This window comes from Geotrypetes seraphini, chromosome 12, assembly GCF_902459505.1.
Source record: "Geotrypetes seraphini chromosome 12, aGeoSer1.1, whole genome shotgun sequence".
Taxonomy (NCBI): domain Eukaryota; kingdom Metazoa; phylum Chordata; class Amphibia; order Gymnophiona; family Dermophiidae; genus Geotrypetes; species Geotrypetes seraphini.
In genome coordinates, this window is record NC_047095.1 from 103,105,711 (window position 1) to 103,358,064 (window position 252,354).

Here is a 252,354-nt window from a genome sequence, read left to right on the forward strand (position 1 = left end):
TCTGATAACTCGCTTGCCAGGGTCTCCTTCTTTCTTCTTTCTAACCATCCATCTTCCTTCTCTGTCCTCCCCTTCTATTTCCCTTCCCTCCCCCGGAGGTCTGGTATCTTTCCTGTTTTTGTATCTATTTCTGTGGCTGCAGCGATGGACCTCCACCATCCCCAGATCTACCATCTATCCTTTCTTCAACTACCCTTTCATCCAACATCTCTCCCTCCTTCCCCACCACCCCAGAGTCCAACAGCTCTCCCTTTCTCTTTCCAACTTCCCTCCAATCCAATATCTCTTTCCCCCGCTACACCATCCCTTGTGTTCAACTTATCTCCCTTTCTGTTCCTTCCCTCCCTAAATCCCATTGTCCACCATCTCTCTCACTCTCCTGTCATTAGATCCATTATTTCTTCTATCCAACCCCTATCTCCCCTCTCCCTCCCCCATCTCCCCTCTTCATGATATCAACCAAATTCCTCTCCCTCCCCAAGTCCATCTCCCCTTCCACCATCCATTTTCCCACCTCCACCAAGTTCATCTCTCCCATACATCTTCTCCCCATCTCTCCCTCTCCAGTCCACCAACTCCCCAAAGTCATAAGAATATAAGAATTGCCACTGCTGGGTCAGACCAGAGGTCCATCATGCCCAGCAGTCTGCTCTCGCGGTGGCCCCTAGGTCAAAGACCAATGCCCTAACTAAGACCAGCCCTACCTGCTTACGTTCTGGTTCAGCAGGAACTTGTATAACTTTGTCTTGAAACCCTGGAGGGTGTTTTCCCTATAACAGTCTCCGTAAGAGCGTTCCAGATTTCTACCACTCTCTGGGTGAAGAAGAACTTCCTTACATTTGTACAGAATATATCCCCTTTTAACTTTAGAGAGTGCCCTCTTGTTCTCTCTACCTTGGAAAGGGTGAACAACCTGTCTCTATCTACTAAGTCTATTCCCTTCATTATCTCGAATGTTTTGATCATGTCCCCTCTCAGCCTCCTCTTTTCAAGGGAGAAGAGGTCTAGTTTCTCTAACCTCTTGCAGTACAGCAACTTCTCCAGCCCCTTAACCATTTTAGTTGCTCTTCTCTAGACCCTTTTGAGTAGTACCGTTTCCTTCTTCATGTACAGTGACCAATGCTGGACACAGTATTCCAGGTAGGGGTGTACCATGGTCCGGTTCAGTGGCATGATAACCTTCTCCGATCTGTTCGTGATCCCCTTCTTAATCATTCCTAGCATTCTATATGCCCTTTTCACTGCCGCCGCACATTGCGCAGACAGCTTCATCTACTTGTTGACCAGTACTCCCAAGTCACTTTCCTGGGGGGTCTCTCCGAGAACCACACTGGACATCCTGTATTCGTGTATAAGATTTTTATTACCAACATGCATCACCTTACACTTATCCAAGTTAAACCTCATTTGCCATCTGTTCCTCTCCTCCAAGTCTATCTCCCATCTCCATGATCTCCCCCAGATTCATCTCTCCCTCCCCCAAGACCATCTCCCCCTCCACCATCCATCTTCCACTAAGTTTATCTCTCCCATCCATCTTCTCCCCATCTCTCCTTCTTCAGTCCACCATCTCCCCCAAGTCCATCTCCCCACTCCCCTATCTACCTTTATTTTGATGTTATAACATGTTCCCGGTGGTGGTAGTGATTTAGCAATCCACTCCTGCCACCACTCCTTGCGTCTTCTCTCCACTGTGGCCCACCCTTAGTGAAAATTTTCTGTTTCTGCTTCGGTGGCCGAATGGAGAGAGATTGCCCAGATTATTGGCAGAGTAGTGAATCACATTCACTACCGCCGCTTTTGCCTAGCCATGGAGGAGAGGACAAATACTTCCAGAGGGAAAGAGAGAGCCAGCCACCCAACCAATTAAAAAATACCTTGCTGCTGCGGATCTGCATGCAGAGGTCCACTCAGAATTCCCTCTGCCACTGGAATCCTTGCTTCTGAAGTAATTTCCAGTTTTGCAAAATCGGAAGTTAGATTACATGGAAGGACTCCAGTGGCAGAGGAAAAGCTCGAATGGGTCTCTAGCAAGGGGGCAGACAAATCAGTGAGTTCGATTTTTTGTTAAACAAATCAAATTTGAATCAATTCACCCAAAGTGAATCAGTGAATCAATTCAAATTGTGAATCGGGCAGTACTAGACCAAACACTAAATATAAAATTAGCATTTGTCCTGAAACAACAACAACAAAAGAAAATACTGGCCCTTAAATATGACTTAGCAAACATAAAAATACTATGGCCCTCTTCAATTAAACTATGCTAGCAGTTTTTAGCATGGTGAGCCATGATTAATGGCCATCGCTGCTCCTGACACTCATAGAGTTCCTATGAGCATCAGGAGCAGCGCGGGCCATTCAGTGTGGCTCTCTGAACTACAAACTGCTAGCACAATTTAATAGAAGAGGGTGTATGTGAAAACACAATTAAGGCTTTATTTTAGCACCTATTAGTAAAAGGGTCTTGTAATAACTCAGGGGTCCTCTTACTAAGGTGAACTAAATGCTGACTTGCCCACTGTATTTTTAAAGGCTTAGAAATAATAGAAGTAACATTTTCTTGTAAAGGAAAACCAACACTGGGCTGCTCTTACTTTTGACCATACAAAATAGAAATAAAGTTAAAATATATACAAGTACAAATGATTAAATAATTATTTATCCATAATCAGAAGAATGGTTGGAACATAAAATCAACTTGGCTTTCTTTTTATCAGACCTATCAAGTTTGAAACATAAACAGAGACATTTAGCAGACAATATTCAGCTTTGCCTTGTTCAAACCAGAGCTGCCAATTAGTATTGTGTAGTTATACTGTTATGAATCATATTCAGGGCCAGTGACTGCAAATCTAAATGACTAGATTGGACCATACAAATGGCAGTCCTATCTTTGACTGCTTATCTATGTGTTTACTTCCACTGGACCTAGAAATTTTCCAGAAATTTCCAAAGGACTTGTAGGTGCCAAAGAGCAAGAGGTTGATTTCCACTGACTAGGAGAGGAACCTTCGGTTGATAGTGTCTGTTGATATCAAGATGATGAGCCATTGTGACTGAAAGATGCTAGGTTGCATAGAGAGAGGCATAACCAGCAGAAGAAAGGAAGTGTTAACACTCTTGTACAAGTTATTGAAGAGGCTTCACTTGGAGTACTGTGTTCAGTTTTGGAGGCAGTTCAGGTTAAAGTCCCATACCATTTTTGTTACCTTTCTTTGAACACTCATACCATAGAGGAAATGAAGGGTAGAGCAGATATAATACAGACACTGAAATACTTGAAAGGTATTCATATACAGTATAAACACATCCATTCAGTTGGTTGCTTTTCAATTATCAGCTGAGCTAGTGGCTGCTAGGTGAGAGAGTCATAAATTTATGGCATGTGGATAGTGGGTGCAATGGTATAGACTTGTAACAAGGATTTTCTGTTTAGAAAATTACATTTTGTTGGACTAAAAAAGCAAGAAACAACTATGAGTTGGTGTTGAAAAGTTCTCAACCCACTTGAAACTTCCAGCTTTCATTGACAATGATCTGAAACTATGTCAATGCATTTTGTTATGATTCTGCAAATTTTAATGAAGTATGTTGACCTTGTTTCAGATCATTGATTGAACCATGCTATACTTTGATGAAGTATTGGGAAAGCAGCTTAAAATGGGCATTTGAATTAAAAGGAGTTCTGAACAGGAAACTTTCTAGACCAATAATTTAAAAAAAATACATGGAGTGTCTGAGAGCTTGTTGCCTAAAATTAACTGATCCAAAGTAAAGCCAAACTTCTTGCTTAAGTAACACTCTTGATTTAAGGAAGAGAGGGGGACTAAGATCTTACTTATGAGATTAATTTGCCTACCACATAAAGCACTGTTTGACCTTTATAAGTCATTTGTTTCATTATCAGAAGTTGTTTTAGTTTTGGAATTATGTAATGAGATTTGATGGGAAGAATAAAAACCTGGACTGGATTATTGTTGGCAGATTTGTACTTTGGAGAAAAGTAGTGGGGGGTTATGAAGCTCCAGGACAGCAGACACCCCAAGCAACATGAAAATATTTATTGTGGGAAAATGAGTATGAATAACCCACAGTAAATTGAAGCTTAAAAGGTATGGCAGAGAGGGAGGGCAGTGGAACTCTAGGGGATACAGAGAACACCAGTGACACACAACTTACAGGAATAGAAACCAAGTGAATTGGGTAGTCAAGAATGCTATCACTGGCAGGAATGGTGCTTAGACAGCTACTCTAATATGTTGGAATGTACGGCCAGTGAAGGCGATATATAAATTTTTAAATATATAATCTGTGTCCCAAAAAGGACATGTGATTGTGAGGTAAGGCCAGTGCCAGGCAGCCTTCTGAATTCTGTTTCAAAATTAGCAAAGCACCTAAGCAGGAAATGTTAGAAAGACAAAGAAAACAGAAAAGATGAACTATAGTGATTAATATCTTTATTTTAGTCAAGTCTTGACACTGTCGCCTGGCCATCCCCGCTAAGGACAATGTGGTGACTAGTGCTGCCCGATTCCAGGTGTCCACCACACGTTGAGTAAAGAACTTCCTAGCATTCATTTTGAATCTGTCCCCTTTCAACTTTTCCAAATGCCCTCTTGTTCTTTTATTTTTCAAAAGTTTGAGGAATCTGTCCCTCTCTACTCTCTCTATGCCCTTCATGATCTTGTAAGTCTCTATCATATCCCCTCTAAGTCTCCTCTTCTCCAGGGAATAGAGTCCCAGTTTTTCCAATCTCTCAGCGTATGGAAGGTTTTCCAAACCTTTTATCAGACGTGTCGTTCTCCTCTGAACCCTCTCAAGTATCGCCATATCCTTCTTAAGTATGGCAACCAATATTGGACGCAGTACTCCAGATGTGGACGCACCATCGCCCAGTACAATGGCAGGATAACTTCTTTTGTTCTGTTGTAATACCCTTCTTGATTATGCCTAGCATTCTATTTGCCTTCTTAGCGGCCACTGCGCACTGTGCCGTCGGCTTCATTGTCATGTCCACCATTATCCCCAAGTCCTTTTCTTGGGTACTCTCATTCAATAACATCCCTCCCATCGTATAGTTGTATCTTGGGTTTCTGTTTCCCACATGTAATACTTTACATTTCTAAACGTTGAACTTCATCTGCCATCTCATCGCCCATTCCCCTAGTTTGTTCAAGTCCCTTTGCAATTCTTTGCAGTCCTCTTTAGTCTGAGCTCCACTAAATAGTTTGGTGTCATCTGCAAATTTTATTATTTCGCACTTCGTCCCTGTTTCTAGATCATTTATGAATATATTAAATAGCAGCGGCCCGAGCACCGAGCCCTGCGGGACCCCACTCGTGACCCTCCTCCAGTCCGAGTAGTGGCCCTTCACTCCTACCCTCTGTTTCCTACCCGTCAACCAGTAAATATACCAAAGGAACTAGATAAATATTAAAGAGCGTTGGGGATAGGGGAGATCCCTGCAAGACTCCACATGAGTTCCTCCAGAGAATAATTGTCCTCGATAAACACTTCATATGTTCTTTGTTCTAGGAACCCCCCTAAACCAATTTTTAACATTGCCACTGATCCCAATTGAATCCAAACAGTACAGCAGATGATAATGATCTACCAGATCAAAAGCACTCCTTAGGTCCAACTGCAGGATCAGGGTACTTAAATCTATACTAAACAGAATCGTAAGTTGATTAAGTAATGATGCTATCACTAGAAACATAGAATATGATGGCAGAAAAGGGCCTACGGCCCAACAAGTCTGCCCATTCAAATAACCCTCCCTTCTAAGTTCTTCTTTGAAGTGAGCCCACGTTTTGATCCCATTTGATTGATTGTCATGTAAAATATTAAACTTTTCCAGATATTTTTCTAATTCCGCATTTACCAATCCCTCCATTATGGAATGCTGGCTACTGGTCTGTAATTACTTTCACTGCTATGTGATTCCTTATGATTTTTTTTTACTATGGGTGTAATTATGATCCTTCCTAAATCTTTCCAAATTGACTAGAGTCCAGCTGAATAATCGTCCATTTAAAAAGCTGGGTTTGGAAAGTAATTGATGCATTCCTCCAAACATTCCTCGGGCAGATATCTAGACGACAATATTTTTTTGGCATATTTTGAGTAAAGTTTACAAAAAAAATTCCAATCTGGAATGATAAAATATTCCCAATTCATATTTGTCCTGACTCCTTCTGATTCATAGCATTAATAGATTCATAGCATTAATAACTTGATCTTTATTCTCCTGTGTGTTAAGGGCAGATTGCAATTCACTAATGCTAGGAATGATAAAGAAGGTATCACAAACAGATCAGAGGTTATCATGCTGTTGTACCGAGCTATGGTGCACCCTCACCTGGAGTACTGCATCCAGCACTGGTCACTGTACATGAAGAAAGACACGGTACTACTCGAAAGGGTCCAGAGAAGAGCAATTAAAATGGTTAAGGGGCTGGAGGAGTTGTCGTACAGTGAGAGATTAGAGAAACTGGGCCTCTTCTCCCTGGAAAAGAGGCAACTGAGAGGAGACATGATTGAAACATTCAAAATACTGAAGAGAATAGACTTAGTAGATAAAGACAGACTGTTCACAACACTCTCCAAGGTAGGTAGAACGAGAGAGCACTCTCTAAAGTTGAAAGGGGATAGATTCCGTACGAACGTAAGAAAGTTCTTCTTCACCCAGAGAGTGGTGGAGAGCTGGAACGCTCTTCTGGGGTCGGTTGTAGATGAAAACACCCTCCAGGGTTTCAAGCCTAAACTGGACAAGTTCCTGCTAAACTGGGACATACACAGCTGAGGCTGGACTCATTTTAGAGCACTGGTCTTTGACCTGGGGGCCGTCACATGAGCGGACTGTGGGCACGTTCATCGTCTGACCCAGCAGTGGCAATTCTTATGTTCTTATGATAGTCCTGTCTGAAAATGTCCTCTCCCCAGTGAAAAGTATATTTCTTTTTCCACCTTTAGGAAGACAGTGAGAAGGTTTTCCCAGAGGGGTACATTGAAAACATGAGAATAAGCATAGAATAAACACAATATTTTCATAAGAACGCAAGTTATTTTCCCTTCACAACCACCCACCCAAAATAGCCGGTGCAGTCACATTTAAAGCACATACTTTACAAAATGAAGACTATTTAGAGGGGACCCTAGAAAAGATATTACATATCATGAGAGACTCTTGTCTAGTTAATTCATGATGAGCTGGCTTCTCCTGGATATCAGCACTACTTGACTAGTTAGTGCCACTAAAAATGCAGTGCAACTGAAGTAGCACTAGCTGATTAGATGTAACATGGTCTGGGGTAATACTGAAATTTTCCCAGGAAGCCACCTCAAAGAGAAAGCCAAGACCTGTGTGGGCAGCAGGTTGGAGGTGCTGCTTGTGCTGGCAAAGAGAAAAAGAGGTATGGGGAGAAAAGTAGGCACATGTTTGATAGGGACACAGGGAAGGATTGTGGGGATGCAGAAGGAGTGATGGGGTTCTTCCTACCACCACTATGCCACTGAGTTGCTGAGTAAGACTTTGTGTATGTGCTGAAAAGGTATGGTGGCTGTGTTGTCCCACTTTTCCAAGGTAACATGTAGAAATAAAACAAAAACAAAGAAAAAAGGGTAATTCAATGCATTTTATGAAATTCCTGGGAGTACTGATAAACAGAGGCTGTACAATGCAGCCACAAATCAACAAAACAATAAAAAAAATAATTCACAGTCATGAGAAACCTAAGACAAGTTCGAAAATTCTTTGACAGAAAACAATTCCAACTCTTGGTACAATCCCTAATCCTAGGTCTAATAGACTACTGCAACATACTATATCTCCCTTGTCCAGCAACCATGATGAAACAACTATAAACAATATAAAACATAGCCCTAAGACTGGTCTACTCACTGAAAAAATTTGACCACATCACAGAGGCATACTAGGACTCACACTGGCTCCCAATACAAGCGAAAGTACACTTCAAATTTTACTGCCTACTATTTAAAGCAATAAATGGAGACAGCCCAGCCTATTGGAACAATCGATTAATTCAATCCACCTCAACCAGACAAAGGAGAACCCATACACCATTCACACACCCTCCAACCAAAAATGTCAAATGAAAATAACTATGTGACAACCACCTAGCCACTTGAGCTGCAGTTTGTGGCACTATATTTTGCTTTTGTACAAAAATCAGGGGACATTCAATGAAATTACATGAGGATACTTTGAAAAAAGACTAGGAGACTCTAGATGAAGATACAGGGAGATATTTTTAAAACTAATAGAAGTTTGTGGCACTATATTTTGCTTTTGTACAAAAATCAGGGGACATTCAATGAAATTACATGAGGATACTTTGAAAAAAGACTAGGAGACTCTAGATGAAGATACAGGGAGATATTTTTAAAACTAATAGAAGGAAATATTTTTTTATTCATAGAATTGTTAAGCTTTGGATCTCATTGCCAGAAGATGTGGAAACAGCAGTTTAAAAAAAGCTTGAACAAGTTCATGGAGGAAAAGTCCATAGTTTGCTTTTGAGACTGACATTGGGGAAAGTGACAAGCAAAAAACAAAAGGAATTGACCCCAAAATATTGGGGAAAGTGACTACTTGCCCTGAGATCAGTAACATGTCAAATGTAAAGGGTTGCAATGAAGGTCATTCAAAACAAATTGTTGAAAAAACTGCTTTCTATAAATAGGAAGAGAGGCATCAGAGTTGCTTATCAAAGCTGGATCATAGGGCCGCCTTTAACGCACATTATTTCAGGTCCTTATCTTATAATGTAAGCCTTTAATTACGTGACTCTTTTTCCCTATTTACTTTCTGCTGTTAGCAGTCACCATCAACGTGTAAATGCAGAGTACCCAGAAAATACAAAAATAGTCCAAACGATATAAGACCTTTACAACTCCAAACATTGGTAAATGGCTTAAGTCAACCAGTTCTCTGTCTGTAAAGAATCCAGCACTGGTAAAATGTAACTCCCAATATCACCAACCATGCATTTCAGTTGACACAAGCTGCTTTGGGGATTCCTGCCACCAATACCCTAGAAAAATACATAACATGAGTAAATAACTAACCACCTACACCAACTTCTAACAACAATAAAATTACATCAATCAAAACTTACTTTATTACAACTAGCTCAAAACAATTCATGATTCAATAAGGATCCAGGAAGGAGAGTCCACAGCCCATGCTAATTAACAGCAACCACTTGTGAGTAATTAGATGATGACATGTTAAGTAACCAGGGTTTAAGAACATAAGAAGTTGCCTCTGCTGGGTCAGACCAGAGATCCATCGCGCCCAGCAGTCTGCTCCTGCGGTGCCTATCAGGTCCATGACCTGTAAGGTGATCCTTGTCTAAAACCCTTTATTCCCCTTATGCTTCTATCTATACCCTTTCATAATCCTATGTTAGAGAATTTGATCATATATATATAATGACTCCATCAAACATTAGGAGCATTAAATATCTAGAAAACCACATTAATGCTGCTCCCTCCCCCCAAAAAAATACCATCAGAAACATGCATGATCACAAAACCCCCTTCATATACACTCTGAATCACCTAATAAAGAACTATAAACATCCTCAAAACACTCAACTTGCCTAACATTAGGAATGGCATGCACTAGAAATGCAAAGTAATGCATTTGAGGATTAATAATTGGAAGGCACTGTATATGCTGGGAGCTGAGAAGCTGATATGCACGGACAGGGAAAGGGGCCTTTGGGTGATAGTGTCCAAAGATCTAAAGGCGAAAAAACAGTGTGACAAGGCAGTGGCTGCTGCCAGAAAGATGCTGGGCTGTATAAAGAGAGGTGTAGCCAGTAGAAGGAAGAAGTGTTGATGCCACTGTACAGGTCGCTGGTGAGGCCCAACTTTGAATATTGTGTTCAGTTTTGGAGACCATATCTGGCGAAGTTCGTAAGAAGACTTGAAGCGGTCTAGAGGAGGGCGATGAAAATGATAGGAGGCTTGTGCCAGAAGACGTATGAGGAGAAACTGGAAGAGCTGAATATGTATACACTAGAGGAAAGGAGGGACAGGGGAGATATGACTCAGACATTCAAATACTTGAAGGGTATTAACGTAGAACAAAATCTTTTCTGGAGAAAGGAAAATGGTAAAACCAGAGGACATAATTTGAGGTTGAGGGGTGGTAGATTCAAGAGCAATGTTAGGAAATTCTACTTTATGGAGAGGATGGTGGATGCCTGGTATGCGCTCCCGAGAGAGGTGGTGGAGAGGAAAATGGTGATGGAGTTCAAAGAAGTGTGGGATGAATACAGAGGATCTAGAATCAGAAAATAATATTAAATATTGAACTAAGGCCAGTACTGGGCAGACTTGCACGGTCTGTGTCTGTCTGTATATGGCCGTTTGGGAGAGGATGGGCTGGGGAGGGTTTCAGTGGCTGGGAGGGTGTAGATAGGCTGGAGTCAATTTTGATGGCAATTTCAGCTGTTGGAACCCAAGCACAGTACCGGGTACAGCTTTGGATTCTTGCTCAGAAATAGCTAAGAAAGAAAAATTTTAAAAAATGTCAATTGAATCAAGTTGGGCAGACTAGATGGACCATTTGGGTCTTTTTTCTGCCGTCATCTACCATGTTACTATGTTGTTTCCAAAATATCCCCTAAGCTGGAATACAAAAAAAGGGGATCCAATGCCACACTCATGATTCTAGCCATTTGGAAACACACTGGCTAAATAAAAAAAATCCAATACCCCTCCTGTTTCAAGAGCCAATGAATTGGCATACTGTGAATATTCTTCAAAACTGTGAATCATAAGTTATTAAAAGAATGGTAGAAATCAAACAATGTGCAGCTATAGGTGAGTTCTTGACCTGTTTTTGGAGGTGAATTCAATGCTCAATAAGCATCATTTTTAAAAATCTTCATGCTTTATCCACCTAAATTAATGGACAAGGCACCACAGTACATAAAGTACTCTCGATGTACATGAATTGAAACTTCTCAGGCTCCTTTTGAGTTGTAGCTTGTAATTATGTATTTGTAACTACAACATAATTGTATTAATAGTCATACTGATCTACATGTACTTCCAACTCTATTGAATGTCTGTGTCAAATGGTCCATTGTAACTTCCTGGGTAACTGAACCAACCTCTTGTAATGTAATTTGTCCTTGAACTGAATAGTTAGAGGTGGAACAAAGAACCTGATTAACATTCCCTAACATAACATACTTGTGACCTGGATTGGCCACATTTGGAAACAGGAGAATACTGGTCTGATCTAGTATGGTTGTTCTTATATTCTATAAGATATACTTTTAGGGAACAGAGGGTGGACACAGCTATGCTAATCCATCAGCACTAGTTGGTGGATTCAAACTGATCCCATTCCTAGGATCCTGTTTGGTTTAACATTGAGTGATTTCTAGTTTAGCCTTTACCCTTAGTTCAATTGGTAGGTGCTCTTGCACTTCCTATCACACATCTTGAAGATCATTGTGAATACATTACATGGTTTTGATAAAACCTTTTCAATTTTGATTCACAATATAAATTTTCCCCTTTGTGGGGTAATTCTCATATAGATAGGAAAGCGACCCATTTGCAGGACCTCTTAAAGACATTCTTTTAGATAATCAGATTTGTTCATTTGAGTCTTTACAAAAACAATATGGCCTGGCACCCACACAAGGGAATATATATATATACAACTTAAGAGTTGTATAACAAATCCTTCCCATGTAGCCTTCCTTCCTTGGTAGAACAAGAACTCAAGATTTATATTGTGTTACAGCATGGCTTGCATGCTCAGCATGTCTTATCCAAAATTATATTATCATCTTACCCTGTCTCACTACATTACCCCTCTTTCAGTTGAATCTATCTGTTTAATTTTTGGAATCATAGTAATAAACCTGTCTACTTGGCACCCATCCAACAAACATTGTATTATATAAGTCATAAGATAACATGGACTGCTTTAAAGGTTTATAAAGTGTGTAAGAATGCTAATATCTCAGCACAATCTGGAATTGTTTCCATAGTATAGATACTTTGCAACTTAATCTGTTTCATTGTCCTTGTTTACCTTCTTACTGGTCTGCTGTGTGATAGACAGTTGCTCATTATACTTCCTGTCCATCTTCTTCCACCTTTGCACTAATAATTCTGAGATCTGCAGTGTTGCCAGATGCTATGTTGAACTCTCAAAAGAAGTTGATTGATATACTGATTTCCTCTACATTGAAAGTAATTTTGCAACATTGGAAATATACTTATTCTACCGCATAGGCCAATTGATTGAACTATATACCGTATTTGCCGGCGTATAAGACGACTGGGCGTATAAGACGACCCCCCAACTTTTACAGTTAAAATATAGAGTTTGTTATATACTCGCCGTATAAGACTACCCCTTCTTCCGCACACCTTCTCTACCGCCCCGGGTGCAGCACAGCCGGCCAGGTCCCCTTACTTTTGTGGCACTTCCCCGACCGACCGACAACAGCCCCGGTCCGACAAACCTCCCTGCCCTTAACCGCTGCCCTTAACAGCTGCTGTAAGAAGGTAATTTAGATTTGCGGCTACAGGGCAGGGAGGATTGTCGGACCCGGGCTGTTATCGGTCGGTCGGGGAAGTGCCACAAAAGTAAGGGAACCTGGCCGGCTGTGCTGCAACCGGGGCGGGGCGGGCCGCTCCTCTCCCTTGGTAGCCACTCGAACCGCGAGGCTACTCTCCTTCTCCTTATCTGCCCTGCCTGCAGCACAGAGCCGAACGGAAGTCTTCCCGACGTCAGCGCTGACGTCGGAGGGAGGGAGGGCTTTGTTTAAGCCCTCCCTCCCCTCCGACGTCAGCGCTGACGTCGGGAAGACTTCCGTTCAGCTCTGTGCTGCAAGCAGAGAAGGTAGGGAGAAGAAGAGCCACGTACATCCAGAAGACTGAGTACATCCAGCCCCGCGACCCTCGGAGGCGTCCCCATGGGATCCCCGCGACCCTAGGGGGCGTCCCCACGGGATCCCCGCGACCCTAGGGGCGTCCCCGTGCAGCTCTCTAATGTAAAGTAAGGGCATGTAAACAGTACCCGGCGTATAAGACGACCCCCGACTTTGGGGAGGATTTTAAGGTACTGAAAAGTCGTCTTATACGCCGGCAAATACGGTAATTATTGTTGCTAAATATGAATTTTAACTAGCAGATCGCAATCACAGACTGAGTAAATATAAGCACTTTTGGGATCCGCTTCTATATTTTATCTGTACTGATACACAAATCTCCCTTACTTATTTCATTCATATGTTGCTGATATCCTGTTCTTTTATAGATTGTTACTACTGTCTTCTTTTGCTGATGCACATTTGTGATATAACTCCAGACATTCCTATTTGCCTATGTGCAATGTTTTCTGTTCTATTTTTTTTCTATTGCAAAATCTTTTCAATAAAAATTGCTTGAATTGAAAAACCTGCAATCTTACAACTTATTCCATTGGGTCCACTTCAAAGTACTCCCCTTCCCTACATATACTGTACAGTTTTCCCAATGTCATTTCCACTTCTGGAAACAGTCATTAAACACATCTTCAGAAATCAACAAAGTTGTTGCATCAAATTTTGCTTTATGTCCTCAATGGTGTTGAATCGCTATACTTTCAGAATGGATTTAAGTTTACCAACAAGAAGTCAACAAGGGTCAAGTCAGAAAAGTGAGGTGGCTGGGGAAGAATTTTCATTGTAATTTTTGTGCAAAATTTGTGGTTGTTCTGGTCATCAGTCATCAACCATGGAACAAACTTTGCCGCAAATCAATCCATCACCAACTTATTTATTGGAATGTTGTGGATTAAACAAATGGAGATGCATTTGTCTGCCAATTCTCTAACAGTTAATCACCAATTAATGTGCACAAGAATCCTTACTTGATCAACATGATCATCATCAGTTGTCATTGATTGTCTTCCAGTTTGTGAATCATCTTTCACTGATTTACAACCACTTTTGAAGCAGGAATATCATTCAAAACACCTTCCATGAATCATGACATTTTCCCCATAAGCCACTTTCAACATTTCATAAGTTTCTGTACTGGTCTTGCCCAATTTAAAGCTGAATGTCATGCAGTAGCACTGCTCTTTGAGTTAAAAATGTTGAAAAATAGTCAATCACAAGAAATGCTGTAGGTTTGAGACAAAAACAGTTATTAACAGAGGAAAAAAGAGATTGCTCATGAGGTTTTAAACTTTTCAATACCATCTAGCATGTTTCAAAAGAGCTTCCTGTTGGTGTACAATTCAAACTGTCCTGGATTTTTTTGAACAAACCTTGTACAATCCAAGGTGCACATATCCCTATAACCTGCTTATATTGTACTAGTTTTTTAGCCCGTTACTTTAACGGGTGCTAGAATAGATGTGTAGACTTAGGCATTTCTTTCTCTCTTTCTGTATGTGTGTCTTTTTTTCTTTCTCCCTGCCCCCCTTTCTTTCTGTCTCTCCCCCCTGTCCAGTAGTAGCCCTTTTCCCTTCCTTTTACCTCCCCTCTGTCCAGCAGAACCCCTTTCCTGCTCCCCCTGTCCATCAGTAGCCCTTTTCTCTTCCTTTTACCTCCTCCTGTCTAGCAGTACCCCTTCCCTGCTCCCCCTGTCCAGCAGCAGCCCTTCTCCCTTTTTTTTACTTACCAATATTCTCATTTCCCCTTTTACCTTTCCTATTTCCACCTTTTTCACCTCATCCAGCATCATTAGAGTACCTGTTGCATTGTTGGTGTTCCAGTGTCTCCTCTGCCTTGGGTCTGGGCCGACTATTGTGGGCCAGGATTGCCAGGGGTGCCCTGTGGGACAGGCAGGGGCAAGAGTCAGCAAAGGTGAGGGAGTTCTGGGTGGCAGCATGAGTTCACTCTGGTGTGGGGCCTCTGCCGGGTCGCGGGGAGCTGGTGTTTGCTCCCATTCCCTCTTCCACAGCCGCCACCACCAACATGTCCGCCCAGGCGAGCCACAGCGCTTTCTTCTGTGTGCAGCGCCCAGGCGTCACATCGTGTGGCGGTGATGTCCAGGCCTCGCACTGCCACGTCTCTCCTGGGCCGTGACGGAGAGGGCAGGGGGTGCTAGCGGCCGGCAGCCGCCGCTCCGCACCGCCTTTCGCCTCAAGCCGCCGCAGCCTCCTCCCTGCAGCCGTCGCTCCGCACTGCCTTTGCACTGCCTTGCCGCGGCAGCATCTAAAGAAGCTTTGGCCGGTAGGGCCGTATTGTGAGGTGGAGAGCAGGGAAGCTTGTCTGGCATGCATGCGCACTTGTGCTGCCACATCCCGACAGAAAAGGGATCAGGGAACATGCAGCGCGAGTGTGCATGCGCGCTTAGCATTTTATTATTAAGATGGTAAACCCTCATTTGAAAGCTTTGTCACTCTCATATTCTTTCAATCTTATTTTTCAATCATCAGAGCTACAGTACCATAACATCATAAGAACAAAACAGTTGCAATACTGGGAGAGACTGGAGGTCAACCAAGCCTACTATCCTGGTCAACTCAGGGCACAAGTATTTGGAGAGATCCCAAAAGAGTAAAATAGATTTTATGCTGCCATTCCTTGGACTAACCAGTGGAATTCCCCGTCCATCTTAATAATGGCTAATGGACTTTTATTTTAGGAAATTATTCAAACATTTTTAAAAACCCTGCTAAGATAACTGCTTTCATCTCCTTCGCTGGCAACAAATTCAGAGTTGAATTATATGTTGAGTGAGGAAATGTTTTATCCACTTTGGTTTAAATCTACTACTTAGTAGTTTCATTGTATGTCCACTAGTCCTAGTGAAGATAAAAATAGCATTTTAAATTTATCCCTGTAATGTACTGGTGGCCAATGTAGCTTTTTCAAGAAGGTTGCAATGTGGTCATGCTGCTGTCACTCTGAATTATGAATTAGTTGCATCTGATTCAAACTCTTTTTATTTAGACCAAGTGCACAGGGCATTGCAGTAGTCTAGTCATGATGCTATCATGGTATGGGCAACTCTGTTTAGACTTGTCTTTTCAATATATTGAAAGAGATTTCATAGTTGCCAAAGATAATACAGACTATTTTTAAAAGGTTATTTGAATTTGTAGAATCAGAGTGAGCAATGAGTCTAACAGTATCCCCAGATTCCTTTTCTGTCATACGTACCCAAATAAATTTTGAAGTCAAGTATTTGTCCCATTGTGTTAGGAACCAAAAGAATCTCTGTTTTGTGTGGGTTCAGGTGGAGTTTGTTGTTGTTTTCCCATTCTTGATTTGTGGTTAGACAGCCAGTCAGTTGGTAGATCTCGTTCAATGAGTATGAGAAGTTGCACATCATTGGCATGAATATAGAATTGTGAATCCATTGACTGAAGCAGTTCAGCCAGAGACTTAAGGTGGATATTAAATAAGATAGGAGAAAGTATGGACCCCTGTGCACCCTACAATTCACTGCCCAAGGTAATGATGTGCAGTTGCTGAACAAAACTCATTGTTCTCTCTTTGACAAATAAGTTTTGAGCAATGTACTGTAAGTACTGTGCCACAAATACCTTTTTCTGCTAGTCTTGTAAGCATGATATTATGATTCACAGTGTTGAAGGATAATCTCCTGTAATGGTCCTTGTGCAGATTATCAAGAAGGGACACAAGAACTATCTCTGTTATGTACCCAGGTCTGAAGCCAGATCCTGGTCTAGATAATTATGTTCAGTTAACCAGTTAGGGCTCCTTTTACTAAGCTGCAGTAGAGGACATAGCGTACACTAAATTGCCATTCGCGCTAGACGCTAATGCCACCATTGAGCTGGCATTAGTTTTTGGCATGTAGCGTGGGGTTAGTGCTCTAATCTGCAGCACACGCTAAAAAAGCTACCACAGCTTAGTAAAAGGAGCCCTTTAGAAACATAGAAATAGATGGCAGATAAGGGCCACGGCCCATCTAGTCTGCCCACCCCAATGACCCTCCCCTACCTTTCTCTGTGAATAGATCCCACGTGTCTATCCCATTTGGCCTAAAAATCAGGCACGCTGCTGGCCTCAATAACCTGAAGTGGAAGACTATTCCAGCGATCAACCACCCTTTCAGTGAAAAATAATTTCCTGGTGTCCCCGTGCAGTTTCCCACCCCTGATTTTCCACGGATTCCCCTTGTTGCTGCGGGACTTTGTGTCAGTTTTGTCAGGAAAGGCATGTAAGAGACTGGTTTGTAATTTTTGAGTTTATCCTCATCAAGAGAACTCTTTATCAGCAAGAGGAGCACCACAGATCTTTTTTGAGTTGTTGGCTGCTGCCCTTCTCCAAACAAGGAGTTAACAATTTAATTGGCCGCTTCAAGGAGGCCTATACCCACTTGTACTATTTTTGCTGGACAGAGATTTAGAGGATAGGTTGTAGGCCATAGGCCTTTCAGTGGGTTTTCGAGAGTTTCCTCTGTGACATGGTTGAATTAGTCCCAGATGGTTGTGCATCCTTCTTTTCCATTTCTAAAATCTGATTTGCTTTCTTAACTAGGAAGAAGGGGAAAGCCGACAGTTGACCAAGAGTTGATGGTTTGGGAACCGGTATACCCATAGGATACCATGCAAGAAGATAGCGGGGAAGACTACTGGATCATGGGCAGGACAGAAAACCTGACGGATTGAAAGGGACACAAGAGGGAAAGAATTGCAAGAAAGTAATAGGCCTCAAACTCAAGTGTATATGCACGAACGCAAAGAGCCTAAAGAATAAGATGGGTGAATTTGAAGCTATGGTACAAAACGATAACCTTGACATCATCGGCATCATGGAAACATGGTGGAATGAGGAAAACGTCTGGGACACTGCGCTACTGGGATACAAGCTATACCGCAGAGACAGAATGGATCAAAAAGATGGAGACATTGTCCAATACATCAAAGAGGGAATTGAGTCTACTGGAGAAAACATGAAGAATAAGTTAGAATCTCTATGGATAAAAATTCTGGGAACAAATGGAACGGAAAAGAAGATTGGCATCTACTTCCAACCCCCAGGGCAGTCCGAAGAAATTGATGGAGAAATGACGGATGAGATTAAATGCAACTGCAAGGGAGGCAATGCAGTTATCATGGGTGACTTCAAATATCCGGGGATAGACTGGAACCTATGCACTTCTGGCTGTGGTAGGGAGACCAAGTTCCTGGATGCTGTAGGCGATTGATTACTGGAACAACTTGTCAAGGAAAATACAAGAGGAAACACAATTCTGGACTACGAGGACCGGCGCAAGGTGTAGAAGTAGAGGGGACACTGGGAACCAGTGATCACAATATGATCTGCTTCGACCTAGACACAAGGGTGGAAGATCAATCAAGAACAATGGCCACGATGCTGAACTTCCGAAAAGGAAATTACAAAGGAATGAGACTTATGTTGGGGAAGAAGATTAAAAAGGGGATAAGCAGTATAAAGACTCTAGAGCAAGCATGGTCCCTTTTTAAGGACACTGTCACCAGGGCACAAAATCTATATATACCACATTTCAACAAGGGATCCAAAAGGAAAAAGTACTAGAAACCGGCGTGACAAACTGTAGTGGTGAAGGAAGCGATCAGAGACAAGAAGACTTTGTTTAAGAAATGGAAAAAGTCAAAAATGGACAAAAACTGGAAAAAGCACAAACAGCATCAAAGCAGGTGCCATAAGGTGGTAAGAGGGGCCAAAGGGAGACTACGAGGAAAAAATAGCCAAGGAGGAAAAAACATCAAGCTGTTCTTTTGATATATTAAAGGGAAATGACCCGCGAATGAAGCGGTGAGGCCACTGGATGACCATGGAATAAAGGGAGTGCTAATGGAGGACAAGCCATCGCCAACAAACTGAACACATTTTTTCCATATGTATTTACCAAAGAGGATATACACAACATATTAGAAGCTGACAGGCTATACGTGGGAAATGAAGATGGGAAACTGACAAGGTTGACGGTCAGTCTAGAAGAGGTATGCAGGCAGATTGATAAGCTTAAAATTGATAAATCCCCGGAACCAGATGGCATCCATCCGAGGGTAATAAAGGGACTGAACTGCTTTAACAGATAGCCAATTTATCGATCAAATTGGGAAGGATTTCAGAAGACTGGAAAGTGGCTAATGTTACGTCGATCTTCAAGAAAGGTTTGAGGGGTGAGCTGGGAAACCACAGACTGGTGAATCTGACCTCAGTACAAGGAAAGGTGGTAGATGTGCTGATAAAGGACTGAATCATTGAGCACCTTGATGGACACGATCTGATGAGGACCAGCGAGCATGGCTTCAGCAAAGGAAGATCTTGTTTGACTAACTTGCTGCACTTCTTCAATGGAGTAAACAGGCGGATAGACAAGGGTGACCTGGTCAACATTATATATCTGGATTTTCAGAAGGCGTTTGACAAGGTTCCAAGCCATGGAATCGAGGGTAAAATACGTGGATTAAAAACCTGCTGGAGGATAGGAAACAGAGAGTGGGGTAAATGGAAAATACTTGGACTGGAAAAGTATCAGCAGTGGAGTGCCATAGGGTTTGGTGCTTGGACACGTGCTCTTCAACATATTTATAAATGATCTGGAAATTGGTACGACGAGTGATGTGATTAAATTTGCAGATAATACGAAGTTATTCAGAGTAGTGAAGATGCAGGAGGATTGTAAAGACCTGCAACGTGACATAAACACACTTGATAAATGGGCCACGACATGGGAAATGAGGTTCAATGTGGATAAGTGTAAAGTGATGCAAGTTGGTAACAAAAATCTTTTATACGAATACAGGATGTCCGGGGTGGTACTTGAAGAGACCTCCCAGGAAAAAGACTTGGGAGTACTGGTCGACAAGTCGATGAAGCAGTCTGCGCAATGTGCAGTGGTGGTGAAAAGGTTGAACAGAATGCTAGGAATAATTAAGAAGGGGATCACAAACAGATCCGAGAAAGTTATCATGCCACTGTACCGGCCCATGGTGCGCCCTCACCTGGAATACTGCATCCTGCACTGGTCACCGTACATGAAGAAGGACACAGTACTACTCAAAAGTGTCCAGAGAAGAGCGACTAAAATGGTTAAGGGGCTGGAGGAGTTGTTGTACAGTGAGAGATTAGAGAAATTGGGCCTCTTCTCCCTTGAAAAGAGGAGACTGAGAGGGGACATGATAGAAACATTCAAGATACTGAAGGGAATAGACTTAGTAGATAAAGACAGGTTGTTCACCCTCTCCAAGGTAGGGAGTACAAGAGGCCACTCTCTAAAGTTAAAAAGGGATAGATTCCAAACAAATGTAAGGAAGTTCTTCTTCACCCAGAGAGTGGTAGAAAACTGGAATGCTCTTCCAGAGGTTTTTATAGGGGAAATCACCCTCCAGGGATTCAAGACAAAGTTAGACAAGTTCCTGCTGAACTGGAACATACTCAGGTAGGGATGGTCTCAGTTAGGGCACTGGTCTTTGACCTTGGGGCTGCTGCGGTAGCGGACTGCTGGGAACGATGGACTACTGGTCTGACCCAGCAGTGCCAATTCTAAAAAATAAAAAAACTGCCTCCACACACTGAGCTGCAGGTTTCAATGTATCTTCAGTGATATCTAGATCCTTTTCTTAGGTGGTGACTCCTAATGTAGAACCCAACATCATGTAACTATAGTTTGGGTTCTTCTTTCCCACATACATCACTTTGCACTTGATTACATATAACATCATCTACCTGTGCACTAATCTCTGTTTTCAAGAGTAGGGGGCCTTGAAAAGTAAACCAAGTGGTGCAACCAATAGGAAGAAATCTCAACCCATCTTCCTGCCTACTGTTTTCCCTTGAAATGTCCCTATTTCCCTTCAAGTACATTCACTGGTTTACTTTTTAAAGACTAGGTTGAAGAATATTTACAGCTTGAAAAATTTACTCAGACTGTTTCCCTCTTTGTCTGTATTCTTACAGAGGCTCCAAAGAAAAGCCAGTTCCATTTAATGTTGTCTTGATTAATTTGCAAAGCAATACTACACTATAATCATTCTGGTCGCCATACATAAAAAATGACATAGTACTCGAAAGGGGTAAGAGGAGAGTGACAAAAATGGTTAAGGGAATGGAGGAGATGCTTTACAATGAGAGGCTAGAGAAACTGGGCCTTTTCTCCCTTGAAAAGAGGAAACCGAGAGGGGACATGATCGAAACATTCAAGATATTGAAGGGAATTGACTTAGTAGAGAAAGAGAGATTGCTCACCCTCTCCGAAGTGAAGAGAACGAGAGGGAACATGCTAAAGTTAAAAGAGGATAGATTCTGTACAAACGTAAAAAAGTTCTTCTTCACCCAGAGAGTGGTAGAAATCTGGAACGCTCTTCCAAAGGCTGTTATAGAGGAAAGCACCCTTCAGGGATTCAAGAAAAGGTTAGATAAGTTCCTGCTGGCCCAGAACATACGTAGGTAAGGCTAGACTCAGATAAGGCACTGGTGTTTGACCTAAGGGCCACCGTGTGAGCAGACTGCTGGGCACGATGGACCACTGGTCTGACCCAGCAGTGGCAATTCTTATGTTCTTATGGGAGACGGCGGTGGCAACTTCAGCAGATTTGGTTAAGATTAAGAGAGCCTTTATATTAGTGTCATTTATTCATTATAGATTCCATTTGATGGCATCTAACAGTAGATTATTTATGGGTGTTTATTATCTGCTATAGTAATACTCTTAGCACGCATGCACACTTCAAACTTGGTGGGTCCGTGATCCGTGGTGCCGTGCCCCCTCATGTGCAGTAGAGTAGAACTCTGCCTGTGGCAGTTTCAATAGCTTCCATGGCAGAAGACAGCTGGAGGATTCAGAGTAGCATTAGTGAACCCTGAAGACAGGCCTTTGGTCCTGCACTCACTCACCATAGCTCCACCCCTGGCTCTGTTCCCTGCTGCCGGCTCTGCTCCACACAAGATACTGGCCGACTTCTCTTCCAGGCACACTGTCATAAGAACATAAGAACATAAGAAGCGCCATCTCCGGATCAGACCTTCGGTCCATCAAGTCCGGCGATCCGCACACGCGGAGGCCCTGCTAGGTATACACCTGGCTTATTTTATAGCCAACCATATCTTTATATGCCTCTCTCAAGGAGATATGCATCTATTTTGCTTTTGAAGCCTAGTACTGTCGATTCCGCAATAATCTCCCCTGGGAGAGTATTCCAGATGTCAACCACTCTCTGTGTGAAGCAGAACTTCCTGATATTAGTCCTGAACTTGCCCCCCCTTAGCTTCATTTCATGTCCTCTTGTCCGTGTCAAATTGGACAATGTAAATAGTTTTTTCTGCTCTATTTTGTCGATTCCTTTCAGTATTTTGAAGGTTTCGATCATATCCCCACGCAGTCTCCTTTTCTCAAGGGAGAACAATCCCAGTGTTTTAAGTCGATCCTCATATTCCAGTTTCTCCATACCCTTCACTAGTTTAGTTGCTCGTCTCTGCACCCTCTCCAGCAGTTTTATATCCTTCTTTAAGTAGGGAGACCAATGTTGGACGCAGTATTCCAAGTGGGGTCTGACCATTGCCCTATAAAGCGGCATTATAACTTTCTCCGATCTACTCGAGATTCCTTTCTTTATCATGCCCAACATTCTATTTGCCTTATTTGCCGCTGCCGCGCATTGTGCCGACGGCTTCAGGGTCCTATCTATCAGTACACCCAGATCCCTTTCTTGTTCACTTTTTCCCAGAGTTGCACCTGACATTCTGTACTCGTATTCCTTATTTTTACTGCCTAAATGCATTACCTTGCATTTCTCCACGTTGAACTTCATCTGCCATTTCTCCGCCCATTTTTCTAACCGACACAAGTCGCTCTGGAGTTCCTCACTGTCCTCCTGCGATCTGATTGCCCGGCAGAGTTTTGTGTCGTCTGCAAACTTGATGATCTCACTGGATGTTCCGTTTTCCAGGTCATTGATATAAATATTAAAAAGGATCGGCCCAAGTACCGAGCCTTGGGGTACACCACTAGTCACTTTCTCCCAGTCGGAGAACTTCCCATTTATGCCCACTCTCTGCTTCCTGTTTTCCAGCCATTTGCCTATCCATCTTTGTATATCTCCCTCTATGCCATGGCTTTGTAGTTTCCTAAGAAGTCTTTTGTGGGGAACTTTGTCAAATGCTTTCTGGAAGTCCAAGTATATTATGTCCACCGGCTTTCCACTATCAATTTGCTCGTTCACGGTCTCAAAGAATTGGAGTAAATTCGTCAAACACGATTTCCCTTTCCTGAATCCATGTTGACTGGGTTTCATCAAGTCATGTGTGTCCAAGTGCTGAACTATGCTATCCTTGATCAGTGATTCAATCATCTTGCCGGGGACAGATGTAAGACTCACAGGTCTATAGTTGCCCGGTTCTCCTCTCGATCCTTTTTTGAAAATTGGCGTGACGTTCGCTTTCCTCCAGTCGTCTGGTATCTGACCAGTTCTGATTGACAGGTTTGCAAGTTTTTGCAGTAACTCTCCGATTTCGACCTTCAATTCCTTCAAGACTCTCGGGTGAATTTCATCCGGTCCAGGGGATTTGTCACTTTTAAGTTTGTCGATCTGGTAGTATATCTGATCTAAGTTCACTTCAACTGTGGTGAGGCTGTCCTTTATTTCTCCTGTAAACAGTTTCTCCCCTTCAGGTATTGTTGAGGTGTCCTCCTTCGTAAAGACAGACGCAAAGAAGGAATTTAGTTTGTCTGCGATTTGTTTATCTTCCTTGATGTACCCTTTTCTTCCCATGTCGTCCAAGGGTCCCACTGCCTCTTTTGCAGGTTTTTTCCCTTTCACGTATCTAAAGAAGGGCTTGAAGTTTTTGGCCTCCCGGGCTATTTTTTCCTCATAGTCCTGTTTTGCATCCCTCACCGCCTTGTGACATTTCTTCTGTTCATCTTTATGTTTGTTCCAGGCTTCGGTTGTCTTCGTGCATTTCCATTTTTTGAAAGAGTCCTTCTTTTCTTTTATGGCTTCCTTCACCTGTATGGATCCCATAATGGATAAACAATCAAGTAGACAATTTAAATCATTTGGTCTGGATAATATTATACATACATGTGGATTAAAGGATATATGGTGGATTTTTCATTTTAATGCTCGTGAATTTTCATTTTGTTCCCAAGTTCATAAATCATTTTCAAGAATTGATTTTTTTTTTGTTTCAGATCATTTATTCCATCAGGTTACAAAGGCCAGCATAGATCCAATTCTTTTGTCGGATCATGCTGGAATTTGGATAGAATATTAGTTCACTGAAGAAGATTCTAATAGACCTGTTTGGAAGTTTAATAATGCACTGCTTTCAGATTTGAACTTTCTTGAGGAAATTCAACTAAAAATGAATGAATATTTTCAATTCAACACTCCTTTAGAAGGAAATCTCTTTGAAAACTATATGGGATGCTTTTAAAGCTACAGTGTGAGGGCATATTATTTCATATTCGGCGCATATTAGGAAATTACTTAAATTAGAATTTTCCAATTTGGAACAAATTATTTTGACTTTAGAGTCATAATTGGCTTTGAAATGGAAACAAGATACTTTGAATGCCCTGTTGAAAGCTAAATATAATGAAATTTCCTCACAATTGGCTAGGAAAGATTTGTTTTGTCAACAAGCTGTGTATTATGGAAACTCGAATAAAGTGGGAAGATTATTGGCTAATTATCTTAAAGCAAAAAAAAAAAAGAAGAAAAAAGATTGCGGTAATTAAAGATGAAAAAGGTAAAGTTTATACCCATATTGGAGATGTGTTAAAATAATTTTTGGATTATTATAAAGCTTTGTATTCTTCCGAGCTATATTTCAATAAAGAAGAATCCAACTTGCGCTTGAAACCCAGAACAGTAGTCTCTGTCACAACCTCCTCTGGGAGAGCATTCCAAGCACCCACCACTCTGTTGTGTGAAACAGAACTTCCCGACATTTGTCCTGAACCTGCTGCCGCTCAGTTTCAGGCTATGACCTCTTGTCCGTGTCACATCTGAAAATGTCAGTAATGCTGTTTCCTGGTCAATTTTATCAAATCCTTTTAATATTTTAAAAGTCTTTAACAAACCTCCTCGCAGTCTTCTCTTTTCGAGGGTGAACAGTCCCAGTTTTCAGTCTGCGTTCTTTGTAGCTCAAATTCTCCATATCTTTGACTAGTTTCGTGGCTCACCTCTGCACCCTCTCCAGTAGAGTTATATCCTTCTTAAGGTATGGAGACCAGTGTTGGACACAGTATTCTAAGTGTGGTCTGACCAATGCTCTGTAAAGTGGCATTATGACGTCCTCCGATCTACTCGTGATCCCCTTAATCATGCCCAACATCCTGTTTGCTTTCTTTGCCGCCACCGCGCATTGAGCTGATGGCTTTAGGGTTCTGTCTATCAGTACCCCCAAATCCCTTTCTTGTTCGCATTTGGCTAATGTCACACCCAATATCCTATATTCATGTTCTTTGTTTTTCTTTCCCAGATGCATTACCTTGCATTTGTCTGCGTTAAAATTCATCTGCCACTTTATCGCCCACTTTTCCAGCTGGTTCAGATCCTTCTGAAGATCCTTGCAGTCCCTTTGAGAGCCCACCACCCGACATAGTTTTGTATCATCTGCAAACTTGATTATATTGCATGTTGTCTCCTCTTCCAGGTCATTTATAAAAATATTGAACAAGATGGGCCCAAGAACAGAGCCCTGGGGCACGCCGCTAGTCACCTTCTCCCAGTCCGAGAATTTCCCATTTATGCTTACTCTCTGCCTTCTGTTCTCTAACCATTTGCCGATCCATCTGTGCACTTCTCCTCCTATTCCATGACTTAGTAATTTACTCATAAGCCTTGCGTGCGGGACCTTGTCAAATGCTTTCTGGAAGTCCAAGTAAATTATGTCCACTGGTTGTCCACTATCCATGTGTTTGTTCACCTTCTCAAAGAATTGAAGTAAATTTGTCAAACATGACTTCCCTTTCCTGAAGCCGTGTTGACTAGCTCTTATTAGGTTGTGATCTTCCAGATGTTGTACAATGTTATCTTTAATTATTGCTTCAATTATCTTCCCAGGGACCGATGTGAGACTCACAGGTCTGTAATTTCCCGGTTCACCTCTTGATCCTTTCTTGAAAATTGGGATGACATTTGCTATCCTCCAGTCGTCTGGTATTTGCCCGGTTCTAATTGACATTTTAGCTAAGGATTGTAATAGTTCCCCAATTTCCACCTTAAGTTCCTTTAATACTCTCGGGTGAATTCCGTCCGGTCCAGGGGATTTGTCATTCTTTAGTTTGTCAATCTGAAAGTATATCATGTCCAACTCCACATTTACTGTTGCGAGGCTTTCCTCTATGCCTCCGGTGAATATCTTCCCTGTTTCTGGCATTGTTGCAGTGTCCTCATTTGTGAAGACAGATGCAAAAAATGAATTTAACCTATCGGCAACCTGTTTGTCTTCTTTAATTGACCCTTTCCTTCCTTGGTCGTCGAGAGGGCCCACTGCCTCTCTTGCTGGTTTCTTTCCTTTTATATATCTAAAAAAGGGCTTAAAGTTTTTGGCTTCTTTCGCTATCTTTTCTTCATAGACTTTTTTGGCGTCTCTTACCACTATATGACACTTTTTCTGGTCATTTTTGTGACAGTTCCAGGCCTCCGTCGTTTTTTCTCGTTTCTATCTTTTAAATGATTTCCTCTTTTCCCGCACTGCTCCTTCACCTCTTTGGATAACCAAGCTGGTTCGCTTTTGACCTTTTTTCACCTTCCTTTGGATATCTTCGGTATGTAAAGATTCTGTGCTTCTATGATGGTGTTTTTCAGAAGAGACCATGCTTGATCAACTGTTTGGATTTGTGCTTTCCCCTTCTTGAGCCGTTTTCTGACCATGGTTCTCATGCTGTCATAATTCCCTTTTTTGAAGTTAAAGGTTGTGGCTTTAGTCTTGATTGTTTTCCCTTTTCCGATGCCAATGGAAAAATTGATCATATTGAGATCATATTGTGATCTTCCATCATCTATCAAACCTATTGTCCATTTCACTCTTGATGTTCAGGCATTCACTATCTCACTGCTGCCTTAAACTCTTTAGCTCTGGTACGGTTTCCCATCTATCAACCCAATAGGCCTTCTTCTTTCTGGACTTACCATGAAATCGATAACTCTACACTCCATTCATGTTCTACAAGAAAGCTACATCCAAGAGTTGCAGAGTATAATTCAATCAGATCAGAAGGAGATTTTGTCATCAATATTATGCAAATGAGGATCGCAAAGTTTAAAAAAATGGAAAGCAGCTTTTTTTCCTTTTTAAAAAAGTTCAATTTCCTCAAAGTTCCACTGTCAACTGCAGTCTTCAACGATATTATAAACATTAACAAAATGTATATAGTGATAGAGATCCAAAATTTAGCTTCAAGTCCTTGTCTCTCATTATGTCCTATTATAGGAACCTTCTGTCAATTTAAAATCATCATTGAACCATTTGTTTATCCTGTTTCTTAATAAATTCTTTTAAGTCCTTTGGATCTTCAAAATTAATAGTCTTATTATTCATAGTTACCCACATAATTGCTGGATAAAAGAGACCATACTTTGCCTTCATCTGTTGAAGCTGTGGGCACAAAAGGAGGAACTTCTTCCTTACTGCAGCTGTCTTCTTGGCAAAATCAGGCAGGACTGAGATTTTTTATCCTGCCATTTAAGAGGTCTAATCTGTTTGGCAGCTATCAGAATTTGCATTGTTTGTTGATGCCTTAACATCCTGACTATGATAGGTCTTGGTCCTCCCTGTTTACTTGGTCTATAAGCTGGCAAGCAGTAAGCCCACTCTGTTTCAAAAGGAGAGGTGAACTTGATGAATAAAAACCCAGGTAAGAATTCCTCCAGATATTGAATAATATTTGCTCCCTCCAGTCCCTCAGGAAATCCCAAAATATGAAAATTGTTCCTTTTACTATAATTCTCAGCTGTTCCTAGATCTTTCACCAATTGTTTAATAAGTTTCCTGTCAATGGCTGTTTGTATCATATCATCTTCAAGTGTGGAAACTCTTTCTTCAAGCTGGTCTGTTCTGAGAGAGCAAACTGTCAACTTTTGTGACAGATTGCTGACTTCAGTTTGGATGGAGTTAAGTCTTTCAGTGTTTCCTTGTACAATATCTTGCAGCTTTTGCAGCTTTTCCATTAATTGGGTATTGAAATCTTCAGTCTCTGCTGGTAAAGGCACTTTAGAAGGTGTTGGAGGATTTGAGTCTTTTTGCTCCTGATCCAGTAGGTGCTGCAAAAGCTGTCTCCAATTTGGTTTGGGTTGTTTTTTTGAAGTCATGGTATAATCCTTAAGTCTGAAAGTGATTAACCAGAAAAAAGGGTTTTAGAAATCATTGATGACGACTATTAGAAGAGCAGGGTTAGGGAGAGCAATGATCATCCAGCCATTCTCCAGAATCTTCAAACTGCTTTAAAAAAATCCCAAACAGAAAAGAAACCAAAAGACTCTCAGTCCAGTTCATACAGTCCATAATCCAATCACCACAAAAATAAACAGGTTGGCTTCCAGGTACTTCAAAGCCCTTATTCTCTGACTAGGTTAGGAGAGAGATTGGCGAGTCTGCCAAAATTTGGCATTTTGAAAAGCACTTCCAAAATGCATCCCAGAAGACCCACTCCACAGATGTCAGCAAACTCAAGCCCTCAATCCCTATAGGTCTTGCATGCAGTCCAGGCTTTTACTGTTCAGAAGAAATACAAACTTCCCCACTATCTTCTGCAGTGCTGGAACCTTCGTGGGTTCAGCACAGTTGTTAAACCAATTCCTGACTACATCAGCAGCCATCTTGGACAAGAAAAGAAAAAAAACCTTCCATCAAGGCAACAAAGAAATAAACCTCAAAATCTCCAATACTTGGGAAAGTTTAAATAATGACTTCCCCCTTTACAGAGCCTGCCATCAGCTCTAATTAAGTTAACTCAGTCCAGAGTCAAGGCCTGTCAATTTGCAAAGCAAAAAACAACAACTTTTTCCCCCCATAATCACAAGCAAGCTTAACTTACTTCCATGGCTTCCACCATAAGTTGTTCAGGCATGATTCTTACCTCCATGGCCTCAGACCCATTCTGCATTGCCGGCTCCCTGTCCTCCTCAGGACATATCATATCTTCTGGCAGTTGGGGCTGCAACAGCTCCTCCTGCATGGGAGCTTCCCCGTGCTGCTCCTCTGACTGAGTCTCCTAGGTATCTAAATCTTGCATATCCACACCCAGCCCTGCACAGGGGATGGTCTCTCCTCAGCTCTGACTGCCTCCAAGCCTGTTCAGCCAGTAACTTCAAAATGGATGCTCTTAAAGGGACAGAGTCCTGTTTTCCCTGGCTGTGCTTGTAAAGTAGTACAGGTAGTGTTATTTGCCTAATGTTCATTCTGGGCTCAGCGGGGTCACTATATTCAGGATTCTGCCCAGCAGAGGCACATTGATCTGCCGTAACCAGCTTAATGGGGTTATTTCTGTGTCTTTTACCTGGCACAATCCTGGTATGGGAGTCAGACTTGTGACAAAACGAGACATAATATTTGGAATGAAAATACCAGTTCTCAAAAGTGGTAACACATCTGAGTCATGGTCTAAATACTCATAGTGATATGATGTTAAATAATGCTGAACACAATGTCCAAGTTGAAAATCCAAAAGATCATGCATTAGTTGCAACTCTGAGAAAGATAGAAATCAGTTGTTAACCATGATATCTCTCAGTGTAAAAATGTCCCGAACCATCCACTGTTTCCAATAAAAAGAATGATTACCAAAAGTCAATAAAGGGTTACCTCATAAAGGAGTGTCCAGTGTAGTGTTAATGGAACAGTTTAATTGGGAATCATAGATTGCTGCTACAATGGGAGTGGTAGAAAGGAATGGGAAGCTTTGGAGATCCAAGCAAAGCTTACAGTGGACAAGGTTACATAGAAACATAGAAATAGACGGTAGATAAGGGCCACGGCCCATCAAGTCTGCCCACCCCAATAACCCTCCCCTACCTTTCTCTGTGAAGAGATCCCATGTGACGATCCCATTTTGTCTTAAAATCAGGCACGCTGCTGGCCTCGATTACCTGTAGTGGAAGATTATTCCAGCGATCAACCACCCTTTCGGTGAAGAAGTATTTCCTGGTATCAACATGTAGTTTCCCGCCCCTGATTTTCCACAGATGCCCTCTTGTTGCTATGGGGCCTTTAAAAAAGAAAATATCTTCTTCCACCTCGATACAGCCCATGAGATATTTGAACGTCTCAATCATGTCTCCCCTCTCTCTGCGTTCCTCGAGTGAGTATAGCTGCAATTTTTTTAGCCGTTCCTCATATGGGAGATCCTTGAGTCCCGAGACCATCCGGGTGGCCATTCGCTGGACTGATTCAAGTGTCAGCACATCTTTGCGGTAATGCGGCCTCCAGAATTGTACACAGTATTCCAGAAGGGGTCTCACCATGGATCTATACAATGGCATAATAACTTCGGGCTTACGGCTGACGAAACTCCTACGTATACAACCTATGATTTGTCTAGCCTTAGATGAAGCTTTCTCCACTTGCTTGGCAGTCTTCATGTCCTCACTGATGATCACCCCTAAGTCACGTTCTGATACAGTCCTTGCTAGGATCTCACCATTAAGGGTGTAAGTCTTGCATGGATTTTGGCTGCCAAGGTGCATGACTTTACATTTTTCAGTACTGAAACTTAGTTGCCAGGTCCTGGACCAGTGCTCCAGTAGGAGTAGGTCGTGCACCATACTGTCAGGCATTGAGTTTCCGTCCAGCACTGTGCTTTTGTCTGGAGGAAGGGAGGAAGTGGGGCCATTGGATGATGGAGACAAAAAGGGAGTGGTAAAGGAGGAAAAAGAGATAGCTGACAGGTTAAATAAGTTCTTCACGTCAGTCTTCACGAGGGAGGACACATCCAATATTCCAGAACCGGAGGACATCGTAAATGGGGACGGGATGAAAAGCTGGACCAACTAGAGGTAAGCCAAGAGGATGTCCTCAGGCAGATAGACAGACTAAAGAGCGACAAATCGCCAGGTCCGGACAGCATTCACCCAAGGGTCCTCAAGGAACTAAGGAACGAAATAGCAGAGCCACTTCGCCAAATATGTAACCTATCCTTAAAAACTGGAGAGATCCTGGAGGACTGGAAAATTGCAAATGTCACGCCCATCTTCAAGAAGGGTTCAGGGGGGGACCCTGGAAACTACAGGCCAGTGAGCTTAACCTCGGTCCCGGGAAAGATGATGGAAGCACTGATTAAGGACAGCATCTGTGAACACATAGAAAACAATGGACAGCTAAAGTCGAGTCAGCACGGCTTCTGAAAGGGTAGGTCATGCCTCACAAACTTATTGTACTTCTTTGAGGGGGTAAACAGCCAGGTGGATAAAGGGGAATCCATTGACATCATTTACCTTGACTTTCAAAAAGCCTTCGACAAGGTACCGCACGAAAGACTGCTTAAAATGCTGTGGAAACACGGGGTGCAAGGGGAGGTCCACCGATGGATCAAAAACTGGCTGGCGGACAGGAAACAGAGGGTTGGAGTAAAGGGCCATTACTCAGACTGGAAATGGGTCACGAGCGGAGTTCCGCAGGGGTCGGTGCTGGGACTGCTCCTGTTCAATATATTTATTAATGACCTGGAGGCGGGAACAAATTGTGAAGTTATTAAATTTGCGGATGACACCAAACTCTACCGCAGGGTTGAAACCATGGAAGACTGCGAAGATCTGCAAAGGGACCTAACGACACTAGAAGAATGGGCCAAAAAGTGGCAAATGAACTTTAACGTAGGGAAATGCAAGGTCATGCATGTGGGGAAAAAGAACCCGATGTTCACTTACAAAATGGGGGGATCACTGCTAGGGGTAAGTAACCTTGAAAGAGACCTGGGAGTGATGGTAGACACAACTTTGAAGGCGTCGGCACAGTGCGCCACAGCCTCAAGAAAAGCAAACAAAATGTTGGGTATCATTAAGAAGGGTATCACGACCAGGATGAAGGAGGTCATCCTGCCACTGTATCGTGCAATGGTGCGACCGCATCTGGAGTACTGTGTCCAGTTCTGGTCGCTGTACCTCAAGAAGGACATGGCGGTACTTGAGGGAGTCTAGAGAATAGCAACTAAACTGATAAGGGGTATGGAAAACCTCTCATATACTGACAGACTGAAAAAGCTGGGGCTGTTCTCCCTGGAAAAGCGGAGACTTAGAGGAGACATGATAGAAACCTTCAAGATCCTGAAGGGTATAGAAAAGGTAGACAGGGACAGATTTTTCAGATTATGGGGAACCACAAGTACAAGGGGGCACTCGGAGAAATTAAAAGGGAACAGGTTTAGAACAAATGCCAGAAAGTTCTTTTTCACCCAGAGGGTGGTGGATACATGGAACGCGCTTCTGGAGGCTGTGATAGGCCGGAGCATGTTACAAGGCTTCAAAGAAGGTTTGGATAGGTTCCGAGAGGATAAAGGAATTGAGGGGTACAGATAGGAGTAGAGGTAGGTTATAGGTATAGTCTGGGACCACTACTCAGGCAATGGGCCTGATGGGCCGCAGCGGGAGCGGACCGCTGGGCGAGATGGACCTCTGGTCTGCCTCAGCGGAGGCAACTTCTTATGTTCTTATTGCATAGTTTGGCATCATCGGCGAATAGCGCTATTTTACCTCGAAGCCCCTCAGCCAAGTCCCTTATGAAGATGTTGAATAGGATCGGGCCGAAGACCGAGCCCTGCAGCACTCCACTGATCACCTCCGTCGTTTCATAGGGGGTGCCGTTTACCCTCACCTTCTGAAACCTACCTCCAAGCCAGTCCCCAACTCATGCTGCCAATGTGTCTCCCAATCCTATAGAGCTCATCTTGCTCAACAACCTGCGGTGTGGTACGCTATTGAATGCTTTGCTGAAGTCCAAGTATACGATGTCCAGGGACTCCTCAACATCCAGCTTCCCCGTCACCCAGTCAAAGAAGCTGATTAGGTTGGATTGGCAGGACCTCCCCTTGGTAAATCCATGTTGACGGGTATCTCGTAGATTCTCCTTGTTCAGGATCGTATCCAATTGACGTTTGATTAGAGTTTCCATTAGCTTGCTCACTATTGATGTGAGACTCACCGGTCTGTAGTTAGCATGCTTTGACTCCGATGACAGCCAGACTGGAACAGGGAATGTGGAGTCACAATGAAACCACCAGCATATGGTGTGTAAATTTAAAGCTAATGTATATTTGCAAAAATCAGGAAAATTGACTCCCCCTTTAGCTCTGGGTTGTTTCAGGGTATTGAGAGATATCCCGGGCCTATACCTCCCCTTAAAAATTTATGCAAGATACAATAAACCTGTTTAAAAAAGGAAACTGGAAAAGAAAAGGGTAACATCTGTAGAACAGAGAATTTGCAGAGTCATGGTCATCCAAATATTCTCCAACAGACCCCATCACATAAGCCATAAGAGGGACCAAGACTGGCATAAAACACATAGTTTGGTCAACAGAGTATGTATATTCATTTTCAATTTGTCTTCCCAAGGGGGAGAAAATTTTATACCATGATACTTAAGCCCAGAGGAGTACCATTGAAGAGGAAAGTAGCTAGCATAGTTTTTGTATAGTGTATATTCAGTGGCATAACTTCAGTTTTCTCCCAGTTTACAGTATATCCAGATAGAGATCCAAAATGCTTAACCATGGCTAATATCACTGGGATAGACTTTTCTGGATGAATTAAGTAGAGAGCATCATCTGGGAAGGCCATGAGCTGGACTTCTTCCTTAACTCAATTACTCATGGGAATTCCAAAGATTGTGGTGTGACTAAATTCTGTGCAATAATGGATCTATAGCTAAATTGAAGAGCACGGTGATCAGGGGCATCCTTGATTGGTTCCCCTGGATAACTCAAAGGCCTCTGTGACACAACCATCAAAAAAATGTTGGCCATTGGGTGACAGTACAATACACTGACCTTATTAATAAAATTGTATACTAAATGATACCAGTACAATACCTGAAACAAATATGTCCATTCAACATAATCAAGGACTTTATTGGTGTCAAGGGCCATAACACAGTTGTTTGCTTATCCCCTCAAAGAAATGCAGAAAGAATACCCTTGCTGTGAACAAGGCTGCCCTGGAACTTCAATAAGATAAGTTGCTCTGCATTTCATATTCTGCTCTTTTCACTGGTTTTCAGCATATCTGCTTAATTTCTCTTCTCATCCCTGTTTCTTACTAAAAAAAAAATAAAAAAGCACAAAAAAATAAACCCTTCTCTTTCCTCTGTTAAATCTTATTTCCTCTTCCTCTTCATAGGAAAAAGGGTAAGACTTTGTTAACTCTAATTAAATCCTGGTGCCTGTGGCTCAGGGTGACTAAAGTAGGGAAAATCCTGTTATAAATCCTGTGATTTAGGGTAGCACTGATAGAACCTGCATTTTTGTTTAAAATACTGTGTTTTAGGTGGTATAGAGCCTATATTTCTGTCTTACTAGTATTCAGCCATTGTTTTCTGCTGATTAGGTGGAGAAGGGAGGGGCTCTGTTTTACTTCTAAGGTTAATTGCATTATCTTTGGGACATTGCTGTGAACAAGGCTGCCCTGGAACTTCAATAAGATAAGTTGCTCTGCATTTCATATTCTGCTCCTTTCACTGGTTTTCAGCATTATGTCTGCTTAATTTCTCTTCTCATCTACTGTTTCTTACTAAAAAAAAAAAAAAAAAAAAAGCACAAAAAAATAAACCCTTCTCTTTCCTCTGTTAAATCTTATTTCCTCTTTCCCTTTCCCTTCATAGGAATAAGGGTAAGACTTATAGTCCCACCAACCCCAGGGACCACTATTCATATATAGAGACCCATATAATCAGGACTTCACAACCAATCAAGATGACCTTTATTCTATGCAATCACTGTGGTGCTTTAATTCCAAGACATACTATTTGGAGGCTTAAGGCTTGCCCCATCTGTCTTCAACTTGCCAGTATTAAGGAGGAGCTCTGCAAACTTAAACAGGAATTGAATACAATTAAAGCAGCTTCCATCACTCCACAAAATCATACCAACTTACCACCTCTACCTCAAAGAATAAACCAGCCCAGGAATAAATGGGTCACAGTAGGCTCAGGAAGACTGCGACATGTAACACAGAAACATCCACCTTCACTAATATTACCTCTACAGAATTCCTTCGCTCCACTAGTGCACTGCGATACTCAAGAAAACAGAAGGGAGGTGGGACTGGAACCAATGAAGGTAACTCAAGAGAACAAGCACACCCTAAGCACAAATAAAAAGGCCAAAAACAGAAAACTATTACTGTTAGGGGATTCCATCATCAGAGGCATTAACCTTGGAACACAGGGCGAGGAGACCAAAATAGTGAAATGTCTTCCAGGATCCTCAGCTACCAGGAGTTCCAGGCAAATACTGACTATAATTAAAGAAGAAACTAAGGATTTTAACACTGATGTTGTTATCCATCTGGGAACAAATGACCTGGCCAACAACTCCACACTTGCAGCACAGAAAGCTTTTCGGGAGCTTGGTGAGGGCGTGAAACCTTTTGTAAAGACTTTAGCTTTTTCTGAAATACTGCCTGCATATGGAAAGGGAGAGCAAAGAGTGAAAAACACAGAGGACTTTAATAGATGGCTCAGAGCCTGGTGTCATCAAGAAGGCTTCAGATACATAGGAGGGATGGGGAAATACATAGAAGGACAAGAAGCTATATTGCACTGATGGGCTACATATTACTACAGCAGGAAAAAGAAACCTTGCAGAGAAATTTAGACAATATTTTTCTAGGCATTTAAACTAGAAGGTGGGGGTGGTGTATGTACGAAGGACAATTATAGAGACCACCCCCGGCAAAAGAAAAGATGTGATAGTAGTAAAGGCTGCAACATAAGCAATATCAGCAACTCATTTCTTAGTATTGCAACGGAAAGTGAAACGACACAAAAATCCATACGAAAAAGGAGATTATTGCTGAAAAATAGCTGGAAAGCGATGACCACAAATGCTCGCAGTCTAAGCAACAAAGTTCATGATCTGCAAGCCCTGATGTTAGAGGCAGATCTAGATATTGTTGCTATCACAGAGACATGGTTCAGTGAATCACATTGATGGGATGCAAACATACCGGGATATAATCTTTTTAGGAAGGACAGAGATGGCTATAAAGGTGGAGGAGTAGCTCTCTATGTAAAGATCAATATCCAAGTGACCGAAATGCAAGGGACCTGGGGAGAGGAAGAAGTGATATGGATTGCTCTGAAAAGAGAAGATGGAACTTCTATCTACGTGGGTGTAGTCTACAGACCTCCGACTCAATCGCAGCAAATTGAGGATTGAGGATATCCAAAAGTTTGGAAGGAAAGAGGAGGTTCTGTTGTTGGGAGATTTCAACCTGCCGGATGCGGACTGGAATGTTCCGTCTGCGGAATCGGAAAGAAGTAGGGAGATTGTGGATGCCTTTCAAGAGGCTCTGCTCAGACAAATGGTGACTGAACCCACAAGGGAAAAAGCGATATTGGATCTGGTCCTCACAAATGGAGAGAGTATCTCTAATGTTCGAGTGGGTGCTCACCTGGGAAGTAGCGATCATCAAACGGTTTGGTTTGATATAATGGCTAAAGTGGAGAGCGGCCGCACGATACTTAAAGTCCTAGATTTCAAACGTACGGACTTTAATGCAATGGGAAAGTATCTGAAGAAAGAGCTGTTAGGATGGGAGGACATAAGAGAAGTGGAAAGACAGTGGTCTAAGCTGAAAGGAGCGATAAAAATGGCTACGGACCTTTATGTGAAGAAAATCAATAAAAACAAGAGAAAAAGGAAGCCGATATGGTTCTCCAACCTAGTGGCTGAGAAAATAAAGGCGAAAGAGTTGGCGTTCATGAAATATAAAAAAACCCAAGAAGAGGAGAGCAGAAAAGACTACAGGGTGAAACTGAAAGAAGCCAAGAGAGAGATACGTTTGGCAAAGGCACAGGCAGAAGAACAAATGGCTAAAAATGTAAAAAAGGGAGATAAAAAATTTTTCAGATATATTAGTGAAAGGAGGAAGATAAAAAATGGAATTGCTAGGCTAAAAGATGCTGGGAACAAATACGTGGAGAGTGATGAGGAGAAAGCAAATGTGCTAAACAAATACTTCTGTTCTGTGTTCACAGAAGAAAATCCTGGAGAAGGACCGAGATTGTCTGGCAAAGTTACACGAGAAAATGGAGTAGATTCTGCGCCGTTCATGGAGGAGGGTGTTTATGAGCACCTTGAAAAACTGAAGGTGGACAAAGCGATGGGACCAGACGGGATCCATTCCAGGATACTAAGGGAGCTCAGAGAGGTTCTGGCGAGTCCTATTAAAGACTTGTTCAACAAATCTCTGGAGACGGGAGTGATTCCTGGGGATTGGAGGAGAGCGGATGTGGTCCCTATTCATAAAAGAGGTCACAGGGATGAAGCAGGAAACTACAGGCCGGTGAGCCTCACTTCAGTTGTTGGAAAAATAATGGAAGTGTTGCTGAAAGAAAGGATTGTGTACTTCCTTGAATCTAATGGGTTACAGGATCCGAGGCAACATGGCTTTACAAAAGGTAAATCGTGCCAAACGAACCTGATTGAATTTTTTGATTGGGTGACCAGAGAGCTGGATCGAGGACATATGCTAGATGTAATTTACTTGGATTTCAGCAAAGCCTTTGATACAGTTCCTCATAGGAAGCTGTTGAACAAACTTGAAGGGCTGAAGTTAGGACCCAAAGTGGTGAACTGTGTCAGAAACTGGCTGTCGGACAGACGCCAGAGGGTGGTGGTTAATGGAAGTCACTCGAAGGAAGGAAAGGTGACTAGTGGAGTCCCTCAGGGTTCGGTGCTGGGGCCAATCCTGTTCAATATGTTTGTGAGTGACATTGCTGAAGGGTTAGAAGGAAAAGTGTGCCTTTTTGCAGATGATACCAAGATTTGTAACAGAGTAGACACCGAAGAGGGAGTGGAAAATATGAAAAAGGATCTGCAAAAGTTTGAGGAATGGTCTAATGCCTGGCAACTGAAATTCAATGCAAAGAAATGCAGAGTAATGCATTTGGGGATTAATAATAGGAAGGAACCGTATATGCTGGGAGGAGAGAAGCTGATATTGTCACAACCCTAGCACTAAGGTTCGGCTTGTGCCAGGGAAGGCTCCTCCTAACCCTGGAGTGGCTTTGACCCGGGCTAACCAATGTGATGGGTTAGACAGAAAGAAAAAAGAAAGTTCTGATTTACCATTTAAAACTCAGGTTACCAAACCCTGGGGAGGAGAGGGATATGGAGAGAACAGCCTGGGGCAGAAGGAGGTGCCTCATACAAAGCAACTGCCTAAGAGCCAGAACACAAGCTTAGGTAATTCACAGCAACTGGGCCTAATTAGAGTCCCAGGAAAATCCCAGCAACAGCTACAGGCTGCCCTTCCTCTCACAGAACAGGGCGGGGTCACCTCAGTGCTTTAGAGGCAGCACTGAGAAGGAACAAGTTAGTCCACCCTGGGACAACCCAGGAAGAAGGTGCTCAGGACCAGTCTCCTGAGGCCCAAAGGAATCAGGATGTTGAAATGGTAGAGGCAGCCCCTGTTCCTGAAGCCAGCCAGCTAGCCAACCTGGAGCCCATGGAGTTCTTGGATGCTTCCATGGAACCGGATGCCACAGCAATGGATATGAGTTAAGTACAGTAACTTTTGCTTTTTGGCAGTGCTTAACTTGATGAACTTTGTTTTTGCTGGTTTTGTTTTCTTTTGAAAACCTGTATGCACCTGGGGGGAGCCTGCTGAGCAGTGCTAGGCTCAAGGCTACAAAGGTGCTAGAATCTGGTAGCATTAAAAACCAGGTTCAATTTGTTTATAACAATTTTTCCTTTTTGCCTTTTGGGGGCTGATTGTGGACTATGTTATGAACTGTGTGAAGGGATAGTAGTTGGGGAGAATCCACACAAGATCCTTGGGTGGGATTGTGGGGCCATTTGTGGCAAGTATATTAGAGAAGTGGATTTGACTACTCCCCTCCCCCACCAACTGTTCAGGAAGGTTGGAGCAGCCCTTTGCAAGCCAGGCCTAATTGAACTCTTTCATACAATTTTGAAGGTCTAATAGTCTGATTCTTACCCTGCCTAGAATCACAGGATTATTGAGACTGGACTACCAGAGACTGTTGCAGGGCTTACCTGCTAATACCTGCAAGGAAGGTGAGGACTTGCTGGTTTTACAGCCCAGATGTTTTTTTATATTTCTTTTCATTCATGAAGCACATGATCTAAACCCCAGCTTTAGGGGACAAGGCACTCAATAAATTGAGACTGGTTTATATAAGAACTTTATTGTTCCTGATTTGTTTTATTTTATTGATTAAAAAACCAGCAGGACCTCCAGCGTCTCCTGGAGGCACGTGGGACACAGGCTATTCTGGGCGATGACCGGGGCCTTCGTTCAAGCCGGCACCGGCGACGCCACAATATGCACGGACGGGGAGAGGGACCTTGGGGTTATAGTGTCCGAAGATCTAAAGGCGAAAAAACAGTGTGACAAGGCAGTGGCTGCTGCCAGAAGGATGCTGGGCTGTATAAAGAGAGGCATAGTCAGTAGAAGGAAGAAGATGCTGATGCCCCTGTACAGGTCATTGGTGAGGCCCCACTTGGAGTATTGTGTTCAGTTTTGGAGACCGTATCTGGCGAAAGACGTAAGAAGACTTGAGGCGGGCCAGAGGAGGGCGACGAAAATGATAGGAGGGTTGCGCCAGAAGACGTATGAGGAGAGACTGGAAGCCCTGAATATGTATACCCTAGAGGAAAGGAGAGACAGGGGAGATACGATTCAGACATTCAAATTCTTGAAGGGTATTAACATAGAACAAAATCTTTTCCAGAGAAAGGAAATGGTAAAACCAGAGGACATAATTTGAGGTTGAGGGGTGGTAGATTCAGGGGCAATGTTAGGAAATTCTACTTTACGGAGAGGGTAGTGGATGCCTGGAATGCGCTCCCGAAAGAGGTGGTGGAGAGTAAAACTGTGACTGAGTTCAAAGAAGCGTGGGATGAACACAGAAGATTTAGAATCAGAAAATAATATTAAATATTGAACTAGGCCAGTTACTGGGCAGACTTGCACGGTCTGTGTCTGTGTATGGCCCTTTGGTGGAGGATGGGCAGGGGAGGGCTTCAATGGCTGGGAGGGTGTTAATGGGCTGGAGTAAGTCTTAACAGAGATTTCGGCAGTTGGAACCCAAGCACAGTACCGGGTAAAGCTTTGGATTCTTGCCCAGAAATAGCTAAGAAGAAAAAATTAAAAAAAAAAAAAAATTAAATTGAATCAGGTTGGGCAGACTGGATGGACTATTTGGGTCTTTATCTGCTGTCATCTACTATGTTACTATGAAAAGTGGCTTTTTGCCATGCGTATTTGTATATGACTAAAGACCCATGCACTGGTGAACAAATCCACAAGATTGCCCTCAAAATTCTGTATTTTCATAATCAAACAACTGATAAATTCAGCTCTAAGACAGAAAATATTGTTCTATATACAGTGAGTCCTATCATGGCCTTCAGGGGGTTGAATATCTGGTAGATTCTAATCATCAAAATTTATTTGTTTTCTGTGTATTATAAATCAAGTGCACAATTCCCTTGCTAGCATTATTACACTCCTCACAAAACACTCCTTTCAAATTAATATTTATCTTGCAAGGTCATTTTCAGAAAAACAAGTTTATAAAAACAATCTATATGTAATATTAAATGCACAGGTCAGTGGATGAAATCCCCTGAGGCTGAACCTTTCAGGAGCAGAGACCTATAAAGATCACACGGTGCCCACACAGCTGCAAGATACTCACTCAGATCAGAGCTCACATCAACATCAGGAGGAGGCTTCTCTGGTTCATCATTAATGTAATCTGTGTCCATCAAAGGGTCTTCTCAGTGTCAGTTTGAAACATAATACATAGATTTAAAAAGGTGGTGTACACCATGATATGCAGAATCTTCCACTAGAAATTTCCCAAAGTGACAGAGCAGGAAGAGCAGTTGTTTCTCACCTTGAAATATGGGAGCTCATCCCCTTTTGATTTTATTCATATTTTACACTGATCTGTGGAAGCCAGTTGAGAGCCGATGTGCAAAGCCGTCAATGGATTTTTCAGAAGATGGCTACTTTAAGGATGGGGACATTATATTTGGGGGATTTGTTGAACAGTATGAAGTTGAGTTAACTAAATCCTTTAGCAACATCATATCTTTTAAAGACGTAGGGTAAGTAGCATTGTGTATTACTTCCCTTTTAAGAAGTGTTTGTGTGTTTTGCTGTGACTAGCTGTTGACTTTGAATTGCAGATGTAACTTGTACCTCTATGAAGGATCTTTTGTGGTCTTTGCCTTCTAAGGAGTATATATTTTCCTTCTTCTATTGTACCTATATACGATATTACTGCATTTATAATTATATTTGAGTTTTTTGGTGCCTTCATTTAATTATAGCAAGTGAATTCTTTCTAGTCAAGCAATGAGCTTCCCTACACTGCTAATATGTTATCATTTTTTAATTGAAGTTTTAACATATTTACACTTTTATCAATTTTAAAACAGATGAACATGCCTTGATAGTCCTGTTTGAAAATGTCCTCTGCCTAGTGAAAAATATATTTCTTCTTCCTTTAGGCAGCCAGTGACAAAGATTTCTCCAGAGGGGTGCTTTGAAAAGATGAGAATGTACATGACATTTTCACAAGACAGGGCATTTTCCTTTCTTAAACACCCACCCAAAATAACAGGTGCAGTTACATTTAAGCACATACTTTGCAAATGAAACCATTTAGGAGAGGATTCTAGATAAGAAATTATACCTCATGAGAGACTCTTGCCTAGTTAAATCCTGATGAGCTGGCTACTGCTGGATTTTCAGCACTACTTGACTGGTTAATGCCACTGAAAATGCAGTGCAACTGAAGCATCACTAGCTGATTAGATGTAAGATGGTCTGGGGTAATGCTGATAAACAGGAAGTAACATCAAAGAGAGAGCCAAGAGCAGTGTGGGCAGGAGGTTGCAGGTGCTGCTTGTGCTAGCAAAGAGTTAAAGAGATATAGGAAGAAAAGTAGACAAATGTTTGATAGGGACATGGGAGGAGTGTGGGGGTGCAGAAGGAGAGAGGGGGTACCTCTTACCATCAAGATGAAGAACATGATTAAGTGAGGTTAAATATGGATACACCCACTTCTGAGTGAATTCTATACAGAAGGGGGCAGCATGTACAGTATATGTAGGATATTCAAATTAAAAGGGTTGATCTCTTCATCCTTCACCCTTGTTGCCACTTCCTCCTTGATGTGATGCAAAAATCTTACCATCACTAATATGATAAATAAACTTAAATAACAGATTGTCACAGTAAGTTTTGCCACTTATCTTTATTGTGCAGTGTTATTAGCCAGCCCAACGGGACCCATTTCGCCATGTATTGGCTTGATCAAGGGTTCTATAGGAGCTCGGCATATAATAAGAAAGAAATATTTCAACCAATTTACAACACACATCATCAACACACTCAAACTATGCTAAAGCCCCAAGTGAATCTATCTAATCTGTTATACTTATGATTTAATAACATACCTAACAATTCATTACTCTATAAAGCATACATAATCAAAATAACTTTCCACCGCTGTTCGCTTAATCTTCGGACTGAGAAAAAAAGACCACATTAGCCCCTACTATAAAAAAAACTGCACTGGCTACCAATAGAAGCGCAAATACTATTCAAATTTGCTTGCATCTGTTTCAAACAAGTCTGGGGACTTGCACCTTCCTACCTGCAAACTCACTTCATTGTACACAACCCCACACGAACAACCAGAAACAAAAACATCTTTGCATACCCAAAGAACACGGGCTGCAGATACAAATCCTTCCTGGATAGAACCTTCATGTTCCAATCAAATAGACAGCAAGTCTGGCTGAAAAACTGCATAAATGAACCCAATCTGACTTATAATGCATTCTGAAAATCAATTAAAATCGCCCTATTCGACAAATTCATTGATTAAAACAGTCCTCCCTCTCTATCCCCCTCTGTAAACGCTATTTCTTTCTCTCAGGAAGCTCCATTTTCATGTATTCTTTACTCATGGAACTCCAATTAGTATGTAATTTTTCTATTTAGGCTTATTGTTATTCGCTGACTGTCCAGCCTTCTTTCAATGTGAACCCCCTAGAAGTCGCTTGACTATGGCGGTATAGAAAAATAAAGTTATTATTATTAACATATTTTCTTAACTGTACTCATAAAATTTTCAGTTTATCCCATCCATTAAAACTCAGATCCACAATTCAACATTTTACCCAAACATTTTTTACATCATGATGCCTTGATATGGAGCTCAGTTTAAATATAGAGGTCAATCTATAGAAGCAGGTTTCAGAATCGGCCTCTCTTACTCATACGCAGTGTAATCCATCCCACATTTATGCAATACAATCATTACATGTTCAATCAATACTCCTACTTTACACCACATTCTTTCAAAGCTATGTCTTCCAAAATTTTTTTAGCTCAATCAATACAAAAATCTTTGATGTGACCTAAAATATTTCACCTTTTTGTAAAAGTTTAATTTTGGATGGATAGCACACAAGATTTAAACCATGCACAAACCTTCGCAAATATAATTATATCTAATCCAATTCTGTTTACATTTTCAAACGTTAATCACCGGCTTATTGCTGAAATATATTCTAAAATGCTCTCTCTTTTAACATATATTAAAGTTTCATTACTTTGCACATGTGCAGTGCATTTCATTTTGCACATGCACAATCTAGTTTTAACGCAGAAAGGGCTCCTTTTACTAAGGTGCTCTAGCATTTTTAGCACGTGCTAAATTGCCACGTATGCTAACCCCACGCTACATGGCAAGAACTAACGCCAGCTCAATGCTGGCATTAGCATCTGGTGCGCATGCTAAAACAGCTAGCGCAGCTTAGTAAACTAAACTAAACTAAATCTTGGGTTTATATACCGCACCATTTCCATATTTGTGGAGCTCGGCACGGTTAACAAGAATTGTAATGAGAAAGGAACTCCAAGGGAGGGAAAGGGAGAAGATCGGAGGGGGAGAATGTTAGCGGGCTGGGATATCAGAAAAGGAGGGAGTGTTAGGTTTTTGAGAAAAGCCAGGTTTTCAGATGTTTACGGAACGGTTCGTGGGCCTAAAGTTAATACCATTAATTTAAAATTTAAATTTTTTAATATGTTTGCCATAATAACATTAATTTCTTACTTGTAGACTAAGATGTTATATATACTTGTTAAAATTATCTCTTCAATGATCGGCCTACTAAATTAAAACTATGCTCATGATTATAAAAAAAGTCTACTTCCTTCTTAGGGCCTCTTTTACGAAGCCGTTTAGTGCGGGCCACTGCAGTAACGGTCCCGAAGCCCATAGAGATTTAAAGGGCTTCGGGGCTGTTGCAGCTCAGCAGCTTTGTAAAAGAGGGGGTTAGTGCATGAGAGAGCTATATAAATCAACAGAGGTATAACACATTTTTCAGCATCCTTTCTTTCTTTAATAATAATAATAACTTTATTTTTATATACCGCCAGCTATCTTGCGACTTCTAGGCGGTTTACAATAAAAGAAACTGTAAATACAATAAAGAGAAACTGTACGTACAATGAATTAAAGAGTATAGCAGTGTACATCTCGTACAGCGAATTAAAGAGTATAGCAGTATACATCTGATAACATTAATAATTTTAACGACAGTTTGTGTGTTGCAAGGCCAGGAAGTGCCAAGCTGTTTACACAGAAGTAGAAATATTCTGTAAATTGAGTAGAGTGTTCATAGTTAGTGATTAGGGGTTGGGGTTAACAGATTGCAAGTTCAGGTATGTGATGATGTTACGAGGGGGGTTGATGTTCCGGTTCGTTACCTAGGTATTTCAAGAATAGGTAAGTTTTTAGGTGTTTCCTGAATTCTTCATAGTTGTTTGTGTGCGCAATTAGTTTTTCTAGGTCTTTACCCCATATGGCTGCTTGATATGATAGCAGTTGTTGATGGTGTCTCTTATATTTGCACCCTCTAGCCGGTGGGGAGACAAATTTCATGTGTGTTTTTCTTTCATGTCTGTTGGTTGGGAATGAGAAGAGGTCTGTAATGTATTTTGGGGCTAGACCATTTAATACTTTGAAGCAGAGACATCCTAGCTTGAACTTTGTGCGCGCCTCCACAAAGCATCCTTTCTTTCTTTAGGGCTAGATTCAACTGCAAAGGCGCCTTCACTTCTAGTGAGTTTTAAAGCCAGCTAATTTTGCACATGCGTGATGCATTTAATTACGTGCATGTGCACTATGGGCTCCTTTTACAAAGGTGCGTTAGGGCCTTAACATGCAGAATAGCGTTTGCTAAATTGCCGCACGCGCTAGCCACTACCGCCTCCTTTTAAGCAGGCAATAATAATTTTGCTAGCGTGCAGTAATTTTGTGCGTGTGCTAAAACCATTAGCGCACCTTAGTAAAAGGAGCCCTATGTTCTCATCTCGTGAATTTAAATTTTTTTGTTATTAATCTATGCTTTTTTTTAATGAAAGCTACACTTTCTTGAATCTATCTAAATGTATAATCACTAATTTCATGCACAATTCCATCATGTTACCATAAAAACACTCAAATGATATGTGTATTATATTAACTATGTTCAACTCAAATTTAAATTAATTTAAATAAAAGTGCTTAACTATTTTTAATTTTAAAGCTATTTTGCACATGTGCAGTGTTTTTAATAATGAGCATGCACAATCTGCTATAACCTTATAGATCTAAAAAGAACTCCATTGTCGTGAATTCATCTAAATCAGGGGTGTCCAATGTCGGTCCTCGAGGGCCGCAATCCAGTCGGGTTTTCAGGATTTCCCCAATGAATATGTATGAGATCTATTAGCATACAATGAAAGCAGTGCATGCAAATAGATCTCATGCATATTCATTGGGGAAATCCTGAAAACCCGACTGGTTTGCGGCCCTCGAGGACCGACATTGGACACCTCTGATCTAAATATATGTACTAATATTAAATGTCCATAGTGAACTATTACTCATGAATAATAAAAATGTTTAGTGATCCTAACTTCTTTCATCTTTAAACATAATGTATTCCATTTAAAATGAACCAATTTAAAGTGCTTAAATATATTTAATTTAAGTTATATTTACTTTAATTTAAAGTGCTTAACTCTATTTTGGTTAAAAACATCTATGAAAAGATGATGTTATGTTCTCTGTCTTCTTAATGCTACTCTAATGGGAAAGCCTATCTACAGTATATATTTTTTAAATTATCTAAATATATAGTTCATAAACAATTCACAGAAAATATTTCATAGAAAAGCTTTCCAGTCAATATATATATTGAGACCATTTGGTTCCACTGACTGTAACATACATAAGAACATAAGAAGTTGCCTCCGCTGGGTCAGACTGGAGGTCCATCGCGCCCAGCAGTCCGCTCCCGCGGCGGCCCATCAGGTCCATGACCTGTAAGGTGATCGTTGTCTAAACCCTATTAATCCCCCTTATCCTTCTATCTAAGCCCTTTCATAACCTATCTCTACCTCTATCTGTATCCCTCAATCTCCGGGTCCTTCAGGAATTTATCCAATCCTTCCTTGAAGCCCGGTAGGGTACTCTGTCCTATCATAACCTCCAGAAGCGCATTTCAGGTGTCCACCATTCCAGGTGTCCATCTAGTTTCCTTCTGAAGAAGTCTGTTCTTCCTTTTGCCACCCCCTTTATCCGGTGCAACCTGGTCAATGGCTAAACATTTCAAGTCTTCAAATTTATGCTGGTATGTACAGCAATGTTCCACCAGGAAACTAGATGGACATATATGCTACACGGTGGTGGGATAATCGCGCGCCAGACGCCAACACGCCGACAATTCGGCACAAGACAGAAGCACGCAGGGGAAAAAATAATTTTAAAGAGCTCCAACTGGGGGTTTGGGGTGGCAACCCCCCACTTTATTGGTTAGTGTTCGCGCTGCTGTTGCGGGGGGAGGGGTGTGAGGGGTAAAACCCCCATTATAGAGAAAATAGAACTTTTCCCGAAAAAAATCAGAAAAAGTTCCATTTTCTCTATAATGGAGGGTTCCAACCCCCTGAACTCCCCTCCAACAGCAGCGCGAACACTAACCAATAAAGTGGGGGGGTTGCCACCCCAAACTCCCCGTCGGAGCTCTTTAAAAATTGTCGGCGCTGGATTGTCAGCACGCTGGCATCTTGCGTGCCACTGACTATGAACCATGCTACACATACCATTTATGAGTGTTTATATGGTAACATGATGGAACTGTGCATGCTTAGAGTTGAAAGAAGTTACGATTACGAAATGCTATTATTCATGAATTAATGCTCACAATTGATATGAAATTAGTGATTATACATTTAGATGTATTCATGAAAGTTTGGCTTTCATTAAAAAAGCATAGATTAATAATAAAAATTTTTAAAATTTACGAGATCAGAATATAATGTGCATGTGTGTGATTAAATGCATCATGCATTTGCAAAGTTAGGTGGCTTTAAAACTCACTAGAAGCGAAGGTGCCTTTGCAGTTAAATCTAGCTCTAAAGATAGAAAGGATGCTGAAAAATGTAAGTTATACCTCTGCTGATTTATATAACTCTCTCACGCACTAAGTAATATAAGAAGGATGTAGACTTTTTTATAATCATGAGCATAATTTTAATTTAGTAGGCCAATCATTGAAGAGATGATTTTAAAAAGTATATATAATATCTTTGTCTACAAGTAAGAAATTAATGTTCATTATGGTGAACATATTTAAAAATTTAAAGTAATAATATTAACTTTGTGCGTTTAAACTAGATTGTACAAAGTAATGACAATTTAATATATGTTAAAAGAGAGAGCATTTTAGAATACATTTCAGCAATAAGCCAGTGATTAATGTTTGAAAATGTAAGCGGAATTGGGTTAGATTTGAATAGCTCTTTTGTGTTCTAGGAATTTAATTATATTTGCAAAGGTTTGTGCGTGATTTAAATCTTGCGTGGTATCCATCCAAAATTAAACTTTTTACAAAAAAGCACGTTATTTTAGCTCACATCAAAGGTTTTTGTATCGATTGAAATACATTTTTTTTAGAAGACATAGCTTTGAAAGAATGTGGTGTAAAGTAGGAGTATTGATTCAACATGTGATGATAGTATTGCGCAAGTGTAGGATGGATTACACCACACATGAGTAAAAGAGGCCGATTTGAAACATGCTTCTATAGATTGAGCTCTATATTTAAATTGAGCCCCTATAAAGGCAGCATGATATAAAAAATGTGCTAAAACTTGGGTAAAATGTTGACATGTGGATTTGAGTTTTAATGGATGGGATAAACTGAAAATTTTATGAGCACAGTTAAGAAAATATGTTAATAATGGAGAATTATTTTATGTGTGCTTTATAGTGTAATGGATTGTTAGGTATGTTAACAAGATTATTGGCTATACATGTGGCATTAGATTTAGTATAAAAAACAAAATAAATAACGGAAGAAAAACTTAATATAATATGAATTCACTTAAAACTATGAAATTAAACAAGAATTTAATTACTTAAAACTGTATTAATAGTTCTTAAATATAAACTATGTGCTCAATATTTATGAGTGCTCAGTTAATAGCATCAAACACAGCAGTGTAGTGAAACAATGATACTGTATCAAGACATCATTGCACTCTCCAACCTACCTACCTAGCATATAATTAGTAAGATTAATCTCAATCTATTGAATGAAAAATAGTACTCAATATATATATATATATGTTCCCAATTGTTGTAATATGAGATGTTAAAAAAAGATGGTACTTAGCTTCAAACATTATGTTCCAGATAAGAGTTTGGTCACGAGTGCAAAGAGTCTGAAATGCTCTATTCAGATCAATATTGCTGGCTTGAAATCAAAATCAATCCATTCAGGTGTTCCATTCAAATTCTGTCCCAAAAGAAAATCTCAACGTGTTATATCAAAAATCAAATCCTTAACGTGTAGTGTTATAAAATAATATATTCCAATACAATAATTTTTAGTTAATTTGCTAATCTTCCTCCTGATGAAGCAGCCTACGTGAAACACGATCGGTGTTGAGGAAGTGATGGTGAAGATCGAATTCTTGTATTTAGATTTTAGGTAATTTTAAAAGTTTTTAATTAAATGTTTAATTGGCCATAGAATTTGAAGCATTAAACAATAGATTAGTATAATATGAATTAAAAAATTTCCTATATTTTAAAATGATTATGAATTATATGTAATTAATTATTAAATCATAATAATAACAGATTAGATAGATTCACTTGGGGCTTTAACATAGTTTGAGTGTGTTGATGATGTGTTATAAATTGGTTTTAAATATGTTTTTCTTATTGTATGCCGAGCTCCTATAGAACCATTGATAAAGCCAATACATTGCAAAACAGGTCCCTTCGGGCTTGTTAGTAACACTGCACAATAAAGAAAAGTGACAAAACTTACTGTGACAATCTTTTATAGAAGTTTATTTATCATATTAGTGACAGTAAGATTTTTGTATCACATCAAGGATGAGGTGACAACAAGAGTGAAGGATGAAGAGATTTCTTTTTAATTTGAATATCCTACATATACATGCTGCCCCCAAATGTACAGAATTCACTCAGAAGTGGGTATTTCCTACCATAACACTGGCATTCGCATCACTCCTCATATACACATCACTGAATAAAGACACCTAACACTTAGTAATGGCAAAGCATGGGCCGCAGCTTTATTAAACTTATCCATCAATGAATTCATATAAACATAACATTTTCATACATAAATATTTCAGTGTAGCTTAACAACCATAAACCTTGGAGCTATTCGGTGTCGAACTAGCTCAATTCACAAAACTCAAACCCCTTGATGCTAATCGGAGTCGAATTAGCTCATCTCACCAAATTCATCACATTCCAGCAAACCCCACTTCCCCCTGCAAGACTCACAGTAGTGCAGAATCATGCCGGCCACCCATGGCGGTTCCGCACATGAGCAGAATAAGCACATAAAATACATAACTTCATAAGCCACACTGTCCACAATTCACCCCCAAAACACATTTCCGCAAAAGCTGCGACCAACCCAACCACCACCCACCAAAACCAAACAACCCAAAAAACTGGGAGGGCGGCAAGGGAACAAATTTAACCCTGCCTACCCACCTCTTATCACACTCCTACCCTTCCCAAAATGATTTAACCGCCAAAATCACCTTTAATCCCCACAATTCCTCCACCAATCACCCTTCACCCTTCCTAACAACCAATCCTCCCATCCTAGCACCCCAACCACCAATCCCTGCCAACCTCCAGCTCCCACTATCAATCCTCACATTCTAACCCCCCCTCCACCCCCAGCCTACTGTAACTATTGTATAAGGGTTCGCTCAGCCACTGTTATCAGCTTACAGCTAAACTGTAAGCTCCCTCACTATGCCACTCAGTTGGTAAGACTGTGCATGTGCTGAAATGATGTGGCCCACTTTTCAAGGTAACATATAGAAATAAAACAAAAAAACAAAGGCAAAAAGGTAACAATGCATTTTATGATGCAAATGGTGACAAATATCAGTCTATATGAAGGCATTTCAGTGATAGTTCACAGGAAGAGGGAGAGGTTGGTGGGTGGGTTTGTGGATAGGAGATAGAGAGGTGGCAAGGAAGTTTTAAATTTCTTTGCAGTATGAAATAAAGCCCAGATCTTTGTTAAGTCCTTTCTGGTAGGAATCAAAATACTGTATTTAATCATTTTAATTTCAAAGATGTTATATTCTTGGATTGAATGGGAAACACTGATTCCTACATAAAATGTTTTTTGGGATAAAGAGTGAACAGTTTGTGAAACTATATTTTGCTTTTGTGAACTCACCAAATTTTAGTGTAAGAGACTTATCAGTGAAGGATAAATATATACCCTAAAAGAGTAAGATAGAATCAATTTTTCAAAAAGTACAGAAACCAGGGGAAATTAAATTAAATGGGAATATTTTGAAAACAAATGGCCTCTTTTACAAAGCCGCACTAGCGGCTGCACTGCGCTAACGGCTCCAAAGCCCATAGAGATTTAAATGGCTTTGGGGCTGTTGCCGCATGGCTTTGTAAAAGAGGCCGAAAGACTAGGGGGACAGTCGATGAAGTAATAGGGAGATACTTTTAAAACCAGTAAGAGGAAATAGATTTTTTATTCAAAGAATAGTTATGCTCAGGATCTCATTGACAGAGGATATGGTAACAGTGGTTAGCATAGCTGGGTTTTAAAAGGGTTTGGACAAGTTCCTGGAGGAAAAGTTCATAGTTGAGATGGATGTTTGAGGAAACTCACTGCTTGCCATGGGATCAGTAGAATGGAATGTTGCTTCTATTTGGGTTTCTCACACACTATCCCAAACTGCTTTAACAAGTCAAAAGAAAAAGGGGGACAGGTGAGTAGATAAATTACTATCACTCCCTAGAGTTGCAATGAACTTCAAAACAAATTGTTGAAACCCCCCTCCTGCTTTCTATAAATTGGAAGAGAGGTATCAGGGTTGCTTAGGAAACCTGGACTTCTATAATACACAGTTATTCCAGGTCCTGATCTTATGATGTAAGCCTTTAATCAAGTGACTCTTTTCCTATTTACTTTCCGTTGTTAGAAGTCACCACCAACTTGTAAATTCAGAGAACCCAGAAAATTCAAAAATAGTCTAAACAATATATGCCCTTTTCAACACCAAACATTGGTACATGATTTAAGGCAACTTGTGTCAGGGGATTCTTGCTGCTGATACCCTAGAAAAAAACATAACATGATTAAATATCTAACCACCTACAGCAACATCTAACAAGAATAAAGTTACCTCAATCAAAACTCACTCTATTATAACTAGCTCAAAACAATTCAAGGATCAAGAAGGTTCCTTACTCAAGGAGAGTCTACAACCTGTGCTAATTAACAGCACCCACTTGTGTCTGATTAGAAACATAGAAGATGACGGCAGATAAGGGCCATAGCCCATCATGTCTGCATACTCTACTGACCCACCCTCTAGGATAGTAGACTTGGGGGTGGGTCAGTAGAGTGGGCAGACCTGATGGGCTATGGCCCTTATCTGCCGTCATCTTCTATGTTTCTATGCTTCTAATCAGATAACATGTTAAGTAACCAGGGTTTAATGGAAGAATATGTTAGAGAATTTGATCATATATTGTATATAATATTGAATATCTAGAAAACCACTTTAAAGCTGCTCCCAACCCCCCCCCCAAAAAAAAAAAAAAACAACACACCATCAGAAACATGCATGATCACAAAACCCCCTTCATATACTCTGAATCTCCTAAAAAAAGAACTATAAACACCCTTACAACACTCAACTTACCTAACACTAGGAATGGCATGCACTTCTCTTTGTTTCCAAAATATTCCCTAAGCTGTAACTTATTGTATGAATAGTCATACTGATCTACCTGAACTTCCAACTTTATTAGAAACGGTTCAATGTAACTTCCTGGGTAACTGAACCAACCTCTTGTAATGTAATCAGACCTTGAACTTAATAGGTAGAGAGGGAACAAAGAACCTGTTTAACATACCCTAACATAACACAACATACTTCTGACCTGGATTGGCCATCCAGTATGGTTGTTCTTATGTTGTATATCAGTGCTCTCAAACTGGCGGCCTGGAGACCATATGCGGCCTGCCAGATACTATTTTGAGGCTCATGTTATCTCTATAATAAAACCCTAAGCCTCGCATGCGCACTTCCACTTGCATGTTCCGTATGTCTGTGGCCTGAAGAAGTGCGCATGCGCAACTACAACTGCCCCACACTCGCGGCCCTGTGGGGCAGTGGCAGCAACTGAGTGTGGAGAGCAGTCCCGCTCCGCCCGTTGACCTTCCACAAACCTCCCGGCTCCAGCGGCATAGGCAGCACTATAAACACGCTGCTTCGTGCCCTTCTACTGCCGATTTCCTCTGCCGCGTCTCTGATGACATCATCGGGAGACAGACGCGAGAGAGGAAATCGGCAGTAGGCCGCGAAGCAGCGTGTTTAAAGTGCTGCCTATGCGGCTGGAGCCCGGAGGTTTGTCAGGAGCAGGCTAGATCAGCAGAACAACGGCAGTAAAAGAAGGGGGAGGGGCTGAACGGAGCAGGCCAGATCGCGGTAAGAGAAGGGAAAGGGGGGTGGGGGGAAATGCTGCTACTGCTATACAGGGACTTGGAGGGGAAGGGAAATACTGCTTCTGCACAGGAAAGAGGGGGGGAATAGGAGGGAAATGCTGTTGCTGCTGCATAGAGAAGTGGGATGGAAATGCTGCTGCACAGGGAAATGGGGAAAAATGACAGACAGACAGCGGGAGGGAGACAGAAAGAAAGAAAGACAGGGGCAGGGAGAGGGACAGAAAGACAGACAGAGAAAGGGGGCCAGGGAGAGAGAGAGAGAGTCAGCGGGAGGGAGACAGACATATATTCTAGCTCCCGTTAATGTAACGGGCTTAATGACTAGATAAAAAAACCCTAAGCGGCGCATGCGCACTCCTACCTGCGTGTTCCGTATGTCCATGGCCGGAAGGAGTGCGCATGCGTGCCTACAACTGCCCCACACTCGCGAAGGGAGAAGATACATAAACAAAGAAAGACTGACAGACAGCCAGGGAGAGAGACAGTAAGACAGGGGGCCAGGGAAGAGACAGAGACACACAGGGGGACAGAGACAGAAAGAAAGGGGGGCAGGGAGAGAGATAAAAAACATAAAGTAAGAAAGAAAGAAATTAACGCCTCAGCGACCCATTGTGCTAAAAGTTTACACATCTATTCTAGCACCCGTTAATGTAACGGGCTTAAATACTAGTGTTTTTCATAATCACAAAAGCAAAATAAAACAGTTTCTTGATTGTATGTTTCTTTAGCTATAAATTACAATATTATTATTAAGACTTAGCCAAAAAGAAAGTTTTATAAACTATAAAGAGTTTTACCTCATGCAATATTGTCATTTCTTTAATAAGACATTAACTATATTTTTATGAGGCCCATTTAAGTACCTACAAATCCAAAATGTAACCCTACAAAGGGTTTGAGTTTGAGACCATCAAACACTTGTTCATTGCTAACTGATTAGCTCAAAATCTAAAGGCCTTGCTTTAGTGGGGAAATTAGTTCATGGCCATTATCAAAAACAAAAAAAAGCTACATGTTCCTGGCAGCATTAAAAGTGGCTTCAGCACACCAGGAAGACCTGTATCAGGGCTATTGGAGGTTTCTTTCTCACACTGCATGGAAAAATAGACCATAGTTTTGTTTGTGTTTTTTGTATTCCGATATTTTATTTAAGAAATAAATATGCATAAATATGTGCATTTTTGCAACTATTTCAGGTATACTGTTATGAAATATGATCTTAATGTCATTACAGATATTATCCACAAAATGCCTATAACTTCTTGGCCTTTGTTTTTGCGGTGGAGGAAATTAACAACAGCTCAGAGCTCTTACCCAACATCACACTGGGGCTCCATATTAAAGATGCTTTCAGATATACAAGGAGACTAGTTGAATTAACCTTGAAAATTTTGGCAGGACAGAGCACAATAGCAAATTTCAAGTGTAATTCATCTCGCACAGTGGCTGCCATAATTGAAGGCTTTACAGAGGAGGAAACATATGGATTCTACAACATGTTCCAGATATATCATTACCCACAGGTCAGAGAGATTCTTAATCTTACTTTACATTCTACCCATTACCCTATTTAGTCCAACCTTTGTGGCATGGCCATACCTTAGGGCAGGAGTAGGGAACCTTTTTGGCTGAGAGAGCCATAAACGCCACATATTTTGAAATGTAATTCCGTGAGAGCCATACAATATGTTTAAAGTTTAAACATATTGTATGGCTCTCACGGAATTACATTTTAAACCTCAATACAATTAAATGTGTGCATTTTAGGTAAGACCAACACTTTTAAAGTACAATAAATCTCTGAATTCTTTTTAATAACGTTGTTATGCTGTTCCTAACCAATGATGAATAAAGTACTTCTTACTATTAATGCGACTTCTAGTGTTGCATGGTTTTGCTAATGGCTTTGTAGTCTGGTTGATACGTGGTGAGGTTAAGTTTCATGCAGACGTTGAGACTTCCATCTGTTAAACGTGATCGTACGTTGGTCTTAAAGTTCCTTAGATGTGAGAAAGACTGCTCACATGCATACGTAGAGCCAAACATTGTCATTACAGCAATACTCACACGCTGCAGTGTGTGGTATGTGACGGGAAGCGCGTTCCAAGTTTTGACAATCAGCTGGTCCGCCGGTTGAAGTTTTTTCATTTCTCCCCACTTGTGTTTGCTCACCAACTCTGCTTGCTGTCGTGCAAGTCTTTCCAAATCTTCATTCAGTGATTTGAACTTATTCACCCACATGTCTGAGGCCTTCAGGTCAGCAGCTTGTAGCTCAAAATCTCTGATGGAGACAACGGGGATGTAACTCAGGTCGGCGCTGTCCACTGCACTCGTGTGGATGGGTGATTAACTTAAAAAGACGAGTGTGCTCACAAAATTCTCCAAAGCGTGCTTTGAATGACTGCAGGAGATTAGATGTGAAGCCCATGACTGCAGGAGATTAGATGTGAAGCCCGCTAGCTGCTGAAGATCAAGATGTTGAACAGGGTTACTTGCTGTGCTTGCATCTTTAAACTCCCCCAGTTTTTCAAAGTGTAGTAAACGACCTGTTTCAATGTCGGCGATGAAGAGTTCTAGCTTGTTTTCAAATTCAAACATTGCTTGTTGAAGGAATAAGACTGTATTTTCAACGCCTTGCATTTTCACATTGAGCTGGTTCAGATGTTCAGTGATGTCCACGAGATAGTAGAACTTCAAGAGCCACTCAGGATGCTCGACGTTTTTCATTTCAAGAAAAGTCCGGATTTCGCTCAGAGAAGCCGCGAAATGGCTGAGCATCTTCCCTCTTGACAACCAATGCACATTGCTGTGCAGAAGCAGACCAGGATAATTATTCCCCACTTCTTCCAGCAGTGTATTAAACTGGTGATCATTTAAAGCTCGGGCAACAATAAAGTTGACCACCTGAATGACCAGCGACATCACCTCACCAAGCTGCTCACCACACATCTGAGCACAAAGTGCCTCCTGATGTAGGATGCAATGAAAACCTTAGGATGGTCTCTTTACATGTTCACAAAGAAACGCTACAAATCGTCTGGTTTTCCCCGCCATGCACGGAGCACCATCAGTACACACTGTCACAAACCCGAGCCCAGTACCGGCCTTGTGCCAGTGAAGAACCTCAAAAGGTACCCTGTGAAACTAGTCAGGGCTAATCACTTTGTGTCTGTAAGACAGGAATTGGAGCAGGAAGTGCAGGCTGTGTTTGAACAGGACTTAGACCATAGCCTGGTGAAAACAGACAGGGCCCCTTTAAATCCTCCATTTTGTAAAGGGCTGGCTAAACAGGGCAGGAGGCCCCGTGGACAAGGCATTGTTTGGAATGCTGTGAAAACCCTGAAGGTTGGGTGTCGGTTTGCCTGACATCCAAGTAGTGTGTTTGGGGTTATATTTTTGTTTGTGCTTTGCTGTGTCAAGGAGTTAAACTGATAAAGCTCATGACCTTCCACTCCTTAATGCTTGAAGGGAAGAGAGAAGCACTGCAACCTGGTACAGTTCAGAGTTTATGTTGGAGCTAAAGACATTTATACTTTGGGCTGTTCTCACTAGTAAAACACTGGAGCATGAACCAGACCAGGCTGGTAAGTGTCGTATTATCTTAGGGCACATTATAGTAACTTTTGGATTTTTGTTTCCTTGCATTTTTTTTTGCTTTTCCCCATCTGGGTTTTCAATAAACATGATTTATTTCTTTTGGATACTTACGTGAACCGTGCCATTCTGATTTTTGATATACAGAGTGAGATACTCACAACAGGGCTTCCTCCTTCTTGAGGAGGCATGCCAGGGCGATATTGTAAGCATGTGCTAAGCACAAGGGCCGGCCACGCTACATGTGGTGTCAGAAGTGGGATATAGCACCCCCTGTTGGTGGAAAATTTGTTTTGGGGAGAAAAAAATAAAAAGCTATCTGGTGTTTTTTGTTGATTTGTTTTGCTGTTGGTTGGTTGGTTTTTTTGTTGTTTGTATAACAGCCTCCTAGCGACACAGGCAGCGAAACTGGACCCCTCTATCTCCAACCTGTAGACAGCAACAATTGACTTTAAATCATTTCGAAAAAAAATCAAAACTCTGCTATTCAAAAAATATATCTAGTCCTCTTATCCCTCCCTCTCTTCTCCCCCCCCCCTTCTTGCAATTCTCCCGTCGACCTCCCTCCCCTCTTGTAACTCCTCAATGACTCAATCCTGTAACCTGCCCCCTCAACTGCAATTTCCCTAAAGGTATTCCTCATTTTTCTACCTATCCTCTTTTACTCTAAAGCCTCTCCTTTGTATCCAACCTCTAATTTGTAACTTCCTGGTAATGTCCAGTTATCTTCAAATGTAATCTGCTTAGAACTGCAAGGTACAGGCGGAATAGAAGTCACTAATGTAATGTAATGTAATGTAATGTAATCATTGGATTTTTGTTAGAGCTGTCCCTTTTTGATACTGTGGAGCTTGCACTGGTGGACCAGTGACTTACAGACACCGGAAGGTACAGGCGGAATAGAAGTCACTAATGTAATGTAATGTAATGTAATCATTGGATTTTTGTTAGAGCTGTCCCTTTTTGATACTGTGGAGCTTGCACTGGTGGACCAGTGACTTACAGACTTACAGACAAGTCACAGGAGGACTGGAAATCAGCAAGCTGGAAAAGTCAGTGTTCCAGTCTTGGAGAGCAGTTCCAGTTTGGAGAGGCTCAGAGTTGGACGCAGAGCCCATCCCCAGCAGTATCCGGACCAGAGTCGGAGTGTTCCCGAGTACCTGAGTGATACAAGGCGCAGACTCATCAGTACCGTGGGTAAGAGTACCTAATTCAATGGGCTGTTGAGGATAGAAAGTATCACTCGGGGAGGCTGGTTGGCTACGTTGTTGGAGGAGGGTCAGGAGAAAGTTAAGAGGAGCCACACTTGGTTTTTTAAATTTGATTCCATTTCAGGTGTCGGAGATGGAGCAGCAGCAGGTGTTGCCCCTGATCGCTGTAGAATGCCAGAAGCAGATCCAGGAGATGCAGGAGGTCTTCAGGACAAGCCAGGACCGCTGGAACCAGGTGCAGGACCGTGCGATGATGCAGCACCAGGAACTCATGGCGGCTATGGGGGAGCAATCAAGACTGTTTTGCAATTTCTTCAAGCCCCTCAACAACCGATCCTGGGTGCCCCACTACCAAACTCGGTGCCCCAACAACTGGTAGGAGCCAATCCTTTGGCTTGGATGCACTTAAACAAAATTACGCCAGATGACGCACCCGATGATTTTTTGTCAGCCTTTTAAAGGACTGCAATGCCGCTGGTTGGCCGCAGGAACAGTGGGCAGCACGATTGCTACCTATTTAGTGGGTAAGACTTTGGCTGCCTTCCAAACCTTGAACCCTGATTTGGCCAAGGTGCACATTTTAAATTATTTAGGCTTCACCCACGAACATTATAGGCAAAAGTTTAGATCTGCTATAATGAGGGAGCATGAGAGACCTAAGGCCCTTGTCCAACGCCTAACTAAGATGGCTGAGAGTTGGTTACAACCTTGCCTAGCTGACCCTAGGGCACTCTTTACAGAGATTATTAAAGAACAGTGCCTTGAATCAATGCACAAGGAGCTCAGAAGCTGGGTGCAAAAGCAGGGGTGTAAAAGCCTAATACAGGTCTTGGAGGTAGCAAAGGCCTATTTAGATGCCAGGGGTTCTGCCGAGGAAGTGAGGGTAGTTCCTCCTTCCCGTAGTGAGACAGGAAAGGAATTTGCATCAGGCAACAGGCACACTATGTCCCAAAAGCCAAAATGAAAACTAATGAACCCAGGGGTTCCACACGTAGAGAAGCTCCTATAGTTACCCACTGTATCCAATATGAACACAGGTTTGAGAATCTGAAATGTTGGGTGATCGAGAAGATGGTTGTATCTCAGAGGAGAGGAGACATCAGGAGAGTGCTATGGCAGAAAGAGCAACAGTGGATTAACCGCTTGCAAACTTTAGAGCCTCATGGTCTAAATACTGTTTATGAGTGGCAACCTTTCTATTGAACTTTGAAACTTCTTATGAAATATAAGATCGCTAATTTTGAACGTTGTAATGTTACATGAAACATAGGACTTCTAATTTATGTTGGTTGTATATCAGCTGAGGTTTAGCCTATCACGCATCACGTTTTTGTGATGATGTCATGTCGCCCGGTTCGTTCGTCTTTTTGTTCGAGCCGGGCGCGTCTCGCAGTCCCAGAACCATTTTGAGAGGAGCCAGCTTTACAACTGTTGCGTTGGAAGAAGCGGGTTGATTTTTGGACACTGGACTTATCCCCTGAAGTAGCCTTTCAGACGAAACAGAAGGACTTTTCTGTCGGGACAAGAAATTGAGAATCTTTTGAGTCATTTCACACTTTCAGATGAGTGAATGTTTTTTTCTCTTAGTATTGCTCCAGATTCCACACCTCAACAACTGCCTATATCTGTAAAGTTGAGCTGTAGCCCTCGCTAATATTTTAGTCAGTTGGGGATCCTGTTCATGCTGTTGATATGTTCTAATATATTGAACTCTGCTTACACTGTTCGCACTAAAAAATCTTTGAAAAAAAATTTTTTGAAAAATATTACCGTGCATGAATGGAAACTATTTATTTAAATGTACACAGAGTTTTTTCATAAATCAGTGATGATGTGAGCAATTTCTTCTATATGTTGAAGTTCCCGAGTCATCAAATTTTTAAAGGCCTGTATTATAGGGTTTGGAGGACCCGGAGGGTTCCATTTAGATTTCGGTTGAACACAAGATGTATCCGGTTCAGAACCAGGATGCTCATGAAAAAAAGAGCAGAGATTTAGTCTACGCAAAAATTTTTCTAAATCAATTTGAGCTTGAAAAGAGTTATGGGCTACCATGGGGACAAAAGTTAAACCTTTAGATAATAGAGCTGTCTCTTCTAAAGTCAATGTTCTATTGGATATATTAATCACAATTAGTTCCGTTTCTTCTGTGATCGAGCTCGTGACCGTCCTCGATATGTTCCCCTGCCTAGAGTGTTTCTTTCCCCTCTTGTTTGACCTATAGTTAGTCTGTTTTGGCCTTGATCCCCATCCGGATCTTCAGATGTAGAAGTGCCTTCACTATTTAAGTTCTCAGAGGATTCACCCGATGTGGTAAATCTAACAGTCTTAGGTTTATCATTAGTATTCAACCATCTGTACACATATCCAGTTTGATAATCTTTCTCATCCCTTTGGAACTTCTTAAGTTTATTCGTTCTCACTTCTCTACGAAGTTTATCCATTTTGGAATTAGAATCAGCTAGTTTATTTTCAAAATCCACATTTTTACGTGCTTCTATTAAAAGTTATTCATGTTTTATTTTAGTTTCTTGAATCTTAGTTTGTAAGATTTTAATCAATAATAACATCAAATCTAAGGAGCCAGCTTTACAACTGTTGCGTTGGAAGAAGCGGGTTGATTTTTGGACACTGGACTTATCCCCTGAAGTAGCCTTTCAGGCGAAACAGAAGGACTTTTCTGTCGGGACAAGAAATTGAGAATCTTTCGAGTCATTTCACACTTTCAGATGAGTGAATGTTTTTTTCTCTTAGTATTGCTCCAGATTCCATGTCTCAACAACTGCCTATATCTGTAAAGTTGAGCTGTAGCCCTCGCTAATATTTTAGTCAGTTGGGGATCCTGTTCATGCTGTTGATATGTTCTAATATATTGAACTCTGCTTACACTGTTCGCACTAAAAAATCTTTGAAAAAAAATCTTTTGAAAAATATTACCGTGCATGAATGGAAACTATTTATTTAAATGTACACGGAGTTTTTTCATAAATCAGTGATGATGTGAGTAGGTTCGGGCACTTGTGTAGTCCCGGCCTCTCACAATTGAGGTTTATTTTTCTCCGTTGTTTTATTCTTTTTCATATTGATGGTGTGATGTCAAGAGTTCTTATAAATGTGGCATGAGTGATTCCCTGCTACTAAATATCATTCACAATACGTTTCATATACATTTTGATTATATACGATTGGATTTCTTAATATATTTAGGCAAATAGAGGTAAGCCATGAGGACGTCCTCTGACAGATAGATTGAAAAGTGACAAATCACCAGGCCCGGACGGAATCCATCCAGGGGTACTGAAAGAACTGAGAAAGGAAATAGCGGAAACACTCCGACAAATATGTAACCTATCATTGAAAACTGGGGAGATCCTGGAAGACTGGAAAATAGCAAATGTCATGCCTATCTTTAAGATGGGATCGAGAGGTGACCCAGGAAACTATAGGTCGGTGAGCTTGACTTCGGTTCCGGGTAAGATGATGGAAGCACTGATTAAGGACAGCATCTGTGAGCACATAGAAAAAAATGGGCAGCTGAGGGCGAGCCAGCATGGCTTCTGCAAGGGAAGGTCATGCCTCACGAACTTACTACACTTCTTTGAGGGAATAAACAGCCAGATGGACAAAGGGGAACCCCATAGACATCATTTACCTCGACTTCCAAAAAGCCTTCGACAAGGTACCCCACGAACGGCTACTTAAAGAGCTGTGGAACCACGGGGTGGAGGGGGATGTATACCAATGGATTAAACACTGGTTGGCGGGCAGAAAACAGAGGGTTGGAGTGAAGGGCCAATACTCAGACTGGCAATGGGTCATGAGAGGAGTTCTGCAGGGGTCGGTGTTGGGACCGTTCCTGTTCAATATATTTATAAACGATCTGGAGGCTGGGACAAAATGTGAGGTTATCAAATTTGCAGATGACAACAAACTCTGCAGCATGGTCAGAACCACGGAAGACTGTGAGGAACTACAAAGGGTCCTAACAAAACTGGAAGAGTGGGCAAAAAAAGTGGCAGATGCATTTTAATATAGAGAAATGCAAGGTCATGCATGTTGGGGAAAACCCCCGATCTTTAGCTATACAATGGGGGGATCATTGCTAGGGATAAGTACCCTTGAAAGAGACCTAGGTGTGCTGGTGGATACAACAATGAAAGCATCGGCACAATGTGTGGCAGCCTCAAAGAAAGCAAACAGAATGCTGGGTATCATCAAGAAGGGTATCACGGCCAGGACTGTATCGTGCAATGGTACACCCACATCTGGAGTACTGTGTCCAGTATTGGTCACCGTACCTCAAGAAGGACATGGCAATACACGAGGGGGTCCAGAGAAGAGCGACAAAAATGATAAGAGGTATGGAAAACTTTACATATGCCGACAGGCTTAAAAAGCTGGGGCTGTTCTCCCTGGAAAAGCGGAGACTTAGAGGAGACATGATAGAAACTTTCAAGATCCTGAAGGGCATAGATAAGGTAGACAGGGAGAGATTCTTCAGACTGTGGGGAACAACAAGTACAAGGGGGCACTCGGAGAAACTGAAAGGGGACAGGTTTAGAACCAATGCCAGGAAGTTCTTCTTCACCCAGAGAGTGGTGGACACGTGGAACGCACTCCCGGAGGTTGTGATAGGGCAGAAGACACTACAGGGATTCAAAGAAGGTTTGGATAAATTCCTGAAGGACAAGGGGATTGAGGGGTACGGACAGAAGTAGTGATAGGTTATAGGATGAGGCAGGGACCACTTGACAGGTCATGGACCTGATGGGCCGCCGCGGGTGCAGACTGCTGGGCACGATGGACCTCTGGTCTGACGCAGTGGAGGCAACTTCTTATGTTCTTATCTTTCCCTCCAAACATTTAGATTTAAGGTAGTGCACGTGCCAGGACATCTCAGCACTAACTTGGATAGGTTGTCTGTTTACAGGAGAACCCAGAGAAAGGTAGACCATGCCCGGGTGGTCATGGTTTAAGGGGGAGGGTTTGTCACAAACCCAAGACCAGTACCAGCCTTGTGCCAGTGAAGAACCTCAAAAGGCACCCTGTGAAACTAGTTAGGGCTAATCACTTTGTGCCTGTAAGACAGGAAGTGCAGGCTGTGTTTGAACAGGACTTAGACCATAGCCTGGTGAAAACAGACAGGGCCCCTTTAAATCCTCCATTTTGTAAAGGGCTGGCTAAACATGGCAGGAGGTAGCCTCAGCTGAAGAAAGCTTGGCCCCTGGGTAGGACTGGGCGGGACACAGGAGCCTTGGAACAATTGGAAAGCTGGCTGTCCCAGAGAGGGAAGGAGGACAGGGAAGTTCCCAGGTGGAAGGAACCTCCACCAGCCCAAGAATCCACAGATGTGGAAAAGTTTGACACAGAGGCAGAGCAGCAAACACAGGAGACCCAGGTATTGGAGGACTTGGATTGTAGTTCTCTTCCAGAGCTTGGTGTCCAGAGGCCATGGAAGTGAGCTGAGCTGCCTCGGTGTTTGCCTTTCAGAGTTGGATTTTTTTAATGGAATTTTTGATGTGCTGATTGGCTTGCTGTGGGAAATATGCTTAAGGACAATTAAGCCCCATGGACAAGACAGTGTTCTCCCCAGGGCCTTTTAGCCGGGCGCACCACCCGGCTAATTTAGATGACCGCCCGGTGAATCCTTCTGCTGCCGCCGATGCTCCTTCCCGGGCTGACTCTCCGCCAAAAATTTTGTTTTGACGCCTGCCTTTTTTTTTTTTGCCAGCATGCTTTTACTTGCTTCAGGCCTTCCTCGTTGCCAGGTCCTGCCTACTTTCTGTTACCACGAAGGCAGAACCCGGCAGTGAGGAAGGCCGGAGCAAGTAAAAGCAGTAAGTTGTAAGCTTCCCTCCGGGGCTCTAACGCGTGCGTGCTAGCTTCCCTTCTCTTCCCTACCCCCCAAGGAACGCAACTTCCGGTTTCGAAAAGAAGAGAAGTGAAGTTGGTATGCAAACGATAGAGCCCCGGAGGGAAGTATATTTGTGTATTTTGTATAGTTGTTCCTGAGGTGACATTGCATAAAGTCATCTGCCTTGACCTCTTTGAAAACCCGCGGAATATAAATGATAATTAACATTTTCTCTGCGTACAGTGTGCTTTGTGTTTTTTTAGAATTTTATTATTGGTAGATCATTTTGACTTGGTCATTTTAAAAGTAGCTAGCAAGCCCAAAAAGTGTGGGCACTTCTGCTGTAGAGCCATTCTTGTATGACTGGATGAGCTATATTGAGCATTGGAAAATAATAATAATTAACTAATAAAAATAGTACATATTTATGGCTCCTTTTCCTAAGCTGCGAAAATGGTTTTAGCGTGTGCTTAGCGCGCTCAGAATTACCACACGCGCTAGATGCTAATGCCAGCATTGAGCTGGCGTTAGTTTTCCCATGTAGTGTGGGAGTTTGCGCGTGCTAAAAATGTTAGTGCACCTTAGTAAAAGAGGGGGTTAATTTTCCCCACCACCAAATTTCCCCATCCCGCCCCACCCGGCTACTTTTTCATGCTACCTGGATGGAAAAAATTTCTGGGGAGAACACTGCAAGGCATTGTTTGGAATGCTGTGAAAACCCTGAAGCTTGGGTGTCAGTTTGCCTGACATCCAGGTAGTGTGTTTGGGGTTATATTTTTGTTTGTGCTTTGCTGTGCTAAGGAGTTAAACTGATAAAGCTCATGACCTTCCGCTCCTTAATGCTTGAAAGGAAGAGAGAAGCACTGCAACCTGGTACAGTTCAGAGTTTATGTTGGAGCTAAAGAGACTCATTTATACTTTGGGCTGTTCTCACTACTTGGCAGTAGAACTTACCTGGGACATTAGTAAAACACTGGAGCATGAACCAGACCAGGCTGGTAAGATTCGTATTATCTTGGGGCACATTATAGTAACTTTTGGATTTTTGTTTCCTTGCATTTTTTTTGCTTTGCCCCATCTGGATTTTCAATAAACATGATTTCTTTCTTTTGGATACTTACGTGAACCATGCCATTCTGATTTTTGATACACAGAGTTAGATACTCCCAACAGGGCTTCCTCCTTCTTAAGGAGGCATGCCAGGGCGATATTGTAAGCGTGTGACGGTCACTGCTAGGCATAAGGGCCGGCCACGCTACAACACCAAAACAAGTTTATCCATCGGTAGAGCTTTTTCTTTAACGAACTCAATGAAAGACTTGAATAAATTTTCCCCTCTTGTTGTCTCTTTCATAGGCAAACAGCAAGACTTTCCTCACGTAGTGTGTTAGCGACAGCATACCTTGCAATCACACTGAACTGGGATAAATGGCTTATGTCTGTCGATTCATCCAAAGTGAGAGAAAAGAATGGTGTCCTCCACTTGTGTTGCCTCAATTTGATTTGCCATCATGATGGTACGATCGTGAACAGTTCTTGCCAACAGAGGCAACGTGGATAAGTGTAAAGTGATGCATGTCGGTAACAAAAATCTCATGCATGAATACAGGATATCCGGGCGGTACTTGGAGAGACCTCCCAGGAAGGGGACTTGGGAGTTCTGATCGACAAGTCGATGAAGCTGTCCACACAATGTGCGGTGGCGGCAAAAAGGGCAAATAGAATGCTAGGAATGACAGGCTTTTGAATTTTGACAATTCTTCTTCTCCTCTTGATTACTGTAATTATTCCGGAATTAATCCAGCTACCTCTCCTCCCTTGTAACCAAAAAAAAACCCCCAAAACCAATACTGTTGTAACTTCACTGGAAATGTCGTTAGCTCTTTTGTAATCCGCCTTGAACTGCAAGGTATAGGCGGAATAGAAGTCCCTAATGTAATGTAATGTAATGTAAAGAAGGGGATCATGAACAGATCAGAGAAGGTTATCATGCCACTGTACCGGGCCATGGTACGCCCTCACCTGGAGTACTGCGTCCAGCACTGGTCGCCGTACATGAAGAAGGACATGGTACTACTCGAAAGGGTCCAGAGAAAAGCAACTAAGATGGTTAAGGGGCTGGAAGAGCTGCCGTACAGCGAAAGATTAGAGAAACTGGGCCTCTTCTTCCTCGAACAGAGGAGATTGAGAGGGGACATGATAGAAACATTCAAGGTACTGAAGGGGATAGACTTAGTAGATAAGGACAGGTTGTTCACCCTCTCCAAGATAGGGAGAACAAGAGGGCACTCTCTAAAGTTGAAAGGGGATAGATTCCGTACAAACGTAAGGAAGTTCTTCTTCACCCAGAGAAAGCTGGAACACTCTTCCAGAGGCTGTTATAGGGGAAAACACCCTCCAAAGATTCAAGACAAAGTTAGGCAAGTTTCTACTGAACAAGAACGTGCGCTGGTAGGGCTAGTCTCAGTTAGGGTGCTGGTCTTAGACCAGAGGGCCGCCGCGTGAGTGGACTGCTGGGCATGATGGACCACTGGTTTGACTCAGGAGTGGCAATTCTTATGTTCTTAACAAGGGACAGCTATTGCCCAGACTTGCCATACATTTGCTAATTCTTCTCCTTCCATAGTTCATAGATATTCCAGTGAGCTCCTGGTGGGATTTCCCACTTGTGGCTATTCTACATATTTCTTGCTGGACCAGCTCCAGGAAGAAAAGGACAAGGCTCCTCCCTAACTTGAAAAATTATACTTCCCTCCACAAAGTTCAAGCTCAAATCCAGTTGAGCCACTTCCTCAGCACAGACCTCTTTCTATTCAGATTTGATTCACACATTTTGGAAGCAGGAGTCTCAAATGTTCCCCTTCTTTATCATTCCTAGCATTCTGTTTGCCCTTTTTGCTGCTGCCGCACATTGTGTGGACAGCTTCATCGACTTGTCGATCAGAACTCCCAAGTCCCTTTCCTTGGAGGTCTCTCCAAGTACCGCCCCAGACATCCTATATTCGTGCATGAGATTTTTGTTACCGACATGCATCACTTTACACTTATCCACGTTGAACCTCATCTGCCATGTCGATCCCCATTCCTTGAGCTTGATTATGTCACGTTGCAGATCTTTGCAATCCCCCTGCGTCTTTACTACTCTGAATAACTTCGTATCATCCGCAAATTTAATCACCTCGCTCGTCGTACCTATGTCCAGATCATTTATAAAGATGTTAAAGAGCACGGGTCCAAGCACCGAGCCCTGCGGCACCCCACTGGTGATGCTCTTCCAGTCCGAGTATTGTCCATTTACCCCCACTCTCTGTTTCCTATGCTTCAGCCAGTTTTTAATCCATGCGAGTATTTCACCCTCAATTCCATAGCTTGCAATTTTCCGAAGTAGTCGTTCATCCGGAACCTTGTCGAACGCCTTCTGAAAATCCAGATATACAATGTCGACTGGATCGCCCTTGTCTATCTGTCTGTTTACTCCCTCAAAGAAGTGCATCAAGTTCGTCAAACATGATCTGCCTTTGCTAAAACCGTGCTGACTGGTCCTCATCAGCCCGTTTCCGTCAAGGTGATCAATGATGCTGTCCTTTATCAGTGACTCTACCATCTTTCCCGGTACAGAGGTCAGGATTTTGATATATAGAAGAAAGATAGAGAATTGTTCACATGCTAAATGAACTGAACAGAGGTATGTAAGTCTCACCAACAACTGCTCATTTGAAGAACAGTGTGACATAAGGAGAAGGGTCTGGTCATGTGGAGACTGGATCTTGATTCTTGGCCAGAGAAATTATAACATAGGAGAAGCTGCTGGTAACAGAGGTCTGTTAAAAATGTTCCAGGACTGATTGTATAAAAATATATTAAACAATCCTACAACTTATTTCTTTGGGTCATCTTCAAAGTTCCTACATATATACTTTTCCCAATGTCATTTCCACTTCTGGAAATAGTCATTAAACAGAACTTCAGGAATCAATAAAAGTTGCTGCATCAACTTTTGCTTTATGTCTTCAATGGTGTCAAATCACTATCCTTTCTTTCTTTTCTTTTCTTTTAGAATTTTCAATAAATGTTTACAAAAGAATCATAATAGGATATGAAAATCACAAAAATCAATATTTACATAGAATCAAACTAAGAAATTCCATCTAACCCTAGAGTACATTTATACAGGTAAAAGAAAAACATAAAAAAGAAAAGAAATTTCCTTAACTCTATATGCATCTATTCAATTATTACTCCTCAATAGAAATCAGCTATCTCAAACCTAAAAATGAAAAACCCCTACTTTTGATCAAGAAATGATGTTAACTGGTCAGGATCCCAAAATATAATCTTTACTTTGAAAGGTTACCAAGCATTTGCAGGTAAACTTAAAAAAAAGGTGGCTCTGATCTCCACAGCTTGAGGCTTTAAGGCTAAAAAGCCGTTCCTTCTGAGTTGGGTTGATCTTGTTACATCAGAAAATGTTTGCACCTTAGCTCCACAAAACAAGGCATTTTTATTTTTAAAATAAAGTTTCATGATCAGTGCTTTATCACTCTCACTTTATCACTTTCACTCAAAAAGTCCCAAGTAAGGTAGCCCAAAGTAAGGTGCCCAAAACGTCGATCGCGATCTACCGGTCAATCGCAAAGGCAACGCCGGTAGCTCGCAGAGCCAATGTTCTCCCTAGCATTCCCCCGGTCACTGTCTCACCTTTAAAGTAGTGGAATTATGGCAGCCTGCAGAGCGAACGTAGCAGATTGCCATCAGCCTCTGTAGCACGTTCCCTCTGCCGCTGTCCCGCCCCCAACATCAGAGGAGGTGCGGGACCACGGCAGAGGGAACGTGCTACAGAAGCTGATGGCAACATGCTACGTTCGCTCTGCAGGCTGCCGTAATGAACTTTCAACTGTGGTAGGCCCAGAGGGAAAAACGGAGGTGAGGGATCCAGTCTAAGGGAAGCAGCGGAGATAAGGTCCCACACGTTGGGGTAAAATTGGGCCCGTTGCGAGGGCCCCAGCAGGAGGGAGATTGCCTTAGAGACGCTGGATCAGGGAGGAGGGGAGAGAGAAGAGACAAAAGGACCTTGAGGAGGGGCAGGAAAGCAGCCTTGAACAAAAAGGGAGTGGGAAGACAAGGCAGATCCTGGACTACTAGAGGGCTTAGAGAGGTTGAAACACTCTGAACCGAGGAGAGAGAGATGCCAGGCCCTGGGGAGGGGGAAGACAAAGAGAGTGAGAGACACAAAGACCTGGACCAAAGGTGGGAGGACTCAAAATGATAGCAGAAGGAAGATAGAGAGGGAGAAACCTGAAACATAGGGGAGGCAGAAGAGAGGGGGCAGATGTTGGACTATGGAACAGAAGGGGAGAGACCCTGAGGAAGAACAAAGAGTTGCAAGATCAGAACAGAGGAGGGAGACATGTTGCCAATAGGGGTGGAGGAGAGAGAAAGAAAAGCTGGAAGGACAGAGAGAGATGTTGGTTGGGGAATGGAGCGAGGTCTGGAGGACAGAAGAGGTGCACTGAATATATATATATAAATAAATATGGAGGTCTTTTACTAAGCGCGCTAGCTGATTTAGCGCGCACTAAATGCTAACGCGTCCATAGAATACAATGGGCGCTGTGACACATTTATCCCTTGCTCTAACCAGCAGAGGGATTAAGTATGTTGAGTTCTGGCCTGTCGGCGTGGCCTCCTCAGGTTGGAGGAAGGCTTTTCAGGGTAGAACAGCCCTAGGCGCCTGCCTAGTCTGCCAGGCCACACTGAGAGTAACTTATAAAGAGAAGACCACACAGGTAAGTCTTGTTCAAAAGAAGGTTCTTGAGCTTTATTGAACCCGGGGGTCTGAATACTATCAGCCACCCGTATGTCATGGCAAAAATTATAAAATACAAAATAACTTGCAGTTGTCAGAATGGCTTGCTATCAATGCCACATACAGTTCAATACCCTGGACTTTCCAGTTTACATACAGTCCTCTTCACCAGGGAAAAAGGCAAATGAAAATTATCAGGAAAACAAAACTTTCAAACTTTGCATAGCTGGTGACTACAGCCAGAGTAATCACAGTTTCAAAACCTAGCACTGAATTTCTTAAACGTTTCAGCTTACCTAGCTCAGACACGGACAGGCTTGCAGAGCAGGCTTCACAGTTCGTTATAATCAGCTGAGCTTCCTGGCCGACGGAACACAATAAGGCATTATATAAGCTGTGAACTTTACTTGGGTTTTTCCCACGGAGCTTTCACACCCCTGCAGATAAAAGTTCATTGAGCAAACAAAGCTCTCCGGGCAGTCATACAGAGTAGCGGAGAGATTTCTCTGCTCTTCTCCTAATCTCTGTCAGCTGAGCTTGGGTTACGGGAGACAGCTCAATCACAGCCTTGCTTCCTTCCCCTTAATAACTAACCTCCATGTCAGTGGGGAAATGGCTAGCTTCCAGCAATGGCTCAGCTACGTCCATAGCCTCTGTCTGTGCAGCAGCCTCTGGGGTGGAGTTGAGATAGTCCTCTGTCATCTCCACGTCCTCACTGCTGCGGGCTGAAGGAGAGAGACTTCTCCCCTCATCTGGCTCCAAGCTCTGCTGTCTCTCCTGCCGTTGCCTGAGCTCGTTAGCCCCAGCTCCGTCCCGGCTTTCCCTGCCCTCTTTACTGAGATCCCATACTCTGTTTTTATGTTGGTTAAAGCCCCACCCCTCTCTCCTCAGAGCAGCTGTGTTAGGCAGGAAGTCCCTAGGGACATAACTCAGGTTTCTCCTAGGCTGGTAATGAGCATACCTTCCAGCCCTAGGACTCCACTTCTCAACAAGAGTCCTCTCAGGCTTTCTAGGGGACCTGTCCTGAGATAGCGCTCTCTGCTGGATGTATCTATGTTCCTGCCTCTCCTGCTCTACCTCACTGTCTGAGGGGTAGTCAGCCAAAACCACACTTTTATTTTTAACCTGGTCAGCCCTTCTGACCAGGGACCGTGTTTTGCTTTTATCCCCTACAGGGACAAAGCTGGCCACAGGTTTGTCACAGCGCACACTAAATCGGCTAGTGCACCACAGCAGTGTTCTCCCCAGCGCTTTTCAGCCGGGCGCTCCGCCCAGCAAACTTAGATTACCGCCTGGCTGTCATCTGCCGAATCCTGCTGCCACCACTGTTTAACGCGCAGCCTGAAGAGCCGCCTAAAGACTCCCGCCGGACTTTAAAATAAACAAAACCCAGCAAGCGACTCGAACCCGGCTTCCCTCCGAAACTGGGGGGGTAGAGAAGATAATCCGGCACGGACCATTGGAGCACCGGAGCATGCGGGAGATAGGCCTGCCACGGAGGGAAGCTTACTTGCTCTTGCTTACTTCAGGTCTTTCTCGCTGCCGGGTCCTGCCTACTTTCTGTTTCCGCGAAGGCAGGACCCGGCAACGAGAAATGCCCGAAGTAAGCAAGAGTAGCAAGTTGTAAGCTTCCCTCTGTCGTTGACCTTTGGGAGATAGGTCAGCGACGAAGGGAAACTTGCAACTTGCCTTTGTCTGTAGCGAATCTGCCGGGTGTGTGAGACGGGGGGGGGGGGGTGAATGGGAGGAGAAATGCTGCTGTACCCAATTAGAGGGGGATGGGGAAGAGAAATGCTGGTGCTTCTGCTGTACCCAATTGTGGGAGGGGGGGTTTAAGAGAAATGCTGATGATGCTGCTGCTGTACCCAATAGGGTGAGGGGAAGAGTCATGCTGCTGCACACAATTAGGGGGGAGGGTGAAGAGAAATGCTGCTTCTGCTGTACCAAATTGGGGGGAGGAAAGAGAAATGCTGATGATACTGCTGTATCTAATGGGGGGAGGGGAAGAGAAATGCTGCTGCACCCCCAATTGGGGAGAGAGAGGGAAGGAGGGAGAAGGAAGATCAGGAAAAGGAGGAAAGAGATGCAAAGACCATGGGAGGGAGGGAAAGGAGATACTATACCATGGAATGGAAGAGAGAGATGTCAGGGCATATGGGGGGAGGGGAAGCAGGGCCGGATTAAAGGATAGGCCCAGTAGGCACAGGCCTAGGGCCTGAAATGGTCAGGGGGGTCCCGCCAGTGCTGTGCTTTGGGGCCTCACCCTTGCTGGATTCGCTGGCAGCAGCAGCAGCAGCCTCATCATCATCCCGGGCACCCCCCCCAACCCGATCTGACCCTCCTATCTCTCCCTCCTTCCCTCATCAGTGACGTGCCAGAGGGAATCATGGCAGGAGAAAGCCCTGATGCAACCTGCTTAGAGTAGAGCAGTGCTGTTTAGAGTCTCGTGATGGGAGGGAGGAAGAGATAGGAAGGTCGTGGGGGGGAGAGTAGCAGTCTGCCACGGGTACTCAGCCTGGCATCATGAACTTCTTCGGCTAGCAACAGCATTTACAATTCACTGCTGTTGCCAGCTTTAGGCCTTCCTCTCTGCTGGGTCCTGCCTACTTCTGTTTCTATGAAGGCAGGACCCGACAGAGAAGAAGGTCCGAAGCTGGCAACAGCAGCGAATTGTGAATGCTGCTGCCTGAAGAAGTTCATGATGCCAGGCCTTGGGTGACAGAAGGAGGAAAGGGAGCGGAGGGGGAGAGACTTGCTGCACCCAACTGGAGGGAGAAAGAAGATGAGGGAGGGAATGAAACGAGATGCCAGGGATTGGAGGGAAGGAGGAAAGTATGCCAAACCAAGGGAAAAGGAAGGGGGAAAGGAAGAAGAAGATGTCAGAGGGAGAGGGAGAGATGGAAGAAAAGGAAAGAAGTGAGATGCCAGAGAATCAGGGAAGGGAAGATACCTGACTGTGGGGTGCGAAGGAAAGAAAGGAGAAGAGAGAGTTCCCAGAGCATAGGGGACAGGGTGTTGACAGAGAGAGAAAAATGGAGAGGTGGCAGAGCTGAAATCAATCATGTACAAAGGAGAAGAGAAGGGGCACAGGATAGACAGTTTATTGAAGGAGCATAAAAAGAGGGAAGATGCCATATGGAACGGGGAGAGGGCGGACAGTGGATGGAAGGGGCTGATGCTGCATGGAAGACAGAGCTGACAGATGCTGGCTAGAAAGAAGAGTGAAGACAAGATGATTAAAGCAGAAACGACAAAAGGTAGAAAAAATTTTTTTTGTTGCTTTACGTAGAATCAAGTAGTATTGTATCTATTGATTAAAGTTTATAAATAGGAAATAGAAATAAGGCAGTTTTTTGGGGACTAAACGCCTTTCCTCAGGTCAGGACAGGATACCATACGATAACAGCAGGGGTGCCCAAATGGTCGAGCGCGATCGACCAGTAGATCACAAAGGCAATGTGAGTCGATCGCGTTGCCTTGGCAATCTTTTTCTTCCTGCCTCCCTGAGCTAGGCCAGGCGCGTACAAGCGCCGGACTCATAAGACTTCACCTCTGACATCAATTCTGACGTCAGAGAAGAAGTTCTGGGCCAGCCAATCGCTGCCTAGCTCTTCCTCTCCGACGTAAGAATTGACATCAAAGGTGAAGTCTTGTGAGTCCAGCGCTTGTACATTCCTGGTCTGGCTCGTAGAAGCAGGGAGAAATCGGCATGGTGGCTTAGGGAGTAGGGAAAGAATCGGGAAAATGGAGAAATTGGCGTGATGGCTTGGGGGGGGCAGGGGGTGAGAGAAAGAAAGAGAGACAGAAAGAAAAGGGGAGGGGCAGAAAGAAAAAAATATTGGATTTATAGTCAGAAGAAGGAAGTGCAAACAGAGACTCATGAAATCACCAGACAAAAAGGTAGGAAAAATTATTTTATTTTCAGTTTAGTGATCAAAATATGTCTGTTTTAAGAATTTATATCTGCTGTCTATATTTTGCACTATGGCCCCCTTTTACTAAACCGCAATAGCGGTTTTTAGCACAGGGAGCCTATGAGCATCGAGAGCATCGCAGGGCATTCAGTGCATCTCCCTGCTCTAAAAACCAGTATTACAATTTAGTAAAAAGGGAGGGGGTATATTTGTCTATTTTTGTATAGTTGTTCCTGAGTTGACATTGCATAGAATCGTCTGCCTTGACCTCTTTGAAAACCCGCGGAATATAAATGATAATTAACATTTTCTCTGCGTACAGTGTGCTTTGTGTTTTTTTTATTTTATTTTATTGTTGGTAGATCATTTGACTTGGTCATTTTAAAAGTAGCTCGCAAGCCCAAAAAGTGTGGGCACCCCTGCTGTACAGTCATTTCTTGTATGACTGGATGAGCTATATTTATCTTTTTTTTTTAGTTGTTTAAATTCATGCAGAAATAAATGGCTTGATTGAACCTAATGACTTCATTAATGCCTTTCCCTTTTTTAGACCTCTATACCATTTGAAAGAGGGCAAATACTTCTTAAATTTAGTAAAAATATTCTGGCACAAGTGTCAAACCTTAAAAAAGGAAGTCATATTGAGCATTGGAAAATAATAATAATAATTAACTAATAAAAATAGTATACATTTAGGGCTCCTTTTACTAAGTTCCGATAGTGGTTTTAGTGTGCGCTTAGCGCGCGGAGGAATTGCCATGCGCGCTAGATGCTAACGCCAGCATTGAGTTGGCGCTAGTTTTCCCATGTAGCGCAGGGGTTTGTGCGCGCTAAAAATGCTAGCGCACCTTAGTAAAAGAGGGGGTTAATTTTCCCCACCAAATTTCCCCATCCCGCCCCACCCGGCTACTTTTTCATGCCACCCGGCTGGAAAAAATTTCTGGGGAGAACACTGCCACAGTATAAGAGGGGGTATATGTTTAGTATTTTTATTGTTGGTAGATCATTTTAACTTGGTCATTTTAAAAGTAGCTCGCAAGCCAAAAAAGTGTGGCCACTCCTGCCCTAGACTGTATAATATCTTGAGAGTCTTCAAGAAAATCAATTAGGTCTATATCTATAGACTCCAACTGATCCAATTCATAGCTGCCTTAATACTTTTTGTTTTACTGGTATACAGTATAATAAAGAGTAAAGAAAGATACTGTATCAAAATTCTGCATACCCAAAATTTCCCCAAGATACTTTTGAAAAAGGATCTCTGGGGAGATTAAATGAGTTTTCAGAAAATGTATCATTCTTAGGTTTCTCGACCTAGCAGCATTCTCCATAGATTAAAGTTTTAAATGAACAGTGTGGAAATCTTTCATCGCAGACATGGAGAACGACTGTAAGTTAGAAATCTTTTTTTCCATAGTTGTCATAGATGAGTCTAACATTTTAATATGGGAATCAACATTTTCCAGTTTTTCTACAACTTCTTTAGAAAATTCTTGTGATTGAGATACAACTGTTTTCAGTAATTTCTCCATCCTCACATTAAGTAACCAAATATCCTTCAAGGAAACCTCTTCTGGAATTTCATCTGAGCCTACCAGCCCCTCTATAGAGGTAGTAAAAATTTGAGGCATTTTCAAAAATTATAGATCTGTTTTGGATGGAGGATCAGTGGCTTCAATTGAAGCAGCAGGACCAACTCTCAATCCTGTAATCTCAGAGGATGTTAGAGGAAGAGGAGGAGTTTGCTTGGGAGAGTTAAGAGTAGTGCTGCCCGATTCAGGAAAAAATATTTCAATTTGATTCAGCCTATTAAATTGATTTTTCGATTCGATTCAATTCGATTTTCCTGCCCAATTGGGTGGTTTTTTCCAAACATCCTGGTGGGTTTATTTTATAGCCTCTTCACCCCCTTTGACCTCTTCTACCCACACTGGTCCTGTGGTGTAAACAAAATAAACAAACAAAAAATACTTTTCCTCTCTCTATTAAATCCTAGCTCACGTTTGTGGTCCAACACTAGCTCTGGAAGGATACACATTTCAAATCTGACATATTGTAATCACAAAACAGAAAATAAAATTATTTTTCCTACCTTTTGTTGTCTGGTCATTTATCAAATCTTGTTGGTCCCATGTTGGTCTGGTTGTCTTCTGATCAGGCTCTCCTTCTTTCTCCGTGCCAACCATCCATCTTCCATCTCTGTCCTCCTCTTCTGTTTCTCTTCCCCCCCCCAAGAGGTCTGACATCTTTCCTTTTTTTCATTTCCATCTCCCCGCAGCTGCAGCGATGGACCCCCACCATCCACCATCTCTCCTTTTCTCATCTACCCTTTCATCCAGCATCTCTCTTCTGTGTCCCTATTCTCCTCTCCAGTACTGTCCCACTTCTGTCCCTGTTCCTATGCTCCCTCCATGCCCAGCATCTTATCTCTCCCCATATTCAGCTTCTTCTTTCAGTCTTCCTTACCTCCTGTATCCCCTTCCCCAGGTACAGGCTTTCTCCTACTATTTCTTCTGCCATCTATTTCTCTGCCATCTGTCCCTCTTGTACCCTTCCCCTTGTGGTCTTGCATTTCTCTCTCCCTCTCTCCATTAGTCCAGCACCTCTCCTCTGCTTTCCTCCCCCTCTTTTTGGTTTGGTCTCGCTCTTCCCTTCACTTCACCCCAGGTCTGGCATCTCCCCTCCCCTCTCTTACTCCTCCCTCTGCACAGGCCTGTCTCCCCATCGCCAAAGGAATTCTTCCACCTCCTCCCTCCTCTGCACAGGCCTGCCTCTCCATCGCCAAAGGAACTCTTCCTCCTCCTCCTCCTCTCTGCACAGGCCTATCTCCCTGTCCTGAAAGCCTGCTCCCCTAGGAAGGCACTTTCTCTCTTCCTTCCCACCGAAGGCCTGCTCCCTCCACGAAGGCCTGCTCCTCCTGTTGCGAAGGCACATTTTCACCTCCTCCCCACTGTGAAGACCTGCTCCCGCTGCAAAGGTCTGCTTCCCCCCCATCGTCGCGAACAAACGCCTGCTCCCCCCGCAAGCCTTCACCTTCCCCGCTCTTACCTCCTTAACGCTAATAGGGCAGCCTGCAGGCTCGCTGGTGTTATAGCGATCCCTGCAGCTAACCATGATCCTCAGCGGCACGTTATCTCTGCCACGATCCTGCCCCTGATGTTGGAGCAGGGGCAGGACGTAGCAGAAAGAACGTGCCGCTAAGGACCAGCTGCAGGGATTGCTGCAAGCTGCCCTATTAGCGTTAAGGAGGTAAGAACGGGGAAGCTGGGGGAGGTCTTTCTGACTGACCGTCCCCCTCAAGCAGGAGCAGCAGTGGACGGCCAGCAAGAGGCAATGCTGAAGCTCCTGCTTTAGGAAGGCACGGGGGAAAGGTTGGCCATTGAATCAGGAGGCCGATTTTTTTTTAAAAAAATTGAATCAATTTGAATCGATTCAAATCGTGAATCGGGCAGCACTACTCCCGAGACCTGGTCTAATCTCTCTGCTTGAGAGGAGTCTGATACTGAAGTAATCACATGATGATCCATTGGACCTATCATAATAATAATAATAACTTTATTCTTTTATACCGCCATATCCAGAAGTTCTAGGCGGTTTAATAGTTGTAGAACCTTTACTTTTCCCCATATGCGCAATCACAAACAGGTAATGCACAGCCACAAATTTCCAGAAATTTGTCCAAAATAGCTAAGGGGAAAAAAAGGACACTTAAAGATAGTTACTACCAAGTCCACCAGACTCCAAACAGCTCTTCATCATTTTCAGCCTGTTGGAGTGGAGCTGGGATGATGTCACACCTGTCTTCAGCAGTGCTTGCCTGATTTACAGCACTGAAAGCAGGACTGAAAATGAAGTAGGAAATCAATAAGCAGAGAAGAGTCAGCAGGTAGTTCTTTCCTCCCTTAGCAGATGCCCAGGGATCAGCACATCTCTTAAAATTACCACCAGTTCTTCCTATGGGAAAAGACCCCAGATGATATCACACCTGTCTTCAGCAGTGCCTGCCCATTTTCAGCACTGAAAGCAGGACTGAAAATGAAGTAGGAAATCAATAAGCAGAGAAGAGTCTGCAGGCAGTTCTTTCCTCCCTTAGCAGATGCCCAGGGATCAGCACATCTCTTAAAATTACCACCAGTTCTTCCTCGTTTTCAGCCAGTTGGAGAGGACCCCAGATGATGTCACACCTGTCCTCAGCAGTGCCTGCCCGATTTTCAGCACTGAAAGCAGGACTGAAAATGCTGCAGGAAATGAATAAGCAGAGAAGAGTCTGAGCTTTGCACATGTGCCAGCCTTCCCCCTACAGGGTCCCACCCCGTACCTATATAAGCCCACCCCCAACCGGCAAAATCCAGTTTTTAAAGTTTCCGCGATTAACCCGACTCGGTAGTCTGAACGGGTCCACCCGTTCTCTTATCGCTTGTAACTTTATTTACTTACTTACTTTTATTCCAACGATTTTAAATATATGAAAAATGGATTCGGGAGCTGCTCCACGTGCGACGACGGAACCGCACGACTCCTGGGGGGTCCGTTGCCTGGGTCCCCTCCACCGGAGGTTTTCCTGCGCTCCCTGCGCGAAGTACAAAGGAAGCAAAACTCCCTAACGCGGCCTCCGCTCTCCCCTCCGCCTGTTAGCAAGGGGCATCGGGACCGCAGGGACTGCCTCACACCCTCCGCGGCCTCCGCTCTCCCCTCCGCCTGGTTGCAAGGGGCATCGGAGCCGCAGGGACTGCCTCACACCCGACCATGGCCTCCGCTCTCCCCTCCGCCGGTTTGCAAGGGGCATCGGAGCCGCAGGGTCTGCCTCCTACGGTGCCGAAGCTGGGAGTCACACACCAGCTCAGGCACCGACGTCTCCTGCGTGTGTCACGTCGAGCCCGATGACGTCACACGCAGGGACGCTTCCTATTGGCTCTCTTCCTCCCCAGCTGCCCATTGGCTCAGTGGCTGCTCCCACTGGCCAATCCCAGCCGGATCGCTCCCTCTGGGTCCCGCCCTCGGCACCGAATGCAGCCAGCCGTCGGCACCGAGCTAAAGAGCCTACAGCACAGCCTTCTGCCTCCACAGACCGGCATAGGCTTTCTGCTTCAGCCAGCCCACTCAAACTGCAGAGGAAATATAAGCAGGTAAGAGATGTGGTTCCCTGTTTAAGCTGCTGCCTCTGCGCTTAGGGGTTCTGAGATCATATCCTAGCCTATATATATATAAGCAGGTAAGAGATCTGGCTCCCTGTTTAAGTGGCTGCATCTGCGCTTAGGGAGTATGAGGTTAAATCCTAGCCTGATTCCTCCAGTTCCTCCTCCTCCTCGGACTCTCCTCCTGCCTTGTCTGCTGTTACGGCTCCAGCCCAGGATGTGCTTCCTCCCCACCTTTTCCAGCAGATCCAGTTCTTGCAAACACTACCTCTTCTATTGCGACGGAGCTGGAATCCTCCTATGCTTCCTCCTTGCGCTCTCCCTCGCCTGATCCGCAGACGGACCCCCTGCTCTCTTCTCGGGCTCATGTGGACTTTCCATCTGAGCGAGATAGGGCATCACCCCCGGAAGACACCTCCTACCCACAAGCTGGCGTCTTCTTTACAATTGACCACACGTCCCAGCCGGACCACCGGGAAAGAGACTTCAGGTCCTTAAGTATCTTCTTATCCCTAAAGAAGTGGTCTATTTGCCCCTGCAGGCTACTTGGACTGATTCTCAGACAGCAATCTGGAACAAGCCCTACTCGTTCCGGGTCACGACAGTTTGGAACTTAACTACATAGTCCAGGAAGTGACGGAGGTGGGCATCTCAACTCCCTCATCAATCCCTGGTGGTCCGCTCTGCCTTGCCGATATTCACAATCCTACAAATACTTTGCACCGACTCAACTGGTCCGCGAGCTGTGCATCACGGACTCCATTGGTTAACGAGCTTACCAAAACTCCAGGCTGTCTGGGCGAATTACTATCCATACACCCAATGCCTCTATTCTAACATGGAGGGTATGAGAAACCTGGTTGAGACCTTCCCGGTGCCCACGCAGGAGGTTCTTATTGCCGTCCTCTCCAACTTCGAATATTGCTCCAAGAACCTTATCCGATTAGCCGACGATGCCTGTTGATACCGCCATGCGGAGAACAGGCTACAGGGATTTCCACCCGCAGACCGGCATGGTTACAATGCTCTAAACTAGGGGTGGATATTCATGCGAAGGTGGCAGATGCTCCTTGTCTCGGAGACAACTTGTTTGGAGACAAGGTGAAGGATCTAATCGAAGGACTTAAAGAGGAGTGCACCACACTGGATACTCTGGAGGAAGATACAGCGCACTCAAAACAGCCATTCAAGAAGCAACTACCCTCTCAACGGCAGTTCAATCCCAGGAAGTCGTTTTATTCTGCTAGACAGTTTACTCCACATACGCAGAAGCAGTTTCGACCCTATCGGCACCAATACAATCTCAACCTACGGGCCAGTAGCCCCAACCCTCCTTTGACAACCCTCCGCTTCCAGCTGTTCCGGTGGGAGGTCGGTTGAAGTTTTTTCTTCAAGCCGGGCAAGATATAAACACGGACACCTGGGTCTTGCGCATCATCCAACATGGATACCGCCTTCGATTCCTGACTCCTCCTCCGTGGTGCACACCACTCACTTCAACCTTCTCACCTGATTCCGTTGCAACAGGAGTTGGCTCGGTTGCGGGACATTCGAGCAGTAGAGCCGGTCCCCGAACACCAGTGGGGCCAGGGGTTCTATTCCAGTACTTCCTCATACCGAGGAAGTCGGGAGACGTCTGCCCAATCCTAGACCTACGGAACCTCAACAAATTCATATTGAGGGAGAAGTTCTGCATGCTCTCGATATCAGCCATCACTCCTCTGATCCAAGTAGGTGCTTGGCTCACGTCCCTTGACCTTCAGGATACATATCTCCATATTCCCATACATCCCTCACACAGACTGTACCTCCGGTTTGTGTTTCAGAACCGGCACTACCAATGCACTGTTCTCCCTTTTAGCCTATCGTCATTACCAAGGGTCTTCAAATGTGTCATCACAGTCGTCATTACCATGGGTAACAGGACCTATCTAATTTTCCCATACCTAGACGACTGGCTCATTTCAGCTATGACGCCCTGCCTCACAATCCAGGCGTTGAGCGGAACCATCAACCTCCTTCTACAGTTGGGGTTTCTTCTCAATTTTCAAAAGTCTCATCTCCTTCCATCGCAACCTCAGCAATCCTTCGGGGCAATGTTTCAGCCTCAGCAACCTATAGCTTTCCTTCCGGATCTACGAGCACACGTCATCCAACAGCTAAGGTCCCCCTGGTACCCAGGGCTCTGGGTCACAGCCCGGGAGTTTCTCACCTTGCTAGGATACATGGCGGCCACAGTACAAGTGCTGCAGTTTGCGCGCCTAAATATGAGACCAATCCAATGGTTTCTCAAGAACCATTGGAATCAGTACCTTCAACCTCTGTCCACAAGTGTTTCAGGACTTGCAATGGTGGATGCACGTGGATCCCCTATCGCACGGGATTCCGTTTCATCCTCCTCAGCCTACTCTCACGATCACGACGGACGCCTTCAAGAAAGGCTGGGGCGCTCATCTCCTCACTTGGTCCACGCAGGGCACTTGCTCCCCTGCATTGATTCGATACAACATCAATTTCCTGGAACTGCATGCCATCCATCTCGCTCTGCAAGTGTTCTAATACCACTTACACAATCAGGTCATACGAATCCGCACCGACAACCAAGTTGCCACGTTCTATGTGAACAAACAGGGAGGGATGGGCTCCGCTCACCTATCCCGCGAAGCAGTCTCCATTTGGAACTTAGCTCACCAGCTCCACTCCACCCTGCAGGCTGTCTACCTTCCGGGCAGGGACAACCAGCTCGCAGACAGACTCAGCAGGCAACTCAGTCCTCACGAATGGTTGCTTCACAGTTACGCGAAAAATCTTTGCAAAATGGGGCACTCCTCACATCGACCTCTTTGCATCCCAGACGAACACCAAATGTCCCAGATTTTACTACAGGTACGGAGAGCCAACCTGTCTGTCAGAAGATGCGTTCCTCCTACACTGGTCCCAGCATCTCCTCTATGCGTTTCCTCCGATTCCTCTGATTGGAAAAGTCCTTCAAATGGCCATCGCAGACAATGCCGCCCTGATCCTCATCAAGCCGTATTGACCGCGACAAGCCTGGTTCCCCGTCCTCCTCAACCGGGCGTCTCAGGCTCCTTGGATTCTTCCGCAGTTCCCGTATCTTCTCACACAACACGACGGTCAACTGCTACACCCCAATCTTACGTCTCTCAGATTGACAGCCTGGCTACTGCTCCCACGCTGACGGGGGAGTCTGCCTTCCCGCCGGAGGTTCTACACATCCTTCTTGCCTCCAGAGCTCCGGCGACTCAACGGTCCTACAACGCCAAAGGGACCCGGTTCATGAGTTGATGCTCCACCCATCGGGTGCACCCCAGCACTTCTACCTTGGCTCAGGTCCTCCGATACCTTACCTCTCTGCAGGTCTGCGGGCTATCTTACACCTCCATTCGCCTGCATCTGGTGGCCATCTCAGTGGATCATGTTCCAGTAGACACGATCTCTCTAGTACTCCATCCAGTGGTCAAACGCTACTTCATAGGACTTCTTCATCTTCATCCTCCCCTCCGACCTCCTATGCAGGTCTGGGATCCCCCTCAAATTTCTTACCTGGAAGACTCTATTCCTGGTTGTGATTACCTCTGCTCGCCGCATTGGAGAGTTCCACACCTTGGTATTCTATAGTCCCTATACCCAATTGCTTCATGACAAAGTGCTGTTACGCACACATCCCAAATTCACGGTGGTCTCGGCCTTCCATTTGAACCAATCCATCGTGCGGCCTACTTTTCATCCACCCCCTCACTCTTCTCCGGAGGAGGCGAGATTCCACATTCTGGACTGTGGACAGAACTGCGACTCCCCAACGCCCGTCTCAGTGTTCCTCTCAATACGGCCATCTTCATCTCCTAGACCAGTTTCGAAGTTGACATTGTCCTCTTGGTTTACCCAGCTCATTGCGTACTATTACGCCTCGGCCTCCAGTCCGGCCCTTCAGGAAATCCCTCCTCATGTCATGGCTCATGACCTCAGAGCTATGTCTACCACCTGGCCTAACCTTCGCCGCGCTCCTCTCCAAGAGATCTGCCGCGGCTACCTGGTCCAGGATTCATACCTTTGCCTGCACTACGGCCTGGATGGGGAATCCAGAGCAGATGCATCACTGGGTTCTACGGTCCTGCAAGCGGCTGTATGAGGCGTCAACTTCCCTCCTCCTCTCCGTCTCAGGTAACAGATCTTTATTATTATTATAATAGCATGATGCTATTCTGTTACCTTCAGCTCGGGAGGCACCTACTTGTGTGGCTGTAAGATCCCTGTCCAGGGAGAAATAGAAGTTGCTTACCTGTAACGGTAGTTCTCCTTGGACAGATGGATCTTACAGCCACACAATCCCGCCCAGCCTCCCCTATTGTTGCCGCCAGCTTTATACCTAACTGGATTTTGCCGGTTGGGGGTGGGCTTATATAGGTACGGGGTGGGACTCTGTAGGGGGAAGGCTGGCACATGTGCAAAGCTCTTTAGCTTTGCAGCTTTTAGACTGCCGGGTCGGCTCCGTCAAGGGGACGTCACCTACTTGTGTGGCTGTAAGATCCATCTGTCCAAGGAGAACTACCGTTACAGGTAAGCAACTTCTATTTCTTTTCTCCGTTAGCCAATGCCTAGGGGTCAGCACACCTCTCAAAATTACCACCAGTTCTTCCTCGTTTTCAGCCAGTTGGAGAGGACCCCAGATGATGTCACACCTGTCCTCAGCAGTGCCTGCCCGATTTTCAGCACTGAAAATGAAGTAGGAAATCAATAAGCAGAGAAGAGTCTGCAGGCAGTTCTTTCCTCCCTTCGCAGATGACCAGGGGTCAGCACACCTCTCCAAATTGAAAGGCCTCTTGATCAGCCACAAAAACTCAGAGACGTGAAGAAAGAAACAGGCTTTATTCAGCATATGCATTAGGTGACCATAGTCCCGTTTTGAACGAGACGGTCCCGTTTTCAGACCTCCTGTCCCGTTGTCCCGACAGACAGCTTCGGGACGCCGAAATGTCCCGTTTTCAGGGACAGCGTCCCGAAGATGTGCTCGGGGCAGGGCCGTCATCAGAAATTTCTGGGCCCCTTACTGAGCAATCCTATTGGCCCCCCCCCCCACACGCACCCCTTCCCCCCCAACTTTTGTCCGGGGGGGGGGGTGCTATCAGGAAATCGGCAGGAGACAAAAAAAAGTATGACAGCAGTGTTTATTGTTGTGCACAGCAGAAGCATAATACAGGAATTTGTGCTATGGTGGCCTAGGACCAATGTTCCCTCAATTGATGAGGTGTGTGCAAAAAAAAATATGCATGAGCGACAAGTTACATACTCCACAAATTTATGAGCAGGCGCGGAGGACGCATTTTTAAACAAATGTAGTTTATCCTTGTACTCCTTATGCAATTTTAAACATCTATGGATATGTTTGTATGTCTATTGTTCAAATGGTTTTATTTATTTCCCCAAATATATTTTTGTTATATGCATTGAAAATATTTGATATTGCGTTTAAATCAAAATCTCAGTAAACTTGAAACGAGTGCCCGTGAGATTGTGGGAGGGTTAAATACTCAAAGCTTAGAAGAATAACAATTCACTTAAAGTTTTTGCTACGCCAGCTTTCTGGTATCTTTACATACAGTGGCATACCTAGCATATGTAACACCCGGGGCTCATCATTTTTTGGCACCCCCCCCCCCATCTGTAAGAAAAACATGATTTTTAGTAACAAACCACACGTCACACATGAGTACCTAGGAAAAGGCAGCATCTTACATATTGCAGTGAGCAGTACATCAATACACCCATTGTAAAACTAAACAAGCCAGACCAGCACAGATCAATCCTACACCGTCAATCCTAACAGAAAACCATGTTTTTCGAACACCCAGAACACAGAAAACACCTTCGCCTAGTATGGAATATGTCATCACAAACTAACCCCTCACCCTTTTACAAAACTGTAGTGTGGATTTTAGCCACGGTGGGAACAGCCCTGACGCTCATAGAATTCTGAGCATCAGAGCTGCTACCACCACGGCTGGCGCTAAAAAACGCTCCACAGTTTTGTAAAAGGGGGGATAAAATAGAAATACACAGCTTCAACACTCTAGCTCAGAGGTGCCCAAACTTTTTGGGCTTGCGAGTTACTTTAAAATGACCAAGTCAAAATGATCTACCAACAATAAAATTAAAAAAACACAAAGCACACTATACGCTGAGAAAATGTTAATTATCATTCCTATTCTGGGGTTTTTTCAAAGAGGTCAAGGCAGATGACTCTATGCATTGTCACCTCAGTAACAACCATACATAATAGACAAATATACCCCCCATCCTTTTTATTAAACTACAATAGCAGTTTTTAGCTAAATGCCCAGCGCTGCTCTCGATGCTCATAGGCTCCCTGCGCTAAAAAATACTATTGCGTTTAGTAAAAGGGGGCCATAGTGCAAAATATAGACAGCATATATAAATTCAGACACATTTTAATCACTAAATTTAAAATAAAATCATTTTTCCTACCTTGTCTGGTGATTTCATGAGTCTCTGGTTGCACTTTCATCTTCTGACTGTGCATCCAATCTTTCTTCCCTTCTTTCAGCCTGTATGCTTCCTCTCCTCCAGACCTCATTCCCTTCCCTAACTTTTTCTTCCTCTCTCCCTGCCCTTTTTTTCTTTTTTTTTTCCTCTTGATGCCCCCTTTCTTTTTTTCTGTTTCCCTTCTGTCTCCCTGCCTGCCTCCTTTCTTTCTCCCTACCCTCCACAAAGCCACTGCTGCCACCATCAGGGGAAACAGGCCCCAAAGCCACCGCCGCAACCATCGGGGGAAACAGGCCCCAAAGCCACCGCCGCGGCTGCCCCAAGCTCTCTCTGCGTCCCACCGGGCCAACCAGCATTCCCCCGACGTCAATTCTGCCGTCGGAGAGGAAGTTCCGCCCAGCCAGGCAGCGATTGGCTGGCCCGAACTTCCTCTCCGACTGTAGCCTTAGGGCGGGTGCACAGCCGGGGCGGACCGCCCCCTCCTTGGTAGGACACTGAAGACGTGGCAGCGGCTCCTCTCACGAATCCCCACCTGCGTCGGAAGTCCGATGCAGTCGGGGATCTTGAGAGGAGCCGCCGCTGCATCTTTAAACTTTTTAAAATACAGGCCGCCGCCGCCACCGCTTCCTCTCCCCTCGAGTGAGCGACAGGGGAAAGCGTATGAGCGACGCCACTGAAAATAGTGAGCAATCGCTCATGCGCTCACCTTAGAGGGAACACTGCTAGTAGGACCCTGGGGGAGCCCGGGCCCCCTGTCAGCTCTGGGCCCCTGAATGCAGGACTGGTAATACTGCCCTGATGGCGGCCCTGGCTCGGGGACAACGGGACAGGCGATCACTTCCTGTCCCTCCTTGCCACAAAAAAAAAGCCTCTCCATCTTTCCCCCTGTCTGCTGTTCTTACTGCCCTGCAGCTACAGCTGCTAAACCCGACAGGAATCTTCTTTCCGACGTCAATTCTGACGTAGGAGAGGACGTTCTGGTTTGCGGCAGGGAGGGAAGGAGATAAGTAGGCAGGCAAGCAGGCTGGCTTTGGCCAGGGAGGGAAGGAGGGAGAGAGGTAGACAGGCAGGCTGGCTTGGGGGGTGGGGGTGGGACAAAGTGTGGAAGACAGTGAGAGTGACATATGAAGGAGGCACTAAAGACATGGGAAGGAGGCACTGGGGGCACTAAAGACATGGGAAGGGGCACTATGGACTTGGGAAGGAGACACTGGGGGCACTAAAGACATGGGAAGGAGCACTATGGACTTGGGAAGGAGGCACTGGGGGCACTAAAGACATGGGAAGGAGGCACTGGGGGCACTAAAGACATAGGAAGGGGCACTAAGGATACAGGACGGAGGCACTGGGGCCACTAAAGACACTGGACGGAGGCACTGGGGGTATTAAGGACACAGGATGGAGACACTGGGGGCACTAAGGACATGGGAAGGAGGCTCTGGGGGCACTAAGGACATGGGAAAGAAGGAGGGAGGAAATAGAAAGGGACAATTGTTGGGCCTAAGTGCAGAGAGAAAGAAACAAAAGAAAGGATACACAGACAGAAGGAAACGCAACCAGAGACTCATGAAATCACAAGACAACAAAGGTAGGAAAAATGATTTTATTTTTAATTTAGTGATCAAAACATGTCAGTTTTGAGAATTTATATCTGATGTCTATATTTTGCACTATACAGTGGTACCTTGGTTTACGAGCATAATCCGTTCCAGGATTATGCTCGTAATCCAAAATGCTCGTTTTTCAAAGCAAAGTTCCCCATAGGCTATAATGCAAACTCAGAAGATTCGTTCCACAACTGAAGTTTGAAATGGTGGCCCAGGAGTGAGAACTTGCCTGCGGGTGCTGCACAGCGATTCCAAAGTGTTACCTTCCTTCCTTGGGGTCCCCATGCGGCTGCCCTCCTGCTTCTACGATGCCTCTGCCGTCCGTCAGCGCTCTCCCGGCTCTCATCTAAACTGTCCATCCTGAATGAGCATGCCACGCGACTTCTCTCTCCTCTCCTAAGGCAGCCGCTCCCTCGACAACACGCTCACCATGTACAAGGACGTCCTGCATGCTTGTACGTGGTGAGCGTGTTGTCGGGGGAGCGGCTGCCTTAGGAGAGGAGAGAGAAGTTGCGCGCATGCTCATTCAGGATGGACAGTTTAGATGGGAGCCGGGAGAGCGCTGACGGATGGCAGAGGCATCGCAGAAGCAGGAGGGCAGCCGCATGGGGACCCCGAGGAAGGAAGGCAACACTTTGGAATTGCTGTGCAGCACCCTCAGGCAAGTTCTTACCCCTGGGCCACCATTGCTGAGTGCTCGTTTATCAGGGCAGTGCTCGGTTTACGAGACAATAATTTGCTGAGTGTTTTGCTCGTCTTGCAAAACACTCGCAAACCAGTACACTCGTAACCGAGGTACCACTATATTTGTCTTTTTCTTTAGTTACTGAGGTGATATTGCATATTTGAAAGTCATTTGCCTTGATATCTTTGAAAACACCCCCAAATATAAATGATAATTAACTTTTTCTCTGCGTATAGTGTGCTTTGTAGTTTTTTAAAATTTTATGGTTACCATTATGAATTAATAAGATATGTTACATGAAAAATTAATGGAAGAAATTGGGGGCGAGATTGGGGGTGGTGCTAGGGCGGGGTTGGGGTGGGGCTAGGGTGGGATTGGGGGTGGGAATGACAATTAATAGATGTCCCCTTTTGATGAAAAAAATAAATGGTAACATTACATATGCAGAAAAGACTTTTGAGCACTAAGCTAGCAGCTTCAGAAGTGCCAAGAGTCAGGAAGTGCAGTGACATTTATCCATTTCCTGGCTAAGCCAGGTGGATGCTATCTACAAACTTTTCATTTGCTACTTTTACTACAAATTCTTGATCTACATTGGTCCTAAACCAGCATTTACTATTGGTTCAGGGGGTAACCTTATAGTCCTATAGGGAGCAACTCTACTTTTCTAAGCCTTGCAGTTTCATCATTACATGTCCAGGAGGGCAAAGTACATATATGGTCATGTTTTTCAACTTACACAGGATGCGGTTACAGCACATAGCTTGTAGGTCAGGCAGAATAAAAAGAGAGAAGTCTGATAAGTAAGATTAAACACAAAGCAGCCTTTAGTTTAAGGAAAAACCCAAGGTCATGTCAAGGTCCTTCATTTCCCCCTTTTAGGCTAGCCAACCGAAGGAACAGGCAACCCTGACAAAATTCAAGAAGGAGGAGGAGGAAGGTCGGGGTCTGTGTTAGGGACTGGTTGATACTGAGGAGAGAGAGCAAGTGCCAGGGCTACAGTAGAGCGATTGATAGCAGAGTTGACTACTATTTAGTAACTTTATAATCACAGGGACCAGGCAGGGCAGGCATCAGAGTAGTAAAGAAGACAGGGAGGCAATCAGTAAGATGGTTTTCAGGGCAGAGCCAGAAGGTAACCAGGAGCCGAAGGTGCTAGAGAGCCAGTTGGCAGTGAGCCCACGCCAGATCTGGACAGGAACATGAGCCAGTTTAGTGATGCGGTCCACAACTTCCTCGATAACTTTTCCATCGTCATCGAGTTCAAGGCAGCAGCAATTGGAGAGGTTTAACTTGCCATAGACACCACCTTCAGCAGCCAGCAAATAATCTACGGCCAGGCAATTCTGGTAGATGGCAGTGCGCATTTTAGCACTGGCCTTGCCAATGGTAGACAGGGCACGAGCAGTCTCATTGGTAATAAGTTCAAGAACAGCCTGCAAGTGAATTATGTGGTTGAGCATGTAGATTGGGGTCCGATATTCTCAGGAGCCATCTTCGCCCCATGTAGCAGGTCCATAAGCAGCAATGATCCATTCAGCAGGCCAGTCATCACCCCATTTTCCGATCTGAATGGAGTTGGAGAGTGCTAACCGCTTCTGGCGGCCCCTAGTGTCCAATACAGGACCTCCCTGATGTTCGCCATCGGCCAGCGATAGCAGGAAGAAACTGGGACAGATCATGCCAAGTACACATGTACCAGTCGAGTTAGCAGGTAGCCAAGTATAAGCAAACATTCCACAGAGCCAATATCGACCATCAGGAGCTGGCCATTGGGCGTAGAAAGTTCCATTGAGCAGGTGCTGAAGAGGAGGTCCTGGTAATTTGAGGGTACTGTTGGCAGGCCAGGTGTCCCAGGCAACGGTGGAGGTGTTAAAGGACCAGAGAGATAAACACTTGAGGTGCCCGACCTCAACATTGAAGGGACCCCCTATCTGCTGAAGGCAGTGGGATGCAATGATAGAAGTCCGCAAGGACCACCGTGGAAGTCGGGCTGATGTTAAAGTGAGGTTCTGCGAAGGCAGGTCTAGCATATCCAGCTGTTTTGCCTCCCATGGCCCTGTTCTCCCATACCGGTTCCACCACAGACAAAACAACTGCTTACATTAAGAGTCTGGCCTATAGATTCAGCAAACTGGATAAACAGATTCCTAGTTGTTACAGGAAATCAAAATCTGCTTTCATATTTTCATAAAACTGGGTAAACACAACAGAATGATGAAAAGGAGCATGAGGACGGGTTACAATGTAGACATATATAGCAGTGAAACACACAAAAAACCTTAAAAGGCTAAATCACAAATAGGAAAGGATTCTAATAAGAGCTCAGGGAGAGTATAGGAAGGGTCTCAAGCGCTCACGGCTAAAAGCTCGATATGTCTTACAAGCTGATAACCATAGGGTGAGCTATCATCGATCTTTATTCACTGCTCCAATATATGCTCCATATTATCAGAAACCCACTATAGATAGTTTTTATCTCAAAAAATTTTTTGTTTTTTATTTTTAATTTAATTTTAATAATTCTATGAAATTCTATAGCTTATAATTCTAAAATAGAACTGTCGGAGTTTATAACTTCCATATATAGATCTTAAACTACTTAGCTTCAATAGCAAGGTATCAGGGTGGCTACGGAAGATCTCCGTTTCGCTCTCATTAATTTAGAGAGAGCTTCATCAGGGAAAGAGCCGACATTCTCACTATAAAGAAAAAGAAACATAGAAATAAGAGTATTTATAAAAATAATTATGTAAAACTCGAGATTCTAAAGTAGAAACTATCGAAAAATAATTGTATCTACTTGTATACTAGAAAGCCTAAAGGCAGAATTATTGGGAGTACTTCTAAATATTTAACTTAATTTGCATGTATCTCAAAAGAAAGAAAAAACAGGAAATATATATATATATAAATTATCAGCGCTTGTTAATGAAAAACCGCTATAAATGAATCCCAGGCACACAAAAAGATATACCTAAGATTAAGGAATTATCTAATGTTTAAATAACGCTGTAGTTCTTAGACATACCTCTTTAGATCGGCCCTAGTTTTAACGAGGAAAAACCAACAGGTTAAAAGACACAGCGTGACTGAGTCTAATCTGAAGCCGTCTGAAAGGAGCTGCTTGTATTCAGAGTTTAAATATGAAGGCGTCTGAGGTCATATCCGGAAGCAACAGCACTACTCAATTTAAGATTTTAAGATTTTAATTAGACAACGGGGCTGATGTCATATCCGGGGTTTACCGCTATTTGGAAAACAAGAATGTAATATATATACACACAAGCAAGCCAGTTATGATGAAAATAATAACTTAAATAAAAGCTTGCCAGTTAATGGCTATATTTAAGCCAGATGGCTGTAAGCTGTGTAAACGATCTATCCACCGTTGTTCTAAACGTAACAATTTATTACCCCTATCCCCCCCTCTTATAGATGCCGGTATTGAATCAATGATCATACATTTTAATTCTGTGAAAATGTGATTATGTTCTAGGCAGTGGGCAACCAATGGTGCCTCTTTCCTTTTAAGTTTTAGACAGGATTTATGTTCTGTCATACGAATATTGAACTGCCTAGTTGTTTTACCTACATAGATCTTATTGCAGGGACAAATAATAGAATACACAACATAATTTGATCTACAGTTAGTAATATGTTTTAACCAGTATTTCCTATGATCTAAAGGATTTTCAAAAGATGTACCTTGAATATTTAATGGACAGATCTGACATCTCCCACAACTAGAGTGGGAACCAGATGTATTGTAAGGATTATTCTGTACTAAATCTGGTTGTAGTCTCAAAAATTCTCTTAAATTACGTGATCTTGAATATGTTAAACGTAGCTTTGAATTTTCAAAACAAGGATTATTTTGGACAATCCTCCAGTGATCGTTAATAATGCTCGCTATTTGATCTGATTCTGCATTATATTTAAGTACAAAGTTATGGACTTCGTCAACATGTTCTGTGTCAGTGCCCTCAACCATCGTTTCTCTAGGGGGATGAAGAAGCCATTCCTGGTGGTTAAACTTAGCTCTTTGGTATGATTGTTTTAGCTGTTTTTCTGGGTAACCCCTATGTCGTAAATTAGTAGCCAGTTTCTTAGCTGAAGATTTAAAATCAGCTTTATGGGTGCAAATACGTCTAAAACGCAGAAACTGCGCTAATGGTAGACTGTTCTTAAGTGGAGTGGGGTGACAACTATCGTAATGAAGCAGGCTGGTTGTATCGGTAGGTTTGATATAAAGTTTAGATTCAAAATGGTTATCTCGAACACTAACCCAAGTATCCAAGAAGTTAATACCTTCCATAGAATAATTTCTGGTGAACTGAATATTGGTGTCATTAGTGTTTAGCCATTCAGTAAACTCAATAAGCTGGTCATTTGAGCCTTGCCAAATCATAAAAACATCATCTATATATCGTTTCCAGCCTACTATGTGCTGACTCCATTGATGGGATGCTAAATAAGTTTCCTCATACTGCTTCATGTAGAGACCTGCTATAGACGGGGCGCAGGTAGCACCCATTGCTACCCCTTTTGTTTGCAAGTACAGATCTTTACCATCGGTGAAAAAATTCTTTGTTAATGCTAGCTCTAACAGAGACATAAGAAAAGCAGTAGGGCATTGGTGAGGACGGTGTCTAGTACGGAGAGCTGTGTGGGCAATGTCAAGACATCTATCCTGAGGTAATGAAGTATATAGAGACACAATATCTAAAGTAACTAAAATAATAGGACCATTTATTAACTCTAAACTCTGTAGCCATAACAAAAACTGAGAAGTATCTTTGATGTAGGAATCAGCTGTCATAATTATAGGTTTTAAAAAATAATCGACATAGGTTGAAAGAGGCTCAAGAATAAAATTAATGGAGGAAATGATAGGTCTTCCAGGGGGTTTATTCAATCTCTTGTGTATTTTCGGGAGTAAATACATCCATGGTATAGTGCTGTGTTCCCTGTTTAAGAATTGGAATTCTTTTTTAGTCACATATCCTTCATTAAACCCCTCTTGAGTTAAAGCCAAAATGGTGGCTTTCAGCTGTGGAGTAGGATCTTCGTTCAACTGAACATAGGTAGTATTGTCTGATAGTTGTTTCATCAGTTCCTCCGAATAATCTGTCATATTCCAAATGACTGTTCCTCCACCTTTGTCGGCTCTACTAATCACTACAGAGTGATCTTGCTGAAGATGCAATAAAGCAGAATGTTCGTTCTTAGTTAGATTATGCATCTCAATTTTTTTATATCGAAGAGGAGCTACATCCTGTAAGACCAATTTCTTAAAGGTGTAAAGTAATGGGTCAAGGGGGCCTGGGGGGCACCAACTAGACTTCTTAGTTACTATAGATCTGTCATAACAGGATTCTTTGTCATAAAAAAATTTTTTTAAAGATAAAGATCGAATAAATCTTTCTAGATCAACTTGGAATTGAAAGTAGTCAAAGGGAGCAGTTGGAACGAACGCTAACCCTTTAGATAATACATTTTCTTCTTCCTGAGACAATACCCGGTCAGAAATATTGATAATCGTAGAGGAGGAGATCTTTTGGTCTAATAGTTGTTGCGGCTGTTCTTGCGTCCTCGACTTCTGCCCCTGGGCCTTCTTTTTCCTCTGCCTCTTTGGTAGTTTTTTTGCTGCTGGTCAGAGAGGTTGTTTCCAAAGCCGTCACTACTAGAGGAGCCTGAAAGGGACTCTGTGCTTTGATCTGATGGTTTTTCACTATCTTTCAATAATGTGGTATACATCCATTTGTATACTCTTTTTTGGAATAATCATTAGCATCTCGGAGGGCTTTTCTTTGTTTCTGTTTTCTGATATTTTCTCGGTATGGGTTAATAACATCTTGAACGTTACTCATTTTCTGTTCAAATAATGTTGGTGTTAAAGCAGTTCTTTTAACTTGCAATAATTCCTCTAGGAGACCTTTCTGGTGTATAAGTTCTTTCTTGCTCCGCTCAATAATTAAGAGCATCAGATCACAGGAACATCTGTTTAAAATCTTGTTCCAGGTATCAATAAAAGTCTCATCTGATTTGAAAATTTGTGGAGCAGTCATCATCCTTAGGCCTCTCGGAATACGTTCTGCTTTACAGTATTCTATAAGTGCAGACCCGTTTAATTCAAGTCTGGTGATATATTTCAAACATGTTATAATCGAGGAAAATTCTGTCTGTGCGTTAATGTCCGTGGTCATATCAGAAATAGCATGTCCGCCAAATGCTGCTGTATCCTGTAGTAGTTGATTAGTGGTTGCTGAAGTAAAGCCAAAAGAAGACTGCCATAGGCCTTCTGCCATAATGAATTCTTAAATATCCTCCAAAAAATTAGTGTTCGAGATAACCATTTTGAATCTAAACTTTATATCAAACCTACCGATACAACCAGCCTGCTTCATTACGATAGTTGTCACCCCACTCCACTTAAGAACAGTCTACCATTAGCGCAGTTTCTGCGTTTTAGACGTATTTGCACCCATAAAGCTGATTTTAAATCTTCAGCTAAGAAACTGGCTACTAATTTACGACATAGGGGTTACCCAGAAAAACAGCTAAAACAATCATACCAAAGAGCTAAGTTTAACCACCAGGAATGGCTTCTTCATCCCCCTAGAGAAACGATGGTTGAGGGCACTGACACAGAACATGTTGACGAAGTCCATAACTTTGTACTTAAATATAATGCAGAATCAGATCAAATAGCGAGCATTATTAACGATCACTGGAGGATTGTCCAAAATAATCCTTGTTTTGAAAATTCAAAGCTACGTTTAACATATTCAAGATCACGTAATTTAAGAGAATTTTTGAGACTACAACCAGATTTAGTACAGAATAATCCTTACAATACGTCTGGTTCCCACTCTAGTTGTGGGAGATGTCAGATCTGTTCATTAAATATTCAAGGTACATCTTTTGAAAATCCTTTAGATCATAGGAAATACTGGTTAAAATATATTACTAACTGTAGATCAAATTATGTTGTGTATTCTATTATTTGTCCCTGCAATAAGATCTATGTAGGTAAAACAACTAGGCAGTTCAATATTCGTATGACAGAACATAAATCCTGTCTAAAACTTAAAAGGAAAGAGGCACCATTGGTTGCCCACTGCCTAGAACATAATCACATTTTCACAGAATTAAAATGTATGATCATTGATTCAATACCGGCATCTATAAGAGGGGGGGATAGGGGTAATAAATTGTTACGTTTAGAACAACGGTGGATAGATCGTTTACACAGCTTACAGCCATCTGGCTTAAATATAGCCATTAACTGGCAAGCTTTTATTTAAGTTATTATTTTCATCATAACTGGCTTGCTTGTGTGTATATATATTACATTCTTGTTTTCCAAATAGCGGTAAACCCCGGATATGACATCAGCCCCGTTGTCTAATTAAAATCTTAAAATCTTAAATTGAGTAGTGGTGTTGCTTCCAGATATGACCTCAGACGCCTTCATATTTAAACTCTGAATACAAGCAGCTCCTTTCAGACGGCTTCAGATTAGACTCAGTCACGCTGTGTCTTTTAACCTGTTGGTTTTTCCTCGTTAAAACTAGGGCCGATCTAAAGAGGTATGTCTAAGAACTACAGCATTATTTAAACATTAGATAATTCCTTAATCTTAGGTATATCTTTTTGTGTGCCTGGGATTCATTTATAGCGGTTTTTCATTAACAAGCGCTGATAATTTATATATATACTAGTGTTTAAGCCCGTTACATTAACGGGGTCCTAGAATATATGACTGGCTGTCTGTCTTTATTTATGTCTCTCTCCCTGCTCCTGTCTCTTTCTTCCTTTCTTTCTGTCTCTCTCCCTCCTGCAATTTTTCCCTAGCCTCCTTTGTCTGTCTGTATTTTTTTCTGTCTCTCCCCTCCCCCCCCCACTTTCCTTTGCAGAAGCAGCAGTGATATTTCCCTTCCCCTCCAAATCCCTGTGTAGTAGTAGCAGCATTTCCCCCCACCACCACCCCATTCCCTTCTCTTCCCCCCCTCCCCCACTTTCCTTTGCAGAAGCAGCAGCGGTATTTCCCTTCCCCTCCAGGTCCCTGCTGAAGCAGTAGAAGCATTTTCCCCCACACCCCATTCCCTTCTCTTACCGTGAGCTGCCCTGCTCCGTTCGGCCCCTCCCACTTCCTTTCCAGCGTGCTGGCCTGCTGTGGCTGAAGGTTTTTTTTTCGGCGGCTCTTCTCACGATCCCCGTGGTGGCAGTTCCTCCTGTTCAAAGCGGCCTGCTGAGGTTCGCGGCCGGCTGTAACGAACCTCGCAGGCCGCTCTCCAACTTGGTAGCATGTTCCCTCAGACGCGATTACGTCAGAGGGAACGTGCTACCATGTGGAGAGCGGCCTGCGAGGTTCGTTACAGCCGGCCGCGAACCTCAGCAGGCCGCTTTGAACAGGAGCGGTAACGTTTTTTGCGGGAAGGGGGGAGTCTAGTAAGTACACAGGGCCGGACGCAAGAGGAGCCACCACCGCGAAAAACCCCAGCGAGACCGCGAGTGTGGGGCCGTTGCAAAGAGCTGACTTCTGCAGCGCCGTAGTCAATTTTGTTTTGAATGTGTGAGCAAGCAGTGAGTTTTTTTTTCCTGCAGGAGTGTATGAGCGGTAGTGGTTGTTGCGGGAGAGGAGGGGGTAGTTGGAATTTGTCAGCTTCGCGTGGGGCCGTAGTAAGCGCGGGGCATGCTGCAGTCTTGGCGGCCACGGACATACGGATCACGGAAGCACGCCGATAAGACTGCGCATGCGTCGCCTACGGTTTTATTATATAGATATATTTCCTGTTTTTTCTTTCTTTTGAGATACATGCAAATTAAGTTAAATATTTAGAAGTACTCCCAATAATTCTGCCTTTAGGCTTTCTAGTATACAAGTAGATACAATTATTTTTCGATAGTTTCTACTTTAGAATCTCGAGTTTTACATAATTATTTTTATAAATACTCTTATTTCTATGTTTCTTTTTCTTTATAGTGAGAATGTCGGCTCTTTCCCTGATGAAGCTCTCTCTAAATTAATGAGAGCGAAACGGAGATCTTCCGTAGCCACCCTGATACCTTGCTATTGAAGCTAAGTAGTTTAAGATCTATATATGGAAGTTATAAACTCCGACAGTTCTATTTTAGAATTATAAGCTATAGAATTTCATAGAATTATTAAAATTAAATTAAAAATAAAAAACAAAAAATTTTTTGAGATAAAAACTATCTATAGTGGGTTTCTGATAATATGGAGCATATATTGGAGCAGTGAATAAAGATCGATGATAGCTCACCCTATGGTTATCAGCTTGTAAGACATATCAAGCTTTTAGCCGTGAGCGCTTGAGACCCTTCCTATACTCTCCCTGAGCTCTTATTAGAATCCTTTCCTATTTGTGATTTAGCCTTTTAAGGTTTTTTGTGTGTTTCACGATTTTTTGGAGGACATATATAGCAGTGCCAGGGTCTAGCCCTTTACCATCAATATAGAATCCTATTCAACCTGGAGCGTAACCCATTGTGCTAGGATAGGGCACAGATCGGATTTCATTATTCCAGATCTGAGGCTCATGAATAGTAAAGACCATAGGGTTGCAATAAATACACAGAGAGCCAGGGTCAGGGCCTAAACATAGAAACATAGAAATAGACGGCAGATAAGGGCCACGGCCCATTTAGTCTGCTCACCCTAATGACCCTCCCCTACTTATCTCTGTGAAGAGATCCCACGTGACGATCCCATTTCTTCTTAAAATCAGGCACGCTGCTTGCTTCGATCACCTGAAGTGGAAGATTATTCCAGCGATCAACCACTCTTTCGGTGAAAAAGTATTTCCTGGTGTCACCGTGCAATTTCCCGCCCCTGATTTTCCATGGATGTCCTCTTGTTGTCGTTGGACCTTTGAGAAGGAAGATATCTTCTTCTACCTCGATACGGCCCGTGAGATATTTGAACGTCTCGATCATGTCTCCCCTCTCTCTGCGTTCCTTGAATGAATATAGCCGCAATTTATCCCGCCGTTCCTCGTACGGGAGATCCTTGAGTCCCGAGACCATCCAGGTGGCCATTCGCTGGACTGACTCAAGTCTCAGCACATCCTTGCGGTAATGAGGCCTCCAGAATTGTACACAGTATTCCAGATGGGGTCTCACCATGGATCTATACAATGGCATAATGACTTCAGGCTTATGGCTGACAAAACTACTACATATACAATGATCTGTCTAGCCTTAGATGAAGCCTGCAGACTTCATGTCTTCACTGATGATTACCCCTAAGTCCCGTTCTGCTACAGTCCTTGCCAGGATCTCGCCATTAAGGGTGTAAGTCTTGCATGGATTTTGGCTGCCAAGGTGCATGACTTTGCATTTTTTGGCATTGAAACTCAGTTGCCAGGTCCTAGACCAGTTCTCCAATAGGAGTTTGGCAGATGGAGTATTGGCTGGGTATTTATGCAGGTTCTCGTAGGTGGCCCACGAGACACATTCCCATGTTGGACAGGCTCCACCGTTCTTGAACTTTTCCTCATCCGGACATTTCTTAAAGGGCAACTGGCGGATGAGGCACACATGTTTAGCGCATTTAGTATAATAACGCTGCCAGTCTAGGGAACCACATAGGACTTTATTAGGGAGAGTACCATGACCTTGAGCTACATTGAATAACACACATGTAACAGAATACAGAGACACCGGGTGAGTAGGGTCTACAATGAGAGTTTGGTTAATGAGTGGGCCATCAGCAGTATCAATGTGGATTTCTGCCCACTTTTCAACTTCATCCCCGGTAGGTTGGAAACAGATAATACCTTCTGACATTTTACACTTTCTGTATCTAACTCCATCATGTAAGCAAACATTGGGCAAAGGGGCACTTAAATTGGATACAGTATAGGAGGGCCAGTTCTTCCTTATCCCCATTACGGACCTGGGAAAGACACAGTTTACAAGGGGTAAAAGACAGTGACTGTTCCCTTAATACAATAGGAAAGAAATACAGAACAAAAAAAACATAATACTGTGAGGGCAAAACAGAAGTCAGATATATAGGACAAGAGGCGCCTGCAATGCTGACACATGAAGCTCTTTTTTCTTTCATACACAACTAGAAAACCTCAAACAGTTATACCCAAGGCACCTGCTAAAGGCACTAGCTGGGGGTTGTGATAAAACACAGGCTGTCAGTTACACTCAAACACTTGTAAAGAGTTATATACAGAACACCTGCTAAGCACTATGGTAAATATTCAGAACAATTTTGAGGTTTTAGAAATCTTCAGCTGGAGGTCAGTGTTGCCTGGGGCAATTTGCCAAACAGCTGCTCGCTTGATCCTGCAGTAGTGAAACCAAGTTTCGTGTCCGGACACCTTGACAGCTGTAGGGGAAGAAATTAGGACAGTGAAAGGATCTATCCACCTAGGTTTTATAGGGTCTGACTTCCATGTTTTCAACCATACTGTATCTCCAGGGACATGCCCTTGGACCTGAGTGGCTAGCGGTAATGGGGCCCTTTCCAGGACCCATTTGTGGAGCTCCTGAAGGGCTGTAGCTAAAGACTGGACCTGGCTCTGGAGGAGGTCCGATCCAAGAGTAGCAAAGGAACCAGGATCAGGGTTCACAATGGGTGATGGCCGGCCAAACATGAGCTCAAACGGGGACAGCCTAGTGGATTTTTATGGAGTACATCTGATCTGGAAAAGAACAGAAGGCAATAGGACAGGCCAGGGCAGATTAGTTTCTTCAATTCGTTTGATGAGGAGGGTCTTAAGGGTTCTGTTTATTCGCGTGACTTGGCCTGAGCTCTGGGGATGGTAGGCAGCATGTAATTTCCATTCAATTTGGAGGGCTTGGGCAGTTTGTTGGACAATCTCGGCAATGAAGGCAGGGCCGTTGTCGCTGCCTATGGAAACAGGGAGACCAAACCGTGGAATTATGTCATTGAGGAGATGTTTGCTTACTTCCCTGGCACGTTCAGTGCGGGTAGGGAAGGCTTCGATCCATCTGGTTAGGGTGTCTTTGAAGACTAGGAGATGACTGAGAGAGCAGGAAGTGGACATGTGAGTGAAATCTACAGACAGGACCTGCATCGGATGTGTCCCAATGGGTTGCTGTCCAGGAGGTGATTGTCATCTGGTCGGGGGATTTGTTTTGGAACAGATAATACACTGTCGGACCGTATTCCAGACTAGCTGGTCAAGGTGATTGATAATGAAATGTCTTTTTAGGGTCATTTTCATTGCAGGTTCTCCAGAGTGCGCTAGATCATAGCACCTCCGGACAATCGTGAGGGCCAGGTGTTGAGGAATAAATATGAGGTTACCCGTTGTGTTTGCGTTTGAAGTATCAGTCTGTGGGTCTGGATTGGTGCTTGGATTAGCGCGTATTTGTATCCATCCCCCTTTCAAGACAGAGTGGCCTGGGATAGAGTGGGCCCAAGTCTGTTCCTGAGAAGTGTATTGGGGTGTGAGGGAATCCAAGAAAGGAATGATGGTATACAGAGGGGCCGAAGGCAGAGGACAGAGGCTGATAGCTCGGGCTGCGCGATCGGCAAGGGCATTGTCGCGGGAGACAAGATCAGTGACATGACGGTGAGCTCGACAGTGCATAACCGCGACATGAGAGGGCAATTGAATGGCCTCGAGGAGGTCAAGGATGAGGGGAGCATGATGAATCAGGCGACCAGAAGCGGTGATGAAACCTCTGTGTTTCCAAATAGCCCCATGAGCATGCAGGGTAAGGAAAGCATATTTGGAGTCAGTGTATATGTTGCAGGACTGAGAGGAAGAATGGCACAGAGCACAAGTGAGGGCATAGAGTTAGCTTCTTGGGCGGATGTACCAGAGGGCAGGGGGCCCATGAGTATAGGAGAAGTGGCTGAAACTACTGCGTAGCCAGCAATGCGGATACCTAAAGGGGTGACCAATGAGCTACATCTGTGAAAAGAGTAAGGTCTGGGTCCCGGAGTGGGATATCAGTGAGATCAGGACAGGAAGAATAAACAGTCAACCGTGTCAAGGCAGTCATGTGTAACCGGCTGAGTAGATACAGGGAGGAGGGTAGAGTGGTCAAGGAGAGAGGAGACAACAAGTGAGACCTGAGGATTTTCGCAAAGAAGAGCCTGGTATTTGAGGAAGCGTTCATTTGTGAGCCATAGGAAGCCTTTATGTTCTAGAAGGGAGGTCACACAGTGCGGGACAAAGAGATCAACATGTTGGTCGAAAGTGGGTTTGTTAGTATGCTGTAAGAGGTCTGAGACAGTGGCAATGGCATGAAGACAAGGAGGCCACCTAGCAACAACCGGGTACAATTGTCGGGAGAGGTAGGCGATGGGTCTACGCCAGGAGCCAAGGAACTGGGTAAGGACCCCAGCTGCAATGCCAGATTTTTCATGAACATAAAGTTGGAAAGGTTTGGAGGGGTCAGGAAGACCAAGGGCAGGAGCTTGGGTCAAGAGTTTTTGGAGGCAGCGGAAGGCCCGATCCTGGAGTTGGGTCCAGACAAAAGGGGCTGAGTCAGCACCCTTAGAATCGAACAGGGGATGAGCAATGGTAGAGAAATCGGGGATCCAGATGCGACAGTACCCGGCGATGCCTAGGAAGGTACGCAGGGCTTTACAGTTGTCAGGGATAGGGAGACTACAGACAGCCTGGACCCGGGTATGGGGAAGGGACCGTGTCCCCTGGGAGATGTGAAAGCCAAGGTAGGTGACACGGGGGAGGCACAACTGAGCATTTCGGAGGGACATATGATAGCCCCAGTGGAAGAGAAACTGAAGGAGAGATTTAGTGTCTTCCTGGCAGGCAGAAATAGAGAAAAAACAGAGGAGGAGATCATTAACATACTGCAAGAGTCAGATGAAGGGACAAAATTGCCGAAGTCCGAAGCATGAGCAGTGCTTAACAGGGTGGGACTATTTTTAAAGCCCTGAGGAAGGCGAGTCCAGATAATCTGTGGGGCCGTCGTTACGATGAATCCACAGTTAGTAAAAACTACCTCAAACACCACCCTAGACAATACATTTCCATCCCACTTCAACCTCCCTCCAAACCCCTTCTCAAAAACCCCTATACATTTAATTCCGGTTTAATAAACGTCCGTTCCCTAAAAAATAAATATCATTTAATTCATGATACTATCATCCAACACAACCTTCAATTACTCTGTCTCACAGAGATATGGTTAACCGAGGGAGACGATGCATATATCACTCAGGCTTGCCCACCCAACTATAAAGTATTTTTCCAACCACGCCCAAATAAAAAAGGTGGCGGACTGGCAATTATCCACCACATTTCAATTTCTCTTCAGGTAAACTACTCCAATTCATTTTCTCATATCCCTACTGAATCTCTTCAATTTTCAATTAAACTTTCCACCTCTCTTAATTTTCTTCTCATCTACCTACCTCCGCCAATAACTAAATCATCTCTCTCAACTCTTATCGCAACTCTAACAGAATTCAATATCGCCTATCCTGAGTCAATAATTCTTGGAGACTTTAACATCCATTTTAACTCCCCTAATCACTGCCATACTTCTGAACTTCTAACTTTGATATCCGATCTATCACTATCTCCTCTCATCCACATGCCTACTCACTCTGCAGGAAATACTCTGGACATGATTTTATGCCCAATCACTATGACATCACATTTCCACAATATTGAATTCATTCCTGTGCCCTGGTCAGACCATTCCCTAATCACTTGGAAATCAAATTTTCCAAGTTATATACATACTACTCAACAAACAAATAATTCCATTTTCACTCGCGATCTAAGAAACATTTCTCTTCCTGCTATCCAATCTTCTTTTGAGCTAAACCTCCAAGACTTCTCCTCTTTAACTATAACAGAACAATCAACTAACTGGGAAACTGCTACAACTTCTCTCTTAGATTCACTAGCTCCTAATTCTAAAATACAAAATAAACCTACCATCAACCCTTCGCAAAAAAAAACACATCAACCTTGGTTTAATGAAAATCTGATTCTCCTCCGTAGACAGGTACGTTCGGCAGAAAGTAAATGGCGTAAAACATCCAAAAATACTCACTTACTCTTCTACAAAGAAAAAGCTTCCCATTACAAAAAGACTATTCAGCAGACAAAAAAGGAATATTTTTCAAAACTTATATCAAAAACTAGTAATTCTTCTACTCTATTCAATATAGCCCAATCTCTTTCAAAATATTCAAAAAAGAAACTTCCTCCTCCAAATACAGCATCCCCATCCGCAGACGACCTTTCCCAATTTTTCCACAATAAAGTGATCACTATTAGAACTCAACTTGGACCATCAGTTTCCCCTTTTTCTCCGCCCATCAACAATGGATCAACGTTCTTACCCCTCAGTTCCCTCTCTCAATTTAAAGTACCCTCAATCTCACAATTATCCATCATTCTACAATCAATAAATTCTCCCAACAATATTCTTGAAACCTTTCCTCCACAATTACTTAAAAAATTCTTTTCTTTCTTTGGACCTTATATAAGGGAGATGATAGCTAAATCTTTTACCGAATGTCACGTTCCAACATCATGGAAATCCGCAATAGTTTTCCCCAAACTCAAACAATATAATACCGATCCCTCTTTACCAAATAACTACCGTCCCATCGCAAATCTACCTTTAATTTCTAAAATTACAGAAAAAATTGTTCATACCCAATTATCCGATTATTTTGATCAAACACATGCCCTCCATCCGTATCAGACTGGCTTTCGCACATCACATTCTACTGAACTATCTCTACTAGGCCTCATATCTACTATTCATTACTTTCACGACCACTTAAAATCGGTCTTACTAATTTCTCTCGACTTATCCGCGGCATTCGATACCATCGACCATTCTTTATTACTATCTAGACTGACAGATTGTAACATTACAGGTCACGCTCTCAACTGGTTCATATCTTATTTTCATCAACGCAACTCCAAAGTCCATATAAAAAATCAAACCTCTTCTTCAGTAATCCAAAATTTCGGAGTCCCTCAGGGCTCCATCTTATCTCCACTACTATTCAATATCTTTCTATCCCCTCTTCTGTCTCTTGCACAATCACTAGGTTTCTCTATTTTCGCCTACGCTGACGATATCCAGTTGCTTTACCCGATTAACACTTCAAACCCTTCAGATATTAGTGATCTGAATACTAAACTGGTTATCTTAAGCGATTGGCTCTTCTCTAACAAACTATCACTCAATGCTGACAAATCTTGCGGTCTTCTCCTTCCCATTAAAAAATCCGAAGTAATACCAGGAACAATATACATCAAATCCATACCATTGCGTATGGAAACTAAAATAAAATTATTAGGTGTCATCCTAGATAGCGAACTCACATTTCACGATCACATCAGCTCTGTTGTAAAAACTTGTTTCTTCAAACTACGTATCATTCGTTCCCTCAGATCTATTCTAACTACTGACTCGATTAACACTTTAATTCATTCCCTAGTTATTTCACACTTAGATTATTGTAATTCTCTTCTAAATGGACTCCCCCAAAAAGAACTTCGTCGGCTGCAACTTATTCAAAACACCGCTATCAAACTCATCTATAGAATCGGTAAATACGAACACGTCACTCCTCTTCTTAAAGAGGCCCATTGGCTCCCAGTAACTCATCGGATAACTTATAAAATCATATTGCTTACTTTCAAAATTAAACATTCCCACCTGCCACTATTTCTAGATAAACTAATAATCCCCCAAAGTTCTTCTCGTTCCTTAAGATCATCAGATCAAAAACTTCTTTACATCCCATCTCTAAAAGAATCCTTTTACTCAAGGAATACTAATTTCGCCATAATTGCCCCCACATTGTGGAACTCTCTCCCCCAATTTCTTCGGGATGAAACCCAACTACTAAAATTTAAGACTAATCTTAAAACCTTTCTATTTAAAGATGCCTATGCCAAATCTTAATCCTTTTGTCCACTTGTTTACCCTTTTTTATATCTAATCTTTATCTTCAGCGCAATTCGCTCATATCATGCACCCCCGCCCTCTATGTTATATCCCTTCCCTCTATCTCATTTCTACTAAGATTATGTAACTTTTTCCCTACCTCCCCATTTACCCTCACTGTCAGGTCCGTTTGTATGTTTTATATGTTGTTATTTTTCTCACCAATCTTCCTAAATCTCCATTAAATATGTCATTTCTTCCTATTTAAATTTTATTGTTAACCGGCCAGATATTTGTTTTATGGTCGGGATATAAAAAACCAATAAACTTGAAACTTGAAACTTGACCAGTGTTAGTATGTTCCCATTGGAATGCAAAAATGGGCTGACTGGAAGGGGCTAACTGACAACAAAAGAAAGTGTCTTTGAGATCCAGAACAGTAAAGTGGGTAGCCCCAGGGGGAACTAAACCCAACATAGTGTAGAGATTGGGGACAGTAGGATGAATATCCTCTTCGAGACGGTTGACAGCGCGTAAATCCTAGACAGGACGGTAATCAGGTGGGTCACCAGGTTTCAGGAACCAAAAATCCACAGTCTAGTAACTGAGACAGGTGGGTATGTATTCCCTGGAGGGCAGACTGAGGTATACGGTACTGCTTGATAGAGACCAGGTTAGCAGAAGTCTTGAGGGTAATGACAAAGGGTGGGATGTTGTGTGCTAGTCCAGGGGACCCAAACTCAGCCCAAACAGTCGGATCAAGGTCCTCAAGAAAATCAGGTACAGGAGGGGATTTATCAGCTTTAGGTTCTGATAATAAGGAACAGAGAAGGCTTGGGGAGAGGACAGATGAATGGTCAGATGAGGAGGTGAGGTTTGCAGAAGGAAGGTCCATGGTCAGACCACCGGAAGAGAGATGAATAGTAGCTCCCAAGCGCTGGAGCAGGTCCCGACCGAGCAAGGGGACAGGGCAGGAGGGCATGTACACAAAGGAATGTGGCACAGACTGGCCGCCAATGCAGACCAAGACGGGTTCAAGGATAGGAACAGAATCAGAGGAGCTAGTTGCACCAATAATGGAGATAGATTTGGAAGAACGCCTGCTGAGCGGATGGATCAGAATGGAATGCTGGGCACCAGTATCGACCAGCATGGAAATGGAGTGGTCCTCTATACGGACATTGACCAAGGGCTCATGGGAACCAAGTGAGTAGTTGGGAATAATCCGGAAAGCCCCTGATACTCACTGCGAGCCGACCTGTCTCAGTATTCAGTTTCAGAGTCAGAGTGGAAGGATGCCAAACCAATAGTAGGTTCAGTGTTCTCCCCAGAGCCTTTTAGCCGGGCACTCTGCCCAGCTAATTTAGATGACCACCCAGCTGTCATCTCAGTCGCAAATCCTGCTGCTCAAATTTTTTTTTAACACCCTCTCACCGGCTTGGGCACAGCTTGAAGAGCCGCCGGAAGTTCAACAGTTGACTCCCGCCTCAGCCTGACTTTTTTTTCTACTGCATAGCGGCTCACAGATGGTGTACTGTAGCTTTGATCCCACAGCTGATTCCTTACACGTGGGTCACTTGCCAGCTATACTGGCGTTCCTGTGCTTTCAGCGCGCAGGCCACCGCACGCATCGGAGACCCCAGTGGACAGATAGGTGTATGTGAGCCACTTTTGCTTGAGCAACTGGTGCAGAACATGTGCGGGCTGAGTGAGTTTGCGACGTGTGCGCCAAAGGGGAAATCCGGACATGTAGTGGCCATAACCCTACAGGAAGGCTATTCTTTATGTTATGTTCTGCTGACGTCTCTGCCCTTATCCAAATTCCCCTGCAGATTTACTTGTAAAGTTCCCATTGCTGAAGCCCAGTCCCCCCTCCCCCCTCTCATAAATATTCAGAAGTGAATGGGCACTTCCATTAACACTCCCTCCCCGGGTCTGCCTGGCAAGAAAGTCCGAGGCTTCGTGGCTTGACTAGGCCCAGGCCTGCTCTATACCGTTACCGATGAGCTTGGCCGAAAGCTGCTTGACGAGCTCGGGGATCCGCTTCTACTGGCACTTGGAGCGCAGCGCTCGATCTCCGTCTCCAGCCGGGAGCCCGACCTCTTGGTGGCCATGGTGGCTGTGAGCCTCACTGGGCCAGTGAGCCGCCGGAGCCACTGCGGCAGAGTGCAGCTACAAACACAGGGAGGGAGCAGCAGGGGTCGGAGACCATGAACCATGTAGCAGCCTAAGAGAGTCCGAGAGGGGCGAGTCGGGGGATCGAAAAGAGCGCAGGAGCAGCGAGCCATGTACAAAGCCACGCTGCGAATCTGAACTTCAGCTCCAGTTTAAAAAAAGGATCTAATCTAAATGTAATTATGTTGAAAAACTGCTACTATGATTAACTATGTCTATAGCGCTTCCAGACATACGCAGCGCTGTACAGAGTCACAAAGACAGAACTGTTGGGAAGAGAGGGAGAAATGGTGGACCAGGGGGATGGAGGCAGGCAGGCATGGGGAGAAATGGGGTGGGGGTAGTTGGGAAGAGAAAGGGAGAGAAGGATTCTGGAGATGGAAGGGAGGTAGGGAGAAATTTTAGGCCTGTTGGGAAGAGAGGGAGAAATGGTGGACCAGGAGGATGGAGGCAAGCAGGCATGGGGAGAGATGGGGTGGGGGGTAGTTGGGAAGAGAAAGGGAGAGAAGGATTCTGGAGATGGAAGGGAGGTAGGGAGAAATTTTAGGCCTGTTGGGAAGAGAGGGAGAAATGGTGGACCAGGGGGATGGAGGCAGGCAGGCATGGGGAGAAATGGGGAGAAGGAAGGGAGGTAGGGAGAAATTTTTTTTTCCTCCATTTCATTGTTCAGCATCACAAGGGGAAGGAAGAAGAAAAACAGAAAAGAGAGGGATCAAAATGTTGGACCATGGGGATAAAGGAGGAGAGATGGACCAATGGGAGGGCAGGAGGGATGAGATCTGGGATAAGAAAGGAGATGGAAAGAAAGGGACAGGGAGTTATAGCCTGACCAGTGGAGAGAGGGAGGGAATTCTAAAAGTGGTGAGCCATGTGGATGAGGTCAAAACGGAGATGACAAGATGAGTGAGAGAGCAGTGAGTATAGTGGTAGAAATGTGGTAATGAGGAGTAGATAGAAAGAAATAGGAGGCTGGGAAAGGAGTGAGATGGAAAATGGGAGAGCTAGGGACTGAGAGAAGATGGAGAATTGAGAGGTAGCTGAAAATTTAAAAAGAAGAAGGGTAAGAAAGAAGGCAAGATTTGAGTGGACAGAGGCAAAAAAAGAAAAAGTTAAGAAAGCTGAAAGGGAAAAATCAATATGCTGGAGACAAGCATAAGGAGAAAATGGAACAAGAGAGGAGAAAAAAATGAACAGCACACACTGGAAAGAGAATTAGTTGAAGAGACAAAAAACAGAAAGAGAAACTGGGACAAAGATGATGGAAAAACAAAATATCCAGACAACAAGTTAAAAAAAATTGTTTTATTCTGAATTTATTAACTGGAATAAGTTAGCTTTTGGATATGTGCATCAGAATTATTTTTGTATTCAGTGGTGTAGTTATATACAGCTGATTTAGGGGAGGGACTGGAGCCCAAAATTAGTGGATAGGCACCAAAGTTTCTCCCTGCCTGAGTGCAATTTACAAATACTAGAGCTGTTGGGGATCCCTAAGCCCTGCCACTTGAAGACATCTTCTTCCAGTCTTACAACCCAAAATCTCCAAGCTTTGCAGCCAATGGCAATATCCTCAAGCTGCCACTGCTTTCATGCATACATGAAAGCCAAGGTGGAGGGGGGGAGGGGGAGGAGGGAAGGCAGCAGCTCTGCAATATTGCTGCCAGCTGCAGAACTTGGGAAGTTGGAGGGGAAGAGGTGGCCGTCAGTTGGTAAGGCTTGGGGATCCCTACTAGCTACAGCAGGGGAGATGTTCATTTTGAGGGAGCCTAAGCTCAAAGTGTGAGGCCTAAAAAAGCAGTAATATTTACCCTGACTGAACGATCCTCCACGTGCGCTGCTGACAGCCGACGCAGCATCCCCGCTCTGATGAGGTTCACCTCTGAAGAGGTTCACCGTAGCTGTAATAGATGTGAATGGGAAAACCAGGAGTGCGCATCCACTGTCAGTGGTGCACATGGAGGATTACTCAGTCACGGTAAGCATTACTGCTTTTTTCATTCCTCTCCACAGTGTCCCTTTAATGAAGGTTTATTATTAGACTAGTCTTTAAACCCATTACATTAATGGGTGCTAGAATAGATGTGTGTGTCTTGCCTTTCTTTCTCTCTCCTTGGCCGTTTTCTGTCTTTCTTTCTTTCTATCTCTCTCTTTCCTCGGCTGTCCACCACCACCCCTTCCCTGCTCCCACTGTCCAGCAGTAGTCCTTCTACCTTTCTTTTACCTCCCCCCTGTCCAGCAGCACCTCTTCCCTTCTCCCCGTCCAACATCAGCCCTTCTCCCTTCCTTTTACCTCCCCCGTCCAGTAGCACCTCTTCCCTGCTTCCCCTGTCCATCAATATCTGTCCATCAGCACCCCTTCACTGCTCCCCCTGTCCAGCAATAGCCATTCTCCCTTCCTTTTACCTCCCCACTGTCCAGCAGCATCCCTTCTCCCTTCATTTTATCTTCCCCCTATCCAGCAGCACCTCTTCTCTGCTCCCTAATACCTGCTCCCAAACCGCCATTCCTATCCTCTCTCCATCCCGGCTTCCTGGTCTCTTCTGGTCCACCGGCACGGATCGCTGGCAGCTGTAGCGAACCTCGCAGGCTGCTCTCCACCTCAGTAGCATGTTCCATCTGACGCGATCCCTTACGTCAGAGGAGGGGCGGGATCGCGTCAGAGAGAACGTACTACCGAGGTGGAGAACGGCTTGTGAGGTACGCTACAGCCGGCCGGCAATCCTCAGCAGGCTGCTTTGAAGAAGAGGGCAGACGCGAATGAATAGATTTTCTACCGTCTTAGAATGAGTGAGGGCAGGAGGGGGGAGTCGCAGGCATGTTCTCCGCTTCCTTGCGCAGGCTTGATCTACGGATCATGGAAGTAGGGATCACAAAGTTAGAAGTGTGCATGCGCGCTTAGGGTTTTATAGTAGATACATACATCTTCTATACTAGAGATTGTAAATTTGGGACCTGCTCAGCCTTTTTTTTTTTGCTCATCAGCTAGTGTTAGTGTGGCCCCAGAAATTTTTTTTTGTATAATGCGGCCCAGGGAAACCAAAAGGTTGGACAACCCTGCCCTACTCCTTCACCATGAGCAGGGAGGGGTAATTTGCACCACCAAATTTCCCAGTCCCGACTCCCGCCCCACCCGGCTACTTTTTTGTGCCACCCGGCTGGAAAAAATTTCTGAGGAGAACACTGAGGTTGGTCCTTAGGTTTGGTCTGGTGGGTACAGGGTCTGCTTGGACATTTGTTCTTCCAGTGACCAATCTCCTTGCAATAGGCACACTATTCCAATGATCAACCACCCTCTCGGTGAAGAAGTACTTCCTGGTGTCACCATGAAATCTCCCACCCCTGAGTTTCAACGGATGTCCTCTTGTCGCCATAGGTCCTTTAAGAAAAAAGATCCTCTTCTACTTCAATACAGCCCGTGACATATTTGAACGTCTCAATCATATTTCCCCTCTCTCTATGCTCCTCGAGTGAGTATAGCTGCAACCTACCCAGCCTTTCCTCATACGGGATATCCTTGAGTCCTGAGACCATCCTGGTGGCCATTCACTGAACTGACTCCATTCTCTGCACATCTTTTTGATAATGCGGTCTCCAGAATTGTACACAATATTCCAGATGAGGTCTCACCAAGGATCTGTACAACGGCATTATAATTTCGGTCTTCCGGCTGACGAAACTTCTTCGGATACAACCCATCATTTGTTTAGCCTTAGATGAAGCTTTCTCCACGGTTGGCAGATTTCATGTCATCTCTAATGATTACTCCCAAGTCCTGTTCTGCAGTGGTTCTTACAAAGGTCTCACCATTTAGGGTGTAAGTTCCGCATGGATTTCTGTTGCCAAGGTGCATGACCTTACACTTTTTGGCATTAAACCTTAGCTGCCAAGTTGAGGACCACTGTTCCAGTAAATGCGTCATGCCATCGGGCACTGAGCTGTTGCCTACTATGTTGCATAGTTTGGCGTCATCGGCGAATAATGCAATTTTCCCTCGAAAGTCCTTGAGCCAGGTCCCTTACGAAGATATTAAATAGGATTGGACCCAAGACCGAACCTTGCGGCACACCACTGATCACTTCTGACATTTTGGAGAAAGTGCCGTTTACCACCACCCTCTGAAGTCTACCACCGAGCCAGTCTTTTACCCATGCAGTTAATGTTTTCCCAATATCAACGAACTCATTTTGCTCAATTTTTCACACAGAGCGTGGTGGATACATGGAACGCGCTACCAGAGGATGTGAAACAGGAGCACGCTACAGGGGTTCAAAGAAGCTTTGGATAGGTACTTGGAAGACAAAGGGATTGAGGGGTACAGATTAGAGGTAAGTTACAATGGGATTAGAGGTAAGTTACAAAATTAATCAGGGACCACTGTTCAGGCATTAGGCTTGATGGGCCGCCGCGGGAGCGGACCGCTGAGCAAGATGGACCTCTGGTCTGACTCAGCGGGGGCAACTTCTTATGTTCTTATGTTCTTAATAACCTGCAGTGTGGGACACTATCAAAAGCCTTAATGAAGTCCAAGTACATGACGTCCAGGGACTCCCCCATATTCAGTTTTTTCGTTACCCAGTCGAAGAAGCTGATCAGATTTGATTGGCAGGACCTTCCCTTTGTAAATCCATGTTGATGGGGGTCTCTTAGATTCTCGTCATTCATGATCGTATCTAATTTATGTTTGATTAGTGTTTCCATAATTTTACACACTATCGATGTGAGACTCACCGGTCTGTAATTTTCAGCTTCCGTCCAACCCTTTTGTGGAGTGGAATGACGTTAGCTGTTTTCCAGTCCAATGGGATTCTTCCTGTACTCAGGGAAAGATTGAAGAGCTCGGATAACGGATCCGCTAGTACATCACTCAATTCTCTAAGCACCCTGGGATGTAGTTTGTCAGGTCCCATGGCTTTGTTCACTTTGAGCCTTGAGAGTTCGTAGTACACGCTGCTGGGCGTAAATTCAAAATTTTGTTCATGGATTCCACCTTTGTGTTGGTTTCTTAAGGCGCACAATCCCATCCGTATTCTTTTTTCTGTTACTGATATACCTGAAGAATGATTTATCACCTTTTTTAATGTTCTCTGCTAGATTCTCTTCCATCCGGAGTTTGGCCTCTCTGACTGCTGTTTTGACAGCTCTAGACTTAGCCATATAGTCCTCTTTGGTCTCTCGTTCTCCTGATTGTTTGCAGGAGATAAATGCTTTTTTCTTCTTTTTTACGAGGTCCAAGATCTCCACAGAGAACCACTGAGGCTTATTGTTCCTCCGCCTTGAGGGACTCCGTTTGGCTTCTCGGAAGCCCACTAATATTTCCAAAATATCTGAAGTCTTCCAAAAGGCTGATAAATCTCCAGCCACATTCTATGAGCGCCTCTGCGATGCCTACCGTACCTTCACCCCCTTTGATCCAGAGAAATCTGAAAATCTTCGTATGGCTAACACCTCATTTGTGAACCAGACGCAACCTGGCTCACAAAGAAAACTTCAGAAACAGGACGGTTTCGCTGGCATGAATACCGTCCAGCTTCTTGAAATAACCCAGCGTGTTTTCATAAATCAGGACAGTGCCAAACGGCAGGAGGCTGATAAACTCCTCCGATGTAAAGCTGACCTTCTTGCAGTAGCCCTACAGAATACGTTCCCAAATAGCCGGCCCCCAGCCCGAAACTCTGAGCCCCGCTCCTCCAAGTACCCCCTCCTATTCCTCTGGCCCCCTCAAAACCTACGGAATCACGACCTAATAGGACAGGACCCTGCAAGGCTGGACTTCAAGAGAAAATGGGATAAGCATGTGGGATCACTTCAGGGAAGAATTTAAGGGGTGCGTCATTAGAGTGGGCAGACTTGTTGGGCCGTGGCCCTTTTCTGCCGCCATCTTCTATGTTTCTAAGGATATACTGGCAGTACCGGCCAAGGAAAGTATTATGAGTGGCGTCATTGGGATCCCAATTAGGGTCCTGAGAAGGAAAGTGATTGTTAATCCAGCTGGGGTCAGCTGCATCGGCATCCGACTGGGCTCTCGTAAGGGCTTCCTGGAGGACACATTTACATTCTTCGTTGTTTAGGAGGCACAGAAGCAATTCCTGACAGTCTGACCAAGTGGGGCGATGAGTCCGAATGAGGTCAATAATGACCTGGGGGCATTCAGAATAAGGGGGGCAGTGGGATTTCCAATTATATAAATCAGTGGTACTGAAGGGATGGTAGACAAGGTGGTTTAGGTGGGTGGTCTAGGATGCCTAGCGGCATTTGGTGAGATGGAAACAGGGACTTGGTGGAGGGGCATTGGCAAAGTGGCTGGTATCAGAGGCCTCCTGCTTTGGGCATCTTCTCAAGGGAATTCGAGAAAGGGGATTAGTTCTCAGGCGGTGGCTAATAGGGGAATCATCAGAAATAGAGAGGGTGTCCAGATGCAGATAAATGTTCTCATGCGCTGAGGTGCTGGCTTGGGATTGAGCACAGGGGGCTGTGGGTCAGACAGGGGGTAAGGGGCTAAGATTAGGTACCGGGTGAGGGGCGGCAGATTGTTGAATGGGGGACCAGGATTAGGATTGGGTACTGGCAGAGGCATCTCCGAGTAAGAAGGTGGAGCGGTAGGTATTTCGAGTATGTCAGTTGAGGGATCGGAAGCGAGAACTTGACCCGGATGACAATGGTCAGTGACAGTCTTCCTAAGAGCAAGGACCTGGGACTGTATTTTCTTGGGTACAGGGGAGTAAAGCCAAGAAGGCTTAGTACGGAATAGGTCTAACCAACTATCTATAGAAGGGAATTGGTCAGGGTGGCCAGTCTTAGGGTGGGTTATTACAATAAAAATCTGATGGGTTATGGCTTCGTCTAGAGACCCTGAAGGGGGCCATCCCACACTGAACGTCGGCCATTCTAACTGGCATAGATGAATGAGGGTTGATTTCTTAAGTGTGGCCCCATAGTCTGAGCCAAATTTCTTCTTAAAATTAACTAACATTCTATCCAAAGGATCCCCATAAGTAGACTGACTTCCCCCATCGTGCAATGGAGGACAAAAATGCTTCCCTGTATTCCTGGCCCTGTCCGTCTCCGGGCAAAGGAAACGCAGTACTAACAGGTCTGAACTCGTACCGTCCACATGGACGTCTCAAACACTCTCTCACAGACAAACACACAATAACTTCAACTCAGTTTTTCAATCAGAGAATTACAGGTCCTAGAATCCCTCCCTGCTATTTCAACAATTGATCAAATTGTTTACTAAGACAGGAAGAAGGAAACAAGGCAGAAATTATCAATTCTGAACTTACCAATTCGGTGACAACCCAGAACCAGACAGATAACAGACAAATACCAGGTCCTGTACTTCAAACCAGGACTAGAGTAATCAGTTGAGCCAGTCCAAGCCCCGAATGCTAACCAATCTCAAGAGGAGATAGCCAGCTTGGCAGACAGGTCAGTTCTCAGACCAGACACAAGTGACCAATCGAGTAACCGGCGGTCAAAAGACCTTCAAGTACCTGTTCGGGCACCAAATTAAATGTCACTTTGGTCAGCCACAAAAACTCAGAGATGTGAAGAAAGAAACAGACTTTATTCAGCACATGCAGAAAAGACTTCCGAGCACTAAGCTAGCAGCTTCAGAAGTGCCGAGAGTCAGGAAGTGCAGTGACATTTATCCATTTCCTGACTAAGCCAGGTGGATGCTAACTACAAACTTTTCATTTGCTACTTTTACTACAACTTATTGATATACATTGGTCCTAAGCCAGCATTTACTATTGGTTCAGGGATTAACCTTATCTCCTATAGGGAGCAACTCTACTTTTCTAAGCCTTGCAGTTTCATCATTACTTGTCCAGGAGGGCAAAGTATTTCCAGCTTACACAGGATGCGGTTACAGCACATAGCTTGTAGCTCATGCAGAATAAAAAGAGAGTAGTCTGATAAGTAAGATTAAACACAAAGTAGCCTTTAGGTTAAGGAAAACCCCAAGGTCATGTCAAGGTCCTTCAAAATCACTTTTCTTACAGTATAAATTTAAGTTTAGGAAATATGGAGTCACCTGAGGCCAAGTCAGGAAATTAAGGTAGATTGGGAAGAGCTGTTATTGTGATTTCTTGTGCACAATTTGTGTTTGTTCTTCTAGTCATCGGTCATCAACCATGAAACAAAGTTTGCTGCAATACAATGCATCTCCAACTTCTGTTAGAATGTTATGGCATGAACCAATGGAGATGGATTCCTCTTGGTGGAGGGGCATGGCAAAGTGGCTGGTATCAGAGGCCTCCTGCTTTGGGCATCTTCTCAAGGGAATTTGAGAAAGGGGATCAGTTCTCAGGCGGTGGCTAATAGGGGAATCATCAGAAATAGAGAGGGTGTCCAGACTTTATTCTGAAATTTGTGGAAGAACAAGAAAGTTCACATGATATCCTACCTGATTTGGAATGTGTCCCCATTTAGATGTTTACAGCTGTACTGAAGGTCTTCTTTGATAACTTGGAGTATAAGTACTGTTTCATTTTGCATTACAGTTCTACATCCATACAATGGAGTTGCTGGTTAATGTTATTGTATCTCAGTTTGCTTGTCTATATTTGCTGATTTATGGGAAGCCTGATCTGACTCCCCATGGGTTTTCTCACATTCAGATCTGGCATTCATATGAGGGTTTATTCTGGCAAGGAGCTGTGGGGGTGAGGATATGAGTGTGGAAAAGAGTTTGGGTTTTTTGTAGGTATGTGTGAGTTTTGTGTGTGAATAAGCATGTCATGACTGGATATTTCAGACTGTTCAGGAATGCTTTAGGAGGTCAATATTTGCTCAGTTCTGATAGAATGGTACTCCTACAATAAAAAAAAAACTAACATTCCAGTTTAATTCATTGCTCACTGAGAGGGTAGGATTGCTTTTCTATAAAGATAGCACTTTTTATTATTAAGGGAAAAACAGGGTGGGTCAGATCCAAGTTTAAGATCCAAGCAATTAAGAAAGGAGATCTATTGTTAGTATTACCTAAGGCACATGTGTCAAACTCAAGGCCCACAGGCCAAATCTGGCACACCTAGCCGTTTTATATGGCCCGTGGCAGTGCTCCTGAACTTTCCCTACTCACAGTCCAGCATGTCTTCTCTCCCATGCCGATCCGATTTCACCGTCAAGCTGAAAAATCTATCAGCCTTGGCAGCAATTCAACAATGTTGTCCTTGGCTCCCCTTCCTGCTTTCCATCTGCCGTGGTCCACCTGGGCAGAAACAGGAAGTTGTGCATCATTAGAGACAGACCACGGCACATGGAAAGCAGGAAGAGGAGCTGCAGACAACATTGCTGAATCACTGTAGAGGCTGGCAGATTTTTCAGCTTGACGGCAACATTGCAGAGCAGGAGAGAACACATGCTGGGCTGTGAGGAGAAAGGGACTGGCATGGGAGGGAATGCATGCTGGACTGTGAGGAGAGAGGGACCGGTGCGGCAGGGAATACATGCTGGGATGTGAAGAGAGAGAGACAGGTATGAAGGGAAAGAGATTGGACCTGGGGTGGTGTGGAGGAAGAAGGAAAGAGATACTTGAAAGGAGAACTGTTTGGAAGAGAAAGGGAGAAATAGTGGACTTGGAGGGATAGGGAGGCAGATTGATGGGGGTATTTGGGAAGAGAAAGGGAGAGAAGTTGGATCTGGAGTTGGATTGGAAGGAGAAATGTTAGGCATGAGGTAGAAGGGAGAGAGAGATGCAGCATCTCTTTTTACCTTCCATCTCATTGTTCAGCATCAAGGGGGAGAGAAGTAGAACAACAGAAAAGAGAGGGAGCAAAATGTTGGATCAAGGGGAGAGAGGAAGAGAGATGTGGTAATGGGGAGTAAATAGAAGGAAATTGAAGGCTGGGAAAAGAGTGAGATGAGAAATGGGAGAGCTAGGGATGGAGAGGAGATGCAGAATTGAGAAGTAGCTGAAAACTTAAAAAGAAGGGAGGGAGGAAGTGACATCATCATGGCTGATGGCAGCCTAGGGAAATAGCTCCACCATCCCTGAAGCTGTTTTAGGCTCCTTTGGGCTCACCCTGGTGTTTTCGAGTGCTGCAGTGTGCTGGTGAGGCTATGGCAAGTGGAGCGATGGTGACACACAAAAAAACAAACCGATATAAAAGCTTTTTTCCTTTTTTAAATGAATAAACAGATAAATATTAAAAAAAGCTTTTTTCTTGCCGCTGTCAAATGGGCCATTAAAGCCTGTTGCAAAGATTGTGGCAGAGAGCGCTGGGATTGCGCAGATGGAGCAGCCGCTTCAGGCGACACTACCAGGCTTGTGGCATGAGATACGCAGCTGGTTCCAGGAACTGAAAAAGGAACTTTCAGCGGTCTGAGTGGATATTAATGGCACCATTGCAGACCTGAAATGTGATGTCAGTGACATCGGAGGGAGACTGGGTGAGGCGGAAACCTTGCTGGAGACCCACAGCATGGACTTAACACAGCTGAGGGGGCAGATAGCTGCACTGGAGGAGCAAGCGGAAGCCTCCACCTTAAAAATGGAGGATCTGGAGAACCGCTCCAGGTGATGTAACCTCCGCTTTCAGGGAGTACCTGTTACAGTTTCTGATGCCCGCTGTATGGAAGTTATTGATTTTATTTGCATCAAAGCTTTGGGTCCCCAGTGGAGGTGGGCAAACCCTTGCTTGATCGCGCTCACCGGATTGCGGGACTCCGAGATATCAACCGATCGCATGATGTGACCTGCTTCCACAGATATGTGGACAAGGAACATGTGCTGTGTGCAGTTCGGCTTGGAGTCGGGTCGACTAAATGGGAGAAGGTGGATATTGAGATTTACTCAGATGTGGCTCCTGCAACTCTGCATCACTGGCATTCCTATCATGACTGCACTCAACTTCTATGGAGCTGCAGCATCCTTTATCACTGGCTGTACCCCATTGGCATTTACACATGCCGGCAAGACCTATTCTGCCACAGCAGTGGCGGATGTGTAAGCTCGTTTGGTGGAGTCTGGGTTGCTACCGGCCTCAGTGCTGCCTCCTTTGCCTTAGCGGTCTCCTGCTTCTACCTCTGTGCGGGGCCTGGGTTGGCAGAAGGTGATCCGGTCTTGAGTGGCTCGTCATCCTATGACCACAGAGGCAGCTCCTAAGTAACCTGCTATAGGATTTGGAGTGACATGGTTCATTTTCTTGCTGCACTGTACCTGTATTTTCTTTGGGTGTAGCTTTGGGGATAGAAGGTTTTCTTTATTCTGCTGTATGGGGGATCTGTGGGCTGTTTCTTTACAATTCCAGGTAGCATGGATTCCATGTGCTTCGGTGGATGGACCATGAGGGGCAGGGGAGGGTTGGATGGGGGTGTTGGGGGAGATCGGGTAGGGGAACCGAGTATTGTTGGGGCTTGGAGACTGTGTGATTGGATGGGGTTTGTCTGGTTTGAGTGGCTGCCTGTGTGCATGTTGTGGGTATATCAGGGTTCTTTGGAGGGGATGGATAGCCTGGATAGGCAACTTCCTTTTGGGGTATTAAGTATACTTATTTATCTTATAATGTACATGGATTGAATACCCCACAAAAGTTGAGATTGCTCTTTAAGGAGTTGTGTCCCTTGAAGGTGGCAATGCGGTTTATTCAGGAAACGTACTTTCAATCTAAATTTGAGAAGTTGCTCTTGCATAAGTGTTATCCTCATGTTTTTCTTTCCTGCAATGGAATCCACAAAAAGACCCAGGGAATAGGTATTCTTATCCACAAGAATGTACAGTTTACTCTGAAAGAGGCAATTCGGGATGCAGAAGGGCGGTATATCTTGGTCAAGGGAGAGCTGGAAGGCCATTTGTATAGCTTTCTGAATGTTTACGTACCCAATACAGGTCAGGGGGCCTTCTGTACATTATTGGAGTGCTTATTATTGGATCATGTGGATGGCACAGTTCTAATTGGGGGGATTTCAACCTAACCTGCAATCCCCAGGAGGATAATTCTAATTCGGCAATTCGTTATGCAAGGGGTGACAGTCGAGTGTTTCTTCGTTTCTTACGCCGGTATGATCTGGTTGATGTCTGGCATTATCATCATCCGGGAGTGTGAGATTATACTTATTATTCCTCTTTACACCACTCATATACTAGAATCGATTTGTGGTTGACTCCTCGCCGTACTCTGCCAGGCATTGGTGGCTCCACTATTGAGCCACGAGTGTGGTCTGACCATGCTCCCCTTTCTTTGGAATTGCATGTTGGTCGCGATAGGGAGGGGTGTTGTCTGTGGCAACTGAATGATTTTTTGCTTTGTTATCCCACTACCCTGTCTTTGTTGAAGGGTGATGTTAAAGATTTTTTTGCTTTGAACAATACAGGTGAGGTCAGCTCGGGTGTACTATGGGAGAGTTTTAAAGCGACTCTGAGGGGGTGTTGCATTTCATAGGGAGTGTATCGTAACAAATGTCGGGTCGCTAGACGACTGGACTTATTGGCTCGTCTCCGGCATTTGGAATTTTGGCATAATCGGCATCCCACTGAAGCGGGCAGTGCGGCTCTGGTGGCATGTCGACAGTCACAGGAGCTTGATTTAGAGGGGATGGCATGGGCTCTTCAGTGGCGGAAGCAGAAGTATTTTGAGTGGGGGGAGAGTGAGTCGCTTGTTGGCCTTGCAGCTTCAGCAGACACAAGCTCAACATCTCATTTCTAAGATTTGAGATGCTGCTGGGCTGCTCCAATTGACTGAGGTGGCCATTCATCAGGCTTTCTTGGAGTTTTATTGCACTTTATATACACCCGGGTCTTCTGCTTCAGATGCAGATAGAGGCTTTTCTGTCAGGGGTCAGTTTGCCCCGACTGGCAGAAATAGATGTGGAGTAGTTTCTGCTCCCATTCAGCTCCCTGAGGTTTTAGAGGCTATTCAGCATCTGTCTGCCCAAAAGGTGCCAGGGCTTGATGGTTTTTTTCCTCTTATTTTACAAAAAGATGGCGGCTTATTTGGTGGATCCTCTTACTCAGTTGTTTAATTCTTTCTTAGCGGAGGAGAGTTTACCGTATTCTTTTCATCAAGCTGTGGTGTCACTTTTTCTTAAGCCTGGGAAGGATCCCATGCTCTGGCTCCTATCATCTGATATTCTTGTTGGGGGTAGATTATAAGTTGTTTACTCATATCTTGGTAATCCGCTTGTAAATATTTATGCCAGCACTGGTTCATGGGGACCAATGTGGTATTATTTCTGGGAGATAATATTCGTAAAGTGTTACATCTCATTTGGGTGGCCTGGCATTTTTCTATTCCCTCACTATTGCTCTTCGTTGATGCCAAGAAAGCTTTTGATCAGGTTTCTGGCCATTTATGCAGGTGGTGTTCCGCCGCCTGGGGTTTCCGGGCAATTTTTGCATTGGTTGACCTTATTGCATGCTAACCCAGAGGCTTGTTTGCGGGTTAATGGCCAGTATACAATCCCTTTTTTTGGTACAACGTAAGACCCATCAGGAGTGTCTGTTATCTCCCCTTATTTTTGTGTTAGTGATGTAACCCTTAGCAGTGGCTATTCGGGCTCATACTGCTATACACGGGATTACTGTGGGGGCACAGGAACATAAGATATCGCTTTATGCCGATGATATCATGTTTATGCTTTCTCAACCGCTGGACTCTGTGGGTGGTACTGCGGGTCCTAGAGCAGTATAGCCAGGTGGCGGGGTTCAAAATTAATGCCACTAAATCTGAGATTCTTAATCTTTCTATTTCTGCTGACTCTTATCACTGGCTTAAAAGGGGCCTTCCCATTTCGTTGGGCTGCTAAGTCAATCTGATACCTTGGGGTTCATGTATCTAGGGACCTGGATGAGCTTTTTTGCCTGAATTATCCCCCCTTGTTGCGTGCTGTGTTTGCTAATCTTGATCAATGGTAGGGCTTACATTTGTCCTGGATGGGTAGGATTAATGCATTACGAATGAATGTCTTGCCCCATTTTTTATATCTATTCTGTTTGCCTCTCTCAGTCCCCAAACAATTTTGCTTCAGCTTCAACATTGAGCTTTCACTTACATCTGGAATCATAAACCACCCAGGGTTAGACGGGAGCATATGTATTGGTATAGGCTCCATGAAGTCATGGGAGTTCCTGACTTCTTTAATTATTATTATGCAGCCCAATTACAAGTTTTATTTCATTGGGTTTTCCCAATCAGACATTGGGTCTTGTTAGAGCAGGAGCTCCAGCCCAGTTATCCCCTTGCGGCCCTACCGTGGCTTCCTTTGGAGGTCCTTCGGGATGTTATGCGGGGGGGCTCCCTATGGAATGGCTTGCACCTTGCATCTGTGGGAACAGGTGTGGTGGTCTTGGTTCCCGCGGAAATGCTATTTTCATGCTACCCCTATTCAATATGCACCGGGGTTTTTACCTGCTCGGGACTCTGGGATATTTCAGCGCTGGGAGAGAAGTGGGCTCCGAGTGCTGGGCCAGCTGATTTTCCAAGGGGAACTGATCCCTTTTGCAGCTTTGCAGGATGTCTATGATCTCCCAGCGGAAGATATTATTGCCTATACCCAGCTTTGGGATTTTGTACAGAAGTGGGTTCTCCTGGACTGGAAGAAAGTGGACTCAGCCTTTCTTCAGGTGTTCCGCATGGGCTCTGTTGTGGAACTTATTTCACGATTGTATAAAGCCCTATTGTATAGCCGTCCCCAGGACAGATCATTCAAGCATAAATGGGAGGCCCTTTTGGGGGTGCCACTTGATTTGCAACATTGGGAAAGCCTTTATGGTGCCTTGTTATGAGTCTCACTGGCCACTCCCCTGGTTGAACAGGGATACAAGATGTTATTTCAATGGTATTACACTTCTGAGAAGTTGTACTATTTGTATGCCGATGGGGATGATTATTGTTGGAGAGGCTGTGGGGGGCTGGGGACTTTTGGGCACATCTGGTGGGACTGCCCTAAAGTGGTACTCTTCTGGGGAATGGTTCAACAGATGTTGTCTGATGTATTGCATACTCCTGTACTCTGCACATGGACATTTTTTAGCTCAATCAACCTGCCCAGGGGCTGGATTGTGATCCAGCTCATTTTGTGGCTTTGGTTGCTACGGCAGCCAGACTGTGTGGCCCAGTTTTGAAAACAGACTGCTCTTCCTGCACAGTTGTATCTTCCTCTTAGAGTGGATGATATCTATCTTATGTCTAAACTGACTGCTTTACAAACTGATACCTGTAGTTCTTTTCATCACATTTGGCGTGCCTATGGTGCTTGGAGGGGCATCATCTAAAGGCTTTAATTTGGGAATATCCAGTCAATTCTTTCTTGCTGGTGGGTTACTTGCCTGCTATTTGGGGAATGTATATTACCCGGTAGGGAAGGGGGATTGTTGTTCTGCTTGGGGATGCTCTTTTGTTTTTTGTTGTTGGCATTTAGCCTGTGTTTGGCTCTTTGCACTGTTTAATAAAATTGTTTTAAAATTTAAAAAAAACTTTAAAAGAACGGTGAGAAAGAGGGCAAGATTTGAGTGGACAGAAGCAATAAAGTTAAGAAAGCTCAATGGAAAAAACCAATATGTTGAAGACAGGCATAAGGAATGCGCTTCCAGAGGGCGTAATAGGGCAGAGTACAGTACTGGGGTTTAAGAAAGGATTGGACAATTTCCTGCTGGAAAAGGGGATAGAAGGGTATAAATAGAGGATTACTGCACAGGTCCTGGACCTGTTGGGCCGCCGCGTGAGCGGACTTCTGGGCATGATGGACCTCAGGTCTGACCCAGCAGAGGCATTGCTTATGTTCTTATGTTCTTAAGGAGGGAATGGAACAAGAGAATAGAGAGTTGCATGGAGACAGAAATCAAACCCATCCCCACCTTTCCCCGGTAAAATCAAACCCGTTCCCGTTGGAGTCAAACTTGTCCCTGCCTGTCCCTACTAGAATCAAATCCATCCCCACTCATCCCCACTAGAATCTGTCCCTGACTGTCCCTATAAACTTCAGAAGTAGTTATTTCATTTAATTATGCTACTGAATTAAAGACTCTGATTACATTACATTACATTAGAGATTGCCTTGTGGTTCAGGGTGGATTACAAAAGAATTACAAAAAAAAATTTGTTACAAGAAGAAGATATCTGGTAATTTCTAGAGGAGATAAAGAGTAGATGAATTTACAAATAAGCAAAGACACTTTAGTTGGGAAATATTAATTGGGAAGAATACATACTTTGTAAAGGATTTCTACCAGAACCTCTAATGTAAATATAAAATATAAATACTCAGCTGATGAGGACCCCCAAGCTATGTCAGCTGAGGCAGTGGCGTACCTAGGGTATGTGGCACCCGGGGCCCATCATTTTTTGACACCCCCCCCCCCCCCCCTCATGTAAAATTTTTTTTTTTTTTTTTTTTGCAATAACCATGAAATGGAATAAATGGTCAGAATAGAAACAGGCAGTGAAAATTTTCTTTTTTTTTTTTTTTTTTTTTCCAAAGTATTTTTATTGAGAATGGCAAAAGGTCCAGACAAGCAACCATGGTCTGTACAGAAACTTATACATTATCAAAAAGAACACAGAATGAGAGTAACAGCAACAACAAGCATGAACAAGCCTCTCCCAAGAGAAAATTGCCAATGAGAGGCATAGCAATACACAACAAAAGGCCAAAACTTGGGGCAAGCAAACAAATCCCACCCCAGAACCCACAAGAATAATAAGCCGGACTAGACCCTCAGCCATATTTTATAATGAAAAAAACCCCCACAAGCAACAACACCCAGACCGCTCACCAGACACACCAATCCGCACAACAAGCACCCAAGAAACACCCAGCCACCACCCAGACAAAACTACCAGACACACCTACCCCACCAAGCCCAGACCCAACCCCCCCTCCCCAGAGAGTGCAAGCGCAAAGTGGACCGTGAAAAGGGCAGCTGCAGAAGTGGAAAGCCCCAGATAAGTAGGTTAGCTAAAGAAAGCCCACAGATAGAAGAAATCAGGATAACAGAAGTTCCAACAAATGCTCCCACAGAAAATTTTCTTTTATTGAACCTCATTTATGTAACCATTATTCCAAACATAACATAACATAAATTATGTCTGAATTGTCATGACATCAGAAGTACATATGGAGTAGTTGCAGGTGATGCTTGGGACAGTTCTGATTATGTTAGTTTGGTTTTATGTGTTTTTTTAATAGAAGGGTTTTTATTTCTTTTTTTAAGGTTTTGTAGTTTGTGGTCGAGGTCAATAGGTTGTAGAGTTGGGGGTCAAGTGTTGCAGCTCGAATGGCTAGGAGGTTGTCGAACAGTTTTTTTCTTTTGACGTTTTTGGTTGGAGGGTGTGTGAATGGTGCGTGAGTTCTCCTATGTCTGTTTGAAGTGGATTGAATTATTTAGCTGAAGAAATTAGTTACCCCCCCCCATTCCACACACATTAATTCTCTTCCATTTTTGTTCCCATTATAAAAAAACACTGATAAGTTCCCAGGAAAAAAATACATTAAAATAAGAAGTGAAAACAAAGGCCCCTACAGATGAGAACATAACATAAGAATAGCCTAACTGGGTCACACCAATGGTCCATCATGCCCAGTAGCCCATTCTCATGGTAGCCAATAGTGCTGCCCGATTCAGAGAAAAATATTTCATTCGATCCGATTCACCCTGTTGAATCGATTTTTCGATTAGATTCACTGTTAATGACACCGCTTTTTAAGTTTAAACAAAGTATAACAATAAATTTCACAACAACAATAAATTTCACAAAGTACTTAAAAAAAAAAAAATCACATTTTTCCATTAAAGCAGTTCTGGAGACATTTGCTTGAACAGTCTTTTTTCCCAGTCCATAAGCAAGCAATATGAAAAAGATTTCCTTAATTATCTACTCAAACATTTTTGCTATTTACTTTCATTGTACCTATACTATTATTCAGTAGAAAAAATGGACTTAACTGTGCAGGAAATGAATCTCCTCATACACCCACCATATAGTGCAAAAATGTGCAAAGGTCTGTTTTTTTCTTTCGATCACTACATAGCCTAATGCCACACAAGCAGCGCTGTTACAAACATATTCTGAAGGTCAATGCTAAGGTTGACAAAGTTTCCTTCCTTGGACCAGAAGGAGATACTGACAAACCACTGGAAGAGATTCTAAAACAACTACCCAGAAATAACACCCAAAGACCCACTCAGTGTGTGAACCAGTTGAGTGGAGTGGACTAACTGGGGGTGGAAATGGGCCCAGAGTTTGCTCAGCAGAATTTCCCAGACTACCTCTTCCTCTCAACACACTGACATGCTACCACCACCACCAACACTAGGAACACCTCACCGAGTATGCCAGCAATGCTTATAAACTTTATAAAACACATTATTATATTTTCTTATAAAGCATATATTTTAACTGAACTCAGCCTTGCCATTCACAAAAATAGAAAAGTTCCCATTTCAAGCTGTCTCATGTACACTTTTCAAATCTAACATATTGTAATCACAAAACAGAAAATAAAATTATTTTTTCTACCTTTTGTTCTCTGATCAATATTCAAATCTTGTTGGTCCCAGGCTCTTGTTGTCTTGCTTGCCAGGGTCTCCTTTCTCCGTGCTAACCATCCGTCTGCCATCTCTGTTCTCCCCTTCCGTTTCCCTTCCCTCTCCCGGAGATCTGGCATCTTTCCTTTTTTTTGTCTCCATCCACAGATTCACCTTTTCTCAACTCCCCACCACCCCAGGATCCACCATCTCTCCCTTTCTGTTCCCAACTATCCTCCTATCCAGTATCTCTATCCCCCCTCCACACCATCCCCTGTTTCCAAGTTCTCTCCCTTTCTGTTCCTTCCCTCCCTAAATCCCATTATGCACCATCTCTCTCCCACTCCTCTGTTTTTAGACCCATTATTTCTAACCCCCAAAGTCTGGCATATGCATGTATCTTTGAACCCCCCCTTCCCTCTCTCCCTCTGTGTACTTTTACACCAGGACCCCCCTCCCCCGAACGTCTGTCCCCCCTCCGAAGGGCTACACCCCACCCCTGAAGACCTGCACCCCCCGAAGGACTTTACCTCCCACCCGAAGGTCTGTCCCCCGCTGAAGGCCTAAACCCCACCCCTGAAGGACTGCACCCCCCCCCCCCGAAGGCCTGCACTCCCTTGAAGGTCTGCACCCCCCCGAAGGCCTGTCCCCCCCTTGAAGGCCTGTCCCACCCCCTTGTAGGCCTGTCCCCCCTTTAAGGCCTGCCTGCCTGCCTTTCCCCCCCTTGAAGGCCTGTCTCCCCCTTGAAGGCCTGCACCCCCCTTGAAGGCCTGCACCCCCCCTTGAAGGCCTGCACCCCCCCTTGAAGGCCTGCCCCCCCCCTTGTAGGCCTGTCCCCCCCCTTGTAGGCCTGTCCCCCCCCCTTGTAGGCCTGTCCCCCCCTTGAAGGCCTGCCTGCCTTTCCCCCCTTGAAGGCCTGCACCCCCCTTGAAGGCCTGCACCCCCCCTTGAAGGCCTGCCTGCCTTTCCCCCCTTGAAGGCCTGCACCCCCTTGAAGGTCTGCACCCCCCCAAAGGCCTACACCCCCCCCCCGAAGGTCTTCACCCCCCTGAAGGCCTGCCTGCCCCCCTTGAAGGCCTGCACCCCTTGAATGTCTGCACCCCCCCCCGAAGGCCTGTCCCCCCTTGAAGGCCTGCCTGCCTGCCTGTCACCCCCTCCCCCTTGAAAGCCTGCTTGCCTGCCCGCCCGCCCCACCCTGAAGGCCTGATGCCCCGACCCACCCCGAAGGACCGCTCGCCCCCCTGGCCTCCCCGCACCACCTATGAACAGCCGCAGCAGGATCGCGAAGTCAGCGTCGGGTACCAGCCCTAAGGGGGTGTTCCCGGCCTTGCCGTTCAGTCCCCCGCCACCCCCGAAGGACCGCTCGCCCCCCTGGCCTCCCCGCACCACCTATGAACAGCCGCAGCAGGATCGCGAAGTCAGCGTCAGCGATCCCTGCTGCTTCCTGCGCCACGGTCCCGCCCCTCCTCTGACGTCAGAGGAGGGGCGGGATCGCGTCGTAGGAAGCAGCGCAGGGATGCTGACGCTGACTTCGCGATCCTGCTGCGGCTGTTCATAGGTGGTGCGGGGAGGCCAGGGGGGCGAGCGGTCCTTCGGGGGTGGCGGGGGACTGAACGGCAAGGCCGGGAACACCCCCTTAGGGCTGGTACCCGGGGCGGCCCGCCCCCCCCGCCCCCCCCTAGGTACGCCACTGAGCTGAGGACTTCCTCTGCAGGTGGCCGGGGCTCCCTTTTTGCCAAGCTTGGCAGGCAAAAGTAGCGTCCCTGTGTCACAGATGCTGACACCTCAGTGGCTCTCGGATGCTACCAGTGACTTCTGTGCTTGGTTGGAGGGGAGTTTTGGTTATCTCTAGAGGAGGTCCTCTGCTGGCAGTGCTTGGGGATCCCCATCAGCCACAGCAAGGGTCAGCAAGTACTTCAACATTGTAGAAATAAAACCAGAAATGTATTTCCTTTTCTTTTGAACATAATACAAAGACATCTGCTATATACATTTCCCAAAGCTAACATATTTTGCTCAATAAATTCTGTTTTTTACCTTTGTTGTCTTTTTACTTATTTTTCCATCAAGTTGGTCCCAGTTTATTTTTTCTACTTTCCCATTTTCTGTAAATTCTTCTGTTGCTGTACATTGGTTTCTCATACCATAGTCCAGCATTTATCCCTCTCTCATCCCCAGGACCATGGTGCAGCATCTTTCACCCCTGCCCACCAATCCCATGCCCAACATTTCTCCTTCTATCACCCCTCTCTAGCACCATGCCACATTTCTCCCTCCATTCCCTTCACCACTATGTCCAGCATTCCTCTCTCTTGCATCCCTTTCAATCTGTCTCACTGTTCCCTTTCTACCACATTTCTCCCTCTCATCTTTCTCTTCCCTCTCATCTGTACCTCACTTCCTCCCTATGACCAAAAATTCTCCTTTCTTCCATTCCCCGTGTGCAGACCATCTCTTCCCTCTCACTGACACACCCACACCCAATTATCCCTTTCTATTCCCTCCCCCACCTCAGCATCTCTTTCCCTCCTTTCCTCCATCCTCTCTCCCAAGTTCATGCCTTCTGTGTCCAAAAAGGTACTCCCTCCCCCCTTCTGTGTCCCATTTTTGCCTCCCACTTTGACCCCTTGGGTGTCCCGTGTTTGCCTCCAACATTCACATCCGGATAACAGCAGGGGTTGGAGGCAGCTCAAAGTCTTCTTTTGTATGGTGAAGGCAAAATAAGTATAAAGACAGTCAAATGTTTCCATTAATGTTTCAAACTCCACTTGCAGTGGGCTCCTTTTATCATTATTAATAATAATAATACAACTAAAAGGGGAGTCATAGTAGCATTTCCTTGTGACAAAAGGCTGTAAAATTTTCCAAACAGAGTCTGAAAGCCAAAGCCACGGAGAGTAGATCTCATTAGACTACAGCTCTGATGGGTCCTAGAGGAGAAGCAAGCAGCAGTAATTCTTTTTTTCTGTAAATCTTTATTGATTTTTAAACTTTGATAGTGTAATACAAATTCAAAACATCTTTAAAAGCAGTGAAAAGAAATTCAAAACATCTTTAAAAGCAGTGAAAACACATGCAAGAGAGAGGAGATGGCAGGGGAAAGGGGTTAAAGAATTATTTTTCTAAAACAGAAACACGACAAGAACAGGAAAGAGAAAAGAAACAGAGGGGGTTCTTTTCTGCTGATGAACTCTGCTTTATGTTCAGAGAGGCAATGTTTGCTCTGAGTTCTAACCTCATCCAGCCCCAGAATGCTGCTGGCACCAGGCAGAGGAAATTCCATCCTGTTGCTCTGACAAGCAAAAGCCCTGGATCAGCTCTCATCTTCTCAGTAACTTTCTCCTCATCATCCAAATGGAGCTCTGAAAGGCAGCTCGAGCCAAGAGGCTCATATTCTTTTCCTGCCTGCAGCACGCACATGTAGCTGACCGGAAGTCTTCTCCGAAGACACAGCTGACATTAGAGGGAGGGCTTCACATTAGTCACATGCTGCATGCACTGCACACTGCACATGACTGATGTGAAGTCCTCCCTCGACGTCAGCTCTGATATCAGGGGAAGACTTCCGGTTGGCAATGTGTGCTGTGGGACAAGGATCCTGGCTAGGCCTAGTGGCTCTGCTGAATCCTAGTCCTGGAGTTAAAATAAAGGTAGGAACACAGATTCTTTAATGTCTCCCAGAAATTGCACACTAAAATGTCCAGGTTGTTCAAACTAAACACTTTTAATGGAACACCAAAAGTTTCAAACAAAAATGTCAGAATTTGGCATGAGTGAAAACAAACTTTCAAGAATTCTCTTTACTTCTTTTATCAAACAAATAAGTCCTACTCCTAGCACCAGCCGTACTTCCAGAGTCAGTCCAAACTAATAGCAGCAAAATCCTCAGTTTAGCCTTCCGGCCACATTTAGGATATGACAGAACAGTCATGCATCAAGTCATAGCTTTTGAGCATAAGGCGGATACTGGCTACAATATAAAAATCCTTAATTTAGTCTTCTGGCCATACTCATGGCTTAACAAAACAGTCCAAGCACTTTCTTGTAAAATGTTCTTTCTGGCTCTGGCTCTGGTTCTGACTGTGTCCCTGTTGGGTAGAGCTAAATCCCCAACAGGTTGGGAGGAGAGGAGCCTGTTCACCACAGGTGTTGCCGCCCTCCCCAAAGAGACAGGCTCCGGTTTGACTTCTTACACTCCCAGCACAAGTCAGAGCAGCGCACAAGCTGCTCCAAAACATAAATTCAAAAGTTCAAAAAAACAAGGAAAACTTCTGGGCTTAATAGCCTACTCACACTTCATTAAGTGTTCCTCCCAGTTAGGCAAGTCATAGTCCACCTGGCATTCCATGTCTTGTTCCTCAGGTTGGACTTCTGGTTCCTCCATTTCCCAATCTTCAGGGAAACTTTCTTGTGCTGGCCATGGTTCAATTGGAAGAACTGGCTTCCTTCCCAGCTTCTCCTCAGCTTCCTGTCCCAGCTGTCTCTCCCCTCTATCTGACAAGGAAAGCTCTGTAAATGGGAGCCTCGGCAACAAGCCACGCCCCCTCCTAGCAGGGTTAGCCAAATTCTTAAAGGGCCCTGTTCTTTCAGCTTGAGCTATGGATACTCTTAAAGGGGCAGGCACCTTCCTACAGCTGTTAACAGGATTTTCACCTCGCTCAGGATGTTTCCTAGACCTGGTCACCGGGTTTTTACTGGGGTTTACAGGGACTTTCTCCTTGGATTCAGCAGGACTAGCCAGATCCCTATCACAGTGCGCGCTGCAGGCAAGGAAAGAAGACACGCCTCTCGGCTTGAGCTGCCTCTAACCCAGTGGTCTCAAACTCAAATCCTTTTCAGGGCCACATTTTGGATTTGTAGGTACTTGGAGGGCCTCAGAAAAAAATAGTTAATGTCTTATTAAAGAAATGACAATTTTGCATGAGGTAAAACTCTTTATAGTTTATAAATCTTTCCTTTTGGCTAAGTCTTAATAATAATATTGTCATTTATAGCTAAATAGACAAATGATCAAGAAACTGTTTTTTTTTACTTTTGTGATTATGATAAACATACCGAGGGCCTCAAAATAGTACCTGGCGGGCCGCATATGGCCCCCGGGCCATGAGTTTGAGACCACTGCTCTAACTCCACGGGATACCCATGACCTGAAATGGTGTCCCCATGGGATCCCCGTGATCTGAAGGGGGAACCCAAGGGATTCCCATAGACCCCATTCCTGTGCAGCTCTCTGCAAGAGAGAAGAAGAGAAAAAATGGACAGCAGACACTGGAAAGAAAATTAGTAGAAGATAGACAAAAAGCCGAAAGAGAAAAACTAGGACCAAGATGATGAAAAAGCAAAATGACCAGATAACAAAAGGTAGAAAAAATAATTTTATTTTCTATTTTGTGATCACAATATATCAGATTTGAAATGTGTATCCTGTCAGAGCTGGTGTTAGACAGTAAGCGTGAACTGGGGCCTAAAAGAGAAAGGAAAAGTCTTTTTTATTTATTTTGTTTATATCAGAGAGTCAGTGTGGGGTTGGAGAGGTTGTATCCCTATATTTCTACTAAGATTAAACTCCTCTTCTATTAAACTGTGCTAGCAGTTTGTAGCGCAGAGGGCCATGCTGCTCCCAAAACTAATAGGAACTCTATGAGTGTCGTGAGCAGCATGGCTCACTGCGCTAAAAACTGCTAGCGCAGTATAATAGAAGAGGCCCTAAGTATCTTAATAAAGTATTCAACCCCCAACTTAGCCTGTGTTATAGATTTTGGCCCCTTATGTGATTTGAGTTTGACACCCCTAACCTAAGGATTTAGTTCAGCAATTTCAAGATTCTTATACTAACCTCTATACCTTGGAGTATTGCCTTCTAGTGAGGCTATTTTGACCTTTCTTCATACTGTTTCCCCCTACTTTTATGTAGAGTCAGCATGATGCACTTAATAGTCCTGTCCGGCTTTACTCACTTGTACTATTTTTGCTGGACAGGGATTTAGAGGGTAGGTTGTAGGCCTTAGGGTTTTCAGGGTTTTTTTAAAGAGCTTCCTCTGTGACCTGGTTGAATGAATCCCAAATGGTTGTGCATCTTTCTTTTCCATGTCTAAAATCTGATTTGCTTTCTTAGCTTCCACCACACATTGAGCTAGGGGTTTCAATGTATCCTCAGTGATGATATCCAGATCCTTTTCCTGGGTGGTGAGTCTTAACATAGAAACTTGCATTACATAGCTATAGTGCAGGTTCTCCTTTCCCACATACATCACTTTGCACTTGATCACATTTAGCATCATATACCCATGCACTAATCTCTATTTTCAAAAGAAAGGTGCCTTGAAATATAAACCAAGTGGTGCAACCGGTAGGAAAAAAATCTCAGCCCATCTTCCTGCCTACTGCTTCTTCTTGATTTGTCCTTTTTTCCCTTTACTTCAAGTACCTTCACCAAATACATTCACTCTAAAACAAATATACATACATTTTTAATGACTAGGTTGAAGAATATTTCCAGCTTGAAAAATTTACTCAGACTGTTCCCCACTTTGTTTTTATTCTTCCAGAGGCTCCAAAGAAAAGCCAATACCATTTAATGTTGTCTTGATTCACTTGCAAAGCAATACCACTCATAAAACCAATGCTAGGAAGTTTTTCTTCATCCAACGGGTGGTGGACAGTTGGAATGAGCTTCCAGAGAGCGTGATAGGACAGAGTACGGTATTGGGGTTCAAGAAGGGATTGGACAATTTTCTGAAGGAAAAGGGGATAGAGGGGTATAGAAAGAGGATTACTACACAGGTCCTGGACCTGTTGGGCCGCCGCATGAGTGGACTGCTGGGCATGATGGACCTCTGGTCTGACCCAGCAGAGGCACTGCTTATGTTCTTATGTTCTTATAAATCATTCTAGATTTCTGTGCGTACTATCTGAAACATTTCACTCTGTAGCCCTCAATCTCACTCCTTGGAGTGATAATTCTCACTCTTTGGGATGGTTCATCTTTAGCATCTCTGTAAATTCAGGGACACTTCAAGTTTCAAGTTTAATAAAACTTTGATTTGATCCAAAATCATAATTCAATGCGATTTACAAATAATGATAAAATTGGAGTAAAAAAACATTAATCAAACCAGAAGGTTAATACAACTTTAGACCAACCAGACACAGAAGGTTAAAAAAAATGAAGGGTTAAATACAATTTGTAAACAAATGAAAAGGACAAGGTGATGAAACAATAGGATGGGGGAAAGGTTACCCGCTCAATTTTCACTTATCAGCGTTACTAATACTCTAACATGCATCCTTAAAAAGCCAGCTTTTCAGAAGCCTTTTAAACTTAATTAAGTAATTTTTCTCCCCTTATATTGATTGGAAGTGAATTCCAGATTTGAGGGGCCGTAACAGAAAAGATCGTGTCTCTCCTTCAATAAATGAGTCTTAGTGAAGGGACTAAGAGGAGAGATTTCTCTTCTGATCTTAAGGATTTAGTAGGAATATAAGGGATTAGAAAGGGTTAAATACATTTATATACCACCCTCTTAGGAGTATCCCTGGATTTGTGGGGAGGGTGGGAAGAAGAGAGTTGGCCTAATGTGAGACTGTCTATGTGTAAATGACTAAATCTCCCCAAAGGGGGAGCATGTAATACCAGGTACAGAATACGTCCCTTTATAAAATGACCCCCAATTTTATAAAGGAGATCCTAACAGGAGCCCAGAAACAAGCAAATCTGCAAATTATGTGCTATTAGACCCAATGACCCATGTGATTTAAACTGTTCTCTCAGAGTGATTAAAAAAGGATTATATATTCATTATTTTATATTTTCTTGACAGGTCAGTTATATTTCACAGAATCTTTATATGAGTGACCGTGTTCAGTATCCTTATTTTTATCGGACTATCTCCAATGAGTTGCATCTCTCTGCTGGGATAGGCAAGCTACTGAAGTATTTTGGCTGGAAATGGGTCAGTATCTTTTCAACTGATGATGAAAGCAGTATGAGATCTATCCAGATCCTCAAAGAAGGGATTGAACGGAATGGTGGCTGCATTGCATTTCATCGCACCTTTCCTCACCGGGAAAAAACCACAAAATTGGATTCACAGCAACTTCAAAGAACAATTAAAGAATCATCAACTGTGATCATTCTCTACTATGGTAAATACTCTGACTTTCCACTACCACTTATACGGAAATATCAAACATATGCACAAAGTGGCAAGGTTTCTATCACCCTAGCTGAGGTAGAATTATTAAATCCAAATATATACCTATATCACTATAACATAAGCAACAAGTTCTTTATATTCAAACCACAAAAGAAAGTTATGCCAAATTTTTTAAAATTTATCCGTGAGATGAAACCTGTCTGGCTGGCAAGTGATTACGAAGCTAAATCTTGGTGGAAAGACCTGTGTCACAGCAGATGCCCAAAGATGATCAGAAGAGACTGCAAGTCTTACAAAATGGTTTTCTCTCAATGTTTCAGCACATCCTTTAGCAGCAGCTATAGTGTGTACAATGCTGTGTATGCCGTGGCACACGCACTGCATGACATGATCATGTCTGGCTCAAGAAATGGCACCACATGGACTAGAGAAAATAGGGAAGTTTTGCACTCTTTGCCATGGAAGGTAATTTTAGTATTTGATACCAGAATTTTTTATTCAAAAGAAAGAGTGGTATCCTTTGCACAGAGTGAGAGGGAAACTTACACAGGAGTAGTGAAGGTGACCCTTCATCCTTAACCACCTTCTTCCCCTCATGATTTTGATAAATACACCCAACAATCATGAACAAACAAACACGATGAAGTTACAGGGAAATACTTTTAAAACCAATTGGAGGAAATTTTTTTTCACTCAGAGAATAGTTAAGCTCTGGAACACATTGCCAGAGGATGTGGTAAGAGTGGATAGTGTAGCTGGTTTTAAGAAAGGTTTGGACAAGTTCCTGAAGGAAAAGTCCATAGTCTGTTATTAAGGAAGACATGGGGAAGCCACTGCTTGTTCTGGATCGGTAGCATGGAATATTGCTACTCCTTGGGTTTTGGCCAGTGTCACACCCGCACTCTGGCACTGCATTGCGAGCCCAGGGATCATGACAAAGTTCTTTGGCCTGGCGTGTCCCTTACCACCAATGGACCCTTCAGGACTTTGCCTGACTTCTTATCAGCCTAATAAGGGCATGCAAGGGAAGAGTCCAAGTCAGAATGCATTAAATCAAAGTTTTATTATTGTCATTAAGCAAAAGGAACAGCAGTTTCAAAACAAACAATCATTATCATGAGGCAAACATAAGCTGCTCAAACACTGCAAAATCCTCAAAATCCAGTGTCCAGGTTTTGGTAAGCCCCATCTTAGCCTTCAGCCCCCCTGCCTCTGGACTTTCTTAGTATTCCACTACACAGTCCTTTTCACCAGGGCAGGTCGTTTAGGCACATCATCTACGGGGCATTTACAACGCCGCTTATGCTCCAGCAGCTGTGTCAGTTCATGGGCATGTAAGCCTAGCAAAGGAAAACAAACCTTAACAAAAACTGAGTAACCAAAAACCTGGCCAGCATGTCACATGGTTTCACCAGCTTAACGTTTCCTCACACACTGTTGATCTGTAAAAAGTAATCCTCATTTGCACAAGTTTCAAAAGGCAAACTTAGCACACCCCAGACTGGGAAGAAGTTTTCTTTCTGCTTAGTCTTAGCTCTGGGTACATGCAGGGTTCTCAGCACGCCCTGCTGTGCCGTTAAGGTAATTAATTATGCACAGCTGTGGGGGAGGAACGTTCCTGGCTCAGCCTAGCAGCTAGCAGGAAAATACTTCAAAACATTTGTTAGCCTCAGAAATAAAGCTTTTGGGCACAAACTTAAAGTTTACTATACAAGGAGAGACATACAAATCCCCTTCAAAATAAATCCCTCTGTTCTCTGGTGGCTCCACAATTGTAGCTAAAGGCACTACACATATCTCTTACTGTATGTCAATATCCATGGGCACCACCTCCGGTCCTACCAGACTTTCTTGTGTATCCATGGCTTTCCCTGGGGTTCCTTCCCAACTCTCAGCTTCTCTGCATCCACCATCTGCCAGTCTGTAGCATCAGACTCCTCTGGGTGAAGAGAGAGTGACTGTCTCTCTCCCGTTTGCCTCCATGCTGCTTCCCCCCCCTTAGTATACTGCACTGCCTCGTTTTAAGCTGTGGAGAGACACTCCCCCTCAGCCTAGGTGGGGGAGGGGCCTTCCACACACAGGCTTGTTCCATCTGGCTAAGTGCAGGTTCTTTTCCAGCCTTAACCCTTGCCTGGATAGGCTGCTGGAAAGTTAGTAATCTCCTAGCATGCTTAGGGACAGGTTTAAACCGTGTGCAGCTTTTCTGCTTCAACTTTTCCTGACCTGCCTCTTCTGACTCCACTTCAATATCTGAGCAGTAGTCAGCTAACTCTGTAGTCTGTCATTCTACTTAGTCAGCTCTTTTGCAAAGGGGTATAGACTGGACTGGACTGGACTGGACTTGGGTTTGTCACACCAGGTACTAGTAACCTAGATTGGACACCATGAGAATGGGCTACTGGGCTTGATGGACCATTGGTTTGACCCACTAAGGCTATTCTTATGTTCTTATTCAATGCATTTTAAATGACCAGGAAAAGTTTATATTCATTTAAAATACTTCTGTGGTGCTATCCAAAGAAATTCAGTGCTTTGATTAATTTTAAACCCCATGTTGAAGTGGGAGAGTTAATATGTAACATTCATAATATGGCCACATGATCTGAGATCTCCTGCTGAATTGAGATAATCATGAAATGTATCCCCCTGAAGCAAGCAAATCTTGGTGCTAATTGGCATTAATTAAAATCTTCATATATAAATTTAGGTGTGGAGTTTGTACTTAAATTTTACATGAGTCCAAAAAGGGGGCTTTGAAAGGGGAGAGTTGTGGTTAGATCAGGGGTATTTTTCAAGGTGACAAACATATAGAATAAGGTAGAATCCCTGCTTGATTTAGATGGTATAAATGGCCACACCTAATGATAGCTATGGCTCTCAATTCAATTCATGAAAAATGGAGTCTCAAAAGTATTCTCTGTCTCTATTTCTAGTTTCTGTGGAGGGTTTTTTTTATTTTTTTTTTTTGGGGGGGGGTTCTGGCTTGTATTCATCCTGACTCTAAGAACCATTTATAGAATAGCTCTCAGCAATGATTTTTTAAGCACCAGTTATTGAATCCAGTACTTTAAGTATAAAATAGACATCCTATCAAAAATAGCCCTCTAAGTCCAATTTTGGACATTTCCTGTAAAACACCAAAAGTTGGAAGTACAAGAACAGCCATTTTTGAAAGCTGGACTGCTAGATATCCAATTTTCTGTAATTTCATGTACTTGGATATCTAAGTCATCAGGATGACCAAATTTATACCTCATTTCTTACCAAAAAAGCATCCAATTTGGAAACTTCCAAATTGACACTATTTGGACATGGGAGGGGCTACCATTGTAATGGACTGGCCACTCACACATTGCAACAAAGAAGTGAGGCTTCTTAAAAGGAACTACTGTGAACTTCACATAAAGGGTACCACATATACATCTCACCATAACCCCCTTATAATTGATGGTGAGCCCCCTAAACTCTTCTCAAATCAATTATACCCACCTGTCTACCAGTCATTTTGCCTGCAGGTGGTACCTATATGGCAGTAGTATAGTAGGGGTTTGGTGGTTTTTGGTGGCCTCACAGTTTCTACCCAAAATGTACTGGTTAAAGTGATTTATGATCCTGACTCTTCCTTTCTATGGTTCACTAGCCCACCTACTTGGCTACTTAAGACCTCTGTGTGATGCTTTACTAGGCTTTTCCAAAACCAGGTGCTGCTATTCTAGATACAAATATGTACTGATTCATTTTCACATGTTTTGGTGTTAGGAAGCATTTAGTGATCACTGGTGGAGTGTGGGGGAACATTAATTAATCCCTCCAGTGCTCATCTGGTCAATTTGGGTATGTTTTTGACACTTAGATGATTCTCAAATTGGTCTACTTGAAATCATCTAATTTCCATCTAGGGCACCCTGGAAAAGGTTTGATTATAGGTGCAGGATGTACAGGTATATGCCGACCTATATCCCACCCATGACATGCCTCCCAACATGCCCATTTCTACTCTGAATGCACAGTGACCACTTGGATGTTTTGATTAGTAAGATGTCCAAGTGTCAATTTTTGTGAGTTTTTGGATGTCTACGGTTCTTGATTATGTGCCTGATAGTAACAGTAGATGACTGCAAAAAAGTCTATCCAGTCTGCCCAAAAGTCAAATTCATATTAATTCATGATTAAAAATCAACAATGAATGTGATATAAAATGTTTGATCCTCATCTTTTTTTTGCTATTTCTTGGACAAATACCATAGAAATCCATGAGGTACTGTCTTTATATTCCATCCACTGAAGCTAAAATCAAAGCCACCTTCAGCCCATTTATACAATTTCTACCATAAAAAAACCCAATTCTGAGGTTCAAAAATCATTAAAGTCTTGAACATTAGTTTCGTCAAGAAAAAATTTAGTGCCACTTTCAAATCATGTTTCGGTTTTAAAGATGAGTGTAATGGTGTGGTCTTTGCTCTTACAGCCCTAACTTCCTGTAGATCTGTCATTAAAGATGGAAGAATGAATTGAAAAGATAATATATATATTCTTTTCTTTGTGCCTTCCTTCTCCCCATTTACTGGCTAGTCACATTATTTAATGGATTTTTATACTGTACTGTATACTGCACTTTTAGAACGGAATCAGAGAAGTTTATATGGCTGTTATGAAATAATTTTCCTAAGCTCTTCAGGTAGTTGGTCCATTCTTTAAGGTTGTGCCCATCTGTCAGTGGGAGGTGATGGAGAGTGCTTTATCTCCAGAAATGGCTTTAAAATTAGTTCACTATTAAATAATCACAGCTCTTAAACTGATTAAAGAACTTTACACTGTTTTATGCATACAGCTACATATAATGTTATGTGAAATGCTCAGACCCTACACCCCGTGATTTAGTGATAACACCAAACTGGGGTTCATGAGGGGACCATCATGGCTTTCACCGTCCCCATTACCAACCATACCAGACTACTCAAGTGAAGACATTTTATCTGACTTTAGCAAGAATCTTAAAGATAATGATTCTTCACAAACAACTTATCTGGATATGGTGGTGTTGTTAATTGTACTGAACCCCAGACGACTTTAAAACTGCCAATGCGAGTTCTTCTCTTTTATTCTTGTTGGCTTTATTTCTTTATAATAACTGTGCTGATGTCATCGTCCCCCCGACTCGAGTTTCGCGTCTTCTTCAGGGAAGGACACTGGATTGGCTCTCCGAAACGAATGAATAGCACAAACAGGGATAACAGGGAGTTAGCCCTGTTTGTGCTGTTCATTCATTTCGGAGAACCAATCCAGTGTCCTTCCCTGAAGAAGACGCGAAACTCGAGTCGGGGGGACGATGACATCAGCACAGTTATTATGAAGAAATAAAGCCAACAAGAATAAAAGAGAAGAACTCGCATTGGCAGTTTTAAAGTCGTCTGGGGTTCAGTACAATTAACAACACCACCATATCCAGATAAGTTGTTTGTGTAGAATCATTATCTTTAAGATTCTTGCTAAAGTCAGATAAAATGTCTTCACTTGAGTAGTCTGGTATGGTTGGTAATGGGGACGGTGAAAGCCATGATGGTCCCCTCATGAACCCCAGTTTGGTGTTATCACTAAATCACGGGGTGTAGGGTCTGAGCATTTCACATAACATTATATGTAGCTGTATGCATAAAACAGTGTAAAGTTCTTTAATCAGTTTAAGAGCTGTGATTATTTAATAGTTTTATAATCAATATCACAGAGGAATAAATAATATCTCCCCATTATTAATTAATTTAAAATTAGTTCTCCTTATAGTTATAAACAAATGTTTATGTATGCTTGAAATTACCTGTTTAACCTGGCACTACTTAAAATGCACCCCTCATTTCTTAGCTCCATCATTATCTGAGGAACCTCCATTTTAAGAATGGTCTGGGGGAACAGATGCACCTGGATAAAAATGGAGAGCTCACCACTGGATACGATATTTCGAATATGATTGTTCTTGCTGATGGGACATGGAAATATGAAGTTGTTGGACATTATAACCCCAACGCTCCCCCAGGGCAGGATTTCACCATTGATGAGAAGGCGATCATCTGGGAGAGTTCTTTCACTCAGGTTAGATTTAAGTGATTGAAGGTGGTGATCCAAACAGGTATCATGAAACTTGTCTTAAAATGGTCAAACGAATGGTGTTTTTTGGCTTTATGGGCAAAACGTTAGCTTCCAGATTCTGTAAAGATCACTTAAATTGGAGTGCTGATCCCAGGTGTGTACATATAGTAATTTGTCAATTGGGATTAATTAGCTGTTACAGGCATGTCTGCCAACTTACTAGGAATAAACTCCTGGCTCATTTGAAATAGAAACAAAGTGGATGGGGCTTCATCTATTGCTTTTTCTCTGTGATTACAAAGGGCTAGATTCACAAAGCCTACTGATGAACTTCTGACCACATAGCAACCTCTTTATGACCATATTTCCCTGTGACCCGATTCACTAGCCTCTGTCCCGATCATCCTCCGATCCGCACATGCAAATGAGGGGGAACGGCATTCAAATATAGGCAGGAAGCGATTAACTAAAATAAAAAGCAACACCGACTGGGCTGGCTGATCCAAAAATAAGTGACTGCTGAGGAACAGTCGCTGAGGTCCTTTCGAACTTCCCTGCCCTCTGCCACCCTGCTCTCTGTCCTGCTTCTCTGCTCCAGCCCCGATCTCCTGTTCTCTCCTGCCTGCCCCGAATCTCTTGTTCTTCTCCTGCCTGCCCCGAATTTCTTGTTCTCTTGCCTGCCCCGAATCTTCCATTCTTCCCCTGCCTACCCTGAATCTCCCATTCTTCTTCCTGCCTGTCCTGAATCTCTCTTGCCCTTCCCCACACTACGAACCCATGGTTTTAACCTGTGGGTTAAAACCACAGGTTCACAAAGTTTTTTTAAAAAAAGGTTGCTGCCCTTGATCATGTGCAGATCATCTACAGATGGTCTGCTCATGCATGATACAATAAAGTATGATACAATAGAGTATTATAGGGAAAGGGAAAGAAGGTACTAAGCCTCGAGGCAAAACAAAATCAACAAAAAGAGGCACTGGAGATGTCAAGTCCAACCTTTGGTCACAAATGTTTTATTTATAGTTTATATCAAAGTTTAATAATGAGTCTTTAAAAATTGCTAGAACTGGCAAAGTTCCAAAAGACAAAGGCCTCCTTTTACTAAGCTGCACTAGGGCCTTAGAGCACGGAATAGCACATGCTAAATTGCCACATGCGCTAGCCACTACTGTCTCCTTTTAAGCAGGCGGTAATAATTTTGCTAGTGTGTACTATAACGCACGGTAATTTTGTGTGTGCGCTAAAACCGCTAGGGCACCTTAGTAAAAGGAGCCCAAAATATTAAACAACTTTCCCAGAGCCAAAAGGAGCTGCTGTGAGAATTGAACTCACAACCTCAGGGTGCTTAGGAAGCTTCTTGAACCACTTGGCCACTCCCCCACTCAGAAAGGAGAAGGTGTTCTTTTTCAGGAAGTAAGTGGGATGTGAGGGGGCATGATGCTGTTTTTATCTATTTTGAAATTTGTTGGCTGTTCTGCCTTTTTAACAGTTTTTTTTCATTTTACCGTTTTTGTTTTTAATGTGATGTATTATGAATATTCAATTATTGATTACTGTAACCTATCTTTAGATTAGTGAGCTCTAAATATTATTATATAACTTAATTAGTTTTTATAAATTTATATCCATGAAAGTGGTCCCATCTGATCTGAGGTTGGTCTAATCTGTCTATGCACTGACAAGAATCAACACTTTTTGGGTATTTTTAAAAGTACCTTCCTAAGCATTAAATATGCTGTTACACAAAACGACTATTTAAAAATAAATAAAAAGAACATTCCATTTCAGAAACAACTGTCCAGTATTAAATGAAGTTAAATATCATGTTTTCTCAATCCTCAGACACCTCCACAGTTCAGATGTAATCCAAGCTGCCGTCCTGGTTACAGAAAATTAACCAAAACAGGAGAGCCGGTCTGCTGCTATGACTGTATTCCGTGTTCAGAGGGAGAGATCTCCAACCAAACTGGTGGGTGATATCATGGAAAACATGGGATACAAATAAACAAAGGGTCTCTATTATGGTCTCTGTTCCTGAAATTAGGGAAAGATGTAGATTAGAGAATGACATGGTGAAAAAATTGGTCCCCGTCACCGCCCCGTCCCCGTCTCACCATCCTCTGCACCGCCCCGTCACCGCCATTCCCTTCACCGCCCCGTCACCGCCACTGCCACCCCATTCACCGCCCCGTCACCGCCACTGCAACCCCATTCACCGCCCCGTCACCGTCACCGCTGCATACATAAAAGCCTCAAACGGGTGCGATTTTATATACTTTTCTTTATTTACGTATAAAGGAAACATTCTTTAAAACTTTAAAACTTAGTTAAATATTAGTTAATAACTATACAAAAACAAACACGACATGTACTTTTAATGCTTACAATGTTAGCCTACATGGTAAGTAGATGCGGCCGCTGTACCTAATCGCGGCAAAGATCTCCCCGCCGTGATTAGCATAGTGACCGCGGCTACGGCTGCAAGTCTCCCCTCCCCCAGCGATCACGGAAGGAGGGCACCCAACCCCTCCTGTAGACCCCCCCAACGGCCCTCCCGACAATCGCAGCAGAAGGGTACCCAACCCCTCCTGCCGGTCCTCCCAATGACCTCCCCTAAGATCGCCGGCAGGAGGGTACCCAACCCCTCCTGCTGGACCCCCCCCAACGAACCCTCCCACCCCGGAACCCCCTTAGTCTTACTTTCCAAGTTGGACCGGACGGCTCCTCACACGTATGGCCAGCAGGCTTGCCTCCGTCCAAATGAGGCGGGCCCACCCCTACCCTGCCCAACCCACAGGATCCTAGGGCCTGATTGGTCTAGGCACCTAAAGCCACTCCCGCTATAGGAGGGGCCTTAGGTGCTTGGGCCAATCAGGCCCTAGGATCCTGTGGGTTAGGCAGGGGAGGGGAGGGGCGGGCCCGCCTCATTTGGACGGAGACAGGCCTGCTGGCCAGACGAGCAAGGAGCTGTCCGGTCCAACTTGGAAAGTAAGACTAAGGGTGGTGTTTCGGGATGGCGGGGTTTGTTGGGGGAGGGTCCTGCAGGAGGGGTTGGGCACCCTCCTATTGGCGATATAGGGGGCCGTTGGGGGGGCCGGCAGGAGGGGTTGGGCACCCTCCTACCAGTGATCATAGGGGGGCTGTTGGGGAGCTGGCAGGAGGGGTTGGATATCCTCCTGCTGCGATCGTCGGGGGGGCTGTTGGGGTAGGCAGGAGGGGATGGGTACCCTCCTGCCGCGATCGTTGGGGAGGGCTGGTTCTGTCGGCATGAAGGGCTGAGCACCTTCCTGCCGGCGATCGTCGGGGGGGGGGCAGGTTCTATTGGCAGGAAGGGTTGATCTGACAAATGAGGAGCACGGTGAAACACAGGTAAATAGCGGTTCCTAGAAGGGGGTACATTGGCCTGCGGGGACAAATCTTTTCACCGTTTTTGCGGGCGGTGAAAACTTTTGTCCCCGTGTCTGCGGCGATTTGGCTTTGGAGTCTCCATAACCCGCAGCCAAACCGCAGCCACGCCGCAGCTCCCTGCGGGGATCGCTCCCCGTGTCATTCTCTAATGTAGATCTCCAAAAAGTGTAATTCAGTTTCAAGTTTAATTAAAATTTTATATATCACTTAACATATCTAAGCTGTGCACATAATAATAATAATTTACTTAAATATGGGGTGTCAAGTACAAGCTAACAGACAAAGACATTTAAGCCCAAATTCTATAAGCAGCGCCTAAAGTTAGACGCCTAACTAAATTGAATAACAAGTTCAATTAAGCTTTTTAATCGCTCTGATTGAAACATAGGCGCCTATCAAGAAAAAGCGATTCTGTAACAAGACGCCTATAAAAATTTAGGTGCCCTTCAAAAAATTAGGCACTATGCATGTTAGGCATGGGCGGGGCTACCCGTTAGGCGCCTTGTTGCAGAATCGCTGCTCTTATGCGTGCTTAAGCGCTCAGCTAGGTGCCTAACTTTTAAGTGTGTCTAGAGCTGGCCTATTTACTTGGCGCCTCTAAAATAGATGCTGCTCAGCGTGATTCACTAAACAGCACCCAATTGTGCTTGAATCGCGCTGAACGGCGCCTAATTAGACGCCTAACTTTTAGGCGCTGCTTATAGAATTTGGGCTTTAATTTCATGCATATGATAAGGTGCTGGAAATGCAATTATTGATAGGATAGAAATAAAAAAAAGGTTAGTGCTGCTGGCTGGTATCCCTTTCATGGCTCCCTGATCATTTTATGAGGCCCCAAAGGACCCCATCTGGAAGCACTGGATGCTGGGTTGTGTGGATGCTGGGTTGCTGTGGGGGCTGCCTGCCCCAATGTAAATTTTAATGCTGCTGGTGGAGTGTTGGGAACAGAAGGTTTGACTCCTATTCAAATGGTTATGGAACCAAACCTTAATGTTCTCCCTAAATATAAAGCCATCACTTGGTTAACCGTCAATAGAATTTAGTCTTCACTACAAACTAGTTTTGAAATTGTGCCAATTTCCTCAGACACAACTGTAAAAATGAATGAGCATGAAAGTTAAATAGCAGAGCTAGGAAATAAGTTAGAGAAATAAGATAAATCTATGGGTGGTTTACGGAGCACTGCTACATCTAATATTAAAGATAATATATTTCTTCATGCTAAAATAGAAAAAATGGAGAATTATATGAGAGCTAAGAATCTTCGTTTATTAATTTCCTTGTCACACACTACCTATCTCCATTGGAGCTGTTAAAAATGTATTTGTGGGAGAGTTCTAAGATGGCTGCTTCTATTTGACTGCTGATGCAGACGCGTCTTATTACCTCTTCAGTTTCTCCTTCGGAATGCCGAAGAGAAGGGGAAAACGCGTTAGTGGTGCCTCCCGATGCTTGTAGGTTCCCCTTCCTACTATAGATGATTTCTTCAGACGCTTCCAACAAGAGCAAGAAACTTTGGGGATTTGCCCACTGCGTGTACCGGCTAGATGTTGCTCTGAGCCCCGACATCAGGACACCACCTCTACAGCCATTGCCATTGGGAGCCAGCTTTCCACAAGATGAAAGCACACCTGAAGAGGAGGAGCTCTCATCTCAAGAGGCCAGTGTTCTGGAGTGCTTGCCAGTAGAAATATCTGGGAGTGAGGTATTCCTCCCGAATGAACCCATGGCTGGGATATCTGGAGCTATGGAGGATATCTGAACAAATATCTGGAGATATCTGGAGCTATGGAGGATCGAGGCTCTACTAAGGAGATAAAACTGATGAAAGAACAATGTCTAAGCACACCTGCATTTTCCTTTGTTCCTGTTAAATCTCCACAAGTCACCCTTGAAGCCCTTTGGGATCTGGTGGTGAATTTGGGGAACTCTTTTACTCCTTAAATTGAATATTTGAATAAAGAATTGGATAATCATAAAGAAGAAATTAATTCTCTCAGTGAAGATATGATTTTAATAAAATCTGATATAAAAAATAAGGAAAAAGACTTGAAAAGTGTTAAAAACAATCAGGATTTACTTGTAAGAGATAATTTAATGATGAGGAGAAAATTGGAAGCCCTTGAGAACAATAGTCGAATAAATAATTTATGATAATTTTCCTAGGATTTCCTCAATTTCCCCTCAAGCTATGATAAAACATTATTTTTTGGAAGTTTTGAAGATCCTAGAACATTCACTGCCTCTATTTACGCAGGCTTACTACTTGCCTATTAAATCTAAAGTTCCACAAAATAAAAAAGATGACGGTAACCTTCAGGAAGGTCCTTTGGACGTTTCCACTTTATTGGAACAATCTGAAAGTGAAGTGGCTACTCCAGCCACTCTCTTATTGACTGTAGCTTTGGCTCCAGATAAGGACTGGATCCTTAAACTTTTCTTCAAGAATAGATCTAGATGCTTCCTTGAGTGCTATATTCAAATATTTCCTGATGTCTTGAGGGAGACTCAGAAAAGAAGTAGATAATTTTTGATGTTGAAGCCTGGGGTGACTCAGCTAGGGGGTACATTTTTCTTCAGATATCCTTGCAAGTGTGTTATTAGATAGCATTCAATTAAATATGTCTTTGTAGATCTGAAACAGTTAGTAAGTTTTCTCTACTCAAAGCATCTTTGAGAATGTTGGAACAATATCAACAACTGCATCCAATTAGTAAAGTAGCTCTTTGTTTAGCAGATTACTAGTATACTTAGAATTGATTATGTTCATAACTAATTAATCTTTTTCATAATCTTGGATCCATATTATTTTTTGAGGACTTGAAGGTGTTCCAGTTAAATAGTTACTTCTGGGATTTTGAAGTGTACTTTATGTTTGGATAACACTTTCTGTACAAGATGTTATGCTTGGAATATAATTTTTAAATCTTATAAACAAATAATAAAAAAAGAATGTATTTATGGGAGAGATTACAATATACTAATGAGGATACCTTTGAGCCTAATAATCTCTACTACATTCCGAGGGCTTCTAGGGAGTTGGTAGATGAGAGGGAAATAGATAAACTAGTTTCACCAGATAGTTTGGATTTATCTCAATTTCTTGAATCATCTAAGGACACAATAACAAAACGTGCTACTCTGTTGGTAGTGTTCAAATCATAACTGGAGAAGCAAGCTATTTTAATGTTCTCTTTCATGAAGAAAAAAGTTCTGTTTTGAGGCCAAGTTTCTATTTTTCCTACATAAGAACATAAGAATTGCTGCTGCTGGGTCAGACCAGTGGTCCATCGTGCCAAGCAGTCCACTCCCGCGGTGGCCCCTAGGTCAAAGATCAGTGCCATAACTGAGACCAGCCCTACCAGCGTACATTCTGGTTCAGCAGGGACTTCTCTAACTTTTTTTTGAATCCCTGGAGGGTGTTTTCCCCGATAACAGCCTCTAGAAGAGTGTTCCAGTTTTCCACCACTCTTTAGAGAGTGCCCTCTCATTCTCCCTGCCTTGGAGAGGGTGAACATCCTGTCTTTATCTACTAAGTCTATTCCCTTCAGTACCTTGAATGTTTTGATCATGTCCCCTCTGTCTCCTCTTTTCAAGGGAGAAGAGGCCCAGTTTCTCTAATCTCTCGCAGCCCAGTTTCTCTAATTTCTCCAGCCCCTTAACCATTTTAGTTACTCTTCTCTGGACCCTTTCGAGTCTGTCCTTCATGTATGGCAACAAGTGCTGGATGCAGTATTCCAGGTGAGGGCGTACCATGGCACAGTACAGAGGCATGATAACCTTCTCTGATCTGTTTGTGATCCCTTTCTTAATCATTCCTAGCATTCTGTTTGTCCTTTTTGCCGCTGCTGCACATTGTGTGGATGGCTTCATCGACTTGTCAACCAGTATTCCCAAGTCTCTTTCCTGGGGGGGTCTCTCCAAGTACTGCCCCAGACATCCTGCATTCGTGTATAAGATTTTTGGTACCGACATGCATTACCTTACACTTATCCACGCTGAACCTCTTTTGCCATGTTGTGGACCATTTCTTGAGTGTGTTTATGTCACGCTGCAGATCTTTGCAATACTCCTGCATCTTCACTACTTTGAATAACTTAGTATAGTCTTCAAATTAAATCACCTCACTCGTCTTGCCAATTTCCAGCTCATTTATAAATATGTTGAAGAGCATGGGCCCAAGCACTGAACCCTGTGGCATTCCACTGGTGATGCTTTTCCAGTCCGAGTATTTTCCATTTATTCCCACTCTCTATTTCCTATCCGCCAGCCAGTTTTTAATCCACGTGAGTATTTCACCCTCGATTCCATGGCTCACAATTTTTTTAAGTAGTCGTTCATGCGGAACCTTGTCAAATGCCTTCTGAAAATCCAGATATACAATATCAACTGGGTCTCCCTTGTCTATCTGCCTGTTTACTCCCTCGAAGAAGCGCAGCAATTTGTCAAACAAGATCTTCCTTTGCTGAAGCCATGCTGGCTGGTCCTCATCAGATTGTGTCCATCAAGGTATTCAATGATGCGGTACTTTATCAGCGCCTATACCATCTTTCCCAGTACTGAGGTCAGATTTACCGGTCTGTAGTTTCCTGGAACACCTCCTTGAACCTTTCTTGAAGTTCGGCATAACATTTGACACCTTCCAGTCTTCTGGAATCCTTCCTGATTTGATTGACAGATTGGGTATTAGTTGAAGCAGTTCAGCTATAACCCCTTTCAGTTCCTTGACTACCCTCAGATGGATGTCATCCAGTCTCAGGGATTTATCATTTTTAAGCCTAGCAATCTGCCTACTTACCACTTCTAGACTGATAATCAACCCTGTCAGTTTCTCATCTTCATTTCCCGTGTATAGCCTGTCGGCTTCCGGTATGTTGTAAATATCCTCTTCGGTAAACACAGACACAAAAAATGTGTTCAGTTTGTTGGCAATGGCTTTGTCATCGTTTTGCACTCCCTTTATTCCATGGTCATCCAAGGGCACCACTCCTTCCTTTGCACGTCATTTCCCCTTAATATAGCAAAAGAACGGCTTGAAGTTTTTTGCCTCCTTGGCTATTTTTTCCTCATAGTCTCTTTTGGTCCCTCTTACTGCCTTATGGCACCTGCTTTGATTCTGTTTGTGCTTTTTCCAGTTTTTGTCTGTTTTCGACCTTTCCATTCCTTAAACGAAGTCTTCTTGTCTCTGATTGCTTCCTTCATCGCTTCAGTGAGCCATGCAGGTTCCTTGTTCTTTTTTCTCTTGGATCCCTTGTTGATGTTCCCTAAACTTTTTCTCTCCCCAGAATTTCCTATATCTCAAATCACAAAAAAATCAAATCACAAAAATCACAAAAAATCAAATCACAAAAAATCAAATTCTCAATAAACTTTACAGCAAAAATTCCCAGAAAAAGGTTTCTAAAGCAGTTCACAACTTTTCTTCACCAATATTCTCACACAACATTTCACAGGAATCTGTTACAGGACATCTCATAAAATCTTCTCCAAAAATCAGCACCACAGATTTGTTACTCAGAGAATCTCTCAATCATTGCCCAGAAGATTCTCACAGGATATCAGATTGAAACTTTCTCCAGAAATCAGCACCACAGATTTGTTACACAGGGATTGAGAATTTCTACAAAAATCTGGTTTCAATAGCAGTTTCACAACTTTGCTTCACCAATATTTCTCTTACAACATTTCACAGTAATCTCACAGATAAATTTCCAGCATCAAACAGTTTCACAGATAAAACAATTCTTCACATCAGCTAGAAAAAAATATTTTCACACTTGGAAAAATACCAGAATCTATATATCAAACCTCAACTTCGACCAAACCTATTCCTATTCAAAATTAAATAAAACCAGCTATAATTATCTTCTCACAAGGCACAGAAACCAAACTACCTCCATACAGATCCAAGTCACCCTCCCAACTGTCAAATCTGTCAGAATGTTCAAGCAGCTGATGCTGATCTCTGCACTAGGACAGCAAACCTATGTAGGAGATCAGCAACAGAATACCAAAATTGCAGCAATATAAAAAATACACAAACCAAACTTCTCAAAATAGAAAAAAATCCCACAGGTCTTACATTCCAGAATTTCTTTGCTTTAAAACCTTTAAAATCTCGGGTAACTTTTAAACTTTTAACCCTGGTTACATTTAAGTTCCTTGTGTTCGTGTACATACACTTAAGTTTGCAGCCTGCTACTTTCTTGCATTTCCTTCCCTCTTGTGTCCCTTTCAATCCGTCAGGATTTCTGTCTTGCCTATGATCCAGTGTGTCTTCCCTGCTGTCTTTCTGCATGGTATCCTCTGGGTATACCAGTTCCCGAACCATCGACTCTCGGTCGATTATGGGCTTTCCCCTTCTTCCTAGTTTAAAAATTTCTCAATTTCTCTCTTGATGTTGCCTGCAAGTAACCTCATTCCATCTCCGCTGAGGTGGAGTCCATCCTTCCTGAATAGCTTGCTCTTTCCCCAGAACGTCATCCAGTTGTGCATGAAGTAGAATCATTCTTCCTCACACCAGCACCGCATCCACGTGTTTACTGCTTGCAGCTCCATCTGCCTCTTCTCGTCAGCCCTGGGTACCGGCAGGATCTCCGATAATGCTACCCTCTGCGTTCTGGTCTTCAGCTTCCTTCCTAGCATCCAGAACTGGTCCTTCAGTACTTCCCTGTTGTAGTTCCTTTTGCTCACGTTGTTTGTCCCCACATGTATCACCACCGCCGTATCTTCCTGATGTATCTAAGCACACTCAATTAAAGAGGAAGCAATTCCTACTGCTCAAACCTAAAGTTCTAGTGGTGGGTGCAACCTTTTTTCTAAAATTTCCCTTTAAATGCCTTTTTTCATATGCTAGTAATAGATATGTGTTTCTGGACCCAGTCCAGTTGGAAGACTTTCTTAAGGATAGACCAACAGGTAATTTCTTAATTTACCTTTACAAGACTGAGAGGATGTTTATTTGACATTTAAAAAGTGTGCCACATGTTTATTTGCCTGCCACATGTTAAATATCTAGTTTAGTTATTTAGTTTCCTAGTGGCAGCACTGGTGGTCTGAATGATGTGGACTAGATCATTAGAACATAAGAACATAAGAAGTTGCCTCCGCTGGGTCAGACCAGAGGTCCATCGTGCCCAGCAGTCCGCACCCGCGGCGGCCCATCAGGTCCATGACCTGTCAGTGGTCCCTGAGCTCATCCTATAACCTATCTCTACTTCTATCTGTACCCCTCAATCCCCTTCTCCTTCAGGAATTTATCTAAACCCACTTTGAATCCCTGTATTGTGTTCTGTTCAATCACAGCTTCCGGGAGTGCGTTCCATGTGTCCACCACTCTCTGGGTGAAGAAGAACTTCCTGGCATTGGTTCTAAATCTGTCCCCCTTCAGTTTCTCCGAGTGCCCCCTTGTACTTGTTGTTCCCCACAGTCTGAAGAATCTATCCCTATCTACCTTATCTATGCCCTTCAGGATCTTAAAAGTTTCTATCATGTCTCCTCTAAGTCTCCGCTTTTCCAGGGAGAACAGCCCCAGCTTTTCCAGCCTGTCGGCATATGACAAGTTTTCCATACCTCTTACCATTTTTGTCGCTCTTCTCTGGACCCCCTCAAGTATTGCCATGTCCTTCTTGAGGTACGGCGACCAATACTGGACACAGTACTCCAGATGCGGGCGTACCATAGCACGATACAGCGGCATGATGACTTCCTTTTTCCTGGTCGTGATACCCTTCTTGATAATACCCAGCATTCTGTTGGCTTTCTTTGAAGCTGTCGCACATTGTGCTGATGCTTTCATTGTTGTATCCACCAGCACACCCAGGTCTCTTTCGAGGTTGCTTACCCCTAGCAATGATCCCCCCATTGCATAGCTGAACATCAGGTTCTTTTTCCCAACATGCATGACCTTGCATTTTTCTATATTAAAACACATCTGCCACTTTTTTGCCCATTCTTCCAGCTTCGTTAGGTCTCTTTGCAGGTCTTCACAGTCTTCCTTGGTACTAACCCTGCTGCAGAGCTTGGTGTCATCCGCAAATTTGATAACCTCACATTTCGTCCCCGTCTCCAGATTGTTTATAAATATGTTGAACAAGAGCGGTCCCAACACCAACCCCTGCGGAACTCCGCTTGTGACCCATTGCCAGTCTGAGTATTGGCCTTTTACTCCAACCCTCTGTTTTCTGCCCGCCAACCAGTGTTTAATCCATCGGTGTGCATCCCCCTCCACCCCGTGGTTACACAGCTTCTTAAGCAGCCGTTTGTGGGGTACCTTGTCGAAGGCTTTTTGGAAGTCGAGGTAAATGATGTCCATGGATTCCCCTTTGTCCATCTGGCTGTTTATTCCCTCAAAGAAGTGTAGTAAGTTCGTAAGGGATGACCTTCCCTTGCAGAAGCCATGCTGGCTCGCCCTCAGCTGCCCATTCTTTTCTATGTACTCGCAGATGCTGTCCTTGATCAGTGCTTCCATCATCTTTCCCGGAACCGAAGTCAAGCTCACTGGCCTGTAGTTTCCCGGGTCACCTCTCGATCCCTTCTTAAAGATAGGCATGACATTTGCTATTTTCCAGTCCTCCGGGATCTCCCCAGTTTTCAAGGATAGGTTACATATTTGCCGGAGTGTTTCCGCTATTTCCCTTCTCAGTTCTTTTAGCACCTGTGGGTGGATTTCGTCTGGGCCCGGTGATTTGTCGCTTCTCAATATATCTATCTGTCGGAGGACGTACTCATGGCTCACCTCTATTCGCTCCATCTTTTCATCTTGATCCCCACTTATGGTCTCCTCGGGTTCTGGTACATTGGATGTGTCTTCGCTCGTGAAGACCGACAAGAAGAACTTGTTTAACCGGTACTTTATTTTTGATGAATATTTATGTTATTGTTGAAATGAATTTTCCTGCATGTTTGTTATTTAAATTGTAAGAAATGAATAAATAAAGAATAATAATAATAATAAAACAAATACAAAAAAGGGAGAACACAGGCTTGGTGGGACAATTTTTATATTTACAGAATGGGAAAATACTCGATAAGATTCTTTTTTTCCCACCAGCTAGCCAAGCAGTCATGGTGATAATTCAGGAACTGCCCTTTGTCTCTTTAAAAACAAAACACCATAGGGTAGGATACCAGATGTAGAGGGCATAAGATGAAGCTAAGTGACGATAGTCTTTAGGAGTAATTTAAGAAAATGCTTCTTTATACAAAAGGTGGTAGATACGTGAAATGGCCTCCCAGTGGAAGTGGTGGAGATGAAGACTGTATCTGAATTCAAGATAGCATGGAGCAGGCATGTGGGATCTCATATGGAGAAGAGAAGAGATGATAATTGATGTTGAGGAAGGGCAGACTGGATGGGCCATTAGGATTTTAACTGCTGTCATGTTTTTATATATCTATGAAAACTGAGGCCCTCAGCTTAGTCTAAGAACAGAGACACCCTGAAATTTAAAAATGCATCAGTTTTGTCCTATGAAAATTATGTAGAGCCACACCATCACCAAAATGTTAAAAAATTCTATAGTAGATTTGCTAGGACATCAGGCCACCTGGTGGTATAAATTAATATCTGAATTCTTGAATAAAAAGCCAAAATCTTGTCTTAGAGACATTTGGAGCATTGAGATAAAGCAGCATATTCCTGCATCTCAATGGCCACGAATTTGGACTGGGAGAATGAGATGTACAGCATCAGCATCTATGAGACAAACATGTTTTTTTGTTACATAGAAGTTTCTGGACCTCTGTTCGTTTACAAAAATTAGACAGTTCTAAATATAATAGATGCTGGCACTGTCATCTTGATGTAGGGACACTGGATCATCTGCTGTTCTATTGGCCTTTGATACTTAACTTTTGGAAGTCAATATGGGGACAGATTAATACCATACTGGAGGCATCAATTGTATTGACGTATGAGGTATTTATATGTGGAACATTATTGCATATTAAGCCCCCCATAGACCACTATAAATGCCGGCTTTTCCTAATTATGACCGGGATAGCCATGCAAATGATTACTCACAAATGGAAAAATTGGGATCGCCTTAGTTTTCCTTTCTGGTGGGCGAGGTTATGCTTAACTAATAAGTATGAGAAAATGGATGCTGACTTGCTGGGGCATAATAAGATATTCAAATTGGTTTTGGGTCCATTGATATCTTTTGTAGATTTGTTATAGTTGCCCTTTATCTTTCTTTATTTTCCATTGTATTGCACCCATATATCCAGGGAGTTGGGAGCAGGAGGGGGTATATCTTTTGTTTTGGTATTATTCCTGATGGTAATGATGGGGAGGGAATTTTTATCTTTTGTATAGATTCTGATTGTTTTTAAGTGCTTATTTGATTATTATTATTTGTATGTAAATTGTATTGCACTTTTTGTTGGCATTAAAAACTAAATAAAGTTTTTTTAAAATTCTATAGTAGAATTTTTAATATTGTTCATTAAACACGCATCTGTATTTGTAGCTGAAGGAGGACATTGATGGTACTGTATATCACTTTAGAATAGAGTGATTTATTCATTTTTAATAAAATGAAATGAAACTTGCCCTGTACCAAGAGGGCTTATAATCTAAAGATTTTTTCCCATTGCTGTAAAACTGAAGGGACCTGTTTACAAAAATGAGGTAAATTAGGTTAAAAAATGAACATGCCTTTTGAAAAACTAAATGCACAATATCAACTGGCATACTTTTATCCACATGTTCATTCACCCCATCAAAGAAATGTAATAGATTAGTGAGGCAAGATTTCTCTTGACTAAATTCATGTTGGCTTTCTCTCTTTAATCCATGCTTATGTACAAGTTCTGTCATTTTGTTCTTTATAATGGTGTCTACCAATTTGCCTGGCACCAACATCAGACTAATCAGTCTATAATTTTTCAGATCATCTCTGGAACCTTTTTAAAAAATTGGCGTCATGTTGGTCACCCTCCAGTCTTCCAGTACAATGTGGATTTTTAAGACAAATGACTAACAATGGCTCTGCATGTTCATCCAGTCCAGGCACGTTGCTAATATTCAGTTTCTGAAACTGACCCATTATATCTTCCAGTGTTTCAGAGATCTGTTTCAGTTTCTCTGGTTCATCAGCATTGACTACCATTTCTGGTACTGGTATCTGCCCCTTATCTTCCTCATTGAAGACAAATATAAAACATTCATTTAATCTCTTGACTATGGCCTTGTTTTCCATGCGAACCTCTTCCTGCATTTCATTTCAGGGACTTCAAATACAAAATCTTGTAGCTGTATGACCTGGTTTCTTTGGGGGGCTCTGCTTCTCCTCTCCAAGTGTGGCTGGGCTTTTGGCTTCATTTCCTGTGTCTTCTCAGTGCTGTTGCTCTCTGTTCCACCTCTTTGCTTTTCATTGCTAGGCTTGTGGAAACTAGCAACAAGTGTAGGCTGTTCTTCACTTGACCATGTGAAAACTGTAGGCTTATCTAAACTATTTCCCTGCTTGCAGCATGGTGTGACCTGCTTAGCAGTCCTACCTGCATCTTGGCCTCCTCATTTTATGGTTCCTACTGGGGCTGACTTTACCTTACTGAACTCAGTCCAAGGAAAAGATAAATTGGTACCACGTTGCTTTAATATACTTTCCATAAGTTTCAAGTTTATTAGTTTCTTGATATACCGTCAATCAAAGATATCTAACGGCCTCTTTTACAAAGCCGTGCTAGCAGCTGCACGCCCATAGAGATTTAAAAGGCTTTGGGGCTGTTGCCATGCTGTAGCTGCTAGTGCAGATTTGTAAAAGTGGCCATAAATGGTTTACAATAAGAGAAACTATATATATAAATTAATTAAAACCTTTTTTAATTTTTGTAAAAATTTTAAAAAGGGGTAGAAACATTACATAACCAACATGACCCATTAGGGAGAGTGAAAGGGTAATACAACATTACATTTAGTTAAAAAAAAATAATAATAATGGGAAGGGGGTAAGGGGAATACACAGTCAGTAGGAAAATTGTTGTTCTTCCTCTTATGAAGAATTAAGTCTCACATATTGAATGCTTCCTTGAATAGGAATGTTTTTAGTTGAGATTTGAATCTTGCCAGGGAAGACTCTTGCCAGAGGTCTTGGGACACTGCATTCCAAAGTGATGGAGCCCTGACTGAAAAAAATAAATTTATAAGTAAAGTAGTATCATATAACCGGTTCTAGCCAGTGACAAGACCTTCCCTGTCACTATATATAGATATATAGATATATAGATATATATAGATTGTCACGAACCTAGCCCTAGAGCTGGGCTCGTGCCAAGCTTTGCTAAGGCAAAAGCTAGTCCTTTAATTCAAAGGGCTAATCAGGGGGAGAAGATTAAGCCCAGTGTAAGGAAAATGCGGGACTTCCCCTTTAACACTGAAGCAAACAGTCTGCAGGGGGTGGAGGGTTTAGAGAGTAACGGCGTAGAACAGCCTCTGAGTCATCCTTTTCCCTCTGCTGACCCCCAGCTGAGGGTGATTAACAGGAAGCCATGCAAGGCTAGGCAGGCAGGGCAACTAACTCCTCCTCCTGTGAGAACAGGGCGTGGGCGTCTCTGCAATTTAGAGGCTGCTCTCAGAAGGAGAAGGTTAGTCTTCCCTGAGCCAGCTTCAGGAGAGGGCTCACCTGGGGAAGGGCTGCATTCCCTTGATGTTGAAATGCAGGAAGCAGATACTGACCTGGGGCTAAGCCAGCAAGCAGTGCCAGAGCCCATGGAATGTTCACAACCCGAGGATCTGCCTGAGAATTGTGGCATGGATTTAAGCTAAGTAGCTGGGTTGGGTGTTGGGCAAGGTAACAGTACTCTGACTGTTTGTTCCTTAAAACAAGGTGCTAAGTGAATTATCTGAGGTTTGTGCTGCTGTGCTGTCTTGAAGCAAAAAGAAAAAAAAAAACGTTTTTTTTTTTTCAACTTTAAAGTAGCAGCAAGCAGGAAGTTTATGTATAGTTCTGCTGAAGAAGTTAATTGAGGGATGTTAAGCAAGTTTGGGGAGAATTCACCAAACAACCAGGTTGGGTTAGTGGGGCCATTCTTGGCATTCTGTTTACAGAAAGTTTATAGGTGAATTCACTTGCTCCCCTCCCCCATTAGCTTTGCTGAGCTGATTGGGGTCCAAGCCAGATTACTCTGAAGGCTTGATCTCAGCACCATTGGGAGTGCTGTCTGGATTGTTGTTGGCCTGGCGAAACATAAAGGCAGCAACATTTTGAACTTTCATTGTTGGTTTGGGACAATATTAACCTTTTGAATTTTGTTGTGATTTTGACCTACCTGGATGAAGGTGTGAGCTGCAATATGCTTTTTTGTATCAGCTTCATTTTTGTTTTGTTTGGACTAAGTTTATAGTGGAGAGTCTAAACTGCGAGCAAGTAGACTCTCATGCCAGGGTTCAATAAACTGTTTTGCATAGAACCATGAACTGATTCTTTTTGATTTTTTCGTTCCATGAATGAAGAAGGATCCAGCAGGGCTTCCTACCTTTGGAAGCACGTCAGGGTGATTTATAGGCAACAGAGCCCCACATTGAGGACCGTGAGGTAGGGGCTTTGTTACAAGATATATATATATATATATTGTGACAGGGTAGCCCCTGTCACTGGTTCAAAACCTGTTTTAAACCCTGCCACTAAAGGAAATGTGCCTATTCCTAAGCCAAGGAAGCTGCCCATTAATCATGTTCCCAGTGCTAAGATCAGACAGGCAGGGCAGAACAGAGAAGTGGTGGCAAAGAAGAACAGAATACCTGTTCCAAGTCACTATAATCCCTTTTCTAAATCATTTGTTAATTCTCTAACTATACCTCTGGTCAGGCAATCTGATACAGTAAGGGTTAAGAAAAAGGGTAGATCTGACAGGCAGAACGTGGCTAGAGCAGGAGTGAAAGTTATACAGCAGAATAAATCAATGCCAGCTGAGAACACCCTCAAGCACTCAGAAACCTGGAGGGAAGGACATTCCTCATAGAGCAGGGAACTTAAGGCTAGGAGCTCTGTCTTATTGCCTTCTGCTAAAAATCCCCCTGTTCCACAGCACTTCTATACTGACAAAACTCTGCTTCTTAAACAGAGGCTAATTGGAAGGGAAAAGCTCCATGAGCAGGGCTGGCCCAATGCTGCTCCAGAGGATAGCTTGTATCCAGCTTCAGAGAGTGAGGAGTCCCTTATGGAAGTAGAGGGAGATATCTCTGAGGGTAATGAAATGGACTGCAGCCCAGAAGCCTTAGACCAGGGGTGCCCAAAAGGTTGATCACGATCGACCAGTAGATCGCGGAGCCCATCCTAGGCTCCATGATTGACTCATGTCGCTTTCCATTCTATCTGATTCCCGACCCTGTAAAGAGTATGCTGAAGCGCAGGGCTGACCAACGTTCCTCACTCAATGTCAATTCTGACGTCAAAGAGGAACTTCCGGGCCAGCCAATTGCTGCCTGTCTGGCACGGAATTTCCTCTCCGATGTTAGAATTGACATTGGGTGGGGAAGGTTGGTGGGCCCGGCGCTTCAGTGTCCTCTTTACAGCGGCGGCCTATTTGCTGATGGCTGTGGTGGTGGTGGCCTGTTGCCTGATTGTGGCGGCGGTGGCTTGGGGGAGGGCAGGGAGACAGAAAGACAGACAGAGAGACAGAAAGAAAGGGGGCATGGAGAGAGAAAGACAGGGAGACAGAAAGAAAGGGGGTCAGGGAGAAAGAAAGAATGGGGCAGGGAGACAGAAAGAAAGATGGAGAGAAAGAAAGAAAGGGGAGGAGGGCAGGGAGAGAGGAAGAAAAAGTTGGGGGAGGGAATGAGGTCTGGAGGAGAGGAAGCATACAGGAGGCTGAAAGAAGGGAAGAAATTTTGGATGCACAGTCAGAAGAAGAAATTGCAACCAGAGACTCATGAAATCACTAGACAACAAAGGTAGGAAAAATGATTTTATTTTCAATTTTGTGTTCAAAATGTGTCCGTTTTGAGAATTTTTATCTGCTGTCTATATTTTGCACTATGGCCCCCTTTTACTAAACTGCAATAGCAGTTTTTAGCACAGGGAGCCTATGAGCATCGAGAGCAGCACTGGGCATTCATCACAGCTCCCTGCGCAAAAAAATGATATTGCAGTTTAGTAAAAAGGGAAGGGGTATATTAGTCTATTTTTTGTATAGTTGTTACTGAGGTGACATTGCATAAAGTCAGCTGCCTTGACCTCTTTGAAAACCTGCGGAATATAAATGATAATTAGCATTTTCTCTGCGTACAGAGTGCTTTGTGTTTTTTTAAATTTTATTTTTGGTAGATCATTTTGACTTGGTCATTTTAAAGGTATCTCGCAAGCCCAAAAAGTGTGGGCACCCCTGCTGTAAAGTTATCTGCTTAATTTCAGGGGTGACATCCCTGGCTATTTATTATCCTGTTACTATGGTAATCCAGATCTATCCATCTCTTATTTTTTAGTCAAATCTACAAAAACATTGACCTCTCATAAATTTCATGCAGATGTCCAGTGCTATTTGTTCTCAAATATCCCACAAATCCTGTTAAGTGCATTAGTTTTTCTCTAAATTCCTTCAGATTCTATGACAAGCATAAAAGTGCTGACTATAATACCATATAGTATTATTTTATAACTCATTCAACTTGAAACCCTATTCTGCAAGTCCAGGTTGGCTAGAATGTTTTAAAAAGTAATATGCGTTAAAAAATGTAAGCTTCTCCGAGGAGATAGAACGAAGCTGCAGAGGAATTTAAACCATACCTGCTAAGTGTTTAACAAAACCTGAGTTTGTATAGAACAGATGTAAGAGCAAAGAAAAAATGAGTTTTATAACACAAGTGTAGAATCTACTACGCAGTGCAGCACCAACAGGAACTGATGAATAATGTTTAAATTTAAATGGTGGGAAGAACTCAGTGTAGGATTGTGTAATCAAATGAATGGGTGAACGTTCAATACTGCAATCCGTGTGTTACCACAACCTCACTATCATCGCGTTTTCCATTTGAGATATAAATTAGTGCACAACTTAATAAACTGTCAAAATTAAAACAGTGTAAATCATAACCTGTAAATGCTGCGCTAGCATAGTATATAAAACACAAAAGTGACTGCACAGTCCCGAAAAGTATAGGGAGACCAAAACTTATCTCAAGAAGGGCTCAAAAGACCCACACCGCTCCCAGACATGTTTCAGGACAAAATCCAGGACACATAGAAATAACAGCTGCTTGAAAGAGGACTCAGCAAAGGTTCAACTGAACTCAGTTTCGGATAACATCCTTCAGGAACCTACAGAAATTCAGCAATCTTTCAAAAACAGCATAGATGTTTTTGGACCCCTGTTAGGTTGCATAAGTTAGATAGTTCTAAATCTAATAGATGCTGGCACTGTCATGTAGACATTGGGACACTGGATCATCTGTTATTCTATTGTCCTTTGATACTTAACTTTTGGAGGTCAATATGGGGTAGAATTAATAACATTATAGAATCATCAATTCCACTAACATATGAGGCGATCATTTGTGGTACTATATTACATGTTAAGCCCCCTTTGGATCAATATAAAAGCTGTCTCTTCTTTATAATAACTGGGATAGCCATCTATATGGTAACCTGAAACTGGAAGAACTATGAGCGTTTAAATTTTCCTTTCTGGTGGACAAGTCTTTGCTCCAGTTATAGATTTGAAAGGATGAACACTGACAGTTTGGGGCATGGTAATATATTTAAACAGATATGGGGCCCATTAACATCATATGTTGCCTGATTATAATATGTTTCTGATTGTGAGTCAGTTTTTGTTTATTTTGGTGCATATCCAGGGAAGGGTGGGGAAGGGGAGGTTATTTATGTCTTAATTTTGTTTTGGGGTATTTACATTTGAGGGTGGGTGAATAGATGGGAAGATATCAATTAGAAAAGGGTAAGGGTTTTTGTGATAATCCATGTTTTTGTGCTTGATTGATTAATCATTGGGTGGGTGGGGGTGGGAGAAAATGGTTGATTATGAATATGTGTAAGTTGAAAGTGATTTTATTGTATCATTATATGTTACATTTGTTGTATTGCATTATTAAAGTATTGAAAATCAATAAAGAAATTTTAAATTATTGTTGGTAGGTCATTTTAAAAGTAGCTCGCAAGCCCAAAAAGTGTGGGCACCCCTGCCTTAGACTATGGGCTCCTTTTACTAAGGTGCACTAGCCTTTTTAGCACACGCAGGAAATTACCACACGCTAAACCCACGCTATTCTTCTAGAACTAACGCCAGCTCAATGCTGGTGTTAAAGTCTAGCGCACGGGGCAATTTAGCACTCCCTATTCTGCACGTTAAAGCCCTAACCCAGCTTTGTAAAAGGAGCATAAGTCAGTAAGGTACTGTGTGGGGGAAGGGAATGAAAGTTTGTTCTAAAACAATGGTCTAAAGTACTTAAAAGAAACATTTCTGTCCTCATGAAGGACTGTACACCCGTGGACCAGCAGAAATAAAATAATTTTTTGTGGACCAACAAACTACTAAGACTGAAATTTAAAAAACCAATTTCCGCCCCGTCTCTGCGAGCTCAGTCCCTGCAAACCATCTGATCCCATCCGCACAAGCCTCAGTTATGATTTTATATTGAACATATTTTATTAAAGTATAAAAAGAAACAATATTCTGTACAATTGTCATTTTATAAATACAAACATATAGAGCAAGGACCAACAAAACCCCTGTCTCCCCTCCCCTGAACAAGCCAAATTATTACAGAATGCTACACAGAAATATCATGCTAACAGAATACTGCAGTCACACATGACAGGAATAGTGTTAGGGGAGTGCCCCCTGGTCAGAGAGAGCCCTAAGCCAGCTGGAAGCTAAACAAGCACTGCCTGGGCTTTGCAGTCCACAGTTATGTCTCTAGCAGGATATATATTTCAAATCTGATATATTCTAATGACAAAATAGAAATAAAATAATTTTTTCTACCTTTTGTTGTCTCTGGTTTTTGCTTTCATCTTCTTTTCACTCTTTTCCTTCAATCATCTGCCCTGTCTCTTCAATCCAGCATCTGCCCATTCCATCCACTGTCTGACCCTTCCAGAAACTGTCTGTCTCCCTCTGCCATCTGTACTCTAGACCCCCCCCCCCCCATTTTGGTCTGGCATCCATCATCTTCCCTCTGTTCCCTCATGGTCTGGCATCTTTCTCCTTTCATCTCTCTTTCCCTCCCCCTGTAGTTTTAGCATCTCTCTCTTCTCATTTCCTCCACTCAGATTTGATATCTCTGTCTCCTTCCCCATTCTCTGGCATCTCTCTCTCTTCCCTTTCCTTTTCTTCTCTGGTCTTCCTTCTTTATTTTCTGCCTCCATCTAAATTAAATTCTTTCTTACTATGCAGTCCTCAGTTTCCCTGTTTTCACTATGTTTACCCACAGCTTGCCACCCCTTTCCTTCACACATCCACTATCTCACTTACTCTATCTTCTTCCCCCATCCAACATATGTTCCTTTTCTTTATCCCTCCTTCTATCCAGTATGTGTTCTCTTTCTCCACTTCCATTTAACATTTGCTATCCCTTCTCCCCACTTCCATCATCTGCCCTTTTCTCTCTCCCCCTTCTCCCCACTTCCATCGTTCTCTAAAGTTGAAAGGGGATAGATTCCGTACAAACGTAAAGGAAGTTCTTCTTCACTCAGAGACTGGTAGAAAGCTGGAACGCTCTTCCAGAGGCTGTTATAGGGGAAAACACCCTCTAAGGATTCAAGACAAAGTTAGGCAAGTTCCTGCTGAAAAAGAACATGCGCTGTAGGGCTAGTCTTAGTTGGGGTGCTGGTCTTTGACCAGAGGGCCACCACGTGAGCCGGCTGCTGGGCATGATGGACCACTGGTCTGACCCAGCAGTGGCAATTCTTATGTTCTTTTGCCCCTTCTCTCTTTTCCCCCACTTCCATCTGCCCCTTTCTCTCAATCTCTCCATCCACCACAGGATCTCTCCCTTCCTCTCACCTTTCTTTCCAATTTTGGCAACAAGATCGGCAACATCCCCTCCCCCGTGATGACACTCAAGATTGGCAATGGGCTTCCTTCTCTCCCGGCATCAACAGCACTTTAGATCGGCAACGCGGTGCTCAGTCCAAAGCTTCCCTCTGACTTGAACTTCCTGGGCGGAAACAGGAAGCTGCGTCAGAGGGGTAGCTTTGGGCTGAGCACCGTGTTGCCGATCTTAAGTGCTGTTGATGTCAGGGGGAGAAGGAGGCTCTTTCCCTATCTTGAGTGCCATCACAGGAGGGGGGAGGCCCGTTGCTGATCTTGAGTTGCGGCGCGGGGAGGCCTGATGCAGATGCCACCCATCGCCGTTGCAGCCCAGATGCTGCCGATGGCCCCTATCCAATCTTGCTGGCCCTGCGCAGAGCGGCAGGAATTTTCTGGTGACTGGCACCAGTCCGCGGACTGGCAGTTGAAGAACTCTGGTATAATGAATGAGAGTTTGATGTGTGAATGTGAGGATTGATTAGCAATAGAAATTAAACCAGAATCCATGTATGCAAGCAAAGCATAGTGAGTGGGGGGATGGGTAATTCTAACTAACCTTAAAAGGAGAAATAAAGCCCGGAGTGGATTCACTAACCTGACATTGTACATCCCTGATAGTGGGAACTTTTGAGAGGGGAATCTTAGACCATTAAAACAAGGGTAGATGGTTCCCAGCCCCCTGACCAGAAATAAAAAGGGTAGTGGGGGTATTTATACTTCAGGTAGGGAGAAATTCCTGAATAAACAGGGGGCTCAATACAATAATTGTGGCAAGCCTTAAAAGAGTGGAGCTAAAGCCTAGGGCCAGCTGGTCCACAGGGGCTCTTGTATATAAGTTCTTGAAACCAGAATGCTGCCCAGAAATGTGCAAAGCATGGCAGGTGAATTGTGAGAAAGAAACCCTGGTTTAAGGGAAAATATTTTGGGGGGTTTTCTTTCCTGATTGAAGCAAGGACTTGCTGTAAAAGGAGTGTCTGTACTAGAACCACTGCAAACTGAACTGGATAATAAAACTTGGAGCTGGCAATTATTGGTGGAAGGTTTTTTTTTCTTTTCTTTTTCTCTGCTGTTCTTATTCCAGAGTGGTCCTCCAAAGAGTGCTAATACTTGCGCCTGAGGTGGGAGCCGGGTTGCCAGTGCTAGGCTTACTCCTGGCCCAGTCACAGAACGTTAATGGTGGCAGTTTGGAGATTTAGCGCCACCCACAAGCCACTTCTGGTAAAACAGTGGAATTTTGGGGTTTTTTTTCAATTTTGGCTTCAAGAACTAATTATTCTTGAAAAATTGCACTGTATTTTTAGTCTTGCAAGGACTATTGACAAACTGCTTTTTGAATTTTTGACTGCAATACTGTCTTTTGTTTGGGATTTGATTGCTATATGCCAGTGCCAAAAGACTGAGACAAAGAACTTTGATTTCAAGTGGATTATTTTTTGAGTTTTGACAGTGCTACAGGATATTTTTGTTGGAGCTGAGAAAAGAGTACTGTAGAGGAGTGTGTTGGAGGGCTTGGCTATTGTGGCAAAAAGATCCTTGCCGGAGAGCAGAGAGCTACAGAACCAGTTGGAAGAGCTGGAGAGCAGAGATCAAAGGATGCCGAGGCAAATCCTGGTGGCAAGGTGACTGGAGGAGCAGTGTTCTTGGAGAGAGGTGCCAGATTCTGCACTAAAGCCAAGGCACAGACTCATCAGTGCCTGAGGTAAGGGTACCTTAGGGTGCTGGTGAGGGATACCAAGTAAAAGGGTTCCTTTCCAGGAGGGAAAGGGGAAAGGTGTTAGAAGAGCCACACTTAGTTTATGTTCTCATCTTTTTCCTTTTCAGATGGAGTCAGCCAAACACAAACCCACTTCGGAGGCCGAGAGATGGCAGATCACAGATGCAATGCGGGAATCGGTGTGGACACAAATGGACATATGAAAAGCTGACCAGAGTGTCCAGCAAACATGCCATGCAGAGCTGCTACATATGCTTGAAGAACAAGTACAAGCTCACACAGCAGCAAGTGACTGATCCAACTACCAGCACCCCAGTAGGAGCTTCCTTTGGGGAACATATTAGACTTAATAAGCTAGCACCGGAGGACGATATTGAAGATTTTTTGTTGGCTTTTGAGCGGGTGGCTGGGGCATCTCACTGGCCACAGGACCTGTGGGCAGTAAAGCTTATTCCATGCTTAGCAGGACAAGCGTTAGAGGCTTACCAAACTTTAAATCCTGAGCAAGCCTCAGACTATAAATGCATAAAAGAAGGTCTGTTAGAATACATTAGACATACACCTGAGCAATATCGTTTGCAGTTCAGGGCCCTAATAATGAAACCCGGAGAGAGACCTAAGGCCCTGGTGCAGCGACTTAAATGTTTCTGTGAAAGGTGGTTAGCATCTTATCTCCAAAGTCTCCCAGCAGTAATAGCAGAGCTGGTGAGGGAACAGTTTATGGAGATTATCCCGGGTATTTAAGGGACTGGTTGGAAAAGCAGGGTGCCCCAACCCTTGGCCAGACAGTGACCATTGCTGAAGCCTTCTTGGAGGTTCACGTCACTTCTAGAACCCAAGAGTCCGGGAGAATACACTGGGAGGAAGCCACTAGGGTATGTGGGTCCAGTCAAACAGCCCAGGGTAGGTTTAAATGGAGTACTTCCTGAGATCTGACCTTTTGCTGCTTCTCATGTGGGAAGATGGGCCATAAGAGCAAGCAGTGTTTGGGGAAAATGAACTTGGCTAGTAAGAAAGACTCACCACTCCCAAATGCAGGGAGGGAATACACCATTCATGTCAAGTTGGAAGGAGTGCCTTTGATAGCCCTACTGGAATCGGGTGCCAATCAGTCCAGCATTTCTCAAAGATTATGGAAGAGCATTCTTGGCAAGAGAGGGGAGCAGGTAGATATACCAAGAGGCATATCCAGAATCCAGTGTATGTATGGCACTACAATTCCCTATGAGCTGAAAAGAATTTGGTTGGAATATGGGGGAAAAGGCAGACCTTAGATGTGGCAGTAATGCCAAGACCTCCCTAAGACCTCATCTTAGTTAGGCAGTGGTCTGGCTTCCAAGAATGCATGAGAAATCTGGAAAGGTTGCCCCAGACTAAGCATAATGAGGACCTGAAACCGCAAGGAGTGAGGGAGCCCTTGGAAGAAGAACTGGGGGAAATATTTCCTTGGGAGGATGAATTTATGGGACCACCCTCACAGAGAATTAAGAAAACATGGGCTGAAAGAAAGGCAGATAAAGTAGCATATTCCCAAGAATTAAGATCTGGGGGAGATCTGTCCTGGAGGCCCTGGCAACCCTGGGAGGTGGTGTGGAAGTTCCCTACCCTAAAACAAGAACAGAGAGCTGACCCTTCCTTGTGATACATTTGGTGGCAAGTAGAGCATCCAGCGAAAAGGTACCGGCAGTTTCAGATAGTGGGGACCTACTATATTACTTGACCTGGGATAAGGAAACCGGGCAGTGACAAAGACATCTGGTAATTCCCCAAACTTATAGGAGAAGGATGTTTTGGGTCACCCATATGGATCCCAGGATAAATCATTTCTCTGAAGCTCTGTTGGCCTTCTTTGCTACAAGAAGTTAAAACCAGGTGCCAAAAGAGTAAGCCCTGTAAACCTGTGCCAGTCCCAGGGGAACATCAAGACAAGTACAGTAGCAAGAAAGAAGGTGAAGCTGAGGTAAACATAGGGCTTGCTAAAGAGAAAAACAGGGAACCACTGTTAAGGTTTGTGCGGCTATCATACAAAGTGAGACCTCCTTACAAGGCTACGGCCCAGGCTGCAGGCTTTGATTTAAGTAGTGCCCGGGAGATAGTAATACCTAGTGGGGGCCGGGAGGTCATAAACAAAGACTTGCAAATATCATTGCCATCAGGGTGCTATGGTTGAATAGCACCTAGATCAGGACTAGCACTTAGGCATGGGCTATGTGTAGGGCCAGGCATAACTGACCCCAATTATAGAGGACCTCTAAAGATACTCATCTTCAATTTAGGGGATGAAGATTAAACTAAACTAAACCTTAAGTTTGTATACCGCATCATCTCCACAAAAATAGAGCTCGACACGGTTTACAGGAATTGATATAGAAAGGAACTCCAATGAAGAGGGGAAGGACTTAGTAAAGAGGAAGATAGAGGGACTTAGCATATCGAAGAGTGGGGAGTAGTTACATTTTAGAAAAAAGCCAGGTTTTCAAATGTTTTCGGAAGCGTTGGAGGGAGGTCGTACTCCGAAGCAGGGCAGTAAAGCCGTTCCACAGCTCGGTGATCCTGAAGAGGGATAAAGGAGGGGGACCAAATATCCCAGCTATTTTGTGAGAGAATTTCTCTTCCGGATTTGCATGAGGAGGTGAGATTGGAAGACACCAGACAAGGGAACCAGGTTTGTGGTTCCACTAGTATAGGTGATACAAGAAGCCAGGGGAAGCCTGATGCTAACATTCTGTCACAGCTAGAAGAAGGGATAGGACCCTCACCCAAAGATAATATTTTGAGGGGGAATATGTGACAGGGAAGCCCCTGTCATGGTTTCAAAATCTGCTTTAAACCCTGCAACTAAAGGAAATGTGCCTATTCCTAAGCCAAGGAAGCTGCCCATTAATCCTGTTCCCAGTGCTAAGATCAGACAGACAGGGCAGAACAGAGAAGGGGTGGCAGAGAAGAACAGAATACCTGTTCCAAGCCACTATAATCCCTTTTATAAATCATCTGTTAATTCTCTAACTATACCTCTGGTCAGGCAATCTGACACAGTAAGGGTTAAGGAAAGGGGTGGATCTGACAGGCAGAATGTGGCTAGAGCAGGAGTGTAAGTTATACAGCAGAATAAATCAAAGCCAGCTGACAACACCCACAAGCAATCAGAAACCTGGAGGGAAGGACATTCCTCACAGAGCAGGGAACTGAAGGCTAGGACCTCTGTCTTATTGCGTTACTAAGAAAACTCCTGTTCCACAGCACTTCCATATTGACAAAACTGCTTCTTAAGCAGAGGCTAATTCAAGTTTCAAGTTTATTGGTTTTTAATATCCCGATCATAAAACAAATATCTGACCGGTTAACAATAAAATTTAAAATAGAATAGAAAGAATTAGTTAATGGTGTAAAAAAAAAAAAAAAAAGAAAGACATATAAAACATGTACGGACAAAACCTGACAGTGAGGATGGGTGGGGAGGAAGGGAAAAGTTACATAATAGTAGAAGAAATGAGATAGAGGGAAGGGATATAACACGAGGGGTGAGGGTGCATGGTATAAGAGATATGCGCTGAAGAAAAGGGTAGTTTTGAGAAAGAGATCGACGAATGAACCAAGTAAAGATTAAGATTTGGCAAAGGCATCTTGGAATAGATAAGTTTTAAGATTAATCTTAAATTTTGGTAATTGGGTTTCGTCCCGAAGAAATTGAGGGAGAGAATTCCATAATGTGGGGGCAGTTATAATTGGAAGGGAAAAGCTCCACGAGTAGGGCTGGCCCAATGCTGCTCCAGAGGATAGCTTGTATCCAGCTTCAGAGAGTGAGGAGTCCCTTATGGAAGTAGAGGGAGATATCTCTGAGGAGAATGAAATGGACTGCAGCCCAGAAGCCTTAGACTATATGACTGAATACAGCATGAGTCAGTAAGGTACTGTGTGGGGGAAGGGAATGAAAGTTGTTCTATAACAATGGTCTAAAGTACTTAAAAGAAACATTTCTGTCCTCATGAGGGACTGTATAATGAATGAGATTTTGATTTGTGAATGTGAGGATTGGTTAGCAACAGAAATTAAACCAGAATCCCTGTATGTAAACAAAGCATAGTGAGTGGGGGATGGGTAATTCTAACTAACCTTAAATCTAATCTAAACCTTAAGTTTATATACCGCATCATTAAAAGGAGAAATAAGGCCCAAAGTGAATTCACTGACCTGACATTGCACATCCCTGATAGTGGGAACTTTTGGGAGGGGAATCTTAGACCATTAAAAAAAAGGTAGATGGTTTCCAGCCCCCTGCCCAGAAATAAGAAGGGTAGTGGGGGTTATTTATACTAAAGCCCAGGGCCAGCTGGTCCACAGGGGCTCTTGTATATAAGTTCTTGAAACCAGAATGCTGCCCAGAACTGCAAAGCATGGCAGGTGAATTGTGAGAAAGAAACCCTGGTTTAAGGGAAAATATTTTGGATTTTTTTCTTTCCTGACTGAAGCAAGGACTTGCTGTAAAAGGAGAACTTTGTTTGTGATAAACATTTTCCACCTTCACAAATATTACCTCTACAGAATTCCTTCGCTCCACTAGTGCACGGCGATACACAAGAAAACAGAAGGGAGGTGGGACTGGAACCAATGAATGTAACTCAAGAGAACAAGCGCACCCTAAGCACAAATAAAAAGGCCAAAAACAGAAAACTATTCCATCATCAGAGGCATTAACCTTGGAACACAAGGCGAGGAGACCAAAATAGTGAAATGTCTTCCAGGATCCTCAGCTACCAGGAGTTCCAGGCAAATACTGACTATAATTAAGGAAGAAACTAAAGATTTTAACACTGATGTTGTTATCCATCTGGGAACAAATGACTTGGCCAACAACTCCACACTTGCAGCACAGAAAGCTTTTCGGGAGCTTGGTGAGGGAGTGAAACCTTTTGTAAAGACTTTAGCTTTTTCTGAAATACTGCCTGCATATGGAAAGGGAGAGCAAAGAGTGAAAAACACAGAGGACTTTAATAGATGGCTCAAAGCCTGGTGTCATCAAGAAGGCTTCAGGTACATAGGAGGATAGGGAAATACATGGAAGAACAAGAAGCTATATTGCACTGATGGGCTACATATTACTACAGCAGGAAAAAGAAACCTTGCAGATAAATTTAGACAATATTTTTCTAGGCATTTAAACTAGAAGGTGGGGGTGGTGTATATACGAAGGACAATTATAGAGACCACCCCCGGCAAAAGAAAAGATGTGATAGTAGTAAAGACTGCAACTTAAGCAATATCAACAACTCATTTCTTAGTATTGCAATGGAAAGTGAAACGAAACAAAAATCCGTACGAAAAAAAGAGATTATCGCTGAAAAATAGCTGGAAAGCGATGACCACAAATGCTCGCGGTCTAAGCAACAAATTTCATGATCTGCAAGCCCTGATGTTAGAGGCAGATCTAGATATTGTCGCTATCACAGAGACATGGTTCAGTGAATCACTTGGATGGGATGCAAACATACTGGGTTATAATCTTTTTAGGAAGGACAGAGATGGTCAAAAAGGTGGAGGAGTAGCTCTCTATGTAAAAATCAATATCCAAGCGACCGAAATGCAAGGGACCTGGGGAGAGGAAGAAGCAATATGGATTGCTCTGAAAAGAGAAGATGGAACTTCTGTCTATGTGGGTGTAGTCTACAGACCTCCGACTCAATCGCAGCAAATTGATAAGGATCTGATTGTGGATATCCAAAAGTTTGGAAGGAAAGATGAGGTTCTGCTGTTGGGAGATTTCAACCTGCCGGATGCGGACTGGAATGTTCCGTCTGCAGAATCGGAAAGAAGTAGGGAGATTGTGGATGCCTTTCAAGAGGCTCTGCTCAGACAAATGGTGATGGAACCCACAAGGGAAAAAGCGATATTGGATCTGGTCCTCACAAATGGAGAGAGTATCTCTAATGTTCGAGTGGGTGCGCACCTGGGAAGTAGCGATCATCAAACGGTTTGGTTTGATATAAGGCTAAAGTGGAGAGCGGCCACACGATACTTAAAGTCCTAGATTTCAAACGTACGGACTTTAATGCTATGGGAGAGTACCTGAAGAAAGAGCTATTAGGATGGGAGGACATAAGAGAAGTGGAAAGACAGTGGTCTAAGCTGAAAGGAGCGATACAAATGGCTACGGACCTTTATGTGAAGAAAATCAATAAAAACAAGAGAAAAAGGAAGCCAATATGGTTCTCCAACCTAGTGGCTGAGAAAATAAAGGCGAAAGAGTTGGCATTCGTGAAATATAAAAAAACCCAAGAAGAGAAGAGCAGAAAGGACTACAGGGTGAAACTGAAAGAAGCCAAGAGAGAGATACGTGTGGCGAAAGAGCGGAAGAACAAATGGCTAAAAATGTAAAAAAGGGAGACAAAAATTTTTTCAGATATATTAGTGAAAGGAGGAAGATGAAAAATGGAATTGCTAGGCTAAAAGATGCTGGGAACCAATATGTGGAAAATGATGAGTAGAAAGCAAATGTGCTAAACAAATACTTCTGTTCTGTGTTCACAGAAGAAAATCCTGGAGAAGGACCGAGATTGTCTAGCAAAGTTACACGAGAAAATGGAGTAGATTCTGCGCCGTTCACGGAGGAGGGTGTTTATGAGCAACTTGAAAAACTGAAGGTGGACAAAGCGATGGGACCAGACGGGATCCATCTCAGGATACTAAGGGAGCTCAGAGAGGTTCTGGCGAGTCCTATTAAAGACTTATTTAACAAATATCTGGAGACGGGAGTGATTTCTGGGGATTGGAGGAGAGCGGATGTGGTCCCTATTCATAAAAGTGGTCACAGGGATGAAGCAGGAAACTACAGGCCGGTGAGCCTCACTTCAGTTGTTGGAAAAATAATGGAAGTTTTACTGAAAGAAAGGATAGTGTACTTCCTTGAATCTAATGGGTTACAGGATCCGAGGCAACATGGCTTTACAAAAGGTAAATCGTGCCAAACGAACCTGATTGAATTTTTTGATTGGGTGACCAGAGAGCTGGATCAAGGACATATGCTAGATGTAATTTACTTGGATTTCAGCAAAGCCTTTGATACAGTTCCTCATAGGAGGCTGTTGAACAAACTTGAAGGGCTGAAGTTAGGACCCAAAGTGGTGAACTGGGTCAGAAATTGGCTGTCGGACAGATGCCAGAGGGTGGTGGTTAATGGAAGTCGCTCGAAGGAAGGAAAGGTGACTAGTGGAGTCCCTCAGGGTTCGGTGCTGGGGCCAATCCTGTTCAATATGTTTATGAATGACATTGCTGAAGGGTTAGAAGGAAAAGTGTGCCTTTTTGCAGATGATACCAAGATTTGTAACAGAGTAGACACCGAAGAGAGAGTGGAAAATATGAAAAAGGATCTGCAAAAGTTAGAGGAATGGTCTAATGCCTGGCAACTAAAATTCAATGCAAAGAAATGCAGAGTAATGCATTTGGGGACTAATAATAGGAAGGAACCGTATATGCTGGGAGGAGAGAAGCTGATATGCACGGATGGGGAGAGGGACCTTGGGGTGATAGTGTCCGAAGATCTAAAGGTGAAAAACAGTGTGACAAGGCAGTGGCTGCTGCCAGAAGGATGCTGGGCTGTATAAAGAGAGGCGTAGTCAGTAGAAGGAAGAAGGTGCTGATGCCCCTGTACAGGTCATTGGTAAGGCCCCACTTGTAGTATTGTGTTCAATTTTGGATACCGTATCTGGCGAAGGACGTAAGAAGACTTGAGGCGGTCCAGAGGAGGGTGACGAAAATGATAGGAGGCTTGCGCCAGAAGATGTATGAGGAGAGACTGGAAGACCTGAATATGTATACCCTAGAGCGGGGGTCGGCAACCTGCGGCTCCAGAGCCGCATGCGGCTCTTTTCCACCTTTGCTGCGGCTCCGGTAGTGTGTCACGCAGGCATGCAGCTTAAGTCCGGCGTCGCAGCGGGAAATAGCCATGCTGAGCAGTGAGCTCAGCACATACACAGATGAAAGCCTTGCTTGCTGATTGGTCCGGCGGCCCCGCCCCGCCGGACCAATCAGCAAGCAAGGCTTTCATCTGTGTAGTGCTGAGCTCACTGCTCAGCATGGCTATTTCCCCCGCGACGCTGGACTTGTAAGGTGCATGCCTGAAAAAGAAATCATCCTGGCCGGGGTCGGTGTCATGCTCCGGAGATCTACAGCCTTCCTATCTCCCTCTCCCTTCTACCTGCTTCCGGCCACATCCCCTGCTCCGCGGCTCTCTTCGGCAACTCAGCAGCAGCGATCGACACAAGCTTCTGACGTCGGGGCCTACCCTCTGCGAGTCCCGCTTGTTTCAACTTCCTTTTTCCACAAAGGCGGGACTCGTAGAGGGAAGGCCTCGATGTCGGCAGCTTGTCTTGATCACTGCTGCTGACGAGTTGCTGAAGAGAGCCGCGGAGCAGGGGGGTGTTGCCAGGTGCAGGTAGAAGGGAGAGGGCCAGATGCAGGACTCGTGGGTGAGGGAGGAGAAGAGAGAGAGAAAGAGAGAGGGGAGGGAAACAAAAGGAAATATTTCATACTGGACTGGGCCGGAGTGGAGGGAGGGTGGAAAGATTCTGGCTACCGGGTGCAGTAACAAAGGAAAAGGGGGGAAAGCTGAAAATGGAGATAGTGACACAAAGAAGAGAAAGAGTAAGCAGGACCTACTGAATAAGGATAGAGATACAGAGGGGACATGAAGAGGAGGTGAAATAGAGACATAGAAGTAATGCTGAAAAAGTGTGTGGGGGGAGATAAAGACATTGAAAGGGCAAATGGTGAACATGGCGTAAAGATAAGGACAGAGACAAATGAAGATTCTGAAAAAGTGGTGAGATAGGGATATAGGTGAGATGGACACAAAGAAGGGTGATGCTGGAAAATAGGTGGAATGGTAATTCTGACAGACACAGAAGGGAAATGCTGGATCAAGGAGAGATGGGGCTCAGGCTGGATGGAATGAGGAGAAATGCCTTGTTGGCCCGGAACTTCCTCTCCTACGTCAGAATTGACGTCAGGGAGCGGAATGCTGGTCAGCGCAACACTTCTGCAGGGAAAGCTTGGGACGGCGGTGGCTTGGGGGCTGTTCCCCGATTGCAGTGGCAGCAAACCGAGTGGCTTGGGGGAGGGCACGGAGACAGAAAGAAGGGGGAACAGGGAGACAGAAAGAAAAAGTTGGGGGAGAGAATGAGGTCTGGAGGAGAGGAAACATACAGGAGGCTGAAAGAAAGGAAGAAAGATTGGATGCACAGTTAGAAGAAGAAAGTGCAACCAGAGACTCATGAAATCACCAAATAGCAAAGGTAGGAAAAATGATTTTATTTTCAATTTAGTGATCCTGTATATAGCATTAAGATAAGAAACAATATATGCAGTGTTAGATTTGTTTTATAATGGTTTTGCGGCTCCAAGTTTTTTTTTCTTTTCGAAAACGGGTCCAAGTGGCTCTTTATGTCTTAAAGGTTGCAGACCCCTGCCCTAGAGGAAAGGAGAGACAGGGGAGATATGATTCAGACGTTCAAATACTTGAAGGGTATTAACGTAGAACAAAATCTTTTCCAGAGAGGAAAATGGTAAAACCAGAGGACATAATTTGAGGTTGAGGGGTGGTAGATTCAGGGGCAATGTTAGGAAATTCTACTTTATGGAGAGGGTAGTGGATGCCTGGAATGCGTTCCCGAGAGAGGTGGTGGAGAGTAAAACTGTGACTGAGTTCAAAGAAGGGTGGGATGAACACAGAGGATTTAAAATCAGAAAATAATATTAAATATTGAACTAAGGCCAGTACTGGGCAGACTTGCACGATCTGTGTCTGTATATGGCTGTTTGGTGGAGGATGGGCTGGGGAGGGCTTCAATGGCTGGGAGGGTGTAGATGTAAGTAAGTCTTAACAGAGTAAGTCTTAACAGAGATTTCTGCAGTTGGAACCCAAGCACAGTACAGGGTAAAGCTTTGGATTCTAGGTACTTCAGGAACAGGTGAGTTTTGAGGCGTTTCCTGAACACCTCGTAAGTGGTAGGCGAGAGGAGTTGTTCTAGTTCTTTACCCCATTTAGCTGCTTGATGTGAGAGAAGGTGTCTGTAGTGTTTTTTAAGTTTGCAACCTCTAACCGGGGGGAGGGGAAACAAAGTGCAAGTGGGAGCTTCTCTTGTGTCTGTTGGCTAAGAAGGAGAAGAGGTCAGTTATGTATTTAAGGGTTAGATCGTAAAAAAACTTTAAAGCAAAGGCAGGCAAACTTAAACTTTACACAAGCTTCCAACGGCAGCCAGTGTAGCTGTTTGTAGTATGGCGTCACGTGATCGAATTTCTTTAGACCAAAGATAAGTCTGACCGCAGTGTTTTGCATTAGTTGTAAGCGTCGCATGTTCTTTTGGGGGATTGCTAAATAGGCAATGTTACAGTAGTTAAGTTGACTCAGTACGAGGGATTGTACCAGGATTCTGAATGCAGAGTTATCAAAGTATGCTTTAATGGATTTGAGCTTCCAGAGGGTGAAAAACCCTTTTTGATTATGGAGTCCACCTGGTCTTTCATGGTTAGGCATTGGTCCAGAGTTACACCCAGTATTTTAATGGTGGGCTGTATGGGGTAGTTAAGTTTGTTGATGTCTAGTGGTGTTTTGGTGTCGAGCGGGCGTGGTGAAGCGACAAAGAATTTTGTCTTCTCTGTATTGAGCTTGAGCTTGAAGTCTGTCATCCAGTGCTCCATCAAGTTTATGGCTTCTGATGCTTTGGAATGGTTTCCGAGATGGAGTTGGCAAATGGGATGATGATCGTAAAGTCATCAGCGTAACTGAATAATTTTATCCCTAGCTGTGTTAATTGAACGCTCAGTGAGGTCATGTAGATATTGAAAAGCACTGGGGATAGTGGGGACCCTTACGGTACACCGGATGGGTTGCTCCAGGTGTTGGAGAGATCATTATTGAAACAAACCTGATAGGTGCGGGAAGCCATGAAACCAGTTTAGCACATCACCCCTGATGCCAATGGCATCTAAGCATTGTAGCATTTTCGCATTGTCTACTAGATCAAAGGCGGAGCTCATGTCAAATTGCATGATCAGGGCATTGAGGCCTTTGCATAACAATAGATGCGAGTAATCTAAGATAGCCACAATTACAGTTTCCGTGCTGAAAAAGAGGTCTAAAGCCGGATTGAGTCTCATGTAAGAGAGAGAACCGGTCAAGATATTCCATCAATTGGGAGTGTACCAATCCCTCCATGATCTTTATGATGAGTGGAATGGAAGCAATTGGTCTATAGTTGGTTACTAGGGCTGAGGATTCTTTGCTATTTTTTAGGATAAGGGTTATTATTATATTGCCGTTCTTGGTGAGAAATTTCCCATTTTTCAGGTTATGGGCTAAGTAGTGCAGTAGTGAGTTTAAATTCAAGTGGTGCCGCTTTCATGATTTCCGGGGGACATGTGTCCAGGAAGCAATATGATTTGGAGTATTTGTTATATAATTTGGTATAGTTATTCCAATTTATGTCTTGAAAAGAATTCCAGATCATGTCTGCAGGTGTTTCATTTCCTTGTGTGTTAGCTATATGGTGATCACTAGGTTCTTTTGTTGAGCAATTGTTTCTTAGGTTTTTAATTTTTGAGTCAAAGTGTAAGGCTAAGTCGTTCGCAGAGGGTAATTTAGTGTTGTGTGTAGGTAGAGTGTAGCGGGTGGTGTCAAATAAGTTCGTAATCAGATTGAACAGCTCTTTTGTATTGATTCCTTGTGGGCTGTTGCAGGATGAATTGATTTTGTTTGAGTAGAATGCTTTGCGTTTATCTTTTATCAGTTGTTTGTAAGTTTTTATATTGGCTCTCCAATTGTTACGATCTGATAATTCTCCTGTTTTTTTCCATATTCTTTCTAGTCGTCTGGAATCAGGTTGGGCAGACTGGATGGACCATTCGGGTCTTTATCTGCCGTCATCTACTATATTACTATGTTACAAGCATCATAAGCTGGTGTGGCTGTACTAGAACCTAAATCTGTTTTTTTTCACAAATGTATGTCAAGAGAATCTGTTTGAGTTTGTGAAGTGAAATAAAAAAAAAAGTGCTTGTCCACAGTGCTCTGAGAAAAGGTTTGATTGGAGGTTACTTGAATCGATATGAGAGATGTTTTGGAGTGGATAGCGTAGGTGGTTTTAAGAAGGGTTTGGACAATTTCCTGGAGGAAAAGTCCATAGTCTGTTATTGAGGAAGACGTGGGGGAACCCACTGCTTGCCCTGAATTGGTAGCATGGAATGTTGCTACTGTTTGAAGTTCCAGAATCTTATTACTTTTTGGGTTCCAGAATCTTGCTATTCTTTCAGATTCTGGAATGTTGCTATTCTTTGGGGTTCTAAAATCTTGTTACTCTCTGGGATTCTGGAATCTTGCTATTCTTAAAGTAAAAGGTATGGAAAATTTGAGCTACAAGGAACGCCTAGAAAAATTGGGACTGTTCACCCTCGAAAAGAGGAGGCTTCGAGGGGATATGATAGAGACTTTTAAAATATTAAAAAGATTCGACAAATAGACCAAGAAACATCGTTATTCACTTTCTCAAATGTGACACGGACAAGAGGTCATGGACTGAAACTGAGGGGCAGCAGGCTCAGAACAAATGTCAGGAAGTTCTGTTTCGCACAGCGAGTGGTGGACGCTTGGAATGCTCTCCCGGAGGAGGTTGTGACGGATACCACCATTCGGGGGTTCAAGTGCAAGTTGGATTCACATCTTCTTGCAAATCACTTTGAGGGATACGGGTAATCAAGGTCTCCATCAGGGAGCACCTAGCTTGGCCTCCGCATGTACAGGTCGCCGGACTAGATGGACCTAGGGTCTGATCCGGTGAAGGCATTTCTTATGTTCTTATGTTCTTAGTGCAAACTGAACTGGATAATAAAACTTGGAACTGGCAATTATTGGTGGAAGGTTTTTTTCCCTTTTCTTTTTCTCTGCTGTTCTTATTCCAGAGTGGTCCGCCAAAGAGCACTAATATTTTCACCTGAGGTGGGAGCCGGGTTGCCAGCACTAGGCTTACCCCTGGCCCTGTCACAATATATATATATATATATAGTGACAGGTATGCCCCTGTTACCGGCTAAAACCCCTGCAGCCAGCCTAGCATTGAATCAACCTGTTCTCCTTCCTAGAGCAAGAAATAGAAGTGGAAGGCTTTGGCAGAAGGCTAAAGTCCCACTAGTAGTTGAGGAGACAGGGCAGAGTTAACGCTAGAATCTGCTTTGTCACCCTATTCTTCCTTTCTTAAGCATACTTGGAAAGTCTGCTTTAAACCTCAAGCCTGACCAGGGAAGGGTAAAATATAGGGGTGAGGGAGTAGCAGAGCTAATGTGCCTCAGTTACACCATTCATTTGCTAATGGAAACTGAGAAATGCAGAAGCCTTACCTGGATATATCCTACTCAACTGGGGAACCTAATTTACCAGGACAGCATAGAACTAGAGAAGTGAGAAACTTCCTAGCCATGCAGGATGCTCAGGAGAGAAACTGGGTTCCTTAACCTGTGCCCTGTAGCAGAGCTCTAACAGAAGGGGACAGGAAAGTCAGATACAAGGCTTCTAAATATAAACTTTCCTGGGAGGAGGAATTCTCAGGTGAGGTGTATCCAGAAGGTGCTTTAGGAAAACATCTGCACCCACTGGTAGGGGGTGGGGAACAGCTAACTGAAGAAGAAAGCTCTATGGAGAAGATGACCTAGATTTGAATAAACCAGAATATATGGACTGGTGTAAACCACCAGTGCAGAACCAGAATAAAGTGTGATAGATGAATATATGAGTGAATGAACTGGTTATTGTAGCTAGCCTGACTGTGTTTAAATAGAATGATCCTGAAGATTAAAGAATATGAAATGAATTGGCTATAAAGCTTGGAGTGAGTTGCAATAGCTATGGGGGTAGAAAGAGACTGAGACCACCAGCACTGCTGCTAACAGGATCCTGGTTTAAAGACCAGGAAGAGAGTGGAATTTGCTTTTTTAAAATGTTTTATTAATTTTATAAAATTAGTGAACAGAAAGTACAAGTATTAAGTAAAACAAAAAACAAATCATATGTAGAAAGCAATAAATACAAATATTAAATAAGACAAGAAGTAGATCATATGTACAAATCATTGTGTGCATATAAATCTATATGATTACATAAAATATAAATAGTTAATGAATATGGGGGGGGACCATCATATGTATTGTCGGCACATGGTAAGCAGCAATCACATTAAAATGTAGTGAAACTTTCAAGAGGCATCACCAGCTAAATAAGTTAATTGCAAATATCCCTCTCCTAACCAAGATGCTAGAGTCCATCATTTCTTCCCAACTCTCATCATACTTAGAGAGATTCTCTATTCTTTTACCCTATCAATATGGCTTTCGTCCTAACTTCAGCACCGAATCCCTACTGTCTTCCCTGATTTCAAGGGTTCAACAACTTCACTCTCGAAACAAGTTCGCCGTCCTCCTGCAATTTGACCTTTCCGCTGTTTTTGACGTTGTTCACCATGATATTCTTGTTTACCAACTCTCTGAGATAGGTATCGACTCCACAGTCCTAGGTTGGTTCTCTAAATTCCTCCGCTCTCGTTCTTACATTGTTAACATGAATGGCACCTCATCCTCCCCCTGGAAACCGAATTGTGGAGTCCCGCAAGGTTCTCCACTATCCCCTATCCTTTTCAATATCTATATGTCCTCCCTAAAACTCCTCCACCTATCCCCCCTTGAAACAATTTACACTTATGCAGACGACATCCTCGTCCTCCTTGAGACCGATTCGAACCTCACCGACCTGTCTAAGAACATATCCTCTTGTATAATGAACCTACAATCCTGGGCCCACACTGTGCAAATGAAATTGAATGAGTCCAAAACAAGACTTCTTTGGCTCGGTCCAAAACTAGATCACCTACCCACCTCCATCCCACTACCCTCTGGCTCCTCTCTGCAGCTTCAGTTCTCGAGCAAGGTCTTGGGCATCATCATTGATTCCACATTGTCCTTCAATGACCACCTCCAATCCTTGGTAAAAAAATGCTTTTTCAGCCTTCACATGCTGAGGAAAGTTAGATCCTGCTTCCATCAAAAACATTTTACCCTCCTTGTCCAATCCATCATCCTCTCCAGATTGGACTATTGCAACTCTATCTACTTAAGCCTAACTAAGAAAAACCTCCACAGACTCCAACGGATTCAGAATGCCGCGGCCAAGCTCATCTTCGCTAAAAGTAAATTTGACCATGTCTCCCCACTCCTGGCCAAGCTCCACTGGCTTCCGATAATCGCCAGGGTCCACTATAAATGCGCCTGTTTAACTTTCAAAATCCTATATGGTATCCTCCCTCCCTTTATTCTTCTTTCTTTTAATTCCTCAAACCCTAATATCACCAGATCCTCCCAAAAATTAAAACTATCCTTCCCCTCGCTAAAAGGCATTTCCCACACAGGAAAGCTAGGGACCTCCCTCCACTTCAAAATCACTGAGCTCTGGAACAACCTTACCTCCCCTCTTCGGAACTTGAGCTCTCTCCAAGTTTTCCGCAAACATCTGAAAACCTGGCTTTTCTCAAAAAATGTAAGTCTCCCTCCAACTTAGGAATCAAGGAAACTCTTATATCTTGCCATCCCAAGTCCTGTAAATTTTCTTCCCACTTCTACCTCTAACCCTCCTAGTTCCTTCCTATTTCTCCTACTGTAAACCGCGTTGAGCTCTACGAACGTGGAGATGATGCGGTATACAAACCTAAGGATTAGATTAGATAGCAATATATTCTGAAACTCTGTTTGTCAATGGTCTAAAGCACAATAGGTTTGAACAGGGCTCCATATTTTGAGAAATATGCTAGTGAATGATGTTTCCCTGCGATTACACTTTCATATTTGTTAGTGATACTTACAGTGAGAGCAAAAAGTCAGATTTCTACAAATAATAACAAAATTATTACTTATAATGACTGGGGTTGCCATTCAACAAATTATGTTTAATTGGAAAAATTGGAGTAGATTAAATTAAAATTTCTGGTGGAATTCCTTATGTCATGTTTATAAAATGGAAAGATTTATTGCAATACAGTGCGGTTTTTTCAGGAAATTTCAGGATGTGTGGGAGCCATTTACAAAGTATTGTACCGATTAGATGACATTTTATTTTCTTTTTTTTCCCTTAAATTTACAAGTTTGATTGTGATTGGGGGAGGGGAGGGTAAATTTATTGTTACATATTATATAAGATATTGATTATATGATAAGAAAGGGTGGGAAGGGTGGGAGATAAGAGCATATCATTTGTACCATTGATGATTATTAAGTGTTATATTTATTGTTAATTTGTTTGGATATATTGTTACATTTATTGTAAATTTGAAAATGAATAAAGAATTTATTAAAAAAAAAAAGAAAAGCGATACATACAGTGTTCCACCATACCGTGAATTCTACATTAGATAAACTCTTCCAACAGTGCAAGATATTTTTGAAGGCCAAAAACAATAATATGTTAAGCAGGCGAGCATTGAGCTCCGAGAGGTGTTGTATGAGGCCCTGTTGACCAAAAAAAAATAATCTTGAGATTTAAGCGGCTCTTGGATCATTACAATGGAGAAGATGATATTCCAAACTCTTTCCCAATAGATTTTGAGCTGAGGACATCGGAATTGTTAGTCATTCCCTCTCTTAAAAGTACACAAGGCAGCAGACTATTTTTTCTGTCACGGCTCCTCAATCTTGGAATTCTCTTCCAATTCACCTAAGAGATGAAAAGAATCTTGGAATATTTAAGAGTAAATTAAAGAGTCTTCTTTTTCAAGATGCATTCAATGTTTAATTGAACTGCTTTTGGCTCTGAAAATTTTTTTTCTTCTACTACTTCTATCATCTTTTATTTCCCATCCTATTGTTTTTACCTTGATTGTTCTACTTTTATATTTAAATTGTATTTCATCCTGAGTTTTCCTCTTGTTTCTTTTTTTATCAATGTATGTCTATCTTAATTTATTATGTATTAGTAGCTACGAAACTTGTTGTTTATATTTGTAATTTTAATCATTATTATGTATCAGTAGCTATAATACATTTCTTTTAAGTTTGTCTCCCCTTATTTTGTACTTTTGTAATTTTATTACTTTGTACATCACTTAGAATTCGGAATAAGCGATTAATCAAATGTTATAATAAACTTGAAACTTGAATATCATATGCGGCAAGGTACCCACAGAACTCACATGACCAGCATGAATTAGAGACTTTATGTGAGAATTTAGCAATCTTCTGTGGGGTCCAGTGAGCCCAATGTAAAAATAAGTATATTGATTGGAGTACTTAAGCAGAGCAAATTGATTTAAATAATCTTGTCCACACCACTTGCCATACTTAATCATTAGTGGATATATCTAAGTCAGATTGCCAGGGACTCATCAGCATTGATACAGATACCAGTAGTGCTTGACACAGCAGTCCTTACCATTTGGAGGCAATGCCTTTGAGTGGAGAAATAGTAATACTTTGAAGTAGAAGGTCAGGTATAGACTTTAATTTATTCAAATCTGGAAATGCTGCACTAGCACATTGCTTTAGTTGTATCCATTTATTATACCGGTTAAGTGGTAGATTATATTTATTACATATTTCCTCAAAAGACATCCAGTTATTATGGGTAAGAAGACCTTGTAGAGTGCAAATCTCATGCTTATGCCACATAAGACCAATTCAAGGTGGTATTTTGAATTTTAAAAATGTCATTATCCCATAATGAGATCAATGAGGTGTCCATCCATTTAGTTTCCATCACACTGTCAAAATGTTGTAGTACCCTTTTTGTTGATCGAGTGATGCAATTTAACTGTTTTTGTTGGTTTAGTGGAAAGGATATTGATAGAGTAAGTGCAAGTATGTTGCACCAAGTAAACTTTTCCCCATAAGGAGCCATGATGGAGGATTAAGAATGTTTTTATTGAGAATCCATAAGGTGCCCTGGGCGCATGATAAAAGCCTGATTGTATTTTTTAAAAATCTGGGAAGTTGACGCCATCATTTGACTTTACATTTTTAAGTTTATGTAAAGCAATTTATGGTTGCTTGTTGTTCCGTAGAAATGTACTCAAAATTTGTTCTATATTATTATATATTCTTTTGTTTAAAAGATAGGGCCATCATTTTAATGGTGGCAAGTCAACCCCACCAGGTAATTTTCAGAGGTGCCACTTCACTTCAATGATTAATATAAACATTTAACACTGATAAAATTATTAAAAAGAGATTTTAACGATCAATGATAGTCTGCATTTAAGTTTGCCCTCAAGATTTGTTCTGAGGTCTGACTGCAGACACTTGAGATTGGTTATCTTTTGAACAAATTTATTTACTCTGAAACAAAGAGTTTCCTTTTTTGGTATTTTGTATTTAATATACTATTTTTGGAAGGTGGTTTGGATATAAAGCATGATGTCATCTGCATAAGCAGAGAGCTTAATTTTACCACCATTGTATCTGAAACCAATAATATCTGGTTGAGTCCTGATGACCACAAGTAACAGTTCCAGTGCTAAATTAAAAAGTAATTGAATTTGCTTTTAATGCTCCAAGGTTGCTACCCCAGTGACACTTAATAGTAGAGGGATATTGGGTGGGTACAGAACCATAAAATCACTATAAGGATGAAGGCTTCCTTACCTTCTGGCCTTAGATTGTGAGAAAGGTCAGTTAGGTAAAAGTGTTTCAGTGCTTCAAAGAAAGATTGGTCTAGAACTGTTTGATAGCTCCTCCAGGATTAATGTGGAGAAAAGGTAAAGTAGAAGGTTATTCATTCCTGCTGGTAGGCAGACCAGCAGGATGAGGTGCCCACAGCGGTGGCTGCAAGCACTGAATTGAAGCAGCAGCCATGTTGTGAACAGTTTACAGTTGTTTGGACGTGTCTTGGATTAAGATGATGAACTGTTGTGAATAAGTTCCAAGAATAAACTGAATGACTGAAGATAGCTGTATAAAGAGTGGAATTTACTGTTGTTTTGAATTCACACCACTGACAGGATTCTAGATTTCCTTACCACTCACCTGCCCACCCTTCCCACCATCCCAATAAGATTTAGGAAATTTGTTCCTCTTATTTTCTTTGACCCACCCCTAGCACAAGGGGTCAAATTATCAAATAAAGTTGTATCATCCTTATTTGGTAGACTGTAGTACCATGGATCAGAGCCACTATTTTAAATTTGAACTTGAAAAGCAACAAAAATGTCTGAGAATTGCTCATGCCCCCTGCCTAACCTCCCAGAGAAACACTATTAATGCTTGGGTAATCAGTACGAGCAAGAGAAGGGTTAGGTCTTCACCAGTGGAATGGGAGGGTTCAGGATTCAGATTGGGGGAATAGTTGCATTGTTTGTGCAATGGTCTGTGGTATCTGCTTGTGGGTAACATGAGTGCCTATACTACCTGCTCTTACATGCAGCCGTGTTATTTGTAGATATTAGAGTTAAAGTACCAGGTGCTAACTCAGTACGAAGTTCAGTTCTTCACTCTCCATGCAGTTAGAGTGAATTAGAATGCTCTATCTTGGCTGAGTTGTGAAGGTTATAAGGCTAATGATATTTAAGTGCACTTTAGTAAATAGACCTCATGATATATGTGAGATAATGAGATGATAATCTTCTTGTACAAGCTCTCTGGATGCTGAATGGATGGGATCTTGTATCTCTATTAGCTTCAGCTGCAGGGCAACGAAAAGATCCCTCCCCTTTGGGCTACCTGCCCGGGAGCATCCTGTCTTGCTTCAGTTTGTTCCTGCAGCTTCATTGCTTGGTTTCACAGTTAATTCTGTTCGTGATTTGTTTTCACTTTCTAGTCTTATTGTGATTTTTTCATGGGTTTGCCCGCGTGCTGCAGATCAACTCCATGCGAGTGATCCTTCGGTGGGAGATTGCAGACATGTTAACATTTGTCTGCTTCTGGAGGGTGCTCTGTAAGCCTGAAACTGCAGTAAGCCCTCTAGACAGCCTGCAGATTGAATCAGGTCTCCAGGTTCTGGAGTCATCTCTCCCCTGGTTCGTCCGCAAAGGGGTAGAGCGTAGACTGCTGCGGTTCTGAGGAAGTATGCCGGGATTGGAACTGCGCCGCATGTCTTCCCTGATTTCCCTGAGGGGTCCTGATGGTCGTGATCTGAGGTAGCAGGGAAGTTGAGGTGGCCAGAAGATCTGAAATTCCAGTTTAATCAGCTCCTGAGGTATGATCTCCCTATGCTTGCACTGTGTAATGCTGGCTGCCATTGAAATGCATTGAAGCACATGTATCTGTGGGGTCTGTGAGTCACAGAGTTTGCCAATTTTGGGGAGGTCCTCCATGCCCTAGTCCCCCCACATGTAAAATCCTAAAATCACTATTTTTAGCATTTTCCTGCGTTTTTAACAGCCGTTTTTATGTCAAACTCGGCATCCATCTTGGATTTTTAAAAAAGTTTTAAAAACTATATTTTTTGGACATAGAAGCTTCATTTTTGCTCCAAACTTCACAGATGGCCACCTCAGGACAGGATGGCATGGATTCATGCTGTAAATCCAGCGGATGGCTTGCAGTTGTGCAGCCGCATATTCTGTCTGCCGCTGCCCATCAGGGACATATCTGGTGTGTGGATTCCACACTTTCCTCCTCTGGAGAGGACCTGCTTTCCTCCATTGCTGCCAGAGTTGCAATTCCAGTGTCCGGGATACCGCTATTGCGTGAGGATGGTGTTTTTTGCATAAACGCAGGCACAGTTCCAGGGAAAGTCTCATTGCTAAGAACATAAGAAGTGCCACTGCTGGGTCAGACCAGTGATCCATCATGCCCAGCAGTCCATTCACGCGGCGGCCCAATGGTCAAAGACCAGCAACCTAATTGAGACTAGCACTACCAGCGCACATTCCTATTTAGCAGGAACTTGTCTAAATTTGTCTTGAATCCCTTGAGGGTGTTTTCCCCTATGACAGACTCCGGAAGAGCGTTCCAATTTTCTACCACTCTCTGGGTGAAGAAGAACTTCCTTACGTTTGTACGGAATCTATCCCCTTTCAACTTTAGAGAGTGCCCTCTCGTTCTCCCTACTTTGGAGAGTGTGAACAACCTGTCCTTATCTAATAAGTCTATCCCCTTCAGTACCTTGAATGTTTCGATCATGTCCCCTCTCAATCTCCTCTGTTTGAGGGAGAAGAGGCCCAATTTCTCTAATCTTTCACTGTACGGCAGCTCCTCCAACCCCTTAACCATCTTGGTTGTTCTTCTTTGGACCTTTTCGAGTAGTACCGTGTCCTTCTTCATGTACGGCGACCAATGCTGTACACAGTACTCCAGGTGAGGGCGGTATAGTGGCATGATAACCTTCTCCGATCTGTTTATGATCCCCTTCTTTGTCATTTCTAGCATTCTGTTTGCCCTTTTCGCCGCCGCCACACATTGCGCAGATGGCTTCATCGACTTGTCGATCAGAACTCCCAAGTCTCTTTCCTGGGAGGTCTCTCCAAGTACTGCCCCGGACATCCTGTATTCATGCCTGAGATTTTTGTTACCGACATGCATCACTTTACACTTATCCACATTGAATCTCATCTGTCATGTTGATGCCCATTCCTCGAGCCTGATTATGTCACGTTGCAGATCTTCGCAGTCCCCCTACATCTTCACTACTCTGCATAACTTCGTATCATCCGCAAATTTAATCACCTGGCTTGTTGTACCTATGTCCAGATCATTTATAAAGATGTTAAAGAGCACAGGTCCAAGCACCGAGCCTTGCAGCACCCCACTGTTGACGCTCTTCCAGTCCGAGTAATGTCCATTTACCGCACTCTCTGTTTCCTATGCTCCTGCCAGTTTTTAATCCAAGTGAGTATTTCACCCTCGATTCCATGGCTCGCAATATTCCAAAGCAGTCGTTCAATGTCGACCGGGTCGCCCTTGTCTATCTGCCTGTTTACTCCCTCGAAGAAGTGCAGCAAGTTTGTCAGACAAGATCTGCCTTTGCTGAAACCGTGTTGGCTGGTCCTTAACAGACCATGTCCATCAAGGTGATCAATGATGTAGTCCTTTATCAGCGCCTCTACCATCTTTCCTGGTACCGAGGTCAGACTCACCGGTCTGTAGTTTCCCGGGTCTCCCCTCGAACCTTTTTTGAAGATTGGCGTAACATTCACCATCTTCCAGTCTTCCAGAATCGTTCCCGATTCGATCGACAGATTGGCTATTATTTGAAGCAGTTCAGCTATGGTCCCTTTCAGTTCCTTGATGACCCTCGGATGGATGCCATCTGGTTCCAGGGATTTATTGCTCTTAAGCCTATCAATCTGCCTACACACCTCTAGACTGACCGTCAATCCTGTCAGCTTTCCGTCCTCATTTCCAGCATATAGCCTGATGGGTTCCGGTATACTGTGTAAACCTTCGGTAAAAACAGATGCAAAAAATGTGTTCAATTTGTCAGCGATTGCTTTGTCCTCCTTTAGCACTCCCTTTATTCCTTGGTCGTCCAACTGTCCTACCGCTTCCTTCGCGGGTCTTTTCCCTTTAATATATTGAGAGAACGGTTTGAAGTTTTTCACCTCCTTGGCTATTTTTTCCTCGTAGTCTCTTTTGGCCCCTTTTACTGCCTTATGGCACCTGCGTTGATGCTGTTTGTGCGTCTTCCAATTTTCATCCGTTTTTTACCTTTTCCACTCCTTAAATGAGGTTTTTTGTCTCTGATTGCTTCCTTTACCTCTACAGTGAGCCACGCCGGTTCTTTTTTCTTTTTCCTCTTTGATCCCTTGTTGATACGCGGCATATATAGATTCTGTGCCTTAGTGACCGTATCCTTCAAAAGAGACCAAGCTTGCTCTGGCGTCTTTACATTGTTTATGCTCTTCTTAATTTTCTTCCCCACCATGCATTTCATCCCTTCGTAATTCCCTTTTTGGAAGTTTAGGGCCATGGCTGTCATTCTGGACCAATGATTTGCCCCTATTTCCAGGTTGAAGCGGATCGTATTGTGATCGCTGTTTCACAGTGTCCCTTCTACTTCTACATCTTGTGCCGGTCCTCACAGTCCATTTAGAATTAGGTCCAGAATTATATTTCCTCTTGTATTTTCCTTGACAAGTTGTTCCAAGAAGCAATCGCCTACAGTTTCCAGGAACTTGGTCTCTCTAGCACAGCCGGAGGTGCCTAGGTTCCATTTTATCCCCGTATAGTTGAAGTCGCCCATGATAATTGCATTTCCTCTCTTGCAGTTGCATTTAATCTCATTGTCATTTCTCCATCAATTTCTTTGGACTGCCCTGGGGGTCGATAGTAGATGCCTATCCTTATTTCCGGTCCATTTGTTCCCAAAATTTTGACCCATAAAGACTTTAACTTATCCGAATGTTGTTGCATGTTCCCTTCAGTAGATTCAAGTCCCTCTTTGACATATATGGTGATGCCTCCTCCTTTTTGAGTCACTCTGTCTCTGCGGTATAGTGTGTATCCCGGTAGCACCATGTCCCAGACATTTTCATCAGTCCACCATGTTTCTGGAATGCCAATGATGTCAACATTATCATTTTGTGCCACAACTTCTAATTCACCCATCTTATTTCTAAGGCTCCTTGCATTCATGTACATACACTTGAGTTTGCAAACTGGTCCCTTCTTGCGTGTCCTTCCCTTTTGGTTTTTCTTGTCTGCGATCCGGTGAGTCTTCTCCTCCATCTTCCTGCACGGTATCCTCTGGGTATACTGGATCCCAAACCATCAACTCTTTTCTCGGTCGACTGTCGGCTTTCCCCTTCTTCCTAGTTTAAAAACTTCTCAACTTCTCTCTTGATGTTGCTTGCAAGTAGCCTCATTCTGTCTCTGCTGAGGTGGAGTCCATCCTTCCTGAATAGCTTTCTCTTCCCCCAGAATGTCGTTCAGTTGCGCATGAAGTGGAATCCTTCTTCCTCACAGCAGTGCCACATCCACACATTCACTGCATGCAGCTCCATCTGTCTCTTCTCATCTGCCCTGGGTACCGGCAGGATCTCCGAGAATGCTACCCTCTTCGTTCTGGTCTTCAGCTTTCTTTCTAGCATACGGAACTGGTCCTTCAGTACTTCTCTGTTGTAGTTCCTGTTGCTCACGTTGTTCATCCCCACATGGATCACTACCCGCTGTATCTTCTTCTCCCACACTGTCGATGATCCTGTCAATGCGGCTCACTATGTCTTCTACCTTGGCTCCTGGTAGGCAGGTCACCAGTCGATCCAGTCTTCCTTCCACTATGTGGCTGTCAACTTGTCTGATGATAGAGTCTCCCATGATGATTGCTGTCCTCTTTATCTTCTTTTGATTCTCCAGCCGCAAGTCCGTGTCACTGGTGTGTGTCCATCTCTCTAACCATAGGTCCGTGTCCTTCATTCCTATGCATCTCCTCTCATCCTGGCGTTCATCTTCTTGTGTGTTCCTGGGGGACACAGCAGCTGTTTCCAGATCTTGCTGCTGTGTCCCCCATTTCCTCCTGGTGGCTGTCTGTCTGGTGGTCCACACTCTCTGTAGGCATATCCCTGCAGTTCCACTGTTGCTGGTGTCTTTCCACGGCCTCCCTGTATTCCTCTTCTGTGAAGTTCTCCAGTTCTTGGACTTTTTCCTTGATTGTATCCTCCGTTTTGATGATCTCTGCATCTCTGCATTCCTCCTCCACTACTTGACATGCCTCCACTTCCAGTATTCTGTCCTCCAGGAGTCTGACTTGCTTCTTCAGGCTTTCCATTTCTCTGCATCGAGCGCATACGTAAGACCAACTCCCAGAAGGGAGGTAGTTATACATATGGCAGATGGTGCAGAAAACTGGGTAGCTCATCCTGCTTCAGTCTGCTGCTTCCATTGCTGGTCTCTTGTGGATGTCTTCTGTGCCTGTTGTGTCTTCTGTGTTTGCCTGGTTGTGCCCTCAGTGTCTGCTTGGTTGTGTGTCCTCAGCGCCTGCTTTGTCTTCTGTGCCCGGATCTTCAGAAAATTTCAAATCTGAGTCCCGCTGATCAGCTCAGGCTGCCAAGGGCTATTTTCAGCTGAAAATTGTGGATATGTTGTCTCAGGCCTTCATGAGAAAGCGGGCTATGCCTGTGTCTCCCTTTCAGACTGCGGTACAGCAGTCTGTACAGCCTTTGGATTCCAGCATGTCATTCTGATCCTTGCTGGTATGCCTGAATGTCAGCAGCAACTTCCCGCTATTGTCGTGGTACCTGTATCTCTTTCTAAGCCGTTTCTGTCGAACGGTGATTCGGCGGGTCCCGCTGCGTGACTAGCCTAGCGGATCTTGGGGATTCTTAGAACACTGATTCTCACGATGTGGGAGAGTATCAGATGGTGCACAGGCTAAGTCCAGTTGCCTCCCTGATTTTATCTCTGAATCCCTGCGGACATTGGGACTTGATTCCGACTGCAGTTCAAGCAGAGTGTTCGATCATGTGTTCTACATGCCCATTTTCTGCTGCATTTCCAGATCATGAGGAGTCGGCAAAATGCTCTTGGAGGTTGGGGTGCCCTTGAGGGTCCCCTGAAGTATGCTAGGGTTATGACTAAATTGTATCCCATGGCTTCGGAATTTTCCATGCGCATAATCCCGCCGTGGGTGGATTCGGCGATGGCTCAGGTCCCCAAACGTACCTCCTTGCCCTCGTATGGAGGGGTGGTCCTGCTGGATGTCTAGGACCATAGGCTGGATTTTGTCTTGAAGCGCCTTTTTGATTCTGCTGCGACAGGGGTGCGAATTGCAGCGGCCACTTTCTTTGTGGTCCGGGTATGTCAAACTAAACCTCTATCATATTTTAACAGTTTTCGCTACGTTGGAAGCTTATTCAGTTTCTGCTAGGAGATTGTTATGACTTCACCAGTGGTTGGGGGATTCTTCATTCAAGGCTGCTCTGGGCAAGCTGCCATTCAAAGGTTTGCTCTTATTTAGCCAGGGTTTGGATGACCTTATGGCAAGTGTGCAGGTTCGTTAGCCTCAGGTGCTTCCTGGCCCTGGTTCTTGGCTGCCCAGGGGCCGGGACAGCTGAATTTTCATCATTTCAGGAGTACCTCGCAGTACGCCAGACCCTCTGTGGCGGGACGGCATTTCGGAGCCTCCAACAGGCCTCGCTTGGAGGTACAGTACACCCACAGACTCCCAACTCTCGACCTTTGGTGCCTTCCAAAAGAGAATTATGATGCCAGGGCTCTGGTGAGGCCTCCCCAGATCGGCTATCAGCCTTCCTTCTTGAATGGCTGAAGATAACCTCAGCCCAGTGGGTTCTGGAGGTACTCAGGGAAGATCTTCGACTGCCTTTCTTCCAGCCGGCAGAAGTCTTCTTCATGTCCTCTCCAAAGGGCAATCCAGACTGGGTGCACCGGTTGCTGGATCTGGCAGCTATAGAGCTGGTTCCACAGGGTGACTTGGGCTCTGGAGATATTCAATTTACTTCATCGAGCCAAAGGAGAACTCCGTCGATTGCAGACCAATTCTGGACCTCATGAAGGTGCATGCATTCTTGCGTGTTCAATGTTTCCGCATGGTATCGGTGCGTGCTGTGTTTACAGCGGTGGCACCCGTGGAGTTTTTGGCTTCCTTGGATCTCACGGAAGTGTATCTATACATCCTGATTTTCCCAGAACATTGGAGGTTCCTGCGGTTTCGTGTTCTAGGGAGGCATTTCCAGTTGGCTGTGCTCCCTTTCGGTTTGGCATCGGCACCTAGTTCATGGTGGTGGTGGCTGTCTTTCTGCGATCACTGGGTGTGTTAGTGCATCCATTCCTCACTGGCTGATCAGAGCTCCCTGGTGGGAGCAGGGCTGCTTGGCAGTTCGCCGAGTGGTGTCTTGGCTGGAAAGTTTCGGATGGGTGATCTACCTGAAGAAGGTTGCCTCGTGTCAACCAAGGTATTGGAGTACCTGGGTATCCGGTTCAACATGGGGCTGAACCAGGCGTTTCTTTCAGAATCCCGAATTCTGGACCTCCAGAGTGTGATTCGGGACATGTTGGCGGTGCCGGCTCCGCTGGCTTGGTGGTACCTGCAGGTGTTGGGTCTCATGGTGGCAACCATGGACATCATCCATGGGTGAGAGCTCACCTGCGTCTTCTGTAAAGGTGGAATCCCCTAAGAGCTGCACTGGGGATGCTGCTACCTGGGTTGGCAGTGGCGCGCAGCAGTGTGCTGTGGTGGTTGACTTTTGTCTGTTCTCAGCCAATGCGGCGGCTGTTGCCTATGTCTGCTGTCAGGGGGCATGAAGAATCCCTAGCTGAACAGGAAGGCGGACAGATTCTTCAGCCATCGATGTGAGGTGGGCGTCGTCAGACTTGACGGTCTGGTTCAACCTTGGCCCACAGGAGTCCTTCTGTGCATCCTGCTTACGTGGTCCATAATAGGGTGTGTTTTGCCCTGGGTATCCTCATACACGGGCACGGTGATCCTTGTGGCTTCGGACTGGCCCAGACGACATTGGTACACAGACCTTGTGAGGTTGAGCTCTGGGAGTGGTCTGCGTCTTCCTCGCCATTGGCGGTTCCTCAAATAGGGTCACTTTGCACTTCAAGATCCAGACCGCTTTGGTCCTGCGGCCTGGCGCTTGAGTGGTCAGCCTTGACAGCCACGGGTTAGTCCTCTGCAGTTAATGCCACGCTTCTGTAATACAAGCAGAAGTTGCCGGTCTCGGCTTACGCGAACGCCTGGGGGTTTTTTGGCTTGGTGTGCAGGGCTCCGGTTGGACCCTTTGGGTTCCGTCAATGGCTCCGGTTCTGGACTTCCTGCAGGCAGTCTTCTCTCTATTTGTTCAGTTTGCGGGCCTCTCTTGTTTGGGTCCCTCTTCATTCAGGGGTTCTCTAGCTTCTCACCCAACTGTTGTCCAGTTATTGCGGGGGAAAGGGAGGCTGGGGCCTCCATTACGACAGCCTTGCCATCGTGGAGCCTGAATTTGGTCCTACGCTCCCTGAGCCCTGGATGACATCTCTCTGAAAGATCTTACCATTAAGACCATCTTCCTGGTGGTGGTCACTTCTGCACAGCGAGTGTCAGTACTTCCAGCTTTGTCATGCAGAGATCCTTTTCTACACATCATGGAGTCAGTGGTGATTTTGAGGACTGTGCCTTCTTTTCCCGAAAGTGGTTTCTTCTTTCCCCATAAACCAGGGAGTTCGGTTGCCAGCCTTTTGTTTCTTCGGGTTCCATGTTTCGGGTCCATGTTCTGTGGTCTCTGGCTATCTGGCATCGTTTTTTGAGACACCTTTTAGCCACTATCAACTTACATTTGTCAGCCCATCTGTTTGTCCTGGCGGGCCCCACGCGTCGGGGTCGGCCTACTTCCAAGACTTCTCTTTCACGTGGATGCGAGCGGCTAATTCATGGCCTAAGGGGCGGTAAAAAAGAAGACTCCCCTTGAGGTAGAGGTCCACCCTCCTGAGGAATGGCTTCCTCGTGGGTTGAATCTCACACGGTCTCGCCTGTGGAGACTTGTCGGGAGGCCCCGTGGACTTCCCTTCATACCTTTTGCAGGTTTTCCAAGCTTGATGTGGTGGCTATGGGAGATACGGTGTTTAGCATTTCTGTTCTTGTGGCGGGCTCATTGGGCCCCCCTTGAGTTTTAGGATGGTTTTGATACATCCCATCCATTCAGAATCAAGAGAGCTTGTACAAGAATGAAAGATTAGGTTTCTTACCTCTGCTAATCTTCCTTCTTGTATAGCTTCTCTGGATGCTGAACACCCGCCCATCTGTTTTTTTGTCCGATTCACAGGTCACCTCTTCAGTACCTGGTAAGCTGTATTTCTGTCTTTGACTAGTCTCACTACATTAAAAAAATTTCATGTGTATTCCCCTTTGTTGGGTTTAAGAGTTGCTGGGGGTTCCCTGGGGGTGTGCCCCTTCTGATCTTCAGGCTGTGTCCCTGTTCTAGGATTTTCCTGGGTTTTGCAGTTTATGATGTTTGTATTCTCTGTTTGTTTCCAGTTGGTCATTGTTGGCCGTAGTTTTTGGTATAATACGATATTGAGCAGATTTTAACTGATAGCGAGAGTTCCCGTACCCTCTCTCTCTTTTCTTCTGTTTCCTGTTGTCATAGGTCTACATGGCTTTTCTACTAACTGAAGCAAGACAGGAAGCTCCCGGGCAGGTAGCCCAAAGGGGAGGGATCTTTTATTGTATTGTATTTATTCCGTTTATTGTAAAAATCATGGAGGGATTGGTACACACCCAACTGATGGATTATCTTAATCAATTTTCTCTCCTACATGAAACTCAATCCGGTTTTAGACCGTTATTCAGTACGGGGACAGTAATTGCGGCTATCTTAGACAATCTGCGCCTACTGTTTAGCAAGGGCCTTAATGCCCTGGTTATGCAATTCAATATGAGTTCAGCCTTTGATCTAGTAGACCACGGGAAACTGCTGCAATGCCTAGACGCCATTAGTATCAGGGATGAGGTGCTGAACTGGTTCCGTGGCTTCCTTATGTCCTGCACCTATCAGGCCCAATATACACAACTGGGGAGAATTTCAGAAAAAGGGTTGTTCCCAAAAACTCTGGATAGGCAAACAACTAGTAAAGGAACAAGCTACTTTAGATACCTTTTTAAACGAGTAAAGGTGCTCAGAATCCAAGATGGAGTAAAAAAACTTCAATTTGGGGTACAAACCCCTAAAAGGTGTTTTTTATAGAATCAATCATTGCACCATTTTGAGTAAAAAGGTAATAGAGAGTGCTTGTTGAAAAACACTCAAAAATTAAATGTCCTTTATATGTCCAACAAAGTGAATATTCTTCAACTACTATATAAATTCAAAGAGTTTGAGTTCAAAAAAATTAAGAACTTATCTAAGTGGGTTCAGATAGCATTGACCCGGCGAGGTTCTGACGCGTTTCACCAATCCTGGCTGCTTCAGAGAACCTGCTACACTGCTAGTGAACTGTTGCTTAAATAGTCCAAAGTTAAAGGTGCTTCTTATATAAGAAAGCTCATGGATGGATTGGATGCTTCTTATATAAGAAGCACCTTTAACTTTGGACTATTTAAGCAACAGTTCACTAGCAGTGTAGCAGGTTCTCTGAAGCAGCCAGGATTGGCGAAACGCGTCAGAACCTCGCTGGGTCAACGCTATCTGAACCCACTTAGATAAGTTCTTAATTTTTTTGAACTCAAACTCTTTGAATTTATATAGTAGTTGAAGAATATTCACTTTATTGGACATTTAATTTTTGAGTGTTTTTCAACAAGCACTCTCTATTACCTTTTTACTCAAAATGGTGCAATGATTGATTCTATAAAAAACGCCTTTTAGGGGTTTGTACCCCAAATTGAAGTTTTTTTTACTCCATCTTGGATTCTGAGCACCTTTACTCATTTAAAAAGGTATCTAAAGTAGCTTGTTCCTTTACTAGTTGTTTGCTGCACCTATCAGGTACATTTTAATTATGAGCTTTCCAATACCTGGAGCAATCCATCCGGTGTGCCCCAAGGGTCTCCACTATCCCCATTGCTTTTCAACGTCTACATGTCCTCACTGGGCACGCAGCTAACCCAGCTGGGGATAAAACTATTTAGTTATGCAGATGACTTTACGATTATCATCCCATTCGCTAATTCTGTCTCTGAAACTATTCCCAAAGCTTCAGAAGCCATAAATGTGATGGAGCAATGGATGACAAACTTTAGGCTCAAACTTAATTCAGAAAAAACGATTTTCTTCGTTGCTTCACCACATCCGCTTGACACCAAAACACCACTGTGTATCAATAAACTTAGTTACCCTATCCAGCCCACCATAAAGATACTAGGTGTAACTCTGGATCAATGCCTAACCATGAAAGACCAGGTGGACTCCTTAATCAGAAAGGGATTCTTTACTCTTTGGAAACTTAGATCCATTAAAGCTTATTTCGATACTAAGTACTAAGTCTACTTGACTACTGTAACATCGACTATTTAGCAATTTCCCAGAAGAATATGCGACGTTTACAATTGATGCAAAATGCAGCAGTCAGACTGATCTTGGGGCTAAAGAAATTTGACCACGTGACACCCTACTACCGGCAGCTGCATTGGCTGCCGATGGAGGCACGCGTAAAGTTTAAATTTGCCTGCTTCTGTTTTAAAGCACTACACAGACTTGCCCCTAAATACATAACTGACCTTTTCTCCTTCTCAGCCAACAGACACAAGAGAAGCTCACATTCCAACTTCGTTTCCTCCCCAGTGAAAGGTTGCAAACTGAAAAAACACCATGAACACCTTCTCTCACTCCAAGCAGCATCATGGGGTAAAGACCTAGAACAATTGCTTTCGCCCACTACTTATGAGGAATTTAGGAAACATCTAAAAACACACCTGTTCCTAAAGCATCTAGACAACTGATCCACTCATCTCTCTCCCCTCAATAGCGATTAACTTGTCCTATTGATCACTTTCTCCTCAACAATGGATTTCCTGTCCTATTAATTCTCTTTCTTCCACCCCTCTTAAAGTCAATCAATTTGTACCTTTGCTTAATCTTTTGTAAATCACATAGAACTTCACGGTACTGCGGTATATAAACTGTTATTATTATTATTATTATTATCTTTTAGTTGCCCTGAGGCTGAAGCTAATAGAGATACAAGATCCCGGGGGGCGCTGTTTAGCTGAGTATAGAAACATAGAAACATAGAAAGATGACGGCAGATAAGGGCCATAGCCCATCAAGTCTGCCCACACCATTTACCCACCCTCTTAAGTCTACTGACCCCTAAAGTACAATAATTGTACTGTCATTCTACTGACCCGCCAATTCAAGTCCTAGTGACCCTATCCCTTGGCATGACCTCGTAGGGATCCCACATAGGTATCCCATTTGTTCTTGAAGTCTGGGATGCTGCGTGCCTCGACCACCTGCACTGGAAGCTTGTTCCAATGCTCAATCACTCTCTCCGTGAAGAAGTACTTCCTGGCGTCTCCACGAAACTTCCCTCCCTTGAGTTTGAGCGGATGTCCTCTTGTGGTCGAGGGTCCCTTGAGAAGAAAGATATCCTCTTCCACCTCGACCCGTCCCGTGATGTACTTAAAAGTCTCAATCATGTCTCCCCTCTCCCTACGCTCTTCGAGAGTGTAGAGCTGCAATTTGCTCAATCTTTCTTCGTACGGGAGACCCTTTAGCCCCGAGACCAACCTGGTGGCCATCCGCTGAACCGATTCAATTCTGAGCACATCCTTACGGTAATGTGGCCTCCAGAATTGCACACAGTATTCCAGATGAGGTCTCACCATGGCTCTGTACAATGGCATCATGACTTCAGGTTTCCTGTTGACGAAGCTTCTCTTGATACAACCTATCATCTGCCGTGCTTTAGATGAAGCCTTCTCCACCTGAGTGGCTGCCTTCATGTCAGCACTGATGATCACTCCCAAGTCTCGTTCTTCTGTAGTCCTTGTTAAAGTTTCTCCATTCAGGGTGTAGGTTCTGCAAGGATTTCTGTTACCGAGATGCATGACCTTACATTTCTTGGCGTTGAAGCCAAGCTGCCAGATCAAGGACCATTTTTCTAAAGTACGCAGGTCTTGCTCCATAGCATCCTGTAGATTATAGCCGTTTACTATATTGCATAGTTTGGCGTCATCAGCGAATAAGGTTACCTTGCCTTGAAGCCCTTGAGTTAGATCCCCAATGAATATGTTGAAGAGGAGTGGGCCCAGGACTGAACCCTGTGGCACTCCGCTAGTCACCTCTGACATTTTAGAGAAGGTACCGTTAACCACCACCCTCTGAAGTCTGCCACTAAGCCAATCTTTAACCCATGCAGTTAGAGTCTCTCCTAATCCCATCGATTTCATCTTGTTCAGCAGCCTGCGGTGTGGGACGCTGTCAAACGCTTTGCTGAAGTCCAGGTACACGACGTCCAAGGACTCTCCTGAGTCCAGTCTTCTTGTTACCCAGTCAAAGAAGCTGATTAGATTGGACTGGCATGACCTACCCTTGGTGAATCCATGTTGGCTGGGATCCCGGAGATTTCCCTCGTTCAGGATCGTATCTAATTTATATTTAACTAGTGTTTCCATGAGTTTACACACTATTGAGGTGAGGCTTACCGGTCTATAGTTCGCAGCCTCAGCCTTGCAACCCTTTTTATGTAGAGGAACGACATTGGCTGTTTTCCAGTGTGCGAGGACGTGTTTCAGAAGAGCTCCTGTTGGGCCTACTTTTCATGCACCATTTGGATTACTATTCCTTTTAGAGATTTTCTTTATTTTGGTTTTTACTGTGCATAATGTATAATTAGATTATGCCCAAAATGCAGCGTATTGACATGGAATTTGCGGCTGGTCAGTCTACTAAACGATCGAAACAAGATCCACCTTTGCCTCAAAAGACGTCGGCTGCTAAAGATTTGATGAGCCAAGCCTTGCCGGTAGCCGTGAAGGAAGAGTTTGCTGAGATCAAGGAGATGCTTCAGATTACTCATGCTGCACTTAAAGACTTGCAAGCTGGTGTGAACTAGAGGTCTGCACGGGAACGGGGATCGCGGGAATCCCGCAGGTCCCGCGGGGATCCCGTGGGTTCCCCCCCTGGCCCACGGGACTCCCACGGGGATGAAAACAGGCCTATCTAAATTCTGGCAATGCAGGCATGCAGCTTAAGTACAAGACAAGTCCGGCATCGCGGCGGAAACAGCAATGCTGAGCAATGAGCTCAGCACGTATACAGCTGAAAGCTTTGCTTGCTGATTGGTCCGGCGGCACGGCGGGGCGGGATTAACAAGCAAGGCTCTCAGCTGTGTACATGCTAAGATCACTGCTCAGCATGGCTGTTTCCCGCCGCGACGCCGGACACACAGGCCCTAATTTGCCTCTAATAGATGCCTTTTTCAACAAAAGGTTCCTGTTTTACCTTTGTGGGGGATAATTTTAACTTTTCAAAGTGATTTTTAAATGGAGCAAAACATGTTTTTTACTTGTGAATCTGTTGTCTGAAAAGCGTGTGTGACACTTTCTGGTATTTTTCCTGTGAAAATTTAGTACAAACGGCAGAGAAATTGAACAGTTTCCTGTTTTGTTTAAAAAAAAAACACCAAAAAAACCCACTTACTCTCTTTATCAGCTTATCTCCCAACCCCGTCATCAGTGGTCTCTTCAGAGGGCAGGAGTGATCCATAGTAGTGCTGCCCGATTCAGGGAAAAATATTTTCAATTCGATTCACTTCCTGCCCAATCGGGCATATTTTAAACAGACTGGTATTTTGTAGCCTCTTTACTCACCCCACCCCCTTTGCCCTCTCCAACCCCACACCTGTGCCGTGGTGTTAGGTCCTAGCTCACGCTCACTAACTAGAGGTCATCGTGCAGGCTCACCACTCTGCCTCTGCCGGCAAAAGCATAGTCTGTCCCATTCTAGGGGGAGAAAATCTAGCAGGGACCTGGCTGCACCACAATACTGGCTTCTAGAAAGCACAATGGACTGGGGGGGGGTCTAGCAGTGTGTGGCACCATTTGGACCCATGTACACTTGCACGGCCATTCTGATGCTGACCTGAGATCCCTTTCCATCCAGCATCTGCCCCTCCCCCTCTTTCCATCCAGCATCTGCCCCTCTGTCTCCTGCTTCTGCCCAGCATCTGATCTATCTCCTCTCTTCCTTCTTTCTGCCCCCTCTGTCATCCATCCATCATCCACCCTTCTTTCTTCCCCTTCCATCCAGCATCTGCCCATCTTTCCCCCCTTTCAGCCCAGCATCTGCTTCATTTCTCTTTCTCCCCCTTCTATTCAGTGTCTGCCCCATCTTTCTCTTTCCTCCCTTCCATCCATATCCTCCCCCTCTCCTCCTTTACATTCAATGTCTTCCTCCCCTCTCCTTTTCTTTACATCCATCATCTGTCTTTTTCTCTCTCCCCAGGCATTCCAGCTTGTATCTTTCCCCTTTCATCCAGTGTGTCTGATCCCTCCCCCTTTCTATCTACAGTCTGTCTCCTCTCACCTCTTACATCCAGTATCTACCCCCTCCCACCTGACACCTCAGCTGCCGCCAGACTGATGCAAATCCTTCTCTCCGATGTCAGCTCTGACTTTGGGGGAAGACTTCTGGGTCGGCTACATATGGCGTGCTGCAGGCTGCCTCCAACCCCTGCTGTCATCTGGACTCGAATGAAGTGGTGGAAGGGAGTGCATTTTTGGACACAGAAGTCATGAACTGGGGAGAGAGGAAGGGAGGGAAAGAGATGCTGAGGTGGGGGAGGGAATAGAAAGGGAGGATTGGGTGTGGGTGTGTCAATGAGCGGGAAAGAGAGATGGTTGTGTACACACGGCAAATGGAAGAAAGAGGAGAATTTTTGGTCGTAGGGAGGGAGGTACAGAATATGATAGGGAAGAAAAAGATGAGAGTGAGAAATGTGGCAAGAGAACAATGGGATAGATTGAAAGGGATGCAAGAGGGAGGAATGTTGGACAGTGGTGAAGGGAATGGAGGGAGAGATGTGGCATGGTGCTGGAGAGGGGGTGATAGAAGGAGAAATGTTGGGCATGGGGCTGGTGGGCAGGCATGAAAGATGAGAAAGAGATAAATGCTGGACCATGGTAGGGGGAACCAATGGACAGCAACAGAAGAATTTACAGAAGATGGGAAAGCGGAAAAAAGAAACTGGGACCAACTTTATGGAAAAATAAGTCTCCAGACAACAAAGGTAAAAAACAGAATTTATTGACTAAAATATGTTAGCTTTGGGAAATGTATATGGCAGATGTCTTTGTTTTGTGTTCAAAAGAAAAGGAAATGCATTTCTGGTTTTATTTCTATAGTGTTGAAGTACTTGCTGACCCTTGCTGTGACTGGTGGGGATCCCCAAGCACCACCAGCAGAGGACCTCCTCAAGAGATGGCCAGAACTCCCCTCCACCAAGCGCAGCAGTCGCTGGCAGCATCCATGAGCCACTGAGGTGCTAGCATCTGTGACTCAGGGACGCAACTGCTGCCTGCCAAGCTTGGCAAAAGGGACCCCCAGCCAACTGCAAAGGAAGTCCTCAGCTGACAGCTTGTGGGTTCTTCTCATCAGCTGAGTATTTATATTTCATATTTACATTAGAGGTTCTGGTAGAAACCCATTTACAAAATATGTATTCTTCCCAATTAATATTTCCAAATTAATAAAGTCTCTTTGCTTATTTATAAATGGGTCTCTACCAGAGCCTTTAATTTAGTAGCATAATTAAATAAAATAACTATTTCTGAAGTTTATAGGGAAGGATGGGGACGGAGGGGATTCTTCACGGGGATGGGTGGGAACGGAGGGGATTCCTAACGGAAACGGGTGGGGATGGAGGGGATTCCTCACGGGGACGGGTGGGGACGGATGGGATTCCTCACGGGGATGGGTGGGGACGGATGGGATTCCTCACGGGAACGGGTGGGATTTTGGCGGGGACGGGTGGGATTTCTGTCCCCGCACAACTCTCTAGTGTGAACTCTCAATCGGAGCAATTGTCTACGCTTTGCCAAAAGTTTGAGAGTCTGGATTCTCGCACGGCAGTGCTTGAGATAAAGTCAAAAACATATGACGCTCATGCAAAAATGATTCTGAAACTCCAACATGACTATGAAGATTTATCTAACAGGAGTCGCAGGAATAATTTATGAATTCTCGACCTACCGGAGACAGCAGAGGTGAATGATCCTGTGGGGTTTTGTGGCAAATTTCTTCCAGAATTGCTACATCTACATTTTGCCCCGCCGATGGAAATTGAGTGTGTCCTTCGGGTGCCAGCAGGGAGGTCTTCTTCATCATTGCCTTATCCGAGGCCTATGCTATTGAAGCTTCTGCGCTACCCTCAAGTGCTAGTGATATTGAATGCTGTTAAAGCTAAAGCTCCACTGAAATGGAAGGACTCTAAGATTCTGATCCTGCCGGATTTTGCGAAAGCTATGACTTTCAAAGGAAACAGTTTTTGGCTTTCCATCCCGAATTGAAAAATGTGCAGTATGGGTTGTATTATCCTGCATGGATGCGGGTCACTTTAAATAATGTGACAAAGAACTTTGATTCACCCGAGGATCTTCAAGCCTATCTTCAGCATCAGGGTCTTTCTGATATGGACGTTCAATCTTCTCATCCTCCTTGAATGCTGTATCTGCCTTCTCTTGGTCACAGCTTGCTATTTGACTGTGTTTTGAATGTTAGTGGTTATTGCTCATAGTTGGGTACTAGTTATATTATCAGTATTTTCTTTTCCTTTGCTCATTGGTGCATGATTTTTGTTTTTATATCATAAATCTCTGCATGGGAGTCTTGTGAACCCATCTCCTTGCCTGTTATTCACCCCACAGAAGTGATTGCCTTATGCTCTTTGGAGCTTTTTTTGTTGCCCTTTGTGTGTTAGTTTTCTTGATGTTCAGTTTCTTGGTTGGGCTGTTTTTTCAGCGATACTTCAGAGCATTCCTCTATAGTTTTTAAGCATTTTCTATATTCTTTTATTTTATTTTTTCTTATGCTAAGTTCCGATTGTCACTGTGTTTCTCTAAATGTCAATGGCCTAAATAATGTTGTAAAGAGGAAAAAGATTCTGACTTATTTAAAATCTTTGAAACCTACGATTGTTTGTTTGCAGGAAACCCATTTGAGCCATGCAGAATCCCTGAAACTACAAACTGATTGGGTGGAACAATGCTTTTTTGCACCTGCTGTAGGGAAGCATGGTGGTGTTGCAGTTTTAATACATAAGCGTGCAACTTTTACTGTATTATAGCATAAATCAGATGTAAATGGTAGATGGGTGTGGGTCAGTTATCACATAATGGTGCTCTATTCGATGTTCTCTCTATCTATGTCCCTAACTGGGATGATCCTGGATTTTTTAAGATCTTGTTAGTACGGTGCCTTTATTAGTCGGTGGAGATTTTAATCTTTGCCTGGACTCCCTTTTAGATCGGTCCTCTTTTCGTAAAGTTTCTTCGTCCACATCTCGTTCTACCCTGTGCTTTATTATGGATGAACTTGGATTAACTGATCCGTGGTGTTTGTTGAACCCCACTGGAAAGGAATATACTTGTTTTTCTGCTCCCCATTCATCTTATTCTCGTATAGATTATTTTTTTGCTTTCTAAACAGTTAATTTCTCAGGTGGTATCTACTCAGATTCATACTATTTTAGTTTCTGATCATGCTGCTGTTAGTGTGGTTTTGACCGAAGACTTTACTTCTACTGCACATTCCCGATGGCGATTTAACACATCCCTTCTCATGGATGATACCTTTATCACTGAAGTCGAAGCTTTTTTGGTTGAATTTTTTATTCTCAATGATGATGTTTCCACTTCAGTGAGTATACAATGGGATGCTCTTCAAGGTTTCATTAATAACTATGGGGTTAATAATAAAAAAAAACGTCTAAAAAGTATCCTAAATGGCTACTTGGACAATCAAAAAGCCTGATCGTCCAAATACCCATAACCAAAGCTGGTTTTTAGACGTATCTAAAAACAGCTTAGGCCTTTCCCCTGCCACTAAATGCACAGAGAGAAAAGAGGTGTGTTTAGAGGAAGGGAAAGGGCGGGCAGTGGGCGGGAGGTGGGCCGACCTACACCTAGGCGTACAACAGGTATAACCAAAACATTAACAGGTTGCCTAGTCGGCACTTAGACCTTTTTGACTTAGACGAAGTCAAACCAGGTCTAAGTGCCGAAAAAGGGGCCGCTGAGCTGATGGCCGCTGGCGCCATCAGTTCAGCGGCCTGGCAACCTACCCACCGCAAGCATCACGGCAGGAGAGATGCCTCATCTCCCCTACCGTGATGCCATCACTCTTCTACCTGAACTGCCGCGACCCACAGCAGGAGAGATGCCCTATCTCTCCTGCCGCGGGTTGCAGCAGCATGGGTAGAGGAGTGATGGCATCGTGGTAGGGGAGATGAGGCATCTCTCCTGCTGCGATACATAACCCCCCCACACACACATACAACATTGGGGCAAGCCCTCTCCTGGCCCCGACGATCCCCCCTACTGGATTGGGCCAGGAGGGAGCCCAAGCCCCCCTGGCCCCGGTGACCCCCTACCTCCTACCCCCATTACAATATGGGCAGGAAGGATCCCAGGCCTTCTTGCCCTCGGCACAACCCCCTCCTCCTAACTACCGCCCCCCCAGATCCCCCGATCGGACTGACCCGCGACCCCCCGGCCGACTCCACAACTCCCTACCCCCACCCCTTCCCCGTACCAGACCAGCCGGGTTCTGAATGGGGCCGGATTGGCCCAGGCAAAAGACACCCCGCCCACAGGTGGGGCCTGAGGCACCTGGGCCAATCAGAATAGGCTCGGGAGCCTTAGGCCCCTCCTGTGGGTGGGGCCTTAGGCACATGGGCATCCTCCTGCCTGGATCGTTGTGGGAGGGGGGATTCTGTAACCGGTGTTGTTTTTGACAGACACCGGTTACAGAATCCAGCTTTTAGGCGAAGGACTGGCTACTCCTTCGCCTAAAAGCCCTTCTGTTGGAAGTTTGGTGCTTAGGCGTTTTTTTGGTTCATTATGGGCAAAATGTGTAGATGTCGTGGGGGTGTACTTTTAGACGCAGTGGTGATCTGGGCGTTTAGAAGAGGCAGGCCATAATCAAAACAAGGACGTTTATTTTGGTTATGGACACTTTCCCTGCTTCTGCTTTGAACATTTAAGGACTTAGGCCAAAAGGGGACTTAGACGTTTTTTTTGTTTATGCCCCTCCACGTCTCTAAACAACATAAGATTAATGTTAAATTAAAACAGGAGTTAGATATTCAGATTAAAGATTTGGAACACCAGCATGCTTGTAATAATGATCCTCTTGTTTATTATGATCTATTGCGCTTGAAGTATCGATATAATACTATTTGCTCTGAAGAATCTGCGTCCTTTTTATTTAAAAAGTCAGCTAAATATTATGCTGGTGGAAATAAGGTTGGCATCTTATTTGAAAACTCAAAGGATTGCTCAGAGAATTTCTGGAATTAGATCTCCATCGGGGAAGGTGGTCACGAGTATTGCAGATATTAGTTCGCTTTTTGTTGATTTTTATTCTTCCTTATATGTTACAGACTATACTCATGGTGACAGCAAGATATCAGACTTTCTCGCTGGACTATCCCTTCCTTGTCGGAAGTTGATGGTGCTAGTCTAAGTGCTCCTATTACTGTGGAGGAATTGGAAGTTGCTTTTAAATCACTGAAACCATGTAAGTCACCTGGGGGGATGGTTTCCCAGCAGAATTTTTTTCATAAGTTTTCTTCTTTTCTTTTGCCTAGATTATTGAAATTATATGATCATATCTCGCATAATGTGCATGCTTCCTCCACTTTTCTTGAAGCGCTTATAGTACTGTTTCCAAAGCCAGATCAGGATCCTATGGAGATCAAAAATTATCGCCCTATATCTTTGATAAATGTGGAGGCCAAATTGTATGCCAAGGTTTTAGTAGTTCGATTATCTTCTGTTTTATCTAACCTTATTCACCCTGACCAAACTGGTTTCCTTTCTTCTCAATATTCTAGCTCTAATAGTCGTCTTTTATTCCATATGCTTTTAGCTGCTAAACAGACTACAGACCCTATGGCTGCCTTGTTTCTGGATGTGGAAAAGGCATTTGATAGGGTCGAGTGGCCCTATCTGTTTGCTGTCCATTGGTTTGGATTTCCCTCTTCTTTTATTCATATGATACGTGTTTTGTACTCTCAACCCTCTGCTAGACTTTGGCTTAATTCTGTTTTGTCTCGCTCTTTTTTTCTTTTCCAATGGTACTAGACAAGGGTGTCTTTTATCCACGCTCCTTTTCGATTTGGCTTTGAAACCACTTGCTCTGGCTATTCGTCAGTCTACTCTGATTAAGGGTATTAAATTTCAGTCTCAGGAGGTTAAGATTTCTCTATATGCGGAAGATATGGTCTTATATATTTCTGATGTGTCCGATTCCGTCCCCCCTTTGATGACTTATTTCAGATTTTTCTCTTATTTACAGCTATAAAATTAACTGGGAAAAGTCTGATATCTTGCCTTTGAATATTCACTGCTTCCAACAAGATGTTTCTCATTTTTCTTTTAATTGGGTTAGTTCATCGGTTAAATATTTAGGAATTTTATTCGCGATGAATTTTGATTCTAGTCTGTCCCTGAATAGAGCTAGGATTTTGACTGCTGTAGAAGGCCTATTACGGAAATGGTCTCCATTGTTCCTTACTTGGTGGGGGAGAATGGAGACTGTTATAAACCACACGTCCATGATGTTACCGTGTTTGTTTGAAGTAGCGTATTATAAGTTGTTGGAATCCAAGATCAATAGATTTTTGTGGCAGGATAAGCCTCGAGTGTCGAGACACACTCTTCAATGATCGAAGTGTCATGGAGGGGTTAATTTCCCTAACTTCTATCGTTATCATTGGGCTTTTCTTCTGAGGCACGGATGGTATTGATTTCAACCGTGTAATGAGTTGCTGTTTCCTCGTTGGGTGGGGATAGAGAGAATTTTGATTCTACCATTTACCTTTAAATCATTACTTAGCTGTATTTTACCATCTAAGATTCAAACCCATCCTATTTTGTTGAGCACTATTCAGGCTCTTTTCAAGTTGGATTCATTTTTTCAGACTCGTATACGCGATACACTCCATCAATCTATTTGGCTTAACACCAATTTTCGCATTGTTCTTGCTCCCATTTTTTAGCCATCTTGGCTAAAGGGGTATTCTTCCTGTCTCAATTGTGAAATCAAACTTTGCTTACATTTCAGGATCTACAAGGTCAATTTCATTTGGCTGATTTGGCCTCGTATCAATGGCTGCATTTACAACAATGTTTGACTAAAAGTAAGCTGTCTTTTTCTACTGAGCTCCCAGATCTCTATAAATACATGTCTCTTTTATGCACGGAGCACCATTTATCTTCTCGTATATATAAGGACCTTAATAAGTTTGATGCTAGGTCTCCTCATTCATTGTATGCTGTTTGGGACAAGGATGTGTTGGGTAATTTAACTTCAGTGCAATGGGAGGATTTTTGGCTTCGGACTTTTAAAATATTGATGTCTGCTAATCTGACTCAGTCCTTGTTTTTTGTTTATCATCGCGCTCTCTGGACTCCAAGGAAATTATTCTGTATTGGACATTTATCTTCAGATTTTTGTTGGCATTGTGCTGCTGAAACTGGTACTCTGGTACATATGATTTATGAATGTTCTAAGTTGCAACCTTTTTGGTCTTCTGTTTGGAGTATTTTTTCTCATATCTTCTCCATAGATGAGGAGCTCACTGTGGCTGTTGTCTTTTGAAGAAGCACTGTATTTGTCTCTCCCCTTTCTAAGGATCAGTCTAGTTTATTTGATATTTTGATGGCTCTTGCCATGAAAATGATTCTTAGAAACTGGAAAATTCATCATGATCTACATGTGGCCTCTTGGTGGAATTTGGTTTCTCTAACCCATAAGTTTGAACTGGAGAATGCTTATTTTACCTCTCGATTCAGGTCTGTCAATTGTATGTGGGCCACTTTTCAATCCTATCTTAATGCTGAAAATGCTTAATTTCTTTGTATGCATATTTTATTTTTGCTCTGTTGTATATGCTGTGTTTTTCTTGTTTGATGTTTGATTTGAAAATTCTAATAAAGAATGTTTGAACAAAAAAAAAAAGAGATACAAGATCCCATCCGTTCAGCATCCAGAGAAGCTATACAAGAAGGAAGATTAGCAGTGGTAAGAAACCTAATCTTTCATTCTTTCTCAGATATGGACACCTGTACAACATGCCCGGATGATCAATGGTCCAATAAGAAAAGAGATGCCTGCATCCCAAAAGTGATAACTTTCCTATCTTTTGAAGAGCATCTAGGGATTGCTTTAACTTCCATCAGCATGCTCTTCTTTCTCATCACTGCTGTCATCTTGGGAATCTTTATTTATTACAGAGACACTCCAATAGTAAGAGCCAACAACAGGGACCTCAGCTACATTCTCCTCATCTCCCTCATGTTTTGCTTCCTCTCTTCATTGTTATTCATTGGGCATCCTGATGATGTTATCTGCATTCTCAGACAGACTTTATTTGGGATCACTTTCTCCATTGCTCTCTCCTCTATTCTGGCAAAAACCATCACTGTGGTCACAGCCTTCCAAGCTGCCAAACCAGGAAGCAAGCTCCGGAAATGGATGGGTTCCAGGGTCTCTAACTGTATCATCCTTTCCTGTTCCTTTATTCAAATCATTCTGTGTCTTGCCTGGTTGTTTACTGCTCCCCCATTTATATTTCTTAATTTGAAATCAGAAATTGGAATAATACTAATTGAATGTAATGAAGGGTCAGTAATTGCATTCTACTGTGTTCTGGGTTACCTGGGATTTCTGGCTGGTATCAGCTTCATCATAGCTTTCCTAGCAAGAAATCTACCTGGCAGTTTCAATGAGGCCAAGAATATCACCTTCAGCATGCTGGTCTTCTGCAGCGTCTGGATCTCCTTCATCCCAACATACCTGAGCTCCAAAGGTAAGTACATGGTGGCAGTAGAGATATTTGCTATTCTGGCCTCTAGCACTGGACTATTGGGTTGTATCTTTTTCCCTAAATGCTATATTATTCTGCTGAGGCCTGAAAGGAACAACAAGAAGGACCTAAGAAAAATATAGGTGCCCTTTTACTAAACAGCATTAAATGCTATCACACACTTAGGGCTCCTTTTACGAAGGTGCGCTAGGGCCTTAACGTGCAGAATAGCGTGCGCTAGCCACTACTACCTCCTTTTGAGCAGGCGGTAGATTTTCAGCTAGTGCACACTAATCCAGTGCGTGCGATAAAACCGCTAGCACATCTTTGTAACAGGAGCCCTTAATATGGGGAAAATGATTAATCAGAAGCTGCATTAAAGCTTTTTGTAGTACTTTGCCAGTCAGTATGTACTAATCGAAAGTGATGGGTCATGGGAAGGGATTAGGCCTGCTAGCACACTAAAATGATCAAATGAAAACTGGATAATGTGGACTTAACAAAGAAGTTAGGACTTCCTAAATAATAGGTGTTAAATACTCATATCTTAATTTTTGCAAGTCCCAAGTAGTGCTGCCCAATTCAGGAAAAAATATTTCAATTTGATTCAATTCAACCTATTGAATTGATTTTTTCAATTCGATTTGATTTTCCTGCCCAATTGAGTGTTTTGTTTTTCAAACATCCTGGTGGGTTTATTTTATAGCCTCTTCACCCCCTTTTCTCTCTCCTACCCACACTGGCACTGTGGTGTAAACAAAATAAATAAACAAAAGAAAATTTTCCTCTCTCTGTTAAATCCTAGTTCATGTTCGCGGTTTTATACCAGCTCTGGCAGGATACAAATTTCAAATCTGACACATTGCATTAACAAAACAGAAAATAAAATTATTTTTTCTGGTCATTATTCAAATCATGTTGGTCCCAAGCTTTGGTTGACTTCTGATAACTCGCTTGCCAGGGTCTCCTTCTTTCTAACCATCCATCTTCCTTCTCTGTCCTCCCCTTCTATTTCCCTTCCCTCCCCTGGAGGTCTGGTATCTTTCCTGTTTTTGTATCTATTTCTGTGGCTGCAGCGATGGACCTCCACCATCCCCAGATCTACCATCTATCCTTTCTTCAACTACCCTTTCATCCAACATCTCTCCCTCCTTCCCCACCACCCCAGAGTCCACAGCTCTCCCTTTCTCTTTCCAACTTCTCTCCAATCAAGTATCTCTTTTCCCTGCTACACCATCCCTTGTGTTCAACTTATCTCCCTTTCTGTTCCTTCCCTCCCTAAATCCCATTGTCCACCATCTCTCTCCCTCTCCTGTCATTAGATCCATTATTTCTTCTATCCAACCCCTATCTCCCCTCTCCCTCCTCCATCTCCCCTCTTCATGATATCCCCCAATTCATCTCCCTCCCCAAGTCCATCTCCCCCTCCACCATCCATTTTCCCACCTCCACCAAGTTCATCTGTCCCATACATCTTCTCCCCATCTCTCCCTCTCTAGTCCACCAACTCCTCAAAGTCATAAGAATATAAGAATTGCCACTGCTGGGTCAGAGCATGCCTAGCAGTACGCTCTCGCGGTGGCCCCTAGGTCAAAGACCAGTGCCCTAACTAAGACCAGCCCTACCTGCTTACGTTCTGGTTCAGCAGGAACTTGTATAACTTTGTCTTGAAACCCTGGAGGGTGTTTTCCCCTATAATAGTCTCCGTAAGAGCGTTCCAGATTTCTACCACTCTCTGGGTGAAGAAGAACTTCCTTACATTTGTACGGAATATATCCCCTTTTAACTTTAGAGAGTGCCCTCTTGTTCTCTCTACCTTGGAAAGGGTGAACAACCTGTCTCTATCTACTAAGTCTATTCCCTTCATTATCTCGAATGTTTTGATCATGTCCCCTCTCAGCCTCCTCTTTTCAAGGGAGAAGAGGCCTAGTTTCTCTAACCTCTTGCAGTACAGCAACTTCTCCAGCCCCTTAACCATTTTAGTTGCTCTTAACTGGACCCTTTCGAGTAGTACCGTTTCCTTCTTCATGTACGGTGACCAATGCTGGACGCAGTATTCCAGGTAGGGGTGTACCATGGTCCGGTTCAGTGGCATGATAACCTTCTCCGATCTGTTCGTGATCCCCTTCTTAATCATTCCTAGCATTCTATATGCCCTTTTCACTGCTGCCGCACATTGCGCAGACAGCTTCATCGACTTGTTGACCAGTACTCCCAAGTCACTTTCCTGGGGGGTCTCTCCGAGAACCGCACCGGACATCCTGTATTCGTGTATAAGATTTTTATTACCAACATGCATCACCTTACACTTATCCACGTTAAACCTCATTTGCCATCTCTTCCTCTTCTCCAAGTCTATCTCCCATCTCCATGATCTCCTCAAGATTCATCTCTCCCTCCCCCAAGACCATCTCCCCCTCCACCATCCATCTTCCCCCTTCCACTGTTTATCTCTCCTATCCATCTTCTCCCCATCTCTCCTTCTTCAGTCCACCATCTCCGCCAAGTCCATCTCCCCACTCCCCTATCTACCTTTATTTTGATGTTATAACATGTTCCCGGTGGTGGTAGTGATTTAGCAATCCACTCCTGCCACCACTCCTTGCGTCTTCTCTCCACTGTGGCCCACCCTTAGTGAAAATTTTCTGTTTCTGCTTCGGTGGCCGAATGGAGAGAGGATGCCCAGATTAGCGGCAGAGTAGTGAATCACATTCACTACCGCCACTTTTGCTTAGCCATGGAGGAGAGGACAAATACTTCCAGCGGGAAAGAGAGACCCAGCCACCCAACCAATTAAAAATTACCTTGCTGCTGCGGATCTGCATGCAGAGGTCCACTCAGAATTCCCTCTGCCACTAGAATCCTTGCTTCTAAAGTAATTTCCAGTTTTGCAAAATCGGAAGTTAGATTACATGGAAGGACTCCGGTGGCAGAGGAAAAGCTCGAACGGGTCTCTAGCAAGGGGACAGACAAATCAGTGAGTTCGATTTTTTGCTAAAACAAATCAAATTTGAATCAATTCACCCAAAGTGAATCAGTGAATCAATTCAAATTGTGAATCGGGCAGTACTAGTCCAAACACTAAATATAAAATTAGCACAACAACAACAAAAGAAAATACTGGCCCTTAAATATGACTTAGCAAACATAAAAATACTATGGCCCTCTTCAATTAAACTATGCTAGCAGTTTTTAGCATGGTGAGCCATGATTAATGGCCATCGCTGCTCCTGACACTCATAGAGTTCCTATTAGCATCAGGAGCAGCGCGGGCCATTCAGTGTGGCTCTCTGAACTACAAACTGCTAGCACAATTTAATAGAAGAGGGGGTATGTGAAAACACAATTAAGGCTTTATTTTAGCACCTATTAGTAAAAGGGTCTTGTAATAACTCAGGGGTCCTCTTACTAAGGTGAACTAAATGCTGACTTGCCCACTGTATTTTTAAAGGCTTAGAAATAATAGAAGTAACATTTTCTTGTAAAGGAAAACCAACACTGGGCTGCTCTTACTTTTGACCATACAAAATAGAAATAAAGTTAAAATATATACAAGTACAAATGATTAAATAATTATTTATCCATAATCAGAAGAATGGTTGGAACATAAAATCAACTTGGCTTTCTTTTTATCAGACCTATCAAGTTTGAAACATAAACAGAGACATTTAACAGTCAATATTCAGCTTTGCCTTGTTCAAACCAGGGCTGCCAATTAGTATTGTGTAGTTATACTGTTATGAATCATATTCAGGGCCAGTGACTGCAAATCTAAATGACTAGATTGGACCATACAAATGGCAGTCCTATCTTTGACTGCTTATCTATGTGTTTACTTCCACTGGACCTAGAAATTTTCCAGAAATTTCCAAAGGACTTGTAGGTGCCAAAGAGCAAGAGGTTGATTTCCACTGACTAGGAGAGGAACCTTCGGTTGATAGTGTCTGTTGATATCAAGATGATGAGCCATTGTGACTGAAAGATGCTAGGTTGCATAGAGAGAGGCATAACCAGCAGAAGAAAGGAAGTGTTAACACTCTTGTACAAGTTATTGAAGAGGCTTCACTTGGAGTACTGTGTTCAGTTTTGGAGGCAGTTCAGGTTAAAGTCCCATACCATTTTTGTTACCTTTCTTTGAACACTCATACCATAGAGGAAATGAAGGGTAGAGCAGATATAATACAGACACTGAAATACTTGAAAGGTATTCATATACAGTATAAACACATCCATTCAGTTGGTTGCTTTTCAATTATCAGCTGAGCTAGTGGCTGCTAGGTGAGAGAGTCATAAATTTATGGCATGTGGATAGTGGGTGCAATGGTATAGACTTGTAACAAGGATTTTCTGTTTAGAAAATTACATTTTGTTGGACTAAAAAAGCAAGAAACAACTATGAGTTGGTGTTGAAAAGTTCTCAACCCACTTGAAACTTCCAGTTTTCATTGACAATGATCTGAAACTATGTCAATGCATTTTGTTATGATTCTGCAAATTTTAATGAAGTATGTTGACCTTGTTTCAGATCATTGATTGAACCATGCTATACTTTGATGAAGTATTGGGAAAGCAGCTTAAAATGGGCATTTGAATTAAAAGGAGTTCTGAACAGGAAACTTTCTAGACCAATAATTTAAAAAAAATACATGGAGTGTCTGAGAGCTTGTTGCCTAAAATTAACTGATCCAAAGTAAAGCCAAACTTCTTGCTTAAGTAACACTCTTGATTTAAGGAAGAGAGGGGGACTAAGATCTTACTTATGAGATTAATTTGCCTACCACATAAAGCACTGTTTGACCTTTATAAGTCATTTGTTTCATTATCTGAAGTTGTTTTAGTTTTGGAATTATGTAATGAGATTTGCTGGGAAGAATAAAAACCTGGACTGGATTATTGTTGGCAGATTTGTACTTTGGAGAAAAGTAGTGGGGGGTTGTGAAGCTCCAGGACAGCAGACACCCCAAGCAACATGAAAATATTTATTGTGGGAAAATGAGTATGAATAACCCACAGTAAATTGAAGCTTAAAAGGTATGGCAGAGAGGGAGGGCAGTGGAACTCTAGGGGATACAGAGAACACCAGTGACACACAACTTACAGGAATAGAAACCAAGTGAATTGGGTAGTCAAGAATGCTATCACTGGCAGGAATGGTGCTTAGACAGCTACTCTAATATGTTGGAATGTACGGCCAGTGAAGGCGATATATAAATTTTTAAATATATAATCTGTGTCCCAAAAAGGACATGTGATTGTGAGGTAAGGCCAGTGCCAGGCAGCCTTCTGAATTCTGTTTCAAAATTAGCAAAGCACCTAAGCAGGAAATCCAACCTTTTCATGTTAGAAAGACAAAGAAAACAGAAAAGATGAACTATAGTGATTAATATCTTTATTTTAGTCAAGTCTTGACACTGTCGCCTGGCCATCCCCGCTAAGGACAATGTGGTGACTAGTGCTGCCCGATTCCAGCTGTCCACCACACGTTGAGTAAAGAACTTCCTAGCATTCATTTTGAATCTGTCCCCTTTCAACTTTTCCAAATGCCCTCTTGTTCTTTTATTTTTTGAAAGTTTGAAGAATCTGTCCCTCTCTACTCTCTCTATGCCCTTCATGATCTTGTAAGTCTCTATCATATCCCCTCTAAGTCTCCTCTTCTCCAGGGAATAGAGTCCCAGTTTTTGCAATCTCTCAGCGTATGGAAGGTTTTCCAAACCTTTTATCAGACGTGTCGCTCTCCTCTGAACCCTCTCAAGTATCGCCATATCCTTCTTAAGGTACGGCAACCAATATTGGATGCAGTACTCCAGATGCGGACGCACCATCGCCCAGTACAACGGCAGGATAACTTCTTTTGTTCTATTGTAATACCCTTCTTGATTATGCCTAGCATTCTATTTGCCTTCTTAGCGGCCACTGCGCACTGTGCCGTCGGCTTCATTGTCATGTCCACCATTATCCCCAAGTCCTTTTCTTGGGTACTCTCATTCAATAACATCCCTCCCATCGTATAGTTGTACCTCGGATTTCTGTTTCCCACATGTAATACTTTACATTTCTCAACGTTGAACTTCATCTGCCATCTCATCGCCCATTCCCCTAGTTTGTTCAAGTCCCTTTGCAATTCTTTGCAGTCCTCTTTAGTCTGAGCTCCACTAAATAGTTTGGTGTCATCTGCAAATTTTATTATTTCGCACTTCGTCCCTGTTTCTAGATCATTTATGAATATATTAAATAGCAGCGGCCCGAGCACCGAGCCCTGCGGGACCCCACTCGTGACCCTCCTCCATTCCGAGTAGTGGCCCTTCACTCCTACCCTCTGTTTCCTACCCACCAACCAGTAAATATGCCAAAGGAACTAGATAAATATTAAAGAGCGTTGGGGTTAGGGGAGATCCCTGCGAGACTCCACATGAGTTCCTCCATGACAGAGAATAATTGTCCTCGATAAACACTTCATATGTTTTTTGTTCTTGGAACCCCCCTAAACCAATTTTTAACATTGCCACTGATCCCAATTGAATCCAAACAGTACAGCAGATGATAATGATCTACCAGATCAAAAGCACTGCTTAGGTCCAACTGCAGGATCAGGGTACTTAAATCTATACTAAACAGAATCGTAAGTTGATTAAGTAATGATGCTATCACTATTTCTGTGCTATGTCCTGAGCGAAATCCAGATTAACATAGAAACATAGAATATGATGGCAGAAAAGGGCCTACGGCCCAAGTCTGCCCATTCAAATAACCCTCCCTTCTAAGTTCTTCTTTGAAGTGAGCCCACGTTTTGATCCCATTTGATTGATTGTCATGTAAAATATTAAACTTTTCCAGATATTTTTCTAATTCCGCATTTACCAATCCCTCCATTATGGAATGCTGGCTACTGGTCTGTAATTACTTTCACTGCTATGTGATTCCTTATGATTTTTTTTTACTATGGGTATAATTATGATCCTTCCTAAATCTTTCCAAATTGACTAGAGTCCAGCTGAATAATCATCCATTTAAAAAGCTGGGTTTGGAAAGTAATTGATGCATTCCTCCAAACATTCCTCGGGCAGATATCTAGACGACAATATTTTTTTGGCATATTTTGAGTAAAGTTTACAAAAAAAATTCCAATCTGGAATGATAAAATATTCCCAATTCATATTTGTCCTGACTCCTTCTGGATGTCCTAATAGATTCATAGCATTAATAACTTGATCTTTATTCTCCTGTGTGTTAAGGGCAGATTGCAATTCACTAATGCTAGGAATGATAAAGAAGGTATCACAAACAGATCAGAGGTTATCATGCTGTTGTACCGGGCTATGGTGCGTCCTCACCTGGAGTACTGCATCCAGCACTGGTCATTGTACATGAAGAAAGACACGGTACTACTCGAAAGGGTCCAGAGAAGAGCAATTAAAATGGTTAAGGGGCTGGAGGAGTTGTCGTACAGTGAGAGATTAGAGAAACTGGGCCTCTTCTCCCTGGAAAAGAGGCAACTGAGAGGTGACATGATTGAAACATTCAAAATACTGAACAGAATAGACTTAGTAGATAAAGACAGACTGTTCACAACACTCTCCAAGGTAGGTAGAACGAGAGAGCACTCTCTAAAGTTGAAAGGGGATAGATTCCGTACGAACGTAAGAAAGTTCTTCTTCACCCAGAGAGTGGTGGAGAGCTGGAACGCTCTTCTGGGGTCGGTTGTAGATGAAAACACCCTTCAGGGTTTCAAGCCTAAGCTGGACAAGTTCCTGCTAAACTGGGACATACACAGCTGAGGCTGGACTCATTTTAGAGCACTGGTCTTTGACCTGGGGGCCGTCACGTGAGCGGACTGTGGGCACGTCCATCGTCTGACCCAGCAGTGGCAATTCTTATGTTCTTATGATAGTCCTGTCTGAAAATGTCCTCTCCCCAGTGAAAAGTGTATTTCTTTTTCCACCTTTAGGAAGACAGTGAGAAGGTTTTCCCAGAGGGGTACATTGAAAACATGAGAATAAGCATAGAATAAACACAATATTTTCATAAGAACGCAAGGTATTTTCCCTTCACAACCACCCACCCAAAATAGCCGGTGCAATCACATTTAAAGCACATACTTTACAAAATGAAGACTATTTAGAGGGGACCCTAGAAAAGATATTACATATCATGAGAGACTCTTGTCTAGCTAATTCATGATGAGCTGGCTTCTCCTGGATATCAGCACTACTTGACTAGTTAGTGCCACTAAAAATGCAGTGCAACTGAAGTAGCACTAGCTGATTAGATGTAACATGGTCTGGGGTAATACTGAAATTTTCCCAGGAAGCCACCTCAAAGAGAAAGCCAAGACCTGTGTGGGCAGCAGGTTGGAGGTGCTGCTTGTACTGGCAAAGAGAAAAAGAGGTATGGGGAGAAAAGTAGGCACATGTTTGATAGGGACACAGGGAAGGATTGTGGGGATGCAGAAGGAGTGATGGGGTTCTTCCTACCACCACTATGCCACTGAGTTGCTGAGTAAGACTTTGTGTATGTGCTGAAAAGGTATGGTGGCTGTGTTGTCCCACTTTTCCAAGGTAACATGTAGAAATAAAACAAAAACAAAGGAAAAAGGGTAATTCAATGTATTTTATGAAATTCCTGGGAGTACTGATAAACAGAGGCTGTACAATGCAGCCACAAATCAACAAAACAATAAAAAAAATAATTCACAGTCATGAGAAACCTAAGACAAGTACGAAAATTCTTTGACAGAAAACAATTCCAACTCTTGGTACAATCCCTAATCCTAGGTCTAATAGACTACTGCAACATACTATATCTCCCTTGTCCAGCAACCATGATGAAACAACTATAAACAATATAAAACATAGCCCTAAGACTGGTCTACTCACTGAAAAAATTTGACCACATCACAGAGGCATACTAGGACTCACACTGGCTCCCAATACAAGCGAAAGTACACTTCAAATTTTACTGCCTACTATTTAAAGCAATAAATGGAGACAGCCCAGCCTATTGGAACAATCGATTAATTCAATCCACCTCAACCAGACAAAGGAGAACCCATACACCATTCACACACCCTCCAACCAAAAATGTCAAATGAAAATAACGATGTGACAACCACCTAGCCACTTGAGCTGCAGTTTGTGGCACTATATTTTGCTTTTGTACAAAAATCAGGGGACATTCAATGAAATTACATGAGGATACTTTGAAAAAAGACTAGGAGACTCTAGATGAAGATACAGGGAGATATTTTTAAAACTAATAGAAGGAAATATATTTTTATTCATAGAATTGTTAAGCTTTGGATCTCATTGCCAGAAGATGTGGAAACAGCAGTTTAAAAAAAGCTTGAACAAGTTCATGGAGGAAAAGTCCATTGTTTGCTTTTGAGACTGACATTGGGGAAAGTGACAAGCAAAAAACAAAAGGAATTGACCCCAAAATATTGGGGAAAGTGACTACTTGCCCTGAGATCAGTAACATGTCAAATGTAAAGGGTTGCAATGAAGGTCATTCAAAACAAATTGTTGAAAAACTGCTTTCTATAAATAGGAAGAGAGGCATCAGAGTTGCTTATCAAAGCCGGATCATAGGGCCGCCTTTAACGCACATTATTTCAGGTCCTTATCTTATAATGTAAGCCTTTAATCACGTGACTCTTTTTCCCTATTTACTTTCTGCTGTTAGCAGTCACCATCAACGTGTAAATGCAGAGTACCCAGAAAATACAAAAATAGTCCAAACGATATAAGACCTTTACAACTCGAAACATTGGTAAATGGCTTAAGTCAACCAGTTCTCTGTCTGTAAAGAATCCAGCACTGGTAAAATGTAACTCCCAATATCACAACCATGAAATTCAGTTGACACAAGCTGCTTTGGGGATTCCTGCCACCAATACCCTAGAAAAATACATAACATGAGTAAATAACTAACCACCTACACCAACTTCTAACAACAATAAAATTACATCAATCAAAACTTACTCTATTACAACTAGCTCAAAACAATTCATGATTCAATAAGGATCCAGGAAGGAGAGTCCACAGCCCATGCTAATTAACAGCAATCACTTGTGAGTAATTAGATGATGACATGTTAAGTAACCAGGGTTTAAGAACATAAGAAGTTGCCTCTGCTGGGTCAGACCAGAGGTCCATCACGCCCAGCAGTCCGCTCCTGCGGTGCCTATCAGGTCCATGACCTGTAAGGTGATCCTTGTCTAAAACCCTTTATTCCCCTTTATGCTTCTATCTATACCCTTTCATAATCCTATGTTAGAGAATTTGATCATATATATATAATGATTCCATCAAACATTAGAAGCATTAAATATCTAGAAAACCACATTAATGCTGCTCCCTCCCCCCCAAAAAATACCATCAGAAACATGCATGATCACAAAACCCCCTTCATATACACTCTGAATCACCTAATAAAGAACTATAAACATCCTCAAAACACTCAACTTGCCTAACATTAGGAATGGCATGCACTAGAAATGCAAAGTAATGCATTTGGGGATTAATAATTGGAAGGCACTGTATATGCTGGGAGCTGAGAAGCTGATATGCACGGACAGGGAAAGGGACCTTTGGGTGATAGTGTCCAAAGATCTAAAGGCGAAAAAACAGTGTGACAAGGCAGTGGCTGCTGCCAGAAAGATGCTGGGCTGTATAAAGAGAGGTGTAGCCAGTAGAAGGAAGAAGTGTTGATGCCCTGTACAGGTCACTGGTGAGGCCCAACTTTGAATATTGTGTTCAGTTTTGGAGACCATATCTGGCGAAGGTCGTAAGAAGACTTGAAGCGGTCTAGAGGAGGGCGATGAAAATGATAGGAGGCTTGTGCCAGAAGACGTATGAGGAGAAACTGGAAGAGCTGAATATGTATACCCTAGAGGAAAGGAGGGACAGGGGAGATATGACTCAGACATTCAAATACTTGAAGGGTATTAACGTAGAACAAAATCTTTTCTGGAGAAAGGAAAATGGTAAAACCAGAGGACATAATTTGAGGTTGAGGGGTGGTAGATTCAAGAGCAATGTTAGGAAATTCTACTTTATGGAGAGGATGGTGGATGCCTGGTATGCGCTCCCGATAGAGGTGATGGAGAGGAAAATGGTGATGGAGTTCAAAGAAGTGTGGGATGAATACAGAGGATCTAGAATCAGAAAATAATATTAAATATTGAACTAAGGCCAGTACTGGGCAGACTTGCACGGTCTGTGTCTGTCTGTATATGGCCGTTTGGGAGAGGATGGGCTGGGGAGGGTTTCAGTGGCTGGGAGGGTGTAGATAGGCTGGAGTCAGTTTTGATGGCAATTTCAGCTGTTGGAACCCAAGCACAGTACCGGGTACAGCTTTGGATTCTTGCTCAGAAATAGCTAAGAAAGAAAAATTTTAAAAAATTTCAATTGAATCAAGTTGGGCAGACTAGATGGACCATTTGGGTCTTTTTTCTGCCGTCATCTACCATGTTACTATGTTGTTTCCAAAATATCCCCTAAGCTGGAATACAAAAAAACTGTGAATCATAAGTTATTAAAAGAATGGTAGAAATCAAACAATGTGCAGCTATAGGTGAGTTCTTGACCTGTTTTTGGAGGTGAATTCAATGCTCAATAAGCATCATTTTTAAAAATCTTCATGCTTTATCCACCTAAATTAATGGACAAGGCACCACAGTACATAAAGTACTCTCGATGTACATGAATTGAAACTTCTCAGGCTCCTTTTGAGTTGTAGCTTGTAATTATGTATTTGTAACTACAACATAATTGTATTAATAGTCATACTGATCTACATGTACTTCCAACTCTATTGAATGTCTGTGTCAAATGGTCCATTGTAACTTCCTGGGTAACTGAACCAACCTCTTGTAATGTAATTTGTCCTTGAACTGAATAGTTAGAGGTGGAACAAAGAACCTGATTAACATTCCCTAACATAACATACTTGTGACCTGGATTGGCCACATTTGGAAACAGGAGAATACTGGTCTGATCTAGTATGGTTGTTCTTATATTCTATAAGATATACTTTTAGGGAACAGAGGGTGGACACAGCTATGCTAATCCATCAGCACTAGTTGGTGGATTCAAACTGATCCCATTCCTAGGATCCTGTTTGGTTTAACATTGAGTGATTTCTAGTTTAGCCTTTACCCTTAGTTCAATTGGTAGGTGCTCTTGCACTTCCTATCACACATCTTGAAGATCATTGTGAATACATTACATGGTTTTGATAAAACCTTTTCAATTTTGATTCACAATATAAATTTTCCCCTTTGTGGGGTAATTCTCATATAGATAGGAAAGCGACCCATTTGCAGGACCTCTTAAAGACATTCTTTTAGATAATCAGATTTGTTCATTTGAGTCTTTACAAAAACAATATGGCCTGGCACCCACACAAGGGAATATATATATATACAACTTAAGAGTTGTATAACAAATCCTTCCCATGTAGCCTTCCTTCCTTGGTAGAACAAGAACTCAAGATTTATATTGTGTTACAGCATGGCTTGCATGCTCAGCATGTCTTATCCAAAATTATATTATCATCTTACCCTGTCTCACTACATTACCCCTCTTTCAGTTGAATCTATCTGTTTAATTTTTGGAATCATAGTAATAAACCTGTCTACTTGGCACCCATCCAACAAACATTGTATTATATAAGTCATAAGATAACATGGACTGCTTTAAAGGTTTATAAAGTGTGTAAGAATGCTAATATCTCAGCACAATCTGGAATTGTTTCCATAGTATAGATACTTTGCAACTTAATCTGTTTCATTGTCCTTGTTTACCTTCTTACTGGTCTGCTGTGTGATAGACAGTTGCTCATTATACTTCCTGTCCATCTTCTTCCACCTTTGCACTAATAATTCTGAGATCTGCAGTGTTGCCAGATGCTATGTTGAACTCTCAAAAGAAGTTGATTGATATACTGATTTCCTCTACATTGAAAGTAATTTTGCAACATTGGAAATATACTTATTCTACCGCATAGGCCAATTGATTGAACTATATACCGTATTTGCCGGCGTATAAGACGACTGGGCGTATAAGACGACCCCCCCAACTTTTACAGTTAAAATATAGAGTTTGTTATATACTCGCCGTATAAGACTACCCCTTCTTCCGCACACCTTCTCTACCGCCCCGGGTGCAGCACAGCCGGCCAGGTCCCCTTACTTTTGTGGCACTTCCCCGACCGACCGACAACAGCCCCGGTCCGACAAACCTCCCTGCCCTTAACCGCTGCCCTTAACAGCTGCTGTAAGAAGGTAATTTAGATTTGCGGCTACAGGGCAGGGAGGATTGTCGGACCCGGGCTGTTATCGGTCGGTCGGGGAAGTGCCACAAAAGTAAGGGAACCTGGCCGGCTGTGCTGCAACCGGGGCGGGGCGGGCCGCTCCTCTCCCTTGGTAGCCACTCGAACCGCGAGGCTACTCTCCTTCTCCTTATCTGCCCTGCCTGCAGCACAGAGCCGAACGGAAGTCTTCCCGACGTCAGCGCTGACGTCGGAGGGAGGGAGGGCTTTGTTTAAGCCCTCCCTCCCCTCCGACGTCAGCGCTGACTTCGAGAAGACTTCCATTCGGCTCTGTGCTGCAAGCAGAGAAGGTAGGGAGAAGAAGAGCCGCGTACATCCAGAAGACTGAGTACATCCAGCCCCGCGACCCTCGGAGGCGTCCCCATGGGATCCCCGCGACCCTAGGGGGCGTCCCCACGGGATCCCCGTGACCCTAGGGGCGTCCCCGTGCAGCTCTCTAATGTAAAGTAAGGGCATGTAAACAGTACCCGGCGTATAAGACGACCCCCGACTTTGGGGAGGATTTTAAGGTACTGAAAAGTCGTCTTATACGCCGGCAAATACGGTAATTATTGTTGCTAAATATGAATTTTAACTAGCAGATCGCAATCACAGACTGAGTAAATATAAGCACTTTTGGGATCCGCTTCTATATTTTATCTGTACTGATACACAAATCTCCCTTACTTATTTCATTCATATGTTGCTGATATCCTGTTCTTTTATAGATTGTTACTACTGTCTTCTGTTGCTGATGCACATTTGTGATATAACTCCAGACATTCCTATTTGCCTATGTGCAATGTTTTCTGTTCTATTTTTTTTCTATTGCAAAATCTTTTCAATAAAAATTGCTTGAATTGAAAAACCTGCAATCTTACAACTTATTCCATTGGGTCCACTTCAAAGTACTCCCCTTCCCTACATATACTGTACAGTTTTCCCAATGTCATTTCCACTTCTGGAAACAGTCATTAAACACATCTTCAGAAATCAACAAAGTTGTTGCATCAAATTTTGCTTTATGTCTTCAATGGTGTTGAATCGCTATACTTTCAGAATGGATTTAAGTTTACAAACAAGAAGTCAACAAGGGTCAAGTCAGAAAAGTGAGGTGGCTGGGGAAGAATTTTCATTGTAATTTTTGTGCAAAATTTGTGGTTGTTCTGGTCATCAGTCATCAACCATGGAACAAACTTTGCCGCAAATCAATCCATCACCAACTTATTTATTGGAATGTTGTGGATTAAACAAATGGAGATGCATTTGTCTGCCAATTCTCTAACAGTTAATCACCAATTAATGTGCACAAGAATCCTTACTTGATCAACATGATCATCATCAGTTGTCATTGATTGTCTTCCAGTTTGTGAATCATCTTTCACTGATTTACAACCACTTTTGAAGCAGGAATATCATTCAAAACACCTTCCATGAATCATGACATTTTCCCCATAAGCCACTTTCAACATTTCATAAGTTTCTGTACTGGTCTTGCCCAATTTAAAGCTGAATGTCATGCAGTAGCACTGCTCTTTGAGTTAAAAATGTTGAAAAATAGTCAATCACAAAAAATGCTGTAGGTTTGAGACAAAAACAGTTATTAACAGAGGAAAAAAGAGATTGCTCATGAGGTTTTAAACTTTTCAATACCATCTAGCATGTTTCAAAAGAGCTTCCTGTTGATGTACAATTCAAACTGTCCTGGATTTTTTTGAACAAACCTTGTACAATCCAAGGTGCACATATCCCTATAACCTGCTTATATTGTACTAGTTTTTTAGCCCGTTACTTTAACGGGTGCTAGAATAGATGTGTAGACTTAGGCATTTCTTTCTCTCTTTCTGTATGTGTGTCTTTTTTTCTTTCTCCCTGCCCCCCTTTCTTTCTGTCTCTCCCCCCTGTCCAGTAGTAGCCCTTTTCCCTTCCTTTTACCTCCCCTCTGTCCAGCAGAACCCCTTTCCTGCTCCCCCTGTCCATCAGTAGCCCTTTTCTCTTCCTTTTACCTCCTCCTGTCTAGCAGTACCCCTTCCCTGCTCCCCCTGTCCAGCAGCAGCCCTTCTCCCTTTTTTTTACTTACCAATATTCTCATTTCCCCTTTTACCTTTCCTATTTCCACCTTTTTCACCTCATCCAGCATCATTAGAGTACCTGTTGCATTGTTGGTGTTCCAGTGTCTCCTCTGCCTTGGGTCTGGGCCGACTATTGTGGGCCAGGATTGCCAGGGGTGCCCTGTGGGACAGGCAGGGGCAAGAGTCAGCAAAGGTGAGGGAGTTTTGGGTGGCAGCATGAGTTCACTCTGGTATGGGGCCTCTGCTGGGTCGCGGGGAGCTGGTGTTTGCTCCCATTCCCTCTTCCACAGCCGCCACCACCAACATGTCCGCCCAGGCGAGCCACAGCGCTTTCTTCTGTGTGCAGCGCCCAGGCGTCGCATCGTGTGGCGGTGATGTCCAGGCCTCGCACTGCCTGGGCCGTGACGGAGAGGGCAGGGGGTGCTAGCGGCCGGCAGCCACCGCTCCGCACCGCCTTTCGCCTCAAGCCGCCGCAGCCTCCTCCCTGTAGCCGTCGCTCCGCACTGCCTTTGCACTGCCTTGCCACGGCAGCATCTAAAGAAGCTTTGGCCGGTAGGGCCGTATTGTGAGGTGGAGAGCAGGGAAGCTTGTCTGGCATGCATGCGCACTTGTGCTGCCACATCCCGACAGAAAAGGGATCAGGGAACATGCAGCGCGAGTGCGCATGCGCGCTTAGCATTTTATTATTAAGATGGTAAACCCTCATTTGAAAGCTTTGTCACTCTCATATTCTTTCAATCTTATTTTTCAATCATCAGAGCTACAGTACCATAACATCATAAGAACAAAACAGTTGCAATACTTGGAGAGACTGGAGGTCAACCAAGCCTACTATCCTGGTCAACTCAGGGCACAAGTATTTGGAGAGATCCCAAAAGAGTAAAATAGATTTTATGCTGCCATTCCTTGGACTAACCAGTGGAATTCCCCGTCCATCTTAATAATGGCTAATGGACTTTTATTTTAGGAAATTATTCAAACATTTTTAAAAACCCTGCTAAGATAACTGCTTTCACCTCCTTCGTTGGCAACAAATTCAGAGTTTAATTATATGTTGAGTGAGGAAATGTTTTATCCACTTTGGTTTAAATCTACTACTTAGTAGTTTCATTGTATGTCCACTAGTCCTAGTGAAGATAAAAATAGCATTTTAAATTTATCCCTGTAATGTACTGGTGGCCAATGTAGGTTTTTCAAGAAGGTTGCAATGTGGTCATGCTGCTGTCACTCTGAATTATGAATTAGTTGCATCTGATTCAAACTCTTTTTATTTAGACCAAGTGCACAGGGCATTGCAGTAGTCTAGTCATGATGCTATCATGGTATGGGCAACTCTGTTTAGACTTGTCTTTTCAATATATTGAAAGAGATTTCATAGTTGCCAAAGATAATACAGACTATTTTTAAAAGGTTATTTGAATTTGCAGAATCAGAGTGAGCAATGAGTCTAACAGTATCCCCAGATTCCTTTTCTGTCATACGTACCCAAATAAATTTTGAAGTCAGGTATTTGTCCCATTGTGTTAGGAACCAAAAGAATCTCTGTTTTGTGTGGGTTCAGATGGAGTTTGTTGTTGTTTTCCCATTCTTGATTTGTGGTTAGACAGCCAGTCAGTTGGTAGATCTCGTTCAATGAGTATGAGAAGTTGCACATCATTGGCATGAATATAGAATTGTGAATCCATTGACTGAAGCAGTTCAGCCAGAGACTTAAGGTGGATATTAAATAAGATAGGAGAAAGTATGGACCCCTGTGCACCCTACAATTCACTGCCCAAGGTAATGATGTGCAGTTGCTGAACAAAACTCATTGTTCTCTCTTTGACAAATAAGTTTTGAGCAATGTACTGTAAGTACTGTGCCACAAATACCTTTTTCTGCTAGTCTTGTAAGCATGATATTATGATTCACAGTGTTGAAGGATAATCTCCTGTAATGGTCCTTGTGCAGATTATCAAGAAGGGACACAAGAACTATCTCTGTTATGTACCCAGGTCTGAAGCCAGATCCTGGTCTAGATAATTATGTTCAGTTAACCAGTTAGGGCTCCTTTTACTAAGCTGCAGTAGAGGACATAGCGTACACTAAATTGCCATTCGCGCTAGACGCTAATGCCACCATTGAGCTGGCATTAGTTTTTGGCATGTAGCGTGGGGTTAGTGCTCTAATCTGCAGCACGCGCTAAAAAAGCTACCACAGCTTAGTAAAAGGAGCCCTTTAGAAACATAGAAATAGATGGCAGATAAGGGCCACGGCCCATCTAGTCTGCCCACCCCAAAGACCCTCCCCTACCTTTCTCTGTGAATAGATCCCACGTGTCTATCCCATTTGGCCTAAAAATCAGGCACGCTGCTGGCCTCAACAACCTGAAGTGGAAGACTATTCCAGCGATCAACCACCCTTTCAGTGAAAAATAATTTCCTGGTGTCCCCGTGCAGTTTCCCACCCCTGATTTTCCACGGATGCCCCCTTGTTGCTGCGGGACTTTGTGTCAGTTTTGTCAGGAAAGGCATGTAAGAGACTGGTTTGTAATTTTTGAGTTTATCCTCATCAAGAGAACTCTTTATCAGCAAGAGGAGCACCACAGATCTTTTTTGAGTTGTTGGCTGCTGCCCTTCTCCAAACAAGGAGTTAACAATTTAATTGGCCGCTTCAAGGAGGCCTATACCCACTTGTACTATTTTTGCTGGACAGAGATTTAGAGGATAGGTTGTAGGCCATAGGCCTTTAAGTGGGTTTTCGAGAGTTTCCTCTGTGACATGGTTGAATTAGTCCCAGATGGTTGTGCATCCTTCTTTTCCATTTCTAAAATCTGATTTGCTTTCTTAACTAGGAAGAAGGGGAAAGCCGACAGTTGACCAAGAGTTGATGGTTTGGGAACCGGTATACCCATAGGATACCATGCAAGAAGATAGCGGGGAAGACTACTGGATCATGGGCAGGACAGAAAACCTGACGGATTGAAAGGGACACAAGAGGGAAAGAATTGCAAGAAAGTAATAGGCCTCAAACTCAAGTGTATATGCATGAACGCAAAGAGCCTAAAGAATAAGATGGGTGAATTTGAAGCTATGGTACAAAACGATAACCTTGACATCATCGGCATCATGGAAACATGGTGGAATGAGGAAAACGTCTGGGACACTGCGCTACTGGGATATAAGCTATACCGCAGAGAAAGAATGGATCAAAAAGATAGAGACATTGTCCAATACATCAAAGAGGGAATTGAGTCTACTGGAGAAAACATAAGTTAGAATCTCTATGGATAAAAATTCTGGGAACAAATGGAACGGAAAAGAAGATTGGCATCTACTACCAACCCCCAGGGCAGTCCGAAGAAATTGATGGAGAAATGACGGATGAGATTAAATGCAACTGCAAGGGAGGCAATGCAGTTATCATGGGTGACTTCAAATATCCGGGGATAGACTGGAACCTATGCACTTCTGGCTGTGGTAGGGAGACCAAGTTCCTGGATGCTGTAGGCGATTGATTACTGGAACAACTTGTCAAGGAAAATACAAGAGGAAACACAATTCTGGACTACGAGGACCGGCGCAAGGTGTAGAAGTAGAGGGGACACTGGAACCAGTGATCACAATATGATCTGCTTCGACCTAGACACAAGGGTGGAAGATCAATCAAGAACAATGGCCACGATGCTGAACTTCCGAAAAGGAAATTACAAAGGAATGAGACTTATGTTGGGGAAGAAGATTAAAAAGGGGATAAGCAGTATAAAGACTCTAGAGCAAGCATGGTCCCTTTTTAAGGACACAGTCACCAGGGCACAAAATCTATATATACCACATTTCAATAAGGGATCCAAAAGGAAAAAGTACTAGAAACCGGCGTGACAAACTGTAGTGGTGAAGGAAGCGATCAGAGACAAGAAGACTTTGTTTAAGAAATGGAAAAAGTCAAAAATGGACAAAAACTGGAAAAAGCACAAACAGCATCAAAGCAGGTGCCATAAGGTGGTAAGAGGGGCCAAAGGGAGACTACGAGGAAAAAATAGCCAAGGAGGCAAAAAACATCAAGCTGTTCTTTTGATATATTAAAGGGAAATGACCCGCGAATGAAGCGGTGAGGCCACTGGATGACCATGGAATAAAGGGAGTGCTAATGGAGGACAAGCCATCGCCAACAAACTGAACACATTTTTTCCATATGTATTTACCAAAGAGGATATACACAACATATTGGAAGCTGACAGGCTATACGTGGGAAATGAAGATGGAAAACTGGCAAGGTTGACGGTCAGTCTAGAAGAGGTATGCAGGCAGATTGATAAGCTTAAAATTGATAAATCCTCGGAACCAGATGGCATCCATCCGAGGGTAATAAAGGGACTGAACTGCTTTAACAGATAGCCAATTTATCGATCAAATTGGGAAGGATTTCAGAAGACTGGAAAGTGGCTAATGTTACGTCGATCTTCAAGAAAGGTTTGAGGGGTGAGCTGGGAAACCACAGACTGGTGAATCTGACCTCAGTACAAGGAAAGATGGTAGAGGTGCTGATAAAGGACTGAATCATTGAGCACCTTGATGGACACGATCTGATGAGGACCAGCGAGCATGGCTTCAGCAAAGGAAGATCTTGTTTGACTAACTTGCTGCACTTCTTCAATGGAGTAAACAGGCGGATAGACAAGGGTGACCTGGTCAACATTATATATCTGGATTTTCAGAAGGCGTTTGACAAGGTTCCAAGCCATGGAATCGAGGGTAAAATACGTGGATTAAAAACCTGCTGGAGGATAGGAAACAGAGAGTGGGGTAAATGGAAAATACTTGGACTGGAAAAGTATCAGCAGTGGAGTGCCATAGGGTTTGGTGCTTGGACACGTGCTCTTCAACATATTTATAAATGATCTGGAAATTGGTACGACGAGTGATGTGATTAAATTTGCAGATAATACGAAGTTATTCAGAGTAGTGAAGATGCAGGAGGATTGTAAAGACCTGCAACGTGACATAAACACACTTGATAAATGGGCCACGACATGGGAAATGAGGTTCAATGTGGATAAGTGTAAAGTGATGCAAGTTGGTAACAAAAATCTTTTATACGAATACAGGATGTCCGGGGTGAACATAAGAACATAATAACATAAGAAGTTGCCTCCGCTGAGGCAGACCATAGGTCCATCCTGCTCAGCGGTCCGCTCCCGCGGCGGCCCATCAGGCCCATTGACTGAGCAATGGTCTATACCTATCTATACCCCCCGATCCCTTTTTCTTCTAGGAATCTATCCAAACCTTCTTTGAAACCATTTAGTGTTTTCTTGTCTACAACAGCCTCTGGGAGCGCGTTCCATGTATCTACCACCCTCTGAGTGAAAAAGTACTTCCTAGCGTTTGTTCTAAACCTGTCCCCTTTCAATTTCCCCCAATGCCCCCTTGTGCTTGTGGTGCCCCTTAATTTTAAAAATCTGTCCCTGTCTACTTTTTCTATGCCCTTCAGGATCTTGAAGGTTTCTATCATGTCTCCTCTAAGTCTTCGCTTCTCCAGGGAGAAAAGTCCCAACTGCTTCAATCTGTCGGTATATGGGAGATTTTCCATTCCCCTTATCAGTTTGGTTGCTCTTCTTTGTACTCCCTCAAGTACCGCCATGTCTTTCTTGAGGTACGGCGACCAGTACTGGACACAGTACTCCAGATGCGGCCGTACCATTGCACGATACAGCGGCATGATAACTTCCTTCGTCCTGGTTGTAATACCCTTCTTAATGATACCCAGCATTCTGTTTGCTTTCCTAGAGGCTGTGGCGCATTGCGCCGATGCCTTCAGTGTTGCGTCTACCATCACTCCCAGGTCTCTCTCCAGGTTACTAACCCCTAGTGGTGTTCCCCCCATTTTGTATGTGAACATCGGGTTCTTTTTCCCCACGTGCATGACCTTGCATTTCCCCACGTTGAAGCTCATCTGCCATTTTTCGGCCCACTTTTCCAGCTGCGTTAGATCCTTTTGGAGATCCTCGCAGTCTTCCTTGGTTTGAGCCCTGCTGTATAGTTTGGTGTCATCTGCAAATTTAATGACTTCACACTTAGTTCCCGCCTCTAGGTCATTTATGTAGATATTGAACAAGAGCGGTCCCAGCACCGACCCCTGCGGAACTCCGCTCGTGACCCCTTTCCAGTCTGAGTAGTGGCCCTTTACGCCAACCCTCTGCTTCCTGTTTGACAGCCAGTTTTTGATCCATCGGTGGACCTCCCCTTGTACCCCGTGGTTCCATATCTTTTTAAGCAGTCTCTCGTGTGGCACCTTGTCGAAGGCTTTTTGGAAGTCAAGGTAAATGATGTCTATAGATTCCCCTTTATCCACCTGGCTGTTCACTCCCTCAAAGAAGTACAATAAGTTTGTGAGGCATGACCTACCCTTACAGAAGCCATGTTGACTTGGTTTTAGCTGCCCATTTTTTTCGATGTGCTCACAGATGCCGTCTTTAATCAGTGCCTCCATCATCTTTCCCGGGACTGAGGTCAGGCTCACCGGCCTGTAGTTTCCCGGGTCCCCCCTTGCGCCCTTTTTGAAGATGGGCGTGACATTTGCTATTTTCCAATCCTCCGGGATCTCTCCGGTTTTTAAGGATAGGTTGCATATCTGTCGAAGTGGCTCCGCTATTACGTCTTTTAGTTCCTTGAGTACCCTTGGGTGAATGCCATCCGGACCCGGCGATTTGTCGCTCTTTAGTCTGTCAATCTGCTTGAGTACATCCTCTTGGCTTACCTCTAAATTGACCAGCTTATCCTCTTGGTCTCCTATTACGATCTCCTCGGGTTCTGGAATGTTGGTTATATTCTCCATCGTGAAGACTGACGTGAAGAACTCATTTAACCTGTCAGCTATCTCTTTCTCTTCTTTTACAACTCCCTTTCGGTCTCCATCGTCCAATGGTCCCACTTCTTCTCTCGCCGGTTGCTTCCCCTTCACGTATCTGAAGAACGACTTGAAGTTTGTTGCTTCCTTTGCCAGTCTCTCTTCGTATTCTCTTTTTGCTTTTCTAATCACTCGGTGACACTCTTTCTGGTGTTCTTTGTGCCTTTTTTGGTTCTCCTCTGTTTGGTCTTTTTTCCATTTTCTGAACGATGCTTTCTTGTCGCTTATCGCCTTCTTCACTGCACTTGTTATCCACACTGGGTTTTTTGTTCTATTTTTTTTGCACCCTTTTCTGAACTTGGGGATGCATATGCTTTGTGCTTCGTGCACAGTCTCCTTGAGTAAGGTCCAGGCTTTTTCTACGGATTCCGTCTTCCCTATGTTGCCTTTGAGCTTCTTTCCCACCATTTTTCTCATGGCATCATAATTTCCTTTTTTGAAGTTGAGTGCCGTCGTTGTGGTTCTTTTCCCCTTTGATGATCCAATTTCAAGCTTGCACTGGATCATGTTGTGATCGCTGTTACCTAGTGGGGGTAATACCGCCACCTCCTTTGCTGGCCCCCCTAGTCCGTTAAAGATTAGGTCAAGAGTGGCATCGCCCCGTGTTGGTTCCGTGACCAGCTGCTCCATGAAACAGTCCCTCGTGACTTCTATGAATTTTGTCTCTCTTGCGCAGTTTGAGTGCCCAATACTCCAGTCTATCCCAGGATGGTTGAAGTCCCCCATCACCACCACATTTCCGCTTCTGCATACCTGTTTCAGTTCAGCCTCCATCTCCTGGTCGATTTCTTCCGGTTGTCCAGGTGGGCGGTAGTACAGACCCAGTTTAATGTCTGCTCCTGCTCCTCCCTGTAGCTTAACCCATAGTGATTCCAGGCCATCCGCCCGTACTGTTGTTTCCGTCCTGGCTGATGGTATGGAGTCTTTTATGTACAGCGCTATTCCTCCACCCTTTTTATGTGTCCTGTCTCTCCTGTATAGTTTGTACCCTGGTATGGCCACATCCCATTGATTGTCCTCGGTCCACCACGTTTCTGTGACTCCAATTATGTCTAGGTCCTTATAGCTGGCTGTGATTTCCAGTTCTCCCATTTTGGCCCTCAGGCTCCTAGCATTTGTGTATAGGCAGTTTAAGACCCAGTTTTTTGTCCTCTCTCTTTGTTTCCCTTGTGCTTTGGTATTCCTGCAGTTTCCCTCATGGTTTGCCAGCCCCTGAGCTTCGTCCTCCTCCTGTTGTGTGTGTGTGACGTCCTCTGCCTGTTTCCCCTGCGCCTCCTGCTCTCCTAATTCCCACTCAGTCCTGGGCTCTTTTTCACAATGACTTTGCCCCTCTGTTTCCTGTTGTTCTGTATTGGTCCCGCTTACCTGGTCCATTTGTGCCCTCGATCCCTGCAATGCGTCTTTAGGTCCTTTTTCAACCCATACACCCTCAGACCCGAGTCCTCTTTTACAATGTCCCAGTTCAGTATCTTTGTCAGGTACTGATGTCCGATGTGTCGAGGTCAGGTCGACTATCGGCTTTCCCCTTCTTCTCAGTTTAAAGCCAAGTCTATGACGTTCTGGATGTTGCGTGCCAGCATCCTCGTCCCAGCTGTGCTAAGGTGCAGTCCATCTCTTCTGTAGAGCTTGTTCTTCCCCAAGAAGGTAGTCCAGTTCTTAACAAAGTGGAAGCCCTCCTCCTCGCACCATCTCCTCAGCCAAAAGTTAATTGATTGTAGTTCGCTCTGTCTCTTTGTGTCCGCTCTCGGTACTGGCAAGATCTCTGAGAAGGCTATCTTCCTTGTCCTTAGTCTCAGTTTCCTCCCCAGGGTCCTGAACTGGTCTGTTAGTGTAGTCCTGTTGAAGTTTCTCCTGCTGATATCGTTGGTTCCGATGTGGATCACTACTGCTGTCTCCTCCGTCTCGGCTCCCTCCAGGATCCTCTCGATATTGTTGATGATGTCTTTTGTTCTTGCCCCCGGGAGACGTTACCAGTCTGTCCTCTCTCCCTCCGGCTATGTGACTGTCTACTCCTCTCAGGATTGAGTCCCCGACCACAATAGCCGATCTCCCCTTCTTCAATTGTCTCTCTGGTCTCAGATCTGTGTCATATGTGTAGTCCGTTTGTCCGTTCTCTGGGCTCTGCTGTGTCTCCGCCCCTGGTCTCAGGTCTGTGTCATCTGCGCAGTTCGCTAGTCCTTTCTCCTGGCTCTGATGGATCTCCTCCCCCTCTGCGCAGTTCGCTAGTCCTTTCTCCTGGCTCTGATGGATCTCCTCCCCCTCTGCCTGCCCAGGTCCTCCGCAAGGTCCTAGTTCCATGGTGTCTGGTGATTCCTGTCGTCCAACTGTCGGTTCCCTCCTGGTGTGTTGGTGGTCCTGTGCCTCTACCATCTTGCAGGCCTCATCAATGAATTTCTCGAGCTCCCTAACTTGTTCTGCGATGTGGCTTTCTCTGGCGGTGTCCACGGTTGTCCAACACTGTTCTTCCAGGGTGCACAGTCCCTCCAGTTCTTGTACTCGAACCTGCAGTCTCCCGACCTCCTTCTTCAGGCTATCCAGTTCCTGACATCGATTGCAAATGTATACCTGCCTCCCGGAGGGGAGGTAGTCATACATATGGCACTCGATGCAGAAAACTGGGTAGCTCCCCTGGGTTCCTGTAGCCTCCATTCCTGTAGCCTCGGTGATTTGGGAGCGGTGCCTGACGTGCAGTTATCTGAAAAAGTAGAGAGAGAGAAAGTAATAAGAGGAGAATAGAATTTTTTTTTTTTTTTTTTTTTTTTTCTTTTAAGGTTAGAAGTTATTGAGGTTAAAAGTTAGAAGTTGGATTTAGATTTGCTGCTGGGCTGCCTGGGCTCCTTCACAGGCTTCCTTCGCAAAGGCGCTCTCGCGCGCCGAACGGCTGGGCGCCGTTGGCTCCCTTCTACTTAAAGGGGAGCCCGGGCGCCGATGCGACCTGTGACGCGACGGGGGGGGCGGAGCTAACTCTCGCCGCGACCCCGGGTCTTTCTGCCTGCTTCCTGCCCTCGCTGTCTCTCCTGCTATCTCCGGCCCCTGCCCTGCAACAGCCGAACCTGCTGAAAAAAGAAAAAAGAAACGCAAGGCAAAAACCGCTGAGGTACTTGAAGAGACCTCCCAGGAAAAAGACTTGGGAGTACTGGTCGACAAGTCGATGAAGCAGTCCACGCAATGTGCAGTGGTGGTGAAAAGGTTGAACAGAATGCTAGGAATGATTAAGAAGGGGATCACAAACAGATCCGAGAAAGTTATCATGCCACTGTACCGGGCCATGGTGCGCTCTCACCTGGAATACTGCATCCTGCACTGGTCACCGTACATGAAGAAGGACACAGTACTACTCAAAAGTGTCCAGAGAAGAGCGACTAAAATGGTTAAGGGGCTGGAGGAGTTGTTGTACAGTGAGAGATTAGAGAAATTGGGCCTCTTCTCCCTTAAAAAGAGGAGACTGAGAGGGGACATGATAGAAACATTCAAGATACTGAAGGGAATAGACTTAGTAGATAAAGACAGGTTGTTCACCCTCTCCAAGGTAGGGAGTACAAGAGGCCACTCTCTAAAGTTAAAAAGGGATAGATTCCAAACAAATGTAAGGAAGTTCTTCTTCACCCAGAGAGTGGTAGAAAACTGGAATGCTCTTCCAGAGGTTTTTATAGGGGAAATCACCCTCCAGGGATTCAAGACAAAGTTAGACAAGTTCCTGCTGAACTGGAACATACTCAGGTAGGGCTGGTCTCAGTTAGGGCACTGGTCTTTGACCTTGGGGCTGCTGCGGTAGCGGACTGCTGGGAACGATGGACTACTGGTCTGACCCAGCAGTGCCAATTCTAAAAATTAAAAAAACTGCCTCCACACACTGAGCTGCAGGTTTCAATGTATCTTCAGTGATATCTAGATCCTTTTCTTAGGTGGTGACTCCTAATGTAGAACCCAACATCATGTAACTATAGTTTGGGTTCTTCTTTCCCACATACATCACTTTGCACTTGATTACATATAACATCATCTACCTGTGCACTAATCTCTGTTTTCAAGAGTAGGGGGCCTTGAAAAGTAAACCAAGTGGTGCAACCAATAGGAAGAAATCTCAACCCATCTTCCTGCCTACTGTTTTCCCTTGAAATGTCCCTATTTCCCTTCAAGTACATTCACTGGTTTACTTTTTAAAGACTAGGTTGAAGAATATTTACAGCTTGAAAAATTTACTCAGACTGTTTCCCTCTTTGTCTGTATTCTTACAGAGGCTCCAAAGAAAAGCCAGTTCCATTTAATGTTGTCTTGATTCATTTGCAAAGCAATACTACACTATAATCATTCTGGTCGCCATACATAAAAAATGACATAGTACTCGAAAGGGGTAAGAGGAGAGTGACAAAAATGGTTAAGGGAATGGAGGAGATGCTGTACAATGAGAGGCTAGAGAAACTGGGCCTTTTCTCCCTTGAAAAGAGGAAACCAAGAGGGGACATGATCGAAACATTCAAGATATTGAAGGGAATTGACTTAGTAGAGAAAGAGAGATTGCTCACCCTATCCGAGGTGAAGAGAACGAGAGGGAACATGCTAAAGTTAAAAGAGGATAGATTCTGTACAAACGTAAAAAAGTTCTTCTTCACCCAGAGAGTGGTAGAAATCTGGAACGCTCTTCCAAAGGCTGTTATAGAGGAAAGCACCCTTCAGGGATTCAAGAAAAGGTTAGATAAGTTCCTGCTGGCCCAGAACATACGCAGGTAAGGCTAGACTCAGATAAGGCACTGGTGTTTGACCTAAGGGCCACCGTGTGAGCAGACTGCTTGGCACGATGGACCACTGGTCTGACCCAGCAGTGGCAATTCTTATGTTCTTATGGGAGATGGCGGTGGCAACTTCAGCAGATTTGGTTAAGATTAAGAGAGCCTTTATATTAGTGTCATTTATTCATTATAGATTCCATTTGATGGCATCTAACAGTAGATTATTTATGGGTGTTTATTATCTGCTATAGTAATACTCTTAGCACGCATGCACACTTCAAACTTGGTGGGTCCGTGATCCGTGGTGCCGTGCCCCCTCATGTGCAGTAGAGTAGAACTCTGCCTGTGGCAGTTTCAACAGCTTCCATGGCAGAAGACAGCTGGAGGATTCAGAGTAGCATTAGTGAACCCTGAAGACAGGCCTTTGGTCCTGCACTCACTCACCATAGCTCCACCCCTAGCTCTGTTCCCTGCTGCCGGCTCTGCTCCACACAAGATACTGGCCGACTTCTCTTCCAGGCACACTGTCATGGATCCCATAATGGATAAACAATCAAGTAGACAATTTAAATCATTTGGTCTGGATAATATTATACATACATGTGGATTAAAGGATATATGGTGGATTTTTCATTTTAATGCTCGTGAATTTTCATTTTGTTCAAGTTTCAAGTTTTATTAGGATTTTATATACCGCCTATCAAGGTTATCTAAGCGGTTTTTACAATCAGGTACTCAAGCATTTTCCCTCTCTGTCCCGGAGGGCTCACAATCTATCTAATGTACCTGGGGCTATGGAGGATTAAGTGACTTGCCCAGAGTCACAAGGAGCAGCACGGGGTTTGAACCCACAACCCCAGGGTGCTGAGGCTGTAGATCCAACCACTGTGCCACACACTCCTCCAAGTTCATAAATCATTTTCAAGAATTGATTATTTTTTTGTTTCAGATCATTTATTCCAACAGGTTACAAAGGCCAGCATAGATCCAATTCTTTTGTAGGATCATGCTGGAATTTGGATAGAATATTAGTTCACTGAAGAAGATTCTAATAGACCTGTTTGGAAGTTTAATAATGCACTGCTTTCAGATTTGAACTTTCTTGAGGAAATTCAACTAAAAATGAATGAATATTTTCAATTCAACACTCCTTTAGAAGGAAATCTCTTTGAAAACTATATGGGATGCTTTTAAAGCTACAGTGTGAGGGCATATTATTTCATATTCGGCGCATATTAGGAAATTACTTAAATTAGAATTTTCCAATTTGGAACAAATTATTTTGACTTTAGAGTCATAATTGGCTTTGAAATGGGAACAAGATACTTTGAATGCCCTGTTGAAAGCTAAATATAATGAAATTTCCTCACAATTGGCTAGGAAAGATTTGTTTTGTCAACAAGCTGTGTATTATGGAAACTCGAATAAAGTGGGAAGATTATTGGCTAATTATCTTAAAGCAAAAAAAAAAAAAAAAGAAGAAAAAAGATTGCGGTAATTAAAGATGAAAAAGGTAAAGTTTATACCCATATTGGAGATGTGTTAAAATAATTTTTGGATTATTATAAAGCTTTGTATTCTTCTGAGCTATATTTCAATAAAGAAGAATCCAACTTGCGCTTGAAACCCAGAACAGTAGTCTCTGTCACAACCTCCTCTGGGAGAGCATTCCAAGCACCCACCACTCTGTTGTGTGAAACAGAACTTCCCGACATTTGTCCTGAACCTGCTGCCGCTCAGTTTCAGGCTATGACCTCTTGTCCGTGTCACATCTGAAAATGTCAGTAATGCTGTTTCCTGGTCAATTTTATCAAATCCTTTTAATATTTTAAAAGTCTTTAACAAATCTCCTCGCAGTCTTCTCTTTTCGAGGGTGAACAGTCCCAGTTTTCAGTCTGCGTTCTTTGTAGCTCAAATTCTCCATATCTTTGACTAGTTTCGTGGCTCACCTCTGCACCCTCTCCAGTAGAGTTATATCCTTCTTAAGGTATGGAGACCAGTGTTGGACACAGTATTCTAAGTGTGGTCTGACCAATGCTCTGTAAAGTGGCATTATGACGTCCTCCGATCTACTCGTGATCCCCTTAATCTAATCTAATCTAATCTAATCTAAATCTTGGGTTTATATACCGCATCATCTCCGCAGATGGAGCTCGACACGGTTTACATGGTTAGGGAAGGAACGGAACTCCAGTGGAATTATATAAGTATGAGAGAAGAGAGGTTGGTGTGAGAGTGTCAGGAGCGGGACGGGGTTACGTTCTGGAGAAGAGCCAGGTCTTCAGATGCTTACGGAATGGTAGAAGGGGGCTCAAATCATGCCCAACATCCTGTTTGCTTTCTTTGCCGCCACCGCACATTGAGCTGATGGATTTAGGGTTCTGTCTATCAGTACCCCCAAATCCCTTTCTTGTTCGCATTTGGCTAATGTCACACCCAATATCCTATATTCATGTTCTTTGTTTTTCTTTCCCAGATGCATTACCTTGCATTTGTCTGCGTTAAAATTCATCTGCCACTTTATCGCCCACTTTTCCAGCTGGTTCAGATCCTTCTGAAAATCCTTGCAGTCCCTTTGAGAGCCCACCACCCGACATAGTTTTGTATCATCTGCAAACTTGATTATATTGCATGTTGTCTCCTCTTCCAGGTCATTTATAAAAATATTGAACAAGATGGGCCCAAGAACAGAGCCCTGGGGCACGCCGCTAGTCACCTTCTCCCAGTCTGAGAATTTCCCATTTATGCTTACTCTCTGCCTTCTGTTCTCTAACCATTTGCCGATCCATCTGTGCACTTCTCCTCCTATTCCATGACTTAGTAATTTACTCATAAGCCTTGCGTGCGGGACCTTGTCAAATGCTTTCTGGAAGTCCAAGTAAATTATGTCCACTGGTTGTCCACTATCCATGTGTTTGTTCACCTTCTCAAAGAATTGAAGTAAATTTGTCAAACATGACTTCCCTTTCCTGAAGCCGTGTTGACTAGCTCTTATTAGGTTGTGATCTTCCAGATGTTGTACAATGTTATCTTTAATTATTGCTTCAATTATCTTCCCAGGGACCGATGTGAGACTCACGGGTCTGTAGTTTCCCGGTTCACCTCTTGATCCTTTCTTGAAAATTGGGATGACATTTGCTATCCTCCAGTCGTCTGGTATTTGCCCGGTTCTAATTGACATTTTAGCTAAGGATTGTAATAGTTCCCCAATTTCCACCTTAAGTTCCTTTAATACTCTCGGGTGAATTCCGTCCGGTCCAGGGGATTTGTCATTCTTTAGTTTGTCAATCTGAAAGTATATCATGTCCAACTCCACATTTACTGTTGCGAGGCTTTCCTCTATGCCTCCGGTGAATATCTTCCCTGTTTCTGGCATTGTTGCAGTGTCCTCATTTGTGAAGACAGATGCAAAAAATGAATTTAACCTATCGGCAACCTGTTTGTCTTCTTTAATTGACCCTTTCCTTCCTTGGTCGTTGAGAGGGCCCACTGCCTCTCTTGCTGGTTTCTTTCCTTTTATATATCTAAAAAAGGGCTTAAAGTTTTTGGCTTCTTTCGCTATCTTTTCTTCATAGACTTTTTTGGCATCTCTTACCACTATATGACACTTTTTCTGGTCATTTTTGTGACAGTTCCAGGCCTCCATCGTTTTTTCTCGTTTCTATCTTTTAAATGATTTCCTCTTTTCCCGCACTGCTCCTTCACCTCTTTGGATAACCAAGCTGGTTCGCCTTTGACCTTTTTTCACCTTCCTTTGGATATCTTCGGTATGTAAAGATTCTGTGCTTCTATGATGGTGTTTTTCAGAAGAGACCATGCTTGATCAACTGTTTGGATTTGTGCTTTCCCCTTCTTGAGCCGTTTTCTGACCATGGTTCTCATGCTGTCATAATTCCCTTTTTTGAAGTTAAAGGTTGTGGCTTTAGTCTTGATTGTTTTCCCTTTTCCGATGCCAATGGAAAAATTGATCATATTGTGATCATATTGTGATCTTCCATCATCTATCAAACCTATTGTCCATTTCACTCTTGATGTTCAGGCATTCACTATCTCACTGCTGCCTTAAACTCTTTAGCTCTGGTACGGTTTCCCATCTATCAACCCAATAGGCCTTCTTCTTTCTGGACTTACCATGAAATCGATAACTCTACACTCCATTCATGTTCTACAAGAAAGCTACATCCAAGAGTTGCAGAGTATAATTCAATCAGATCAGAAGGAGATTTTGTCATCAATATTATGCAAATGAGGATCGCAAAGTTTAAAAAAATGGAAAGCAGCTTTTTTTCCTTTTTAAAAAAGTTCAATTTCCTCAAAGTTCCACTGTCAACTGCAGTCTTCAACGATATAAACATTAACAAAATGTATATAGTGATAGAGATCCAAAATTTAGCTTCAAGTCCTTGTCTCTCATTATGTCCTATTATAGGAACCTTCTGTCAATTTAAAATCATCATTGAACCATTTGTTTATCCTGTTTCTTAATAAATTCTTTTAAGTCCTTTGGATCTTCAAAATTAATAGTCTTATTATTCATAGTTACCCACATAATTGCTGGATAAAAGAGACCATACTTTGCCTTCATCTGTTGAAGCTGTGGGCACAAAAGGAGGAACTTCTTCCTTACTGCAGCTGTCTTCTTGGCAAAATCAGGCAGGACTGAGATTTTTTATCCTGCCATTTAAGAGGTCTAATCTGTTTGGCAGCTATCAGAATTTGCATTGTTTGTTGATGCCTTAACATCCTGACTATGATAGGTCTTGGTCCTCCCTGTTTACTTGGTCTATAAGCTGGCAAGCAGTAAGCCCACTCTGTTTCAAAAGGAGAGGTGAACTTGATGGATAAAAACCCAGGTAAGAATTCCTCCAGATATTGAATAATATTTGCTCCCTCCAGTCCCTCAGGAAATCCCAAAATATGAAAATTGTTCCTTTTACTATAATTCTCAGCTGTTCCTAGATCTTTCACCAATTGATTAATAAGTTTCCTGTCAATGGCTGTTTGTATCATATCATCTTCAATGTGGAAACTCTTTCTTCAAGCTGGTCTGTTCTGAGAGAGCAAACTGTCAACTTTTGTGACAGATTGCTGACTTCAGTTTGGATGGAGTTAAGTCTTTCAGTGTTTCCTTGTACAATATCTTGCAGCTTTTGCAGCTTTTCCATTAATTGGGTATTGAAATCTTCAGTCTCTGCTGGTAAAGGCACTTTAGAAGGTGTTGGAGGATTTGAGTCTTTTTGCTCCTGATCCAGTAGGTGCTGCAAAAGCTGTCTCCAATTTGGTTTGGGTTGTTTTTTTGAAGTCATGGTATAATCCTTAAGTCTGAAAGTGATTAACCAGAAAAAAGGGTTTTAGAAATCATTGATGATGACTATTAGAAGAGCAGGGTTAGGGAGAGCACTGATCATCCAGCCATTCTCCAGAATCTTCAAACTGCTTTAAAAAAATCCCAAACAGAAAAGAAACCAAAAGACTCTCAGTCCAGTTCATACAGTCCATAATCCAACCACCACAAAAATAAACAGGTTGGCTTCCAGGTACTTCAAAGCCCTTATTCTCTGACTAGGTTAGGAGAGAGATTGGCGAGTCTGCCAAAATTTGGCATTTTGAAAAGCACTTCCAAAATGCATCCCAGAATACCCACTCCACAGATGTCAGCAAACTCAAGCCCCCAATCCCTATAGGTCTTGCATGCAGTCCAGGCTTTTACTGTTCAGAAGAAATACAAACTTCCCCACTATCTTCTGCAGTGCTGGAACCTTCGTGGGTTCAGCACAGTTGTTAAACCAATTCCTGACTACATCAGCAGCCATCTTGGACAAGAAAAGAAAAAAAACCTTCCAGCAAGGCAACAAAGAAATAAACCTCAAAATCTCCAATACTTGGGAAAGTTTAAATAATGACTTCCCCCTTTACAGAGCCTGCCATCAGCTCTAATTAAGTTAACTCAGTCCAGAGTCAAGGCCTGTCAATTTGCAAAGCAAAAAACAACAACTTTTTCCCCCCATAATCACAAGCAAGCTTAACTTACTTCCATGGCTTCCACCATAAGTTGTTCAGGCATGATTCTTACCTCCATGGCCTCAGACCCATTCTGCATTGCCGGCTCCCTGTCCTCCTCAGGACATATCATATCTTCTGGCAGTTGGGGCTGCAACAGCTCCTCCTGCATGGGAGCTTCCCCGTGCTGCTCCTCTGACTGAGTCTCCTAGGTATCTAAATCTTGCATATCCACACCCAGCCCTGCACAGGGGATGGTCTCTCCTCAGCTCTGACTGCCTCCAAGCCTGTTCAGCCAGTAATTTCAAAATGGATGCTCTTAAAGGGACAGAGTCCTGTTTTCCCTGGCTGTGCTTGTAAAGTAGTATAGGTAGTGTTATTTGCCTAATGTTCATTCTGGGCTCAGCGGGGTCACTATATTCAGGATTCTGCCCAGCAGAGGCACATTGATCTGCCGTAACCAGCTTAATGGGGTTATTTCTGTGTCTTTTACCTGGCACAATCCTGGTATGGGAGTCAGACTTGTGACAAAACGAGACATAATATTTGGAATGAAAATACCAGTTCTCAAAAGTGGTAACACATCTGAGTCATGGTCTAAATACTCATAGTGATATGATGTTAAATAATGCTGAACACAATGTCCAAGTTGAAAATCCAAAAGATCATGCATTAGTTGCAACTCTGAGAAAGATAGAAATCAGTTGTTAACCATGATATCTCTCAGTGTAAAAATGTCCCGAACCATCCACTGTTTCCAATAAAAAGAATGATTACCAAAAGTCAATAAAGGGTTACCTCATAAAGGAGTGTCCAGTGTAGTGTTAATGGAACAGTTTAATTGGGAATCATAGATTGCTGCTACAATGGGAGTGGTAGAAAGGAATGGGAAGCTTTGGAGATCCAAGCAAAGCTTACAGTGGACAAGGTTACATAGAAACATAGAAATAGATGGTAGATAAGGGCCACGGCCCATCAAGTCTGCCCACCCCAATAACCCTCCCCTACCTTTCTCTGTGAAGAGATCCCATGTGACGATCCCATTTTGTCTTAAAATCAGGCACGCTGCTGGCCTCGATTACCTGTAGTGGAAGATTATTCCAGCGATCAACCACCCTTTCGGTGAAGAAGTATTTCCTGGTATCAACATGTAGTTTCCCGCCCCTGATTTTCCACGGATGCTATGGGGCCTTTAAAAAAGAAAATATCTTCTTCCACCTCGATACAGCCCATGAGATATTTGAACGTCTCAATCATGTCTCCCCTCTCTCTGCGTTCCTCGAGTGAGTATAGCTGCAATTTTTTCAGCCGTTCCTCATATGGGAGATCCTTGAGTCCCGAGACCATCCGGGTGGCCATTCGCTGGACTGATTCAAGTGTCAGCACATCTTTGCGGTAATGCGGCCTCCAGAATTGTACACAGTATTCCAGAAGGGGTCTCACCATGGATCTATACAATGGCATAATAACTTCGGGCTTACGGCTGACGAAACTCCTACAACCTATGATTTGTCTAGCCTTAGATGAAGCTTTCTCCACTTGCTTGGCAGTCTTCATGTCCTCACTGATGATCACCCCTAAGTCACGTTCTGATACAGTCCTTGCTAGGATCTCACCATTAAGGGTGTAAGTCTTGCATGGATTTTGGCTGCCAAGGTGCATGACTTTACATTTTTCAGTACTGAAACTTAGTTGCCAGGTCCTGGACCAGTGCTCCAGTAGGAGTAGGTCGTGCACCATACTGTCAGGCATTGAGTTTCCGTCCAGCACTGTGCTTTTGTCTGGAGGAAGGGAGGAAGTGGGGCCATTGGATGATGGAGACAAAAAGGGAGTGGTAAAGGAGGAAAAAGAGATAGCTGACAGGTTAAATAAGTTCTTCACGTCAGTCTTCACGAGGGAGGACACATCCAATATTCCAGAACCAGAGGACATCGTAAATGGGGATCGGGATGAAAAGCTGGACCAACTAGAGGTAAGCCAAGAGGATGTCCTCAGGCAGATAGACAGACTAAAGAGCGACAAATCGCCAGGTCCGGACAGCATTCACCCAAGGGTCCTCAAGGAACTAAGGAACGAAATAGCAGAGCCACTTCGCCAAATATGTAACCTATCCTTAAAAACTGGAGAGATCCTGGAGGACTGGAAAATTGCAAATGTCACGCCCATCTTCAAAAAGGGTTCAGGGGGGGACCCTGGAAACTACAGGCCAGTGAGCTTGACCTCGGTCCCGGGAAAGATGATGGAAGCACTGATTAAGGACAGCATCTGTGAACACATAGAAAACAATGGACAGCTAAAGTCGAGTCAGCACGGCTTCTGCAAGGGTAGGTCATGCCTCACAAACTTATTGTACTTCTTTGAGGGGGTAAACAGCCAGGTGGATAAAGGGGAATCCATTGACATCATTTACCTTGACTTTCAAAAAGCCTTCGACAAGGTACCGCACGAAAGACTGCTTAAAAAGCTGTGGAAACACGGGGTGCAAGGGGAGGTCCACCGATGGATCAAAAACTGGCTGGCGGACAGGAAACAGAGGGTTGGAGTAAAGGGCCATTACTCAGACTGGAAATGGGTCACGAGCGGAGTTCCGCAGGGGTCGGTGCTAGGACTGCTCCTGTTCAATATATTTATTAATGACCTGGAGGCGGGAACAAATTGTGAAGTTATTAAATTTGCGGATGACACCAAACTCTACCGCAGGGTTGAAACCATGGAAGACTGCGAAGATCTGCAAAGGGACCTAACGACACTAGAAGAATGGGCCAAAAAGTGGCAAATGAACTTTAACGTAGGGAAATGCAAGGTCATGCATGTGGGGAAAAAGAACCCGATGTTCACTTACAAAATGGGGGGATCACTGCTAGGGGTAAGTAACCTTGAAAGAGACCTGGGAGTGATGGTAGACACAACTTTGAAGGCGTCGGCACAGTGCGCCACAGCCTCAAGAAAAGCAAACAAAATGTTGGGTATCATTAAGAAGGGTATCACGACCAGGATGAAGGAGGTCATCCTGCCACTGTATCGTGCAATGGTGCGACCGCTTCTGGAGTACTGTGTCCAGTACTGGTCGCCGTACCTCAAGAAGGACATGGCGGTACTTGAGGGAGTCTAGAGAATAGCAACTAAACTGATAAGGGGTATGGAAAACCTCTCATATACTGAGAGGGGCTGTTTTCCCTGGAAAAGCGGAGACATGATAGAAACCTTCAAGATCCTGAAGGGTATAGAAAAGGTAGACAGGGACAGATTTTTCAGATTATGGGGAACCACAAGTACAAGGGGGCACTCGGAGAAATTAAAAGGGGACAGGTTTAGAACAAATGCCAGAAAGTTCTTTTTCACCCAGAGGGTGGTGGATACATGGAACGCGCTTCCGGAGGCTGTGATAGGCCAGAGCATGTTACAAGGCTTCAAAGAAGGTTTGGATAGGTTCCGAGAGGATAAAGGAATTGAGGGGTACAGATAGGAGTAGAGGTAGGTTATAGGTATAGTCTGGGACCACTACTCAGGCAATGGGCCTGATGGGCCGCAGCGGGAGCGGACCGCTGGGCGAGATGGACCTCTGGTCTGCCTCAGCGGAGGCAACTTCTTATGTTCTTATTGCATAGTTTGGCATCATCGGCGAATAGCGCTATTTTACCTCGAAGCCCCTCAGCCAAGTCCCTTATGAAGATGTTGAATAGGATCGGGCCGAAGACCGAGCCCTGCAGCACTCCACTGATCACCTCCGTCGTTTCACCTTCTGAAACCTACCTCCAAGCCACTCCCCAACCCATGCTGCCAATGTGTCTCCCAATCCTATAGAGCTCATCTTGCTCAACAACCTGCGGTGTGGTACGCTATTGAATGCTTTGCTGAAGTCCAAGTATACGATGTCCAGGGACTCCTCAACATCCAGCTTCCCCGTCACCCAGTCAAAGAAGCTGATTAGGTTGGATTGGCAGGACCTCCCCTTGGTAAATCCATGTTGACGGGTATCTCGTAGATTCTCCTTGTTCAGGATCGTATCCAATTGACGTTTGATTAGAGTTTCCATTAGCTTGCTCACTATTGATGTGAGACTCACCGGTCTGTAGTTAGCATGCTTTGACTCCGATGACAGCCAGACTGGAACAGGGAATGTGGAGTCACAATGAAACCACCAGCATATGGTGTGTAAATTTAAAGCTAATGTATATTTGCAAAAATCAGGAAAATTGACTCCCCCTTTAGCTCTGGGTTTTTTCAGGGTATTGAGAGATATCCCGGGCCTATACCTCCCCTTAAAAATTTATGCAAGATACAATAAACCTGTTTAAAAAAGGAAACTGGAAAAGAAAAGGGTAACATCTGTAGAACAGAGAATTTGCGGAGTCATGGTCATCCAAATATTCTCCAACAGACCCCATCACATAAGCCATAAGAGGGACCAAGACTGGCATAAAACACATAGTTTGGTCAACAGAGTATGTATATTCATTTTCAATTTGTCTTCCCAAGGGGGAGAAAATTTTATACCATGATACTTAAGCCCAGAGGAGTACCATTGAAGAGGAAAGTAGCTAGCATAGTTTTTGTATAGTGTATATTCAGTGGCATAACTTCAGTTTTCTCCCAGTTTACAGTATATCCAGATAGAGATCCAAAATGCTTAACAATGGCTAATATCACTGGGATAGACTTTTCTGGATGAATTAAGTAGAGAGCATCATCTGGGAAGGCCATGAGCTGGACTTCTTCCTTAACTCAATTACTCATGGGAATTCCAAAGATTGTGGTGTGACTGAATTCTGTGCAATAATGGATCTATAGCTAAATTGAAGAGCACGGTGATCAGGGGCATCCTTGATTGGTTCCCCTGGATAACTCAAAGGCCTCTGTGACACAACCATCAAAAAAATGTTGGCCATTGGGTGACAGTACAATACACTGACCTTATTAATAAAATTGTATACTAAATGATACCAGTACAATACCTGAAACAAATATGTCCATTCAACATAATCAAGGACTTTATTGGTGTCAAGGGCCATAACACAGTTGTTTGCTTATCCCCTCAAAGAAATGCAGAAAGAATACCCTTGCTGTGAACAAGGCTGCCCAGGAACTTCAATAAGATAAGTTGCTCTGCATTTCATATTCTGCTCTTTTCACTGGTTTTCAGCATTATATCTGCTTAATTTCTCTTCTCATCCCTGTTTCTTACTAAAAAAAAAATAAAAAAGCACAAAAAAAATAATCCCTTCTCTTTCCTCTGTTAAATCTTATTTCCTCTTCCTCTTCATAGGAAAAAGGGTAAGACTTTGTTAACTCTAATTAAATCCTAGTGCCTGTGGCTCAGGGTGACTAAAGTAGGGAAAATCCTGTTATAAATCCTGTGTTTTAGGGTAGCACTGATAGAACCTGCATTTTTGTTTAAAATACTGTGTTTTAGGTGGTATAGAGCCTATATTTCTGTCTTACTAGTATTCAGCCATTGTTTTCTGCTGATTAGGTGGAGATGGGAGGGGCTCTGTTTTACTTCTAAGGTTAATTGCATTATCTTTGGGACATTACTGTGAACAAGGCTGACCTGGAACTTCAATAAGATAAGTTGCTCTGCATTTCATATTCTGCTCCTTTCACTGGTTTTCAGCATTATGTCTGCTTAATTTCTCTTCTCATCTACTGTTTCTTACTAAAAAAAAAAGCACAAAAAAATAAACCCTTCTCTTTCCTCTGTTAAATCTTATTTCCTCTTTCCCTTCATAGGAATAAGGGTAAGACTTATAGTCCCACCAACCCCAGGGACCACTATTCATATATAGAGACCCATATAATCAGGACTTCACAACCAATCAAGATGACCTTTATTCTATGCAATCACTGTGGTGCTTTAATTCCAAGACATACTATTTGGAGGCTTGCCCCATCTGTCTTCAACTTGCCAGTATTAAGGAGGAGCTCTGCAAACTTAAACAGGAATTGAATACAATTAAAGCAGCTTCCATCACTCCACAAAATCATACCAACTTACCACCTCTACCTCAAAGAATAAACCAGCCCAGGAATAAATGGGTCACAGTAGGCTCAGGAAGACTGCGACATGTAACACAGAAACATCCACCTTCACTAATATTACCTCTACAGAATTCCTTCGCTCCACTAGTGCACTGCGATACTCAAGAAAACAGAAGGGAGGTGGGACTGGAAACAATGAAGGTAACTCAAGAGAACAAGCACACCCTAAGCACAAATAAAAAGGCCAAAAACAGAAAACTATTACTGTTAGGGGATTCCATCATCAGAGGCATTAACCTTGGAACACAGGGCGAGGAGACCAAAATAGTGAAATGTCTTCCAGGATCCTCAGCTACCAGGAGTTCCAGGCAAATACTGACTATAATTAAAGAAGAAACTAAGGATTTTAACACTGATGTTGTTATCCATCTGGGAACAAATGACCTGGCCAATAACTCCACACTTGCAGCACAGAAAGCTTTTCGGGAGCTTGGTGAGGGCGTGAAACCTTTTGTAAAGACTTTAGCTTTTTCTGAAATACTGCCTGCATATGGAAAGGGAGAGCAAAGAGTGAAAAACACAGATGACTTTAATAGATGGCTCAGAGCCTGGTGTCATCAAGAAGGCTTCAGGTACATAGGAGGGATGGGGAAATACATAGAAGGACAAGAAGCTATATTGCACTGATGGGCTACATATTACTACAGCAGGAAAAAGAAACCTTGCAGAGAAATTTAGACAATATTTTTCTAGGCATTTAAACTAGAAGGTGGGGGTGGTGTATGTACGAAGGACAATTATAGAGACCACCCCCGGCAAAAGAAAAGATGTGATAGTGTAAAGGCTGCAACATAAGCAATATCAGCAACTCATTTCTTAGTATTGCAACGGAAAGTGAAACGACACAAAATTCCATACGAAAAAGGAGATTATTGCTGAAAAATAGCTGGAAAGCGATGACCACAAATGCTCGCAGTCTAAGCAACAAAGTTCATGATCTGCAAGCCCTGATGTTAGAGGCAGATCTAGATATTGTTGCTATCACAGAGACATGGTTCAGTGAATCACATGGATGGGATGCAAACATACCAGGATATAATCTTTTTAGGAAGGACAGAGATGGCCATAAAGGTGGAGGAGTAGCTCTCTATGTAAAGATCAATATCCAAGCGACCGAAATGCAAGGGACCTGGGGAGAGGAAGAAGTGATATGGATTGCTCTGAAAAGAGAAGATGGAACTTCTATCTACGTGGGTGTAGTCTACAGACCTCCGACTCAATCGCAGCAAATTGAGGATTGAGGATATCCAAAAGTTTGGAAGGAAAGAGGAGGTTCTGTTGTTGGGAGATTTCAACCTGCTGGATGCGGACTGGAATGTTCCGTCTGTAGAATCGGAAAGAAGTAGAGAGATTGTGGATGCCTTTCAAGAGGCTCTGCTCAGACAAATGGTGACTGAACCCACAAGGGAAAAAGCGATATTGGATCAGGTCCTCACAAATGGAGAGAGTATCTCTAATGTTCGAGTGGGTGCTCACCTGGGAAGTAGCGATCATCAAACGGTTTGGTTTGATATAACGGCTAAAGTGGAGAGCGGCCGCACGATACTTAAAGTCCTAGATTTCAAACGTACGGACTTTAATGCAATGGGAAAGTATCTGAAGAAAGAGCTGTTAGGATGGGAGGACATAAGAGAAGTGGAAAGACAGTGGTCTAAGCTGAAAGGAGCGATAAAAATGGCTACGGACCTTTATGTGAAGAAAATCAATAAAAACAAGAGAAAAAGGAAGCCGATATGGTTCTCCAACCTAGTGGCTGAGAAAATAAAGGCGAAAGAGTTGGCGTTCATGAAATATATAAAAACCCAAGAAGAGGAGAGCAGAAAGGACTACAGGGTGAAACTGAAAGAAGCCAAGAGAGAGATACGTTTGGCGAAGGCACAGGCAGAAGAACAAATGGCTAAAAATGTAAAAAAGGGAGATAAAAAATTTTTCAGATATATTAGTGAAAGGAAGAAGATACAAAATGGAATTGCTAGGCTAAAAGATGCTGGGAACAAATACGTGGAGAGTGATGAGGAGAAAGCAAATGTGCTAAACAAATACTTCTGTTCTGTGTTCACAGAAGAAAATCCTGGAGAAGGACCGAGATTGTCTGGCAAAGTTACACGAGAAAATGGAGTAGATTCTGCGCCGTTCATGGAGGATGGTGTTTATGAGCACCTTGAAAAACTGAAGGTGGACAAAGCAATGGGACCAGACGGGATCCATCCCAGGATACTAAGGGAGCTCAGAGAGGTTCTGGCGAGTCCTATTAAAGACTTGTTCAACAAATCTCTGGAGACGGGAGTGATTCCTGGGGATTGGAGGAGAGCGGATGTGGTCCCTATTCATAAAAGAGGTCACAGGGATGAAGCAGGAAACTACAGGCCGGTGAGCCTCACTTCAGTTGTTGGAAAAATAATGGAAGTGTTGCTGAAAGAAAGGATTGTGTACTTCCTTGAATCTAATGGGTTACAGGATCCGAGGCAACATGGCTTTACAAAAGGTAAATCGTGCCAAACGAACCTGATTGAATTTTTTGATTGGGTGACCAGAGAGCTGGATCGAGGACATATGCTAGATGTAATTTACTTGGATTTCAGCAAAGCCTTTGATACAGTTCCTCATAGGAAGCTGTTGAACAAACTTGAAGGGCTGAAGTTAGGACCCAAAGTGGTGAACTGTGTCAGAAACTGGCTGTCGGACAGACGCCAGAGGGTGGTGGTTAATGGAAGTCGCTCGAAGGAAGGAAAGGTGACTAGTGGAGTCCCTCAGGGTTCGGTGCTGGGGCCAATCCTGTTCAATATGTTTGTGAGTGACATTGCTGAAGGGTTAGAAGGAAAAGTGTGCCTTTTTGCAGATGATACCAAGATTTGTAACAGAGTAGACACCGAAGAGGGAGTGGAAAATATGAAAAAGGATCTGCAAAAGTTAGAGGAATGGTCTAATGCCTGGCAACTGAAATTCAATGCAAAGAAATGCAGAGTAATGCATTTGGGGATTAATAATAGGAAGGAACCGTATATGCTGGGAGGAGAGAAGCTGATATTGTCACAACCCTAGCACTAAGGTTCGGCTTGTGCCAGGGAAGGCTCCTCCTAACCCTGGAGTGGCTTTGACCCGGGCTAACCAATGTGATGGGTTAGACAGAAAGAAAAAAGAAAGTTCTGATTTACCATTTAAAACTCAGGTTACCAAACCCTGGGGAGGAGAGGGATATGGAGAGAACAGCCTGGGGCAGAGGGAGGTGCCTCATACAAAGCAACTGCCTAAGAGCCAGAACACAAGCTTAGGTAATTCACAGCAACTGGGCCTAATTAGAGTCCCAGGAAAATCCCAGCAACAGCTACAGGCTGCCCTTCCCCTCACAGAACAGGGCGGGGTCACCTCAGTGCTTTAGAGGCAGCACTGAGAAGGAACAAGTTAGTCCACCCTGGGACAACCCAGGAAGAAGGTGCTCAGGACTAGTCTCCTGAGGCCCAAAGGAATCAGGATGTTGAAATGGTAGAGGCAGCCCCTGTTCTTGAAGCCAGCCAGCTAGCCAACCTGGAGCCCATGGAGTTCTTGGATGCTTCCATGGAACCGGATGCCACAGCAATGGATATGAGTTAAGTACAGTAACTTTTGCTTTTTGGCAGTGCTTAACTTGATGAACTTTGTTTTTGCTGGTTTTGTTTTCTTTTGAAAACCTGTATGCACCTGGGGGGAGCCTGCTGAGCAGGCCCCCAAGGCTACAAAGGTGCTAGAATCTGGTAGCATTAAAAACCAGGTTCAATTTGTTTATAACAATTTTTCCTTTTTGCCTTTTGGGGGCTGATTGTGGACTATGTTATGAACTGTGTGAAGGGATAGTAGTTGGGGAGAATCCACACAAGATCCTTGGGTGGGATTGTGGGGCCATTTGTGGCAAGTATATTAGAGAAGTGGATTTGACTACTCCCCTCCCCCACCAACTGTTCAGGAAGGTTGGAGCAGCCCTTTGCAAGCCAGGCCTAATTGAACTCTTGCATACAATTTTGAAGGTCTAATAGTCTGATTCTTACCCTGCCTAGAATCACAGGATTATTGGGACTGGACTACCAAAGACTGTTGCAGGGCTTACCTGCTAATACCTGCAAGGAAGGTGAGGACTTGCTGGTTTTACAGCCCAGATGTTTTTTTATATTTCTTTTCATTCATGAAGCACATGATCTAAACCCCAGCTTTAGGGGACAAGGCACTCAATAAATTGAGACTGGTTTATATAAGAACTTTATTGTTCCTGATTTGTTTTATTTTATTGATTAAAAAACCAGCAGGACCTCCAGCGTCTCCTGGAGGCACGTGGGACACAGGCTATTCTGGGCGCTGACCGGTGCCTTCGTTCAAGCCGGCACCGGCGACGCCACAATATGCACGGACGGGGAGAGGGACCTTGGGGTTATAGTGTCCGAAGATCTAAAGGCGAAAAAACAGTGTGACAAGGCAGTGGCTGCTGCCAGAAGGATGCTGGGCTGTATAAAGAGAGGCATAGTCAGTAGAAGGAAGAAGATGCTGATGCCCCTGTACAGGTCATTGGTGAGGCCCCACTTGGAGTATTGTGTTCAGTTTTGGAGACCGTATCTGGCGAAAGACGTAAGAAGACTTGAGGCGGTCCAGAGGAGGGCGACGAAAATGATAGGAGGGTTGCGCCAGAAGACGTATGAGGAGAGACTGGAAGCCCTGAATATGTATACCCTAGAGGAAAGGAGAGACAGGGGAGATACGATTCAGACATTCAAATTCTTGAAGGGTATTAACGTAGAACAAAATCTTTTCCAGAGAAAGGAAATGGTAAAACCAGAGGACATAATTTGAGGTTGATTCAGGGGCAATGTTAGGAAATTCTACTTTACGGAGAGGGTAGTAGATGCCTGGAATGCGCTCCCGAAAGAGGTGGTGGAGAGTAAAACTGTGACTGAGTTCAAAGAAGCGTGGGATGAACACAGAAGATTTAGAATCAGAAAATAATATTAAATATTGAACTAGGCCAGTTACTGGGCAGACTTGCACGGTCTGTGTCTGTGTATGGCCCTTTGGTGGAGGATGGGCAGGGGAGGGCTTCAATGGCTGGGAGGGTGTAAATGGGCTAGAGTAAGTCTTAACAGAGATTTCGGCAGTTGGAACCCAAGCACAGTACCGGGTAAAGCTTTGGATTCTTGCCCAGAAATAGCTAAGAAGAAAAAAAAAAAAAAAATTAAATTGAATCAGGTTGGGCAGACTGGATGGACTATTTGGGTCTTTATCTGCCGTCATCTACTATGTTACTATGAAAAGTGGCTTTTTGCCATGCGTATTTGTATATGACTAAAGACCCATGCACTGGTGAACAAATCCACAAGATTGCCCTCAAAATTCTGTATTTTCATAATCAAACAACTGATAAATTCAGCTCTAAGACAGAAAATATTGTTCTATATACAGTGAGTCCTATCATGGCCTTCAGGGGGTTGAATATCTGGTAGATTCTAATCATCAAAATTTATTTGTTTTCTGTGTATTATAAATCAAGTGCACAATTCCCTTGCTAGCATTATTACACTCCTCACAAAACACTCCTTTCAAATTAATATTTATCTTGCAAGGTCATTTTCAGAAAAACAAGTTTATAAAAACAATCTATATGTAATATTAAATGCACAGGTCAGTGGATGAAATCCCCTGAGGCTGAACCTTTCAGGAGCAGAGACCTATAAAGATCACACGGTGCCCACACAGCTGCAGGATACTCACTCAGATCAGAGCTCACATCAACATCAGGAGGAGGCTTCTCTGGTTCATCATTAATGTAATCTGTGTCCATCAAAGGGTCTTCTCAGTGTCAGTTTGAAACATAATACATAGATTTAAAAAGGTGGTGTACACCATGATATGCAGAATCTTCCACTAGAAATTTCCCAAAGTGACAGAGCAGGAAGAGCAGTTGTTTCTCACCTTGAAATATGGGAGCTCATCCCCTTTTGATTTTATTCATATTTTACACTGATCTGTGGAAGCCAGTTGAGAGCCGATGTGCAAAGCCGTCAATGGATTTTTCAGAAGATGGCTACTTTAAGGATGGGGACATTATATTGGGGGGATTTGTTGAACAGTATGAAGTTGAGTTAACTAAATCCTTTAGCAACATCATATCTTTTAAAGACGTAGGGTAAGTAGCATTGTGTATTACTTCCCTTTTAAGAAGTGTTTGTGTGTTTTGCTGTGACTAGCTGTTGACTTTGAATTGCAGATGTAACTTGTACCTCTATGAAGGATCTTTTGTGGTCTTTGCCTTCTAAGGAGTATATATTTTCCTTCTTCTATTGTACCTATATACGATATTACTGCATTTATAATTATATTTGAGTTTTTTGGTGCCTTCATTTAATTATAGCAAGTGAATTCTTTCT

At 43.5% G+C, this 252,354-nt stretch overlaps 1 protein-coding gene across 1 annotated transcript; it reads left to right on the top strand.

Annotated features, from left to right (window-relative positions):
• The first annotated feature begins 41,143 nt into the window (after positions 1-41,143).
• On the top strand, positions 41,144-207,074 carry LOC117346201 (vomeronasal type-2 receptor 26-like). Its single transcript, XM_033915603.1, has 8 exons — positions 41,144-41,265; positions 54,503-54,791; positions 58,198-58,448; positions 65,284-65,383; positions 132,978-133,778; positions 139,173-139,400; positions 141,240-141,366; positions 206,179-207,074. Exons 1-8 carry the CDS (start codon positions 41,144-41,146, stop codon positions 207,072-207,074), a joined length of 2,814 nt encoding a protein of 937 aa, XP_033771494.1.
• Positions 207,075-252,354: the final 45,280 nt, after the last annotated feature.

Coding starts and splice junctions, on each gene's coding strand:
- LOC117346201 (XM_033915603.1), top strand. CDS start 41,144: ATGGATTTTTCAGAAGATGGCTACTTTAAGGATGGGGACATTATATTT. Junction 65,384..132,977: donor TGTCTGTCGATTCATCCAAA/GTGAGAGAAAAG, acceptor TTTTCTTGACAG/GTCAGTTATATTTCACAGAA. Junction 133,779..139,172: donor TGCACTCTTTGCCATGGAAG/GTAATTTTAGTA, acceptor CTCATTTCTTAG/CTCCATCATTATCTGAGGAA.